Raw genomic sequence first — 280,554 nt, 5'->3', positions numbered from 1 at the left:
GAACAGGTACTGGGAAAGATAGGAATGTACTGGAAAGGTTTTCCAAACAGGGCCTCTTAGGACAGCTAAACTTTGGTGGATTATTCAAACCCCAAGTGAAGAATTGAGATTTTAAATCGTATCAGTTCCCGTAGGTTGGTGAGTAATCTCCAGAAAAGATATTGATGCTTGCCAAAATCAGGAGACTGACTTAGAAATCAGAAGACCAAGTTGACCATTTATAATGAGAGCAAAGCTTTCCAGCCCTCACAAGGCTCCGGCTGGAAATTATGTAGGCTCCAGGACCACATAGTAGGGATCTCTTCAGCTTATAGAGGCACAAGGCGGTGAGCAAGCTTCTTAGAAGATAAGCAGTTGTCTTAGAATTTTATCCTTCAGTATTTGAAAATACCCATCCAATTTTTAAATCTTTTTCTGGGAATTTATCCTATAGACATGTACACACAAGTATGGAAAATTGTATGTACAAATGCACAGGGATGTTCATTGCTGGGTTACTTGTAATAGTGAACACCTACAAACAACCCAAATGCCTGTCACCAGGGAGATGGTTAAATGAATCATGTACATCCATGCAAGGAACATAAGGTAGCCCTGAAGTGTCCGAGTGGTATGAACTATAAGATTCTATTTTTTTTAAAATAGACGAATACAGATGAATATAATCATACTTAGATACATATGCTTTTATACATGCTTAATCTGGAAAGAAACACAAGAAACTGGGGAGAACAAAGGGAGGACAATTGATTTTTCTCTTTATATGCTTTTATACAGTTTAAAATTTTTATAATGGAGAATTTTTATCTTTACTTTTTTTTTTTTTTTTTTTGAGACAGAGTCTCACTTTGTTGCCCAGGCTAAAGTGAGCGCCATGACATCAGCCTAGCTCACAGCAACCTCAAACTCCTGGGCTCAAGCGATTCTGCTGCCTCAGCCTCCCGAGTAGCTGGGACTACAGGCATGCACCACCATGCCCGGCTAATTTTTTCTATATATATTAGCTGGCCAATTAATTTCTTTCTATTTATAGTAGAGACGTGGTCTCACTCTTGCTCAGGCTGGTTTCAAACTCCTGACCTTGAGTAATCCGCCTGCCTCGGCCTCCCAGAGAGCTAGGATTACAGGCGTGAACCACCACGCCCGGCCTCTTTACATTTTTTAAAACTATTTTTTAAAAATTCTACCCCCAGGCCAGGTGCAGTGGCTCATGCCTGTAATCCTAGCACTCTGGGAGGCCGAGGCGGGCGGATTGCTCGAGATCAGGAGTTCAAAACCAGCCTGAGCAAGAGCGAGACCCCGTCTCTACTATAAAAATAGAAAGAAATTAATTGGCCAACTAATATAGAAAAAATTAGCCGGGCATGGTGGCGCATGCCTGTAGTCCCAGCAACTCGGGAGGCTGAGGCAGAAGGATCACTTGAGCCCAGGAGTTTGAGGTTTCTGTGAGCCAGGCTGATGCCACGGCACTCACTCTAGCCTGGGCAACAAAGTGAGACTCTGTCTCAAAAAAAAAAAAAAAAATTCTACCCCCCAGTCTTTCTTCAGACAGTGTTTTAAGATGATCAGAAGGAGAGTTAAAAATGTGGAAAAATTAGCTGGGCATGGGGGCACAAGCCTGTAGTTCCAGCTTCTCGGGAGGCTGAGGCAGGAGGATCGCTTGAGCCCAGGAGTTTGAGTTTGCAATGAGCTATGATCACACCACTGCACTCTTGTAAGGCAACAGAGTTAGACTCCACCTCAAAGAAAAACAAAATAGCTCTGTGTAGACGATGACAGTAGCACAACATGAATGTGAATGCTACTCAACTATACGCTTAAAAATGGTTAAGGTGGGGGGATGCCAAAATATGGTTAAGATGATGAATTTTATGTTATGTGGCTTTTACCAAAATACTTTTAAGAGTGTCATGCTCTACCAGGTGAGCTAGCCAGGTGGGTACTACCACAATATTTTTTTAAATGCATGTAGCATACCTGTAGTGCCAGCACTCAGGAGGCTGAGGTGGAAGGACTGCTTGAGACAAGAGCTCAAGACCAGTCTGGACAGCACAGTGAGACCTCATTTCTGTAAAAAATAGAATTAAAGAAATATATTTATTTTAAAAATGCATGCAAATAGGTACCTTTCCATTCAACTTCACACTTCACATATCCACTAAATCAGATTTTTTTTTAAAGCAGCGGTAACAACAATATAAAACAAAAACAAAAGCACTACCATCTTTTCACATACATTTTATCTGAAAGTAGAATCAAGGCTAGCCACTGGGATTTTGGCAAATTAGATTTACTTCTTCCTCAGAACAAAACAAAGGTCCTTCATATGTTTTACCTAGCTCTAAAGAAATCTTTTCTACCTATTATAGGGTATTATTTTAAAAGGAAAAATTCTTGTAGAACGTTAGAAAGGGAGCCATTCGTAACTCTCTTGTAAAAGACCAGGGCAAATGAAAATTAATTGCAAGCCGTCGAGGGTGACAGATGAATAACACACCTTGGTGCATAAAATGAAACTGGTGTCCCAGAGGGTCCTGCAGCACTGGGACAGCTAATGGGGGCAACTGTTTCCGTGCTTTCTCCCCAGTCACTCATTAACGTTTAGTTGTGCAGCCAGCTCACACAGGAGATGCCTGACTCTTGCTAACTCAGACAAACCAGGGACGTGTGGCAAGCACTGCACGTAACAGAGGTTTACTGCGTGCAGGAAAGTGCTGTTTGGTGAGTGAAAGGGGCTGGCTGGCACTCAGTCCTTATCTAGTTCAAATCTGGGTGGATGACAAGCCTGGAAAGAGTGCTTCCGTCCTCAGAGATTCTAGAAAAAGTACAAGTAGGCAACATATTGAAAACACGTTTTGAACCAAGCACATGTCTAAGTTCACATCCCTTTTCTTGGGGCTTTCTTGAGTAATCCCCTGCTGAGGCCGCTGCTTCCTTTGCTGCTACAAGGATCTACTTAAGTTTTTTGAGTCTCGATTTTGTCATCTGAGAAGTGGGATAATAGTGGTGCCTATCTCCCATGGGTGCCTGTGCCTATCTCCCATGGGTGCCTGAGGATTAAATGAGTTAATGATGGTAAAATGATTAGGCACAACTTCAACCAGTGTTAGAGATGACACCGCCATCACCATCATCATCTTCATTATTTCCAGTATTTCCAACTGTCCCTGCCTCTCTCCCAGGCAGCTCTTTGGCACTGCCATTCTCTCTCAGTCCTTAAGTATTGTTCATTTGGAAATATTTTTCTTGGCGCCTGTTTTTGTCCTCTCCATAAATTCTTTTCTATATATTACTTTATTTTATCTTATTTTTTTTACTTTATTTTATTTTTTAGAGTCAAAGTCTCACTCTGTTGCCCAAGCTAGAGCACAATGGCACGATCATAGCTCACTATAAACTCGAACTCCTAGGCTCAAGTGATCCTCTTGCCTTAGACTCAGCCTCTCAAGTAGTTAGGATCTACAGGCACATGCCACCAGGACCAGCTTTTTTTTTTTTTTTTTTTTTTGGTAGAGATGAGGGTCTCACTGTGTTGCCCAGGTTGGCCTCAAACTCCTGGACTCAAGTGATCCTTTCACCTCGGCCTCCCAAAGTGGCGGGATTATAGGCGTGAGCCACCATTCCCAGCTGAAAAGCTGTATTCGAGAGGCCAAAGCAACCAATCATCTTGGGTTGCCTGGGACTGAGGGGGTTCCCAGGACAGAAGACTTTCAATGCCAAAATCAGGGAACCTGGGCAAACTGGGACAAGTTGGTCACCATACACAGAGGAGCATAACGTGGGCTCTGAAGCCTGGATTCAAATTCTGACTCTATTTCCTAGCTGTGTAACCTTGGACAAGTTACTTAACCTCTCTGAGCCTCAGTAGTCTCATTTGTAAAATGGTGATAATAAAAGTACCTACATAGGATTGTTTTGAAGATTAAATGAGTTAATAAATATAAACAGCTCAGGATAGTGCCTGGCACATAGTGTATACATGACTTATGTCACCTACTATTATTGACTCAAAATTTTGTGACATCAAAGCATAATCCAAATGTGCAATAAAATCCCCATTGATCAGACACAATCCAGCTTGGATCTTTAACTGAATTTTTTGTTTGTTTTAATACTTCTCATTTAACTGGAAGCACAGAAACAGAACCAGCCAATATTTTGTTCCTCCCAAATGTAAATTCCAGGCTTAGTCTTAGGTGTCACCATGGTTTTAACACAAATTACCTACATACGTTCACTGTCGTGTATCTCACTGCTGGTGCTGAACACAGCCACTCCCAACAAGCCCCTTGATCCCAAATCAAGAAACATCGCATCATCTTTACCACACTGTACTACAATTATGGACCAGGACAATGTGAAAAGATTTTCAACAAGCATCCCAATAAAAAGAGGTTTCTTTTTAGCCCTCCATTAACCAGAAAAGTCCATTTATTCAGAACCTCCTGTATTCCCAAAGGTATTCCTGTACTAGGGAAGTCAGTTCTAAGTGGGGTATTTCTACCACAAAGGTAAAAGACAGTTGTTATGGGTTGAACTATGTCTCCCCCTCTCCTCACATGATGTTGCAATCTTAACCCACAGCACCACGTGAATGTGACCATATTTGGAAATAAGGTATTTGCAGATGATCAAGTTAAGATAAGGTTATTAGGGTAGGCCCTAATCCAACACGACTGCTGTCCCTATAAAAAGAGAGATTTGGACACAAAAACAGGCACCCAGGGAGAATGCTATGTGAAGATAAAGGCAGAGATTGGAGTGACACATCTCCACGCCAAAGATTGCCAGCAACGCACCACAAGCTAGGACAGACTTGGAAACAAATTCTTTATCACAGCCCTCAAAGGGAACCAATGCTTCAGGCACCTTCATCTGAAACTTCTAGCCTCCAGAACTGTGAGACAATAAATTTTGTTGTTTAAGCCACCTGTGTTGTGGTACTTGGTTACTGCAGCCCTAGCAAATGAATACAAGAGTAAATAAAATTTTTTAGTACCTACCATATGCCAAGCACTTTATCTTCATAACTTCTCCTATTATGTGTAAAACTCCCTGCTGGGCACCAGAGGAGGAGGGGACAAGGACTCACCAAGAGGACCCAAACACCGGGCTGCCTTGACCCCAAGGAGAGGAGATAAGGGATGCCCTCGCATAAATCCAAGGTGGTATCAGCAAGGGCTTCCTGGAGGAGGTAGACTTTAACTGATAAGTAAGACATAGACCTGTGGAGATTGGAAAAGGGACATTCCAGAGGCAGGAACAGAACAGGCAGGCTCATGAGACAGGAAGGAAGGAGCAGAAATCCTGGGCAGTTTGGATTTGCTGGGGCATGGAAGGGAAGTGGTAGGACAGATGCTTGGCGAAGTGGACTGCGAGGTGAACAGCGAGCAAACAGTAAAGAACCAATTAATTAACCAGAGCCAGCTACCTGAAGCCCTCAATAAAATGGATGCTTAAGTTTTTTTGTCTCTGTACTTTTTTTCCTAAGAAAGATGCAAAATTTTAAATGATATTAATCTACTGGATAGAATTTCTCTATTGAGGCACAACATATGTGAAAGGTCCTAGCAGTGCCTGGCACACAGTAGGTAACCAATACATATATAAGCTAATTTTTTTTAATGTTAGCCAAAGAAACCCTATAATTCATGCTTTGGTGTAGGAAATCACTCTGGATTAATGGTAATAGTTCTACTACAGCCCTAATCTATCTGTGTGTCACAATTTTCTTCCTTTTTTCTGTTTTTACTTCTCCTTTTTTGCAGCAAAGTATTTCCATGACACACTCCTTTTTTTCTAAAGGGGATATTCTCTCACATCTGGACACATCTGTCTGTGATAAACATGGTCCTTGTTCATTCATTCAACAAATACTGAGAATCTTGGTCAGGCGTGGTGACTCAGGCCTGTAATCCTGACACTCTGGGAGGCTGAGGCAGGAGGATCGTTTGAGCTCAGGAGTTCAAGACCAGCCTAAGCAAGAGCGAGACCCCGTCTCTACCAAAAAGCCAAAAAGCCAAAAAAAAAAAAAAAAAAAACCCAGATGGGCATTGTGGTTTGCACCTGTAGTCCCAGCTAGTCTGGAAGGCCGAGGCAGAAGGATCACTTAGAGCCCAGGAGTTGGAGGTTGCAGTGAGCTATGATGATGCCACAGCACTCTAGCCTGGGTAGCAGAGTGAGAATCTGTCTCAACAAAAAAGACAAAAATAAATAAATAAATAAAATAAAGGAACATTTTTTAAAAAGAGAGAGAGAAATTTTTATGTGTCCAGCACTGATGATAGGCATTGGAAAAACTAAACAGAAATGTCTCTGCTCTCATAGAGCTTCAATCTGGCCAGAAACACAGACAACAAACAGATAAGTAAACAAGATGGTGCTTGATAATATAGGGGCAGGAAGGAATGATACCTTTCCTCACCCACTGGAAAGATCACAGATGACACTTTTATACAAAGACTGATTAACAAGAGATAAGCACAGCAAATGTACTTAATCAAAATTTCACATGATACGGGAACCTTCAGAAATAAAGAAGCAGGGGAAACTCTATTTTTATGCTTAGGTTGCATGAAGAATGGGCAGCCATATAGCAATGTGATTGGGCAAAAGGGGATGCTATCATGGTAACATACTGGGGTGGGAGACCCCAGCAAGGCCTGCCTGTTCAGATTCCTCTTGGCTCCTGTGTAGCATTTCTCCCCTCTATACCATCGGGCAGACCCCTCTGGAATGAGGGTCTTCAAGGGGAAGGGAGAGAGTGATCTTTCTAAGTTTTGTGGCTTGCATTGGGGGAATGGGGCTCTAGTTTCTATGAGCCACCACAGGGGAGAAGAATTCCATTTTCTAGGACTCAGTATGGGGGAGAAAGAGAGACAGGAGGGCAGGAGAAAGTCACAGAGACTTTGCTTCTGAGGCCTTCGAGTCTCCTTTAGTCCAAAGTATTCAGCCTGCCTGGGTCACACGTTAGGGAATTGTCTTCTGAGCTCTGACAACAGCAGAAAGGGCTGGGGAAACAGAAAGCAGGGGGTGAGTCATTCATTCAGCGCTCATTTAAATAAGCTGTCGTGAGCATTGGCAATAAGCTGGCACTGTGCTAGGTGTCAGAGATACATCGATAAACAAAACCTGACAGAGATCACGGAGCACTTGACCTCAGGTTCCAGTCCTAGAGGTGAAAGAGGGTGTGAGGTTGGGGGGAGGGGGACAGAATCCTATTTTAGAAGCAGCGGTCAGGGGAAGCCTCTTTGAGGATGGGACTTTAGCTGAAGGGAAAGTCTCTCCAGGAGCCTGGCAAGGAGAACAGCAGGTGCAAAGGCCCTGAGGCAGGAAGGCAGTTTCCAGGAACAGAAAGGAGGCCAGTGGAGCTGAAGCCAAGCTGGAGGGAACTGACACTCTGTGGAAAAATCCACAGGTCCTCTGACTCCCAAACTGTGGTTGGACATGGGGGTCCCGGAGCACTGGGGCTGGAGTAGGGGAGGTTTCACTTCGTTCTTCCACTCACCCACTTCCTGGGCCTGGGACAGAACCCTGAAGGGACACATCGGCCTCTCCAATCCCAAACTCCCGGGGAAGTGAGAGTACCGGTGAGGAAACAGTGTTGTGCCACCCACTGGGCCGGGGGGCTTCCTCTGCTGGGCGCGGCACTCTCCCTTTCTGGAGTGGGGGCACCCGACACGTGCCGCGTGCCGTAATGGTCATACTAACTGTTTCCAGCTCTCACTTTCCTGCTTTGCTAGAGCTCTGAGCTCATTTCTGCCCAGGTGCGGAACAATGGGTTTTGATCTGTTCAGTCTGTTTGTTTTCTCCACCTAGGGAATTTCTCCCACCTCCAGGCAGCCTAGACAAACCCATTTTCATTTTTGTGTATTTCCCACCTGGGGTGTGAGGCTGGCAGGCCCAACAACTGGCGAGGTATCCCACCGTGCAGCTGGCAGCCTCTCCGCAAAGGTGTAACCTAACGCTTAGGGGAGTAATTTACACTGGAAGGAGATGTTGCAAGTTATTCTTACTTTGCAGCTCACCAGCATTTCACACAATGAGGGAACTCACTGGTCCTCCCAGGAAGGGGCCACTCTAGAGCAGGTCACTGATGCCTTTTGCTTGCCACCCCCCTCAACTCCCTCCCCCCACACACACACAGACACTGTGATTTGCCACTTTTCCATTTACTTAAAAGAGAAAAAAAAAAAAAAAGCAGCTCAGAGCCACACTCCAAGCTGGCAAGCAAGGATGGGTTGGGTCAAGACCTTCCCTTCCATACTCACTCACTGTGGCTTAAGAATGAACCACCCTCCCTCGCCCCAAGGCTCAGCACTTCCTCAGCTTCCCAGCCACTTCTGGGAAGGCTCTCTGTCCCCAGGAGTGCTGAGAAATCGACTTCTTAAAGCGCAGGAGCTCTCATCCCACAGGGATCATAGGTGCCAAGGTGAGACCTTGGAACAAGCCCCGTCTTAAATTAGATTGGACTGCTGCCTCCTTGGAATGGCAGGCTTCTAGAAGCTCATGGAGTCAATATTGTCTGTTTCCATGAACAGCTTTGAGAGAGGCTTCTACATAGAGAAAGGAAGAACCCAGTGGAGCAGGGACCCCAGTTCCTAGTCCTGGGAAGAGACAGTGGGGTCACCAAGGGATAGCTTAGAAAGGCTTCTCACACCCTTGTGATAACCCACGCTGCCCCTGACTTTGTTGGCACTATTGATTGTATTGACTGTTCGTCATTCTTTTGTAAGGGACAACCACCCCACACACCTTCCATGTTGTCACCCTTTAAGCCCTCCTGAATAGAAAATTTGAAGCCACACTAGTGAAAATAATAACTCAGAAACCACTCAAGACCCTCTGCCATCCATACTCTGAACCCGCAAATATTTTGTATTTATAGAATACTTCACAATTTACACACCCTCTTCCCTTTAAATTATTGATTTGAATTTCATGACAAGCCCATGAGGTAATATTAATAGTTAGGGGTTACTAGCCTCATTTTACTGCAGAGGAAACTGATGCCCAGAGAGGTCAAGTAACTTGTCCAAGGTCATCCAGCCAGTACAGGAAGTGGTGAAATAGGGACCCAGATCCAAGCATCCCACATCCTGGTTCAAAGGACTGAACACTGTGTCCCCTTCGCTCCATGTAACCTCGGCTCCTCCTCCACCCAGATCTCTTTGGTTGGCGAAGAGAGACCACATGTGCTTAGGCTGGCTGGGGGAGGACGGGAGCCGACTTTCCCACGGGAGGTGGTGGAGTGTGTTCTCAGTGACAGCCTCGTTAGGATGATTAAATCATCTTGTACTGGTGACAGATTGGAAGACTGGAGGCAGGTGGACAATGAACCCGAGAGCGCCTCTGGGACAGCCCGGCCAATGTCAGCCATTCATCAGCAGGAGCTGGCTGGGCCTGCTGGGGCCCTCCAGCACCTCTGGGGACAAGACAGTCTGGGGCCCTGATGAGCCAGACGTTGTCTCCCGCTGTTTACATCTAAAATGCCTCATTTCCTGGCATGCACTGATGGAAGAGGCATAAAGCGGTGGCACAATGGGCTTGGCACTCTCAGTTCCTTCCCGAGCCCCATTTAGGGCAGCCTCAAGGGGACATTCCCCAAAGGTTAAGTGAAGCTAGGTGACAGCAGGAATACAATTAGACAACCTAGCCAAGAAGTGTTAGAAGCCTGTGGAGGGCAATTTTGTTAGAACCTATCAGACTTTTAAACAAATGAATTTATCCTACAAATATATTCTCTCATAGGCCAAATGAAGCATTCATGAAGACATTCATTATAGCATTTGTCCATGTATTGAAAACATACCTATTAACCACTGAGGACAAAGCAGGGAACATGGCAAAGTAGCTGCCCTCATGAGCTTTTATTTGAGAGAGGGAAGAGTTATTCATTCATTCATTCAAGAAATATTTATTGAGCCCCTACTATGTGCCAGGCTTTGTTCCAGAATAGGGTTGCCAGATATTGATAAAATACAGGATGCCCAGTTAAATTCAAATTTCAGAGAAACAACATTTTTTTTTAGTATAGCTATACTCCAAATGTCCTACCTTCTTAGGACGTATGTATGGAACACACTTACACTAAGAAATTACAGTAGTCCCTCGCTTATCCTCAGAGGATACACTTCCAAGACTCCCAGTAAATACCTGAAACCACAGATAGTACAAAACCCTATATATACTATGCTTTTCCCTGTATACACATGTCTATGATAAGATTAATCTATAAATTAGGCACAGTAAGAGATTAACAAAAATAACTAATAAAAAATACAACATTTAGGCCGGGCGCGGTGGCTCACGCCTGTAATCCTAGCTCTCTGGGAGGCCGAGGCGGGCGGATTGCTCAAGGTCAGGAGTTCAAAACCAGCCTGAGCAAGAGCGAGACCCCGTCTCTACTATAAATAGAAAGAAACTAATTGGCCAACTGATATATATATAAAAAATTAGCCGGGCATGGTGGCACATGCCTGTAGTCCCAGCTACTCGGGAGGCTGAGACAGAAGGATCGCTCGAGCCCAGGAGTTTGAGGTTGCTGTGAGCTAGGCTGACGCCACGGCACTCACACTAGCCTGGGCAACAAAGCGAGACTCTGTCTCAAAAAGAAAAAAAAAAAAAAAATACAACATTTATAACAACATGCCAGCTTCACTACCTGAAATAAGAGTTACTTTAACACAAACACTGAGATACCACAACAGTCGATCTGACAACCCAGACAGCTACTAAGTGACTAGCAGGTGGGAAACATATACAGTATGGACGTGCTGGAAAAAGGAATGATTCAAGTCCCAGGTGGGACAGAGTGGGATGGCTCAAGATTTCATCACTCTACTCAGAATGGTGCACAATTTAAAACTTATGAATTGCTTATTTCTGGAAATTTCTATTTAATATTTTTGAACTGTGGTTGACCATGGGTAACTGAAACCCTGCAAAGCAAACCCACAGATAAAGGGATTCTGCTGTATTCGTTGTTATCTGCATTTCAAATTCAAAACTGAAATTTCGAATTCAAAAATTGAATTTCAAATTCAAAACTGGGCAGCCTGTATTTTAATTTGCTAAATCTGGCAACCCTATTCTAAGAGTTTTTTTTATAGGAGCAAAGGTTTGGAAATAATCTAAGTGTCCGTCAACAGGGGACCAGAGAAGTAAATTATGGTAAATCCGAACAATGGCAAATTGTTACCAAAGAAGTAATAAAGTAGATCTATATGGTGACTTGCAATTATTTCCAAGATGCATAGTTAGGAGAAAAGAGGAAGGTTCAAAACACTGTGCAAATTATCCCACCATCTGGTAAAGAACAATAAATATAGAGATATGTACATATCTTTCATCAAAACATAGACTCTGGAAGACACCCAAAGATGGATGGCAGTGCTTGCTTCTGCAGAAGGGGACAAGAAAACTCAGGGATAGCAGGGCAGCCCCACAGCCTCCTTGAGGGTCTTCAACAGTCAGGATTTGGGGATGGTCCCAGAGTAGCAGAAAGGACAAAATGACCTAGGTGGGTCACCTAAACTCAACATGAAAGACCATGGCACATGTTCAGGGCCAGTTACAGAATTTTCAGGGTACAGTAGAAAATTGACCAGGCGCCATGGCTCACACCTGTAAGGCTAGCACTTTGGAAGGCCAAAGCAGGAGGATCACTTGAGGCCAGGAGTTCAAAACCATCCTGAACAACATAACGAGACTTTGTCTCTATTAAAAAATAGCCGGGCATGGTGGCGTGCCCCTGTAGTCCCAGCTACTGGGAAGTTGAAACAGGAAGATCATTTGAGCCCAGGAGTTTGAGGTTGTAGTAGGATGCCACTGCACTGTAGCCTGGGTGACAGAGCGAGTCCCTGTCTCAAGAAAAACCGAAAAACAACGAATGTCAAAATAGTAACAGCAGAGCATGAAATCAAGTAAAGGCTCCTTCTACACATGGGTCCCTGCTCAACTGCACAGGTAGCACACCCATAGAGTGGGCTCTGATCGTATCCCAGGGCCAGTAAGTCAGAAAGGGGCAGTTTTGCTGCAAGACATCCCCGCCCTGCAAAGCAGAGAAAACCCACAACTGCTGGTAGATTTCCTCGCATAAGCACACCCGGGAACTTAATTCCTCACGGAGCCATTTCCTCACTCACCACCGCTCTGGTCATGAGCTCAGAGCAGAAACTAAAGCAATAAAATGAACATAAATCAAAGCCAGCCATGTTAATAAAATGGATCCAAAGGGTCAGTGTGGCAGGGAGGACATTAGAATGCAGACAGCTTTAGTATCTGCCTGTACAAATTACACGAATTGCTGTCAGAGGTACCCCAGAGTTCACACAAAATATGCCTCCAAGCTCATTTAAGTCCCATTTCCCCCACAGTAAATTATTAACTGAACAAGCTTGAGCTGGTAGAGATGTTGGCGCAACATCGGCCTGAGGTCCACACAGAAAACCGCTCGAGAATCTGTACAGGAAGTGACCCAGCGCTAAATTCAATCCCTAAGTCCTGGCTCAAGGCTACAGGGGAAAGTCCCCAAGACAGCATCCTGCTTATTTGGAGCAGGGTGCAAAGTCCCCATTGAGGGGCCAAAGATGGTTCTGCAGCCTCAGAGCAGAGGTCCCTGACCCTGGGGTCAGTGACCTCACACGACCAAGGACACAGCGGCCTCTGGCAGGTGAGAAAGGACAGAGGAGAGATAGGGACAGGAAAGAAAGAGACTTCATAAGAAGACAGCACAGGGCGAAGAGAGGAATGGAACTAGGAAGACCAAAGAAAACTTCTCTCTTTGGGTCAAGAATATATAGGCCGGTCGGTCGCGGTGGCTCACACCTGTAATCCTAGCACTCTGGGAGGCCGAGGCGGGTGGATCACTCAAGGTCAGGAGTTCGAAACCAGCCTGAGCAAGAGTGAGACCCCGTCTCTACTATAAATAGAAAGAAATTAATTAGCCAACTAATAAATATAGACAAACTTAGCTGAGCATGGTGGCGCATGCCTGTAGTCCCAGCTATTCGGGAGGCTGAGGCAGCAGGATCCCTTGAGCCCAGGAGTTTAAGGTTGCTGTGAGCTAGGCTGATGCCATGCCATGGCACTCACTCTAGCCTGGGCAACAAAGTGAGACTCTGTCTCAAAAAATATATATATACATACATATATATATAGAGAGAGACACTATAGACGGAAGAAATGAGTCCCAGAATTCTGTAGCACTGTAGGGTGAATGTGATTAACGATAACTTAGTATATACTTTTTAAAACCTAGAAGAGGGGATGTTGAATGTTCACAACACAAAGAAATGATCAGTGTTTGAAGTGATGGCTATGCTAATTACATTGATTTGATCATTACACATTGTATTCACATATCAAAATATCACTCTGTTATCTTATAAATATGTAAGATAATTGCATGTCAACTAAAAATGAAAGGAACCAATGCATAATCATCAAGTGGAAAAACACAGTGCTTGGTATATAGTAGGCATTCGATAAATATTTGTAGAATTAATTAATAGGCTCAATGATGCAGGTAGCTCATTCTATGGCAAATATGTTCAGGCCACCTATTGTGTGATTCTATTTATAAATGGAATGTCAAGAATAGGCTGATCAGATGTCACTGCACTCTAGCCTGGGCGACCGAGTAAGACTCTGTGTCAAAAAAAAAAAAATAAAAGGAACAGGCCAATCCATAGAAACATAGGGTAAATCCATATTTGCCAAGGGTTGGGGGAGGGGAGAATGGGGAGCAGCTACTGATGGGTATGGGGTATTTTGGGGAGATAAAAATGTTCGGGAATTAGACAGTGGTAATGATGGCACAACTTTGTGAATATACTAAAAGCTACAAAATTAGACACTTTATTTTATTTTATTTTTTGAGACAAAGTCTAACTTTGTTGCCCAGGCTAGAGTAAATGCCATGGCGTCAGCCTAGCTCACAGCAACCTCAAACTCCTGAGCTCAAGCAACCCTACTGCCTCAGCCTCCCGAGTAGCTGGGACTACAAGCACCCACCACCATGCCCGGCTAATTTTTTCTATGTATTTTTAGTTGGCCAATTAATTTCTTTCTATTTATAGTAGAGATGGGTCTCGCTCTTGCTCAAGCTGATTTTGAACTCCTGACCTGGAGCAATCCTCCCTCTTCTGCCTCCTAGAGTGCTAGGATTACAGGCATGAGCCACCACACCTGGCTGAATTAGACACTTTAAAAGGGTGAATTTTTCTGCCTTCAGACTCGGTTTCTGAAACAAACAAAAAAAATGGTGAATTTTATGGTATGTGAATTATATCTTGACACACAAAAAAGCCATAGAGCTCTACACGAACAGAAAAGAATAAATTTTACTGCATGAAAATTTAAAAAATAAAATTTTTAAAAATTAAGTACCATGTCTGGAAAGCAGGAAACAAGTTCTCACCTGTTGTGTCACCTAAGGTACCTCCTATACTAAATGCTTTGGAGAGTGGTTCCCAAATCTGGCTACACATTGGAACCCCAGGGGTGGGGGTGGGGGGGCCGTGTCTTTAAAAACTTCTGATGCCAAGCAACCACCCCCAGACATTCTGATTTAATCCATCTGAAGTGCGACCTGGGTACCGAGATTTTTTTAAAGCTTCCCAGGTGACTCTGACATGCAGCGAAATTTGAGAACCACTGGCTTAGCAAATGATTGCTGAACAGCCATCCCTGGGAGGCAAAAGCCTGACCCGGCGCTCCTCCTCCTCACTTTCACCTCAGGGCAATCAGATCAGATTTGTCCTTGGCAGCGAGAACAGCTGTAGTCATTCCTGCTGTTCACCTCGCTGGACAGAAGCAAATCAGAACATTCTTTCCTGTTCCTTCAGGGCCACTGCTCTCCTCGTAAACATGTGGTGATGAGGTCATTGGCAAGTCTGAAGAAGAATCCACTCTGCAAAGCCTGGCCTCTTACAATCTCCCCGGCTCTCTGTTTCTCACCCCCATTCGTAGCTGGGGTTGGGAAGGAGAGAGGAAGTCACTTAATAAACACATTCTCGGTAGGGTGTAGTAGGCTTCTGGGCCATCCTTTCCAGGGACATTCATATTCCAAAGAAGACCTGCTAAACAAAGGCCAAGTCAAGGATGATAGAATTTCAGGTGCTCATAGGGAAGATCTTGAGGAAGAAGGTCACTCTCCTTCCCTTAACTTTCCAGATACATGTCTGGACTAACCCTGATGGTTTCACCTGTCTGTTTTCTTAAAACAGAATGAGACCCTAGCTAGCCATATTCCACTCGCTTAACAACTTGTTTGAATTGATTTCATTCAGTTATGATTAGGTACTGTCCATGGCATTTATGGTCTTTCTATGCCAAGCAATCTCATACTTAATTGAAAGCCCTTTTGTACTATCCACTGTTGTTTGCTCCGGGTAAGTCTTTTCTCCCTGTCTTTGCTATTAAGACTTTTGGTTGTAGATTACAAAAGCCAACTCAAGCAAGTTTAAGCAATACAGGGAGTTCACAATAAGATTACAGGTGGAACCAGGAAAAGTCAAGCCTTAGGGAGAGCAGAAATCCAGGTATACATGGTCTGGATCAGGGAGTAGAAACTGGGGCCCCACCCCAGTAGATGTGGAGGTCAGATCTCACAGAATAATAATCTAACATTGAACGTTTACCATGTGCCAAGCACTGTTCTAAGCTCTACATATATTAATCCTAAGAACAACCCTATAAAGTTATTCTTTTTTTTTTTTTTGAGACAGAGTCTCACTTTGTTGCCCAGGCTAGAGTGAGTGCCGTGGCATCAGCCTAGCTCACAGCCACCTCAAACTCCTGGGCTCAAGCAATCCTGCTGCCTCAACCTCTTGAGTAGCTGGGACTACAGGCATGCGCCACCACACCCGGCTAATATTTTCTATATATATTGGTTGGCCAATTAATTTCTTTCTATTTATAGTAGAGACGGGGTCTCGCTCTTGCTCAGGCTGGTTTTGAACTCCTGACCTCGAGTAATCCGCCCGCCTCGGCCTCCCAGAAAGCTAGGATTACAGGCGTGAGCCACCTCGCCCGGCCTATAAAGTTATTCTTATATTATCATTATGAACTATATTACTATTACTATTCCCATTTTCCAAATGAGAAAACTGAGGTACACAGAAGGTAAGCACTATGTCCACAGGTTTCCAGCTGGCATTTAGGGTTTTGTTGGCTTTGTTTTTTGTTTTTTCTAGTATGTATAATAGCTTTTGAATCCAGCTGGCATTTGAACTCAGGCAATCTAGTTTCAGAATATGCACACTTAACCCCCATGTGAATAGTGCCCTCAAGAGTTGTGTAAGGCCGGGCACAGTGGCTCACGCCTGTAATCCTAGCACTGCGGGAGGCTGAGGTGGGAGGATCCCTCAAGGCCAGCCTGAGCAAGAGCAAGACCCCGTCTCTACTAAAAATAGAAAGAAATTAATTGGACAACTAAAATATATATAGAAAAAAATTAGCCGGGCATGGTGGCGCATGCCTGTAGTCCCAGCTACTCGGGAGGCTGAGGCAGTAGGATTGCCTGAGCCCAGGAGTTTGAGGTTGCTGTGAGCTAGACTGATTCCACGGCACTCTAGCCAGGGAATGAGACTCTGTCTCAAAAAACAAAACAAAACAAAAAAAAAAGAGTTGTGCAGTAGGCAACCTGCACACCCATACATCTCAGCCCTGACTATAGACTAAATCAGTGTTTCTCAACAAGAGCACTAAGGGCATTTGGAGCTAGAGAATTTGCTGTGCAGGACCATCCTATCCTTCATTTACTAAACATCAGTAGTAGTAGTCCTCCCAATCATTGTGACAATCAAAATATCCTCTGAGGGAGAGTACCAGCCTTACTTGAGAACCACTAGGACAAATAGACACCTCTAAAAGGTGTCTACATGTCTATTTTGTGAAGCTCTTGCTGGCTAATGGCCATGTGTCTTCGTTTCCTCCTCCCACAGCAGTTGACCCAGAGAACTGGGCACATACTTACTCCACAAGTGCTGGATGTGGCCAGGACTCAGCTGGGCATTGAATGAGGGGGTTGTCTAGTCTTACTGGACTAGGATGATGAGTCATGCATGGAAGATTCACCTCCAACAACCTTTAAGAAGATACAACAGTTTTCTCAGTTCCTCATTTAGTCCCCCTAACAAGCTAGGATGGTAGGAAGGGCAGGAATTAGTAATTTCCATTATGAGTAAAGAATGTAGCAGCTGGGCATGATGGTACATGCCTATAGTCCCAGCTACTTGGGAGGTTGATGATTCAGTGGGAGGATCATTTGAGCCCAGGAATTCGAGACTAGCCTGGGCAACATAGCGAGACCTCATCTCAATTTTTTTTTAAAGTGTACCATCTGGGGTTCTGCTATTTTCACTTAACACCTATAAATGTTTTCTATATTGCTACATGGTCTTCATAATGAATAATCTTTTAAATGTTTGCATAGTGTTCCATTGTACAAATATAATTTTAAACAATCTCCCAAGTGTATTTAGTTAAATGTTTATCTAATTTCCAGGTTTGTTGGAGTTTTTTGTTTGTTTCATAAATAATGCTGCAATACGTATCTTTATGCATATAATTCTGCTTCTATTTTAATTATTCAGATAATTCCCAGAAATGTAATTATTGAGTCAATGGGTGTGGACACCTTATGGCTCTTGGCATGCAGCTCCATGTCACTCTCCAAGAGGGATGTGCCAAGTTACATCCAGGGCATAGTGGGCCCTGGCACTCTATGAGTGCACCAATTTCACCACAATTTCACCCACAGTAGGGGCTCTCATTTTTAAAAATAATCTGTCCATATATGTGAGAATATATTTCAAAATGGCCTGAATTTGCATTTCTGTGATTTTGTGCATTTTCCTGGTGCTGTTTATTATGTGCATTCCTTCATATTAATAAGTTTTATAGGCCGGGCGCGGTGGCTCACGCCTGTAATCCTAGCACTCTGGGAGGCCGAGGCGGGCGGATTGCTCAAGGTCAGGAGTTCGAAGCCAGCCTGAGCAAGAGTGAGACCCTGTCTCTACTATAAATAGAAAGAAATTAATTGGCCAACTAATATATATAGAAAAATGAGCCAGGCATGGTGGCGCATGCCTGTAGTCCCAGCTACTTGGGAGGCTGAGGCAGAAGGATTGCTTGAGCCCAGGAGTTTGAGGTTGCTGTGAGCTAGGCTAACGCCACGGCACTCACTCTAGCCTAGGCAACAAAGCAAGACTCTGTCTCAAAAAAAAAAAAAAAAAAAAAAGAATAGACATGAACTAGCATTGACAAACATATGCAGATTCCCAGCCTACCAGGGGTCTGGTATAGGGCCCTGGAATCTGCATTTCAACAAGCATGATGACCACAAACCACATAACGGGGACCTTTGGGGACTGGGTAGAGCCCCTGCAGCCACCATTTTTCTGATTTAATCAAAATGTAGTAGGAGCCTCAATTGGAAAAACTCTTCCTTCTTCCCAAAGGAAACAACTAGACCTCCTGTAAATCCAGTTTTCTCTTCCAGCTCCAAAGCATTAGCATAAAGGCATTGGAGAAAGAAGGAAAAAGAAGACCTCTCACTCCCAAGCAGAAGGGGGGCTGCGGTGGACGGGTGGCAGGTGGTGTTTATCTGCAATCATGGGCTATTCACCAAACTCCCAAACTGCCTCTTAGATGCAAATTGTTCATCAGCATCATCACGTAGCCATTCATCCCAGGAACTGAAGGCAGCAACTTAAGTCGCCTTTTCTTCCCCTTTCCCAAATCAAACCCCTAAAGAGCCAGCAGAGACTGGAAGGCATACAAAGGGACCACATCCTGTGTGACAGGATACCCCACCCCCACCCCAGGAGTGGACCACCAGCCCCCAGACTGAAAACAAAGGAGTCAGGTTTGTTTGATGGGGCAAAATCACAAAGATGTTTTTACATAAGTTCCTAAATATTTCTCCCTTTATTGGAAGTGGGGGAGAGAGAGTATTTAACTTCAGACTCACAGCAATCTTCCTACCTTATTCTCCAACACATGCTCATCTGTGAGGGAGAGGAGGGGATCGAAGGTCGCAGCCCACATCCATTAACTTGGGCATGTAGGGTTTGCTCTGAACCAAGTCATTTGCTCATCTAGCTGTCTTTAGGGTAATTGCACAGCATGTCAAAAACCAACACCCTGTAGACAAAAGGACTCATAAAACCACTGTGTACCTCTGCCTCTTGACTTGCAATCACTGGTTTTATGGTGACAGAAACGTGTAAGTGAAGACACCATAGGATTAAAATTATGGTAAAATATCTTTTAAAAAATATTTCAAATTGACAAAGATGAAAAGGAATTATAATGCCCAGTGTTGGCAAGGATGTAAGAAGCAGGCAGCCCTCTCTTCTGTACTTCCTGGAGCACAAGTGGGCAATCTGAATCACAAGCCCTAAAAATTAGGCAAATCCTGTGACCCATCAATTACACTTCTAGGAATTTATCCCCAGGAAAAATAAATGAGAGATTCCAGGTGCAGTGGTTCACACCTGTAATCCCAGTGACTCTGGGAGGCTGAGGTGGGAGAATCAAGTAAGGCCAGGAGCTCCAGAGCAGCCCGGGCAACATAGCAAAATTCTATCTCAAAATAAGAAAAATTAGCCAGGCTGGACAGTGTTTGCCTGTGTTCCCAGCTATTCTGGTTAAGCCCAGGAGTTCCAGGCTGCAGTGAGCTATGATCACACCACTGCACTCCAGCCTGGGTGACAGAGCGAGACCTGTTTCCAAAAAATTAAAACAAAACAAAACAAAAAAATCAAAGATACACAAATATGACTTGCAGTGATTCTTTGTAATATTTAAAAATGGAAATGACCTAAATGTTCCAGGGTAAGAGAATAAAAATTGTAGAGTAGACACACAACAGCATCCTAGTAAATCTTAAAAAATAATACCATAGGCCAGGCAGGGTGGCTCACACCTATAATCCCAGCACTTTGGGAGGCTGAGGTGGGAAGATCACTTGAGGCCAGGAGTTCCAGATCCCCAGCTCTATATACAATTTTTAAATTATCAGGGTAGTGGTGCAAGCCTCTAATCCTACCTACTCAGGAGACTGAAGTGGGAGGATTGATCACTCAAGCCTAGGAGTTCAAGGTAATAATAAAATATGATCATGTCACTGCACTACAGCCTGGGCAACAGAGCAAGATTCTATCTCAAAGAATAAATAATAAAAATGCCATAAAACAGAAGTCAGCAAGCCATACCCACAAGCCAAATGGACCTGCTTCCTGTTTTTGTAAATAAAGTTTTATTGGAACACAGCCACACTCATTTGTTTACATGTTATCTATGGCTGTTTTCATGCTATAACAGCAGACATGCAACAGATCAGATGCCAACAAAGCCTAAAATATTTACTATCTGGACCTTTATAGAAAAATTTGCCCACCACTGCTACGGAAGAACATTTACTGACAAAGGCAAATGTTTATGTTATATTGCTAAATGAAAATTAAAAATCAGGCCACCACATAATATCATTTTTGTTATGCATGGAAATAAGACTGAAAGAAATTCCAATAACAATGTTGCTCTCTGGATGGTGGAATTATGGGAAGTCAGATGTATATGTATGTTTCTAACAGGCTTTTTTGTTTTTCACACTGTCTACACTGAACATATATTGTTTTTATAATTGACCAGTGGGAGGAGAAAAATATAAGAACAACTGAGTCTCTTTATACATGGATCTGGTTTCAGTGCTACTTTCCATTCTCCTCTGCCAAACCCTATCACCTCCCATTCCCCCGAAAAGCACCTCCTTGCTCCCACCCCCACCCCAATCTTGCTCTTGCTTTGCAAATACCTGCTCTAAAGAAAGAAAAAAAAAAAAAAAAACAGAATGAATCCCTTGAATTCCCAGGCAGGGGCTGCACATCAACATTTGCACCTGGGGACATTGATGTGGGAGGAGAAGATGAGAGGAAGGAGGAGGAAGGTATTTTTACTGGTTTTGCCTCTGAACTTAAAAAATAAAAAGACAATCCTTGACAGGTATTCAAGGGCCTGGTTGGTCCATTCTCCAAACCAAGAATTCCCAAGGGTTGCCACAATCTAGGACACTGGACACTCTTCTAGATTGTGTCCCCTTTATGTACCCACTCAACAAACTTTCCTAAGCGATCGTGGTACAAAACATAGCCCTACCTCAAAAAATTGCAAAGACAAGCTTGGAAACTTACATAGTAATGATAACCTCTTAACAATAACTTTATACGTGCACAGCTCATCACAGTTGTCAGATATCTTTTATATACTTACGTCATTCATTTCCCCTTAATCAGTGAATGTGTAAACAATCAGACATGATCAAGCACCTACTCTGTGCCTGGCACCATGGGAAGTACAGCACAGTGGCCCTCAGTCAAGCTGCACATCAGGATCACCTGGGGAACTTTAAAAAGATGTCAGAACCAGGCCGGGCGCTGTGGCTCACGCCTGTAATCCTAGCTCTTGGGAGGCCGAGGCGGGCGGATTGCTCAAGGTCAGGAGTTCAAAACCAGCCTGAGCAAGAGCGAGACCCCGTCTCTACTATAAATAGAAAGAAATTAATTGGCCAACTGATATATATATAAAAAATTAGCTGGGCATGGTGGCGCATGCCTGTAGTCCCAGCTACCCGGGAGGCTGAGGCAGAAGGATCGCTCGAGCCCAGGAGTTTGAGGTTGCTGTGAGCTAGGCTGACGCCACGGCACTCACTCTAGCCTGGGCAACAAAGCGAGACTCTGTCTCAAAAAAAAAAAAAAAAAAGATGTCAGAACCTCTGGAGGTGCAGCCCAGGAAACTGATTTTTAAAGCTCCCCCAGGGAGCTCTCCCAAATGCAACACAAAAGGTCCAAATGAATTCTGCAATTTGGCCACACATTAGAATCACCCAGAGAGTCTTTAAAAATCTCAGAGTCCGGTCCGGCATGCAGATCAATTAAATCAGAATGTCCACGCCTAGACCCAGGCAATGATCTTCTCTAAAGCTCCCTGGGTGACCCCAACATGCAGCCAAAGTTGAGAACCACTGAACTGGAGGAATTCAGAGGTGATAAGAGGGTAGGCTAGCGCGGCCAAGGAATGTTCCTGCAGGAGATGGGATCTGAGCCATGTCTCCAAGAATGAGCAGAAAAGAAGAAAGGAATTTGAAGGCAGAGAACAACACGTGCAAACATTTAGCTTAGGTAAAAGACTCACAATGAGAAACAAGGCTGGGGGCATAGGGTAGGGCCAGATCTCCAGGGGCCCACACTGCCAAGTAAGGGGTTTAACGTATACCTACCTAGTAAGAGAGTCACAGAAGATTTTAAGCAAGGAAGTGAGTGTTTTGAGATTTGGGGGAAGGTAAATCTGGGAATAGATAGATATCAAGTGCTTAGAGAAAGCCTGGGGCCAAGGGAACAGATAAAAGATTGCTAAGAATTTTCTAAAGTGGGCCGGCTGAACCGTGGCTCACGCCTGTAATCCTAGCACTCTGGAAGGCCGAGGTGGGTGCATTGCTTGAGGTCAGGAGTTTGAAACCAGCCTGAGCAAGAGTAAGACCCCGTCTCTACTATAAATAGAAAGAAATTAATTGGCCAACTAATATATATAGAAAAAATTAGCCGGGCATGGTGGCACATGCCTGTAGTCCCAGCTACTTGGGAGGCTGAGGCAGCAGGATTGCTTGAGCCCAGCAGTTTGAGGTTGCTGTGAGCTAGACTGACGCCATGGCACTCACTATAGCCTGGGCAACAAAGCGAGACTTTGTCTCAAAAAAAAAAAGTATTTTCTAAAGTGATAATACCCAGTAATGGAGAGTATACAGAGAGATGAACATTGTATGTCCATCCTGTCTGTTCTCATGTCCATGATACACTCACTATGCTGGTACAGCCTTTCTGGAAGGCAGGGCAGCCCCAGCCACTAGGGTGCCTTTGAGAGAATTGGAACAAGATGCTCCTACCTCCAAACAGACACAACCCACCCCATGCCACAGTGCATGTCTTGGCAAGCAGAGTTGAGGCTGGATTTTAAGCCCCCATGTTCCTCCCCTTGACATTGCCCCTATGTGCAGTAGCCCTGCTAGAGGGCAAGTTCACAGACCTGAGGGACTATACGTAATCAGCCTCAGCTATGGGTCACTAAACATGGAGCATGTACAGATTGTTCCTGCACAGAAGTGGGTTCACCACAGAGCTACTTGTATCTCAGAAGTGTCTGAGAAAGCAGTGAGGGTTCTCGAAGAACTTGCACCCAGGGCAGAGCACATCAGAGGTAAGTAACACTGATCACCTATCCAGCAGATACTCTCTCTGCCTTGATGGAGAACGCTGCTATTGTCAGAGAGCAACATGCCCCAGCACCAGGGAGGACTCAAGATTACTCTAAGCCAATCTTGGTAATTGCCATTCCCTTTGCCAGAAATTGATCCAAGGGGTTAAAACCCAGTTCCAGCTAACGATACCAACAGACGTTTCTGGAAGGATTTGCCTCCCCGGAAAGAGAGATGTATGTGAAGTGGAAGCCGTTTTGCTGCCACCAAGAACCCCTATCCTTGTTTCCTATTTGGAAAGACTGCTGTGTGAAGATACAATGTTGGAGCTGTGGCAGCTACTTTGCCACCATGAAGAATCTCAGAGATTCTTAGAGATTTTGAGCCAAGAGCATCTCAGAGATTCTGACTCAGTACCCTGACCTTGCTGAGCTGCTTAACTAATCCTGGGACCACCTACTTCTAGATAGCATGTTTTGTGAGATAATTAAATGCCTTTACAATTTAAGTTACTAGTCTTTGGTAACTTAATAATACTTGTACTTTTAGTACATGTAATATTATACTACTTGTAGCTGAACACATCTGAACATTCTGAACATTTGCCAATTAATTCATTCGACAAGAATTTAACGAGCTCCTACTTGATCCTAGGGATTTAAAGGCGAATAAGCTTCCAACCCTCTGGGAGTTTAAATTCTAATGGGGAAGACAGACAGTTAAACAAACTAGCCCATGGGACAAGTGTTCTTGTCCCAGAGGTATGAACAAAATTCCACAGGATGACAGAAAGCCAATCGACTGGGTCCAAGGATAAGAAGATATCCGGGTGAGGTTTTGTTTTAGACCTTAGGCCGAGTGATACCCAGGGAAAGATGTCTGTGATGCTTTATGTAAGAGATCTGAATTGAACATACATGCTTGGAAGGCAACGTTGCAGAACTGGTAGTTGAAATCCTGGTAAATGTTAGTATCACTCCATGTATCCGTCAGGAATGCTTTCAGCTGCAGGTAGCAGAAAACCTAACTCATAGCAGCCTAAAAACGACAATAGCAGGTTCAGTCCAGCACTGATTCATTCATTGGCTTAACTACATCAAAGCTCGGGGGCAGCATGGCTGTGATTGATTCTGTTGGACTTCTCCCCAGGCTCACAGATGGATGCTGCCACTTCAGGCACCAGATCCTTAAATCTTGTTTAAAGGCATAAAGGGCAGCTTCTCCTCCCCCACATTTCTTCCCTGAAATCCCTCCCACCCGAAATTCAAGTCATGCCCAACTGGCCAGGAGTACGTCCCATGTCCACCCTTAAACAAATCACAGGCAAAGATAAATGATATACCATGATTGCTTGGACCATGATTCATTTCATCCCTTGTCACAGAGAAGGGGTCACCTTCCCTGAACAACAGCAAAAAAGAGAGAGAATGAGTATCAATGGGCAACCAACAGCATCTGCCACCCCCCTAGGGAGCAAAGAGAATACAAAAAGGACTAAGAGAAATGGGAACTTGTCAAGGTTTTCAGGATGGGGGAGGAAGATGAAGAAGATCTGAAAAGGAGGAGAAAGGGCTCCCAGAAGATGAGGAAAGAGTTTCCAGAAGGAAAAAGTGGCCAACAGCTTCAAACATTTAAAGAGGTCAAATAGATGAGGACAATCCTGGCGAACGTGAGTCTTGGTGAGTAGGAGTCACTCTTGACCTTGGTTGAGTGTTGGCAAGAACATAAAAACACATTGAAAAGGATGAGTGGGAGGTGAAGAAGTGAAGTGTGCCGGAAAAGGGGGGAAATAGAATATGCAGCCAGAGGGAGAGTACTTGGAGGGAAAAGCTGTATTGAGCACAGAGCCTGCCAGCATCAGAAGCTATAGCTGGGCCCAACTGAAGCTAGGCAGGAAGACTAACCGGCTTTCCCTACTGCATATTCATCAGGAACCTTCTCACCAGCTTGCAAGAGAGCGATGAGACAGAGGAGCCCCTCCCACCCTGGCTCCGTGATTAATTCTCGTCTCCCTCGGGGCTTGGCATAAAAGAAGGACTAATCATGCACTCTCACTGTCTGAGCAATTATGGTCTCCCATCAGCTGGTACAAAATGAGGGGTTTGTGACACTTAGTGGCAGCCCTGCCCCCATCACATTGGAGCCTTAATCTCTTAAATTAGCCAAATCAAGGGAAGTTTGGAGATGTATTGTGATTCAAGTGGTGAGATAAATAACCCACTGGCCGGGCTGCACTCCAAGTCTCCCTGCCTTCGTGATGTTTAATTGGAGAAGGCTAAAATGGCAAGACTGGCTGTACACACGCCTCACAGGGAGACAGCAGGGTTGGGGCAGCGAGGTTACAGCAAGCATGAGCCCAACCTGGGTTCCTCCGTGGGACCATCCTAGAGCTTCCCCATCTGCTATGCACTCTGGACCCATGAGAGCAAAGGGATATCGCGGACTAGGGTGGGAGAATCCATGCTGCGCAGATCCCCCCAAACTTGGGAAGGACCAATATGACGACTCTGCAATCCTACAGGCACCCTGTATGTCCCTCTGTCCTGGCACCAATCACACAGCTACGGAATCCTCCAGGCCTCCTTCTGTCCCACACAGCTTGTTACTGGAGGGCAAGGACCAGATTTGCCTTGTTCACACCAGCCTATGTCCAGTTCCCAGACAAGGACTGGCACCGGGCAGTACTCAAGGAGCGTAGGCATGTGAACAAACACACAAACAAATGAATGAAAGACTGAGAAAGTAGAGGGCAGAAACCACATTCTGGCTACAAACCAGTCTTCAAAGGGCATTTCTCAGGCTGAGCGCAGTGGCTCACACTTGTAATCCTAGCACTCTGGGAGGCCAAGGCAGGAGGATCACTTAAGCTTGGAAGTTTGAGACCAGCCTGAGCAAGAGCGAGACCCTGTCTCTACTAAAAAAAAAAAAAAAAAAGGTAGAAAAACTTAGCCAGGTGTGGTGGCATGTGCCTGTAGTTCCAGCTACTCAGGAGGCTGAGGCAGCAGGATCACTGGAGTCCAGGAGTTTGAAATTGCAGTGAGCTATGATTAGGCCACTATACTCCAGACAGGGTAATAGAATGAGACCCTGTGTCAGAAAAAAATAAAGAAATAATAAATAAATAAACTTTGATCATTATGAAACATTTGAAAAAATACGGAAAACTATTAAAAAACAGAAAAGCACAGCAATCACTCATAATCTATCTCCCAGAGAAAACCACTATTGATGGTTTAGCATATTTCCTTCCATTCTTTTTTCTATGCATTTGTTTACATGGCTCACAGTATGTTGTATGTTGAATTTCGTATCCTTCTTTTACTGAAATGGAACAGCTTAGTTGGTTTTTATTATAATAAAAGCAGTCCATCCTAGGCCTACATACATACACCTAGAAAAAACCTAGGAAGGTCAGACAATGCAGAAACTAACCAACAGATATTTCTGTGTGCCTACTATATTTTAGGTCTTTAGCGTGCAAAGTTGAGCCAAGTCTTTCCCTCTAGGAGTTTACATTCCAGTCTGGAGTGAAACACAATAAATAGATAAATAAACGAATAAGTTAATTTAGGATTGCAGTAAGGGCTTTCAAGCCACAGGGTAATGTGGCAAAGAACAATGGGAGTGGGTATGAGTATTTGGGGGCCCAGGGAAGGCCCCTTGAAGGAGGTGACACTTGAGCTCAAACAGACTCCGATGATATTCCAACAGCCAAAGTCGACCTGCCAGATGCTGTTCCCACTGAGAGCCTGGTCTACCCACAAGGTGCCCAGGGCTCAGGCTAAGACAGGGGCTCATCTAGCTGGGCACAGGGGCTCACGCCTGTAATCCTAGCACTCTGGGAGGCCGAAGCAGGTGGATCACTCAAGGTCAGGAGTTAGAAACCAGCCTGAGCAAGAGCAAGACCCCATCTCTACTCAAAATAGAAACAAATTAATTGACCAACTAAAAATATATAGAAAAAATTAGCCAGGCATGGTGGCACATGCCTGTAGTCCCAGCTACTTGGGAGGCTGAGGCATGAGGATTGCTTGAGCCCAGGAGTTTGAGGTTGCTGTGAGCTAAGCTGACACCACGGCACTCTAGGCTGGGCAACAGAGCAAGACTCTGTCTCAAAAAAAAAAAAAAAAAAAAGACAGGGGCTCATCTAACATTCAGCAAGAACTTGCTGAGCACCTACTGTGTTGCTGGCACCAGACATACAGTGAAGCACAAAACTGAAGCAGTTCCTTCTCTCATGGTTCCTAGTGCCGAGGGGAGAGACAGGTGTTGAACAAATAAGCCCCTCAATATATTATATAAATACACATTTGTTAAGTGTCGTGGGGTGAACTGGGGTAGGAGATGGGGAACCTACATTAAATTGGACAATCAGAAAAGGCCTTAGGAAGTGACATTTAATAAAGAGTTGAAGGATGACAAGGAGCCAGCAAGGAGCAGCAGTGGGAAGCGTTCGGGTACAGAGAAGAGCTGCATCAAGTCGCAGAGTGGGAATGTGGGGGTGTCAGGGAACAGAAATGAGTCCTGTTTGGCTGGGGACTGAGATTCGAGGGGAGGTGGGTTGTATGTGAAGTTGGCAAGGTAAGCAGGAATGGGGAGAGCCTAACGGGCCAGAGTGAGGAGGTTGAAGTTCATACTCAAGGTGAAGGAAAGCCAATGGAGAAGTTTAAGCCTGAGAATACAAGGATCTGGTTTATACATATTTAATCACTTTGGCTGCTGTGTGAAGAAGTAAATTATAGGGTGGTAAGAGTGAAAGCTGCAGAAAATCACAGTGACTCAGATCAGGGAAAGAAGTGGATGCCACAGAAAGAAAGTTAAGACATGGAATTAATAGGATTTGGTGTCAAATGAGAGACTCCTGGCTTGGGCACCTACATGGATAAAAGTGCCATTTAGAGTTATAGAACCTGAGCTCCCTCCTTTCCTGGGATTGGGTGGGTACAAAGAAGACTGAACCCCCTTCGGTCTTGGAAAGCATAATGCCACCTTAGTAGCCAATAACTACCAGGGATGCCCCAACATTCAGCTTTGATCCAAATTTGTTATTCCACTTCACTTTCATCCTTGGCCTTTGGCAGAGTAATTGCAAAATGTCTATTTCAAGGTTGGAACTTGTATGCAATGGGCAATCATGTGCCCACGTACTTGGCCACCATATTTTGCTAGCAGAACAGCATCAGTAATCTAAATGGGGCATGTCATTTGAATTTATCAATATATGTGGCTATTGCATTTCAATGTAGATAAGCATTCCCAATGAAACTTAGAGAGAAAACCTCCTTGCATGCTCTGTGTTGGAATGATTGTCTCAAGATTTAAAATTCCTAAAAATTTAACAATCGGCTCTCGCCATCCAAGAGGGTATGAGCTGGCTCCGGCACACCAGTGCTTCTGCTTGGGGTAGCTATAAGGTTTAAATGAAAACATACATCTACGTGCCTAGCCATGGGGCTGGAGAAGGCTATTGAGGAATGACAGATTTGAGCAGTTCTATCCCATGGGTGTCCTCCTGTCCCAGATAGCTATGGGATAGATCCAGCTCAGGGCCAGGGAAGCTCCATGTCTCCTCTAAATTACTATTACCCTCCTCATTCCTTGAAGCTGTCATTCCCAAAGGCCTCACACTGTGAGTAGAGACCCTGCTTTGTCTCTTTTCAACGCCCCCACCCCCCAGGCAGAGCTAGTTGGCCACCTTTCAATTAGTTAATAGAGAAACCAGCTTTAAACCACTAAGCCTTGATGCCTTTATGGGAAAAATCCCTCAGCCTTGCGTAGGAGAGAGTGTGGTCAAGCCAGCTATGGGACGAGGAGAAAGAAAGGAGAAAGGTACTAAAGTAGGAGATGTGGAACTGACCCCAAGGCCTTTCTTCCGCTACACCCACGTCTATCTAGAGGGCTCCTGGGAAAAAACGAGGGAGGAAGAGAGAGGGAAAAATGATTTCACAACAGGTTTTGTCTCAACTTTTCAACACATTGTAATATCTTTTTTTGAGTGCTTCTGGCTAGGATGGAATAGTTCACAGCAAGCCAACACTTCCTGTGGGAACAACTAGAAAAGCCAGGTAAGTGGCAGAAATGATATTTATAAAAGCATCAGACAGCTGCAGAGGTTCCTGAGAGAGACTAACATTCCAGGGAAGGGTTGACCTTTCAGAAATGAATGGAAATCTGCAGCTCCTCTTCCCCTGGGAGCACTGTCCAATTCTGGGCAGGACTAGAGATCAATATCTGGGTTTGTCCTATCTGGAGGGCATTATTGCAGGGCAGAGAAAACAGCAGAGCTTCTCACAGTCACATGGGGACTGGAAAAAAAAATAGGACACTGGAAGGGTCTCAGATAGGCAGCCAGGTCCCTCTCATAACAAACGCTGAAGTCCGAAGCCATGCAGGGAGGAGAACTGAAAGACAGAACTTGACAAACTTCCAAGAAGAGTGGAAATTCTTACACTTCTCTTGATGTTGAGGACATAATCTGCCAGGCCCTCATCTGGAAGCTGAGGAAGGTTTATCCCAGGAACAGGTGTGGACTGACTCACCAATTCTGTGATACAGCTTCGAACCAGTGGCATCCCTGATCAGCTTAAGGAGATCAGCCACACTTTCTGTCTTACAGAAAACGGTATAAACTGCCTCTGGTGGAAAATAAACATCCTATGGAACTTCTATACTGCTTTTTCATGTATTCTACAGCACTGGATCAAAAATTACTAAGAATGTGAAGAGACAGGACTATATGACTGTTAATCAAATAAAAGTATCCAAGAAGTAGATCCACAGATGATATAGATTAATATTAGAATTAGACAAGGACTTTAAAATAATTATTATTTATATATTCAGAAAATAGAAGAAAAGGTGGACAAAATAGATGAGAAAATTTCAACAGAGACTTAGACTCTAAAAAAAAGAAACACAAATGGTTATTTGATAACAGCATAACAACAAAAAACCCAAATGGTCATTGAAAAATAGCATATCTGAAATTAAGAAATCAATGGATGAGTTTAACATATTGGCTATAGCAGAAGATAGGATGAATGCATTAGAATATAGGTCAATATCTCTTTCGGGGCTAGGCGAGGTGGCTCACGCCTGTAATCCTAGCACTCTGAGAGGCCGAGGCCAGCAGATCACTCAAGGTCAGGAGTTCGAAACCAGCCTGAGCAAGAGCAAGACCCCGTCTCTACTATAAATAGAAAGAAATTAATTGGCCAACTAAACATATATAGAAAAAATTAGCCGGGCATGGTGGCGCATGCCTGTAGTCCCAGCTACTTGGGAGGCTGAGGCAAGAGGCTCGCTTGAGCCCAGGAGTTTTAGGTTGCTGTGAGCGAGGCTGACGCCACGGCACTCTAACCCTGGCAACAGAGTAAGACTTTGTCTCAAAAAAAAAAAAAAAATATATATATATATCTTTCGGGAAGGAACAAGGTAATTAGAGATGAATATTCCTAAATACCTCCCTGCCTCTTTCCCCACTCCACACACACCCTCCCTGCCCTACAATTTAGGTGATTATTTTTTAGGAGTAATTGCAACAGTTATTGTTGCTGTTATTTTTATTTTGAAATAACTTTAGATTTATAAAAATGTTGTAAAGATAGTAGAAGGAGTCCCTGTAACACTTCACCCAGTTTCTCCTAGGAGATATATTTTTAAAATAAGTGTTGTATCCTTGGGCAAGTCAAATGATTCTGGGTTTTTATTTCCTCATATATAAAATTTTAGGCTAGGTGCGGTGCCTCACGCCTATAATCCACTGTGGGAGGCCGAGGCAGGAGGATCACTTGAGGCCAAGAGTTTGAGACCAGCCTGAACAATATAGGGAGACCTTGTCTCTACAAAACATAGAAAAATTAGCCAGACGTGGTGGCACACACCTGTAGTGCCAGCTACTTGGGAGGCTGAAACAAGAGGATTACTTGAGCCCAGGAGTCTGAGGTTGCAGTGAGCTATGATGATACCACTGCACTCTAGTTGGGGCAACAGATCAAGATCCTGTCTCAAAAAAAAAGCAAAATTTTTAAATTGGGCCATATTTTCTAAGATCCCTTTCAACTCTAACATTCCATGAGCCTAAATCTAAGATATGTTCTACTGGCTCCCAAAAGATGGTAATCAATAGTTTGTATGTGTTGAGTTGTCACTATGTGTCCATCGCTGTACATACATTATCTGTCATTTATTCCTCATAAAGCTGAACCTATGAGTTCAGTTCTATTATGATGTCCATTTTACAGATAACAAAAACTATGCTGCACAGACCTTATGTGACTTGCTAAAAGCCCTACAGCTTTCTATACTGCAGACAAGGAAATAGATTAACTCTACTAACCCAATTTTAATGAGCATTTACCTGGAGAAGGTGAGGAGAGAGATCAAAGGAAAGAAAGAAGAGGACAGTACTGAGATAGTCGTGGTATGGGAGAAAGGGCCCCTAACTTACAGTAGCAGCTTTATTGGAAACTCCAGATCTGCCATGTCTTAGCTTTGTGACTTGAGGCGATTCACTTCAATGCTCCAAACCTCAGTTTCTGCATCTTCCAAATGGAGGAAATCCGATAATAACAGCTAACACACACGGTGCATACTGTGTGCCTGGCATCATTCTAAGCCTCTTATTCATTCATTGCACAAATATTTACTGCAAACCTCTCTGTGTCCAGCAGTGTCCTAAGTTGCCAGACATGGCAAACAAAGCAAAGTCCTCTCCTTTCTATTGCTTTCAGTCTAAGGCGGGGAGACAGTCAAAGAACAGGTACAAACTATTCACCGTACCAAAGCTGTACAGGGCAGGTACTGTTATTATCCCCATTTTTCAAATGAGGAAACAGGCATAGAGAAGCTAGGGGATTTGCTCAAAGTCGCATAGCCCGTGGGCAACAGAGACGGATTCAAAAGCAGGCAGTTTGGCTCCAGAAGCCACATACTCGAGCCCCAGGCTGTTCTGCCTCTCCAGGAACTGCCTCCCAAGGTTCTGTGTGCATCAAATGAGAGAAAGTCTATAAACTTTATAAACTATAAAGCACTGTATTTGAGTTGGAGCTGACGACGTGGCTGGCCAGGACCTGCTGAGACAGTGATTTCGAGGAGAGCCACCCTCAGTCTCCCGCCCTCACCGCCGGGCCAGGGCCCTTCTCTCTGCTACCCTCCAGCTCTGGGGTCACCCAGGATGCTCCTGATGTGAGTGCTGGGAGCTGGGGAAAATGCAAAACAATGAATTCAGCTCTCTTCTTGGTGGCTCAGATGCTTTGCAGAGACAGCCTGACACCCTAACTCACTCTTCAGCCGCGTTTTTATTTTGAATTCATCATCTTGTAGAGAAGAGAAGGCCCCTAGGCAAAGTGGTGACCAAGACTGGTGACTCACGCACCCTGCCAGCCTCCTCTGTGCACCGGCATCCCTCGGCGAGGAGACTGGAGAGCGTGTCCCTGCCTGCCTCCTCCGGGACGAGGCTGGGGGCTGAGGAGGCCAGGACTCCCCTTCAGTCAGAGCAGATGGCTGCTGCTTAATAAAAGCACGCTAGTCACACACAGACCCTCGCACACAAGCACACGCACGCGTGCACGAATTAGGCTCCTGCCTCGGAGACAGCCCTGTCAAATCATAGAAAAGGGCACTTGATAGTTACTTGCTGACTGAATCAGTGGATGAATGGAACAGTAAATGACAGCTCACATTTGCACAGCACTTTACAGCTTACAAGGCATTGTCACATACATCACCTCATGTACTCCTCTGGACAAAATGGGGAGGTGGGTGTTACCGCTTTTCCAATTATATAGATGACAAAACTACTGAGGCTCAGAGAACTGATGTCCACTGTTTAAATTCTCATAGCTGATGGGGGCACTTACTGAATGAATGAATGAATGAATGAATGAATGATTTCGTGAGCCAGGATCTAAAACCACATTGTCATCTCCGAATTCCATACTCTTTCTACCACATATCATGCTCCTCTCTTCATGAAGATTTAAACCAGGCGTCCTCAAACTACGGCCTGCAGGCCACACTCGGCCTGCCGAGGACATTTATGCGGCCCTCCGGGTGTTTTCACCTCCACTGCCTGTCCTCCTTAGCAGCAGACTCGTCCCAGGCCCACAGTGCGCTCTCTCCAACGGTCTGAGGGACAGTGAACTGGCCCTCTGTTTAAAAAAGTTGAGGACCCCTGATTTAAACAGTCTCCTCTGAGAAATGGAAGTTGGAGGTGGTGTGAGAACAAGAGTGTTCAGAAACCCCTCCTAAAGGCCCAATGTCACCTTCTTAGCTGATGCCTTTCCATGTCTTCCTCTGAGCCCTCCAAGGCCTTGCTCTCACAACTCGCCCTGGGCTACTTACACACCCCAACCCTCCTTGGACCGTGAGCCCCAGGGGGAGCACTGTGCCTTGCTCACCACATGTCCCCAGCACCTGGCATCACTCAGGTTCTGAATGAATGATTGAGGTACGTAGCAGATTCCCTTTTCCTATGTTCTCCGAAACAAGGAAAAAGCAATGGTCTGACCCCCAAGATTCTGCCCAATAGTTGAGTATCAAGGGAATATACAAGGCCTATTCTGAAAATCCATCCTTTCTCTCTCTCTCTCTCTCTCTCTCTCTCTCTCTCTCTCTCTCTCCCTCTCTCTCTCTCTCTCTCAGCTTACCAGTGCTCAGAGGAGGACGCTAAATATCACCAGGGGGATCCCAGTCCCCAGAGAGCAAAAGGGGACAAGCACATCCCAGCTGCTCCACCCAGGCAGCCCCAAAGAGCTAAATTTTCTTTCTCCCTCAAAAGGACCCGCAGCGCAGTGCCTCCACCCACATCTTGGCTCTCCCACATCCCCCTTCTCTGCCTCCCTGCAGACAGCCCGCTGCTGCCACCCTCCCACCCAGCCCTCTGCTATCAGAGCTCTGAACACCCAAAAAGGAAAAACGATTTGTGCTGAGCGAAGACAGAGCCAGGGAGGAAGGGAAGGGCTGCTCGCTGCCAGCTGACGTTCTGCAGACGGCGCTGCCTGTGTCTGTGCCAAGGGTGTGGCCACCGGCGAATCTCGAGATGGGGGAAGGGGAGAGAGGAAAATGTACTGATTTCCACAGCACGTCCTGAGTCCTTAAACTGTACTGAACTGGCTTCCCCATGAGGGAGAATGAGGTCAAAAGCCCATAAGTGATAGGGAACCACAGGACATACATGCATTCAACAAACACTTGCTGGGCACACTACGTGCCAGGCAACACACTCAGCACAAGGAATGCAGGTGCGAAAGGTGGCATACCTGTCCTGGAAAATCTCACAATTGAGTGGGAGAGACAGACCAGCAAGCAGGTGATTGCAATACAGTATGAGCAGAAAGAAACTGGACACAGTAAGCGACCGGGGCACGGGAACCTCATGAAGACTCAGAAGCGAGGGGTGGTCAGAGAGTCTGCCTGGAGGAGGCCACACCCTGAGTCATGAAGAAGGAAGAGGAATTAGCTCAGTGCAAGTAGGAGGACAGGCATTTCCAGGCAGCAAAGGCACGAGGCCAGCAAGTGCAGGATTTGGGGCAGCAGAGTGAGGATGCAGAAGAGGAGTGGTCAGAGCATGAAGGCTCTTGTCGGAGAAGCCAAGGAGTGTGGATGCTATGTTAAAGGCAGCTGGGGTATTATCAAAAGGCTTCGGGGGAAGGTGTGACTGACCAGATTTGCACTGGGGAAAAATCAGTTCTGGTAACCAAGTGAGGAGTGGATTCCCCAGGCACAAGGTGGGAGGGTAGGAGGCCACCAGGAAGCCAGGGGAGGAACCTTAGTGAGAAATGGTGAGAACCTGGATTTAGGGCACCTCCCCTGGGAAAGAAGAAGAATATGCAGATCTGCAAGGCTTTTAGGAAGTGGAATTACTGGATGTGGTGACCAGGATTGGGGCACAGACAGGGAGAAGAGGATGATGCCCAGGTTCTGACTCGGGTGCTGAGTGGTTCAGATGAGGAATAGAGGTAATAGAGACAGGAGATCTGGGCAGAGGAGCAAGTTTAGAGGGGAAACCAATGAGTTCACTGTGGGGCCTCCTGAGCTTAAGGCCCCTGCAGACACCTAGCGGGACAGAGTCAACAGTAGGTGGAGGTAAGGGGTGGGACGCAAGAGGAGGTCTGGGCTGGAGATAAACTCTTGGGAGTCAGGGTAGCTGCTGTGGTTAAAACCATGGGGGTGGGCCAGGCACAGTGGCTCACACCTGTAATCCCAGCACTCTGGGAGGCTGAGCCGGGCGGATTACTCGAGGTCAGGAGTTCGAAACCAGCCTGAGTAAGAGCGAGACCCCATCTCTACTATAAATAGAAATAAATTAATTGGCCAACTAATATATATAGAAAAAAGGAGCTGGGCATGGTGGCGCATGCCTGTAGTCCCAGCTATTCGGGAGGCTGAGGCAGCAAGATTGCTTGAGTCCAGGAGTTTGAGGTTACCGTGAGCTAGGCTGATGCCATGGCACTTACCCTAGCCTGGGCAACAAAGCAAGACTCAAAAAAAAACCATGGGTGTGGATGAGATCGCCCAGGAAAAACGTGCACATTGAGAGTGTGTGAACTCTGTCTTCCTGCCCCAGGCACGATGACCTGAGATAATATCAGTGAAAGTGCTGGGCCCTATGTGTGGATCAGAATGGATGCTCACTAAATGTTAGTTGAATGGTAGGTCAAGAAACAAGATTAGGCCGGGCGCGGTGGTTCACGCCTGTAATCCTAGCACTCTGGGAGGCCGAGGCGGGCGGATTGCTCCAGGTCAGGAGTTCAAAACCAGCAAGAATGAGACCCTGTCTCTACTATAAATAGAAAGAAATTAATTGGCCAACTAATATATATAGAAAATATTAGCCAGGCATGGTGGCACATGCCTGTAGTCCCAGCTATTCGGGAGGCTGAGGCAGGAGGATTGCTTGAGCCCAGGAGTTTTAGGTTGCTGTGAGCTAGGCTGATGCCACGGCACTCACCCTAGCCTGGGCAACAAAGCGAGACTCTGTCTCAAAAAAAAAAAAAGAAACAAGATTAAGCCGGACATGTGTGCCTATAATCCTAGCACTCTGGGAGGCAGAGCTGGGAGGATTGATTGAGGCCAGGAGTGCGAGATCAGCCTGAGCAAGAGCAAGAACTCGGCTTTACCAAAAAAAAAAAAAAAAAAAAAAAAAAGATAGAAAAATTAGCTGGGCATGGTGCCTCAAGCCTGTAGTCCCAGTTACTAGGGAGGCCGAGGCGGGAGGATCACTGGAGCCCAGGAGTTTGAAGTTGCTATGAGCTATGATGATGCCATGGCACTTCAGCCAGGTGAACAGAGCAAGACTCTGTCTCAAAAAAAAAAAAAAGGAATCATGAATAATCATTTAGTCTAATGTGCTGCTTCCAAACACAGTCATCACCGTTTTCCTCCTCCTTTTAAAACTTTCTACCTTACTGTCTCCTGCTCCTGATAGTTGGGCAGAACTAGCATGCATCCTGAGTCCTTCCCATCCTGAGTCCTGTCTTCCCAGTCCTCCAGTACTGATTGCCTTGCTTGCTGTATTCTCCAACTGCTTACCCTCTCTCCCTGCCTCCTACATGCTCCTGTTTCTGATATTTTTAAACTGCTTTATTTTCAGGCAGTCTTCGTCACTGCCATCAGCTGCCTATTTGAGGTATTTTCATCAAATATTGAATTTGTGTAGTTAAAGCATAACTTTCTGTAGAGGAAAGCAATGGCACAAGTAATCCCCAAATGACACATTTAAATTACTTCTAATTGGTTTGGGAAGTTGCTTTTGTCCTTGCATCTGAATGTAGGTGGGTTAGATATTCCAAAAATTAAATTCAAGGAAAATGGCCATAAACAGGAGAACTGGTGCAAGAGGAACTTGTCTAGAAACTTCCTAATTGTTTCATCCCAATGCCTTCAACACAGCACCTGGCCTTTTATCCATCTATTTTTTTTCTCCACCCATCCAATACATCCATCCATCCTCCAGATCCATCCTTCTGACCACCTATCCATCCTTCCATCTATCTAAAAATATCTTTGAGTGCCTCCTCTGTGCCAGGCACTGCACCAGGGATAAGAGAAATGGAGCATGGAACTAAGACTCTCCCAGTTCCAAAGGAGAGAAAGACCCAAGATTAAAAATAGCTCTATGGCCGGGCGCGGTGGCTCATGCCTATAATCCTAGCACTCTGGGAGGCCGAGGCAGGCAGATTGCTCCAGGTCAGGAGTTCAAAACCAGCCTGAGCAAGAGCGAAACCCCGTCTCTACTAAAAATAGAAAGAAATTAATTGGCCAACTAATATATATAGAAAAAATCAGCCGGGCATGGTGGCGCATGCCTGTAGTCCCAGCTACTCGGGAGGCTGAGGCAGGAGGATCGCTTGAGCCCAGGAGTGTGAGGTTGCTGTGAGCTAGGCTGATGCCACGGCACTCACTCTAGCCTGGGCAACAAAGCGAGACTCTGTCTCAAAAATAAATAAATAAATAAATAAAAATAAAAATAGCTCTACCTGATAAATGCTCTAAAACAGGGGTCCCCAACCTATGATGAGTTGTATAATTATTTCATCATCTATTATAAGGTAATAATAATAGAAATAAAGTGCATGATAAATGTAATGTGTTTGAATCATACCCGCCACCCCAGTCTGTGGGAAAATTGTCTTTCATGAAAACAGCCCCTGTTGCCAAAGAGGTTGGGGACTGCTGCGAAGAATTAGAAGGGAGGACATAGCTCTTTCTAGAAGAACTAGGAAAGGCTTCATAAGAGAGGATCTTGAAGGAACAGAAAACTTTGAAGGTGGGCAGTGTTGCATCTCACAGAGATGGAGAGTAGGGGAGCAGGACTTGCCTCCAACACAGCCACTCTGGGCGTGGGAATCTACCCGTGAGACTTCCAGCCACCACATGACTCATGGCCTCCGTGTCTGCAACAAGAGGTCAGAGGGCTTGTGTCAGTGGTTTATAAACTATGCTCCGTTGAACCTAGGGCTGCCAACTGTCCCAGTTTGCCCAGGCTCCAAGTATTTCTTGGGATGCATGACTTTCAGTGCTAAAACTGGGCAAACCAGGATGAGTTGGTTGCCCTGGCTGAACCTGACAGATATCTTAGGGAGGCCACTGAGGCTGGGGCTAGGGGAGGCAGGATTCAGGGAGGTGGCCAGTCCAGTGAGGCTCAGAGCCCCCAGTTCCATTTTAACTGGATCAGTTGTGGCTTGTTTTACACATTGAACTTCTACATTTGATTTCGTTTGAAGAAATAGTCCCATCACTTTTTTAAAAACAGTTTGAAAGCCATTGGACTAAATGTTCTCTAGGGTCCCTATAGTCTTTTGACATTAAAATCATGTCAGTGGAGGCCGGGTTTAGTGGCTCATGCCTGTAATCCTAGCACTCTGGGAGGCCAAGACTGGAGGATCACTTGAGGTCAGGAATTCGAGACCAGCCTGAGCAAGAGTGAGATCACGTTTCTACTAAAAATAGAAAAATTAGCTGGATGTGGTGGCGCACACCTGTAGTCTCAGCTACCCAGGAAGCTGAGGCAGGAGGATGGCTTCAGCCCAGGAGTTGGAGGTTGCAGTGAGCTATGATGATGCCACCGCACTCCAGCCTGAGGGACAGAGCGAGATGCTGTCTTAAAAAAAAAAATCATATCAGTGGGGAGCTGATTTTTTTCTCTTTCTTTTTCCATCATTCTGATTCCTATTTTTTCCTTTGGTGAGAGGGAGAGGGGACTATAAGATAGAAATAATTACTTTGGCTCAAAGTTCTTCCTTCCTATAGGATTTTTGGAAGCTCTAAAATACATAAGAGGCCAGGCACGGTGGCTCATGCCTGTAATCCTAGCACTCTGGGAGGCTGAGGCGGGTGGATTGCTCAAGGTCAGGAGTTCAAAACCAGCCTGAGTAAGAGCGAGACCCCATCTCTACTATAAATAGAAAGAAATTAATTGGCCAACTAATATATATAGAAAAAATTAGCCGGGCATGGTGGCATATGCCTGTAGTCCCAGCTACTCAGGAGGCTGAGGCAGGAGGATTGCTTGAGCCCAGGAGTTTGAGGTTGCTGTGAGCTAGGCTGACGCCATGGCACTCACTCCAGCCTGGGCAACAAAGTGAGATTCTGTCTCAAAAAAACAAACAAACAAAAAATAAAATAAAATAAATAAGAAAATACTAACCTAAACGAAACATGGTTGGGTTTTAAAATCCATAGCATGCAGACCAACCTGCAGGAAAGCATCCTTCACTCTATACCTTTCTCACTCTCCACTCCAGAACCACTTGCTTGGAAATTATGTCTCTGTAAGTGAGGGGACAATTAACTGGCCTGAAGAACCCCTCCTTGTTTCAAGGTGGGTCAAAGTGCTGAGAAGGGACCAGGAGAAGGAGCTAGAAACAACATCCCAGCTCTCCCTCCCCCCAGATGCCTCTGGCAGCTCTAATTGAGGCCTGTCACAGGGAGGGAAGCCAGCTGCAAATTGCATTTATCAAGAAATTACAGCAATTACCGCCCCAGCCCCAGCCTAATGGGAGTGACACATGGCCAGTCAGGCAGTCCCTTATCCTGATTCAGAGATGCCAGGGTCATTTTCTCCAGTCCAGACCCCAGACTTTATCCTGGGCCCACACCCTGCCTTCCAACAATACATCAGGGAGGATGGGGGCTCCCTGGACCCTCAAGAATCCCCAGGGATGGGGCGCAGTGACTCACGCCTGTAATCCTAGCACTCTAGAAGGCTGAGGCCAGAGGATTGCTCAAGGTCAAGAGTTCGAAACCAGCCTAAGCAAGAGCAAGATCCCATCTCTACTAAAAATAGAAAGAAATTAATCGGCCAACTAAAAATATATAGAAAAAAAATCAGCCAGGCATGGTGGTGCATGCCTGTAGTCCCAGCTACCCAGGAGGCTGAGGCAGGAGGATCGCCTGAGCCCAGGAGTCTGAGGTTGCTGTGAGCTAGGCTGATACCATGGCACTCTAGCCCAGGCAACAGAGTGAGACTCTGTCTAAAAAAAAAAAAAAATAGAAGTCCCCAGGGCACTCTTCTCACTGAAGTTCCACCAGTGACTTAGGCCCAATCCCTGGTACCATGCTTTAAGCTGAATTTCCTCCAGATTTGGTCCTTGGGGAAATTATTTGTTGACATTTCAAGGACCTACTGAAAACCTTTTGTTGGCATTGGGCCAACTCAACACTTCCATTCCTCCTGCCTCTACCCACCCTGAAAACATTGGGCCAATGCTAGGGTGAGGTTCACATGAAACCTGTGGAGGTGTAGTGGAAGTGTCACCTCCCAGAAGGACAGGTATGTGACCACCCACACCTGTCCACAGCTGCTTCCTTGGTCCCCTCCCTGGAGCCAGCACCTCTGGTTTCAACAATGCGAGGGTGTGTGTGTATCTATGAGACACACCACAGGACACCCACATGTCAGGGACAGAAAGATGGGAGGGCCAGCATGGCATTGGACCTTCTCTACTTGATCTGGAGGGTAAAGGAGTAGCCAGGTGCCCTCAGGGAATGTTCTTTTCTCTAGCTTTTCCCCCCAGGATTCTGGCACTTCTACAAATAGGGCTATGTCAGAAAAAAAGGAAGGTCCAGAGGTCAGTCCATTCACTCCCCCAGAAACAATCATCTCTTCCTCTCTCCCAGCGCCAGTTTGAATTTGGGAGGGGCAGGGAAAGGAGGCATCTTTTCTGATCTCAGTTTCTAAGGAAGCCAGTCCAGGCGCACCCTTCCCCTTCCAGGGGATGTATCCTGTGATGTTTAAGGAGGAGCGGAGCCTGGAGGAGGAACATCTCCCCATCTGTCCTTTCTCCCCCACTGAAGGTGCGAATGGATCACACAGTAAAGGCAAAGAAAAAGAGAAGAGCTTAAGGTCAGATGTGCCCCGGGACACCAAAGCTTTCTGCCTAGGGGAGCAGTTGGGCTCAACTGACTCACAGGCAAAGGAAGAGGTCAACAGAGACCACTCGGTAGCGCCAGCCTCCTGGGGGCTCTCAAAGACACTCAGGGCTTCATCCTGATAAAGCTCAAGAGAGACCAGGTAGGATCAGAGTAGGGACCAAGGACAGGTGTGTGGGGGAGCAAAGAGAAAAAACAAACAGGTGGAGAGAGAAACAAGGTGGGACATGGACAGATAAAGGCTAAGGCTGGGCCGGGCCGAGAGTGAGAGTAGAAAGAGGACAGGGTTGCCACACGTGGATAGTGATCAGGGCCGTGATTACCCGGGTCAGCTCACTCATCACTTCCCGGGCTACACCCTGGGAGGATGCCCTTCGCACTCCACCCAGATCCCCTGGACCTGCTGTGAGTGTTGACTGCCAGTGGCTCCCCTTCTCTGCACTTGCCCTTGGTCTAGAGGCACCCAGAGCAACCAGCATCCAATTAGCTAACTGATGAGGTCATAAAACACCAGCCTCCCTGCCCGGGGTGGGATCCTTTCTGTGATGTGATTCTCCACCCAGAGCTTCCGCAGAATCAAGCCAAAACCTGACTCCCGCTTGGAGCAGGTCCCTGCTTAGCTCCTGCCTCCCCCATCTTGCTTCTCTCCCTCTCCTTCTTCTGAGAGGTTGCCCCTCAATAAACCATGTGCCCCTGTATCCCTCTCAGTGGGATACAGTGGGATACTGTGGGATCTGTGGGATACTGTGTCAAGGGAACTGGATCTAAGACACTTCTTTGTGTGCAAACTGCACCTCCAGTGCCTAGGATGGTGTGTCAGCCCCAATAGGCCTTCGGTGCACAATAAGGATCAATGCTATTCATATCATATGTGGTTGATTGAATGAAGGAGTGATTGATTGAATTAATGCTCTGGAAGAGAGATGAATGGGTGGGCAAATTTATCGTAGGACTGCCCTGCCCCCATACACACATACGTGCACACACACACACACAGACGTCTTAAGCTGATTCGCATGCCTCATCCCAGTACATCCTGTCTGCATATAGGCCACCTTCTTGTGTATGAGCAAAGTCAGGGGCAGATAATCCAATCTGAGGATAATCCACCCCCCCCCCAGCTGGCACGTCCCTCCTCCATGTCACCTCCCTGAACCCTCCCTCTGCTCCAGCACCTTCCCAGGCAGCAGCGGAGAGCAAGATGTTGAAATTTCAGTGTGTCAACATTGTTGCCGCTGTTCCACAGACTGATGAAAGATCAGAAACTATTGGGTAAAATCACGTTGGAAATTTTTTGTAGATTCCAGGTATCTGGGCTTATTCTCAAGTAGACAGCTAAGAGTTATTTGTAGAGTAAAAATACCCAGAATGGAGCTAGGAAAATCACCTACTAATCAAGTAACCAGTTTGGATCCTTGAAAATCACAGTTTGATAAGATAATGTCTTAAAATGATTCAAGATATGCAGAGTCTCCTCCTACTCCGAAAGCTTTCGAGGACAGGGAGGATGCAGATCTTTCGGGTTTTTCAGTGGTCCCCATCGAGAAGGCCTTTTTGCAACCTACCCTCCTTCCAGACCTCTGCAGTTTTGGTCTGTTTCTCTTCTGCCTTCTTCATTTCAGATGAAAGATAGAACAATCAAAGGTAGAACTTTCATTCTTTTCCTTCTAATACTCTTTCCCCCAAATATCTGGACCTGAACTAGCAATAGAAACAGAATGTGAACCACATAAGTATTAATCATTTTAATATTTCTGATAGCCACATTTTTTTTAAAGATTAAAAAGAAACAGGTCAAGTTAAGTGCAGTGCTCATGCCTGTAATCCTAGCACTCTGGGAGGCCCAGACAGGAGGATTGCTTGAGGCCAGGAGTTCGAGATCCCATCCCTATAAAAAATAGAAAAATTAACCAGTCATGGTTGTGTGCCTGTTGTCCCACCTACTTGGGAGGCTGAGGCAGGAGGATCACTTGAGCCCAAGAGTTTGAGGTTGCAGTGAGCTATGATGACACGACTGTACTCTAGCCTATGAGACAGAGCAAGATCCTATCTCAAAAAAAAAAAAAAAAATAGGTAAAATTAATCTAAAGTATTTTATTTAACTCAATATATCAAAAAAGTATCATTTCAATATGTATAATCAATATGAAAAATGTATTGAAGAGATATTTTACATTCTTTTTTTGTACTAGGTCTCTGAAATCTGTGATGTATTTTACACTCGCAGCATATCTCAGTTCCGATCAGCCACACTTCCCATGCTGGGTCCCAACCATGACTGCCATATCAGACAACACAAGTCTGCAGCTTGGGAGCGCTTGCCCTGACACCTGCCCTCCACTGGCTCCTCTGGAGTAGGAAGCAGTGAATGGGAATCTAGATATAGCTTGACTGTCCCCAGGTGACAGTGGGAAGAACTGGGGGAGGGGAGTGGCAAACAAACTCTGGGAGTGTCCCAGGCCAGGTCATTATAGGGAAGGAGGAACGAAATTGTGCCTATTAAACTTCAGACTCAGGTCTTTCCTCCTGGGCAGTAGGTAGGACCAAGAAAGTGTGTCCAAGCCCACAATGCTCCAAATACTTCATTAATCAGAATAGTTAATTCTGGTTCCAAGTTGTCTTCTTTCCCTCACCTCCTCCAGGAAGCCTTCCTACATGAACTCTCCAACCTTACTTGATAGCTCCTTTTTTTGCTTTGTTTTGTTTTGTTTATTCTTTAGAACCTGTGAAGATAGCTTCCTTTCCTGAATGCTGTCAGCATTTATAAACTAACTCCACTTCTTCACTGAGGTGACACCCCCACCCTCCAACTTTTGAGCTGACACCCGGTGTTCCACAGATGTGCGATGAGCACCTACCCCCGTGCCTGGGGATACAGCAGTGAGCAAAGTGGATACGGGCCATCCTCATAGAATGGATCATAGGCCAAGAAGGCAGACAGTATACAAATGCCAAACAAAACAAGGTCATTTCAGAGAGTGAGTGAGAACCATAGAAAGTGAACCAGAAAAGATCAGCTATTGTCTACTCAACCCCCTCACTTCACAGATGAGTAAACTGAGGCCAGGAGACCAGGAACGGCCTGGCCAAGGTCACAGAAGTTGGTGGCAGAGCCAAGTGTTACCCTTGTGCTGCTGTGTGGGTTACTTTTTGGGATGCTGCCTGGCCTGGCTGATAACTCTTTTCCTCCCCCATCAGGCTGGGACAGTTCCAGAGAGTGAGTAAGCAGTTCTGCCTTCTCTCCCCCTAAGGATAAGGGAGGCATCTGGAACCAAAAGCAATGGGTAATCTTATAAAAACAAACACAGTCAAAAGCACAAAACCTCACTTTCAACAGGCTTTTTTTTTTTTTTTTTTTGAGGCAAATTCTCACTCTGTTGCCCAGGCTAGAGTGCCATGGCGTTAGCCTAGCTCACAGCAACCTCAAACTCCTGGGCTCAAGCGATCCTCCTGCCTCAGCCTCCCAAGTAGGTGGGACTATAGGCATGCGCCACCATGCCCGGCTAATTTTTTCTATACATTTTTAGTAGAGACGGGGGTCTCACTCTTGCTCAGGCTGGTCTTGAACTCCTGAGCTCAAACAATCGGCCCACCTTGGCCCTCAACAGGCTTTTGAAACTCTGCTGTCCCTCTGCCTTCCTCCAAGGAAATTTTCGCAAGATTTAATAGGAAGGGGTGGGGGATGCTGAAAAGATAAGCCTCCCTGCTTCCCACCTCCCCACCACTGCACAGAATACCCAGGATTAGCCCGGGAGCCTGAATGAACTAAGCAGAGGTCAAGCCCCAAACAGTCCAGGCTGCCCAAAATATCTGACACTTCAGGCTTCTGCTTCCTGTTCCAGAAGTCCATGAGCTACATACAGTTGGCGGGGGTCCCCACCAGAGGAGTGGGGGATCACCCTGGGGGAAGTCCAGGGCCTCTGCTGCCCTTCTTGGGGCTGAAGTTTCCTTCTCCATGTTCCCTGCAGAGCATGCTTTCCTAGTCTCAGCCTAGTCCCTCCCTGAGCCGAGTCCCAGGAATCTATTTTCAAGACTTGTTTCACCCACTCTGCCTGACGTCTGTGACAAGCTGGGTGCTAGGGAGTCCTCGCCATCTGCCCACCTCTGCCACCAGCCAGGAAGCCCCCGGGTGGCACTCAGTCCCCAGGCCTAGAAAGTGAGCCCAAGATCACTCCCCATCCCTGCATATCTTCTGCCAACTTGCTGGTGATTTTATTTCTTGCCTCCCCCAAAGCAAGGACATTATAATGTCTATTCCATCACATGCACACATCTCAGCTCAAAGAGGCCTTGAAATCTGGGGATGGAGGATGAGGAGGTATGATTAAACCCCCCCCCCCCCCGAACCTTTTCTACACAAACACATAAACTTTAGCAGTATCCATAAAAACTTTAAATATATATATCCTTTGACACAACGATGACATTTCTAGGAATTTTTCTTACAGGAAATCTTCCTCAAGTGTACAAAACCATATGTGCAAGGAGGGTCATGGCTGTGGATTCAATAGAGGATTTAATTAATAAATGATGCAGGCCAGGCACGGTGGCTCACGCCTGTAATCCTAGCACTCTGGGAGGCCGAGGCGGGTAGATTGCTCGAGGTCAGGAGTTCAAAACCAGCCTGAGCAAGAGGGAGACCCCATCTCTACTATAAATAGAATGAAATTAATTAGCCAACTAGTATATATAGAAAAAATTAGCCGGGCATGGTGGTGCATGCCTGTAGTCCTAGCTACTCAGGAGGCTGAGGCAGGAGGATTGCTTGAGCCCAGGAGATTGAGGTTGCTGTGAGCTAGGCTGACGCCACGGCACTCACTCTAGCCTGGACAACAAAGTGGGATTCTGTCTCAAATAAATAATGATAAAAAATAAATGATGCATGTTCATACAATGGAATCTCACATGGTCATCCAAAAGAATGAGAAAAATCCATATGTCCTGGCATTGAATAATGTCCAAGACATAAATGAGAAAAGCAAAACTGTACAACAATATGTCCCATGGGTGTTATGTAGACATACCTTTTTTGTATGAAAAAATATCTGGAAGAATACACAAAAACCTGTTCACAGTGGTTAGAAGTTGAGATTATGGAATTTCTCTATTTTCTGAGTTTAGATTTCTTTCACAATAAAGATGTATTACTTTTGTAACAAGGTGGGGACAGTAAAATATTACATTTTTTACAAAAAAAAGGAAGGAAGAATACAGAATATGGATTACCGTCTTCCAGTTCACCCCGGGGAGAAGGTCCCATGACATCCGCCCACAAACTCCCCAACAGATGGCCTTGGAAATGAAATGTGGCCACAGACTGCTCTGCCTTCCAGCCAATTGCTGGCCTGGGCCTCCCTTGCTGCCTTCGCGCCCCCTCCCCTCCCACTGCCCACTGGCCCCCATTCAAACAGGCTTGTGTTAGGGAACAGGCCATCCTGTGCACTCCTAGCACTTGGGTGGTACTTGGGGCTTCCCAGGCCCCAACAGAGGTGTCCATCTCACTTGGAATGAGACATGGTCGGTATGAAAGGAGGGTGGGGACTTCTGGCTAGATTTGAGGCCAGAAGCTCTGCTGAGCTTTGGAGATAAAGCTCCGTTCCTCAGGAAAGAGAATGGGGGAGCAGGAAAGCTGATCCTTAATCTAATCAAGGAGAGGGAAGAGGGAGGGAGAGAAGTCAGAGCTCTAAGATGCTGGACTGTCTCCTGCCTCCTGTTGCCTGCCTGGAAGTGCAAAGAGCCAGCCTGGGAGGAAGGATCTGGATGCACCACTAAGTAGCTGTGTGTTCTTAGGCAAGTCGCTGTCCCCTCTGGACCTTAAGGACTTCTTTCCTTCCTCTTTCTTTTCTCTCTTCCTTGGGCCCATGCTGTAGAGGGAGGACTGGAGAGGGCCTGGGAAAGCAGGGGCCACTGCAATCATGCCCTCAAGAGAAGGGTCCCATCTGGGTTTTACATTTCAACCTGTGCAAGCGGGGAGGGGGTTCGTGGCTGGCAGGGCAACGGCAGCTCAGAAGGGAGCCCCAACTCTGGATCTACGGGTTTCTTTCTCTTCACTTCAGTTCACAGGCATCCAGCCCCAGCCACTGTTCCTTGCCCCTGGGGAACTTCTTTCTGCTCAGCACTCACATCAGGGTCTCGAAAGAAGTTTTGCTTACTAGAGAAGCTGGGACAAGGAAACTACAACCTCTCCCTCAACCCCGATCCCATTCCCATTGCTTGCCCTTGGCCCTGAGTTCAAAATGCAGAATCCCTGGGCAGGACTGGAGAGTGGGAGGCCCTGTCTCCCCACCAATGTGCCACAGACAGGAAGGTGATCCCCTCCCTCCCAGCCTCCAGTCCCTTTGATGGGCCAAGGCAGGAGGATTATTCCAGAGCTCCCAACTCCCACCCATTCACAATTGGCAACTTTCCACTCATAACTTGCCAGTGCCCCTCTCACCCCACCACCCCTACAGAGCACTGGCTTCCCCGTCTCTTATCTCTCTGCCACCCGTGCTCCCTTTCCTCCATGGCCACCAGCTACAGAGGGATCGGGGAAAGGCCTGGGACAGTCTCATGCCTCCTGTGGACCACAATCCCTGGCTGCCCTGGGGGCTGGGGCATGGGGGAGCAGAGGATGCCACTTCTAACCAGACAGGGAGGGACAGTGCTTCACAGAGCCAGAGCCAGAACCAGAACCAGGTGCTGGCACCTTGGAGGCCCTTCTGCTAGAGATAGGGTAACACCTCTGCACATCTTTCCCACAAATCCAGAGACCTTAGTGCCTCGGATGACCAGAAACAGAGAAAACATGTCTTTGGAGATGTTGGGACAAAAGCCCAGAATTGGGGTGGGGTGAGGTAGGGTGGGGAGGAAAGATCTCCCAGTGGGACAGAGGGTCTTTCTGGCCAGGTCCTTCCCAGCCTGGACTGGGGCCTCGACCTGTTCCTGGGCTACAGGACTCTGCCCCAGAAGACTAGATGAGTCACAGGTGTGTGGAGGGGCAGCCAGGTAGCACATGTCCCCAGCAAAACCAGCCCAGCAGCTCTGTGGAGCAGGCCGCAGTACTGACGCACATGTGGGCACCCTTCCGGATCAATGCACACCCACCCCCATCCTGTCAGCCACAGGGACAGGTGGGGGGGGGGGGTAAATCAGAACTCTGGCGGCCCTGGGTAGGAAGCAGCAAGTTCCTCAGGAAGCCTCCTCCAGAAGGGGGGTTACCAGTACCTTCTCTCCCTCCCTTTTATCTGATTCCAGAGGGGACTCTGAGCCTACTCTGGGAATTCTGTTTGCATAAAGGGTGGGGGTGGGACTGGAGGGCAGGGGGACAGGAAAGAATTGTGCTTGGTTTTTTACTCACTATTCTCACCCAGAAAGATTAGGAGGACCTAATCATTATCAGACACAGCTGGCCCTGATGCTGGTAGGGAGAAGGCACCCCTGAAAGTTTAACCAGGAGCACCCAGGCCCTGTCAATGTTCGCATTTTATTCTTGCGATGGCTACTAACATTGGGGGCCTATGTCTTCTCCTCTTGTCTCAGGGGCTAGATGTCCAGCAATCTTCACTGCCACCAAGCACAAACTACTACTACCGCCCATCTCATGAGAGTAGCTACTATCCCAGAGCTGGAAGATTCAGGCTTAGTCACTGGGGCCAGGCTGGCTCAATCTAGCCTGCCCCTTCCCAGCACCAGCCGCTGCCATCACTGCCAGAGCTGCAGTCAGCAAGACTGAGCACACTGAGGTGGCATAAGGCCAAGAAGGAATTACTTTCCACTCTCACCACATGCTCATCAGACCAACCTGAGTACTGGGAAAATGGGATGGAGGGGGACAGAATGGCTCTTTGCTGACTTACCACGTAGACCTGGGAGGTGTCTCCAGGGCCAAGGACCTAGGAGTAGCTCAGATCAGCAAAATTCAAAGTTAAATCTGCAAGGAGCAGCTGCTATCAGATGCAAGAGTCAGAGGATGAGTGGAGGGGGGGAAAGTCGGAGAAAGGAGAAGTGACTTCCCTCCCCTAAAACTACAGAGATCAGGCAAAAGTTTGAAGGGTTTTTAACTCCCCCCTCATGATTTTCACTAGCCATTCCATCAACACACCATCTAAGAGTGTTTGTTTTGCAGATTCAGCTTAGAGATAAGTCTTCCCCACACCCCATACAGAAATCTTGGACTATCCCTGGGGCAAAAAAGGAAAATGCCAAACCAAGGTAAGAACTACAGAGTCATCAGTCTTTAATAACTTACAGGCAAATGCTAAAAAACAGTTAATAACAATAATAATACAGAGGACACACGAGTTATAAAAAGGGTCTTGGATCTATGAATGTAGGGAGGGGTTCTTGGCACTTTCACACAGACACAAAAATAAAAACTATTGTGACTGGCATCCCTAGAAAAGCAGCCTGGGAGACTCCCCAGTTGGGGGAAGGGAAATAGTTCTCATTCATCCCAAATGCATTCTCTAAGCCACCTTCCATCCCCCTAAAACACATCCGATTAAAAAGCCAGAGAAGAAATACGAGAAACAGGGTCGAGGTAGAGTCACAGTTTACATTTAAGCCTCCATAGTCCTGCAGCCCCCACTTCTCCAAGGGGAGGATGAGGGAGAAATGTGCAAAGACATCCCATCTCCCTCCCCAGTGTGGCACCAAAAAGGACCCCCCACATTCTCCTCCATCCTTCATTAAAGTGGGCAGGTCCTGCATGCCAGGCTGAGTCACAGGCCCCACCAGGCTCTCCAAGTGTGCAGACCCCTACTAGGTGGGGAGGGAACATCCTCGGGTCACCGTCTCTTCTTGCCTGCCCTGGCCGCCTTTTTCCTCTTGATGATCATCTCGTACAGGCGTTCCAGGCCCGGCTGCAGACCCAGCCCGTCCACAGCGCTGCAGCCCTGCACGTGGGTGAGCGTGGCAGCCGCCAGCTCTCGGACTGCCAGCCTCTTCTCCACCTCAGCTGCGCTCAGGGCCCCAGGCTGGTCCTGCTTGTTGGCCAGCACAAGTACCGGCACACCCTGGTTGTCCGAGGCCCGACTGATTCGGTGTAGTTCCACCTTGGCCTCCTCCAGCCTCTCGGCCTCAGCAGCATCCACCACAAACACCAGTCCGTCTGTCCGACGGGTGTAGGAGCGCCACAGTGGCCGCAGCTTCTCCTGTCCCCCAACATCCCACACTTGGAAGGTGATACCACGGGACCCCCCCAAGGGCACCCGGATCTTCTCGGTGTTGAACCCTTTGGTGGGGACACTCTGGACAAACTCCTTGAACTTGAGGCGGTAAAGGAGGGAGGTCTTTCCAGCGGAGTCCAGCCCAACGACCACGACATGCAGGGCCTGGAAGTGGGGCAAGAAGGAGGCGGTGGGCGCCATCTCAGTCAAGTGGTTCCCCATGGCAAGTCTCGGGGTTCCTAGCAGAGGCAGGGAGGCCTTGAAATTGCAGGCCCCGGGAGCACAGCTGTGTTATCTGAACAGAGAAAGGTCAAGGGAGAAAAAGACAACGTTTAACAATAAACACAAAATTTGCAACTTCTTGATCCTTTCCTAAATCAGCCACCCTTCTTTTTTAAATTCCTTTAAGTAGCTGTAGGTGTTACAGAGGTGCTGCCCGCTCCCTGGGAGTCCTGAGTGGGGTGATGAGACCTAGAGAAACCCCCAGGTCCCGGGACACTCGGGTCAGGGGTGAGGGCTCGATCCGTGCAACGTTGGCTTCCAGAGCCTCTTCGCTGAGCTTGTGGCGGGGAAGCAGACGCTGCGACCTTCATTCCCCCAGGCAAGAATCCTCGCAGGAAGGGGGAAGCCAGACAGCGCCCCCAAACTTAAGAGCAAGGTGCAGACGCTGAGGCCGGAGATTGAGTCCTGCTCCCACCGACCCTCCACGTCCCCAAGCCGTTGACACGCCTCTCCTTACACCGCGACCCCCTGCCCACCGCCCCGCGACGCTCCCTTGCGCGCCTTCCTCCGAGCGGCGACACCGGCTACCCAGGCCCTGCGCCGGGGCCGCCTCAGCACGGCCTCATGAGCCCCTTTACCTCTCGCCAGCCGCGCTCTCCCGGTGCCTTTCCCGGCCACCCACCGGAGCAGCCGCGCGAGCGTCCCCGAGGGCACCCAGCTCGCCGCCACCGCCGCCGCCTCTGCGGCGCGGGCCCGGGACTCGGCCATAAAACCCGCGCGTGACGTCACGAGGCGCGGGCCAAAGAGAGGCCCGCAGCGGCGCGGCGGGCGGGGCGGGGCGTGGAGATCCGCGCTGCGCCGGGCGGGAGGTGACGGACGCTAGCTCCCTCAGCGGCCGCTTTATTTAGTCTGTTCTACCGGGTTCTGATGTTTGGAATTAAGCCTGGGATTAATCAGGAATGGAAGGTAGGAGGGACAAAAGGAACGCGTGTGGCAGCGTTTGACTCGAAAAAAGTATGAATACCTTAATACTCGCAGTACCACCGCATCCCCTCCCCCAGGCAGAGATACGGCCCCACGTGAACATTCCCTCCGCCAAAGGGTCTGCTCAGAGATGCTGACAAGTCCTTCTCCTTCATCTTTCCTAACTCAATTTTCAAACCAGTGTGAACCTGGATTCCCATAAAACAGCTGCTTCCCAGTGCTAAGCCCATTACCCCTATTGGCTCTCACCACCGCTTTTCGGGACTGTTGTGTGTGTGGTACACGTGAAGAGAGCTCCGAAGGGTTAAATGACTAGTCTGTGGGCACATATAGCTGGCAGGTGGCTGTACAAGGATCTGTCTGAACCCATTGCCTGGGCTTCTCACCACTTGGCTACCCATCCTCTCTCATGGGGAAGCTGTAGTGCTACCCATCCCCAACAGGAAGCCCTCCATTGCTGGCCAGAGTTGAGGCCAGCAGCGGTCCCCACAAGGCCCCCTTGTTAAAATAGATTGCCAAAGACGAATTCTTTGTCGCTGGACAGTGCGTTTATTGACTTCATTCATACTGTGCGCTCTCCATGAGCCAGAGAGACTATAGAGATTATAAAGGGTGTTTAGGCCACAGGGCCTGGCCTCAGAGGGCTTACACTCAAGAGAGGAAACTGAACACTGACAGGAAACACAGTGACAGAATGGGACACCATATGTATTGGGCCTTTGTAAATTGTGAGACAAGCACTTGTAGGACTTCAGAGAAAGGAGAGAGAGTGTCAACCGGAAGCTTCTGGAAATGTTTCTAAAAGTTTATTAGCCTTGTGTAGGACCGATTAGGAGGGACACAGGACTGGGTGGCATCTCCCCAGCCACTGCAGTCTGCACAGCCCTGAAGGGGAGGAGATGTCACAAAGGGGCAGTGTGACCAAAAGGACAATAGTGATTACCTGCAGAGAGGGAGGTAGAATTGGAGGGAGGAATCAAAGGAGAATGGAATTGTAACTCTAATATTTCTATTTTTCTCCAGAATCTGGATTATTTTATTTATTATATAATCCAATGTTAACCTTTTTAAAGGCTGTGGGTGAGAGGGATCTGAAAAAGGCAAAGAGAAGTCAGTGCCAGACAGCAGGGCCCAGCCCTTTCCTGCCCACCCGCCTCAATCAAGTGCTGATAAATAAGCTTCCCATCTGTTTGGCACCAGCATGCCTTGCCAACACCTTCTTTCCCTCCCGGCTAAAAACCAGCCACCTGGTTTCCCCAGCATTGCAGGGAGCCTCCCCTTTCTCTGAAGATCTTAGGAAATTAGTCTAAGATCAAGACCTTAGGAAATTAGTTTGTTACACCCAGATTGTGGGGGAGTGGGTGACAGATTGCAGCAGCAGCTCAGGCACAGAAGTGGAGCTCAGCATGGTGAAGTTAGAGAGGGGAAGATGAGCAGATTGAGGGTTTGGGAACCACTACCCCTGTTGAGTAGCCACTGCATGCCAGGCTCTGGTCTAGGAACTTTGCATAATTGTCCTTTTTTAATACATAACTCAAGCTCATGAAGTAAGGAGGGTTAGTCTAAAAAGAAGAAACTGGGGGCTAGGCGCAGTGGCTCACAGCTGTAATCCTAGCACTCTGGGAGGCCGAGGCAGGAGGATTGCTTGAGTTCAGGAGTCCAAGACCAGCCTGGGCAAGAGCAAGACCCTGTCTCTACTAAAAATAGAAAACTTAGCTGAGTGCTGTGGCATGTGCCTGTAGTCTAAGCTACTCAGGAGGCTGAGGTAGGAGGATCACTTGAGCCCAGGAGTTGGAGGTTACAGTGAGCTGTGATGATGCCACTGCACTCTACCCAGGGTGACAGGGCAAGACTCTGTCTCAAAAAAAAAGAAAAGAAGTCGAAGAAGAAATTGAAGCATAGTAAGATTAGGTAATTTGCCCAGAGTCATCCAGCTAGAAATTGTCCAAAACCTGACTTTGAACAACTTTTATAACGGCTGTGAAACTGAAAAGACATAGAAACTAAAAACATACAGATTGTCTTATTTCTTCCACAATTTTGAAGCTTCTTTAACATTTCTCCTATAATATCTCTTGGGATTCACACCCAAGATAGAAATTGTCACTTATCTGATAAAGGAAATGAAACTGACAATCCCACCCCACCCTTCATCTTTCATGTTTGCCAGGAAAGGTGTTGATGAACAAATGGGAAAGAGGAGGTGGGGCAAGGGAGGGGTTAAAAGAAAAGGGGGCCCCAGCAGAGAACATTCGAATACATTGAACAATCATATATGGAGTACCTGCTAGGTGCTAGACACAACTGTAGGTTCTTGGGATACAGCCCTGAGTGAAATGGATAAGGACGTGCCCTCATGGGGTATACATTGTAATGGGGATTGGGGAGACACAGGCAGTGAATAAAGATAATTTCAGTTGGTGATACAGGCCGTGAAGGAAAATACAAGGAGATGTGCTAGAGAGTGACTGGGGGGAGAACTAATTTAGACTGGGGGATGAGTCCTCAGGAGGACTTCTCAAAGAGATGACATTAGAGCAAGGTTTAAGTGACAAGGAGTCAGGTAAGTGGTCCAGAGGGACAGACTAGCTGGGACAGACTAGGTCCTCTGTCTCCCCCACCACCTGGATCAAATTCCAGCTGCTTCTGTCATCCTTCCTCAGAGCTGTCTCCCCCACTTGACTAAACCATCAGGGCAGGAGTTGGTTCTTCTCATGTGTAGCTCCACAGTGCCCAGCACCATGCCTGGCACACCATAGACAGTCAGGAAGTCTTGCAGGAATTAATGAATGCATGATGGAATGATGAAATATACTCAAGGGGTTCCCTGAGTATGAGAACCAAACCTCCACCCTCAGCCTGAGAGTTTCCCAGTATGGGGTCCTTGGGCATCCTATTGATACTAGGTTGGCCAAGAATGCCTATAAAACCTGCACTTCTAGGCAGTGTCTGAGTAGTATAGACCTCTCAGGCCTTTATTGGGAAGTAGGAACTTCTTGGAGGAGAAAAATAGGGGCCAGGGATAGAGATGACACTGGAAAGGGAGGCCCCCCTCAAGGCCTGGCATGCTGAAACACTGGGCTGAGGGTCAGGGTGTTGAGGCCTGTCCTTCCCTAGTTGACTGGCTTGGAAAAGCCACGTCCCCCATGGGAACTTCAGCATGTTATAGGAGGCTCAGATGATTCCAGATCCTTTCTCCCATAACAGTCCATGCTCTGGAGGAAGGCAGGGTAGGCGGATGGATGGAGCTCACCTAGGAAGTGGCTGAGGACATCCTTGTCTCTGTAGCACCTTATCCAAGTACATGTCTGAGTGAACAAACAAGGGAAGGAGTGAGTCTGCAGGAGTAGGGGTGCCAAGGAGCAGTTATCAGGCTGGGAATCCCAAAAACCTATTTTTCAAATTGCAGTTTCGTGTCCTTGTGAATAAACTGGATAAAACACAACCTATCTCTAAGAATGAGTTTGGGAGGAAAATATGTATGAAAGGGCCACAAAGGTACACTTTTCCCCAACCAGCGGCAACTCCCGCAACCATCCCAAAACCAAGTTTCAGTGCCGAGCTGAGGGCTGGAAATAAGCCGATGCTGCCCCCTCGTGGGGGTCTTTGTCATGACCTGATTTCTGAAGAAAACTGCATGATTCTGGGGTAAAGTTATTCGGGTTCCTTTGCCTCCTTCTAAAGTCTTCCATTCAGACAGGGCCTTTCCTACACTTTGAGGTTGGATATGGAAAGGAGATGGAAAATATACATTCTTCAAGTGTATTTTCCTGTGGGCTCTCGAGACCACCCAAAACCAGCTGCATTCCCCCACTGCATCCTTTCAAGACACACCACCTGGCTGGGCGCCCGTTTGCAATCCTAGCACTCTGGGAGGCCGAGGCGGACTAATTGCTCAAGGTCAGGAGTTTGAAACCAGCCTGAGCAAGAGCGAGACCCCCGTCTCTACTAAAAATAGAAATTAATTAGGCAACTAACATAAATAGAAAAAATTAGCCAGGCATGGTGGCACATGCCTGTAGTTCCAGCTACTTGGGAGGCTGAGGCAGTAGGATCGCTTGAGCCCAGGAGTTTGAGGTTGCTGTGAGCTAGGCTGACGCTACGGCACTCACTCTAACCTGGGCAACAAAGCGAGACTCTGTCTTAAAAAAATAATAAAAAGTTAAAAAAATTAAAAAGACACACCACCTGTGAACCCTGACAAGATGATTGTTCTCATCCTTCCCGTAACGTGGAGCCCACTCTGAGGTCTGGCACGGCTCAGAGATGTAGGGTGACCAACTGTCCCGGTGTGCATGTTGTTTTGGGTCTTGTTTGGGGGAACATCTTTTTTCTCTGAACATTTGTTTAAATGTCCAATGTATTAAATAATTTACAAAGAGAAAAAAAGTTTTGTGTTCTGTAAAAATTAAGGGACTCATGCATACCAATGCTCCCATAGTCTTTTCTTTTTTAAAGAATGTCAATAAATAAGTCCAAATTCCCAGATAAACTATACTATATGGTAAATAGGGCATTTCAAGTTGTGTGGCAGAGGCAGAAATAGCCACTCATGGCCAGCTTCATGGCCATGCAACAAATACAGCTGCACAGGATCCTGTGCTCAGAAGAGCCCATACTTGGGGTTTCATGCACCTTTTACAGAAGGTGATGGAAATGGCTGATGGGATAGAAGTAGAAGAGCTGCCATGGTTTACTATCAGAATTGAATTAATGAAAAAGCATCAAAGCTAAGGCAGATTTATCACATTATCATCATTAACTACAGGCTTTGAAAGGAGGCTGAGATGAATGTGACACCACAGCAGCTCTCTGAAGACTTCTGGTATTACCACCAGAAAGAGACAGGTGAAATGAGGAGGAATCTCTCTAGATTGGCTTATTAGAAGTTACCATCCTGGCCGGGCGAGGTGGCTCACGCCTGTAATCCTAGCACTCTGGGAGGCTGAGGTGGGAGGTTCGTTTGAACTCAAGAGTTCAAGACCAGCCTGAGCAGGAGTGAGACCCCCGTCTCTACTAAAAATAGAAAGGAATCATCTGGACAACTGAAAATACATAGAAAAAATTAGCCGGGCTTGGTTGGCACATACCTCTAGTCCCAGCTACTCGGGAGGCTGAGGCAAGATGATTGCTTGAGCCCAAGAGTTTGATATTGGTGTGAGCTAGGCTGACGCCACGGCACTCTAGGCCAGGCAACAGAGTGAGACTCTGTCTCAAAAATAATAAATAAATAAAATAAAATTTTAAAAGTTACCATTCTTCCAGTAGCTATCACAGTAAAAGTATGCATGAATATTTATGAATTTATAAATCATGCACTCTAAGATGAGTTCACCAACATTGTATAAGAGCCCTCCAGGCAGGGAGCCAAAGCTTACGCCTATAATCCTAGCACTCTGGGAGGCCGAGGCCGGTGGATCACTCAAGGTCAGGAGTCTGAAATGAGCCTGAACAAGAGAGACCCCTGTCTCTACTAAAAATAGAAAGAAATTAATTCCCCAACTAAAAATATATAGAAAAAATTAGCCAGGCATGCTTGGCACATGCCTGTAGTCCCAGCTACAGGCATGGCACTCTAGCCTGGGCAACACTGTGAAACTCTGTCTTAAAAAAAAAAAAAAAAAAAGCCCTCTTTTCTATTTTCAGTTGTTAAATGTCAAACTTTTTGTTTAAAATGAGCTTTTTTCGGTTGATGTAATAATGGCGGGTAATGAATTTTACTCTTTTTTTTTTTTTTTGAGACAGAGTCTTGCTTTGTTGCCCAGGCTAGAGTGAGTGCCGTGGCATCAGCCTAGCTCACAGCAACCTCAAACTCCTGGGTTCAAGCAATCCTGCTGCCTCAGCCTCCCGAGTAGCTGGGACTACAGGCACACGCCACCATGCCCGGCTAATTTTTTCTATATATATTAGTTGGCCAATTAATTTCTTTCTATTTATAGTAGAGACAGGGTCTCGCTCTTGCTCTGGTTTCGAACTCCTGACCTTGAGTAATCCGCCCGCCTCGGCCTCCCAGAGTGCTAGGATTACAGGCATGAGCCACCGCGCCCGGCCAGGTAATGAATTTTAGTGTGGATTTTCCAACAATTTACATTTATTTATTTATTTAGAGACAGAGTCTCACTCTGTTGCCTGGGCTAGAGTGCCGTGGCATCAGCCTAGCTCACAGCAACCTCCGACTCCTGGCCCTAAGCAATCCTCCTGCCTCAGCCTCCCGAGTAGCTGGGACTACAGGCACGTGCCACCATGCCCGGCTAATTTTTTCTATATATTTTTAGTTGGGCAATTAATTTCTTTCTATTTTTAGTAGAGACGGGGTCTCGCTCTTGCTCAGGCTGATTTCAAACTCCTGACCTTGAGCCATCTTCCTGCCTCCCAGAGTGCTAGGATTACAGGCGTGAAACAATTTACCTTTAAGTGTGAAAAAAAAAATACATGTCAATAAACGGAGGCTTTTTTTTTTTGTCAGAACATGGCTCTTTTAATAGGGCGACAGACCCCAAGTGGTGCATGGACACTGTCTGCAGTGCTCCAATCCTGTGCTGCAATGTCCTTCTTCTGGCTGGAATGTCACAAAGAAGCTCCTCTCAGGTGGCTAAACGGAGGCTTTTATTATAGTATTTCATGCATGCATTGTGAGAAACACTGTTATTTTATGCACCCCTCAGAAAGGAAGGAAGAAAGGAAGAAAAAAAGAAAAGATACTGCCACAGAAACAGTAGCAAGGCTTTCTCCTGACATCAAATGTAAGATGCATCCTGGTTTCTGAGATATAATAGGAAAAAATGTGCATCTTTGAATCAATGAAATGAGGCACCATCATGGAATGTGGCCACCTGATCTAGTAGCTCTCAGCAGGAAGCCTGTGCTTTGACTCTCGATCTGTCAGTCACAGGGATGACCTTGAACTTTACCCCTCCGGGTTTTAGTGGGCCAGGTAAGCCCAGAATAGGTGAATTCCTTCTGCTGCTCAGTGGCCTTGACACAATGAGAAGCTGGGCTGCCTGTGCTGCTCTCTGCCGTCCCCTGCTGCCCGGGGCAGAGATCAGGTGTTGGCTGAGCTGATGACACAGCGCCTCTAGAGGTGAAGTGCCAGAAAAGGAATGTGCGATTCCCATCTCCTTAGGATCCTCAACATTGGACCAGGTTCCCCACATTCTGCCCTCAGCGGCCAGGTTATAAGCTTCTTGAATCAGCCCACCACGCAGATGAGGCAATCTCTTGGAAAGTTTGGTTAGCTCAAATCCTCTTTCTGAATGAAGCTCAGTTTTCTTTTTTTTTCTTTTCTTTTTTTTTTTTTGAGACAGAGTCTCACTTTGTTGCCCAGGCTAGAGTGAGTGCTGTGGCATCAGCCTAGCTCACAGCAACCTCAATCTCCTGGGCTTAAGCAATCCTGCTGCTTCAGCCTCCCGAGTAGCTGGGACTACAGGCATTCGCTATCATGCCCCGCCAATTTTTTGTATATATATTTTTAGTTGGTCGATTAATTTCTGTTTTTGGTAGAGACGGGGACTCGATCTTGCTCAGGCTGGTTTCGAACTCCTAACCTCTAGCAATCCGTCTGCCTAGGCCTCCCAGAGTGCTAGGATTACAGGTGTGAGCCACCCCGCCTGGCCTGAAGCTCAGTTTTCTTATCCTTTCCGAGGAAATCATAAACTTTGACCCACTTTCCTGAAGGGTGGATGGGAATAAATATCCATTGATAATAAAGATGTAAAACTGCCAGCCAGGAGTGAGGGTCCCACTTATGCTTTGGGAGGAGGAAGGCGGAGGATGTTGGGAAGTAAACCTAAATTTCTTCAGGTATAAAGTGGGATAAATAACATCTTGTATTTGAGATTGTGGAAAGGCCAAAAGAAAACGTAAATACTTGCTGGCACACAGTGGGAACTTAATACAGTACTTGGGAAATCAAAAGACAAGATGGCCCCATGACCATAAAAGTGAGCTGAGAGGGAGGGAGGTGGCGGTGAGGCCTGCGGGGTCATGATAATGACCACACGCCAGGAAATTTGCTAATCACTGTCTATGTGGAAGTTACGTTATTTAATATTCACTTATTCACCAAAATACACACCGAGCAGTAAGTGCCAGGCATTGTTCTCGGTGCTAGAGATATAAAAGTGAACAAAAGCCACAAAAGATCCCTATGGAGTTAACATTCTATTAGATGAAAATACAACACGCGAATGTAGTATAAAACGTCAGGTGGTCAGGGCCATGGGGTAAAGGAAAGCCAGGTGAGTGAGGCCAGGGGCCCCGGGTGGCTGAGGGAAGAAGCAGCTGAGGACTATATGCCAGATATTGGGATTCCCATCTTACAGGGGAAGAGACCAAGTGACGTGCCTAAGAGATTTCCCCTTGGGCTGGGTCCCTGAAGGCATACTGTACGCAAGGCATTTCTCGGGATCTCTAAAAATTATGTCTGCTAATTTCTCTTTTTCTTTTCTTTTGTTATTGTGCCATTATTCCCAGGAGTTTTTTTTTTTTCCTTCTTCTCTCTTTTTAAACTTTTATTTATTTTAAAAGTATGTCTGATAATTTCTCATCTCATCTGCCATTCACAGCTAATACACGGAAGCCAGAGGAGTCAAGAAGCAAGGAGTGCCAGTCCCACCGTAGGTCGCGCGGCCATTCAGGGACAGGCAGGGGTTAGAAGCCAGGTGTCCCGAGTCCGGGCTCTTAACCGCTGCGGTGGACATCCTCGCCCCTGCCTCTTTGCAGACAGAAGACCCGCGACTCAGGCTCAGCGCTTTGTCGCCTCGTGTGCCGGACACACGGGAACAAATTCTCCTTCTCTAGGCGCCCTCCGCCGCCGAGGTGGACGGGGCGGTGGCGGGGACGGCGGCGCCGGGCTCCTCGGCGCGCTCCCCCGCTCTGCGCGCTCGCGGGCGGGCGGGCGGCTCGGCCGCTCTGCCTCGACGTCTCCGTCCGCAGGGACGCCGCGCCGCTCTGTGAGGGGGAGAGCACTCCGCACAAAGCCCGGCCCGGCCCCCGCCGCTTCCTAGCGCGGGGTCTCCGGGCGCCAGAGCTGCTCGGGCGTTCCCGGTGCCCAGCCCTGACCCCTTCAGGGGAGCCTGGTCGGACGCCAGGACCCACAGTGTAGACGTCGAAGTCACGGTCGCCTCCTTGGCCCCGTTTCTGCTCCCTAGAGCCCACAAGGTAGGGACTGATGTTCCCACTACTCAGCGGGGAAGTGCGCCCAAGTCCCCCGCCGGCAGGGCAGGCCCGACGTGTCTCTGCGGCCCGGAAGGGGCGCTCGTGGGGTCCCGACGCTGGGCTCGTCCCTCGGCCCAGGGCCAGCCGGCCGGCGGGGCCCTCCGGTCCTCACGGAGAGGACCCGACGGCTTCCTTCCGAAGCGCTCGGACCGCCCTCCACCGCCGCCCTTCCGCGGGGCGCTGCCGGTGGGTGGCGTGGAGGCGAAGGGGCGGGCGCCGCTCCCGCCCGCCATGGGTCCCGCGTCCCCGCCGGGCTTCTCCAAGCCGAGAGCCGAGCCCCAGACCGGCTCGGGCGCAGCGGCGGCGGCCCGGCTCGGCGGGGGAGGGGACTGCCGCAGCCACGCCCACGCGCGCCGGAGTGGGCGGGCCATGCAAATGCGATCGGGCGCTCCCGCCACGGTGCCAAGGGAGATCCAGGAATTTGCCGGAGAACGTAGACGATGTACAAATACGCGGGACAGCCTGGCGTTTTGCATCGGCGCGCGGAGAGAGAGGAGGGGAGGGGTCGCGTGCGCGAGCCGCGTGGGTCGCCGTGAGTGTAATGTGGGCGGCAGCAGGGCGCGGTGTGCGAGGCGGGGCGGCTCGGTATCGCTTCTCGGCCTTTTGGCTAAGATCAAGTGTAGTATCTGTTCTTATCAGTTTAATATCTGATACGTCCTCTATCCGAGGACAATATATTAAATGGATTTTTGGAGCAGGGAGATGGAATAGGAGCTTGCTCCGTCCACTCCACGCATCGACCTGGTATTGCAGTACTTCCAGGAACGGTGCACCCCCTCGGGGGATCTAAGCATTTGGTCTTAACAGTAGAATCGTGGCCATTTAATATACCTAACCATCCAGTAGTTCAGTGAAGTTTTGGGTTTCTGAGTTGTGTGTGTGTACCTGCATTGGTCACCCATGGCTTTTCTTGGGGGGTGTACAGTGATGAACACACTTTTTATAATCCTTTTTCTTTACCACAGCGGGATAGCTCGCTTGTGTTCCTACATGGGGACAGGACTGCAGGTAGTGGGGGTCCCATTTCTCAACGGTGCACCTTAGTGGTTCTTTCCATAGTGTGTGCATGCCAATTCCGACACAAGAACCATTCCTGTCACTCTATTCCCGTGGACGCCACTCGTCACAGACAAGTCCAGGGTTCCCTCCCCTCCTTTACTGCTCCCCATCTCCTGAAACTCTCAGTCATCTGTCAAACCTCCCATACAATTTACCCCCTGTTCTCTAATGCTTTTCCTTTCTTCCTTTGCCTGCTTTGACCTCGCCTCTGGGCGCTGGCTGCTGTCTCTTCCCCACCCTTTTTCGTTCCTGCTCCTGGCCCTATGGATAGGCGTAGACAAGGTGTTCCCCTTTTCCTTGTTGCTGCTTGAAACCCCTGCAGCTCTGCATCTTCTGACCACCTTCCTATAAATACTATCCTTCCTGATAACTGGTAACCCCACCCCAATTCCTGTCTTGAAGGTTTCAGCTTCTGGCTCATGCTTGCTCTCTGGAGCACGATTTTAGTCATTACTGGCAGTGATCCTACGTGGGGCGCTGGGGTGGGCGGTGGCTCTCTGCTGAGGACCACTAAGATCTAAACGTCATGCAGGGGGAGATAAATCATTTCTTTGAGTGTGATACACCGTTAGTAGATTTTGACCTTTCCACCAAAATCCCAGTGGTGGTTATAAATCAGGGATGGAGAAGAAGAGGGGCCCATGTGGGGACCGAGGTCCTGCATACCAGGTCTCTGTTAAAATTATGAGGTTGCAGTTCACTCCTCTCTCCTATGACGGGAGGCTTCTGCCCAGGCAGACGGTATAATGAGGAACGGTTTCTGGTGGTGTTAGGTCCGGAGCCCAGAGGAACATGCACAAACCCTGAGGTGTAGCTGTTTATTTGATAAAATGTTGTTTATCTGAACATCCGGGTGCAGATGGGTGGAGGCCGAAAAGAGGGTGCGTGCCAGGAAGGGGAGAGCCTTCGGTTTTATAGAGGGTTTTTCAGCAGGGAGTAGAGTAACTGGGCTAGAACAGCCACTGTAATGAATTCTTATCAAACAGCTAGTTCCTGGGCCCCCTGTGTCAGTCACATCCTGCAACTCTAGTGCCATCCTGATCAGGAGGGATAGGAATAGCAAGTTCCCCTCTTGCATTCCATTCCTCTATCTCCCTAGGGGTCTGGCAAAGCCTACATGCCTAACAGGTGGGAATACACAAGGTAGATGTATTCAAGAGCTGGCAACCTGGAGATGGCAGACTCATGTCCAAAAGGCCATCTCAAAAGCCCAAGGGATGGCCGGGCGCGGTGGCTCACGCCTGTAATCCTAGCACTCTGGGAGGCCGAGGCGGGCGGATTGCTCGAGGTTGGGAGTTCGAAACCATCCTGAGCGAGACCCCGTCTCTACTAAAAATAGAAAGAAATTAATTGACCAACTAAAAATATATATACAAAAAATTAGCCGGGCATGGTGGCGCATGCATGTAGTCCCAGCTACTTGGGAGGCTGAGGCAGCAGGATTGCTTGAGCCCAGGAGTTTGAGGTTGCTGTGAGCTACGCTGACGCCACGGCACTCACTCTAGCCAGGGCAACAAAAGTGAGACTCTGTCTCAAAAAAAAAAAAAAAAGCCCAAGGGATTTTAAAAGGGACGCAGCTATGGTAAGTTGTGTGCCTATGCGCAGGCGGAGTCATCTCCATTAGTGGCCATCTGGTGGTCTGGCTGGTGTCCGTAGCCAGACTGCGTCAGAGTGGCTAAAGTCTCACCATTTTCCTCCAGGGTGAGGTGGGGGGTGGGGAGTCCTGTAAATATGGCTTCAGTTGGCTGTTCCAGGCCAGTTCCTGGGAATTCTTAAGCAAGCACACAATTATGCATTGAGAAAGGAAGTTAGGCCAGAGGGGGTTGCTCACCCCTGTAATCCTAGCACTCTGGGAGGCGAAGGCAGTCAGGAGCTCGAGACCAGCCAGAGAGAGAGAGAAAGAGAGAGAGAGAGAGAGAGACCCTCTCTCTACTAAAAATAAAAAATTAGCCAAGCGTGGCGGTGCACGCCTGTAGTCCCAGCTGCTCGGGAGGCTGAGGCAGGAGGATCGCTGAAGCCCAGGGGTTTGAGGTTGCAGTGAGCGAGGCTGACGCCACGGCCACGGCCCACTAGCCTGGGCAACAGAGCGAGACCCTGTCTCTAAAAAGAAAGAAAGAAGCCAAAAAGGGGAAAAAAAGAGAGAGAGAAAGTTATTAGTTTTAAGATGGATTGACTGTTAGTTACATCATCAGCTTGCCCAGATGTTGGCAGAAGGGAGGAAAGATGGCTCAGGCTTAAAAGCTGTCAGCAGTCAAAGATCAAAAATGAAGTCAGGGAAATATTGTATTATCTCACTTGCATGTGGAATCTTCTTTTTAAAAAAATTTAAAAGGTCAAATATACAGAGTTAGAGAATAACACAGTGGTTACCCTGGGTGGGAAACGGGGAGATGTAGGTCAGAGGATACGAAGTAGAAGCAGCAGATACATAGGATGAACAAATCCAGAGATCTCATGCACACCAGTTGAAGACTGTAGTTCATAAAACTGTATTACGGAACACTGGAAAGATGGCGGAGCAAGAGGAAAGGAAAAAAATCCCTTTGGTTCCAGAAAATCTCCTGAAAAAGAGGAAGGCTTACCAAGCCCTCAAAGCCACCCAGGCAAAGCAGGCACTTTTGGCAAAGAAGGAGCAGAGGAAAGGAAAAGGGCCCAGGTTTAAGCGACTGGAATCGTTTCTACATGATTCCTGGCGGCAGCAACGCAACAGGGTGCGTCTCAGACGACTAGAAGTAAAACCTCATGCCTTGAAGTTGCAGGATAAACATCCCTTGGCCTTTGTTGTACGCATCCAAAGGATTAATGGGGTGAGCTCACTGGTGCAAAAGACCATCGCGAGACTTCGCCTAAAGAAAATTTTCAGTGGTGTCTTTGTTAGAGTCACCCCACAGAGCCTAAAATTGCTGCGTATGGTAGAACCTTATGTGACCTGGGGATTTCCAAATCTGAAGTCTGTCCGGGAACTCATCTTGAAACGTGGACAAGCCAAGGTCAAGAGTAAGACCATCCCTCTGACAGATAACACAGTGATTGAAGAGCACCTGGGGAAATTTGGTGTCATTTGCTTGGAAGACCTCATTCATGCAATTGCCTTCCCGGGGAAGCATTTCCAGGAGATCTCATGGTTCTTGCGTCCTTTCCAACTCTCTGGCCCGTCATGCTACCGAGAATCAAGTGGGCTTTCTCAAGGAGATGGGCTCACCTGGTTATCGAGGTGAACACATCAATCAGCTCATCCGCCAGCTGAACTAGACCCAGAATATCTGAAAACACAGTGCATTGAGAGCATGTGTTTTTGAGTTTTGGAATTGTGAAGTATCTTCAGAGAAGATTATTTTCACTCTATCTTCAAAGACAAAGGGAAGAGTCAGGGAAAAGACAGTCGGTTATGCTCATGGCAGGAACCTCTCATCACAGTCGAGTTCCAAGGAAAAATTCCAGTGTTTTCCACTTTGGCTGCTGCCACCTCTGAAATCACATTCCATGGAGAAAGGAGTCCTGCTTTGTCAGATCTTCTATCCTGAGGTGTTAAACATTGGTGAATGAATGACTCAAGCATGTGTATGAGGATCCCTAAGACTCTTGCAACAGTGGTCCAAGTCCAAATGCATACCTGAATCTGGGTATTCCCAGGGCTTTGTTTTGAAAAGACTTGAAATACAATTGGGAAGGAGAATGCAAAACTAAGCTGTCTCTTTGAATCCATGTTCCAAGTTTTCAGTGATGGCTTTGAGAGCTCTCAGACATGCCTGGCTCTACGTGCATCTGGTGGCTTTTTATCCTAGCCTGCAACCGGTTTAGTCCCTTTCTCTAGTTCAGGATTTGAGAACAAATGACCCCTTTGATGGGTACACACATATACTCAAAATTTTGCTTATAATTTGTGCATAGACTCTTCTCTCCATGGACCTTTGTACTTCATGTGAGGAAGTCCTGCTTTTCCCAGGGTTGGTCACCCAAGCCCTGATCTTTCTAGTCTCTGGTTCCATTGTCTTGTGGAAGAGTAAAGCTAACCAAGATAGCTTTTCCCCTTCACAGTGGCAGATTGTGTTGCTCCTTGCACTATCAAGTCTGGGAAATGCCCACCATTTCTCCCCCTTCCCCACCCCTCCCCTCCTGGGGATTCAGGATGGGATTTTCTGGTTTCTCTGAAGATCATCTTCCTCCTTAAAACCAAGCTCAGGAAGGAGTGAACCATTTTCTTGGTTTGGCATGGATGAACTTAGCACTATTTGGCTTTTTAGGCATCTGGCAGGCAGCTTAATTGACCTTTTTCTTGCATATTCTGGACTCCAGAAGTCCAGTTGCCCTTTGTCCTGCTGGTACTGTCGTAGACCAGCAATAGGCTTTCTGAGGATGTTAGCCTTAAAGAAGTCAGTCTGATACTGCTTGTGTTTTTTCATCAGTGTCCATTTCTAAGCAGGCCTTCACTTAGTTGCCTCAGCTTGCCATCTGAGCAATTGGTGAAGATGTGCCAGGCCTAGGTTAAATTTGGAAATAGGCTTGACCAGTTTGTTTCTGGTCCTTTCAGGTCAGATTTGCTGCAATTTTGGCTCATGGGGCCCTCAAACATAGCTGTGAAACTGAGAGGTATAACAGTGCCTTAAAATGTGCCAGGTTATGAGGTAATTAATTAGGTTGGTTGGCTCCAGAGTTAACCTGTCAACAATAGAGGTTATAGATGTTTCTCTTATATATTAAAACATTGTGAAATCAGATTACTTTAAAATGATGTATGGCAAAGTCCATGGGGAAAAAGCAGTTGTGAGTATGGAAGCCCAGGGCTTAGATCCCTGTTGTCTTATACTAAATATGGGAACAGTGTTTCCATTCTTGCCTGTGAATGGAGCTAATACCCTCCAGCATGTCTGCCTCACATGGTGGTTAAAAGAATTGAATAAAATAATAGTTTGTAATTTATAATTCTATATAAATAAAAGGTTATCACAAAAACTAAAAAAAAGAAAACAAAAAAAAAAACAACTGTATTACGTTAGGGATTTTTGTTGATTTTATGGCTGTGTGTGTGCATAGCGACTTGCACTCTAGCCTGGGCAACATAGTGAGATCATGTCAGTAGATAAATAAACGCATAAATTTTAAAAATCTGTAAAGTTCTGGAACCTGAACAACATCTGGCCCTAAGCATCCACAGCATGGGAGTGAGGGAGGAGAGCAGTGAGACCTCAGAGTGCCCGACACCAAGGAAAGAGAAGATTTCAGGACGGAAAGTTGAGGGGCCCTCAGCTCTGGGGGCTGAGAGGAAAGAGGGCACTAGCCAGGGGATGGGGTTACAAAAGGAATGTCCAGGGAGTGGCTAGGAGAGGGACCGGTTGGGTCCACCCGGCCTCACCTCTGCCCCACAACCCTCTCCCTCCTGGCAGTCTGGCTGTTGGTCTTAGCGCTCCATGGGCACTGCTCCTTCGAGGTCAGCGTACCTCCCAGTTGTCTATCCCAGGGGCCCTGGAGTGGAGGACGCTGCTCTGCCCAGCTGGCAGGGGACCCAGCAGCCTTCTGGTGCCTGAAGACCGAAAACCTTAGGAGCACCTGGCGCTGGCAGCCTCGGCACGAGCAAGCGTCCTCCAGAGGTGCACGGGCCTCCCGGGCAGCTCTGTCTGTGAGCAGTGGGTGTGACTGAGGGGCAGCCGGAGGAGGAATGGAGGAGCATGACAGGTGTTCCTCGCTGATCACAGGGACCAGGTCGTGTTCACCCGTGTGGCCCCAGGACCTACACCGTGACGGGCATAAAAGTAGGGGCACAAAGGTGAGTACATACAGAATCACAACATTTTAAAAATCAGCCGGAATATCAGAAGATTTTTTTTGTTTGTTTGTTTGTTTGTTTATTTCGGCATATTATGGGGGTACAGATTTTAAGGTCAGAAGATTTTTTTTAAGGAAAAGTTGAGAAATAGGCCTAGACGCATATGAAGGATTTTTATTATGTGATAAAGGTGGTGGTATCTCAAGCTGCTGAGAAGCTGGGCTATTCCTTATAGCCCATGCTGGGACAAGTGGGCAGCCATCTAGAAAAAATAAAGTTGGATCTATGCCTGAAATCGTATACTAGGACAAGCAGGTTAGAGATGTAAATGCCGATAGATAGATGATAGATGATAGATAGATAGATAGATAGATAGATAGATAGATAGATAGATAGATAGATAGATGATAGATAGATGATAGATAGATAGAGAGATAGATAGATAGATAGATAGATAGATAGATAGATAGATAGATAGATAGATAGGTAGATAGGTAGATAGATAGATAGATTCAAAAGGCAGGGGGAAAAGGATCTGAGCAGTCAGCTCAGAGAAAAGAAAATAGTGGATCTTAGGCATATAAAAAGGCCTGACATGGTGGCTCACACCTGTAACCCCAGCACTTTGGGAGGTAGAGAAGGGAGGATCCCTTGAGGCCAGGAGTTTGAGGCTGCAGTGAGCTATGGTCATGGCACTGCACTCCAGCCAGGGCGGAGACCCTGTCTCTAAAAACAACAAAAATGCACAACCTTACTGTTGTAAGAGATACCATCACTTATTTTGCAAAAGTTTGATAACGTGATGGCTGGGCAAGGCTGTGGAAAACAGGCACTGCTTGGGAATGCCAGCTGTGCTCTTCAAGTCATTGTCGCTGGCTCTTAGTTCCCAACTGCCTCACAGCTAAAGAGTGGGGAGCGTGATTTAGCAGTGCCACAGTGAGGGTACAGGACACTCAGACAAGGGCTCGCCAGGCGGTCATGCCCTCCCTGGTGTTGCCAGAACTTTTGCAAGCTCTCTGGTCTGTGCACGTTGAGGTGAGCTGGCTGAGGTGGACTGACTCACATTCACGGAACTCACAAGAGGCCGATGCATAAACTAGAATCCTAAATCGGTAATTTGCAACGGGAGATGCTCCTCTGCCATGACAGAACATGCATGTCTTCAATTTAGGGACCCTAGTTCTGAAGATAAAAATGCCCGGGAAACCAAATGAGTGAGCGCAAGATGGCCCGATGAACTTGGAAGTGAGCTGAGAGGGAGGGAGGTGGCGGTGAGGCCTGCGGGGTCATGATAATGACCACACGGCCAGGAAATTTGCTAATCACTGTCTATGTGGAAGTCACGTCATTGAATATTCATTCATCCCATTCATTCACCAAATACACACCGAGCCCGGTAAGTGGATAAGTGCCAGGCATTGTTCTCGGTGCTAGAGATATAAAAGTGAACAAAAGCCACAAAAGATCCCTATGGAGTTAACATTCTATTAGATGAAAATACAACACGCGAATGTAGTATAAAACGTAAGGAGGTCAGGGCCGTGGGGTAAAGGAAAGCCAGGTGAGTGAGGCCAGGGGCCCCGGGTGGCTGAGGGAAGAAGCAGCTGAGGACTATATGCCAGATATTGGGATTCCCATCTTACAGGGGAAGAGACCAAGTGACGTGCCTAAGAGATTTCCCCTTGGGCTGGGTCCCTGAAGGCATACTGTACGCAAGGCATTTCTCGGGATCTCTAAAAATTATGTCTGCTAATTTCTCTTTTTCTTTTCTTTTGTTATTGTGCCATTATTCCCAGGAGTTTTTTTTTCCTTCTTCTCTCCTTTTAAACTTTTATTTATTTTAAAAGTATGTCTGATAATTTCTCATCTCATCTGCCATTCACAGCTAATACACGGAAGCCAGAGGAGTCAAGAAGCAAGGAGTGCCAGTCCCACCGTAGGTCGCGCGGCCATTCAGGGACAGACAGGGGTTAGAAGCCAGGTGTCCCGAGTCCGGGCTCTTAACCGCTGCGGTGGACAGCCTCGCCCCTGCCTCTTTGCAGACAGAAGACCCGCGGCCGCTCTGCCTCGACGTCTCCGTCCGCAGGGACGCCGCGCCGCTCTGTGAGGGGGAGAGCCCTCCGCACAAAGCCCGGCCCGGCCCCCGCCGCTTCCTAGCGCGGGGTCTCCGGGCGCCAGAGCTGCTCGGGCGTTCCCGGTGCCCAGCCCTGACCCCTTCAGGGGAGCCTGGTCGGACGCCAGGACCCACAGTGTAGACGTCGAAGTCACGGTCGCCTCCTTGGCCCCGTTTCTGCTCCCTCGAGCCCACAAGGTAGGGACTGATGTTCCCACTACTCAGCGGGGAAGTGCGCCCAAGTCCCCCGCCGGCAGGGCAGGCCCGACGTGTCTCTGCGGCCCGGAAGGGGCGCTCGTGGGGTCCCGACGCTGGGCTCGTCCCTCGGCCCAGGGCCAGCCGGCCGGCGGGGCCCTCCGGTCCTCACGGAGAGGACCCGACGGCTTCCTTCCGAAGCGCTCGGACCGCCCTCCACCGCCGCCCTTCCGCGGGGCGCTGCCGGTGGGTGGCGTGGAGGCGAAGGGGCGGGCGCCGCTCCCGCCCGCCCTGGGTCCCGCGTCCCCGCCGGGCTTCTCCAAGCCGAGGGCGGAGCCCCAGACCTGCCCCGGCGCCGCGGCGGCGGCCCGGCTCGGCGGGGGAGGGGACTGCCGCAGCCACGCCCACGCGCGCCGGAGTGGGCGGGCCATGCAAATGCGATCGGGCGCTCCCGCCACGGTGCCAAGGGAGATCCAGGAATTCGCCGGAGAACGTAGACGACGTACAAATACGCGGGACAGCCTGGCGTTTTGCATCGGCGCGCGGAGAGAGGAGGGGAGGGGTCGCGTGCGCGAGCCGCGTGGGTCGCCGTGAGTGTAATGTGGGCGGCAGCAGGGCGCGGTGTGCGAGGCGGGGCGGCTCGGTATCGCTTCTCGGCCTTTTGGCTAAGATCAAGTGTAGTATCTGTTCTTATCAGTTTAATATCTGATACGTCCTCTATCCGAGGACAATATATTAAATGGATTTTTGGAGCAGGGAGATGGAATAGGAGCTTGCTCCGTCCACTCCACGCATCGACCTGGTATTGCAGTACTTCCAGGAACGGTGCACCCCCTCGGGGGATCAAAACGCTTGTTTGAAACAGCAGACACAAGAGGTTCTTGATTCCGTGGTTCCTTCACTATCATGGAGGCAGAGGCTTAGGAGTTTTCTTTGCTTCGTTTTCTTTTTCAGGTTATTTTCTTTTTCTCTCTCCCTTGGTGCTGCTCGTCTTTGGGTAGACAAGGTGTTCCCCTTGTCCTTCTTGCTGGCAGAACATTCTCCCTCAATGATCTTAAAACTCTTGCAGCTCTGCATCTTCTGGCCACCTTACTATATATAGCTTCCTGATAAAGTCATCTAGTAACCTCACCCCAATTCATGCCTTCAAGGTTTCAGCTTCTGGCCCATGCTTGCTTTCTGGAACACTACTTTAGTCATTACTGGCAGTGATTTCAACTTCTATAGTGGATGATCCTACCTGAGGGGGGGGAGTGGCTCTCTGCTGGGGGCCACCAAGATCTAAACCTAATGGCAGGCGAAATAAATCATTTCTTTGTGATCTACCATTAGTAGATTTTGACCTTTTCACCAAAAATCCCAATGATGTTTACAAATCAGGGATGGAGGAGAGGGGCCGACGAGGGCCGAGGTCCTCCATACCAGGTCTCCATTAAGATCATGAGGTTGCAGTTCCCTTGTCCCAACCTATGGCAGGAGGCTTCTGCCGGGGCAGACAGTAAGTACAGTGAGGAACAGTGTGCAGTAGAAATACACAAGGTAGACGCACGTGTAAAGAGATTCTCGTTCGGCCTCCAATTTGTAGGACTTCAATCTCATCAACTGGATTTAATCGTAGCCCTGAGACTCTCTCTTGCCGGACCCCTACCATCCGGAACAAATGGCAGGCACCCGAGGTCATACCTACAAAACTCTTCTCCGATGGGGAAGGAAGATACTCTCTTCTGCGTCCATAGCAGTGCTTGTCAACCTTGGCGGTGGTGGTCAGTCAGAACCGCCTGATGGCTGCGTTGCATCCTGCTGACGCCCCATCCTCACCAGACAGCAATTGAATTAGAATCTTTGGGGCAGGCTCCAGGCTGTTGTGCTTCAAAGCTCCCTAGGTGATCGGGTAGCTCGGTGTGTGCGTCCAGAAACACCCCTTCGAATGTCCAGTGAAGATGACGGTCAGCTCGGTCTGAAACAGCGAATTTTCCAAGACAGTGAAAGCGGTCGGCGGTGGGCTCTCGGTAACCAGCGTGCGAATGAGGGAATGGCAGATCCCCTGGTTCTGTCAGACAGTAGGCCACCTGGTCTGGTGGGGAGGCCTTCCGATCCAGATTGAGACATGCCGAGGGCCAGTGTCCTGCCTTCCGTGTGGTGGCCACTCTGCGGAACTGCGGAAATTTACTTTGGCTATTATAGAGACTGGTGACACCACACGGGGCACCAAGAGGGAACGAAGAAAAGGCCTGTAACTCACGTAACAAGGCTTTGCTGGGAGAGCAGAGTGGCTCCCAAGCTGGTTGCAAAATGGCTTGAGAGCAAGGAAAGGAGACCGGGTTGGCGGTTGTTATGGCGGTGTGGGGGCGCGGCCAGACTGAGGCTTTTTCCGAGGGCGGGGGCAGGCCCATGATTGGCAGGTGCCAATGGAGGGAGCACTTGGGCTTTGTTGTTAGCTTGCCCAGATGTTGGGCAGGAGGGGAAGCAGCATGGCCGAGGCTTCAAATTAACTGTCAGCAGTCAAACGCCAAAATGAAGTCAGGAAAATAAATATTGCATGATCTCACTTGGATGTGGAGTCTTAAAAAAAATTAAAAAATGAAGTATGTATTCTGGGCAACTTGAATGTATGCTCCTGGCCAGGGGGGAATATTGTTATATATAATTTTTGAAATTACAAATAAAAATAAAATGTTTAAGAAGATCAAATATACAGAGCTAGGACACCCAACAGTGGCTCTCATGGGCGGCGGCGGCGGGGTTTGGAAACGGGGAGATGTAGGTCAGAGGATACAGAGTAGCAGATACTACGTAGGATGAACAAATCCAGGGATCTCGTGTACAACATGAGGACTACAGTTCCTAAAATTGTATTAGGGATTTTTGTTGCATAAGTAGACTTTAGCTGCTCTTGTCACACACCAAACAGTAACTATGTGAGACGACAGAAATGTCCTTCTGCTTCAGCATAGTAACCATTTTACTATCTATATGCATCCCGTAACATCATGTTGTAAATCTCAAATATACACAGTGGTATTAAAAAAAAAAAAAAAAGACTATTGGCGCAGTTTTCACCATTCCCACTTCTGTCAACATCTTCCTGTCTCTAGCTTCCCTAATGTACGCACACATAATTGCACACAAGTATAACGTTCGGCTAAGCTAAATCACTGAGTCTCAACATTCACTCACTAGGACAAAGCGGAGGGCCATTACATGTTCCCAGAATATCGGGCCCTTTGAGACAGACACAGATACATACGGACTCCTCAGGTAAGTCTTGTCGGCCGCGAGGGCTCTGAGACAGTCAGTCGTGTGCTTGGTCAGTCTCCTCACGTTAGTAGACCCCTACTTTGGGGTAGTAGGCAAGCTTCCTGAGAGGGTGGCTCAGACCCCGATGCCGAAGCCCTGAATGAGCCTCCTAAAAGGATAACCGGGGTGTGACAACGTTCAAGCATTAGGCAGGCCTACATCCTCAAGAACCATTATATTTTTAATTTTACAATCCCAACTTCTGAGATCATCAGCAGGAGGAGTCGATGCTAGCTGTCCGTAGTGGTGAAGAAAGGGTGGTAATCTTGAAATAATTCATTTATTTAACAATGTCTACCACTATCTAGTGGGTTCCGAGTATCCTTTCCTTTCGTGTAGCATGTACTGGTGGCTGCCGGACAGCTCTTTGGTTTACCACACTCTACTGGGAATGATTGATCTGAGTAGTTTCTTTGTCATTAAGCGGTTAGGAAAGATTTGGAGGTTTCCAACTTATTTAGTCCGTAAGATGTTACACAATGGCTCAATCGTCCCCTGAACTGCTGTGAAAATGATATTTCAAAAACAAAGAAGTTGGTTGGGCGTGGTGGCTCATGCCCCCTCGGCACTCCGGCAGGCCCAGGGGGAGGGATCCTTTGAGCTCAGGAGTTCGAGACCAGCCTGAGCAAGAGCGAGACCCCGTCTCTACTAAAAAAGTAGAAAGAAATTAGCTGGACAACTGAAAGTGTATATATATATATTAGCCGAGTCTCAGCAACTCGGGAGGCCCCCTTCTGAGGCAGGAGGATCGCTTGAGCCCAGGAGTTTGAGGTTGCTGTGAGCTAGGCCGACGCCACGGCACTCTAGCCCGGGCAACAGAGCAAAACTCTGTCTCGAAAATAATTAATTAATTAATTTAATTAAGTATTAAAAAAACCCTCCAGAATCTGGCCACTTCTCACCCGGTACACTGCTACCACCCGGGCCGAGGCCCAGGCCCCCACGATGCCTTCCTTTCCTAGGAGAACGATGCGCATGCAGGCTTTCCCTCGCCGGTCTTCCCGCTTCTCTGCCCTCGGCCGGGCAGTCTGAGTGAGTGCTCTTGCGAACGGACAGGTGAGTCACGCTGGGACTTACCGGGCCACTCCCCTACGCAGAACCCTTCCTCGGCTGGCCTTCTCCCGCAGGAGAGGAGCCCACAGGGCCCCGCCCGATGCTCCTGCCTCTCCGCTCGCCTCTCCGACCTCATCGCCTTCTCCTCCCACCTCTCGCCCCGCCGGGGCCAGTCGGGACTCCCTCCCACGCGGTTCCTTGGGGGCCACGCTGGGGCGCGTTGTTAACTGGCGGTTCCCTCTGCCTTCCCGGGCTCTCGCCCTCCTCCCCGCGCAGAGGCGGGCTGACAGCGCCGCCGAGGACGCTCACATCCCAAAGGCCCCTTTTCCCGGGGCTCCGTCCACCCCTTGAACCTGCCTGAGCGTGCCGTCCCCGGGCACTCTCCTCCGGGGACTCCCCCACCCCCAAAGCTGTTGTTCTCGTCTCTTCAAACACTCCTCGGGCAAGACGGTTGAGAAACGGATAGCAGATGGGAACCTGTGCGCGCATACCTATGAATGTAATAAAGCAGGTGCGCTAGGCTGTCGTTGGGTGGCGGGTATACGGCTGTTCACCGTACCGTTCTTTCAACGTGTGTTTGAAAAACATTTTTTTTATTCCTAGAATAAGCGATGGAATAAAAAAAATTGTTTTTTAAATGTTGGAAGGGAAAACCTCATAGAGCTCTCTTTTTCGCTCTGAGCTTTTCCTCCCTCAAGGCGATGAGGCTGAAGGCACCTTCCCGCGAAGCCTGCGTTTTCCCCGCGCTCGGCGGGAGGGTCAGAGCGAGAGCCGGCGCGGCGCGAGCTGGGCGGGGCATGCAAATTAAAAATGGCTGGTCGGCCGGGGAGCTATGGGAGCAGAAAAGAGAAAGCGATTAGTCCCCAAATAAGTAACAGTCTAACAAACTGTGCATCTCTTACAAATTGTGACAGTAAACACATTGTGCAACGGTGGGAGAGGGGGAGGCTGACTTTTCTCACCGTGAGTTCAAGATGCGTGGAAAAGGGAGTGTTGTGAGCGAAGGGAGGGTTTTGGTTATCGCTTCTCGGCCTTTTGGCTAAGATCAAGTGTAGTATCTGTTCTTATCAGTTTAATATCTGATACGTCCTCTATCCGAGGACAATATATTAAATGGATTTTTGGAGCAGGGAGATGGAATAGGAGCTTGCTCCGTCCACTCCACGCATCGACCTGGTATTGCAGTACTTCCAGGAACGGTGCACCCCCCCGGGGGATCAAAATGGTTGTTTCTAATAGTAGATTATAGGTGGGTTCTCGCCTGTTCTGGCGTTTTCCTCTTTGCGTTCGGGTCTGATCTGAGTGGTCGCGGGGCGCTGCGGCAGGTGTCTGCCGTTGGGGTTTCTCACCTGCCTCTTGAGAAGCATGTGGCAGGCAGCGCGAGTCACGCGCTCGGAGCCTGCGTTTCCCTTCGCCGCCACTGAGCTGTTTCAGCTCAGCCTTGCCTACTGCGCCGCCGCCTGTTGGAGGCGGACAGCCGACTTGAACTGATGACAACAGCAGTGCTTGACGGGGGATAGATACCGTTACTGTGTTGTGGGAATTCCCCGGGCTCCGGAAATAAGAATACACAGCGACGAAGTAAAGTGTACGCCAATGGGAGAAATGGTTTCTTTCCCCTTCAAAGCTCCGAAGGGCATCGCCAGAGTCTCCGAGCTCCACACATGTTGGAAATCTTGTTGTAAAGCTAGCGGGGGACCTCTGTCCCCAGATAATTTAGGGTAGAATTGTGGAATTATTAGGTAAGAACAAATGTTTTGAATTCATTTGCACTCTTGTAAATCAAAGTGATAAGCAAATTATATCTAAAGTAGTAATCAGACAGAATACTTACTACATGTAGAATTTAAAGGAAATTAAAACAAAAGATCAATACAAGAAAGTAATTAAGACTCGGGCCTTTTACCCTACCACTTTCAGACTGATGGGAGGATCACTTCAACGGAGGCTAGCAGTGAGCTATGATGACGCTTACCGCACTCTAGCGGGGGAAATAGAGACACTGGGCGGCGGCGGGGGGGGGGGGGGAGAATCCAAGGACTACTTGATATCGTCAACCTCAATAAAATTGATGAAACCTACAGCCCAAGTTGAAATAGAATATTGTGTCTTGTGGCACGGTGGCTCTCGCCTGTAATCCTAGCACTCTGGGCCGAGGCCGAGGCGGGAGGATCACTCGAGGTCAGGAGTTCGAGACCAGCCTGAGCAAGAGCGAGGTCCCATCTCCACTAAAAATGGAAATTAGCCGGACAACTAAAAATACATAGAAAAAATTAGCCGGGCATGCTGGCGCATGCCTGTAGCCCCACTGCCAGGCAGGAGGATCGCCTGAGCCCAGGAGTTTGAGGTTGATGTGAACTAGACTGATACCAGGGCACTCTAGCCATGGCAACAGAGCCAGACTCGAAAAGAAGAGAAAAAAGAAAAGAAAATAAAAATCCTTGTTATTTACTGAAATGAGTTCAAAACTATGTCCACACAACACCTGCAGTGGGATGTTTATAGGCGCTTTATTCATAAGTATCTACGAACTCAGAAGCATCAGATGGATTCACTGGTGATTGTCCAATTTTTTTTTTTTTTTTTTTTTTTTGAGGCAGAGTCTCACTCTGTCGCCGGGGCTAGAGTGCCGTGGCGTGGCGTCAGCCTAGCTCACAGCAACCTCAAACTCCTGGGCTCAGGCGATCTGATCCTCCTGCCTCAGCATCCCCGGTAGCTGGGACTACCGGCACGGGGCACCGTGCCCGGGTAATATAGCTGCATTATTATCTTATGATAGCCCTCTCATATATGTTGTGGTCCACTGTTGACCAAAATGTCATTATAAAGAACATAATTATGTAATATGAGGCAAACTATAAAACTGAAATAAATTAAATAACAGAATTAATGGAGAGATATTGTATGATCAACGATAGGAAGATTCAGGCCGGGCGCGGTGGCTCACGCCTGTAATCCTAGCACTATGGGAGGCCGAGGCAGGTGGATTGCTCGAGGTCAGGAGTTCAAAACCAGCCTGAGCAAGAGCAAGACCCTGTCTCTACTATAAATAGAAAAAATTAATGGCCAACTAATATATATAGAAAAAATTAGCCGGGCATGGTGGCGCATGCCTGTAGTCCCAGCTACTCGGGAAGCTGAGGCAGCAGGATTGCTTGAGCCCAGGAGTTTGGGGTTGCTGTGAGCTAGGCTGACACCAGGGCACGCTAGCCTGGGCAACAAAGTGAGACCCTGTCTCAAAAAAAAAAAGAAAAAGAAAAGAAAAACACATAATTCTTCAGTAGGTACAACCCTTTTGATCAAGGTAAACTGATTTATCCCAAGCTAAAGCTATGTACATGGATGTCAATCTTTAATGGGTCACAGTAGCTGTGACCCATTTATTCAAGGAACAAGGAAACTACATGCTTTCCTCTGGGAGACTGGTTTTACATTAACTGAAGCATTGTTGAGAGAAAGGGAGAGAAGGAACTTGGCCCAGTGTTCAAACACTATGGAAGCCTTGAGACCCTTCTCCTGGGATGACATATCGCAACCTGCCTCTACTGCCATGAGGAGCTGTCATGTCAGGCCACCTGTGACTTTTCATGCATGAGACCCCTTAGGCTCTGAGGTCAGAGCATGCTTTGTTGTGCTCCCAGATCGCTGATATATGTCCCCCAACTAGGCAGTTAACATCTGCACTTATTTCAGGCTTCTGCTCAGGGAATTCCTTCACCTCCTCTCCTCTCACAGCCTCAGACAGAGCAGCCCTAAGTCCCAGTGGTCTTAATCCCATCTAGTAAATGTAGAAATTAGTGTCGTGGCCTGTCTGGAGTCCCAGCTGCTCGGGAGGCTGAGGCAGAAGGATTGCTTTACCAGTTACAGGTTCCTTTGTTCCTTCTCCACTCTCACTGCTTCACTTGACCAGCCTTAAAAGAAATAAAAAAAGTAGATGAAAAGTAAATAAGATAATGTCCTATGTATTGTTTCAATGGATAAACCGTGGTACACCCAGATAGTAGAATGTTATTTAGCACTAAAATGAAATGAAGTACGAAGTCACATAAAGACAAATGTTATATGGACATTGCTAAGTGACAGAAACCAATCATACATACTGTATGATTTCATCTATATGACATTCTGGCAAACGCAAAACAATGGAGACAGTAATAAGATCAGAGATTTTGTAGGAAGGGGGCATAAATAAGTGGAACGGTGGAATTTTAGGGCAGTGAAAGATGATCTCTGAATCAATAAGGGTGGATACATGTCACTATACTATTTGTCAAAGCTCATAGCATGTACAACACCGTGAACTCTAAATGTAAAGTATGGATGTTGGTTGATAATGATGTCTAAATATTGGTCCACTGATTATGAAAACTGTACCACACTGGTACAGTATGTTGCTGGTGGGGTAGGCTGTGTGCATGGGGGTGGGCAGTAGGGCACGAAGGAATGTGGGAACTTTGTAGTTTCTGCTGAAATTTGCTGAGAACATAAACTGCTCTTAAAAACAAGAAAAGAAGGCCGGGCGCTGTGGCTCACGCCTGTAATCCTAGCTCTTGGGAGGCCGAGGCGGGCGGATTGCTCAAGGTCAGGAGTTCAAAACCAGCCTGAGCAAGAGCGAGACCCTGTCTCTACTATAAATAGAAAGAAATCAATTGGCCAACTGATATATATATAAAAAAAAAAAAAATTAGCCGGGCATGGTGGCACATGCCTGTAGTCCCAGCTACCAGGGAGGCTGAGGCAGAAGGATCACTCGAGCCCAGGAGTTTGAGGTTGCTGTGAGCTAGGCTGACGCCACGGCACTCACTCTAGCCTGGGCAACAAAGTGAGACTCTGTCTCAAAAAAAAAAAAAAAACAAGAAAAGAAAGAAGAGAAGGAAGGGGAGGGAGGGAGGGAGGGAGGGAGGGAGGGAGGAAGAAAGGAAGGAAGGAAGGAAGGAAGGAAGAGAAGGAAAGGAAAGGAAAGAAGGGAAGAAAAAGAAAGAAAAGAAAGAGAAAGAAAGACAGAAAGAGAGAGAGAAAGAGAGAGAGAAAGAGAGAGAGAAAGAGAGAAAGAAAGAAGAGGGGGAGGGCAGGGGAGGGGGAGGGGAGGAGGCCAGGCCAGGCCAGGAGCAGTGGCTCACACCTCTAATCCTATCACTCTGGGAGGCCAAGGCAGGCAGATCCTATGAGTTCACAAGTTTGAGACCAGCTCTGAGCAAGAGTGAGACCCATTTATACGAAAAATATAAAAAATTAGCTGGGCACGGTAGCCCGTGCCGGTAGTCCCAGCTACCGGGGATGCTGAGGCAGGAGGATCAGATCGCCTGAGCCCAGGAGTTTGAGGTTGCTGTGAGCTAGGCTGACGCCACGCCACGGCACTCTAGCCCCGGCGACAGAGTGAGACTCTCTCTGCCTCAAAAAAAAAAAAAAAAAAAAAATTGGACAATCACCAGTGAATCCATCTGATGCTTCTGAGTTCGTAGATACTTATGAATAAAGCGCCTATAAACATCCCACTGCAGGTGTTGTGTGGACATAGTTTTGAACTCATTTCAGTAAATAACAAGGATTTTTATTTTCTTTTCTTTTTTCTCTTCTTTTCGAGTCTGGCTCTGTTGCCATGGCTAGAGTGCCCTGGTATCAGTCTAGTTCACATCAACCTCAAACTCCTGGGCTCAGGCGATCCTCCTGCCTGGCAGTGGGGCTACAGGCATGCGCCAGCATGCCCGGCTAATTTTTTCTATGTATTTTTAGTTGTCCGGCTAATTTCCATTTTTAGTGGAGATGGGACCTCGCTCTTGCTCAGGCTGGTCTCGAACTCCTGACCTCGAGTGATCCTCCCGCCTCGGCCTCGGCCCAGAGTGCTAGGATTACAGGCGAGAGCCACCGTGCCACAAGACACAATATTCTATTTCAACTTGGGCTGTAGGTTTCATCAATTTTATTGAGGTTGACGATATCAAGTAGTCCTTGGATTCCCCCCCCCCCGCCGCCGCCCCCGCCCCCCAGTGTCTCTATTTCCCCCGCTAGAGTGCGGTAAGCGTCATCATAGCTCACTGCTAGCCTCCGTTGAAGTGATCCTCCCATCAGTCTGAAAGTGGTAGGGTAAAAGGCCCGAGTCTTAATTACTTTCTTGTATTGATCTTTTGTTTTAATTTCCTTTAAATTCTACATGTAGTAAGTATTCTGTCTGATTACTACTTTAGATATAATTTGCTTATCACTTTGATTTACAAGAGTGCAAATGAATTCAAAACATTTGTTCTTACCTAATAATTCCACAATTCTACCCTAAATTATCTGGGGACAGAGGTCCCCCGCTAGCTTTACAACAAGATTTCCAACATGTGTGGAGCTCGGAGACTCTGGCGATGCCCTTCGGAGCTTTGAAGGGGAAAGAAACCATTTCTCCCATTGGCGTACACTTTACTTCGTCGCTGTGTATTCTTATTTCCGGAGCCCGGGGAATTCCCACAACACAGTAACGGTATCTATCCCCCGTCAAGCACTGCTGTTGTCATCAGTTCAAGTCGGCTGTCCGCCTCCAACAGGCGGCGGCGCAGTAGGCAAGGCTGAGCTGAAACAGCTCAGTGGCGGCGAAGGGAAACGCAGGCTCCGAGCGCGTGACTCGCGCTGCCTGCCACATGCTTCTCAAGAGGCAGGTGAGAAACCCCAACGGCAGACACCTGCCGCAGCGCCCCGCGACCACTCAGATCAGACCCGAACGCAAAGAGGAAAACGCCAGAACAGGCGAGAACCCACCTATAATCTACTATTAGAAACAACCATTTTGATCCCCCGGGGGGGTGCACCGTTCCTGGAAGTACTGCAATACCAGGTCGATGCGTGGAGTGGACGGAGCAAGCTCCTATTCCATCTCCCTGCTCCAAAAATCCATTTAATATATTGTCCTCGGATAGAGGACGTATCAGATATTAAACTGATAAGAACAGATACTACACTTGATCTTAGCCAAAAGGCCGAGAAGCGATACCGAGCCGCCCCGCCTCGCACACCGCGCCCTGCTGCCGCCCACATTACACTCACGGCGACCCACGCGGCTCGCGCACGCGACCCCTCCCCTCCTCTCTCCGCGCGCCGATGCAAAACGCCAGGCTGTCCCGCGTATTTGTACGTCGTCTACGTTCTCCGGCGAATTCCTGGATCTCCCTTGGCACCGTGGCGGGAGCGCCCGATCGCATTTGCATGGCCCGCCCACTCCGGCGCGCGTGGGCGTGGCTGCGGCAGTCCCCTCCCCCGCCGAGCCGGGCCGCCGCCGCGGCGCCGGGGCAGGTCTGGGGCTCCGCCCTCGGCTTGGAGAAGCCCGGCGGGGACGCGGGACCCAGGGCGGGCGGGAGCGGCGCCCGCCCCTTCGCCTCCACGCCACCCACCGGCAGCGCCCCGCGGAAGGGCGGCGGTGGAGGGCGGTCCGAGCGCTTCGGAAGGAAGCCGTCGGGTCCTCTCCGTGAGGACCGGAGGGCCCCGCCGGCCGGCTGGCCCTGGGCCGAGGGACGAGCCCAGCGTCGGGACCCCACGAGCGCCCCTTCCGGGCCGCAGAGACACGTCGGGCCTGCCCTGCCGGCGGGGGACTTGGGCGCACTTCCCCGCTGAGTAGTGGGAACATCAGTCCCTACCTTGTGGGCTCGAGGGAGCAGAAACGGGGCCAAGGAGGCGACCGTGACTTCGACGTCTACACTGTGGGTCCTGGCGTCCGACCAGGCTCCCCTGAAGGGGTCAGGGCTGGGCACCGGGAACGCCCGAGCAGCTCTGGCGCCCGGAGACCCCGCGCTAGGAAGCGGCGGGGGCCGGGCCGGGCTTTGTGCGGAGGGCTCTCCCCCTCACAGAGCGGCGCGGCGTCCCTGCGGACGGAGACGTCGAGGCAGAGCGGCCGCGGGTCTTCTGTCTGCAAAGAGGCAGGGGCGAGGCTGTCCACCGCAGCGGTTAAGAGCCCGGACTCGGGACACCTGGCTTCTAACCCCTGTCTGTCCCTGAATGGCCGCGCGACCTACGGTGGGACTGGCACTCCTTGCTTCTTGACTCCTCTGGCTTCCGTGTATTAGCTGTGAATGGCAGATGAGATGAGAAATTATCAGACATACTTTTAAAATAAATAAAAGTTTAAAAGGAGAGAAGAAGGAAAAAAAAACTCCTGGGAATAATGGCACAATAACAAAAGAAAAGAAAAAGAGAAATTAGCAGACATAATTTTTAGAGATCCCGAGAAATGCCTTGCGTACAGTATGCCTTCAGGGACCCAGCCCAAGGGGAAATCTCTTAGGCACGTCACTTGGTCTCTTCCCCTGTAAGATGGGAATCCCAATATCTGGCATATAGTCCTCAGCTGCTTCTTCCCTCAGCCACCCGGGGCCCCTGGCCTCACTCACCTGGCTTTCCTTTACCCCACGGCCCTGACCTCCTTACGTTTTATACTACATTCGCGTGTTGTATTTTCATCTAATAGAATGTTAACTCCATAGGGATCTTTTGTGGCTTTTGTTCACTTTTATATCTCTAGCACCGAGAACAATGCCTGGCACTTATCCACTTATCGGGCTCGGTGTGTATTTGGTGAATGAATGGGATGAATGAATATTCAATGACGTGACTTCCACATAGACAGTGATTAGCAAATTTCCTGGCCGTGTGGTCATTATCATGACCCCGCAGGCCTCACCGCCACCTCCCTCCCTCTCAGCTCACTTCCAAGTTCATCGGGCCATCTTGCGCTCACTCATTTGGTTTCCCGGGCATTTTTATCTTCAGAACTAGGGTCCCTAAATTGAAGACATGCATGTTCTGTCATGGCAGAGGAGCATCTCCCGTTGCAAATTACCGATTTAGGATTCTAGTTTATGCATCGGCCTCTTGTGAGTTCCGTGAATGTGAGTCAGTCCACCTCAGCCAGCTCACCTCAACGTGCACAGACCAGAGAGCTTGCAAAAGTTCTGGCAACACCAGGGAGGGCATGACCGCCTGGCGAGCCCTTGTCTGAGTGTCCTGTACCCTCACTGTGGCACTGCTAAATCACGCTCCCCACTCTTTAGCTGTGAGGCAGTTGGGAACTAAGAGCCAGCGACAATGACTTGAAGAGCACAGCTGGCATTCCCAAGCAGTGCCTGTTTTCCACAGCCTTGCCCAGCCATCACGTTATCAAACTTTTGCAAAATAAGTGATGGTATCTCTTACAACAGTAAGGTTGTGCATTTTTGTTGTTTTTAGAGACAGGGTCTCCGCCCTGGCTGGAGTGCAGTGCCATGACCATAGCTCACTGCAGCCTCAAACTCCTGGCCTCAAGGGATCCTCCCTTCTCTACCTCCCAAAGTGCTGGGGTTACAGGTGTCAGCCACCATGTCGGGCCTTTTTATATGCCTAAGATCCACTATTTTCTTTTCTCTGAGCTGACTGCTCAGATCCTTTTCCCCCTGCCTTTTGAATCTATCTATCTATCTATCTATCTATCTATCTATCTATCTATCTATCTATCTATCTATCTATCATCTATCTATCGGCATTTACATCTCTAACCTGCTTGTCCTAGTATACGATTTCAGGCATAGATCCAACTTTATTTTTTCTAGATGGCTGCCCACTTGTCCCAGCATGGGCTATAAGGAATAGCCCAGCTTCTCAGCAGCTTGAGATACCACCACCTTTATCACATAATAAAAATCCTTCATATGCGTCTACGCCTATTTCTCAACTTTTCCTTAAAAGAAATCTTCTGACCTTAAAATCTGTACCCCCATAATATGCCGAAATAAACAAACAAACAAAAAAAAAATCTTCTGATATTCCGGCTGATTTTTAAAATGTTGTGATTCTGTATGTACTTACCTTTGTGCCCCTACTTTTATGCGTGTCACGGTGTAGGTCCTGGGGCCACACGGGTGAACACGACCTGGTCCCTGTGATCAGCGAGGAACACCTGTCATGCTCCTCCATTCCTCCTCTGGCTGCCCCTCAGTCACACCCACTGCTCACAGACAGAGCTGCCCGGGAGGCCCGTGCACCTCTGGAGGACGCTTGCTCGTGCCGAGGCTGCCAGCGCCAGGTGCTCCTAAGGTTTTCGGTCTTCAGGCACCAGAAGGCTGCTGGGTCCCCTGCCAGCTGGGCAGAGCAGCGTCCTCCACTCCAGGGCCCCTGGGATAGACAACTGGGAGGTACGTTGACCTCGAAGGAGCAGTGCCCATGGAGCGCTAAGACCAACAGCCAGACTGCCAGGAGGGAGAGGGTTGTGGGGCAGAGGTGAGGCCGGGTGGACCCAACCGGTCCCTCTCCTAGCCACTCCCTGGACATTCCTTTTGTAACCCCATCCCCTGGCTAGTGCCCTCTTTCCTCTCAGCCCCCAGAGCTGAGGGCCCCTCAACTTTCCTTCCTGAAATCTTCTCTTTCCTTGGTGTCGGGCACTCTGAGGTCTCACTGCTCTCCTCCCTCACTCCCATGCTGTGGATGCTTAGGGCCAGATGTTGTTCAGGTTCCAGAACTTTTCAGATTTTTAAAATTTATGTGTTTACTTATCTACTGGCATGATCTCACTATGTTGCCCAGGCTAGAGTGCAAGTCGCTATGCACACGCACAGCCATAAAATCAACAAAAATCCCTAACGTAATACAGTTTTATGAACTACAGTCTTCAACTGCTAGCCTCCGTTGAAGTGATCCTCCCATCAGTCTGCAAGTGGTAGGGTAAAAGGCCCAAGTCTTAATTACTTTCTTGTATTGATGTTTTGTTTTAATTTCCTTTAAATTCTACATGTAGTATTCTGTCTGATTACTACTTTAGAGAGCTCTCAAAGCCATCACTGAAAACTTGGAACATGGATTCAAAGAGACAGCTGAGTTTTGCATTCTCCTTCCCAATTGTATTTCAAGTCTTTTCAAAACAAAGCCCTGGGAATACCCAGATTCAGGTATGCATTTGGACTTGGACCACTGTTGCAAGAGTCTTAGGGATCCTCATCCACATGCTTGAGTCATTCATTCACCAATGTTTAACACCTCAGGATAGAAGATCTGACAAAGCAGGACTCCTTTCTCCATGGAATGTGATTTCAGAGGTGGCAGCAGCCAAAGTGGAAAACACTGGAATTTTTCCTTGGAACTCGACTGTGATGAGAGGTTCCTGCCATGAGCATAACCGACTGTCTTTTCCCTGACTCTTCCCTTTGTCTTTGAAGATAGAGTGAAAATAATCTTCTCTGAAGATACTTCACAATTCCAAAACTCAAAAACACATGCTCTCAATGCACTGTGTTTTCAGATATTCTGGGTCTAGTTCAGCTGGCGGATGAGCTGATTGATGTGTTCACCTCGATAGCCGGGTGAGCCCATCTCCTTGAGAAAGCCCACTTGATTCTCGGTAGCATGACGGGCCACTGAGAGTTGGAAAGGACGCAAGAACCATGAGATCTCCTGGAAATGCTTCCCCGGGAAGGCAATTGCATGAATGAGGTCTTCCAAGCAAATGACACCAAATTTCCCCAGGTGCTCTTCAATCACTGTGTTATCTGTCAGAGGGATGGTCTTACTCTTGACCTTGGCTTGTCCACGTTTCAAGATGAGTTCCCGGACAGACTTCAGATTTGGAAATCCCCAGGTCACATAAGGTTCTACCATACGCAGCAATTTTAGGCTCTGTGGGGTGACTCTAACAAAGACACCACTGAAAATTTTCTTTAGGCGAAGTCTCGCGATGGTCTTTTGCACCAGTGAGCTCACCCCATTAATCCTTTGGATGCGTACAACAAAGGCCAAGGGATGTTTATCCTGCAACTTCAAGGCATGAGGTTTTACTTCTAGTCGTCTGAGACGCACCCTGTCGCGTTGCTGCCGCCAGGAATCATGTAGAAACGATTCCAGTCGCTTAAACCTGGGCCCTTTTCCTTTCCTCTGCTCCTTCTTTGCCAAAAGTGCCTGCTTTGCCTGGGTGGCTTTGAGGGCTTGGTAAGCCTTCCTCTTTTTCAGGAGATTTTCTGGAACCAAAGGGATTTTTTTCCATTCCTCTTGCTCCGCCATCTTTCCAGTGTTCCGTAATACAGTTTTATGAACTACAGTCTTCAACTGGTGTGCATGAGATCTCTGGATTTGTTCATCCTATGTATCTGCTGCTTCTACTTCGTATCCTCTGACCTACATCTCCCCGTTTCCTACCCAGGGTAACCACTGTGTTATTCTCTAACTCTGTATATTTGACCTTTTAAATTTTTTTTAAAAGAAGATTCCACATGCAAGTGAGATAATGCAATATTTCCCTGACTTCATTTTTGATGTTTGACTGCTGACAGCTTTTAAGCCTGAGCCATCTTTCCTCCCTTCTGCCAACATCTGGGCAAGCTGATGATGTAACTAACAGTCAATCCATCTTAAAACTAATAACTTTCTCTCTCTCTTTTTTTCCCCTTTTTCGCTTCTTTCTTTCTTTTTAGAGACAGGGTCTCGCTCTGTTGCCCAGGCTAGTGGGCCGTGGCCGTGGCGTCAGCCTCGCTCACTGCAACCTCAAACCCCTGGGCTTCAGCGATCCTCCTGCCTCAGCCTCCGGAGCAGCTGGGACTACAGGCGTGCACCGCCACGCTTGGCTAATTTTTTATTTTTAGTAGAGAGAGGGGTCTCTCTCTGTCTCTCTCTCTCTCTGGCTGGTCTCGAGCTCCTGACTGCCTCCGCCTCCCAGAGTGCTAGGATTACAGGGGTGAGCAACCCCCCCTGGCCTAACTTCCTTTCTCAATGCATAATTGTGTGCTTGCTTAAGAATTCCCAGGAACTGGCCTGGAACAGCCAACTGAAGCCATATTTACAGGACTCCCCACCCCCCACCTCACCCTGGAGGAAAATGGTGAGACTTTAGCCACTCTGACGCAGTCTGGCTACGGACACCAGCCAGACCACCAGATGGCCACTAATGGAGATGACTCCGCCTGCGCATAGGCACACAACTTACCATAGCTGCGTCCCTTTTAAAATCCCTTGGGCTTTTGAGATGGCCTTTTGGACATGAGTCTGCCATCTCCAGGTTGCCAGCTCTTGAATACATCTACCTTGTGTATTCCCACCTGTTAGGCATGTAGGCTTTGCCAGACCCCTAGGGAGATAGAGGAATGGAATGCAAGAGGGGAACTTGCTATTCCTTATCCCTCCTGATCAGGATGGCACTAGAGTTGCAGGATGTGACTGACACAGGGGGCCCAGGAACTAGCTGTTTGATAAGAATTCATTACAGTGGCTGTTCTAGCCCAGTTACTCTACTCCCTGCTGAAAAACCCTCTATAAAACCGAAGGCTCTCCCCTTCCTGGCACGCACCCTCTTTTCGGCCTCCACCCATCTGCACCCGGATGTTCAGATAAACAACATTTTATCAAATAAACAGCTACACCTCAGGGTTTGTGCATGTTCCTCTGGGCTCCGGACCTAACACCACCAGAAACCGTTCCTCATTATACCGTCTGCCTGGGCAGAAGCCTCCCGTCATAGGAGAGAGGAGTGAACTGCAACCTCATAATTTTAACAGAGACCTGGTATGCAGGACCTCGGTCCCCACATGGGCCCCTCTTCTTCTCCATCCCTGATTTATAACCACCACTGGGATTTTGGTGGAAAGGTCAAAATCTACTAACGGTGTATCACACTCAAAGAAATGATTTATCTCCCCCTGCATGACGTTTAGATCTTAGTGGTCCTCAGCAGAGAGCCACCGCCCACCCCAGCGCCCCACGTAGGATCACTGCCAGTAATGACTAAAATCGTGCTCCAGAGAGCAAGCATGAGCCAGAAGCTGAAACCTTCAAGACAGGAATTGGGGTGGGGTTACCAGTTATCAGGAAGGATAGTATTTACAGGAAGGTGGTCAGAAGATGCAGAGCTGCAGGGGTTTCAAGCAGCAACAAGGAAAAGGGGAACACCTTGTCTACGCCTATCCATAGGGCCAGGAGCAGGAATGAAAAAGGGTGGGGAAGAGACAGCAGCCAGCGCCCAGAGGCGAGGTCAAAGCAGGCAAAGGAAGAAAGGAAAAGCATTAGAGAACAGGGGGTAAATTGTATGGGCGGTTTGACAGATGACTGAGAGTTTCAGGAGATGGGGAGCAGTGAAGGAGGGGAGGGAACCCTGGACTTGTCTGTGACGAGTGGCGTCCACGGGAATAGAGTGACAGGAATGGTTCTTGCGTGGGAATTGGCATGCACACAGTATGTGGAAAGAACCGCTAAGGTGCGCCGTTGAGAAATAGGACCCCCACTACTTGCTAGTCCTGTCCCCATGTGGAAGCACAACCGAGCTATCCCGCTGTGGTAACGGGAAAGGATTATAAAAGGAGCGTTCATCGCTGTACGTTCCCACCAACAAAAGCCACGGTTGATCAATACAGGAACATACACAACTCAGAAACTCAAAACTTCACGGAGTACTGCACGGTTAGATATACTAAGCAGCCACTATTCTACTGTTAAGACCAAGTACTTAGATCCCCCGAGGGGGTGCACCGTTCCTGGAAGTACTGCAATACCAGGTCGATGCGTGGAGTGGACGGAGCAAGCTCCTATTCCATCTCCCTGCTCCAAAAATCCATTTAATATATTGTCCTCGGATAGAGGACGTATCAGATATTAAACTGATAAGAACAGATACTACACTTGATCTTAGCCAAAAGGCCGAGAAGCGATACCCAACCGCCCCGCCTCGCACACCGCGCCCTGCTGCCGCCCACATTACACTCACGGCGACCCACGCGGCTCGCGCACGCGACCCCTCCCCTCCTCTCTCCGCGCGCCGATGCAAAACGCCAGGCTGTCCCGCGCATTTGTACGTCGTCTACGTTCTCCGGCGAATTCCTGGATCTCCCTTGGCACCGTGGCGGGAGCGCCCGATCGCATTTGCATGGCCCGCCCACTCCGGCGCGCGTGGGCGTGGCTGCGGCAGTCCCCTCCCCCGCCGAGCCGGGCCGCCGCCGCGGCGCCCGGGCCGGTCTGGGGCTCCGCCCTCGGCTTGGAGAAGCCCGGCGGGGACGCGGGACCCAGGGCGGGCGGGAGCGGCGCCCGCCCCTTCGCCTCCACGCCACCCACCGGCAGCGCCCCGCGGAAGGGCGGCGGTGGAGGGCGGTCCGAGCGCTTCGGAAGGAAGCCGTCGGGTCCTCTCCGTGAGGACCGGAGGGCCCCGCCGGCCGGCTGGCCCTGGGCCGAGGGACGAGCCCAGCGTCGGGACCCCACGAGCGCCCCTTCTGGGCCGCAGAGCAAATCGGGACGCCGCCCTGCCCTGCAGGCATGGGACTTGGGCAGGTGAAGTTGGATGAAATCCATGGAGGCCTTCCATTGCTTCCCGGTCTTTGTGTAGGAGCTGAACTCTTCTGCGAAGTCGGCTGTTTGCGCATCCCTGAGACCAGCTCCTCCACTGGGGTGGCCACCTGGACCAGCCACCATGGTGCCTATCACCACAAGCGGCCGGATTATTTCATTTAATATCCCAATACCTCTAAGATGGAGATATTATGCCTACTCTGTAAGTCAGGAAACTCATCAGAAAGGTAGAGCAACTTGACTACGTTTACACAACCAGTAAACAATGCTGCTGTCATATCACAGGACTTACCCACTCATGCCCAGGCCAACCTTCTTTTCTTTTCTTGAGACAGAGTCTCACTTTGTTGTCCAGGCTAGAGTGAGTGCTGTGGCGTCAGCCTAGCTCACAGCAACCTCAAACTCCTGGGCTCAAGCGATCCTTCTGCCTCAGCCTCCTGAGTAGTTGGGACTACAGGCACGTGCCACCATGCCCGGCTAATTTATTCTATGTATTTTTTTTATTTTTATTTTTTTTTTTTTTAACCTACTGACTTGCACAGAATCTATGTATTTTTAGTTGGCCAATTAATTTCTTTCTATTTTTAGTAGAGACAGGGTCTCAGTTTTGCTCAGGCTGGTTTCCAGCTCCTGACCTTGAGCGATCCGCCCACCTGGGCCTCCCAGAGTGATACGATTACAGGCGTGAGCCACAGGCATGAGCCACCAGTGCCTGGCCCAGGCCCAAGCTTCTAACCACACTTTGCTCCTTTCACAACAAAAGACTCTGGGTCTTCAATAATAACAGGCTTTACTTTAAAATGCAAATATGCAAGTGGTTACAATCTGTGACAGCATGGGAAGTTAGTTCCCTGATGGCCAATATGAGTTCTGATTCAGACTCTAAAGAGTAGACAGGAATCTGAAGTAGAATCCTAGAGCTGGAGGGAAGTCTGACATCAGTGGTGGAATTGAGAAAGGCAGTGTGCACAGGGCAGGAAGGAGGGGCTCAGAAAGGGACATGAGAAGGGAGAGGACACAATCTTGGCAGAATCAGTCTGAAAATTCCTCCTTTGGCATGAGGACTGGCTCAGAGGGTTGGAGACTTTTTCTCAAATTCAGCCCAAGTCCCCTCCTCCACCCTAAACACCTCCCTATCTGATTTCTGTTCCTTCAAGGGTAGTAGGAGGAGAGAGGAAGAGATGCCAAAAAGAACCTACTTCCTCCTTTGCCCATTTAATTATTGAGATAGTTGAAGTGCTTTTCTCTTATTATTATTATCACTGTTTTTCATCTAAATACTTTTAGACTTAGTTTGTTAAATGTGTTTTGGAGATAAATATCCAGTGACAAGCCTCAATTTCATCTTTTGCATCTGGAAACCTTCCTATAGCTAGTGTTGCAGATGGCATTCCTCAGTGCTGGCAGGAGAAGGAACCTTGCAAAAGGAGGAGGAGATCTAGCAAGACTTGATACCCTTAAGCACAGCTGGGACTACCCTAGCAGCTGATGAGGACAGGCAACATCTAAGCTTTCTCTGGGATCCTCCAACAACCTCTACAGGGAAGGCCTGGAGTAACTGGCCCAAGTTCCTCCAGTTAGTAGGTGTGTCGGGTCTTCTAGTTTCCCTTGATTTCTTTCTGTGTCCTGATCAAAAAACTAGAGTGCCTTGACCATTTTATAGCCCAGCCAGTTGCAGGTTTTTCCCAGCAGGCTAGAACCCAAACTGGGCCCTTGAATATTCCCAGGCACTCATAAAGGCATCTAGGTTTACTGGAAAAAACCTGTCCTTGACCCTGAGCCAAAATCCTTAAATCTTCACATAAATTCCATACTCTGATCTGCTGGGAGTTAGCCACTCTCCCAGCAAAACAAGCCCAAGAAAAAAAAAGAAAAAAAAAAAAAACAAGCCCAAGGCAGGATTGTCACAAGGGATTTGGAAATAATAAGAAATAAAGAAATAGGCTGGGTGCGGTGGCTCACGTCTGTAATCCTAGCACTCTGGGAGGCCAAGGTGGAGGATTGCTTGAGGTCAGGAGTTCAAAACCAGCCTGAGCAAGAGGGAGACCCCATCTCTACTATAAATAGAAAGAAATTAATTGGCCAACTAATATATATAGAAAAATTTAGCCAGGCATGGCAGCACATGCCTGTAGTCCCAGCTATTTGGGAGGCTGAGGCAGGAGGATTGCTTGAGTCCAGGAGATTGAGGTTGTTGTGAGCGAGGCTGATGCCACGCCACTCACTCTAGCCTGGGCAACAAAGTGAGACTCTGTCTCAAAAAAAAAAAAAAAAATTAGCCGGGCATGGTGGTGCATGCCTATAGTCCCAGCTACTCGGGAGGCTGAGGCAAAAGGATCGCTTGAGCCCAGGACTTTGAGGTTGCTGTGAGCTAGGCTGATGCCACGGCACTCTATCTGGGGCAAGAGAGTGAGACTCTGTCTCAAAAAAAAATAAATAAATAAAATAAAAAATAAAGTGATGGGGGGAGTCAGGGGACCTCCAGTGAGCTGTGAAATCCCACATCAGTATTTATGGTTACAGCAATTAGTTATCTTTTGTTAAAGAATTATGTGTACAGCTCATTTTGGTTTCCAGGGGAACCTTACATTACCTAATTCTGTCTACAAGAATAGATTGTTACAAAATTTTTCTAAGATCTGTACCCCCATAATATGCCAAAATAAAAAAATAATAATAATATACAAAAAAATTTTTTTTCTAAGGTAAGCATGTTAAGCCCTACATTAGAAATAGACCTAGATGAACATACAAATTAAAGATAAAATGTATAAAATGAGAACACTGAGTCTGTGTACTACTCTAATCTACTTCTTCTAAACACAGAGACATGTAGTCAGGAGTAAAACAGGAATAGTCTTGAAGTTTAGGATAGTTCCAGCTGCACATTATCTGCTGGGCAGGCATTTTAATCAGCTTCTCCTCCAAGGACCCAAACCGAGCTTCTGCCTTGCAAAAAGGCTCAAAGTGATGGCCAGCAGCAAAGAAATGTTGCTGTGCAGACACCCCCTTACGATGCCTGTCTTTGTTGGAAGCAGCTTCTGTTCTGTGAACTAACATGTCCACAGATTCCTTCAAGGCAAAGCCCTGCAAAACTCCTGAAACCTTTAACATCTCTTAGCCTATTTTCCTAACACTGACCTGCAAACCGTGGACATACCTCAGTGGAACACTCCTTTTCTCTAGTTCTGTCTCAAGGACTGCTGTAGCCTATACTCCATATGTGTAAGTTCTCCTAATAAATACTCTGGATGGATCACCCTGGCCTTTAGTGTTTCTTTGAAATCACATCTTGGCACAGTTTGGGGCACTCCCTTGTGGGAACTCCCCTGCTACTGCTTTTGGGCAACTCCAGCTGAGGGTTCAGCAGGATGAAATAAGGTGACACAGCCAGGATAGAACCTGAGTCCAGTTGACTCCAGAGCCCAAGCCGACTGCACTACACTGCCTGCTAGAATTGACCAACTCTCCTGGAAACTGTTCCCTGATTCAAGGGCTGGGCCCCACCTCAATCCCCACTACACTGGAGACTGTATTTGGAGCTGGCTTTGGAGCTGCCTTTTCACCTACCCTTCTCCTACCCCCAGGTATCTGTACTGAGGCTTACTGCTTCTAGAAAGACTTATATCTGTGGATAAATATATGTATATGTAGGAGGAAGGTCAATAATCTACTTGGGGTGATTTTAAGTACACAGTTCCCACCCCCCAAAAGCCTTCTTGGGCTTCAGGGAATGGTCTCTTCACCTGGTCATTCCACCTACTGGGGACACACAGTCCCTGGAAGAGTCAGGTAAGATAATAAATAATATCAACCTATAGCTAAACAACTTTATCTTGTATATTTCCCATCCATTAATCCATTTGGTTCTTATACCATCCCTGTGAGGAAAGTAACAAGTAATACTCTTATCCTACAGGCAAGGAAGCTGAGGCCCAGACAGTTTAGGTAGTGTCTCCAGCATCATAGGAAGAGGTAGACACTAGGCTTGAGCCCAGCATAGAAACCCCCAGGACTAGAGTGTTTGCTAAGAAGCCACTTTGCCTTCTGGGGGCTCAGACCTCAGTGAAGATTAGCTGGATTTTGTATTTTCTTTCATTCTGATTCAATACAGGCATTTATGGGAGGGAGTGGGAGGAGGAGAGATGGAGGAGTGAGGGATGGGTAATTCCAGAGACCTGCAGGGAAGTGGTCAGCAGAGGGCCAGATGAGGAGGTTGGAAGCCTCCCAGGAAGAGGGGGAAAGAAGCCAGAGAAAAGTGAGTCGACTTTATTGTGGAATTATCCCTGGGGCCCACTGAGACTCAAAGCTAAGGAGGGAAAATATCTTCTACCTGGTCAGGACCTTGGAGAAAAAGGTACTTTACAGACATCCCTAGGAGCCTTGAGAAGAACATCTCCCTCCCCCAACAAGGCGGGGCGGGGAGGGGGTGCTGCCCAGTTGCCCTGGTAGTGGCCACATTGTGAGGTGTTTCTGGCTACAGGTAGTGGGGTTGGGGTGGCAGGAAACAGAGGTGGTGGTGGCAGTGGGGCAGTGTCCTGGGCGCTGTCTGTCCCCATCCTGCTCCGGGCCTTCCAGTATCCCACCATCATGGGTAGTGCCTACCACTGGGAGGCCAGGCGTAGGCAGATGGCTTTGGATCGAAGGAGGTGGCTGATGGCCCAGCATCAGGAGCAGCAGCAACAGCAGGTGCATGAGAGGGGCTAGGTTCATCTGGGTCCTTCCTGGGGCAGGAAAGGAGTGGGGAAGGAAGGCAGACCCCTAGGAAGCTACCTACTATCTGGTGAATGTTGTTTGCTGGGGGTAGGAGGAAAGCAAGGTCAAGGTCATTTGGAGTTCTCTTGAATCAAGTGTACATGCATGTGGAGGTGGGGATGCTACCACCTGACCAAGTTTTGTTGTTGTATTAGACTGGGTGAGGGCAGGGTACTAGGCCTTGGAGTTTTTAAAGCTGTGTTGTCCAATAGGGTAGCCACCAGCCTGTGTGCTGCGGAGCCCTTGGAATGTGGCTAGTGAGTCTAAGGAACTAAAAGTTAAATTTTATATAAATGTAATTTAAAAATAAATTTAAAAAATATATACTGGAAATATTTTAAGCATATTTGGGACAACTTGGGTATGTGAATCTACCTTTTCAACTGTAAATTTTATGAAATCTAAATATAAATCAGATATTTTTGACAAAAACGTAGTGTCCAAATTAAGATGTGCCGTTAAGTGTAAAATGCATGCTAGGTTTTGAAGACTTAGTACAAAAACAAAGAAGAGAAAATATCTCATTCATAGACTCATTGATCACGTTTTGTATATATGGGGTTAAATAAAATATATTAAAATTAGTTTCACTTGTTTCTTCTTTTTACATAGCTATTAGAAAATTTAAAATTATGCATGTGACATGCATTATATTTTTATTGGACAGGGCTGTTTCAAAGCATTTGTGAGGTTATTCTTTATCTTCCCTCGCTGAAAACTGCTTTCAGTGGCCAGCTGCAAAGCTAGGAGGTAGATGCTCGGAGACAGGGCTATTTCCTGGGCAGGGGCTACGCCAGGGGCACTGTCACCAGAAACAGTTCTTGGGTGTTGTGGTGGGAGAAAGGAGACAACCTAGGCCAGCTTCAACCTGCAACTCCAGGGAACAGAGCGAGCCCTCCACCACCACCAGCTACACCTCTCCATTCACTTGCCTTGCTCCTAGAAGTCCCTCTGGCAGATGGGTGACTGGGTGGGGAGAGAGGGGGATGCCACTTGCCGGGGGCTTCTTGCCAGGAACAGAACAAACTCCAAGAGGAGGAAGACCAGCTGGAGAAAATCACCCAGCCACCCCAGCAGACGAAGGAGCCACATCCGGCACCGGCAAAAGCACAAACACCGGAGCAGCAGCCAAAGTTCCCAGCTCCACAGCCGCCACGGGCGCAGCCACAGCTAATACCGCCCCCGCCGCCGCCGCCGCCGCCCCCGCCGCCGCCGCCACAGCCACCACAGCCGCCACAGCCGCCACAGCCGCCACCCCAGCCGCCACTGCAGCCGATGCAACAAAATGCTCAAACCTGTTTTCCTCCGGGGCCCCCCAAGTGCAATCTCCAGGATTCCCAGATGCCAGGTCTCTAGCTTGGGGGGGCCTGTTAGGCTGGCGGGCAACCCCACTGTATGAACAACACGTTCCAAGGGGGGCAGAAAACCCTCACAGACTCTGGCGAGGTGCCTGGCAGGGGGAGGTGGTGAGAGAGGAGCGGTTTGCTCCCATGCCTGCCCTACAGTCTAGCAGTTATGTCTGCCTCCTCCAGAAACCCCCCGCCCGCTCCTCCCCAGTACCTCTGGCCTCTTCTGCCTTGGTGGCCACTCTCTTTGGGTGAGTTTGTGCCAACCTGAGGCTGTGAAGAAGCTTGCCAAGTTCTGCAGAGGGTGGCAGAAAAGTTGTCAGCCCCTCTTCCAGGGCAAGGGTGACAGGAGGTGGGGGAAATCAGAGGGTGGGATGTGAGCTGCAGGTTCATCAACAGACATATCCATGGAGCCCTGTGAGGTGTGGAACAGGGAGCCACAGCCTGGCTTCCTAGTTGGGAATCTTCAGACTGGACTCAGTCTTTGCCTCACCCTAGGAAGGAACACCCTGGCCTCCAGGCAAGGAGTCCAGCTCTGCCAGGTTTTACCCTCGGAAGACTGAGTAATCTGTGCTTTGATTTGTCATCAGGTCTCAGAGCCCCGTACGAAACTGGCCCTACCACAAACACTGGGTATTCACGACTAAAGGTGAGAGACACACAGAATGTGAGGGACAGATACTCTGAGTGTCTGAGACTGAGAGAGAGAGAGAGAGAGAGAGAGAGAGAGAGAGAGAGAGAGAGAGTGTGTGTGTGTGTGTGTGTGTGTGTGTGGTAGTCTACACAGGCTTCCTTAGCAGGAGTCTGGGGGAGAAACTGGAATTATTTCAAACTCACTTCTGGATGGCCCATTCTATCATTCCTTGCCCCCATTAAAAGTGTCTGGGTAGGAAGCTGGGCGCTTTGGGGCATACCTGTAGTTGCAGGGGAGGATCACCTGACTTGAGCCCAGGAGTTTGGGTCCAACCTGGGCAACATAGTGAGACCCCATCTCTAAAAAAAAAAAAAGTAAAAATGTCTGGGCAGGGCCTATTGCTCAGTGCCATCCATAAAGTGAGAATGATAATACCACTTTCTCAATAGAGGTGCTATGAGGACTGAATGTGGCAATTAAAGGAGACAGCATAATCTATTCTTTTCTCTCATTAACTAAACTGAACTCTAGAATAGCAGTCTTGTCTTCTTTTTCACTATTCTGTGTGTCTAATTGACTGAGTTTTTTTATTCCTATCAAATGGATTAGATTATTGCCAGATATTAAATTCAGTGATTTTGTTTTCTGTGTAGGAACCTAAGGATAATAAATTCCTCTGCCCCTTTTATGACTTTTCTCTCCATGGCCTTATTTACAGACTATCTTCCTTATCTTCTGAATTATACCATTCCAAGGCATTGGAGAAACTACAAAAGAAAAGTTAAAAAAAAAAATATATATATATATTTATCTTTGCAGTAAAAAATCTATAACTTTGCAGTAAAAATTCTCAGATGTAAAATATCAGTGTTTACTGTGGGCAGATGGGGTAGGGAGGATGTGAAGAAATATTAATAAAATAGGATTTTTTTTTTTTTGAGACAGAATCTCACTCTGTTGCCCGGGCTAGAGGGCTGTGGTACCAGCCTGGCTCACAGCAACCTCAAACTCCTGGGCTCAAACCATCCTCCTGCCTCAGCCTCCCAAGCACCTGGGAGGTACTTTTCTATTCTTAGTAGAGACGGAGTCTCGCTCCTGCTCAGGCTGGTCTTGAACTCTTGTGCTCAAGCCATCCTCCCACCTGGGCCTCCCAGAGCGCTAGGATTACAGGCATGAGCCACCTCGACCAGCCGGCTGTTATGTTCTGAAACCAGCAGGCCCAGAAGCTGCTAACTAACTTATTTTGCTTCCTGTCTCTTTCCCCTCTTAGTCTACGAATTATCTGCAGCAATGGTGATCCAGAGATCGAACCTAAGACCCCACCAGCCATCGTGAAAAAGCAGATGACCAACCCCACCTCCTTACCACCCAGCAATATCTCCACTCCAAAAGCCATCCACTCTGGAAGAGGGAGCTAGCTGGGGATAAAGTGTGATTTCTTCCTGGAAAGAATCAAGAGATTGGTCAGCTTTATGAGACTGGGAAGTGGGCAGGGGAACCCATGAAGGGGATGGAGCAGGTGGGAGAAGACAGTGGAAGGCAATTCCATGCTGCTCTCAGCAAAGCCCACAGGAGAACTTGGTCTTAGGCCCCTGTGTCTGCAACTCCTTGTACTATTACTACCTTCCCTTATTCAGCAATGATAAGTCTGTTGGGGGCTTAGGTTTATGACTGTCATTAGAGCTATCACTCCTCCCCCAAACCCATGTTTATTGAAATATAGGCTGTAGGCTGGGCGCGGTGGCTCACACCTGTAATCCTAGCACTCTGGGAGGCCCAGGTGGGCAGATTGCTCGAGGTCAGGAGTTCGAAACCAGCCTGAGCAAGAGCCAGACCTCGTCTCTACTATAAATAAAAAAGAAATTAATTGGCCAACTAATATACATAGAAAAAATTAGCCGGGCATGGTGGTACATGCCTGTAGTCCCAGCTACTTGGGAGGCTGAGGCAGGAGGATCACTTGAGCCCAGGAGTTTGAGATTGCTGTGAGCTACGCTGACACCATGGCACTCACTCTAGCCTGGGCAACAAAGTGAGACTCTGTCTCAAAAAAAAAAGGAAGAAATATAGGCTGTAGAAGGAGGGGTTGCACCACACCAGAGCAGGCCTGGGACAGCAGCAGAAAGAGGTGGCAGGCAGGGACACGCCCAAGCCCAGGGCAATGCCAGCCCATGGGCACTCAGCTGTTAAGTGGATCATGGGGACAGGGGTGGAGAGAAAAGAGCTCAGAGGAAAGGGGGGCTGTGCCTCGGGCATAGGACACCTGACCTGGGAAGGGGAGGAGGCCTCTCCCTTCCTGGCTCACAGCCCTTCCATCTGGCAGAGACAACTCAGAGGCTGCTGAGCCCCCAGGCAGTCCCCTCACCAGCCCACATTGGAAGAAAGGGCAGGGCTGGGAGATCTTGGTTGTCAGGCTTCAGGAATGTGCAAGCCCCGTGAAGTCCTTTCTTCCCCCATGATGAGAAGGCTGCCTCAGTCACCCCAATCACCACCCCAGTCTGAAGGGTCAGCTGGGTCATTTTATTGTAGCCCGTGTAGCAACGCCTGTGGTCAGAGTGAAGTAGCCCCGTCTCAGTGCAGCCCAGGGACGTTTCCTGATGGGAGCAGATGGGGAAGGCAATGGGGGCTGGTGGCGCGGAACAGAAATATTACAGTTGAAAGAGACCTTACAGATACACAACGCAAGAAAGAGGGAGAGAACGAGCCCTGTGAGCAACCTCTCGGAAGCCAGAAGAGCAGGACATGTTATCAGAGGGGCTCAGAGGCCTGTAGAGAGTCCTTGATGCCTACTCGAACATTAAGAAACAATTTGTGGCCAGGCGAGGTGGCTCACACCTGTAATCCTAGCACTTTGGGAGGCCAAGGCAGGAGGATTACTTGAGGCTAGGAGTTTCAGACCAGCCTGGACAACATAGTGAGACCCCATCTCTAAAAAAATTTTTTTTAAAAAAACATTAGCCAGGTAGTTACTCCTCCCTATAGTCCCAGCATCTCAGGAAACTGAGTCAGGAGGATCACTTGAGCCCAGGAGGTCAAGGTTACAGTGAGCCATGATCTATGATCTGCCATTGCCCTTCAGCCTGGGTGACAGAGTGATACCTTGTCTCTTAAAAAAAAACAACAGGCCAGGCGTGGTGGCTCACTCCTGTAATCCTAGCATTCTGGGAGGCTGAGGCAGGTGGATCGCTCAAAGTCAGGAGTTCGAAACCAGCTTGAGCAAGAGTGAGACCCCGTCTCTACTATAAATGGAAAGAAATTAATTGATCAACTAAAAATATATAGAACAAATCAGCCGGGCATGGTGGCGCATGCTTGTAGTCCCAGCTACTCGGGAGGCTGAGACAGGAGGATTGCTTGAGCCCAGGAGTTTGAGGTTGCCGTGAGCTAGGCTGACACCACAGCACTCTAGCCCAGGCAACAGAGTGAGACTCTGTCTCAAAAAAAAAAAGAAAAAAAAAGAAACAGTTTGTGAAATAAGGAATGTCCACCGGCCCCCTTCCCACTCTCAGAGGCTTTTTTTTTAAAGACTAATCAAGTGCAGTAGTGAAAAGGGGAAGGAATAGATCAAAGACTTCGATCTGTAACTGACCGTGAACAATCAATTGAGACAACTCGCTACCTTCCCACCAGCTCCAGGAGATTTCTTTGAACACCATTAAGTACAGTTTATTGAATGCAATATAAATCCTTTACATTTGGTGACTTCCAAAGCAGCTCTGGCCTGGCCTCCCTGGACTTCCATGCTCTTGCCAGTACCACCTTGGTCTCAGCTTGGGGACAGACCTCCTTCCTTCCCCTTGTGCCCCAGCCAGCTAAGCTGTCACCATTTCCCCTCTCCACCCATTCTGCTTCAAATTCAGCGCTCCCTACCCACCTCTGTTCATATGTCCACTTGTCTGAATGATAAAGACCCAGCCACGTCTAACAAACAAGTGACCCTTCCTGTTCCACTAAAGTACAGAAACCACTTCCACTAGGAACCCGGCAGGAAGGTGTTATCTACCGCTTAGCTTCAGCTGGGTGACAGGAAAGCGAGGGGGTCCCTGCTGATGTGCTGCTCCACACTGTCAAAGCCCAGGGAACAACAGAGGCCTCTGGGAGGCAGAGCAGGCACTGGTGCTGAGCTGGGGGTGGAAAAGAGCCCAGCAGTGTTGGATGGACGCTGACAGCTTCATCTCCTGTGGGCTTTTAGAAGGCTGGGCCTACTGTCTGACCTGCCTGGATCCACTCGCATGGGCTTGGTGTGGGCTTAGAAACCCTTCTTTAATAAATGCCTTTTGAAATTACTCTGCCTTTGGTCCTGTTCTTCCTGTGTAGGCCCAGGAGGTGCCAGGTGCCTCCCTCCTCTCCCCTACTACTGTGACTATGAAGAGAAGAGTAAAACTGTTTTACAGAGAAGCTTTAGCTGGAGAACAGCTCTTAGAACCAGCTCTTAGCTCTTGTCTTCCTTAGAACCAGAGATAGTCGTTAACCAGGAAGGACAAAGGGCAGAAGGGTCTTGGCCAATCCTACTGTCAGATGGACAGGGGACAAGTTACCAGAGGGAAGCAGGCCATCACTATTACTTTGTCACCTGACCAAAGCAAACAGGCACAAGAAAGCATCTGTGGTCCCCTAAAAGGCCCTGGAGACAGCACTGGGTGTCCCTAAAGTCAATTTCTCATCACTAGTGGAAAATCTGAAAAGAATCCATGCTTTAAATGCCGGGTAAACACACCGACAGGAGGACAGCTAGCCCCACTGGAGCGGGGCAGCCAAGGCGCTCAGTACAGAAAGGGCAGGTGCCACTCCAGGGACGCTAAGGCACCTCAAGAAAAGGTCAGGTCAGGTTTCCCTCAAGACAGAACAAGGGCAGGACGTGGTGCTGGCTCCTGAAAGGAACTGGGGAAATCAGGGATACGAGCGTGTGTGGGGATGAAGTTAACTCCAGCAAGCTTCCTGTGCTGAGGCGTGGGGGTGAGGTTACAACAAAGCAGGGCTTTTCCTTTGGCAAAGTCACTATGGTCCTTCCTTGGTCGCCATGGAGTTGTGGGAGACACAGACCAGGCTTGTAGGTGCCTGGAGTGCAGGCACAGCAGACAGGTCATGGTGGGCGAGGGACCAGCAGGCGGGACTCCGACATGTTTCCCCGGCAGTCCACGTATTCATAGCTCTGGAAGACCAGCTGCTCCGAATGGCTCAGGTAGTAACAGGTCAGGGTGCCCCTGGAGAGGAAGCAAGCCTTGTTGACATGTCTGGGAGGAAAAGGAACGTTCTGGCCTGTTCTGTTGTCTGGGGAGGGTTGGCTCCCTCAGACCTCCCTTTCCCTTCCCTCTGCTCCCTACTCTGCCAAGGTACCTGGGGTGGCTGCCCTACCTGTGTCACAACAGCTCCCAGACAGCCCTGTGGCTGTCATCCAAATAGCTTATAAGCAAGGTGAGACCTAGGGAAGGGGCTAGGCTTGCTATTCCTAAGAGCCAATAAATATTCACGGGTCAGCTTGGATGACTCTCCTACCATGAGGTGGGCTGAGGTAAGACTGCAGTCAGAGTGGGAGAAAGGAATCCAGAGCGCCAAGCCCTACTTACTGGATGTGCAAAAGTACATGGTGGACTTTGATTTTCAGCCAGGTACAGATTTTGCTGAGGGAGAGAGAAAGAGAACATAGGACCATATTTCACATGGAGCAGCCTGTCAGAAAGTTCGGAGGATTCCTGCGGTCCCAGTTCCCTTGCCTCCCTGATCCCTTTCCTTTTATCAGGGGCCCCCCAAGATGCCACTCCCACCCCTTCACTCCCCAGGGTGAGCAAGGCCACCCTGCTTCAAAGTCACTCTAACATCCACTTGCTTGAAGTACATGCGGGTCCCTCCCTCAGCAAAAACAAGACATTCATCTTTTTCCGTGATTCACGCTGAAGAGTCCAAGGTCACATATTGTAAAGATTAACTAAATTCCAGCCTGTTTTTCTTTTTCTTTTCTTTTCTTTCTTTCTTTTTTTTTGAGACAGAGTTGCTCACTCTGTTGCCTGGGCTAGAGTGCTGTGGTGTCAGCCTAGCTCACAGCAACCTCAAACTCCTGGGCTCAAGCGAGCCTCCTGCCTCAGCCTCCAGAGTAGCTGGGACTACAGGCATGTGCCACCATGCCTGGCTAATTTTATATATATATATGTATTTATTTATTTTATTATTTTTTTTTTTTAGTTGGCCAATTAATTCCTTTCTCTTTTTAGTAGAGAAGGGGTGTACTCTTGCTCAGGCTGGTTTTGAACTCCTGACCTTGAACAATCCACCAGCCTCAGCCTCCCAGAGTGCTAGCATTACAGGCCTGAGCCACTACACCTGGCCTCCAGCCTATTTTTCATTCTAATCTAGGACCAAACAGGCAGGGGTTGGAGACCATGAATCGTTGCACATTGCAGGCTTGGCCACCTGAGGGCAGGCCAGATGCTGGCTACAGAATTTGCTGAGCGATCAGGATGCCTGGTGGGTACTCACTGGGTTTCCAAGCCAAGCAAGAGGCTAAGGGAGAAGAGATTAAGGGATACTCACTATGTGTTTTCATCCCATATCCTGCTGGCTACTGCATAAAATATCTGCCAACCAAATGGGCACATGGTTAGCCCCAACTCCAGCTGCCCCTTTCCCACCACCACACACATCCACACACCTGTGGGCAGGGCTGGCCAGGGAGAAGGGAGTCACCTGTTCACTGGCCAAAGGGCCAATGTGTAGGAGAAGGCTGTCAGAAACCTGCCCCACCACGAGGGACAGGTGCAGAACCTCGATGGTTAGCTGGGTCACCGTGATGGGGTAGTAGTTGCTATTGGAGATGTTCAAGATATTCTGGGGATGAAGATAAGGAAAGGGAGGGGTGAGGGTGGCCCATCCTTGGAAGGGAGAAGCCAAACAGTTGCAGGAGCCTGGCTCTCTGGCCTGACTCCCGCCCTACCACGAGGGGCCCCAGGTGTAGAGGATCAGTTCTAAGCACCCCTGGGGCCAGAGGGATCTTAACCGTGAGGAGTCACCTTTTAGAAGTTCAGCTGGCTCAGATCTGGGCACACCCCCCCACGGCTTTTCTCCATTCAGCCTCGTCCACCCCACTCTACCCTAAGGTTTATGTCTCTAGCCCCTTACTGTGTAGATCCCAGTCCTCACCATCTATTATGGGGCTCATGGTTACCCCTGCTTCTCCCCAGGCTCCCAGAACTCTCCGGGTGCCACAAGATCCCTGGCTACCTGGGCCAGGGTTGCAAGGCTGGACAAAGCCTATAGAGAAGTGTTGCCGGGAAGGCGGGGTCAGAGCCCAGGGGCACCCACCCACCGTTATGTTGAGGTGGATGTCAGCCTCATCAAAGGCCACCGTGGAAGAGTTGAGGCCTGAAGGCTGCACGATGATGGACCTCGGAAACAAGAAAAAGACGACGGAGGAGGAAGTCATCAGGCAGATGAGCACGGCTAGGAACACAAAGAACTTCCTGTGGGGAAGGAGGACCCACGATGGAGGAGCAGAGAAATCTGAAGGAAACTTGGGGAGGCGGTTCATACTCCTCGCCATACACAAGGCTCTCTCCTGCACGCCCCTCCCTCTACACCTGCACATTTGGCTTTCCAGATGTGGCCCGGAAGGGCTGGAAGGCAGGTAGTCTGGCTTCCATTTCCAGCTGTTCCTACTGACCCAATAACATTGTGCAGCTCACCTGCCTAAGCCTCAGTGTCCCTGTCTGTAAAACAGAGATAACGGTACCAACCTCATAGAATATATTATGGGCTAATGCATGAAAAAACAATAATTGCAGGTCCTGGCACATAGCAAAAGCTCAATGAATGCTAGCTATTCTCACTAGAAAAAATAAGGCCACATTTTGAGGGTTCTGAATTTTAATATTAATATTCAGAAAAGAACACAATCCATCCATCTAATTCAACATGAGATCAGCATTAAAGGGATAGCACTTTGTTAGCATGTTTTGAGGGGCATGGCTAGATTCTAGTTCTGGTGTGGTGGGGGTGTGGAGAGGGCAGGGTAGTGGCTACCAGGGTGAAGCTGAGGACTTGGGAGGAGGTCGCAGGGATCCATGTCAAATTGACCCAGATCACAAACAGGGTCACAGGTTCTCCAACGAAACTCAGGGTTGCCTCTGAGATTCTGAAGTGTCCCAGAACAGGGAGCAACCGGTTTTCCATGCTCAGGGGAGGATGCTAAGTGGTCTCTGGTGACATCAGCTTTGCCTGGGGCTTCTCAAACCAGGAAACTCCTCAGAAATAGGAAGCTGGCTGGTACTTCTGAGCCTGGTGAGGCTCAGGCTTTCTGGGGAAGGACTAATAGGAAAAAATTAGGGGGAATCAAAATAGAGGAGCCCCCAGGGCAATAGCTTGTGGAACTGGAGGAGGAAGAGGGGCTTACGTGTGCCTGGGCTTCAGCCTCTGGTCCCCATAGGGGATGAGAGCCACCAGCTGCTTTTCCAGCTCTAGAGAGAGAGAGGATGAGAAGGAGGACCAAGAAGCATCCATGACAAATATTCTCTGTGCCAGCCTCCCAGAAGCACCCCCAGCCCATAAAGCAATGTTAGAAGCATGCTGCCATTGCCTCTGCCTCAAAGCAGGACTAGGAGCCCGGGATGTGCTGCCGAAGTTGGCAGGTCAGCTTTGACATCTCTAGTATGGAAATGAGATTTCTAGAAACAGATATGAAGAATCTCTGAAAGTCATCAGCAAATAAAAGAAGCCCAGCTTCTTTGGAGAGATAATTTGTAACTTCCTGAACTGAATCCTGAGTGTTGCTCAGGAACACAGTGGCTAGAACCCCCCTCCTCACCAAGGAGCTGGGGAAAAAACTGGGGGGTGGTCTCTGAAGGGGGCCTAAGGATAGTTAGCATCTCCCTGGCCAGGCTGAGACAGGGAACCAAGAGCTGGGAGCAAATCCAACCCCATTCAAGGAGACTCAGAGGGGCTGGCCCTGGGGCAGCTGGCTAAGAGCTTTCCCTGGATCCCAGGCTATTTCCAGAGTCTTGGGTCACTCACCTTGGGGAATCTCACCACTGCCTTGGCAGGTAGGACATGTCACAAAGCTGGCACCAGCAGCCCCTTCACAAGGCACATGGGAACAAAGAGACTTGCTGCTACCGGTGCTGGAGTAGGCCTTGCTGCCAATGGCGGGGTTAGGGGGCAGGATCAACTTCTTTTCATCTTCCCACTGAGAGCCCAGCTGGGAGAATCTCTCACCCATCCTTCAGGGGGGATTTTTCACTACTGAGAAAAGAACAAAGTTCAGTGCTAAACTTGTTAGCACTGACACCAGATGTAATTTTGGTTTAAGTTCTCAAGATTGGCAAGGAGTCCCACCACAATCTGAGCAAGCTAAAGCCTAAGGAAGATAGGCTATGAAAATTGAGCAAGTTACATGGGATTCTCCAGTCAGAAATCTCAATACATTTCAACTCCTTTCATTATTGCAAAGATCAATCTCTGCCTACCAAAGGGAAAACAAAAGAAAAGTAGAAGTTATGGCCGGGTGTGGTGGCTTATGCCTGTAATTCTAGCACTTTGGAAGGCCTAGGTTGGCCGGGGTATCACTTGAGCTCAGGAGTTCCCCACTAGACTGAGCAAGAGCAAGACCCCCATTTACACTGAAAAAAAAAAAAAAAAAGAGTATAAAAAATTAGTTGGGTGTGGTAGTGAGTGCCTGTAGTCTCTGCTACTTGGGAGGCTGAGGCAGAAGGATCACTTGAGCCCATGAGTTTGAGGTTCCCGTAAGCTATGATAACTCTGCACTCTAGCTAGGGCCACAGAGTGAGAGTCTTGTCTCAAAAAAAAGTTATTTCACTTTAAGGGACTTAAGGGACTTCCATAAGTGAATGGCAGAGCTGAGCTGTCATTCAATTCAAGAGAAGGAAGTTGGATGAGGCAGAGATTCTTCGAAACAGAGGCTAAGCCGGGCGCGGTGGCTCACGCCTGTAATCCTAGCTCTCTGGGAGGCTGAGGCGGGCGGATTGCTCGAGGTCAGGAGTTCGAAATCAGCCTGAGCAAGAGCGAGACCCCGTCTCTATTATAAATACAAAGAAATTAATTGGCCAGCTAATATATATAGAAAAAAAAAAAAAAAAAACAGAGGCTAGACGGGTCACAGGTGTGGTTAAGAATCCTATCTCAAAGAGTCCTGGGAGGGAGTGGAAACCTCTTCCTCACTGCTTTCTGAGGCTAGGTAGGAAGAAAGCCTGAAGACAGTCACAGTAATGTCAGGGTCTGTCCTTCACTAGGAAAAGTCAAGGCTAAATCTGGACTCTTCCCAAAACTTAAGTGGTAGCAGCACTTAAGTTTTGGGCAAGGTAAGCCACACTCAGATCTTCTTGGGCTAAAATAAAGCCTCACCTGGTTCAGATCCGTGATCCTGGCCTCCAATCAGCTGCAAGAGGGCGAGATTTCTGGAGTGCTTCTTTGGGGAGAGGGGCCTCTAAGGCAGGGTGAGAGGGCACAGGCTGGGGCCTTCCTGGGCAACTGGCACTCTTCAGCTCAAGCCTGGGGGAGTGAACGTGCCGTGCCGCGTTGGAGGGTGGGGGGAACAGGGACCCTGGCCTCTCCGGAGAACCAAGCCGACTCAGGTCCTACTTGGGCGCTCTGCCAGGGGCCAGCCAGGTGCGGTCGGAAAAAGTGTGACTTCATTGAGGGAGGATTTCAAGTCCAACCAGGTACCCCAAGGGGCCGTTAGTAGACACTGGTACCCGCGTGTGCCTGTGCTGGGCGAAGAGGCGGCATAGAAGGCCCCGCGGCCTTCGCCTCCGAAAGGGAAAGCAGGGAAGGATGGTTCCAGGAGCGCCTTACCCAGGGACGACGGCAGCAACACAAACCGCTGCAAGAGGAATCGAAAGTGCTGGCGCAGAGCCTTCGCCGCCAGCTTTCAGCTGGGGCCCTAGGAAACCCCGCCCCAGCCCCGCCCTCTCCCCGAGACCGCCGGAGACACCCTCTGCTCTTCAAATGTCACCCGAGGGCCCAGAACCTGCTTCCGCAAGGACTAGCCAATCCAGGTAGGAGTTTCAAGGAACATTTATTTAGCCATTCTTTCTGTGGTTATGTACAACAGGGCAGACGACCGGACCTCCTGGATCTCTACTTTAAGACTCCGATGGTCAGGACAGGTCCCACCCTTCGTCAGCCTAATTACACACATCCTACCGCTTGGCCTTCTACCCAGAAGCTCCGACAAAAACGTTTTAAATAATGAACAGCTCGGTTGGCTTGCAGTCTGAATCTTGGTTTATTAAGTAACATTCAAGAGTTATACTGCAAATAAACATCATCATAGCAAATGACTAACTAAAATCACCATTCATTATAAATACCAACCAGGTTAAATAATACTACTTTATCCTTCCCACTTTTGGGGTGGGGTTCAGATTCTTCCTTTTCTGGAAGTCATATTATAGATAAAATCTTTAGCGTGTTTTGTTACCTTCCTTAAGCAATTGTACCCAAGACTCCCTTCCGTAAACAAAGTGAGCACGTGGGCTCCTGGAAGCAAGCTCTTTCCCACTAATCCTGGGATTAAACCAAAACTTTTTCAGGGAGTTTGCCCCCATCCAAGTTTTGCAAAAAACGCCTACTGCCTCTTCCTGTTCTAGGCTCTCTAGGGCTAGATACCTCTGAATGGATTTCAAACATTCACGAAGTCATCAGCATTTCCTCTACCTCACACACTCTCACTTGCCCACCCTCACCTTTACTGAGATTAATTCAGAAGCCTTTCACTTTCACATGTTTCTATTTCCCCCACTCTATTGTAAAATAAGATCTTCCCTGACATTAAGAAAAATGGTAACTGTTAAATTTACTTTTCCCTTTAACAGAAGAATTTTTTCCTTCTCTATATAATTAGCAAAATATTTCACACTACCTAAATTTTTTCCCTTAAATAAAAATGTATGCAAAATTACTATAGACACCAATCAATAGGTGCCGGTGGATTAATGAGCATACCCTTGTCTCCTTTCATTGAAATGCAGAGATCCCCAGAAGTTGGATACTCTTCAATGCACAAAGGAGTCTTTAAGAAGCAGCAGTGGCATTTACTAAGTCTTATAGGGAAATGACTTTCTCCTTGGGAAAGGAAGAGTAGCAAAGTTTCTATCACGCTCTGGATGTCATTTCAATGCCATATGGCTATAGGGCTTGGGGTAGGTTACAGAAATTATGAGAATAATTCTTGAAAACAACCTCCAAAGTTAATTTCTTTTAAAACCTGACAATTAACAGATATTCCCATAAAACATCCACATTAACCAAAGAAAAATATGCAACTTCAATGAAAGCAGAAAAAAATGGTTCTATAGGAAGTTCAAGATACACTCTTCAATGCATTAAAATGAAGAAAGGACTTTTAACCAAATCAATTGAAAAACTATCTTCCTACTATTCATCCAATGTCTAAAGTGGAAGTTTAAGTTCTGGTCTTTGATTTGCTCCCAAAATACTGTAACAGGTTCTGTCTTGATAATTCAATGATGAGCTCTATAAAGATTCATCAGATTAAAAAACAAGCAAGGGCTTCTACCCCACACCCCAATGACAGAATACAGATCATCTCTGAGCAGCAGGCAGACTTATTTAATACAAGGTCATTCTTCAGTAGCGGTGGCTGTACCAGTCATTGTTGTTGACCTGAAGAAGTTCCGTCACAACCTGCAGGATGTTGTGATTGTGTTTCTTCAGCAGCCTTAGGTTTAGCTGCCGGTCACAGAATCCCATTTCAAAGAGGTGGGCCATCAGGGCTGCTGTTTGATCTTCAGAAACTATTGGCTATGCAGAGACAAGAAAAGCAGAACACTTTCTATGTAATTTAAATGTTTACCTTATAACTTTATTAAATAACATCTTTTTTTTTTTTGAGACAGAGTCTCACTTGTTGCCCAGGTTATAGTGAGTGCCGTGGCGTGTGGCGTCAGCCTAATTCACAGCAACCTCAAACTCCTGGGCTCAAGTAATCCTTCTGCCTCAGCCTCCTGAGTAGCTGGGACTACAGGCATGTGCCACCATGCCCAGCTAATTTTTTTTATATATATATATATATATATGTTGGCCAATTAATTTCTTTCTATTTATAGTAGAGACGGGGTCTTGCTCTTGCTCAGGCTGGTTTTGAATTCCTGACCTCGAGCAATCCACCCGCCTCAGCCTCCCAGAGTGCTAGGATTATAGGCGTGAGCCACTGCGCCCGGCTTTTTTTTTTTTTTTTTTAAGAGATAAGAGTTTTGCCACCTTGTCCAGGCTGATCTCACACTTCTGAGCTCAAGTGATCCTCCTGCCTCAGCCCCCCAAGTAGCTGTGATATAGGGGCCTGCCATCATGTCTGGCTTTACCTTACGTATTTTTATTATCTTGTAAGTCATGCTAGTCTTTCCAGACTTATTCAAAATACTGGGTACTTAGATACAAGGGTAAAGCCCTACTGTGCACCTGATACCAATAGCTCTTCCCAGGGGTACGGACTAGGAAGGCCCTGCTTTAGATTAGGGATGTTTGTACCTGAAGGAGGAGAGAAGGGGAACCAGGGAACTAAGGAACTATGGAACTAGGAGAATGCTTTAGGGGACTTTCAGAAAGAAGCATTCTTTGGCCTCATGAAGGAAAAGATGAAAACAAACCCTGGAGACCCTGTGAACGTAAAGGTAATTATGATGATGGGGTGCCATGTGTGATGGCTCACACCTGTGATTCTAGCACTTTGGGAGGCCAAGGTGGGAGGATCGCTTGAGGTCAGGAGTTTGAGACCAGTATGAGCCAAGAGCAAGACCCTGTCTCTACTAAAACTAGGAAACATTAGCTGGGCATGGTGGTGCACACCTGTAGTGCCAGCTACTGGGGAGGCTGAGGCAGGAGGATCACTTGAGCCTAAGAGTCTGAGGTTGCAGTGAGCTATAATGATGCCACTGCACTCTAGCCTGGGTAACAGAGTAAGACTGTCTCAAAAAAAATAGAGAAAGATTGTTACTGGAAGATGGTATGGGAAATTTTGTCAGATATGCAAAGGGACTGGACAAAAAACAGCTTGGGAAATTACAACCTGGGAAGTGTTCTTGACTTTCTCCCCTCACTCCCAAATGAATGGAAGCAGTTCAGGTAAGAGGAAGCTGATACTCACATTCAAGCCCTGTGGTAGATACATTACCTTCCTAAATCCTCCTATTCTTTTTTTTTTTGAGACAGAGTCTCACTCTGTTGCCCAGGCTAGAGTGCTGTGGCGTCAGCCTAGCTCACAGCAACCTCAAACTCCTGGGCTCAAATTATCCTTCTGCCTCAGCCTCCTGAGTAGCTGGGATTACAGGCATGTGCCACCATGCCCGGCTAATTTTTTCTATATATTTTTAGTTGGCCAATTAATTTCTTCCTATTTTTAGTAGAGACGGGGTCTCGCTCTTGCTCAGGCTGGTTTCGAACTCCTAACCTTAAGTGATCCTACCACCTTGGCCTCCCAGAGTGCTAGGATTACAGGCGTGAGCCACCACGCCCGGCCCTAAATCCTCCTAAAAAGCCTGTTGTTATTGTCCCCATTTCAGATTGGGGATAGTCAGACTGTACAGCAGAAAGATTATTGTCTACCATTTACTTAGCAACCGAGCTGAGTGTCAGTCCCCTTGTTAATGAAATGGAGATACATCACACCTTCTCATTTGGCAGCATTGTTGAGAAAGTATGTAAAGTTGAGAACAGTCTCTGGCATTTCCCTCTGCAAGTAATCCCACTGTTTCTTCTTCCCTCTTATTTCGGAGTACATCATCCATCCTCCTTTTCCAGGTTGATCCTGCCACATGTACCGCTGCTTTTACTTCTCTCCACTTCAGAAATCTTTCTCCATTAATTATCTTGTCTCTCATCTTTATTGTTAACCTCTTTTACTACTGGCTTGCCCATCTCAAGTCTTACCCATTTTAAAAAATGTCTCCTGCCTTATGCATCCCTAATCTGTGAAAAGGGGACAATAACAGAACAGGGCTTTTAGGATTTAGGAAAGTAAATTCACCACAGGGCTTAAATGAATATTAGCTTCCTCTTACCTGAACTATTTCTGTTCTTTTGGGGTGAGAGGGAGAAGACAAGAAGGCTTCCTAGGTTGTAAGGGCCTAGTTTATGCCTTTGTAGCCTAGCTATTTATTTTTATTTATTTTTTTATTTTTTTGAGACAGTCTTGCTCTGTTGTCCACGCTAGAGTGCCATGCTGTTAGCCTAGCTCACAGCAATCTCAAGCTCAGCCTCCCAGAGTGCTAGGATTACAGGCGTGAGCCACCACGCCCAGGCTAGCCTAGCTATATGAGTGGGGCATACTTGCTCTTTCAAATTCCTCACTACCTATTCAACACCTCTCTGCAGCATTTAACATGTTGACGAAGCTCCCCTTATTAAAACTCCCTTCTCTAAGTTCAGCATAAAACTCTCTCCTTGTTTTCCTTCTAGTTCTCTGTCTTCTTTACTGGGTACTCCCTTCCCTGATCCTTAAAGGCTGCTTCTTGCCTTCCCCATTCTTCCTCATCTCATCCAATCACATGGCTCCTGCTATAAACTGTATAGAAGTGACTTTCAAACTTTATCACTAGGCCAAATCTCTCCCGTGATCCAAATGGATATAGTTGGCCCTCTATATCCGTGGATTCTCCACCTATGGATTCAGTCAACTGATTGAAAATATGTGAGGGGAAAAAAGATAGTGGTACCTGCACTGAATGTGTACAGACTTTTTTCCCCTGCCATTATTCCCTGAACAATACAATATTAACAACTATTTACATATAGCATTTTCACTGTATTAGGTATTATAAGTCATCCAGAGATGATTTAAAGTATATGGGAGAGGAATTCCAGGCTGCAGTAAGCTATGATCATGCTACTGCACTCCAGCCTGGGTGACAAAGTGAAATCCATCTCTAAAAAATAAAATAAAGTATATAGGAGGATGTCTGTAAGTTATATGCATATAGTATAGTATTATATAAGACACTTGAACATCCATGGATTTTTGTTCCTGGAGCCAATCCCTCATGGATACCAAGGGACGACTGTATATCAAATATACTCTGGATAGGCCTCAAACTCAACATTATCCAAAAGTGAACCAATTTTCTTCTCCTCCTACTCAAATATCCTTTCCCTGCACATCCTATCTTTATGAATGGTACTATCAATTGCCTAAGCCAGAATCTTGGGATTTATCCTTGACTTCTTTTTAGCCACTTCATCATGGTCTCCAAGTTCTGCCATTCCTGTCTCTTAATTATCTCTTCTATCCTTCCTTTCCACCTATATGTGGACTCCTATATGGATTTCTTTACTGGCTCCACCTGCCTCCACACTGTAGCAGAGATCTTACTAAGAACAAATCTGATCACGATAATCACTTCCTTAAAACCCTTCTCTGGCTCCTCCCATTAGCTTTAAAATAAAATCCAAACCCCTTAACATAGCATCATGCCTACATATTTGGTTTTTTCTCTTCCCATTCTTTTCTTCAGCCAGATTCACCCTTCATGCTCTCATTCCCAAGTCTTTTTACTGGCTACTCTATTTATAATACCTTTTTTTTTTTTGAGACAGGATCTTGCTCTGTCATTCTGGTTAGAGTGCAGTGGCATCATCACAGCTCTCTGCAGCCTCCAACTGCTAGGCTCAAGCGATCCTCCTGTCTCAGCCTCCCCAGTAGCTAGGACCATAGCCACATGCCACCATGCCTGGCTAATTTTTTAAAAGATTTTTTGTAGAGATAGGGTCTCATTATTGCCCAGGCTGGTCTCGAACTCCTGGCCTCCCAAGTGATTCTCCCACTTTGGCCTTCCAAAGTGCTAGGATTAAAAGGTGTGAGCCACCAACCAGCCTACGATGCCCCTCCCCTTTTTTTGAGACAGAGTCTCACTCTGTTGCCCGGGCTAGAGTGCTGTGGCGTCAGCCTAGCTCACAGCAACCTCAATCTCCTGGGCTCAAGCCATCCTTCTGCATCAGCCTCCCGAGCAGCTGGGACTATAGGCATGCACCACCATGCTGGCTAATTTTTTCTATATATTTTTAGTTGGCCAATTAATTTCTTCCTATTTTTAGTAGAGACGGGGTTTCGCTCTTGCTCAGGCTGGTTTCGAACCCCTGACCTTGAGCGATCCGCCTGCCTCGTCCTCCCAGAGTGCTAGGATTACAGGCATGAGCCACCACGCCCAGCCTACAATGCCCTTTCTATCCGTCTTTCCTGGGGAACACTTACTTTGTCCTTTCAGACTCAGTTCAAGTATTGTCTATTAGGAAACCTTCCTTGGTCCCTCCAGGCTGCGGTGTCCCATCTTTCCCTTGGTCCCTCCAGGCTGAGATGTCCCATCTATCTGGCAGCACCAGCATAGTATCTTACCCTGTACTGTAAATGTTTGTGTATCTCACTTGTTTCCCATAGTCTTTGGGCAGAAATTGTTTTATTTATCCTGTAGTGCCAGCACCTGTAATAGCTTCTTTCCAAAGTATTACAAATATTAGATCCTTCTCCTTTCCTCCCTTAAATAACTTTGCTAAAGTCACATACCTAGAAAGTGGCAGAGCTGTGTGTTAACCAAAGACTAAATCTAAAGTCCATGTTCCTTCCACAATGTCATGTTACTCTCCAACCCAGTCAGAAGCCACCATTTACTGGTGACATGGAGTTGAGATTCAAGAAAATAAAACACACACTGACCTGTGCAGTGACTGGTGGCCCAGCAAACAGGGCCTTGTATGCAGAGGCAGCAACCGACAAAGCCCCCTTCACTAGTCCGCCAGCAATGCCGCTCCCATGGTAGTGCCTGTAGAGGACAACCAAATTATCTCCCCAAACAAACACAAAGCACTACCTTCTTACAAGATAACCTGGGCTCTAATCCTTAAAAGAAAAAAAAAAATCAGATTTAAAAAGACAACATGACTGTTTTCATATCAGTTTTATAGCTACAATGTTGAAAGGTATGGGCACTGCAGGAAATAAACCACTCTGGTTAGCATGCCGGCTTTTAGTCCTAGCTGAAAATTAATGTGGTCAGAGGTTACCCTGGGGTAACGACAGTCTGCTCAATTTTTAATCTCAGAGAAAACATCTCACAAAGGAAATGTGATTTTTTAGACACTGCTCTGGGGTGACTAGGAGCGGAAATGCAGATGAGCCTAAGAATAAATTACTAAGATGCACACTGGGCTTGACTTTCCTGCCTTTTCTTTTGGCACTAAGGGTGAGGTGAATTTGAGGGCACTCCTTTCTTGTCTGGAATGTGAACACTCTTAAACATCAGCATGAGCCCTTAGTTCAAGTGTTGCTCAAAAGCTTCAGAAGATAAGAACAAGAAGGAATGAAGGCTTTCCTTCTCTGCTCCTTAAAGATGGGTACATGCTCTGAGAGGCTCTTTTAAGCAGAAGCAATGCCAGGATATCCACCTGCTTCTGAAGAAGAGACTGCACAAGGTCGTTACCTTGAGTGGTCATAGCTCTTCTGTCTGCTGTTTACAAGTCCTGATGAGCCTCTGGGCTCTAAAAGCAAAAGAGCTGTTGGTTAGATGCAGCATCCATAAGCGCCCAGCGTCTCCTAACTCACAGCAAGGCTATTATTGAGGCAGAGAGCAATCTGATCACAGTGTTTGAAGTTTTCTTTTCTTTTTTCAGTAAATATTTGGGAAGTTTTGTGGGTGGTTTATGAGATAAGGAGAAACTGTCCAGAAATGCAATATGAGATGAGTGTTTATTGAATCATAAAAATTAACTCTATAATCCTATCATACTGATGTATTAGTTGTCAAGTATTTTTAGTTTGGCTTTTTGGAGAAGAGTGAGACATGACTTATGAGGGCCTACTCACAACTTCCCAGTACTATTGTCCTGATTTTGTAGATAAGAAAACAGACTCACAGTCATTATAAACCTGCTGAACTGCTAGACAGGAAACGTGGAGACAGAGCTGGAATCTAGACTGGTTTGGTTCCAAAGCCTGTGCTCGTCCACTACAGCACAATGCCTACCTCTATGAGGTCTCACTTAATGAATATTTAGCTAAAGAGCAGAAATGAGAGTATGAAAGAGCAGCACAGAGATAGTGAAAGGGGAAGTTTCTAAAACCTGCCACGAATCATGAAGGTAGCATCCTTATACCTGGTTTCCATTAGAAAGGAGCAAAGATAAAGAGATAAAGCTCAAGCCAGTCATTACCTCCTCTGATCTGATCAGACACTGAAGAAACTTCTGGTATGGTAACTGGTAAGTCCACTCCTGGGGAACCATGACGCTGTCCACAAGGAGGGCTCCTTTGAGAGAGACACAATATGGAAAGTAAGTTGACAAGACACCTATGGCAACAGTAGAGAAATAGTAAACACAGCACAGCAGTGCCAAATTCTCTACAGAGGCTTCAAATTTCTGAGTCAGATCATATGTCTGAACCTAGGGTCAGAAGAATGGCATTCTACTCCTGGTTTTCCTCTTTAGCCACACTTGAGCTAGAGAGATTGGCTTCAGTCTGGTCACTTCCCCCCTCAAGTGAAGGGAAACATCTAGCTTTCTGGGAGAATGACACAAACAGATTGACCAGAGAATTAAAAATAACTTCTATAATGTTGACTAAAGCAAGTGTATCTTTAAATCCAGAATACACAAATAGGCCGGGCGCGGTGGGTCACACCTGTAACCCTAGCACTCTGGGAGGATGAGGCGGGCAGATTGCTTGAGGTCAGGAGTTCGAAACTAGCCTGAGCAAGAGCGAGACCCCGTCTCTACTATAAATAGAAAGAAATTAATTGGCCAACTGATATAGAAAAAATTAGCCAGGCATAGTGGCACACGCCTGTAATCCCAGCTACTCAGGAGGCTGAGGCAGGAAGATTGCTTGAGCCCAAGAGTTTGAGGTTGCTGTGAGCTAGGCTGATGCCACGGCACTCACTCTAGCCTGGGCAACAAAGCGAGACTCCGTCTCAAAAAAAAAACCAAAAAAACAAAAAACCGGAATCCACAAATACTGGGAAATATTTTTATTTATTTATTTCTTTTTTAGACGTTCTAGCTGTCACCGGGGCTAGAGTGCTATGGTGTCAGCCTAGCTCACAGCAACCTCAAACTCCTGAGCTCAAGTGATTTTCCGGCCTCAGCCTCCCGAGTAGCTGGGACTACAGGTGCACCATGACACCTGCTAATTTTTCTATTTTTAGCAGAGATGGGGTCTCGCTCTTGCTGAGGCTGGTCTTGAACTTTTTTTTTTCCAGCATATTATGGGGGTACAAATTTTAAGGTTTCAATAAATGCCCTTTCTGGTCTTGAACTCTTGATCTCAGGTGATCCTCCCACCTCAGCCTCCCAAAAAACTAGGATTACAGGCATGAGCCACTGTGCCCGGCCAAGATTTTTATTCATCTAAATTCAGATTTTACAATGGGAAATAGTCTCTTCCCATGCTGATGAGAAAACAAGTTTTGAGATTAAGTTGGTTCCTCTCACTGTTTATTTTACCTCTGAAGAACACCCCAGCTGAGGGGGGTGTGGAGTGTACCTGGGCAATGGTGGTGGAAGCCCCACCACCTCTGGGATTAGGGGCACTGTTTCCAGAGTCTGTGAGGTCATGAGGATGTCACTGATGCTGTGCTCCTGTGGCTGGTTCTCCCCTCTGGGGAGTCTCTCCCCAGCCTCAGCTGGTTCTGGCCCAGCCTCAACCCCAGGCTCAGCTTCAGCCCCTCGCTCCAGGCCTGGCTGCGAGAGTGCAGAGCTGTACATGGAGTCCCCCAGGGGGCGGCTGGTATCAAAGCACTCAGGCAGGATGATGATGTAATCCTCTGAGGAAGCAGAAGACTGACTCTTAACTTCATCTTTGAGCTCATCCTCCTCCTCCTCCTCCTCTTCCTCCATGACAACTTCTTCCTCAGCGATATGGACAATCTCTTCCCTCTCATCTTCAGGTGGTCCCTCTTCAGACAAGGCAAATTTCACTTAAGGATGAAAGCAACCAATTTTAAGGCAGAAATTAAAAGCAGCCTGCCATGCTATCCTTACTTGATAAATTGTTGGGTCATGAGCTAGAATTACGAAAGCCAGAGGAGAAGGAAGACCAGGGGGGAAGGCCTGCTGCTAGAACCATGCTGTATTCTTACATGTGAAGACTATGCAAAACCAAATAGAATCAAAACTCACAAAACAAGGGGCAGAAACACCCATGGTTCTGAGAAGCACTATGAATCTCATAATGAGAAGGCCCATCTCTTTTCCTCATCATAATGATGGTTAATATACTGAGACAGGGTTTGAATCAAAATTGATATACTAGCTAACAGCTATAAAAAGAGAAAAAGTTAGCTGGTGAGTACTGCAGGACCATATGCCCACTTCCCTCCTCTTCTTTACAAAAGTGATGCATACTCATGGGAGAAAATTGTCAAATCACAATAAGGGGAGGGAAGGATATAAAAAAGGCACATATAAATCCTATCAGAATAATGGCTATGGACATTTTGGTGTAAGTCCTTCTAGATCTTTCTGTTACGCTTTTGTACTTAAGTGTGGAAAAATATACAGATATACATGTATACTTTAAATAAAAGTGAGACAAATCATATTTAGTGGTATAGGCCAAATGTCATTATAATAAATGGAGATCTCCCATATTTTTATGTACTAGAATTTGAATTTTTGGACAGTTCTTGAAATACACAGTACTAATTCTACTTATTTGATAACTAGAAGTTTCTGTTATAAAGGTTATTATAGCAAAATTTAACCTTGAGAATCTTAGTTTAGTACTTGTGCTTCTATGCACTATTTCTTGGACTACTGCCCTTGGGGAAAGCAGACAACTCAGGTGTCAATGGGGGTCTCTGCTGAGGAGCTCTGTCAACTTACAGGAAGACTCCCTACTGCAGAATCCAGGCAGCACAACTGGCCACTGTTCCTCTACAGAATACAAGGAATACAACTGTAATTCTGCCCCAGAGAAAGTGCAGAAATGAGTTATGGTGGCTTTTTTGCACCTAATAGTCTAATTAGAATAGTTAGCATATGTAGGGTCTAAAGAAACAAACATGATCAGAATTTCTTTTTTTCTTTTTTGAGATAGGGTCTCACTCTGTTGCCTGGGTGAGGGTGCAGTGGCATCATCATAGGTTACTGTAACCTCAAACTCCTGGGCTCAAGCAATCCTCCTGCCTCAGCCTCCCAAGTAGCTGGGACTACAGGCATGAGCCACCATGCCTGGCTAATTTTTAAATTTTTTAAAGAGACGGGGGGGGTCTCGCTGTGTTGCTCAGGCTGGTCTTGAACTCCTAGCCTCAAGTGATCCTCCTGTCTGAGCCTCAAAAGTGCGAGGATTGTAGGCGTGAAATACCACAATTTCTAACAAAGATCACCCTCCCTCCACTCTCAGTGAAGAGCAATTCTAACTAGTCAAGTTTGACAATCACAATTCAGGGACCACCCTGCTAGGTGGGGGAAATGCAGGGACACTCACTTTGCAGAGACTTCTGTCTGCAAGGTGGGTTGTGATCTGGGGCAGCATCCAAAGTAAGGGATCGGATTACAGTCTCACACACAAACTGGGTCCCACTCAGGTCTTCTTCTACTTCCTCCACTGAAGCAACGTTCTCAGCCTTCCTCTTTCCTGACATTTTGGAATCTGAAAGAGACATGAACTTTGCACTTGGTGTTTAAAGTGCTGAGGAGCTTTTACCAGTCATTACCCATGCCGAAACCATGTCAAGAAACAGCTGCGATCTGTGCCATGTGAAGGTGGGGAGACTTCAAATAATGAGATGCTACAGAAAACCCGTTTACATGCTAAGGTAAGATTAGTAGAGGGTAGGTGTAAAAATAGGGTGTGGTATGGAAAGGGAGGATACAAATGCTTTACAAGTATTTAATCCCTTACCAGGAGGTGCTTTAAATTCCGCCCCTTCACTCTCTTCCTGTATCTGCCCCAAGCCTGGCTTCTCTATTAAAGGACTGTCATGTGGCAAAGGAGACATGCAAGGAGTCATATCTGGAGAGTGAAGACAGGAGAATCATCAACTGAGAAAAAGCACCACATCATGAATAGTCAGTGTCCAGAAGCAGCACTGCATAGTCTTCTTGCCTCCCACAGGGCTAAAAATAAACCCCAGGATGCTTCAACGCCTGTTGTAAAAAATTTCTCCAGACTATTAGGTGTGCAAGTATCCCAGACAGATCAATTGAGGCAGCAAGGATCATAAATAATTATCTGGCCTGGAGGGTTATGGCCAAGATACAAAACCTTAAATGTAAAGGAAGAAAGGGACACATATGTCTGGAGAAAAAGACAGAAGAGGCGTGGTGGTTCACATCTGTAGTCCTAACACCTTGGGAGGCTAAGATGGGAGTATCACTTGAGGCCAGGAGTTCGAGATCAGCCTAGGCAACATAGTGAGATCCTGTCTCTACAAAAATTAGGAAAAATTAGCTGGGCATAGAGGCACATGCCTATAGTCCTAGCTATTTAGGAGGCTGAGGCAGGAAGATCACTTGAGCCTAAGGGTTCAAGGCTGCAGTGAGCTATAATCCTGCCACTGCATGAGAGAGAGAGAGAGAGAGAGAGAGAGAGAGAGAGAGAGAGAGAGAGAGACAACAGAGAAAGAAAAAAAAGGCCCCAGGGGTGTAGTTTTACTGTCCCATTGTGGGAACAATCCTTGCTATCTATTTCCTCAGAATAAAACACTACCAGAGTCTAGGCTGCAGCACTTTTGTGTGTGTTAATAAAATAAACAAGATGAACTGAGTGACATTCTTACCTACAGGGGTGTTGTGAGGTACTCTCTCTAATTCTTGGACAATGTTAATATCCAACAGCTCAAAAGACAGCAGGTCCTGGAAAAAAGACAGGCAATGTTAGGCTGTTTGCAGTGTACACTGGAACCACGTTTTGTCTTGTGGGACCTGTGGGCCACTTCCACATCATCCTGGATTCAACTCTGTTCGTATTCATGGGTCTCTTTTTTTTTTTTTTTTTTTTTTGAGACAGAGTTTCGCTTTGTTGCCCAGGCTAGAGTGAGTGCTGTGGTGTCAGCCCAGCTCACAGCAACCTCAAACTCCTAGGCTCAAGCAATCCTCCTGCCTCAGCCTCCCGAGTAGCTGGGATTACAGGCATGCGCCACCATGCCCGGCTAATTTTTCCTATATATATTAGTTTCTATATATATTAGTTCTATATATATTTTTTCTATATATATTCATTTCTTTCTATTTATAGTAGAGACGGGGTCTTGCTCAGGCTGGTTTCGAACTCCTGACCTCGAGCAATATGCCCGCCTCGGCCTCCCAGAATGCTAGGATTATGGGCGTGAGCCACAACGCCCAGCCGTATGGCTCTCTTTAGTCAAGTGAAATTAAGAAGAGTTAAATAGGAACTAGACGTTCAAATTGGCAAATGGCAAGAAAAAGAGAAAATGCAGTAGGTGTGACAGTCAATCAGATAGGCTGAAATGAAGATGCAACTAAAAGGGAAGGTGTGGGGAAGCACAGTATTAAATTCCCAATTCCAAGAAGAAACATCTAGTTTAGAAACCTACTTCTATGGGTAATCTCCTTCCTACTAAGTATATCTGACTAGATGAAAGTTGGCATATCTCTGACTTCCTGGGTACCACCTATGGCTATACCAATGCTCTCTTTCTGTCCCTTAACCTCCAAATGGTAAATGTTCCACCTGGGCAGTAAGAAGGTCCACAGATGGGATGTAGAGTTCCCTCTCACTGGCAACGTTTTTTGTCTTCTGTGGGATGCAAGTTCCTGTCCCTTCTGCCTGCTCAGTCACTTCACCAAGCTGAATTTCTTCTTTAGCCAGAAGAAAAGCTTCCTATAGAGAAAAATCATTGACATAAATGTTAGGCCCTCAATAGAACTCAAGAGGCAGGCTGACAATGCCTCCTAAAACAAAAACACTGCCCTATTTCTACATTTTTTCTTTTTTTTTTTGAGACAGAGTCTCACTTTGTTGCCTAGGCTAGAGTGAGTGCCATGGCGTCAGACTAGCTCACAGCAACCTCAAACTCCTGGGCTCAAGCAATCCTCCTGCCTCAGCCTCCCGAGTAGCTGGGACTACAGGCATGCGCCACCATGCCCGGCTAATTTTTTCTATATATATTAGTTGGCCAATTAATTTCTATTTATAGTAGAGATGGGGTCTTGCTCTTGCTCAGGCTAGTTTTGAACTCCTGACCTCGAGCAATCCGCCCGCCTCGGCCTCCCAGAGTGCTAGGATTACAGGCGTGAGCCACCGCGCCCGGCCTACATTTTTTCTTTTTAGAGGCAGAGTCTTGCTCTCTTGCCCAGGCTGGAGTGCAGTGGCACGATCATGGCTCACTGCAGCCTCAAACTCCTGGGCTCAAATGATCCTCCTGCCTCAGCCTCCCAAGTAGCCAGGATTACCAGTGGGTGCCACTGCACCTGGCCAGTATTTTTTTATTTCATTTTTTTAGAGATGGGGTCGTGCTATGTGGCTTAGGCTGGTCTCAAACTCCTGGTCTCAAGGAATCCTCCCACCTCAGCTTCCTGAGTCTCTGGGACTACAGGCATGATCCATGACGCCTGGCTGTACCTCTATATTTTTAAAAAAATTCTGTTTTGACATAATTTTAGACTTGACCTCTATGCTAAGGGGAAGAGGAGAAGCTAACCTTTCATGATTTCTGGAAGAATCGTAGCTATGAGTGGGATCAATAGTTTTAACTCACCCTCTCCCCAGCTCCAAGTAAATGTCCTGGGATACTGAGCCAAACCTATCAATGCTCACCTCTTGTTGGCAGGTGAGATCATCAGCTTTGCTCGAGCTGATCATGGCCTTTTCAATGTTGTTAGGGCTCTCTTCAGAGGGGAAAGGATCCACTATGATACTGCACCAGACTCTGGGCCCAAACTGCTGGCCTTTGTGAGAAAGACGCCAATGAGAAGTATATGTTCCCTCTAAGGCTGGGGCAATGAACTCCACAGACACAACTCCTACGTGGCCAGCCTTCAGGGAGGGAACCAAAACATCTTTCTTTTCTGTAGAGGCCAAAGTCAGGTTTCCCCACATGAACTTGAGCTGAAAAGAACAGTGGCAAGTGAAGAAAAGCTTGTCAGTGGAACACTCTGCCATTTCAAATCACCTTACCTTCACATTCTGTGGGAAAAATTACCTTTGTGTCTGCACTCCACTTTACGTTTCCTGTATTTTTCATCCTCCAGTGTTTGATAAATTTGGTTCCTGGCTGAAGGTGAGTCCCATCGGGCAAATTCTCATCCACAAATGCTGCACTGAGCATCGGCATAACTGGGGCACATGGTTGCAAAGGGAGCCTGAAAATAAATTCAGATGCTTAGTCACTTGCTATTGGGTGTGATGGCTTCTAAATATCACATGCTGTGGCTCAAGAGGCAAAAATAAGACCAGTATTTGAGAAGCTAGGACCATGTATTAGAAACAATACATTTTCTCTGACAAACTTAAAAAATAATAATTATAATAATAAAACAAAACAGAGAATAGATCTGGCTCTTGAGCTAAAAAGTCATGGTGAAGATAAAAGGACTCATAAATACAATACCTAAAGAGTCAGGCTCTTAAAACATTTGGTCCTTTTGCTTTGCATCCAGACTGCCTCCAATGAGAAGAGGTCACAACCAACCCACAGTTCTTTTTTTTTTCCTTGTTGCAGAGAGAGTCTCTCTCTGTTTCCTGGGCTAGACTGCTGTGATGTTGGCCTAGCTCACAGCAACCTCCAACTCCTGGGCTCAAGTGGTCCTCCTGCTTCAGCCTCCCAAGTAGCTGGGACTGCAAGCATGAGCCACCCTGCAGCTAATTTTTTGTTTTTAGTTGCCAAGATAATTTTTGTTTAGTAGAGAAGGGCTCTTGTAATTGCTCAGGAGAAGGGGTCTTGTAATTGCTCAGACTGGTCTCGAACTTCTGAGCTCAAGTGATCCTCCCACCTTGGCCTCCCAGAGTGCTAGGCTAACAGGTGTGAGCCAAGCCACTAAGCTCAGTCCAACCCACAGTTCTGATCCTTAGTGGTTTCTATCTTTTTGAAGAAGGCAAAAAGCAAACCACCCTTTAATACAGCTAGGATCAGAAAATGGGAAGTTTGGAGGGTTTGGGTGTTAGGGACCACCAATAGATAAGATATAAGTTGGCTGGAATTCCAGTTTTAGAAAACCGGACCTAAAGTCTTGGCTCCCACCCCAGCCTTGAGCTTACATTAGGGTATTAGCCTGGAGCAGGTTCTCAGGTCGGCCCAAAGGAGACTTAGGGCTCTGGAATCCATGGATCGAATTCCACAGATGAATCTTCCTGTGGAGCTTAAGCTGCTTTTTAAGTTCCTTGACCTCTGCTTTACGTTGTTTCTTCTCAGCACGTAACCTTTGCTTTTCTGCTTTAAGAAAGTTCTTATCAACCTGTTTCTGGAGCCTGTGAGATAATAAATGAAAGTCTTAAAAAAAAAGTCCTCACAAATTCTGAAGCTACTTGGAGCCAACTGCAGTCTCCACTAGAGTCAATTTCCAGTTTAGTTTCTTAATTTCTTTTTCATAGTTTTCATTTTCATTTCCATTTCATTAATTTTGGATAACCGTCTTCATTATTGCACATCAAATGAAAATGAGCAGAACTAAGGAGACTCTCTACAGTTTTGCGATTCATACCTTGTCACCAGAACCAAGAAGCCAATCAGAGAACAAGTACCCCCATGTATATGTTGTTACCTGACTTGTTCCAGAGCAGCAGGAAGACGAGTAGTAGAGTACTTTGAGTGAGAAAATGGTTCAGAGGAACCCGCAACAGGTTTCCGCAACTTTAGCAAGACATGGTTAGTGTCATGGGCATATGGCCCCGCTTCACAATCTTCACAGATATTGTAGCATGGGCATAGGCTGTGGGCAAAGAATGGCACAGTACAGAAGGGCAGGGTAGGAAGCACCTAGGCAGGAAGATAGAAGACCAGACTTCTCTATTTGCTCCATTACTATATAGCTGGTAACCTGAGCATGTCACCCGACTACACCATGCCTGCATTTTCCTCATTAATAAAATAAGGATAACAACATTTAACCCATCCTTATTTCTAAGACAATCTATGGCAGGAGTCAAGATATGGAAACATTTGGAACAACAGGGGAACTACCCTTAGCAATCTAAGTTTGTTTGGGGGAATATAATTTTGCTTGGCTCTGTTCATCCAAATGTATATCTGAATATAACAAACTGAATAGTTCCCCTCAACCTATGGAGGATGCTGGTGAAGACTCGCTTGTGCTTCCAACTCAGAGTTCTTATGTCTAATGCTCAGAGACAGAGTACCAAATTTCCCTTTACTACTCAGAATGCCAGGAAAGTAACTGCTCTAAGGTCTACCCACAGCTACCTATCCCCAAGTGATGCTTACCTACACTGGTAGCGCACACCAACAATCCTTCTTTGGCAGTTGCTGCAAGCAATATGCCAGCTGAACTGGTTTTCTGGCAAAAACAGTGTTTCCTCTGAAATAGGCATTGAGGCTTCTGAGGGACAAGAACCCAAGGATGGGCTCTGGAGGACAAGCTTCTCCTGTAATTTCTGTTCAAGCTTTTCAACTGTTTCTTTAACCACTTGCTCTCGGAACTGGAATATAGAACACAAGGTGGGAGAAAAAAACTCAGTTCCAATACTGGGAAAATGAGTGAAGATATTAATAGATCTGAAACCTCACTGTCTCTGCTATAACATAAAAAAACATAACAAATAATAGCTACTGAATAAATGGATGGAAACATAGCAAAAGGTCTATTCCACAGTTAAACTGGTTTAAAGAAAATACCAACAAATCCTTTTGATGAATAAATTTTTAATTTCTTCCTTCTCAAGCACACAGATTTGGTCCTCTCTCTTACATACCTAGAATTAGACTCCTCCTTTTCCTGGTACCTCATTGCAAAGGTTAGAGTTTTCTTGACTAGCACTGCTCTGAGTTTAGAAATTATTAGCTACCACTCTTCATTCACCTGCACCAGAGGCAGCAGCCATCTGGGTTCAGCTATTTCTTCCACATTCCTCCTGTGCCAACACTGCTGCTAAAACCCAAGCCAGAGAGGACACTCACTGTCTCTAGGTAGCTTGTGAACCAGTCTGGGGGCTTGTCTTGAGGCTGGTCTGTGTCACATGGAGCAAGCGGAAATAACTGGGAGAAAACACAATCCAAGATGCTGGAGGTTACTTTTTCCTTCTATTTAAAATAATTTTCCTGAAATGTATTATTTTGAGGTTTCTTCTGTCAAATTATATAGGCATATCATTTAAAAAGTCACAGTTTGAGGTAGTATTGAAGGAAAACAAAGTCTCTATCCCACCCTGCTCCCCTTCTCCAGAAGTAAACCACTGTTACCAGTTTCAAAAAGTCAAAGACAGGGGTGGTCACAATAACTCCCAAATCTCTGATGAATACACAAATCTTTGATCAATGACAATGGGACTTAAGGTTAGAAAACTGGATAGACTGGTTCATACCCTTCATACCTGTACTGCAGGCTCCTCTGGGGTCTTCATGTTTGATCCCAAGACTCTCACCAGTGAAGAGTAATGTGCAAGTGGCTTTTTCCCTGCCCTGGCAGCGAGTCGTTTTTCTGCTATAACTGGGGCTGGGGCTTCATCAACAACATGGTGCCCTTCATAGACTTGCATCTGCAGTTGGTTTCCCTGCTTAACTGCCATCTGAGAACATACATTTTGAAATAAAAACATACTGTGTAATTATTTCCCAAATGAAATTTCAAAGACACCTAAACAGAAGAATGTGGTGAATTATACTGGAAAATATCAGGATTTGTGTTTGCTTTAATAAATATTTAAGGCTTGCAGGCCATACAATCACTGTGGAACTCTGCCACTGTCACATAAAAGCAGCCATGGGCAATAATGGACATGGCTATGTTCCAATAAAAACAGGCTGGCTAGCCTGCTGGCAATAGTTTTTTGACCCCTATTCTATACCATAAGTCACCAAGAAGCTTTTAGTAAAATATCTGGGAATGTCTGTGGAAAAAACTGCTCAATAAACAACCGTAATGAAATGTGTCAAAACATCAGCATGGGATTTTAAGTGCCATATAAGAAAATGTATGAAGTCTTGTTTCCTAAGGCTACACTCCTGTGGTCCAAGCTTCCTGGCTAGAACAGGTGAGCTACCAGTGGCTATGGGAAAAGTAGTAGAGCTGTAGAGATCTTACAAGACTTTTTTAGTTAAACAATTGCAGCTTCAGAATAAAGAAAGAGAAAAGCCAGGAGCTGAACAAGAATCAAGGGGCCTCCTAGCACTCTGGGAGGCTGAGGCGGGCGGATCACTCGAGGTCAGGAGTTCAAAACCAGCCTGAGCAAGAGTGAGACCCCATCTCTACTAAAAATGGAAACAAATTAATTGGCCAACTAAAAAATCAGGAGGATCGCTTGAGCCCAGGAGTTTGAGGTTGCTGTGAGCTAGGCTGAGGCCACGGCATTCTAGTCTGGGTAACAGAGTGAGACTCTGTCTCAAAAAAAAAAGAAAAAGAATCAAGAGTTGTAGGGAACAGCATGTTACAATAGCTTAAAAGCAGAGAGAAAATAGGAAGACCACATGAAATTGGAGCACAGGGAAACAAATGAGAAATTATAAACAGAGATGGGTATCCCAACTAAGAGAAACCAAGGAAGAGCCTGAATGTCCAAAACAAGAGACTAGCCAGTAAATAGAATTTCTGAGGAGAAACCAGGAAGACATCAGCTAAATTGCTGAAACAAGTGGCACTTGGAATAGTTTTGACCAGAAGCCAAAAAGGGTAGATATAGCTTTCTATTTAAAAAAAAAACCTTGGCCGGGCTTGGTGGCTCACGCCTGTAATCCTAGCACTCTGGGAGGCCGAGGTAGGCGGATTGCTCGAGGTCAGGAGTTCGAAACCAGCCTGAGCAAGAGCGAGACCCCATCTCTACTATAAATAGAAAGAAATTAATTGGCCAACTAATATATATATATATATATATATACAAAAAAAAAAATTAGCCAGGCATGGTGGCGCATGCCTGTAGTCCCAGCTACTTGGGAGGCTGAGGCAGCAGGATTGCTTGAGCCCAGGAGATTGAGGTTGCTGTGAGCTAGGCTGACGCCATGGCACTCACTCTAGCCAGGGCAACAAAGCGAGACTCTGTCTCCAAAAAAAAAAAAAAACCTTGACTTTCCTTCCCTACCAAAGTGATTATGGAAAATAGCTCAGTATTAGAATGGATGTTCACAAAGGATAGTCAAACCCTAAAGAAAAACCTTAATTACAAAGGTGGTAATGAAAGAACAGCTTGGCACACCTTAAAGAAGTGACCTCAAGGAATGCTCTAAATCATCACTGACGTAAAACACAAGATTACTATAAGTCTATATAAGGCTACAGAGAAGAGACTGAAGGAAAGAGATGAAAATGTGAACCAGAAAGCATCGTTACAGGCCAGATGTGGCTCATGCCTATAGTCCCAGCTACTTGGGAGGCTGAGGTGGGAGGATTGCTTGGGCCTAGGAGTTCAAGACCAGCCTTGGCAACACAGCAAGACCCTGCCTCGCAGAGAGGGGAGGGGAGGGGAGGGGAGGGGAGGGGAGGGGAGGGGAGGGGAGGGGAGGGGAGGGGAGGGGAGGGGAGGGGAGGAGGGGAGAGGGGAGAGGAGAGGAGAGGAGGAGAGGAGAGGAGAGGAGAGGAGAGGAGAGGAGAGGAGAGGAGAGGAGAGGAGAGGAGTGGAGAGGAGAGGAGAGGGAGGAGAGGAGAGGAGAGGAGAGGAGAGGAGAGGAGAGGAGAGGAGAGGAGAGGAGAGGAGAGGAGAGAGGAGAGGAGAGGAGAGGAGAGGAGAGGAGAGGAGAGGAGAGGAGAGGAGAGGAGAGGAGGAGAGGAGAGGAGAGGAGAGGAGAGAAGAGAAAAGAAAAGAAAAGAAAAGAAAAGAAAAGAAAAGAAAAGAAAAGAAAAGAAAAGAAAAGAAAAGAAAAGAAAAGAAAAGAAAAAGAAAGGTTGGGTGTGGTGGCTCAAGCCTGTAATCCTAACACTCTGGGAGGCTGAGGTGGGAGAGCACCTGAGGTCAGGAGTTTGAGACTAGCCTGAGAAAGAGCAAGATGTGTGTCTACTAAAAATGGAAAAATTAGCTGGGCATGGTGGCGCACACCTGTAGTCCCAGCTACTTGGGAGGCTGAGACAGGAGGATCCCTTGAGCCCAGGAGTTTGAGGTTGCCGTGAACTAGGCTGCCACCATGGCACTCTAACCCAGGTGACAGAGCAAGACTGTCTAAAAAAAAAAGAAAAAAAGAAAAAGAAATGAAAAGAAAAAGCACCATTCCAGAGACAGGGAGTTCTTTGTATTTTTAAATGCTAGGACAGTGGCACCTAGACCAGCAATGAGATGAGATGACAACTGAGAAGAATCTTTTCATTAGGAGCTTCCTTTTTCTGAGTGGCATACCCTACTCATCACTGTCTCCCTAAAAATAAACTTCACTGTGTTTATACTTACTACTTTCTCCCCATGGCTAATGGAATTGAGGTTGAAGTTTCAAATACATATATTAAAAATAATAAATAATTATTAACAATATATTATTACATTGACATAGTATATATAAAGTAATAATAATAATAATTAAAAGTCAATAAATATTTTAAAAATTATTTAAAAACGAGGTGAAATAACCATTACCTTTAGTGCTTCTTCATATTCTCCTAAAAGGACAAAAAATACACAGTGTGATTTCTTCACTAGCCCCAAAGATTCTATTAAATATTGCCAACCTAAAGACCAAATGTACAACATGAGGACTATAGTTAATAACAGCACACCGAACTCAGAATTTTTTTATTTTTATTTTTTTTTTGAGACAGAGTCTTGCTTTGTTGCCCAGGCTACAGTGAGTGCTGTGGCTTCAGCCTAGCTCACAGCAACCTCAAACTCCTGGGCTCGAGTGATCCTTCTGCCTCAGCCTCCCGAGTAGCTGGGACTACAGGCATGCGTCACCATGCCCGGCTCATTTTCTATATATATATATGAGTTGGCCAATCAATTTCTGTCTATTTAGAGTAGAGACGGGGTCTCGCTCTTGCTCAGGTTGGTTTCGAACTCCTGACCTCGAGCAATCCGCCCGCCTCGGCCTCCCAGAGTGCTAGGATTACAGGCGTGAGCCACCATGCCCGGCCTGAACTCACAATTTTTGCTAAATGATATTATAGCTGCTCTTGCCATAGGGGGTGGAGTGGGCATGGCAGAGAAGCTATAATGGGATGATGGATATATCAAATTTGTTTTACTATAGTAATCATTACCACATAAAGTTTCAGTAACGATAGACCACATATCCCATGGTGGTTCCATATGGTTACAATGCACATATTTTTACTGTACCTTTTTTATGTTTAGGTACACAAATACTTAACATTGTGTTGTAATTGCCTATGGTACTCAGTACAATAACATGCAGTACAGGTTTGTAGCCTAGGAGCTAAAGGCTATAACATATAACGTAGGTGTGTACTAGGCTATACCATCCAGGTTTGTCTAAGTACACTCTATGTTTGTATAATGACAAAATCACCCAAAAGGATGCATTTCCCAGAATGTATTCCTATTGTTAAGCAACGCATGACTATATATGTATCTCATAACATCATGCTGTATACCTTCAATATACACAGTAACATTTATTCAAAAAAGTACAGCAATCCTGACTTTTAACAATTCTTAGCTTACAAGTCTCATATAAGTATGAACCGCTACTACCTTTTTATTGACAAGCTCCCTTCACACTGCAAACAGAAGCTATGGCAGATTAGTTCTCCCCCTTAAATCCTTCTTTCTTTGCTACTGGAGACTTCCAGTTACAAAATCTCAACCCAGCTCCCTCACACTAAGTGTTTATGAAGCTCAGGATTCAAGGGAGTTCATGGATAGTGTTAATACTATCATTTCAGCTGGCTAAAATAAGCTTTTAAGGGCTAGCCTAGAAACCTAACCTTCAAATATAACATAGTTCCTGTGGGAAAATGCACTCTATGCTCTGAACAACCAACTATCTGATAAATAAACTTTGGGAATACCACTTGTTTATAAGTTGATATTAACATATATACCAGGTGAGAAACCAATACAGCCCCATGAGAACACTAGGAGAACAAGTTACATGTGTCAAACTGGGAGGCATATTACTTTCAGAGGACTGGCATTTTTTAATTTGGGAACTTTCCATTACAGCTGTCTTTAGGGTCCATTCAAAGGAACTACTCTATATACAAAAAACTGCTATACAATAAAAAATGCCTATGTAACTAATAGTCACAGATAAATGAGTGCAATGTCAATTTACAGTATACCAAATTTCTACTCCAAAATGAATACTGCAACAACATTTGAGTATAAATAGAAATGCCCCAATAAGCAGATTAAGGCTTTTAAATAAAGCTGCATAGAGTCTCTCAGGGACTCACCTTGACTGTTGATGGATACCTATAAAAGAAAAAAGCAACAATGAATTATAAATGTCTCATCAATTGAGCATTTCTGTTACTAGGACCAACCTAACAGGATAGATGAAAAATCTCCTGTCAGGGGTCCAGCTTTTCCAGTATCACTTGTCAGTCATGAATGATAATTAAGAAATTTTACTGATTAACTACTGTGCCCTCCTTTATTTATTTCAGGTACATTAAGAGGCAGTATAATATAGTGGTTAGGAGCTTAAATGCTGCAGCCAGAGGGCATGGACTGAACCCTACTCTACTACTTCTAAGCTTTTGTGCCTTTGGGCAAGTTACTTACCCTATCTGTGCTTCAGTTTCCTCATGGGTAAAATACAGACAGTAATTATGTACTTAATACATAGTATTGTTAGTCTGTCACACTGTAACCACTCAATAAAGATTAGCCATTATATTTTTATTATTATAAACTAAATGGCAGCTTGTGATATATATATTTATATACACACACACACACCTCTCTCTCTATACACACACACATACTCCTGGGCTCAAGCAGATGCTCTCGCCTCACTTAGCCTCTCAGCCTCCCCAATAGCTAGGACTACAGGCACAAGCCACCACACCTGGCTAATTTTTTAAATTTCTTGTATGTTGCCCAGGCTGGTCTGAAATTCCTGGCCTCCAGTGATCCTCCTGCCTCTGACTCCCAAAGCACTGGAATTACAGGAGCAAGCCACTGTGCCCAGCCCAGCCCAGCCCAGTTTGTGTTATATTTTGACTTAAAATCACTATATAATTTTGTTTGTTTTGTCTTTGAGACACAGTCTAGAAGATAGTCTCTGTCTTCTGGGCTAGAGTGCAGTGGTGTCATCATATCTCACTGTAACTTCAAATTCCTGGGCTCAAGCAATCCTCCTGCCTCAGTCTCCTGAGCAGCTGGGACTACAGGCATACATCACCGTGCCTGGCTAATTTTTGTCTTTTTTGTAGATTTGGGGGTCTCATTATGTTGTCCAGACTGGTCTTAAAACTACTGGACTCAACCAATCCTCTCATCTTGGCCTCCCAAAGTGCTAGGATTACAGGCATAAGCCACTGCACCTGGCTTAAGATCACTACATAATTTTACAGGTTATCTCTCAGATATTCTTCTTCAAAGCTGCTTCCCTATTTCTCAACTCCATCTCAGATGGCAAAACTCTCCTTGGAACATGCAATTATTAAATATATTTAAACTATTGCACAAAACAAATAAGCACTGTTCTGGACTTTTCAAGCCCCATATCACTCTAGAGAAATAAGATCCCAATTCTGAATACCTAGCAATGGGTACCATTACATACTTTACCTCTTCATTTTCCTCATCCAGGTATTTTATTTGAATGGTGTTCAAATCAAATGAAACTTTTACCTGCAAATGAAATATACACACTGTATGATCAAGACATCAAGAAGGCAGGTTATAACAAATTTAGAAATCATAAAGGATAGGATGGGTAAATTTCACAACATAAAAATTAAATATTTTATATGGCCAAAGAAAACCCATAACAAAGTTAAAAAACAAACAACAGGCAACCATAACAACCCATAACACACAAGGGTTAATGTCTGCAACACACATAAAGCATCAGCAAAACTGCTACTAAGATTAACAACCCAGGCAAAAATATACAGAAAATTCATAAAAGAGGAAATCAAAATGCCTAACAAATACATAAGACATTCAACCTCACTGGTGGTCAGAATAATGCAAATTAAAGCAACGAGAAGGCATCTCATCAGAACTGCAAACATTTTTTAAACCCGTAACATCCAGTGTTGTCAAAAATCCAGGGCATTATCACATATTTCTGCAAGTTACTACAATTGTTCTGCAAAGCATTTGACAGTACCTATTAAAATTTAAAATCTTATACTGTGTGACTAATCTCACTTTTGGATAGGATACAGTTTATCCTATAGAATAGTGTATAAGTTATATGTACAATTATCTCCTGTAGTTTATTTTATTGTGGTAAAAAGAAAAAAAAATGAAAACAATCTTTCTATAAGGGTGGTTCAATAAATTATGGCACAACAATACCAATAATATCTGTGGACTATAGCTTTAAAAAGAATGAACTTTGATCCTTATCTACTGACTAAGCATTATGTTTGTAAGATACTGTTGGGCAAAAAAAGCAAGCTAAAAAATAATGTTTATAGTGTGATCCTAGTATGATATCTGTATGAACATGGGAAATGTGAGTAGGTACGTTGTACAGGGCTGTAACATCGGATACCCAAGAGGTGAGAATCATGGATTGGGGGGGGAGGAGAGAATGGAAGGATATTAACTTTTTCTTTATATATGCTGGGATTGCTTTACTCTTCTAATGGGCACATATTACACTTTCATAATTTAAAATTTACAGTAAAGAAAAAAGACAAGTTGTTGGCTCATTTAACTACTAGGGAAAAAAAGATAACAATGTTTGATTTCCAGATCATTTGACAAACAAGGTCCAACTTCTTCCTGGGTAACCATCTGTTTATGACAGTATACAGAGACACATCGCTGGAAGGCAGAGGACTAGTCATCTTTTAAGGTCTCTCCACCATTTCTTTTCCTTTTTAGTTACCATCACACCTAACCATGGTAAAAGTAGGTTTTTACCAAAGGGTTTCATCAGATAAACATAGTCACACAGGAAGTAAAACATTCACCACAGCAATCTGAACAAAAGCAAAAGAGTACAAAGGGCAAACCAAGAGGAAGAAAAGTAATAGCAAAAAAAAAAAAAAAAAAAAAAAAAAGGAACAGATGAATTGCAGTCTAAGCACCTATAGGAGTTTTTCCTGCTCAACTTTGAGATACTCAACCTCTGACCTAGCAATAAAAGCCATGGATAGGCTCTTGCAAAATACAAGTTATATCCTCAGTCAGGAGAACATTTCCTTGGGGCCTGGTTGGGGTGGGGCCCATACCAATTCATTCCATGGTACTGTTTCTAAAATTAATAGGTTTTCTAAATTCTACCTCACTCAAAAAAAAAATAATTTTACCTTCCCTTTCTAAACTTTTCAAAAGGAAATTTTTTTTTTTTTTTTTTTTTTTTTGAGACAGCGTCTCGCTTTGTTGCCTAGGCTAGAGTGAGTGCCATGGCGTCAGCCTAGCTCACAGCAACCTCAAACTCCTGGGCTCCAGCGATCCTTCTGCCTCAGCCTCCCGAGTAGCTGGGACTACAGGCATGCGCCACCATGCCCAGCTAATTTTTTACATATATATATCAGTTGGCCAATTAATTTCTTTCTATTTATAGTAGAGACGGGGTCTCACTCTTGCTCAGGCTGGTTTTGAACTCCTGACCTTGAGCAATCCGCCCGCCTCGGCCTCCCAAGAGCTAGGATTACAGGCGTGAGCCACCGCGCCCGGCTTCAAAAGGAAATTTTAAATTCCCTTTATTAAGGCCCACCTCCTATATGAATACCAAACCCCTGTCAAAGCAATTTTCTACAAGGCCCAGAAATGATAACTATGACAGACTTTACAGCTATAGAAACAACACTGCTAAAAATACCTACCTTTGGAAAAATATCTATACTTACACCATTGAGAAACAAAGTAACACTCACCATAGCTTCCACATCAGCCCAAGTTGTATTTTCTGGATCAGAAACCAGAAAACTTTGAGTTTCATTTTTAAAAGTCACATTTAGAGTAACCTGTTGTTCCATACTGTGGGGCTAGAGTTGGGAGGGTGAATGGGATAGGGAGAAAGAAAACACATTAGAAAGGGTTCTATAAATTGTATTAACATTCATTCAACATATATTTCAGGACCTAATATGGGCTATGCTTGGGAAACTGTCCCTGCTCTTACAGAAATTATAATCTAGAAGATGGTTCAAACCAAATCTCACTGTGAATTAGGAATTGTTCTTTCTTTCTTTTGAGACGGAGTCTTGCTCTGTCACCAGGGCTAGAGTGCCATGGTGTTAGCATAGCTCACAGCAACCTTAAACTCCTGGACTCAAGCGATCCTTCTGACGCAGGCTCTGGAGTAGCTGGGACTACAGGCCTGCACCACCACATCCAGCTAATTTTTTCTATTTTTAGTGGAGACAAGGTCTTGTTCTTGCTCAGGCTGATCTCGAACTCAAGCTATCCTCCTGTCTCGGACTCCCAGAATGCTAGGATTATAGGTGTGAACCACTGCACCCGGCCAGGAATTGTTCTTTCTAAGAAATATACATTTGCTAAAACTATGCTGTAAAGACTTGTACTTAAATAAGTCATAAAAATTGGCCGGGCGCTGTGGCTCACGCCTGTAATCCTAGCTCTTGGGAGGCCGAGGCGGGCGGATTGCTCGAGGTCAGGAGTTCAAAACCAGCCTGAGCGAGACCCCGTCTCTACTATAAATAGAAAGAAATTAATTGGCCAACTGATATATATATATAAAAAAATTAGCCGGGCATGGTGGCGCATGCCTGTAGTCCCAGCTACTCGGGAGGCTGAGGCAGAAGGATCGCTGGAGCCCAGGAGTTTGAGGTTGCTGTGAGCTAGGCTGACGCCACGGCACTCACTCTAGCCTGGGCAACAAAGTGAGACTCTGTCTCAAAAAAAAAAAAAAAAAAAATTATTCTTGACCAGGTGCAGTGGCTCACACCTGTAATCCTAGCACTTTGGAAGGCCAAGGTGGGAGGATTGGTTGAAGCCAGGAGTTCAAGACCAGCCTGAGCAAGAGCAAGACACCCATCTCTACAAAAAACTGAAAAATTAGCTGGGTATGGTGGCGCATGCCTAAAGTCCCAGCTACTTGGGATGCTAAGACAGAAGGATCGCTTGAGCCTAGGAATCGAGGTTGTAGTAAGCTATGATGACACCACTGTGCTCTAGCCAGGGTGATAGTAAGACCCTGTCTCAAAAAAAAAAAAAAAAAAAGGTAAAACAATTATTCTTAAAGTTATTAGGAATTTCCATATTAGAAATAAAAGTCTGCTGAGAGTATTTAAATTTTGACTACAACCACAGAAATCACCTAGCATTTGTAAAATCCTTAAAGATTTTATGGCACTTCATGATTTGTTAACTTGACAGTGACATTCTACATTTTCTTGGAAAAGCAGCCTTTTCTTAACTTGAGAACTTAGGTTTTCCATTATATTAGATCAATTTTAACAATTCAGAGGCCAAAAAACTAGCCAAGAAACTACACAGGGGTAGCATTCAACACCCTTCATCCAAGTTACTATGTTTTTTGTAGTCTACTGATGTTTTTTATATGAGGAATTTCAAATATACATGAAAATGAACAGTAATGAACACCTGGTTACAACAATTAACTCAAGGCTACCCTCATTTCATCTTTACTCCTGCATCCTCCCTTTGCCCAATGCTGGATTGACTACAGTCAGCTAATATTTTAACCAAAGCATAATAATCTAATTTTTTAAAACCCCATTTTTATGAAAAAATTTAAACTTATACAAAAGTAGAATAATATAATGAGTCCCTATGGACTCATCTGCTAGCTTCCACAATTATCAACCCAGAATCAATCTTGTTACACAAAAAAACCTTTCCCTACTAGATTATTTTGACAGACATCCATCTTTTCATCTATAGATAACTGAGTATGTACCTCTAAAAGATAAAAATTTAAAAAAATATCTTGATACCATTATCATTCCAAAGAAGTTAACAAATCCTTAATCAAATATCTATTCTGATCATTGTTTTTTAAAAAATCCTTTTTTTTTTTTTTTGAGACAGAGTCTCACTTTGTTGCTCAGGTTAAAGTGCCGTGGCATCAGCCAAGCTCACAGCAATCTTAAACTCCTGGGCTCAAGCAATCCTCCTGCCTTAGCCTCCCAAGTAGCTGGGACTACGGGGATGTGCCACCATGCCTCGCTAATTTTTTCTATATCTATTAGTTGGCCAATTAATTTCTTTCTATTTATAGTAGAGACGGGTCTCGCTCTTACTCAGGCTGGTTTTGAACTCCTGACCTCGAGCAATCCACCCACCTCAGCCTCCCAGAGTGCTAGGATTAGAGGCGTGAGCCACTGCCCCTGGCCTTAAAAAATCCTTTTATTTTTTCCTGACCAAAGCCAAGGCCAACATGTTTGTTTTTAATTAAGGATGTGGTTTACTGATGAACTGTTACATAGAGTTGGTTTGTTTTCATAACTTCATGTAAAAATAGTTTAACTTAAGATGAACAAGATTAAGTCCCAGGCATTTGCAGTAGAGGGGTAGAGGGAAGCGGTGGGAAGACTTGGGTTCTGGACATAGCTCTGGCCCATTACTAGCCATATAACTGAGAGCAAATCAATTCCCCTCTGAGCTGCAGTTCTTTCATCTATATAGGACTAATATCTCTGCTTTGTTTATCTCACAATGTTAGCATAAGAATAAAGTTAAAATGTGTGTGCAAGTTCTTTGAAAATGTTATTCAAATATAAGAAATACTATACTAAACCAGTCTTTAGAACCTTAAAATAGTAAGTTTTCCATAGTGTAATGCACTGCCCTGTGAAACAATACAACTGGCACTGTCGTTTTAAGGATCTTGAACTCTGAAGATCAAGGATTTTTTTTTTTTTTGAGACAGAGTCTCACTTTGTTGCCCAGGCTAGAGTGAGTGCCGTGGCATCAGCCTGGCTCATAGCAACCTCAATCTCCGGGGCTCAGTGATCCTACTGCCTCAGCCTCCCAAGTAGCTGGGACTACAGGCATGTGCCACCATGCCCGGCTAATTTTTTGTATATATATTTTTAGTTGGTCAATTAATTTCTTTCTATTTTTGGTAGAGACGGGGTCTCACTCAGGCTGGTTTCGAACTCCTGACCTTGATCGATCCGCCCGCCTCGGCCTCCCAAAGTGCTAGGATTACAGGCGTGAGCCACCACGCTCGGGCAGATCAAGGATTTTTTTTTTAAACACAAATACAATTATCCCCCAATTTTCTCCATTCTTTGTCTCAACATAGAGCCAAATTCACTACCAAAATAATATTAATACCAGTCTCTTAGCAAAAATCCTGCTGACATCTAATATTTGTTCACATGAAATGTAATTCTTGGGATCCTTAAGATTTGGGCAAAATCCCTGTCACCTCTCAGGACCTTGGGCAAAAAATCAGGGAAATAAAGTGACTGACTTAGCCTAAAGCCACATTCTGAAATACATTCTCACTTTCCAACTTTAAGAAACACGCTTCCACAATTTTGAGAGCCAGAAGGAAACTAATCTTCCTCTCTTTTTCTCAAATTACACAAATGGAAATTAATTTAGACACTTTGGAACTCATCCAGCTGGTCAGCCAGTGGAGAGAAAACAGGAAGTGGCAGATTCAAGCTTAGCTGGACTACATCCAGGTCTTCATAAAGAACTATCTCTCTTTGGTTGACATGTGAAAATTCTTTCAGCATGAGCATTAATCTTAAACTTGTGGAAACACGGAAGCTATGGTTTACTCCATCTGCCCCTTAAGGTTTAAAGCCAGTATAGTCTGGTAGCTGGGGCCTAGGCATTCAGCTTTCATAACTGGCATTATTATAATAAGTTCATGCCACTGACTCACCTACCCTTGGCACAAGTCAGCTTTTCCTCTACCTCGATTTTTTTTTCAGCCTCACGAAAAAGAAATCCTTTAATGAAGTAAAACCTGGCAACCTGAGCTTTGATTACTGTCTCCATCAGAGGCCTGTACAAGTCAAACTATCCAAGCTTTAAAATGTGGGACCTGATAGCTGGGTGTTTGACAAAAAGGAAAAATGGTGATTTCCCAATACCGAAGATCTCTGACCAAGGAGATCTCTTTAAGAGGGTCTCAAAGAGGGTTATGTGGATGAGGACAATGAGTGGGTAGTCATTTTTTTTATTTGCAGACTTCATCTCAGTCTTCCAGCTCTCGTTTCCTATTAACCCATGTCCCCAAAACAGTGTCACCACCCCATGAAGACTCTCTCTGATTTCCTTGCCCCGGCCCTCTGTACTGGGGAGTCTTGGCCTTCCATTAGCAGAAGCCGGGCGCTCTGAATCAGCGACCCCGCCATCTCTCCGGCGCTCTCCACCCCCTCGGTCCCTCAGAACACAAACGGGTCTCTCATCCAGTCACTAAAAAGATCCGCTGGCCCCGGACACGGAAAAAGTCGCCCCTCTTCTTTGCAGGATTTCTCTCTTGAACTTCCCCAAGCCCTCTTAGAGCGACGTGACCCCAGCTCTAGTTAACCGCCGCGGCTTCCTTACCAGCTTCCCGCCCCGGGGGGGCGCCTGCCGGAGGCCGCTGCAAGGACAGCTCGCTGCCAGCTCCGCCGCTAACCCTTCGGGGTAAATCTAACATGGCGGATAGAGACAGGGCCTAGTCCACTGTTTCCTCTGAGTTTCCGACAAGATGATTGGCTCTTACCACTTGTCACTCAAAACTACCATCCCGTTGATTGGTCGAGACTGCGTCGGCGGGTGGGGCAGAAACAACCTGAACCCGCAAAACAATAACAAACACAGGAGCAGAGGGGCGGATCTACGAGTGCGCAGACGTGGGCCGGAGAGGATTTCCCCTTCCTAGGCAAATGCCGTGCCCTCTGCGTTCCCTCAGGTCACTGACCTTGGAGGATTACTTGCCCGAAGATCGCAGGGTTGGATGGGAAATGTAGTTTTCCTAGGACTTGTAGGTTTTTTTAACCTATTCTCCGCTCTCAAGATACGAGGACATAACAGTCCAATCCACAGCTGTTGAAATGCATAACCGCAGGAGGTCTCCAATCTGTCAACTAGCTTTCCGTGAGAATTATGCCCACTTCCGGTATTGGAAGCGGCTCTCCATAAGACTACAGTTTCGAAGGCCTTTCGTTCCGCAATGCATGCTGGAAATCGTAGTTTCCCCCCCAACAATCCTTTTATTTACCTAAACTGGAGACGTCCATTGCGGCGGAAAGAGGGAGGGAATGGGGGGGCCTCTTCTTACGACTGCTTTGGGCACTATCTTGCGCTCATATTCGGGCCTCAGGTAGCGATTTTGACCCTCGCACAGCAATTACTGTGACGTAATAAGCCGCAACTGGAAGCGTAGGGGCGAGGGGGCGGGAGCTTAATAGCAAACTCAGGTCGAATTCTTTCTCTTCCGTCTGTTCCTAATTACGTCATGCAGGAACAAAATGCCAATGACCAATCCAGAGCCCTGAGAGACTCTCGGCTCTTTCTGTCCCGCCCTTCCGTAACGTGTCTTGATCTGGTATTCTGAAAGGCTATCGCTCGGCGTCAGCGGTCGGTTTCCGTGGCGACAGGAAAGCGCGGGAATTACAGATAAATTGAAACTGCGACTGCGCGGCTTAGCTCGCTGAAACGTTCTGGACCAAGGACAGTCCGGGGGGCCTGTTGGATACTGGGCCCCGGGGCCCAGGAGCCCGGACACATTGCTCTGGGTAAAGGTTGTAGAATCCCGGGGAACGGAGAGGGGCCCAAAGGCCTTTCCGGGCGACAGGCAGGAAACAGGTATGGGGACAGTGGACTCCTGAAAGAGAGCAAGATGGTGTTTATTGGGCTAGGGGATGAAACTTGAGGGGCCTACGACGTTAAAAACCTGGGGGTAGTTTGTGGGTCGCAAGGGAGCAAGGTAAGGAAGGGGGCATGGTGTGTCTGAGGGGGAATCTTGGCAGCAGGAACTAGAATATGCCTTGAGGGGAACACTATGAGTATACGGGCTGGTTGGTATATGAGAGGAGGAGACCTTGAGGAGGAAGAGGGAGCGGGGAAGGGGAGGAGATAGGATTTTGTGGGAGGAAGGACCCTAGGAAATGGATCCAGGCCCGGCGCGGTGGCTCATGCCTGTAATCCTAGCCCCGTGCGAGGCCGAGGCGAGAGGAGTTGCTTTAGCTCAGGAGTTCAAGAGCAGCCTGAGCAAGAGTGAGACCTCCGTCTCTACTAAAAATAAAATTAGCCGGGTGTGGTGGTGCTTGCCTGTAGTCCCAGCTACTCGGGAGGCTGAGGCAAGAAGATTGCTTAGGCCTAGAGTTTGAGGTTGCTATGAGCTAGGCTGATACCAAGGCACTCTAGCTCAGGCGACAGAGTGAGACTCTGTCTCAAAAAACAAAAACAAAAAACTGGATCCATACACATTTCTGAGCAAGAACAAGAAACACGTAGAGGGGCTTTGGTAGTAATGTCCTGCGGGCAAGCATGTGCTTGAGAAGGATCCTGAGATGAGTACAGGTCACTGGAGAAGGGAAGGGTGGGAAAGCATTGGTTAGTGTTGGTTTTGTCCTTGTTGGTTTTGGTTTTAAGCAAGAAATAGAAAACCTCCCAGATGATTGGAGAAAGCTGAGGCTACTAACACCCACCTGGTTAGTCACTCCACTGTGGCTTTCCCTTCTTCCAAGAAGGGAAAGACCCAAAAAGGAAGAGCTTGGAAGTTATATGTGAAAAAATAGGAAATTCAACTTGTTTAATTACAAAAAGCAACTTCTAGAATTTTTAAAAATAAAGGCTATTGGGCTATTGTTAGTTAGTTCTGTGGTTGGTATAATTCTAAAAGGCTTCATTCTTAAGTTTCTCTTATTTAAAAGTGATAATAAAATTAAGCTGTCATTTTTAGAAACCTAAGTGGTGTTTAAATATATATATTTATGTTTTTTATATGTATTTAAGTTCATCAGAACAGAAAAATGGATTTATCTGCAGTTCCCGTTCAAGAAGTACAAAATGTCCTTAATGCTATGCAGAAAATCTTAGAGTGCCCAATCTGGTAAGTCAACAGAGGAGTTTATTGATTTGGGATTCTTCCTCATATGATTATTTCCTATGCAAATGAATAGAATTGACCTTACATAGTAGGCAGAAAAAATATATCTATTAAGATCAGACTATGACCGGCCTGTAATCCTAGCACTTTGGGAGGCTGAGGCGGGAGGAACGCTCAAGGTCAGGAGTTTGAAACCAGCCTGAGCAAGAGCAAGACCCCATCTGTACTAAAAATAGAAAGAAATTAATTAGCCAACTAAAAATATATAGAAAAAAATTAGCCAGGCATGGTGGCGCATGCCTGTAGTCCCAGCTACTTGGGAGGTGAGGCAGGATTGCTTGAGCCCAGGAGTTTGAGGTTGTTGTGAGGTAGGCTGATGCCATGGCACTCTAGCCAGGGCAACAGTGAGACTCTGGACTCAAAAAAAAAAAAAGACCAGACTATTAGAATTGCTTTTTTTCTTAACTGAAGTGCTTTAAAAATATAGAAAATTACTCTTTTTTCTCCATTCTGCCTCTCTCCCTCTTCAACACACACATTCGGGGCAGGGAATCTGGTTTGGATTAAGTGGCATTTGGGCTTTTTTCCAGGTCTAAAACCAGCTTGAGCATTTGGAATGGCAAAATAAAATCACCAAGGATTCATGTCTGTGAGGGGATAAGTCTTTGGGAGTACATTTATTTTTTTTTTTCTTTTTTTTTTTCTTTTTTTTTAACACAACATACATCTGTTAAAATGGGAGTACATTTAAATAAGAATCCTGCAGGTGATTAAAGTCTTTAGCAAGTCTGATTCTGACTTTTGTTTTTCTCTATCTGTGAAATGAAGAAGAACCTGGATGATTCAAGTTTTTTTTTTTTAATTGATGTATAACTTACAGTGGAATACAGAGATCTTAACTGTGCAAGTCAATGAATTTTGACAAATGATTATATCTGTGTAACCCAATCCCTAATCAAGATATAGAACATTTCCATTACCCCAGAAGGTTCCCTTGTGTATATTCAGGAGTTCTTAACTTGCAGACCCTTCAGGACCCTTGGAAGCCTATAGATAGAACTGTATTTCAATATAATTACTTGTTTGTGAAATTTTTTCCTTTATGCATTTAAGAGCATTACTTTGAAAAGGGGATCTATGGCACAACAAAGGTTAAGAACCCAAAGCAGTCATTAAATGATCTCTAAAGTTTCTCTTAAATCTATAAAAGAAATGAAAAGTCATATATGAGAATCTCTTGGTAAAAAGCCAGAAAGGAAAATTAGAAGAAGTATTGCCTACCCTTTCCTGTCTTACTATCCTCTCTACTCTAGTCATTCTGGCCTTTTTAACGGTTCTTCAGACATGTGACATAGTCTCTTGTCTCTGAGCTATTACACTTGCTGTTCCCTCTGCCTGGAATGTTATTCCCCTGATAATTGCATGGCTTGAAAATCTTGATTGAAATACCACCCTTTCAAAGAGTCATTTCTATATAAAACTGCAACACCCAACATACTCCTTATCCCTTTCCTGCTTTGTTTTTCTCCAGAATACTTATTACTCTCTGACATTTTATATAATTTATTCATCCTTTATCTTTATCCCCCACAAAATATAAACTCCATAAGGGCAGAAGTGTTTGATGGTTTATATACTTCTGTGTCTTCCGCAATTAGAAGATTACTTGGGACATAGTAGCCGTTCAATAAACATTTATTGATTGAATTAAAGAATAAACAAGGCCAAGCGCCAGTGGCTCACACCTGTAATACTAGCGCTCTGGGAGGCCAAGGTGAGGGAATTGCTTGAGCTCAGGAGTTCGAGGCCAGCCTGAGCAAGAGCGAGGCCCCCATCTCTAGTAAAAATAGAAAAAATTAGCTAAGTGTCCTGGCATGTGCCTGTAGTCTCAGCTACTGGGGAGGCTGAGGCAGGAGTATCACTTCAGCCCAGGAGTTTGAGGTTGCAGTGAGCTTGATGACACCATTGCACTCTACTGAGGCTATAGAGTGAGACTCCATCTCAAAATAAATAAACTAAATTGAGTAGCCACTCAGTAAACATTTGTTGAATGAATTAAATAATAAACTGAGTTGGTTCTTTGATAGTTTAATTTTTTTAAATATAGTGATGGTTAGTGGTGGGTAACATTCAAAAAATAAATTGAGGCCGGGCGAGGTGGCTCACGCCTGTAATGCTAGCTCTCTGGGAGGCCGAGGTGGGCGGATCGTTTGAGTTCAGGAGTTCGAAACCAACCTGAGCAAGGGCGAGACCCCGTCTCTACTATAAAGAGAAAGAAATTAATTGGCCAACTAATATATATACAAAAAATTAGCTGGGGATGGTGGTGCATGCCTGTAGTCCCAGCTACTCGGGAGGCTGAGGCAGCAGGATCGCTTGAGCTCAGGAGTTTGAGGTTGCTGTGAGCTAGGCTGATGCCACGGCACTCACTCTAGCCTGGGCAACAAAGTGAGACTCTGTCTCAAAAAAAAAAAAAAAAAAAAAAAATTGAAAAGTTACACCTATTTCCCCTTACCCTCAATAAAGGAAGTTAAATTTAAGTAAATTTTCCTTTGTGCTTCATGAAAATTGTTTTTCATATTTGGAGTCAATAACATTAAGGAAAATGCAAGTTGTGTTTTCAGAGATATAAGATTTATAAATAATCATCTCCCTTGCCCTTCAATATTTTAGCTAAAGAAAAATAAGAGCAAAACAAGATTTACAGCCTAATTTATGAAATATCAGAGCCAGGGAAACAGGAAATGATATTGTGAAAAAAAATTGCTGTTGAAAAGGCAAAAAACTTAAGATAATTATAGGGATCAAGAAATCCTCAATAGCTGGGCACAGTGGTTCATGCCTAAAATCCAGCACTTTGGGAGGCTAAGAAGGGAAGATTGCTTGAGCCCAGGTGTTCAAGACCAGCCTGGGCAACATATTGAGACTCCATCCCTATAGAAAGAAAAAAATCCTCAATAGTGTTGCATTTGAGTCCTTTTTGTTTTTTTTTGAGTCAGAGTCTCACCCTGTTGCCCAGGCTAGAGTGCTGTGGCGTCAGCCTAGCTCACAGCAACCTCAAACTCCTAGGCTCAAGCAATCCTAATGCCTCAGCCTCCGGAGTAGCTGGGACTACAGGCATGTGCCACCATGCCCGGATAATTTTTTTTTTTTTTTAATATATGGTTGGCCAATTAATTTCTTTCTATTTATAGTAGAGACCGGGTCTCGCTCTTGCTTAGGCTGGTTTCGAACTCCTGACCTGGAGCAATCCGCCCGCCTTGGCCTCCCAGAGTGCTAGGATTATAGGCATGAGCCACCGTGCTTGGCCTTGGATCCATTTTTTTTTTAACATTTCTGTGAGACTCAATCTTAAAAATATAATATTCTTTCTTATTCTGTCAAATTAAACCAGTTTAAAAACTCAGATACATAAAAATTAAAAATCCAAGAATGAAAGTTAATGTTAAATTTTTATTTTCAATCAACTATTGTATATTTTCTAGCTTATTGTTTTTCCTCTTCTGTTAGAAATAGATAAATTTTTAATAGTTTTTAAACTCATTTTTATAGGAAGTTCTAGGATGGGGATCATACCAACTTCACTTCCTTTTTTTTAACAGTGTCCAGAATAGCACAACTTGCAGTTACGTCTTAATACTGTGATTTTTGATTGTGACTGGAAATAGTGGTACTTGTGGTAGCCACAGAGTAGGTTTTAGGTCTCCTGAACTGGTCTCTTCATTTTACTGGTCTCTAAGTGACTATGGCAGTTATTTCTGATGACCGATAGTTCTTTCTAACCTTTTCCATATGACTATATGAAATTTTTGACTTTCAGAAGAGTTCGATAAAATGTGTACCCTGCTGGGTTGTTTTTCAGACCTAAACCTGGCTTCTTTTTCAGTCATTTACTCAAGTTGGAAGCTCAAAATACAAATATGCAGTAGGCCCAAAATATTGTCTGGTTTGAAAAGTGTTTAAAATATCTGAATCACTTTTACAGTAAACATTTACTCTCATTGGGACCTAGAAGGGGAACATTTTAATCTTTTTCCTATTCCCTCTTCACACTCTTCCTTCAACAGTCATTACCTTTTTACATATTGGAGTTTTCATCTGTTCAAAGTTTGTGTTTATAGTGTGTTTGTATAGCCTGGATTATAAAATTACCATACTGAAATATAATTATTTCAGAATTGAGTCAGTGGTGAGAATGAAAGCCATCTGGTATCATAGCTAAATCCAATTTTTCTTTTACGGAGAATTTCTTTGATATCTAACTTATCTCAGAAATAGTGACTTAGTAACAAATCAGAGTTTTCTTTGTCAGGGTTGTTTTTCTTTTTAAAGCCATATTTTGTCCCAGTAATAATACCAACATTGGTACAAGTTATCTTAGATTGTGAAGCATCTTCCCAAGTAGCATTTAATTTTATTCTTGCAATAGCCCAAGGAGACTGGCAAAGTGGGTGACAGAAGGAAACTGAGGTTCAGGTGGAGTTGTTGGCCCAAGGTTGCTCTGCTAATAAAGACAACTGGTAGTGGAAACCCAGCCTTCTGACTTAGTCCAGTGTTTTTCCTTTCATTGCCCTGTGCTACGTCAGAAACCCCATGATTAGAAGAGTTATATTACCAAACCCTTCACAATAAGTCTGTTGTCCCCCAGCTTTTCTTGTGATCTTTTCTAAAAAGTTAAATGTTTAATGAAAAGAACTGCATTTCTGTCACACTACCAGGTTACCTATTCTTTGATGTCCTGCCTGAACTTTACCAAAAATCAGTTTTGTAAGCTTGCATTCAGAATAAAGCCAAAGACTTAAAAATAGCCTCTGGGTTGTTACCTGCTCAGTCTCCCAGTTACCTCTCTGATGTCTTCCTACTACACCCCCCCCCCCATCTTAGCACCCTGGCCTACCTGCTATCCTGTAGGCATGATCCTACTCAGGGTTTGTCTTCCCTGCTCCCTCTGCTGGGATGCTCTTTCCCCAATTGTTATGTAGCTTATTTCCTCACATTATTCAGCTATATTCCAGTGTCACCTCAGTGAGGCCTTTCCCCTAACACATATACATTACACTCCCTGTTTCCCCTTATCCTGCTTAATTATTCTCTTTAACATTTATTCCCATATATTCTTTACTTCTCTATCAACTGTTTACCACAACTAGATTGTAAGCTCTATGAAGGCAGGCTTTATTTTGTTCACTTCTGTATTTCCATCTCCAAGAACGTAGCTTGCATATAGTAGTAGATGCTCAATAAATACTTGTTATATTAATAAATAAATTAGTCTTAGGAAGGCCTTGAGATTTTGTGGCCTTGAGATATAAATTTGGGTGATATATTTTCTCAATTTTTTTGTATTTTTCTAAGCTTATTTTAATATTGTCTAAATTTCCTTTAATGAATATTTATTACGTTGTTTTTTTTTTTTTTTGAGACAGAGTCTCGCTTTGTTGTTCAGGCTAGAGTGAGTGCCTTGGCGTTAGCCTAGCTTGCACCAACCTTAAACTCCTGGGCTCAAGCAATCCTACTGCCTCAGCCTCCAGAGTAGCTGGGACTACAGGCATACTCCACCATGCCCAGCTAGTTTTTTCTATATATATTAGTTGGCCAATTAATTTCTTTCTATTTATAGTAGAGACAGGGTCTCTCTGTTGCTCAGGCTGGTTACGAACTCCTGGCCCGGAGCAATCCGCTTGCCTCGGCCTCCCAGAGTGCTAGGATTACAGGCGTGAGCCACTATGCCCGGTTTATTACATCATTTTTCTACAAAGTAATCACAACCAAACATGATGACCCTCCAGAAGTAATCTAATAAAAGAATACAGTATCGTCTATAAGGTGTTTTTGCCAAAAAATGAAACCCAAATTTTATTAAGCGTATAGGTCTAGTTTACAGGGAATAAAGAGGCTAGAGGAACATGTCAAACTACACTATGGGGTTACAATCAGCAAAATCCAGAATGTGGGAAATTCTACAGGTCAAATGACCTGATTTTTAAAGTAAATGGCAAAGAGAAAAAAAGGAAAGGAAATGTATACATTAAAAGAGACTTGAGGGCTGAACGAGGTGGCTCACACCTGTAATCCTAGCATTCTGGGAGTCTGAGATGGGAGGATTGCTTGACCTCAGGAGTTCGAGACCAGCTTGAGCAAGAGTTAGACCCCGTCTCTATTAAAAACAGAACAAATTAGCTGGGCGTAGTGGTGCACACCTGTAGTCCCAGCTACTCTGGAGGCTGAGGCAGGAGGGTTGCCTGAACCCAGGAATTTGAGGTTGCTGTTAGCAAGGCCGACGCCATGGCACTGTAGGTTGGGCAACAAAGCCAGACTATGTCTCAAAAAAACAAAAAGAAATATATGTGTGTATATTTATATATACTCCCTGTAAATATGTATAACTGAAAACCAAGGAAGTATTGTCAGCTAATCTTTTAAATGCTGAAGATAATGTAGAGTATTGAAGAGATCAGTGTAATTGTTTTGATGTCCTAAAGCTCATTGAAGGTAAAGATCATCTTCTTAGCTGTATTCTTACCTTGTAGCACAGCAGATATTTAATAATGTCTATTGAATGAACTTAAATCCTTACCTTGACTCAGTTATACCAGCTTAAAGTTGAACTTTTTTTACTAAGAATTTATTGAGACAGGGTTTCTGTCACTGGGGCTAGAGTGCAGTGGGGTCATCATATCTCAACATAACCTTGGACTCCTAGGCTCAGGTGATTCACCTGCCTCAGCCTCTCAAGTAGCTGGGGCTACAGGTGCACACCATCATTTTTTTAATTTTTTGTAGAGAGAAGGTCTTGCCCTTTCTTAGGCTGTTCTTGAACTCCTGGGCTCAAGTAATCCTCCTGCCTTTGCTTCCCAAAGTGCTAGGATTACAGGTATGAGCCACCTTGCCCAACTAGAATATTTTTTTTTATTTTTTTGAGACAAAGTCTCCCTCTATTGCCCGGGCTAGAGTGCTGTGGCGTCAGCCTAGCTCACAGCAACCTTAGACTACTGGGCTCAAGCAATCCTCCTGCCTCAGCCTCCCGAGTAGCTTGGACTATAGGCATGCGCCACCATGCCTGGCTAATTTTTTCTATATATTTTTAGTTGGCCAATTAATTTCTTTCTATTTTTAGTAGAGACAGGGTCTCGCTCTTGCTCAGGCTGGTTTCAAACTCCTGGACCTTGAGCGATCCTCCCGCCTCACCTCGGCCTCACATGTGTGAGCCACCGTGCCCAGCCAATCAGAATTTTTCTTTTTAAATTTTTTTTAAATTATTTTATTTTACTAATTTTTACTTTCTTTTTTCTTTTTTAGAGGCGACAGTTCTTAGAACTCACAGAATATTTTTAAATAAATTATTAAGTTTCATTTATTTTCTCTTTTTTTTTCCTACCCATCTAGCCTGGAGTTAATCAAAGAACCTGTTTCCACAAAGTGTGACCACATATTTTGCAAGTAAGTTTGAATATTTTATATGACTCTATTATTTGCTTTTCTGTCTGTCCTTCATAACACAGAAAATACCTACCTTGGCCGGGCGCGGTGGCTCACGCCTGTAATCCTAGCACTCTGGGAGGCCGAGGCGGGCGGATTGCTCGAGGTCAGGAGTTCGAAACCAGCCTGAGCAAGAGTGAGACCCCATCTCTACTATAAATAGAAAGAAATTAATTGGCCAACTAATATATATGTATATAAAAAAAAAATTAGCCGGGCATGGTGGTGCATGCCTGTAGTCCCAGCTACTCGGGAGGCTGAGGCAGAAGGATTACTTGAGCCCAGGAGTTTGAGGTTGCTGTGAGCTAGGCTGACGCCGCGGCACTCACTATAGCCTGGGCAACAAGTGAGACTCTGTCTCAAAAAAAAAAAAAAGAAAAAGAAGGCCGGACGCGGTGGCTCACGCCTGTAATCCTAGCACTCTGGGAGGCCGAGGCGGGCGGATTGCTCAAGGTCGGGAGTTCGAAACCAGCCTGAGCGAGACCCCGTCTCTACTAAAAATAGAAAGAAATTAATTGACCAACTAAAAGTATATATACAAAAAATTAGCCGGGCATGGTGGTGCATGCCTATAGTCCCAGCTACTCGGGAGGCTGAGGCAGGAGGATCGCTTGAGCCCAGGAGTTTGAGGTTGCTGTGAGCTAGGCTGACGCCACGGCACTCACTCTAGCCTGGGCAACAAAAGTGAGACTCTGTCTCAAAAAAAAAAAAAAAAAAAGAAAATACCTACCTTTATAGGAAGCTTCATCAATTAAGTGACAAAGAGAAATCCAACTCTATGTCATTCTGTCTCAGAGAGTACATATAAAGTCATCATAAGTGGGTTGTAGCCATAGTTCCTGGAAAAGTTTTGACATATCTAGAGGGATATAAAATCACTTTGAATAACTGTTTGTTTTTTGTGTCCGTGGGTGAAAGCAGATTGCAAGTGATTGTAAAATAAGCAAATTATGTTTCAACCTTCCCAATTTCTTCCTTCTGTTCATTTTTGCTTGTCCTTCTGCTTTCCCTCTTATAAGGTTCAGTGTTTGCCTGCTTTATAATCCTTGTGAAGATAGGGAAGGATCTGATATCAGTTTTTTTTGTTGTTGTTTTCTTTTTTTTTTTTGAGACAGGGTCTTGCTCTGCTGTCCAGGTGGAGAGCAGTGGCATGATCATAGCTCACTATAGCCTCCTCAGTCTCCTGGGCTCAGGTGATCTTCCTGCTTCCGCCTCCCAAATAGCTAGGACTATAGGCTCGTACCACCATGCCTGGCTAATTTTTAAATTATGTGTGTGTTTGTGCTCACACACATGTGTACGTTGGTCTCACCATGTTGTACAGGCTGGTATAAAACCACAGCCTCAAGAGATCCTCTTGCCTCGCCCTTCCAAAGTGCTAGGATTATAGGTGTCAGCCACCGCATCCAGCCTTTTTTTTTTTTTTTGAGATACAGACTCACTCTGTTGCCTTGGCTAGAGTGCCATGGCGTCAGCCCAGCTCACAGAAACCTCTAACTCTTAGGCTTAGGCAATCCTGCCTCAGCCTCCCGAGTAGCTGGGACTACAGGCATGCACCACCATGCTTGGATAATTTTTTCTATATATTTTTAGTTGGCCAATTAATTTCTTTCTATTTTTTTTTTTTAGTAGAGATGGAGTCTCGCTCTTGCTCAGGCTGGTCTCAAACTCCTGAGCTCAAATGATCTGCCCATCTCGACCTTCCAGAGTGTTAGGATTATAGGCATGGGCCACTGCGCCTGGACTATTTTTTTTGTTTTTTTTTTTTTTGAGACAGAGTCTCGCTTTGTTGCCCAGGCTAGAGTGAGTGCCATGGCGTCAGCCTAGCTCACAGCAACCTCAAACTCCTGGGCTCAAGCAATCCTGCTGCCTCAGCCTCCTGAGTAGCTGAGACTACAGGCACACGCCACCATGCGTCGCTAATTTTTTCTATATAATTAGTTGGCCAATTAATTTCTTTCTATTTATAGTAGAGATGTGGTCTCACTCTTGCTCAGGCTGGTTTTGAACTCCTGACCTCGACCAATCCGCCCGCCTCGGCCTCCCTAAGTGCTAGGATTACAGGCGTGAGCCACTGCGCCTGGCCGCCTGGCCTATTTTTAATTGAAAAAGCAAATCATGTACCTGGTAATGAGTTTATTAACACAAAAATGTATATGATACAATTATTTCCCTCTTGCCCCCAAACTCCTGCTTCCCTCTTCCCTTCCCAAACAACCATGATTATCAATTTCTTATGTATCCTTTCAAGAATTTTTTAGTTCAAGAGTTCTTAACTTGGAGTTCATTTATGATCTTTATAAATTTCCTAATGTTATATTCAGTCTTAAATTCAGTTGTATTCAAAGCTATGGGCATGTACATTTTTCCAGGAAGATGTTCCATAATTTTTATCAGATTCTTAGGATGTTTCCATAAGTTAAAAAAAGGAACAGTTGCTGCTCTAAGGATAATGAGGGCTGGTTGAAGCTGAAGGAAACCTGTTCCCTTTGGAGGGATACCCTTTGAGCACAAGTCTGCCAAATGGTTAGTGCCTTCCTCCTTGTGAATTATTTTTTCTTCCTATTGCCAATAAGGATCCAGAAGGCAATTTCCACTGTCTTTTACCCCTTTCCTGTGGCCTAGATCCACAGACCCCACTGGCCTAGATCTGTTTCCAATAGTTTCCTTCAGATTCCTCAGTCCCCTCTCCCTGGCCATGTGCCACGCCAGCACAGCTTTATCTCTCTACTTCAAAAATTTTTAGTTTTATGACTTGTGGCCGCTAGAGGAGTACTTCTCAAGCTATGGAGTAGTACTAATTTCTTCACAAGTTGATACTTTGTAAAAACAAAATAAGAAATTCCCAGTATTTACAAGGTTACAGATAGTTGAAGATTAACCTTTTAAGTGCTGGACTTCCATTGATGAGGATCTTTCTGAAATGAACTGTATGCTTTCCTTACACTTTGAGTAATGAATACTGAATATACTGTTACACAGTGAGTTAAGAAAAGATGAACAGCCGGGCAAGGTGGCCTACACCTGTAATCCTAGCACTCTGGGAGGCGGAGGCGGGCAGATTGCTCGAGGTCAGGAGTTTGAAATCAGCCTGAGCAAGAGCAAGACTCCGTCTCTACTATAAATAGAAAGAAATTAATTGGCCACCTAATATATATAGAAAAAATTAGCCGGGCATGGTGGCGCATGCCTGTAGTCCCAGCTACTCAGGAGGCTTAGGCAGAAGGATTGCTTGAGCCCAGGAGTTTGAGGTTGCTGTGAGCTAGGCTGACACTACGCATTCACTCTAGCCTGGGCAACACAGTGAGACTCTGTCTCAAAGAAAAAAAGAAAAGATGAAATTATAAACATTAGTTACTTTGAAAGCTTAGAAAAAAAAGGAATTATAGGCATAGGAAATAATATGAGCAAAGGTAAAAAGAGAAGAAAATAACTTTGCATATGGGTATAGGGGTTGTGTTAGAAAAGAAAAGAGCCCTAGGAGAGGAGAAGACATTTCCAAGAGAGAGAAGGTCCAAGAGGAAGCAGAATGGATTGGAAATAGGAAACAGACACAAGAAAGAAAAGTGATTGTTACTCAAACAGTAATAAAGGAAAGGAGAGTAATTCTACAGAAAGATTTTCAAGGGGGAAGTTGAGGTGGTTTGAGTTCTGTGAAGTTGTAGGCAAAGACAGCTATTGATATTGAGAGGGTTAGAGTTGGCAACTAGGGGAGAGTGAGGAAAGCTTGCAACTCCTAAAATGAAGACTATGATATGCAGTAGGAGAACCAGCCATATTTTAAATTGTTTTGAATAATATATTAGAATTAAAAGTCCAGTATAATGCCTGTCAAAATCAACTTTTCTGTGAACTCTCTTCTGTAATACTTTTGTAATCTAAATAACACTTTGATCTATATGATCAAGGATTCTTTGTACTAATAGTATTTTCTCAAGATGAACTCTATTTGCTAAAAATAAGACAGCTTTATTGACCTGAATAAGCCTATGGTTCTGAAATCTTTCACAAAGATTACTGAAAAGATAATAGTACCAATCTAGGAAAAAAGCCATCCGTGCATTATCTTGAAGTTTTCCAACAGCAAATGAAACATATAATACTTTTTGGAAGATCTAGAACAACATTGTCCAGGGGGATGTAATGTGAGCTATAGATGTAACTTAAATTTTCTAGCAGCTACATTTTTAAAATATAAAAAGAAATAGGGCTGGGCACAGTAGCACGTACCTGCTGTAGTCCCAGCTACTTGAGAGGCTGAGGTGGGAGGATCACTTGAGCCCAGCCACTGTACTTCAGCCTGGGCAACAGAATGAGACTCCATCTCTTTAAAAAAAAGAAAGAAAGAAATAGATAAAATTAATTCTAATTGTATATTTATATAATATATATTTAACCCAATTATGAGTAAAGTTTTATCATTTCAAAATATATTCAATATAGGCTAGGCACAGTGGCTCATGCCTGTAATTCTAGCACTCTGGGTGGCCAAGGTGGGAAGATTGCTTGAGATCAGGAGTTTGAGACCAGCCTGAGCAAGAATAACACCTCGTATCTACTAAAAATAGAAAAATTAGCTCGGTGTGATGGTGTACACCTGTAGTCCCAGCTACTTGGGAGGCTGAAGCAGGAGGATTGCATCAACCCAGGAGTTTGAGGTGCAGTGAGCTATGATGATGCCACTGCACTCTACCTGGGGCAACAGAGCGAGACTCTATCTCAAGAAAAAAAAACAAACCAACAAATACATATATATAATAAAAATATGAATGAGCTATTGGACATTGTTTTTTTGTACTAAGTCTCCGAAGCCTGTATTTTTCCATATATACAGTACACCTTAATTCAGACTTGCAACTTTCCAAGTGCTTAATAGCCACATGCAGCTAGAGGCTGCTGTTTTAGGGAGTGCAGCTCTACGAACTTAGTACTTAAAGTGGGGCTCATGGGTTACCAGTAACAGCGTCACATAGGCACTTGCTAGAATCTTAGCCCTACCCCAAATCTACTAAATCAGAATCTCCATTTTAACAAGATCCCCAGGAGATTCCTATGCATGTTAAAATTTGAGAAGTGCTTTGGAGCAATGACCTTCTTATACACTTATTGGGCAGTTAGTAAGATGGACCAGACCAGGGATGACGAAAGTCTAAAAACCAGATAGACCAAGTAAGGCAAGTCTTGGGGTCAGCTAACTGAGGGACTCCAAATTAATGGTGAGTCAGTGTCAGGAAGGTTTCATGGCCAGATACATTAGATCATAATATAAGGGAATTCTGGAGTCTAGTAATGAGCTAGTTTATCAGAAACATGCAGAAATAGGCAAGAGATAATCTAGCAAATAGCTTGAACATAGTCTCTCAGGAGCCTAGCAGCAGAAATGAGCAGAAGTTCAAGTAGTGATTATATAAGAAAAGTAGCAAGGATCCAGCCATAGGAGGCTGAGGGTTAAGGGTAAGTAAGATTCTTGTCTCTAGGAGACAAGAGCTTTGACTGGAATATCAAGCAAGGAACCTAGGCAGAATCTCTCAAATGAAGAGGTCAAGATAGATGCTCAGTTGTCAGAACTAAAGTACAAACATGAGGTTTGATCAAGGAAACAAAGCCAAGCTTTGTGCCGTGGTAGTATCGTAGCCAGTGAGGTTTATATGAGGCACAATTATTGCTAATTGAAAACTTTTCCCAATACCCCGCCATGAGGACTTGAAATATAGTTGACATTGGCGATTTTTGACAGTCTCTATAGAGACTGAATTAAAAAAAGAAAAAGAAAATAAAACAAAGTCTTATTATTGAAACTGACAAGGTTTGGTAGGACCAGTGACCTAAATGTAACCTAAATGGATTCTGAGATTCTAAGCTATGGATCTTTCAGGATCTTTATTTCCCTTCTTAGGGGCCATATTGGTCCATAATGTTAGCTCTGTTGACAGGAAAGATACAGAAGTAAGAATCCAGGGCCCCCAGTATAATTAAAGGTAGCCAAAGTCAACCTGTCTTTATTTCACCTAGACTTAGAATTATTAATTTATTTCTCCCTGCCAGGATAGACTTGGACAAGCATTAGCAAAATTAAATGAGTTTCCACAACATTGTTAAATGGCTCAGAGTATAGGTGTGCTTAAAAAAATTAGTACTCTGAAAAGTCCCCAAATTTGGTTTGTGGCATTATGATTTACTGAATATTTTCCATCAGCTTTTTCTTAAAAAGCTGAAGCCACCCCTCAGAAAACATACTGCATTTGCTTTAAAATGTATTGTAAGCATTGGGTTTTAGAAATTCAAAAAGGCCAAAACTTGTCTCAGACCTTTATGCTGAGACCCTCAAGTAAAACTTAATGTATGTGTTCTCATTTAATTGGTGCATCAAATACAGAACTCTAAAACAGAATTTAATGAATTCTTTCTCTGAGACCTGAAAGATATGCCACTGTTCTGTTAATCTATCAATATGTTCCTTAGCTCAGTCTTCAAGTCATACACAAGTTCATTTTCCTTTTTGAGTTTAATTAACAACTTTTTGGTATGTATTTTTTTGTCCAGCATAAAGATTAGGGTCGGGCGCAGTGGCTCACGTCTATAATCCTAGCACTCTGGGAGGCCGAGGTGGGCGGATTGCTTTAGGTCAGGAGTTTGAAACCAGCCTGAGCAAGAGCGAGACCCCGTCTCTACTATAAATAGAAATAAATTAATTGGCCAACTAAAAATATATAGAGAAAAATTAGCCAGGCATGGTGGTGCATGCCTGTAGTCCCAGCTACTTGGGAGTCTGAGGCAGAAGGATTGCTTGAGCCCAGGAGTTTGAGGTTGCTGTGAGCTAGTCTGAGGCCATGGCACTCTAGCTCGGGCAACAGAGTGAGCCTCTGTATCAAAAAAAAAAAAAAGATTAGAATCCCTATTTTGGTTGATTTCTGCATACCTAGTTCCCCTGCATTACTTATATAATTGTTGTACAGACTACAACACAGTATAGCTTAGCTTGTCACTCTACTGTATTCTGCAGAACTATGATGGGGAATTCCCTCCCTACCCCTTCTCTGAATTGTCCAATTGTATGATTTGGCAAGGTAATACATTGATGCCTCCTTGATCCATTATACTGGAGTACAGATGGTATTTGCATCTTCTCAAGGAGCAGTAGCCTCTCTTCTGTGTCTTTAAAGAATATTTATGTACGGCCGGGCACGGTGGCTCACGCCTGTAATCCTAGCACTCTGGGAGGCTGAAGTGGGAGAATTGCTTGAGGTCAGGAGTTCAAAACCAGCCTGAGCAAGAGTGAGACCCCGTCTCTACTATAAATAGAAAGAAATTAATTGGCCAACTATTATATAGAGAAAAAAAATCAGCCGGGCGCATGTCTGTAGTCCAGGCTACTCGGGAGGCTGAGGCAGTAGAATCACGTGAGCCCAGGGCTTTGAGGTTGCTGTGAGCTAGGCTGATGCCACAGCACTCACTCTAGCCTGGGCAACAGAGAGAGACTCTGTCTCAAAAAAAAAAGAATATTTATGTACAATGCAGGTAGCTTTTTGACACCCTTATCCCCAAACTATAGAGTCATTGTTGAGTGCAATGTGTTACTTGAAACACCATATAGGTGAAGAGGGACCCCTGAGTTTTTTTGTCCATAACTACCTACATTCATTCTCATTGTGGGCATTTCTCCAGACTTAGTTTGCCTACCGAAAAAGAAAGGTTGTGGGCCAGATGTGGTGGCTCACGCCTGTAATCCTAGCACTCTGGGAGGCCAAGGCAGGCGGGAGGATCACTCGAGGTCAAGAGTTCAAGACCAGCCTGAGCAAGAGTGAGACCCTGTCTCTACTAAAAAATAGAAAGGAATTAGCCGGACAACTAAAAATATATATAGAAAAATTAGCCAGGCATGGTGGCACATGCCTGTAGTCTCAGCTACTTGGGAGGCTAAGGCAGTAGGATTGCTTGAGCCCAGGAGTTTGAGGTTGCTGTGAGCTAGGCTGATGCCACAGCACTCTAGCCTAGGCAACAGACCCTGTCTCAAAAAAAAAAAAAAAGATTGTGGGCTTTGCTGCAATTTAATCCTGGATCCAATGTCACCTTTACCATTTGATTACCGTGTGATTAAGGACAAGTCTCTACTGTAAAATGAAGATAATACTTAAAGCTTTAAGAGAGAGCAATAGATGTTAAAGGACCTGGCCAGTAAAAAGTGCTAAGGGCTCTAAGTGTCTAAGTCACCATTCCCAATGACTTTTCAGTCTCCTTAATCTTTTCTTTCCTGGTTCTCTTCTATGTCAATGTCAGCTGTTTACTCCCTAGCCAGTCACCCTCCTCACCAGAATATTATGTCCTTTATATTAATATTTTATTTTGCAGGGATTTTGTTTTTCCATTGAATCTCCTGCATCTAGAACAGGACTAGACGTGTAGTAAATATTGATTGTATGAGTGAATTACTGCTTTTAATTATCTTAACCACTGTTCTCTCTACTTCTGGTTTATGATCCATTTTGAGTTTTTGTGTGTGGTATGAGGTAGGAGTCTAACTTCATTCTTTTGTATGTGGCTATCCAGTTGTCCCATTACCATTTGTTTAAAAAAACTGTCTTTTCCCCATTTAATTGTCTTGGTATCATTGTTGAATATCAACTGGTTACAGATGTATGTATGGGTTTATTTCTAGACTCTAAATTCTATTCTATTGACATATATGTCTATAATTATGCTATTACCACAGTCTTGATTACAGTAGCTTTGTGGTGAGGGCTCAGTTTTTAAACTAAGTCATTTTACATGAACTACTTACCATTTATATCTGATTATGCAGCATGACATAATTATGAATATAACATTAAATGTGCCATATTAACTTTCAATAGGTTTTATTTGGTCATAACAGTAAACCATATACACGTAAGTTCACTTTTCATAGATCATTACTATGTAGTTTGCGTTTGCTTATGCGGCATTTAAAAACAATTAGAAAACCATTGGTTGTTATTCACCTACCATTACTTTTTTTTTTTTTTTTGAGACAAAGTCTCACTTTTGTTGCCCTGGCTAGAGTGAGTGCCGTGGCGTCAGCGTAGCTCACAGCAACCTCAAACTCCTGGGCTCAAGCAATCCTGCTTCCTCAGCCTCCCAAGTAGCTGGGACTACAGGCATGCGCCACCATGCCCGGCTAATTTTTTGTATATATATTTTTAGTTGGTCAATTAATTTCTTTCTATTTTTAGTAGAGACAGGGTCTCGCTCAGGATGGTTTCGAACTCCCAACCTCGAGCAATCCGCCCGCCTCGGCCTCCCAGAGTGCTAGGATTACAGGCGTGAGCCACCTCGCCCGGCCTTTTTTTTTTTTTATACAGAGGCTCACTCTGTTCCCCAGGCTAGAGTGCGGTGGCGTCAGCCCAGCTCACAGCAACCTCAAACTCCAGGGCTCAAGCAATCCTCCTGCCTCAGCCTCCTGAATAGCTGGGATTGCAGGCATGCGCCACCATGCCGGGCTAATTTTTTCTATATATTTTTAGTTGGCCAATTAATTTCTTTCTATTATTAGTAGAGATGGGGTCTCACTCTTGCTCAGGCTAGTTTCGCACTCCTGACCTTGAGCAATCCACCTGCCTCAGTCTACCAGAATGCTAGGATTACAGATGTGAGCCACCATGCCCAGCCACCATTACCTTTTAAATGGCTCTTAAGGGCACTTGTGATATTATCTTTTCATAGCTATTTGTCTTTTGAGTATTCTTTCTACAAAAGAAAGTAACTTGTAATATTCTTTCCCTTATAATTTATAGATTTTGCATGCTGAAACTTCTCAACCAGAAGAAAGGGCCATCACAATGTCCTTTGTGTAAGAATGATATAACCAAAAGGTATATAATTTGGGTAATAATGGAAGGTTGGAAACAACAGCAGCAGGAAAAAGTAGAAATTCCTTTATAACATAGCTGTATTCCTATAAAGCAATTCATCAGTAGAAAAATGTATAAAAGTGTTTTAAGCACAGTAAATCATTTTTAAGCTATTCTCCTATTTTATGAGACATCTGCCATATACAGGTATTAGCAACTTATTGCCTTTTTCTGATGCTTCTGTGTAGTATAAGAACTTACAGTTTCATCTAAAGTAAGATTGTCACCCTGTCCCAATTGCTAATCATGCTTTTTTTTTCTTTATTGAGTTTATTTCTACCTAATTATTTATACACACAATGTATTTATATATTGTGCTTCTCCTCTGCCATGATGTAAGTTGTATTAGGGTAGTGACTTTGTCTATCTCAATCAATAGTTGTCTCTCCAATGTTTGGTACATAGTAGGCACTTGGATATTTAAAGGAATGAGTGGTATTTTCCTCCCAGTTTTCTAAACCCAAATCTCTCATCAGACGTTGTTATAAATCTGTGTTTTCAAAATAATGTAATCATTATTTGACAGAAATCCCTGAGAAACACAGCTAGCAGTGAGGAGTTGGATGGGATTTGGATATTAAGAGTAGTAAGTTCTCTATGCGGTCAGTGGATTTATATCTACTATGGGTTCAGGGTAAGATTAGAGCAGATAGCTTCAGGCTCTTGGCAAATTTAAATGAATGACAAAAAAATTAGAAAATCAGTACTGCTACACAGTTCATTCTTATGTAAATGATTATTAATGTAATATCACTGATGGCTCTGTTCTTTGAATATAGGTTTTCTACTATTACTATATCTTGTTTTTATTTGTCTACATTTCTTTCCTTATTTTACTGTCTTTAAAAAGTTACTTGCTGGCCGGGCGCGGTGGCTCACGCTTGTAATCCTAGCACTCTGGGAGGCCGAGGCGGGCGGATTGCTCAAGGTCAGGAGTTCAAAACCAGCCTGAGCGAGACCCCGTCTCTACTATAAAAATAGAAAGAAATCAATTGGCCAACTAATATATATATATAAAAAATTAGCCGGGCATGGTGGCTCGTGCCTGTAGTCCCAGCAACTCGGGAGGCTGAGGCAGTAGGATTGCTTGAGCCCAGGAGTTTGAGGTTGCTGTGAGCTAGGCTGACGCCACGGCACTCACACTAGCCTAGGCAAGAAAGCGAGACTCTGTCTCAAAAAAAAAAAATAAAATAAAAAAAAAAAAAAAAAAAAAAAAAAAAGTTACTTGCTGAACATGCTGATAATTACTTGCTGAGCAAGTCTCTCAAACAATTTAATTTCAGAAGCCTACAAGAAAGTACAAGATTTAGTCAACTTGTTGAAGAACTATTGAATATCATTCATGCTTTTGAGCTTGACACAGGATTGCAGTGTAAGTGTTGCATGGGCCCAGAAGCCAATGCTCAAGTAGCTGTCCATGAAAACTCAGAAAGTTTGCATGTTTATTTCCTGACTAGCTGACAAGATCTTCTGGTCAAGGTTAACTTTAGCTCTCTATCTGTACTCTTTTTAAAATCACTTAAACTGATCTCACACTTTATCAATCCTAAAGTGCACATTTTTCATATCTTAACATCTTTGAAATTGGGAGCATTTTACTATCTGCAGTGTGTCATTGTTTTTAATTTAGTGTGTTTATGGTCTGGGCATGGTAATCCCAGCACTTTGGGAGGCTAGGGAGGGAGGATCTCTTGAAGCCAGGAGTTCAAGACTAGCCTGAGCAACATAGTGAGACCCCATCTTTACCCCCACCGCCCCGCCCCCCAAAAAAAATTTGGTCAGGCATGCTAGTGCATGCCTGTAGTCCCAGCTACTCGGGAAGCTGAGGGAAGAGGATCACTTGAGCCAGGGAGGTCGAGGTTGCGGTAACCTATGTTAGCACCACTGACCTCCACTCTAGCCTGGGTGACAGAGTGGGACTCTGTCTCAAAAAAAAAAAAAAAAATTAGCCGGGCACGGTGGCTCACGCCTGTAATCCTAGCTCTGGGAGGCCGAGGCGGGCGGATTGCTCAAGGTCAGGAGTTCAAAACCAGCCTGAGCAAGAGCGAGACCCCGTCTCTACTATAAATAGAAAGAAACTAATTGGCCAACTGATATATATATAAAAAATTAGCCGGGCATGGTGGCGCATGCCTGTAGTCCCAGCTACTCGGGAGGCTGAGGCAGCAGGATTGCTCGAGCCCAGGAGTTTGAGGTTGCTGTGAGCTAGGCTGACGCCACGGCACTCACTCTATCTAGCCTGGGCAACAAAGTGAGACTCTGTCTCAAAAAAAAAAAAAAAAAAATTAGTATCCTTTCTTTCATAGTGGTACAGAAAATAATGATGCATGTAACATTGTTGGTGTCTTAGATTCACTGAAATACAGAATTAATAGGCAAATTTGGGGTAGAAAACAAGGACTAGAAATAACTTTGATGATCTATGTATTTTGTTTTTTGTTTGTTAGTTTGTGTTCTAAGTGTAGAATTTCCAAGGTTGATTTTTTTTTTAATTATAGATAACCTTACTGCATTGTCTTAATGCAACAAAGAGCATACACAGGATTTCTCTTGGTTTCTTTGATTACAATGCATACATTTTTTTCCGACTACAAAAAATAACATTTTCCCTTGTAATTTACAGTTGCAAATAGTTATAATTTTGCAAAAAAGGGAAATAACTCTCCTGAACAACTAAAGGAGGAAGTATCTATCATCCAAAGTATGGGCTACAGAGACCGTGCCAAAAGACTTCGACAGAGTGAACCTGAAAATCCTACCTTGGTAAGACCATTTTCATTGATTTTGACAACATTTCTTTATCAAGCATTGTGAGTTGGTGAATGTGCTAGATGCTTATGGATTTATATAAAAGTCAATAAAGAAGGGACGATGATAAATTCAGTGATGGGAAAAGTGTCCTAATTAATAAGAGTTAGAGGAGTTCAGAAGTCAGGATACCTGGTGTGGTTAAGAGAGGCAAGGTGGATGTGCCTATAGTCACAGCTACTTGGGAGGCTGAGGCAAGAGGATTGCTTGAGCCCAGGAGTTCAAGACCAGCCCGGGTAACATAGCAAAACACCCATCTCAAAAATTAAAAAAGAGAAACCTGACAGGCCCCTCCTCTGCTTTAGAGCTTTATCTGCTCTGATGCTTGCCTAAAATAGCCATGAGGTCACTGATATTTTTAAGCATTTGAAAATTACTTCAACTTAAAAGGTGTAATTGTTAAAGAAAATGTAGTGATTTGCTCTGTCATTACTGACATGTGAATGAATAATGGAGATCTTAAAAATAATAGTTCTCATAGTACCAGCATTCATTTTTCTGAATATGTAGAAGGGCTAAAAAGGAAGAAGAAAAGCTTTATCAAAGTAATGTTGGGCTTTTAAATATTCTTTCCTTCGCCAAACGTTCTTAGGAATGCTAGTGGTTTTATTGTTGTCATTTATCCTTTTTAAAAATTTATCTCAGTTTTCCACCCTGTTATCAGATGTGATTGGAAATATATATCAAGTATCAGCTTCAAAATATACTATTTTAATACTTCAAAATTACACAAATAATACAAAATCAGTTTGGAAAAATTTAAAACAACAGAAAGAGAAAAATAATTCAAATCACATAAACCCCAGATATTTTAGTATATAGTTTTCTAGACGTTTTTTAAATTTTAGCTGACTGATGATGGTTGATTTGTTTTGTCCATGGCCTCAAGTTTCTTCCAACAAAAAAGCATAGAGCTGGCCAAAAAGTGGTTGACCATTCTTTACTGTACTCTGCTTAGCAGGAAACCAGTCTCAGTGTCCAGCTCTCTAACCTTGGAATTGTGAGACCTCTGAGGACAAAGCAGCAGATAAAATCTCAGAATAAGTCTGTCTACATTGAATTGGGTAAGGGTCTCAGATTTTTTAAGTTTAGAATAACAATTGCTAGATTGCTTATCTTATAGTTTTGCCACTGTATGCCAAAAACTCTGGTCATAATTTATGCATGTTGTAGCAAGCTTTGGGAAGTGAATTTTATGAGCCGTATCATGAGTTATAAATAATATAAAACATGCAGTACCCACCTTGAAGAATCTTACTTTTTAAAGGGAGCAAAAGAAAGGATGTCTGGTTTAAGTATATATAAATATATTTTGGAAAGATGGAGAGTAGCAATGAGAAATAACTTGATGGATTTCTGCAGGATTTAGAGGGATCCAAGATAAATTGCACTAGATTAGGAAGCCTTTTAAGAAGAGCTGAGGGCCAGGTATGGTGACTCATGCCTATAATCCTAGCACTTTGGAAGGCCAAGGCTGGAGGATTGCCTGAAGTGAGGAGTTCAAGGCCAGCTTGAGCAACATAGCAAGACAGCATCTATACAAAAAATTTAAAAATTAGCTGGATGTGGAGATACACACCTGTAGTCCCAGGTACTCAGGAGGCTGAGGCAGTAGGATCACTTGAACCCAGGAGTTTGAGGTTGCAATGAGCTATGATTGCACCATTGCACTTGAGCCTGGGTTACTTTGACTGAGACCTTGTCTCAAAAAAACTAAAATAAAATCTATACTCCCTGATCACTTTCTTATCTTGCACTCACCAAAAAAAAAAAAAAAACAAACTGAGCTCAGAATTCAAACATGTCTTCTAGTTGGCTTATCTTTTAGACCAGGGGTCCTCAAACTTTTTAAACAGGGTGCCAGTTCACTGTTCCTCAGGCCATTGGAGAGTGCGGTGCACATTCCACACATGCGCACTATGGTCCCGGGATGACTCGGCTGCTAAGCAGGACAGGTAGCAGTGGCAAAAACACCTGGCAGGTTGGATAAATTCCTCAGCGGGCCGCATGTGGCCCGTGGGCCATAGTTTGAGGACGCCTGTTTTAGACTATATTTATAATTGGAAAGGGTGGCTGTATTTTGAGTTCCCATATGTTTACTGTTATACTTATTAGATTTTATTGAAATTAGCTGTATATGTTTTTCCCCTTAAGATCATAAATTCTTTTTTTTTTTTTTTTTTTTTTGAGACAGAGTCTCGCTTTGTTGCCCAGGCTAGAGTGAGTGCTGTGGCGTCAGCCTAGCTCACAGCAACCTCAAACTCCTGGCCTCAAACAATCCTGCTGCCTCAGCCTCCCGAGTAGCTGGGACTACAGGCATGCACCACCATGCCTGGCTAATTTTTTCTATATATATTAGTTAGCCAATTAATTTCTTTCTATTTATAGTAGAGACGGGGTCTCGCTCTTGCTCAGGCTGGTTTCAAACTCCTGACCTTGAGCAATCCACCCGCCTCGGCCTCCCAGAGTGCTAGGATTACAGGCGTGAGCCACCGCTCCCAGCCAAGATCATAAATTCTTGAACAACAGATATGTCATAAAAATAATTAAAATATTATGGTATTTAATATTTAAAGGCACTTAACTATATTCCAGGCACTGTTGTGCTTTTCCTGTATAACTCATTTAAGATGCATGTCAAACCTCTGAAGTTGTTACTGTTACACTTATTTTACAGATGAGGAAATTAAGGCACAGAGAGGTTAAGAAATTTTGCCAAGATAGTGAAGCTATTTATAGTAAGTGGTAGGCTGGGCATGGTGGCTCACACCTGTAATCCTAGCACTCTGGGAGGCCAAGGCAGGAGGATCGCTTGAGGTCAGGAGTTTGAGACCAGCTTGAGCAAGAGCAAGACCCTATCTCTACTAAAAAAAAAAATAGAAAAGAAAAGAAAAAAAAGAAAGAAATTAGCCAGACAACTAAAAATATATATAGAAAAAATTAGCCAGGCATGGTGGTGCATACTTTTAGTCCCAGCTACTCGGGAGGCTGAGGCAGGAGGATTACTTGAGACCAGGAGTTTGAGGTTGCTGTGAGCTAGACTGATGCCCTGGCACTCCAGGTTGGGCAACAGAGTGAGACTGTCTCCAAAAAAGAAAAAAAAAAAAAAAAGAGTAAGTGGCAAAGCCATGATTCAAAGCTAGGAAATTGGGCTTCAGAGCCTGTGCTTTTAACAACTATGCTGTATTGCCTGACGTATCCAGCGTTGTCTCTGCCACATAATGGATGCTCAGTAAATATTTCTAGGTGAATGAGTGTCTGTTTTGTAACAAGTACATTTTTTGAGTTTAGCCCTTTCAATAAAAAGCCTTTTACTGATTTGTTTTTTGGGGATTTTTTGGGGAAACTTTTTAGGATCTGATTCTTCTGAAGATACAGTTAATAAGGCAAGTTATTGCAGGTGAGTCAAAGAGAGCCTTTGTCTATGAAGCTGATATTTTCCTGTTTGGTTACTATTAAGGATTGGTGTTACTCTAGATTAGAATTATGGTATTGGAAGAAACCTCAAAAATCATCTAGTTTAATCCCCTCATTTTATAGCTGAGGAAATATCCTTTTTATTTGTTTGATTTATTAATTAGTAATGTCCAGAGGAGTTTAAGATAACAGTGGAACTCTGTACATACATGCTTCTAGCAGATAACAATCTTCTCTAGTTGAGTTCCTCATATATAGTAATATTGACACAGTGGTAATTGTGGCTGATGAAAATATTAGAGGTCTCCATTTTCAGTTCTTTCCTCTGTTCCTTATTTCTACCTATCTTTCAAACTTTGTCTATATAAATTATATAGTAGTCCACAAGGAGCCCACAACTGGGTTGCCTGCCATATTGCTTTCCTTAGGAATTATTACTTGACCCTGTCTAAGATCTGATCTGATCTATAATGGTATCATTGTCAGCTTCTGTTTGTGAAGGACTCTCCTAATCTCACAATTGGAAGGAAGTGCTTTTTTAGCCTGCAAAGCACTGAAAGCAATGTAGCAAGGTGGTGGTCTTTGCATTCTATTGGGGTGTCTGCTCCATCCTAGTATTCCTGCTGTTTAGATATCTTTGCTCCTGCCTTCTTATTAAGATAAACTTTTAAGCATTTTTTAAAACTATCTTTCAGTGATAATTTAAATATAGGCTCTCATTTGCATGTCCATAACACAGTGTTCTGCACTACTGCCCTGATCTTTGTGACTATGTGTCCTAAGTCTTTGACCGTTCCATTTCAACCAGAAGTTACTGAAAGAGAGAGCAGATTTTATTTTATTTTATTTTATTTTTTTTTTTTTTTTAGTGCTCTCATAGCTGAGCTAGAGAGAGCAGATTTTAATAAGTGAATCAGATTGGTCAGCTTGTTGCAACTCTACGTGGAAGAGCTAAAATATTTGATCTTGCTCATTTGACAGTTCTGTGAGCATGTAACTAGTATTTCTCACTAGGACTTCTGTCTTTTTCCTATAGTGTGGGAGACGAAGAGTTGTTAAAAATCACCCCTCAAGGAGCCAAGGCTAAAACCAGTTTGGATTCTGCAAAAAAGGGTAATGGCAAGTCTTCCCAACTTACTAGGAACTAAAGAGAGAGAGTAGATACAGTACTGTAATTAGATTATTCTGAAGACCATTTTGGGGCCTTTATAATTCACAAAATTTCTTGGCAGAGTTAGAATATCATTCTTTCTCAGATAACATGGTACAGCTTGATATATTTAAATGGTACTAAACTAATGTGATTATAATAGTACCCTATATAACTGGTTGTTGCCCTTTATTTTTAATTGATAAATTTATATTTCATCTTTTGCCTACTGATTTTTAAATACAGGGAGTATGAGTCTGTAGAGTATTAAGTAGACTTAATGGCCAGTGATCCTCAGAGTACGTCAGAACTGTCTATCTAATGACTAAACAGTCTGCTTTTAATTCACTCTTTGAGGTTAGGGAAATAGGTTAGGTTTATGCATAGGGAAAATTCTGAAATTAAAATTTTAATGATCTTGAGTGGAAATAATCTAGGTAAATAGGAATTAAATGAAAGAGTATGGGCTGGGCGTGGTGGCTCATACCTGTAATCCTAGCTCTCTGGGAGGCCGAGCCAGGAGGATTGATTGAGGGCAAGAGTTCGAGACCAACTTGACCAAGGATGAGACCCCATCTCTAATAAAAATAGAAAAAATTAGCTGGCCAACTAAAAATAGAAACAAAAAATTAGCTGGGTGTGGTGGCAAGCGCCAGTAGTCCCAGCTACTTGGGAGTCTGAGGCAGAAGGATCACTTGAGCCCAGGAGTTTGAGGTTATTGTGAGCTAGGCTGATGCCTCAGCAGTCTAGCCTGGGCAACAGAACAAGACTCTGTCTCAAAAAAAAAAAAAAGAGCATGAGGCCGGGTGCTCATGCCTGTAATCCTAGCTCTCTGGGAGGCTGAGGCGGGCGGATTGCTCCAAGTCAGGAGTTCGAAACCAGCCTGAGCAAGAGCGAGACCCCGTCTCTACTATAAATAGAAAGAAATTAATTGGCCAACTAATACATATATAGAAAAAGTTAGCCGGGCATGGTGGCGCATGCCTCTAGTCCCAGCTACTTGGGAGGCGGAGGCAGCAGGATCGCTTGAGCCCAGGAGTTTGAGGTTGCTGTGAGCTAGGCTGACGCCACGGCACTCACTCTAGCCTGGGCAACAAAGTGAGACTCTGTCTCAAAAAAAAAAAAAAAAAGAGTATGAGCTGCATCTTCAGTCTACTTAATGGTTTATGAGGTAAATTTCTGTGAATATATCCATTTGCATGATTTCCACGTCTAAGTTGTATTAAGCATGTATTTTTTCATAATGATTCAGTTTTTAAACACCTTGTTATTTTTATATATTTTCAGCTGCTTGTGCGTTTTCTGAGAAGGACATAACAAGTATTGAACATCATCAAGCCAGTAATAACGATTTGAACACCATTAAGAAGCATGCAACTGAGATGCATCCAGAAAAGTATCAGGGTAGTTCTGTTTCAAACTTGCATGTGGAGCCATGTGGCAAAAATACTCATGCCAACTCATTACAGCATGAGAACAGCAGTTTATTACTCACTAAAGACAGAATGAATGTAGAAAAGGCTGAATTCTGTAATAAAAGCAAACAGCCTGGCTTAGCAAGGAGCCAACAGAGCAGATGGGCTCAAAGTAAGGAAACATGTAATGATAGGCAGGCTCCCAGCACTGAGAAAAAGGTAGATCTGAGTACTGCTCCCCCATATGGGAGAAAAGAACGGAATAAGCAGAAACCTCCGTACTCTGAGAGTCCTAGAGATACCCAAGATGTTCCTTGGATAACACTAAATAGCAGCATTCAGAAAGTTAATGAGTGGTTTTCCAGAAGTGATGAAATATTAACTTCTGATGATTCACATGATGGGGGGTGTGAATCACATGCTGAAGTAGCTGGTGCATTAGATGTTCCAAATGAAGTAGATGGATATTCCACTTCTTCAGAGAAAATAGACTTACTGGCTAGTGATCCTCCTGATCCTATAATACGTAAACGTGAAAGACTTCACTCCAAACCAGTAGAGGGTAAAATTGAAGATAAAATATTTGGGAAAACCTATCGGAGGAAGGCAAGCCTCCCTAACTTGAGCCATGTAACTGAAAATCTAATTATAGGAACAATTGTTACTGAGCCACAGATAACACAAGAGCATCCCCTCACAAATAAATTAAAGCGTAAAAGGAGAACTACATCAGGCCTTTGTCCTGAAGATTTTATTAAGAAAGCAGATTTGGCAGTTGTTCAAAAGACACCTGAAAAGAGAAATCAGGAAACTAACCAAATGGAGCCAAATGATCAAGTGATGAATGTTACTAATAGTGGTTATGAGAATGAAACAAAAGGTAATTATGTTCAGAAAGAAAAAAATCCTAACCCAACAGAATCATTGGAAAAAGAATCTTCTTTCAGAACTAAAGTTGAACCTATAAGCAGCAGTATAAGTAATATGGAACTAGAATTAAATATCCACAATTCAAAAGCACCTAAAAAGAATAGGCTGAGGAGGAAGTCTTCTAGCAGGCATATTCATGCACTTGAACTAGTAGTCAATAAAAATCCAAGCCCACCTAATTGTACTGAACTACAAATCGATAGTTGTTCTAGCATTGAAGAGATAAAGGAAAAGAATTCTGAACAAATGCCAGTCAGGCACAGCAGAAAGCTTCCACTCGTGGAAGATAAAGAACCTACAACTGGAGCCAAGAAGAGTAACAAGCCAAATGAGCAAATAAGTAAAAGACATGCCAATGATACTAACTGTTCAAGTTCTAATAAACTTCAAGAATTTATCAATCCTGGCCTGCAAAGAGAAAAAACAGAAGAGAACTTAGAAACAATTCTGGCATCTAATAGCATCAAAGACACCAAAGATCTGGTGTCAAGTGGAGAAAGGGTTTTCCAAACTGAAAGCGGAGAAAGATCTATAGAGAGTACCAGTATTTCACTGGTACCTGATACTGATTATGGTACTCAGAACAGTATCTCATTACTGGAAGTTAACACCCTAGGGAAGACAAAAACAGCACCAAAACAATGTGTGAGTCAGTGTGCAGCCATTGAAAACCCCAAGGAACTAATCCATGGTTGTTCTAAAGATACTAGAAACAACACAGAGGGTTTTAAGGATCCATTGAGACATAAAATTAACCACATTCAGGAGCCAAGCATGGAAATGGAGGACAGTGAACTTGATACTCAGTATTTACAGAATACATTCAAGGTTTCAAAGCGTCAGTCATTTGCTCTGTTTCCAAATCCAGGAAATCCAGAAAAGGAATGTGCAACAGTCTGTGCCCACTCTAGGTCCTTAAGGAAACAAAGTCCAAAAGTCACTCTTGAATGTGAACAAAAAGAAAATCAAGAAAAGAAAGAATCTAAAATCAAGCATGAACAGACAATTAGCACCACTGCAGGCTTTTCTGTAGTTTGTCAGAAAGATAAGCCAGATGATTATGCCAAATGTAGCATTAGAGAAGTCTCTAGGTTTTGTCTGTCATCTCGGTTCAGAGGCAATGAAAATGAACTCATTACTGTAAATAAACATGACATTTTACAAAACCCCTATCATATACCATCACTTTCTCCCATCAGGCCATTTTTTAAAACTAAATGTAAGACAAACCTGTCAGAGGAAAGGTTTGAAGAACATTCAGTGTCACCTGAAAGAACATTAGGAAGTGAGAACGTCATTCCAAATACAGTGAGTACAATTAGCCAAAATAATATTAGAGAAAGTGCTTTTAAAGAAGCCAGCTCAAGCAGTATTAATGAAGTAGGTCCTAGCACTAATGAAGCAGGCTCCAGTGTTAATGAAGTAGGTTCCAGTGGTGAAAACATTCAAGTAGAACTAGGTAAAAATAGAGGACCTAGATTGAATGCTGTGCTTAGATTAGGTCTTATGCAACCTGAAGTCTATAAGCAAAGTCTTCCTGTAAGTAATTGCAAACATCCTGAAATAAAAAGACAAGAAAAAAATGAAGGGGTACTTCAGACTGTTAATACAGATTTTTCTCCATGTCTAATTTCAGATAACCTAGAGCAGCCTATGGGAAGTAGTCATGCTTCTCAGGTTTGTTCTGAGACACCTGATGACCTCTTAGATGATGATGAAATAAAGGAAAATATCAGCTTTGCTGAAAGTGGTGTTAAGGAAAGATCTGCCATTTTTAGCAAAAATGTCCAGAGAGGAGAGTTCAGCAGGAGCCCTAGCCCTTTAGCTCATACATGTTTGGTTCAAGGTCACCGACGAAGAGAGGCCAGGAAATTAGAATCCTCAGAAGAGAGCATGTCTAGTGAGGATGAAGAACTTCCCTGCTTCCAACACTTATTATTTGGTAAAGTAACCAATATGCCTTCTCAATCTATCAGACAAAAAACTGTTGCCACTGAGTGTCTGTCTAAGAAAACAGAGGAGAACCTAGCATCTTCGAGAAATAGCTTAAACGACTGCAGTAACCAGGTAATGTTGGCAAAGGCATCCCAGGAACATCACTTTAGTGAGGAAGCAAAATGTTCTAGTAGCTTGTTTTCTTCACAGTGCAGTCCATTGGAAGACTTGACTGCAAATAGAAACACCCAGGATCCTTTTCTGATGTTTGATCCTCCTTCCAAACAAATGAGGAATCAGTATGAAAACCAGGAAATTGTTCTGAGTGACAAGGAATTGGTTTCAGATGATGAAGAAAGGGAAACTAGCCTGGAAGAAGATAATGATCAAGAAGAGCAAAGTGTGGATTCAAATTTAGGTATTGGAACCAGGTTTTTGTGTTTGCCCTAGTCTGTTTATAGCAATGAGCATAAATATTTATGCCTTTTGTGGAGCACATTTTACAAGTTTCCAAGTATAAAGTAACTGCTTCTTAAACTTGAAACATGTTCCTCCTAAGGTGCTTTTCTTTAAAAGTCAAAAGTTTTTCACCCAGCTAGAATGTCATCTCTGACTGAAATTTAATGTCCTAATTATTGGTGGACTTACTTCTAGTTTTCATTTTCTGAGAGGAAATCCCAGTGTCCCAAAGCAAGGAGTTTAATGATTTTTTTGTGTGACATGAAAGTAAAACCAGTTCTGCCAATGGGAAGGAAAAGATGCAACAAGTTGTAGTGTTTATAATCTGTTTTTACATCTGAACCTCTGTTTTTATTATTTAAGGTGAAGCAGCATCTGGATATCAGAGTGAAACAAGCTTCTCTGAAGACTGTTCAGGACTGTCCTCTCAGAGTGATATTTTAACCACTCAGGTAAAAAGCACACATGGATATGTGTGTGTGGTGTCCTTTGCATTCAGTGGTATATGCCCAACATTTTTACATTTGCTGACATCATCCCTTTGAATTCATGGCATAACAGTTGTGTGTGGTGTCAAATTCAATCATAAGCACCTCGATGGAATGTATACTACCTTTTATTTCATACATACAAACCATCTAGTTCACTACAGAGCACTAAATACTGAATTTGATGAATAAGCTAAACCTTCAAACCCCTTTGCCCTATAGAAAAAACATATATGAAAGCACTATTGTATCAAGAGAGGGGTATGTTTCTTCTTGGTACCAAATGAGAGGCTATAAAGTTCTCTTCCTGTTAGAAACCATCTAGCCTTTCACTGTTTTGTGGCTATTGCTGTCTTTTTTTAATTATTATTAATAATTAATTTTACATATTTTTTCCTTTTATTTCAAAGAGTAACTAGAGAATTACAACAGAATATTTCTGTCTTTTTAATCTACTAGTTGTTTATTCTTTATTGCCTATAGGTAATTTTTTTTCTTTAAAAAAGAAAGTATACAGTGGCTCACGCCTGTAATCCTAGCTCTTGGGAGGCCGAGGCGGGCGGATGGCTCAAGGTCAGGAGTTCAAAACCAGCCTGAGCAAGAGCGAGACCCCGTCTCTACTATAAATAGAAAGAAATTAATTGGCCAACTGATATATATATAAAAAATTAGCCGGGCATAGTGGCGCATGCCTGTAGTCCCAGCTACTCGGGAGGCTGAGGCAGAAGGATCACTGGAGCCCAGGAGTTTGAGGTTGCTGTGAGCTAGGCTGACGCCACGGCACTCACTCTAGCCTGGACAACAAAGCGAGACTCTGTCTCAAAAAAAAAAAAAGAAACTATACAATTTTACTTTTTGGAGCTAGTAGTGAAAGCCAATAATTTGGTTACTTATAAAACAGATAACAGCTTTATCATGTCTACAACATTGAGTACCATGAATGTTTTTGTATTCAAAGTAGAACGGTCTCCTGTAAAAAGCATTTTCTATCACAACATCCAAAAGTTAACATCTTCCTCATAGAACCTGGTTCTGTCTCCTAATTTTTATTTTTTAAAAGGGGCACCAAAATTTTCCAAGTCTTCATACTCAAAATTTCAGACTCACCTCAGCTTTCTTTTTTATGCATTTGTCTCCCACTAGATTGACAACATCTTACAGTTGCCTCTGTATTCCTAGCACAGGGTCCTATGCAGAATACACACACAGCAATCACTGGCGTGAAAGTGATTGGTGAAATGGTGAAAGTGCTATACCTGACCATGTGACCTTAGGCAATTTGCTTACCTTCTCTGAACTATAACAGGCACATTCTTTTTTTTTCTTTCTTTCTTTTTTTTTTAAAGATAAGAGTCTCACTCTGTCACCCTGGGTAGAATTCAGTGGCATCATTGTAGCTCTCTGCAATATCAAACTCCTGAGCTCCAGTGATCCTCCTGCCTCAGCCTCCCGAGTAGCTGGGACTACAGGCACATGCCACTGCACCTGGTTAATTTTTCTATTTTTAGTAAAGATGGGGTCTGACTCTTGTTCAGGCTGGTCTTGAACTCCTGAGTTCATGCAATCCTCCTGCCTCAGCCTCCCAGAGTACTAGGATTACAGGCGTAAGCCATTGTGCCTTCCTCAGGCACGTTCTTAAAATATAACAATCTGGACTCCCTTGAATCATCCTATCATGACTTATTTTTCTCACCTATATCTTAAATACACTTTTAGCTGCTATCATGTGAATGACATTTTTCCCCAGACTTCCTAAAGAGCCAGATAGATGAAATTGCAAAAAGCCCAATATTCTAACAAAGATATATATACATGTATATAGTAGAAAACTTAGAAAATACAAACAAAAATTATCCATGGATGAACCTTGAAAACATGTGAAGTGAAATAAGTCAGACATCAAAGGACAAATATTATATGATTCTACGTATTTGAGGTACCTAGAATAGTCAAATTCATACAGACAGAAGATAAAATAGTGGTTACCAGGGACTTGGGGAGGAAGGAATGGGGAATTATTGTTTGATGGGTACAGATTTTAGTTTGGGATGATGAAAAAGTTCTGGTAATGAGTAATAGTGATGGTTATACAACAATGTGAAAGTAATTAATGCCACTGAACTGTATGCTTAAAATTTGTTAACATGGTGAATTTATATTTTAAGTTATCCTGAAATGGTTACTATTAACTTATTGGTATATATCCTTTCAGTCTTCATCCTGTGTGTCCACAGGGGTGCTTGTGTATACCTTATCTTTAAAAAAAATTATTTATTTATTTTTTGAGACAGAGTCTCACTTTGTTGCCTAGGCTAGAGTGAGTGCCATGGCATCAGCCTAGCTCACAGCAACCTCAATCTCTTGGGCTCAAGCAATCCTACTGCTTTATTTAGCCTTACGAGTAGCGGGGACTACAGGCATGCGCCACCATGCCCAGCTAATTTTTTCTATATATTTTTAGTTGGCCAATTAATTTCTTTCTATTTATAGTAGAGACAGGGTCTTGCTCTTGCTCAGGCTGGTTTGGAACTCCTGACCTTGAGCAATCCACCTGCCTCAGCCTCCCAGAGTGCTAGGATTACAGACGTGAGCCACCACACCAAGCCCTTAGTGTAAATTCCTAGAACTGGAAATTTTGGTCTTTGATACATACTGTTAAATTGTTCTTTAGAAAGATTAAACCAATTTGTATTCCTCTGGCCCCTGTGGTATGATAGTTCCCATTTTCCTGTGCCTTTGCCAACACTGGGTGGTATCCAGTTTTAAAACCTTCTAAATCTTAACATTGCTACGAGGACTACAGGTACAAAAGGCTTGTCTTCTACTGTCCATCCTCTGTACAGAGCAAATCCCTCCAGGCCTGAAGCCCCTTGGAGTCACCAAAAAATCTTTGAGATGACTGCCCATTCTGTACCTGAGTTGTCACCAGTATTGTGCCTCCACTTCTGCAGGATAGCCATGGTGACTAAATTGATGAAAAAACTTAGGAGGTCTTTCTCTGTTTGCCTTTCCTATGATCCATTCTGGATGTGGATTTAGGGCTCTGTCAATATGCCTGTCACCTAATTTTGCCCCTTGTGTTTTAAAGTTTGAGTTTCTGGTTCCATCTGCCTTAGCCAGACTGTATTGTATTTGACATTCAATAAACTACCTGCTTGCTATTTGTATTTCTTTCTTATTTTTTTTTTTTTTTTTTTTTTTGTGACAGAGTCTCGCTTTGTTGCTCAGGCTAGAGTGAGTGCCATGACGTCAGCCTAGCTCACAGCAACCTCAAACTCCTGGGCTCAAGCAATCCTTCTGCCTCAGCCTCCCGAGTAGCTGGGACTACAGGCATGTGCCACCATGCCCAGCTCATTCTTTCTATATATATTAGTTGGCCAATTAACTTGTTTCTATTTATAGTAGAGACAGGGTCTCACTCTTGCTCAGGCTGGTTTGGAACTCCTGACCTTGAGCAATCCACCTGCCTCGGCCTCCCAAGTGCTAGGATTACAGGCATGAGCCACCACGCCCGCCTATATTTCTGATCTTATTCCCAGAGATATGTCTATTTGTTCAGGATTCATTTTACAGTGTTTTTATCAAGCATTTACCCAAAACAGCTGAAGTCAGATTCAGGATAACATAAATCTAGAGTAGCACAGACAAGCAAAATGATCGAAATGGGATCTTTCCCCCATTTGTAAAGAACCAGTGAAAATGGCGGGGCACTGTGGCTCACGCCTGTAATCCTAATATTCTAGGAGGCGGAGGTGGGAGGACCACTTGAGGTCAGGAGTTCATGACCAGCCTGAGCAAGAGCGAGACCCCATCTCTACTAAGAATAGAAAAAACTAACTGGGCGAGGTGCCACACATCTGTAGTCCCTGCTACTTCAGAGGCTGAGGCAGGAGGATCATTTGAGCCCAGGAGTTTGAGGTTACAGTGAGCTATGATGGTGCAACTGCACTCTACCCAGGGTGACAAAGTGAAACTCTGTCTCAAAAAAATAAAGAAAGAAAGAAAGAAAGAAAAAAAGAAAAAAGTACTGAGGAAAAGTATATAGGAGATAGGGAATTCCTAACCAGGTATCATTAGTATCTTTTGTTTTTTAAATGGAAGCCTGATAAACTATATTCATTAATTCATTTCTGCATTAAACATTCACTGAATGCTTTCTGTCTGCTAGGCACTGGGGAGACAAAATGATTAAGGAAATATCCCTGCCACCTCATGTGTTCCACTTGGGTATATTAATGCATTAGCAGTATAAATCAAGTACTGAGGGATCATCTGTTCCTGATGGAGATGGATTATTGGTAGGGACTTTGTAAGGAGACATTCAAGCTATGCCTTGAAAGATGAGAGAATTTTTCCAAGAGGAAAAAGAGGGGAGGCAGCAATTGAGGTGAACGTACAGAAGCATGGAATGCTTGGGAAACACAAAGTTGTCCTTTGTCACTGGAAAACAGAACATGTGGGGGATGTTGGAGAAAAATAAGATATAAGATGAAGATGTAAAGGACATTTTGAATGCTATGCTTAGGAATTTGGACTTTATCCTGAGGGCAATAATGGCTAACAAGTATATAGTGTTCAGAAAGTATTAACTTTATTAGGGGCACTGGTATACCACTAAGGTCCTTATGAGAGAAAAGATGATGAAAAACATGATAAACATAGCTTTTGGGGAACTTCTGCAGTAATGTAGCTATATTAAAAGTAGCGATCAAAGTAGCATAGTGGGAATAGAATAGAAGAGGAGAGGTAATTAAAGGAGCACTTCAGAATTTGAACCAAGAAGTCTTGGTAACCTATTGGTTTTGTTCTCCTAATTTGGCCACTTTTCCTGCCAGGGAATTTGACTGAGTTATAAAGTAATTCCTTTGGGGAAACCCAAAGTAAAGTTATCTAACTCTAATTCTCCCGTTATTATTATTTTTTTAATTTTATGATCTAATATTTATTAATATTTAATGACCACCTAGAGGTTGGGTGGTGATGGTTGTGATAGTAGTGACTAATATAGTTTCTGAAGCATTGGTCAGATAATCTATGTGGTTTTATTCCCGGTTTACTGAGGCAAGGCCTTGGCTAGGGTTTGGTCGGTGATGTAACTACTCATGAGTACCACGTGGTGGCAATGGCGTTTGCTGTGGACATTGGCAGCAAAGCAATCTCAGAGTAGCAGTAGTGGAAATCTTTGTGAAACTGAGAATACATTTTCAGGTCATAAAAACCTGAAAACTATGAACTCATTGTAGCAGGAGAAAGAAAATGGCTTGTTTTTAGTAGAGGGCAAAGTCAATTTCAAGGATTAAATGCAGCAGGGTGAAACGATCTGTGTTTCCCCATCCCCTAGGCTTGTGGCAACCACTGATGTTCCTTCTAAAAGTGATGAAGAAATGTGTATTTTAGAAAACTTCTGTACCTAAAGTTCTTTGTTTATCAAGTACCTTAGACTTAGATTTCTTCATGAAATTGAATAATAAACAACAGGAACTCCATAAACAAGAAGAACTGATGTTAAATTGAAAACAATAACTGTCTTCCTTACAGGCTTTTTTTTTTTTTTTTTGAGATAGTGTTTTGCTCTGTCACCCTAGGCAGAGTGTCGTGGCATCATCATAGTTCACTGCAACCTCAAACTTCTGGGCTCAAGCGATCCTCCTGCATCAGCCTCTCAAGTAGCAGGGACTATAGGCATGTACCATGACACCCAGCTAATTTTTCTATTTTTAGTAGAGCCGGGGTCTCACTCTTGCTCAGGCTGGTCTCAAACTCCTGAACTCAAGCAATCCTCCCGCCTCAGCCTCCCGAGTAGCTGGGACTACAGGCATGCGCCACCATGCCCGGCTAATTTTTTCTATATATATTAGTTGGCCAATTAATTTCTTTCTATTTATAGTAGAGACGGGGGTCTCGCTCTTGCTCAGGCTGGTTTTGAACTCCTGACCTTGAGCAATCCGCCGCCTCAGCCTCCCAGAGTGCTAGAATTACAGGTGTGAGCCACCACGCCCAGCCATTTCATGGGCTTTAATTGCACAAATGTGGTTAGATTAAAGATGTTCAACCAGAACTCAATTCCATACTAGGTGATCTCAATTTCTGTGATAAAGTTAATTGGGGTGATATATTTTCGCTTGAGTATGGAAAGTTTCTCAAAATGTGTAACTTTCTTGGTGTCATTTCTTGTTTTTGTAGCAGAGGGATACCATGCAAGATAACCTGATAAAGCTCCAGCAAGAAATGGCTGAACTGGAAGCTGTGTTAGAGCAGCACGGGAGCCAGCCTTCTAACAGCTCCCCTTCCCTCATAGCTGACTCTTGTGCCCCTGATGACCTGCTAAATCTGGAACAAAACCCATCAGAAAAAGGTTTGTAGTATTCGCCAAACACTGTTATCTTAAGCAAAATTCTTTCCCTCCCTAAACCTTTATCTCCTGAAACATAAGGACCTAGCTCCAACATTTTATGATCTTTGCTCAGCATGTATTTATTGAGTCATTCCATGGGTAATTAGGGAGCCTTGGTTGTAGTCCCTGCTCACAACTAATTTACTAGTCAGAGGGACCCATGACAGTCATTCATGTCATTGTCTGACTGAGCACCTACAATGAAGAGGTGTTGTGGGGAGCCCCCAGGAGATAGATAATATAGTTCTTGCCCAGCTAAGTGGAATGAGGGTAACAGGTAACCCTTTAATTTCAGAAAGATTAAAAAAGAAACCACTCAGACATATTCCTATAACACTGGTGTCAGATCACATTGACTTATTTAATGTGCTTTCTGAATTATAGGAAGAGACATCATATACTTCAAGAACTATGCTTTGATCCACAGAAAATCCAATTATGCAGCAGAGTCAGGTGCTTTATAACAATGTGATAGTTGTTAGCAAGTCCAGATGGACCTGAGAGGCTACCATTGGCAGAACCAGGCAGGTGGGGTTAATCAGAGCTGACTTTCTGTGAGAAGTGAGCGCTGAGCTGAGGAATAACATGGCATAAATTAAGGAAAATGAGATGAAATTTGAGTTTTTAATTGGAAAGACAACACATCAGGCAGGTTTTTAAATAGGGGCAAATACATAGATAGACACACAGGAGAGGCTCAGCATGGGGTTCACACAAGGAGGTTGCTGCTTAGAAACAGGCTAGGTTGGCGAGCCCTCCCAAAGTGCCTCACTACCTCCATGATCCATACCTGACCAACTTCAAGTTCCTTCTCCAGCACTCCCTTCCACAGTCCTGCTGGGGGCCCTAAGGGCTTCCTTTGAGTCTTTGTAGGAACTCAAGTTTGTTAATTTTTCAGAACAATGGCCTTAGTCCCCAAGAGTGCCTTGCAGTATTTTTATGTTCAAGGAGAAACAGTAACTTGTGTGTGAGAAGCTAGGAACTCTGTTGCTATGGCAGTGCTTCAAAATGTATTTCCTTAAATGCTTTCTTTGTAACTGTGTCTTCATTTAGTTCATCTCCCAGATAATGAAGTTCAGAGTGCCATCTCCAGTACAATTCTCTTCTTTGGGGTGCTTTTACTATCTTCAGTCTAAAAACAGACCAGATTTTCAATTCTAATACAAAAGATATAAATGTTATTGTATGACTTTGAACACTAGTTTTTTTTTGTTTGGTTGGTTGGGTTTTTTTTGTTTTTTGTTTGTTTTTTAGGGTCTCACTGTTGCTCAGGCTGGTCTCAAACTCCTGAGCTCAAGCGATCCTCCCTCCTCAGCCTCCCAGTGTGCTAGGATTATCATTGTGAGCTACTGTCCTCAGCACCAACTCTAGTTTTGAGTCTTTTTCCCCCTTAAGTTTTTGTGAGTCTAACTGAAACTCAAGTTAACTTCTTAATCCTATGGAAAAGAGTAGTGTTTACATTCTGCTATACTCATGACATATTTTTTAAATAACTTTTTATTTTGGAATAAAATTAGATTTACGGAAAAGTTGCAATGATAATACAGAGAGTTCCTGTATACCCCTCACCTAGTTTTGGTTTTTCCCTATTGTTACCTTATGTTACCATTATCTCATATTGCAACTTTTGTCAAAACTAAGAAACCAAACATTAGTATACTGTTATCAATGAGTGAAACTCTAGACTTTATTTGGATTCCACCAGTTTTTACTTTTTAAGTAAAAACTTAAAGATGATGTAAAAATCTTAAAGATGATGAAAGTTTACAATGGAAGTGAATCAGTTGTGGTGAATGGGTTATCATTCCTTAACATCTTTTTTCTTCCTTCCCCAGTATCTTCCTTGATTCTTCCCAATACCTTATATAATGCTTAGCATGCAGTAGGCAGTCAGTGAATTTATTAAATGTTTTGTCTTACCCATATTTCCTATCCATAAAGAATGTAAGAGGTTACTCTGGGAGGCCAAGGCGGGCGGATTGCTCGAGGTCAAGAGTTCGAAACCAGCCTGAGCAAGAGCGAGACCCCGTCTCTACTATAAATAGAAAGAAATTAATTGGCCAACTAATACATGTAGAAAAAATTAGTCAGGCATGGTGGCACATGCCTGTAGTCCCAGCTACTTGGGAGGCTGAGGCAGGAGGATTGCTTGAGCCCAGGAGTTGGAGGTTGCTGTGAGCGAGGCTGATGCCATGGCACTCACTCTAGCCTGGGCAACAAAGCGAGCCTCTGTCTCAAAAAAAAAAAAAAGAATGTAAAAGGTAAGGCACCCAGATAAAGGAATGATTTAGGGGGGACTATGGTATTGTTCTGAAACCTGGGCTCTGGATCCCTCCATTTAAACTTTCCTAAACCAGCCAAAAAGTAGATCATCATATCACAAGGCCTAGGTTGAGCTTGCTAGTCAGAGAATGAATTGAGGATTAAGGGGGAAAAGAGCAGAAAGGTTTTGCTTTGTTTTTTAGCTTCTATTGAGTTACTGAGTCCTAACTCAGGTTAGCTTATTTTATTCATGGCTTGAGGCCCATTGTAGTGAAAAGAGGAATTTATATACTAAATGTTCTTATGATAGAATGACTTTTAATAGCTATGTTTATGTCTGAGCCTTACCCCTCCCTTTTACTTTTTTTAAATCCCTTGCAATGATTAATTCTGTTTGGTGTGATTCCTTAGAAGCTGCACATTACCCTTTATCAATTACCACTCTGTATTTGGGTGATGATACCTATATTCATGGTTAAACTCTGCTTACTCTCAGCATCTGGGAGCTTCAGGCAGTGTTCTTGTGTTCCTTGAAACTCACAGGTCCAGAAAAGATAAGCATAAAGGAAATGATAAATAATTCATTTGAAGATTACTTAGGAAATCAATGATTATTTCCCCCCTAGGCTACCTAGTGTCTTAAAAAATAGTTTAATTGGCCGGGCGCAGTGGCTCACGCCTGTAATCCTAGCTCTCTGGGAGGCCGAGGCGGGCGGATTGCTCGAGGTCGGGAGTTCAAAACCAGCCTGAGCAAGAGCGAGACCCCGTCTCTACTATAAATAGAAAGAAACTAATTGGCCAACTAATATATATAGAAAAAAAAAAAATTAGCCGGGCATGGTGGCGCATGCCTGTAGTCCCAGCTACTTGGGAGGCTGAGACAGAAGGATCGCTTGAGCCCAGGAGTCTGAGGTTACTGTGAGCTAGGCTGACACCACGGCACTCACTCTAGCCTAGGCAACAAAGTGAGACTCTGTCTCAAAAAAAAAAAAAAATAGTTTAATTAATATAATCCTTTGTTTAAATTTTCTGTCTCAATTTATGGATTTTAACTTTTCTAATAAAAGATCAAAATGAATTATAGTCATCAGTGGCTATTTAATGGATAGAAGACATTTATAATTTTTAACTGTTTTTGCTTTTTGAATATTCGTGCCTTTAAGCCACTTCCTAGAAGACAGTGGCATAGTAATACAATGCGAGGAATTAATAAAAAGGGTATACTAACTTGCCAGAACTTTGTCTTTGGTCTGTTTTGTATATTTTCCCTTCTTGTGACATTTCATCATTAGTTCGATGTATTACTTCAAGGTTCTTACCAACCAGCACCTTGGGGATTTTTTTGGGTATGCGTTGGTTTTTTGAGTTTATTTCTTTATGGTTTTTTTCTTTTCTTTTTTTTTTTCCAGCAATTGACAGTATGAAACAAATGTCACCTGTTTTTTCTTTCTCATCTGGCCCTTCTCTCCTGTTTCCCCACACATGCAAAAGCTCAAACCCCCATCTCATAGTCTTTGATATGGAGGCACTGGGGATGGAAAAAAGAGTATGCTTTGTGATTTCCAGACTTTTCCTTCTTTATTATCTGAGGGGATTTGTGCATAATTTAGTTTGCTGCAGAGAAAAAAATTTGTTATGTATTCTTGTTTTCTTATTCAGGGCCAAAAAAATATAAATGTATGTGGTTTTCAACCTTGTCTCAGCTGGGTGTCTTCATTTACCCAGTCTTAAAATGTTCCTTTTATTATCATTATTTTTTAATCATGTAGTTCCATTTGGTACTAGCATCTGTCTGTTGCAATACTTATATTTATAAAATTTTGTCTGATACACTTGTTTAAAAACCAACTTGGGCCAGGTTCAGTGGCTCACACCTATAATCCTAGCACTTTGGGAAGCTGAGGCAAGAAGATCTCCCTTGAGGCCAGGAGTTCAAGACCACATTGGGCAACATATTGAGAACCTGTCTCTACAAAAAATAGAAAAATTAGTCAGGTATGGTGATGCTAACCTGTAGTCCCAGATACTTGGGAGGCTGAAGCAGGAGGACCACTTGAGCCCAAGGAGTTTGAGGTTGTAGTGAGCTATGATGATGCCACTGTACTTTAGCCTAGGCAACAAGTGAGTGTGAAAATTTTTTTCACACACACAAAAAAGTTTTGTTTTTGATTGTCACAAATTGCAACTTTTGAAAAAATTGATATCCTCATCCGAATTATCACCATCAGGACAAAGAAATAAAGTAGATTTCTTTCTTTTCTCATTCCATTTAAAGCAGTATTAACTCCACAGAAAAGTAGTGATTATCCTGTAAGCCAAAATCCAGAAAGCCTTTCTGCTGACAAGTTCCAAGTATCTCCATATAGTTCTACCAGTAAAACTAAAGAACCAAGAGCTGAAAGGTAAGAAATGTTAAGCTGTGGTATCTAACATCTTTACTTATATTGAACTCTTGTTAACTTTTTTCACCGTATTTTCTTCAATTTTTTGTACACAAACATAACCTCTTGTTGCTCTAGGACACTCTATTGTTTAATTGTATATAGGTTTTTTGGACCTACAGCATAAGCTGTAACATGTCAAATGTGCAATTAGAACTGTCCCTTTTGAAGGTCAAAATAAACTATAATAGAACTAAAACCTGAACAAGACTGGAGGGTGATGGTAGACTTCTCCAAGGCAGCCTTTGCCTTAATTGAAATTTTTGCCTTTCTGGAAAAAGTTTAGCTGTTTATTTACCCCAGGAAATGTTCAGAATACCTTTTAGGGATGTGTATTCAAATCACTATTGATATAAAACTGTATAGCACTTTATATTTTTAAAAATACCTACTTCCTCCTTTGATCTTTTCTGTTAAGATTGTGAAAATAAAAGGACAAATTTGAGACTATTATTCATTCTTATTTGATAGTTCAGGAAAGAGAGACACAGAGCTGTTAGGGTCTCACATCTTCCCACCCTAGGAAGGAAAAGGAATTCATTTCTTTATTTTATTTTCTTTACTTTCTTTTTATTTTATTTAAAATATTACTCTTTAACTTTATTATTTTTTTTTTTTTCTGTTTTACATTCTCTTATGACTTGCAGGAATTCGTTTCTTGAGTCCCTGCTGCATGTATATATTTTTCACTTACCTTTCTGGGAATGATGACAGGTTGTCAGTAATATAATCATACCATCATTTCCAAGGCCCTTGGACTTGACTGAGGATATATTTTTGAGGCTAGTGTATTGTGGCTATGACAGAGAATGAAAACATCTGGCTTCCAGGCTGGGCACAGTGGCTCGCACCTGTAATCCTAGCACTCTGGGAGGCCGAGGCAGGCAGATTGCTCCAAGTCAGGAGTTAGAAACCAACCTGAGCAAGAGTGAGACCCCATCTCTACTAATAATAGAAATTAATTGGCCAACTAAAAATATATATACAAAAAATTAGCCAGGCATGGTGGCACATACCTGTAGTCCCAGCTACTCAAGAGGCTGAGGCAGTAGGATTGCTTGAGCCCAGGAATTTGAGGTTGCTGTGAGCTAGGCTGATGTCACAGCACTCTAACCTGGGCAACAGAGTGAGACTCTGTCTCAAAAAAGAAAAAAATCTGGCTTCCATAGGCACTAAAGCTATGTTTAGAGGTAATGACCTCCTTGGCATTATTTAACCAGTAAGCTAACTGTCCATTTAATATTCAGACTAAATATTCCTGCTCCTCTTCCCTCCACAGATATCCAATAGAGATTTCTATTATATCATAGAACCTACACGTTGATTGGACTTCCTCCCTCTACTAGATTACTTGAGAGCAGCGATTCAGGTCATGCTTTAGTGCCTGACTCATAGTAAGCACCCAATAATTATTCAAATTAATTAATCGCTTAAAAATCTATTGATTTTGGCCAGGAGCAGTGGCTCACACCTGTAATCCTAGCCCTCTGGGAGGCCAAGGCGGGCAGATTGCTCAAGGTCAGGAGTTCAAAACCAGCCTGAGCAAGAGCAAGACCCTGTTTCTACTATAAATAGAAAGAAATTAATTGGCCAACTAATATATATAGAAAAAGTTAGCCGGGCATGGTGGCGCATGCCTGTAGTCCCAGCTACTTGGGAGGCTGAAGCAGAGGGATTGCTTGAGCCCAGGAGTTTGAGGTTGCTGTGAGCTAGGCTGATACCATGCCACTCACTCTAGCCTGGGCAACAGAGTGAGACTCTGTCTCAAAAAAAAAAAAAAAATCTATTGATTTTGATCCCTTTAAATTTATTGATAAGTGTCTTACTTTGCAAAGTCCTAAATACCTGAAAGAGTAGAGGGACTACTTAGTTGGTTCATATGTTTTTCTAACAATATTTTATAGTTGGCTTTTGTTTTTAGAATGACTTTGGACATCAAAAAGGCAGGGAATAAGGTTGATTCTATATAAATTCTGCCAAAATTGAGTAGAAAGAATGAGCGTAGAGATGTCAGCATAAACTTTCTATCTTCATAAGAGATCTGATTCTAACACATCCATTTGGACTTGAGTGGAATGTAGTGTATAGAATTTTGAGTGAGTGGCAGTGGATAATTTGGTAAAATTTGCTGACATGCTTTTAAACAGCTAGGAGATATACTGCCTCAGACCAACCCCTAAGGGGAGATGTTATATGTCAGCCCTAACATATTGACAGGCAGCATGAATCCAGACTTCTGGGCTGTCACATGGGCTCTTTTTTACTAGTCATTCCTGATCTCTCTGACAGTGAGCTCTTTCATTTATGCCTTGGCTGCCCAGGAAGCTTGATTAGTTAGTCCTTTCCCAATTGGTGGTGATGGTTTTCTCCTTTCATCCATCTTTCTAGGTCTTCCTCTTCTAAGTCTCAGTTGTCGGATGATAGGTGGTACATGGACAGCCACTCTGGGAGTCTTCAGAACAGAATCTGCCTGTCTCAGGAGGAGCTCGTTAAGGTTGTTGATGTGGAGGAACAACAACTGGAAAAGTCTGAGCCATATGATTTAATGGAGCAGTCTTCTTTGCCAAGGCAAGATCTAGGTAATATTTCATCTGCTCTAATAGAAAAAACATTTTTATTTTGCTTTGAATCCTATATAAAGATATTCTGGGTAATCAACTTTAAGTGTACTAATCTATCATGGATGCCCATTTTAGAAAAATAACTCGTGTTAATCCAAGTGTACTTGAAAATTATTGGAGTTGTTAATCCATCAATCAATTGTTTTGTTTTTTTTTTTTTTTTAAGACAGAGTCTCACTTTGTTGCCCAGGGTGGAGTGAGTACCATGGCATCAGCTTAGCTCACAGCAACCTTAAACTCCTGGGCTCAAGCAATCCTACTGGCTGGGACTACAGGCATGCGCCACCATGCCCAGCTACTTTTTTTTTATATATATATTAGTTGGCCAATTAATTTCTTTCTATTTATAGTAGAGATGGGGTCTCACTCTTGCTCAGGCTGATTTCGAACTCCTGACCGCAAGTGATTGGACCGCCTCGGCCTCCCAGAGTGCTAGGATTACAGGTGTGAGCCACCGCGCCCGGCCAATCGATATTTTAAAAAATGGTTTAACTAACGATTTTGAGGATGTGAGAGTCTTGATGTGTTCTAAATATGTTGATTCAACTGTTACGCAGGAGTCCTAAGGCCATAGAATGAAGTTTTAGGCCTGTCTTTTATTGAAAAATGAGTCAAATGCTGAAGTAAACTCTTCTTGTATAAATTAATTAATATAATGACTATGTTTTTTATTACTTATAAATCAAAGTTTTAATCTGTAAAGAAAGTTTTTAATTAATTCTCAAAAACATATTATCATAAAAGGCACCATTTGGCATCAAATGTGGTATTTGGCCATGTTCATTAGGATCATCTTAGGAATCTCGTACGTTCTCCTTATCTACACATAATTCCTGATAGCATGATATTTTCTGAAACATTTTGGGGATTATGTCTCTGGTATTTTTATTTTTTTTATTTATTTATTTATTTATTTTTTTAATGGACATATGCATGTGTATCTGGTATTTTTAATTTGGCAATGATATCTGTTGATATATTAAGTGAAAAAGATGATGTCATCATGGATGAAGAAACAAAAATAGAGTATTTGTCATATTTTTCAACCTTTCTTTCCTTCCTTATAAAACTACTATATATATTCATTGTCCAGAAATTGGACAATATGGGAAATAAGAATATTTAAAACTACATGTATTGCCATACCCAGTGGTGCACATCTATAGTCCTAGCTATTCCAGAGGCTAAGGTGGCAAGATAGCTTGAGCCCAAGAGTTTTAGGCTGTAGTGTGCTATCATTGCACCTGTGAATAGCCACTGCACTCCAGCCTGGGCAACATAGTGAGACCCCATCTCTATAAAAATTAAAAATAAAGTAAAACTACCTGTATTCCTATAAGTTAATAGTAAAATATTGCTGTGTTTCTTTAGTCATTTTACTTAAATTTTATTTTTAAAATATAGTCGTGATAAATAATATTTGTTAGCTATCTAATATATTAGAAACATTTTTCCATTTTATTGCATATCAGTGTTTATATTCAAACTATAATGAATGAAGAGTGCTCCATTGGACTAGATGTATCATTATTTAATCTATTTTTTTGAACATCTGGGGCATTTCTAAAATTATACTATTATTATATAAATAGTGTTACAGGAAACATCCCTATGACTAAACCAAGCAGGAGGATTGCTGGAGCCCAGGAGTTTGAGACCAGCCTGGGCAACATAGTGAGACCCTGCCTCTACAAAAAAAAATTTAAAGATTAGCCAGTCATGATAGTGTGTGCCTGAGTACTAGCTACTCGAGAGGCTGAGGCAAGAGGATCACTTGAGACCAGGAGTTCGACATTGCAGTGAGCTGTAATCGTGCCACTGCTCTCCAACCTGGGTGACAAAGACCCCATCTTTAAAAACATAAAAATTTTTTTAAAAACCTAGCATTTTTGACTAACACATATTAAGGCTTTTGCTATATAATACCCTTTAAAAAATTTTTTTTCAGAAAAGTTTGGCTGGGTGTGGTGGCTCACACCTGTAATCCTAGCTCTATGGGAGACCGAGGCCAGCGGATCCTTTGAGCTCAAGAGTTTGACACCAACCTGAGCAAGAGCAAGACTCCGTCTCTACTAAAAGTAGAAAGAAATTAATTGGCCAACTAATATATATAGAAAAAATTAGTCTGGCATGGTGGCGCATGCCTGTAGTCCCAGCTACCTGGGAGGCTGAGGCAGGAGGATTGCTTGAGCCCAGGAGTTTGAGGATGCTGTGAGCGAGGCTGATGCCACGGCACTCACTGTAGCCTGGGCAACAAAGTGAGACTCTGTCTCAAAAAAAAAAAAAATTAAACCACTTTGCACTTCCACCACCAGTGTATTAGCATGCCCATTTTTCTCTTAAACTAAATGCGTTGGTCTTTTTTTATGTTTTATTTATTTATTTATTTATTTTTACATCCCACTTCACAGAAGGTCTTTTTAATTCTTAGCAGAGACTGGAACATTGTAATTCAAGATTCAGTGTCATGAGAATAAACTACTTCTCCCAATCCTTTCAGAGGGAACCCCTTGCCTGGAATCTGGAGTCTGCCTCTTCTCTGATGACCCTGAATCTAATCCTTCAGAAGACAAAGCCCCAGACTCGGCTCCTGTTTGCAGCATGCCAGCTTCAACTTCTGCATTGAAATTACCCCAATTTCAAGTTGCAGATTCTGACATGAGTCTAGCCGCTACTCATAATACTGAGACTGTGAAGGAAGAAAGTATGAACAAGGAGAAGCCAGAATTGACATCGTCAACAGAAAGGGTCAACAAAAGAATATCCATGGTGGTATCAGGCTTGACCCCAAAAGAATCTGTGAGTGTGTCCATATGTATCTCCCTAATGACTACGACTTAATAACAAACTGCAAACAGTTTTATATGGGTACTATCAATGAATAACCTATAGGAAGAAATCCAGGAAACAAGAATAATCCTATATAATTTAATTTCTATTACTAATTAATGAAAATTTAGATCTAGAGAAAGCTATAATATGGATTATTTTCTATATGTTTACTTGAGAAACTAATTAGTAAATATTAGTAGAAAAGTTACACTTTGGGGTATAATATAGCACTTTTGAATTTGAATTTCCTTTTTATCTACAAAAGCAAATTGTTATAGCTCTAATCCCCAAAAGGCATCTTTTTCCCACCTTGGTTCACTTCTGAATGAACTTACCAGCATGTTTAACTAAATCCAGACTGGTTTCAAGCATACTTCCAGACAGTGGTATTTCTCCAGTATTTGTCTGTCTTTTTCCTGGCTTGTAAGATGGTTCAATAGCCTTCCTTGTCATTTCTGCCCTACAACACCCCTTACTATTAGGATTTTGGCATTTCCTTTGGCCTCCATATTCCAGAAGTAAGAATTGTTTCACCTTCACCTTGTGGAAAATACTAAAATATTAAAACCACTAAAGCCTTGTTTCTACTTTGATGTTTATAGATTTCAGAAATCCCAGGAAATTTACCTCCCCTATAATTCATTGTCATTGGCATTGCTTCATAATAGAATAATTGAGTGAAAATTTGTTAAAGACTATGATGAGATAACATACCAGACTCTCAAGTGGATTCAGTAGTGGGTGCTGTTTATTATGCACTAAAAGATAACTAAGTCATTCTGAAATATCTTTCTTAATATATCCTTCATAAGATTTTTTTTATTTTTTTTGAGACAGAGTCTCACTTTGTTGCCCAGGCTACAGTGAGTGCCGTGGTGTCAGCCTAGCTCACAGCAACCTCAATCTCCTGGGCTCAAGCAATCCTATTGCCTCAGCCTCCCAAATAGCTGGGACTACAGGCATGCGCTGCCATGCCTGGCTAATTTTTTCTATATATATTAGTTGGCCAATTAATTTGTTCCTATTTATAATAGAGATGGGGTCTTGCTCTTGCTCAGACTGTTTCGAACTCCTGACCTTGAGCAATCCGCCCACTTCAGCCTCCCAGAGAGCTAGGATTACAGGCGTGAGCCACCGTGCCTGGCCATCATAAGATTTTTCATCCTAACTTCTCCATAGGTTACAATTCAGCATAACATTCTTTGTGACCAGATGTGCCCCACTACTAAAAGGGCAAAGTAAGCTGTGTCTGCCTTGGTAGATACAACGAATAAGTGCACAATGCTATTAACATTCTCATCTCACAACCACTTGCCCGGATCAGCACTTTGCTCTAAAAAATTTTACCTGTGTCTGTTTAAATGGCTTTTGATCACATGCCTACACATCTAGAATTGCTATTTATTCATTGAAAATTAGCATTCTTTATCCCTTTGTTTTGGGAGTTCAGCTTTTCAGAGATGGCTAAAATGGTCTAATCTTTCTTGCCATGGGCAATTTTTTATATATATATGTATTTTTTTTATTTCGGCATATTATGGGGGTACAGATTTTAAGGTTTCAATAAATGCCCATTTCTCATGGGCAATTCTAAGCTGCAGATTAGACTACAAGTGGCTTGGGTACATGTTGTCTTTAAACAAGCAAAGAGAAAAACTTTGAGCTCTATTCAGACTTGCTGAAGTGTGGTAAATTTATGATGAAAGCCACTGACTGTATTACACATGATTAATTCTGAAGCCCATATTAATATGATCTTTTCAGCAGTTACTCTTCTAACTGAACACTGTTTCAAGGCTAGAATTTCAGCAATTATTCAGTTCAGAATTGCTAATGATCCTGGCAGAGGGCAGTGGCAAAAGGGGGAGGATGTCATTAGCTTCTCTAGCCTGCCTTTTTTCAGTGCTCTGTGGCAGTATGGAGCGAGGCACCATGAAAGAAACATGGCCTGACCTCTACTGCAATATTGCGCAGCACATAAGTATTGGTGTGGGTGGCAACAGCTATAGTAAATGATGGCCCTTCATAAAGTTATTTACCAGATGGTAGCTACCAATTAGGCCAACTGTGCCCATAATGAATCTGGTTAATTTCTTTTACTTCCTATTGATTTTTATTTGGTTGATAGACAATGGCTAGAGGACTCTAGACTTATTTTAAGAAGAATATGAGGCCGGGCGCTGTGGCTCACGCCTGTAATCCTAGCTCTTGGGAGGCCGAGGCGGGCGGATGGCTCAAGGTCAGGAGTTCAAAACCAGCCTGAGCGAGACCCCGTCTCTACTATAAATAGAAAGAAATTAATTGGCCAACTGATATATATATAAAAAAAATTAGCCGGGCATGGTGGCGCATGCCTGTAGTCCCAGCTACTTGGGAGGCTGAGACAGAAGGATCGCTTGAGCCCAGGAGTTTGAGGTTGCTGTGAGCTAGGCTGACGCCACGGCACTCACTCTAGCCTGGGCAACAAAGCAAGACTCTGTCTGAAAAAAAAAAAAAAAAAAAAGAAGAATATGAGTTTCTTCCAATCCTCCTTTAAAGAATTGATAATTTTTGCACTGACCTTCAGAAATTTTTTTTTTTTTTTTTTTTTTTTTTTTTGAGACAGTCTCACTCTGTTGCCCTGGCTACAATGCCAGGCATCTGCCTAACTCACAGTAACCTCAAACTCCTGGGCTTACGCGATCCTCCTGCCTCAGCCTCCCGAGAAGCTGGGACTATAGACATGCGCCGCCATGCTCAGCTCATTTTTTCTATATATATTAGTTGGCCAATTAATTCCTTTCTATTTATAGTAGAGACGGGGTCTCGCTCTTGCTCAGGCTGGTTTCAAACTCCTGACCTTGAGCAATCCTCCCATCCCAGACTCCTAGAGTGCTAGGATTACAGGTGTGAGCCACTGCACCCGGCCTCAGAAACACCTTGATTTGAGTGTTTTGTGACTATCGGAGGATTGAATCTTGGTTTTGTATTTTTTTTTTTCTTTTTGAGACAGAGTCTCACTCTGTTGCCCGAGCTAGAGTGCTGTGGCGTCAGCCAGGCTCACAGCAACCTCAAACTCCTGGACTCAAGCAAAATCCTGCTGCCTCAGTCTCCCAAGTAGCTGGCACTACAGGCATGTGCCACCATGCCCAGCTAATTTTTTGTGTATATATTTTTAGTTGGCCAATTAGTTTGTTTCTATTTATAGTAGAGACGGGTCTTGTTCTGGCTCAGGCTGGTTTCGAACTCCTGACCTTGAGGGATCCTCTGGCCTCGGCCTCCCAGAGTGCTAGGATTATAGGCATGAGCCACCAGGCCTGGCCTGAATCTTGGTTTTAAGCCACATATGTCTTTAGCATAACTCTGTATGGGTTAGTTACCTCTTAGCTTATAAAATATAGGCTGATAAATCTAAATTATAGTATAGTGTCACTATGCAAAGAATCTGTCATAGGAAATCAAATGATATCTGCTATTAAAGACAAAATTAATATTATTCTGAATCCTTGGTTGTAATTCCATGTCTTCTAGCATAGACTATTTTAGAATTTCTTCCTCTGTTTTGTACATAATTTTAATTTGGTATTTTTTGAGACAGAGTCTCACTTTGTTGCCCAGGCTAGAGTGAGTGCCGTGTCATCAGCCTAGCTCACAGCAACCTCAAACTCCTGGGCTCAAGCAATCCTCCTGCCTCAGCCTCCCAAGTAGCTGGGACTACAGGCATGTGCCACCATACCTGGCTAATTTTTTGTATATATTTAGTTGGCCAATTAATTTCTTTCTATTTATAGTAGAGACGGGGTCTCACTCTTGCTCAGGCTGGTCTCGAACTCCTGAGCTCAAACGATCCGTCTGCCTCAGCCTCCCAGAGAGCTAGGACTACAGGCATGAGCCACCGCGCCCGGCTGTACATAATTTTTATTAAATTTTTTTGAGACTTCCAACATGTTAGAATAAAAAAGATGTACCCTGTCTGAGAAAAATGGAAACTTAAAGCTAGGATAATTGATATTCTAAGCTGTGTACTAAAGGTAATTTATTATAATGTAGTATTTGCTTTGATTTCAGATGCTTGTGCACAAGTTTGCCAGAAAACACCACATCACTTTAACGAATCTAGTTACTGAAGAGACTACTCATGTTGTTATGAAAACAGGTATACCAAAAACCTTTACAGAATACTTTGCATCTTCTACATAAAACCACATGAAGAAATATGAATATTTGTTAAGCATATCATGAGTGATAGTCTTCTGATAGTCAATCATGTATTACTTTATGAAAGACAAACAATAATTTTGCTACTTCCAGACCCCCTTTTGAGTTGAGATTTAGAGGGTGGTGAGCTGCTTCTTCCTGTCTACCTGCCTGGAATGCATTGAGTGAAGGCCTTTCTGGTGAGGCAGAGTTCAAGTTCTGAAAGAACAAGTGAGGCAAAGGGGAACAGGGCAGAAGCAAATCTTCATTCAAAATCCAGAAACCCTAGATAATATAATACCTAGTTTAAGTGTGGTGGAGAGTTTTTCAGGAAACAAATCTGGTAAACAGTCTGAGATAATCCTAACATGAAAAAGGGCAAAAAGGGAACAGATAATTTGTCCTACAGCTTCCCCTTTATAAATTTTAATTATGACCTGTGTGACAGAGGAGATCTTTTGCAGTTTTTAGTCGACTATAAGCTAAATCTAAACATTTCAGGGCTGCTAAAAAAAAAGCTTATTTAAAATTGGGCCTTATTAATACAATCCTAATGTGAAGTAATGATCCGGAGCCCCAGTATATTCTTTCTTAGAGTGATTGCCTGAAAGATGATGTCCTCTGCTCTGAGCACCAAGCTTTCTTTTTAATATGGTCAGTGACAAACTAAAGTGTTTATCCAGAGATTGATGGGGAACAGGAACTCAAAATAATGTCTTTTGAAGAAGAAATGAAGGAATGAGAAGATTTAAGGGAATAAGAAAAACTGTCTTCAAATATCTCAAGAAATGTTTTCTAGAAGAGGAGTTAGACTCATTCCTGGAACTCCAGAGGAGGACGCAGGAGGTGCAGATTGTGACTGAACTCTAACAGCTTTCTAACAAAATCGATTCTCTGGACTTACGGTTCTCTCCAGGATGATTCTTTTCACAGAGCTTCACCTGCTTGAGCAGAGGGTCCAAACCCCTTGGACACACTGGCTTAGATCCTCTAAGATCTTAGGTTTCTACTATATGAAAATTGTACCACAGGGTCAGAGGGTAGGGCTCACTGGTATCAAGTACTAGAACAAGTTACTATAAACTAATTACTATTTTAAAGACAAATGTCATTAAAGTTTAATATCTTAAGCTATAGGTTTGGATTAAAGCTGATGAAAGCTGAAAAGAAAACTTTAAAATGCAAATTAAATCTAAATTAATTTAGTTCAGTCTTTTTTTTTTTTTTTTTTTTTGAGACAGAGTCTCACTTTGTTGCCCAGGCTAGAGTGAGTGCCATGGCGTCAGCCTAGCTCACAGCAACCTCAAACTCCTGGGCTTAAGCAATCCTGCTGCCTCAGCCTCCCAAGTAGCTGGGACTACAGGCATGCACCACCATGCCCGGCTAATTTTTTCTATATATATTAGTTGGCCAATTTCTTTCTATTTATAGTAGAGATGGGGTCTTACTCTTGCTCAGGCTGGTTCGAACTCCTGACCTCTAGTGATACACCTGCCTCGGCCTCCCAGAGTGCTAGGATTACAGACGTGAGCCACCGCGCCGGCCCAGTCTTTTTTTTTTTGAGACAGAGTCTCACTCTTGCCCAGTCCAGAGTGCTGTGGCGTGACCCACTGTGCCCGGCCTAGTTCAGTCTTTAAACTCAAAGGCAATACAACATTTGCTACTTTTAAACTAAAAGTGAACTAAAATTTGTAAGTGTAAACATACCATTGGCTGGGCGCGGTGGTGCACGCCTGTAATCCTAGCACTCTGGGAGGCCGAGGCGGGAGGATCGCTCAAGGTCAGGAGTTTGAGACCACCCTGAGCAAGAATGAAACCCGTCTCTACTATAAATAGAAAGAAATTAATTGGCCAACTAAAAATATATAGAAAACTTTAGCCAGGCATGGTGGCGCATGCCTGTAGTCCCAGCTACTCGGAAGGCTGAGGCAGAAGGATTGCTTGAACCCAGGAATTGGAGGTTGCTGTGAGCTAGGCTGATGCCATGGCACTGTAGCCTGGGCAACAGAGTGAGACTCTGTCTCAGAAAAAACCAAAACATTTATTAAATCAGTTCTAGCAGTTTTTTTTTATTAATAAAACCTTCAAAAATTGTAAAGAATTTAGTGAGGGAGAATAGCTGCTGCTATTGCTTGCAGATGACCTGCTGTGTTTAGGATTTAGTTAAATACATTTCTCCTGTTAAAAACTAAATGGTCTTTCCTCAGTTAGCTTAGTTCTTCAAAAAGGCCTCTGAAACACTAGGAAATAAACAGAAGTGATTCTTCAGAGACTGCTTTCTGAAATACTTATGTGGATAAGAGAAAAGCTATGAAAATACTTAGTATTTTCCTGTCCCTCTGGAGGAAATATAAGGGGGTTAGGATTCCCCAGGTAGAAGTTCTAGGGATGAAAATTTGTTACGTTGACATTTTAGATTTAGGATTTCAACAATACCGTTTTCTTCTCCTTTCACGTATTCTCATCCGGTAAGATCTTCTCCATACACATTAATTAATACTACTGATGTGGATAATTCCTTAAACACAAAATTGGAGATATGTAGCTAGCCTGTGCATCTGAAAGATGGGGCAGACATTTCCTCTGGTCTTAATTTTGTGTCACCCTTTTCCTGGTTTCCAAAGATCCCCACCTGCTGGTTATATTTAGTGGCATTTCCAGCCTCCGATTCTATCACCAGAGGTGTCAGAATCATCAATCCAGATTGATCTTGAGAGTGTGAATAGCTGAGGTTTTAGCTTCTTAGGGCAGCACTTCCTGATTTTGTTTTCTACTTCTGATCCTTTGGAATGTTTTTCATTCTGCAGATACTGAGTTTGTGTGTGAACGGACACTGAAATATTTTCTGGGAATTGCAGGAGGAAAATGGGTAGTTAGCTATTTCTGTAAGTACAATACAATATCTCCCCTCCTTCCTTTAACACCTCAGAATTGCAATTTTACACTTAACATTTAACACCTAAGGTTTTTGCTGATGCTGAGTCTGAATTACCAAAAGATCTTTAATGGTGACACAAAACTACCTTTATCTTTAATGCACATCACTTTGTTCAGATAAGCTGGTGATGTTGGGAAAATGGATTTCTTTTATAACTAATAGGACCTAATCTGCTTCTAGCAATGTTAGCATATGAACTAGGGATTTATTTAATAGTGGGCAGAAATCCATGTGCTTCAGGCATGCTTATAATGTTTAAATTAAACATCAACTGTGTCTCCAGAAGGAAATCTCTGCTACAAGCCTTTTTTTTTTTTTTTTTTTGGGGACAGAGTCTCACTTTGTTGCCCAGGCTAGAGTGAGTGCCATGGCGTCAGCCCAGCTCACAGCAACCTCAAACTCCTGGGCTCAAGGGATCCTCCTGCCTCAACCTCCCGAGTAGCTGGGACTACAGACATGCGCCACCATGCCCGGCTAATTTTTTCTATTATATTAGTTGGCCAATTAATTCCTTTCTATTTATAGTAGAGACGGGGTCTCGCTCTTGCTCAGGCTGGTTTTTGAACTCCTGACCTCGAGCAATCCGCCCTGCCTCGGCCTCCCAGAGTGCTAGGATTACAGGCATGAGCCACCGCGCCTGGCCTGCAAGCTTTATTGTTAAAGAGCTGTGGCTTTAGAGGGAGAGGACCCCTCTGTCATTCTTCCTGTGCTCTTTTGTAATTCACTGACCTCTCCACCTCCTTGAAAAGAGTTCTTTCTTTTTGCTCTCTGTGACATGTCTTTTCTGTGATCTCTTTAGGGGTGACCCAGTCAATTAAAGAAAAAAAGATGCTGGAAGAGGTAGGTACTTGATGTTACAAACCAATCAGTGAGACTTGGTGCCATTGAGTCACATAGTCACAAAAAATGTATCTGCTTCTTTCCATGAATACACTATTTCCCGCAAATTTCCCTTGATGTTGGGATCATCAGGAGTTAAGCAAAGCAAACCAGGAATTCTGTGTTCTCATGTTTTCTAGGTTTCAAAAGAAACAGCAAGGGAAAGGAATTTAAAAAATAGAGAGAAAAGATTTATAGAGACAAGAAATAGGCCCACCTGAATCTAATATGCATATACTTTTGTAGAAAACTGGCTGTTCACTGTTGTTGAGGAATTCTTCATATTAATATGCAAATGTATCTGTTTAGAAAATCAGACTCCTCCAAAGAGATATTGCTCTTTATGATACTGAGAACAGTGAGAGGTAAATAAGATAGAGTGTAGAAGGAGGAATAATTTTAGAACAGCCATCTAAGAGCTCCTGGTGATGACAGATCAGACAAAATAAAATTAGTGAAAGCAGTTTAAGTTATTATGCACTATTCAGTATATTCATAATTAATTAAATCACACTTTTGCTGGTTTTAGCTTTCATTCAGTGACTATATATAGGGAGCCCACTGCTGGGAACTAGGAATATAACAGTAAGCAAAACTGACCAGGCTAGGCATGGTGGCTCACGCCTATAATCCCAGCACTTTGGGAGGCCGACGCCAGCAGATCACTAAGGCAGAGTTGAGACAAGGGATGGGAGAAGGTCATAGACAAGAGCCAGATCAGGTAGTATTTATTATAATCCATGGCAAGGAATTCACATTTTATTCTTAGGATAATTAGAGGCATGAGAGGATAAGAAAAGATTGATTTGGGATTTGTTTGTCGAAGATAGGACTTACTAGTGGGTTAAATTTGGAGGATAAGGTAAAGAGGAATCTTGGATTTTGGCCTGAACAATAGGGTCATGTTAGTAATATTAAATTAGAAAAGGAAAGACATTGGGGAAGAGCACATAGAGGGGAGGGCAGGAGTGGAATCAGGAGCTCTGTTTTAGATGCATGAATTTGGAGATTTATACTAAACATCTGGAAGGAGAGGTTAAGAAGGCAATTGGACACATTATATGAAGCTTAGGGGTGCAATTAGGACTATAAATATGGGAGGCATCTTTAAATAAATGACAAATTTATCACTAGACTCTTCTTGTTCAAGTGACTAAGAAATGTTAAGTGTTCTTCCCCTAGTAACAGCCTTTGGTTATACTCTTTCCTTTATTTTTCTTCATAATACCCTTGGCAATACATACAGCCTTCCCTAGAATCTGAATTTCAGTTAGAATTGTTTTGAAGCATTTTTCCTCAGATTTCTCCCCAAAAACTTTTTTTTTTTTTTTTTTGAGACAGAGTCTCACTTTGTTACCCAGGCTAGAGTGAGTGCCGTGGTGTCAGCCTAGCTCATAGCAACCTCAATCTCCTGGACTCAAGCAATCCTCCTGCCTCAGCCTCCCAAGTAGCTGGGACTACAGGCATGTGCCACCATGCCTGGCTAAATTTATATATTTTTATATATATATATATTAGTTGGCCAATTAATTTCTTTGTATTTATAGTACAGACGGGGTCTTGCTCTTGCTCAGGCTGGTTTCGAACTCCTGACCTCGAGCAATTCGCCCACTTCAGCCTCCCAGAGTGCTAGGATTACAGGCATGAGCCACTGCGCCTGGCCTCTCCCCAAAAACTTTAACCTCCCCAATTCCATTCTTTACTCTGTCATCCTTGACCAGTCACAATAGTGAGTGCGAAAAACTTCTAACTTTCTTCAGTGTATTAAATGTATATTTTATCATTTGTCTTCATTAACTTTGTAAATCTCTCAATGGAAATCTGAAAAGACCTTATTTCTTTAGGTGGTATAATGTACAATTTATTTAGGAGATCAAGAATTCTTCAGTTATCTTTATAACTGTACAGTATTAGCAGTTTAAATGTAAGTGAATGTTTTGAGAGGAGATAGATGTTGAGAGTTAAAATACAGTCTCAGTGAGGTGAAAAGCCAGTTGTTAATTTCTGCACACAAAGATTTGCTTCAGTGAATTGATTTCAACAACTGAGATTCTGGTCATTTCACCCAGTCCACCAAAAAGAATGAATTTATTTATTTATTTTTGGTCAAGGCTCTGCCTGGCAATTCTTAATGCCTTAAGTATGTGTCTGTTCCACTTCCATTGAAAGACACTTCTCTGTCTTGATCCTGATGGTTTGTGTTTGGTTTCCTTCAGCATGATTTTGAAGTCAGAGGAGATGTGGTCAACGGAAGAAACCACCAAGGTCCAAAGCGAGCAAGAGAATCCCAGGACAGAAAGGTAAAGCTCCTTCCCCCAAAAACCCCATTCCACCATTCTGCATTTCAGTCCCCTCCATGGAGATGGTCCCCTTCATCTTGTAGGGCTCATTACGTACATGCCAGTAGAGCACTAGCAGGCTGCTTTCACAGAGCTTCTTTTTTTATTTCTTCTGGCCCAACAAGGTAAATAAATATTGTCTCTATTTTATGAATGAAGGAATTTAAAGGTTTAGAGAGGCTGTGTAGTTTGGATTCCAGTCTGGACTTCAAATCTCAGCTAATAAGTAGCAGGGACTTTCAACAGACGTGAATCTAAAGCTTTTGCTTGTTCCACTTTACTGGCGTATCTTTCTCTAAAGCAGTGTGGTAAGTGCTCTGAGTGGGGTTTACACAGTGCTGTCTATGGATGCGTAGAAGAGGAAGCGATTAATAACCAATAACAGTTATCATTTATGTAATGTTCACTATATGCCAGGGACTTCTAAACATTTGACTGTATTTTAAGTAATTAGCAATTTTACAACAACCTTATTAAGTGTGTGCTATAATTATGCCTATTTTACAAATGAGAAAATTGAGGCTCAGAGAGATTGGATAAGTTGTCCAAGGTCACATAGCTAGTGAGTGGTGGAACTAGAAGTTGAACCCAGACAGTCTAGCTCTAAGTCTAAAATCTTAATACTATAGTTTCTTCAAAAGTTATAGAACTTCACAGAGGAGAAAAATAGCTTATTTCAAAACTTTGCAAGGGCCCAGGTAAACTCAGTGACTTTACCCAGATCATATTGTAGCAGATGATGTAGCCAGAACTATGTCCTCTGCTCAGGGAGAAGTCCATGCAAGATTTCACACCTGCATGTCAGGCCTGAGCTGGCTGCTTTCTCAGGTCACTGATTAAGTGCTTATGTTCCTGGTCTGCTTTTCTTCCTTTTCCAAGCGTGCGCCACCAGTCATTTCAGAATATCCTCATACAGAGCACCTTCTATCCTTTTACAGAAACTTGAGAGAGAACCTATAGAGGTGATTTTCTAAGGATAACTGCTTTGAGAAATTATCACAAATCAAGTCTGGAGTTCTGAACCCTTGAGGTCAGCCCAACCTCACCTTCTGAGCCTATCAAGTAACTGTTCCAGATGCCAAGGAAAGATGCTGGCCCTGTTTATGCTGTTGCCTTCACCCCAGGGGAGCTCCATGTGAGCCAGTCATTTGTTTTTACTCCGCTGTATGCAAGACAGAATTAGCACCAGATTCAAAGAAATTCTAATGCTTTGGGTTTTTTCCTCTATTCAGGGTAGCAATGATAGAAAGTACCTGGTTAGAGTAATGGCATTCTGAAGATAGTGTCACCATTGTATTTTCCTCTGGAAGAGAAATGTATTTGTAGAGGTGAAACTTCGAATTTATCTCATAACTAGACATCCTCATCAGTGAGTGTCAGCCTGGATGTAAAAAATTTTAATCTTGTACTTTTCATGGCAGCATTTGGCTCCAACTGGCTGCCTGGGGATACCTTTTAGCATTATGAGCATCTAGAACCTGTCAACAGGTTGGGAATGCAGTTTATTCATACACATAGTGAGAGTGGCACAGATGGAGACTGTCACTTAAAACAGAAACAGACTTGTCCTGCTGTCCTTTCTTTTCCCTCTGGCTGTAGTTAGAGTGTGTGTTTGTAGGGGGTGAGGGGGACCATTTCTTAAAAGGCCATCTGTGTTTTTAGCTCCCTGATTTTTCTCTATCCCAGTCTCTTTGAGGCCAGGTGAATTCTAGGCTTAGGCAGTTTTCTTTTTAGTGGAATAGAAAGAGGGTAAGAAGAATGAGAGTTACTCATATATATCCATTCACTGACACAAATTTAGGTTTCTTTTAAATGATATCCAAGTTCTTTCATAAGAATCCATTCCAATGCATGTGTAAGAATTTACACTGTTCAACACAGTTGCCACCAGTCACATGGGACTGTTTAAATTTAAATTTTAAAAAGCTAGAATATAAAGTTTAGTTTCTCATTCACCCTAAGTACATTTCAAGTGCTCAGCAACCACACATGGCTCATGGCTACATTACTAGCGCAGATATAAAACATTTCCATATCACAGAAAGTTCTTTTGAATGATACTGCCGAGCACTGTAAGTGGGAGAGGCCCCTAGGAGGTGCAGTGTGTCTTCAGGAAGGCAGGCAATCAGGCCAGCTTAACGAGGAGAGACAGAACACAGAACAGGGCTTCACTTCTAGATTAAAACTGCTTAGGGGCCGGGTGTGGTGGCTCACGTTCAGGTGGGAGGATCGCTCAAGGTCAGGAGTTCGAAACCAGCCTGAGCAAGAGTGAGACCCCCATCTTTACTAAAAAAAAATAGAAAGACATTAAAAATTAAAATACATTTAAATTAAAATACATAGAAATTAAAAATTAAAAATACATAGAAATAATTAGCTGAGCATGGTGGCACATGCCTGTAGTCCTAGCTACTTGGGAGGCTGAGGCAGCAGGATAGTTTGAGCCCAGGAGTTTGAGGTTGCTGTGAGCTAGGCTGATGCCACGGCACTTTAACCTGAGCAACAAAGTGAGACTCTGTCTCAAAAGAAAATAAAAAATAAAATCAACATAGACCTGTCTGCTAATGGCGTCATGGTCAGTATTGATTTACCAAGTCTGGATAAACATCAAACTTCAGCCAGTAGCTTTGAACTTCTTGCCATCCAAGCCTTTTATTAAACAAAAGAAGGATGCTTTTTCCCACCTCTCATGTCTAACAAGAAGTGAAATCTCTGCAGATGTCATTAGGGAGGAGCCTGGGCCTGATTGGTAGCAGAGTAGGATGCTCAGTCCTTGAATGATAAAGAATGACTGCAGAATATAGATCAACTATATAGGCACTTGAAAAGAGCCTTCTAAAATTCATCAGTGTTCTTGACATTGGAATGATTGTGTCTAGGAAGTAGCAGCAGAAACTGTCAAGTGGTAAAGAAAAAAGTTCCTTCAACCGGAGAAGGAAAATTAAAAAAAAGTTCTTACCTTTGTAAGAATCTATTTTTTTTTTTTTTTAATAATAAAAGCCCATACTGTTTTAGGCCGGGCGTGGTGGCTCACGCCTATAATCCTAGCTCTCTGGGAGGCCAAGGCGGGCAGATCATTTGAGCTCAGGAGTTCAAAACCAACCTGAGCAAGAGCAAGACCCCATCTCTACTATAAATAGAAAGAAATTAATTGGCCAACTAATATATATAGAAAAAATTAGCTGGGCATGGTGGCGCATGCCTGTAGTCCCAGCTACTCAGAGGCTAAGGCAGGAGGATCGCTTGAGCCCAGGAGTTTGAGGTTGCTGTGAGCTAGGCTGACACCACAGCACTCACTCTAGCCTGGGCAACAAAGTGAGACTGTCTCAAAAATAATAATAATAATAATAATAATAAAAGCCCAAACTCTTTTATAACTAATGTTTCTTTCTCTCCATTCCCCTGTCCCTCTCTCTCTCTTCCTTTCTTTTTCCAGATCTTCAGAGGCCTAGAAATCTGTTGCTATGGGCCCTTTACCAACATGCCCACAGGTAAGAGCCTTGGAGAATTGCCACGTTCCAGCACCACCTTTCTCTTACGTTGGGGAGTGTTATAAGTGAGATCACCTTATGGGGGTTCCTCAGATTGGTGAGATGTTTTACAGGTTATTCTATTTCTCTACCACTCTCCAGTCAAAATGACACGTAAATGTTATCCTATGGCAAGAAGCTAGGCCTTGTGTCCTTTCTCAAGAACATAAAGACAGTGAAGATTTAAGATCTAGGACACGTATATTCTGTGTTCAGGTGGGGTCAAGCTGCTGTTAGTGCTGTATATATTGGGGAGAGAGGACACCTTTGGATTTGTAAGTTGAGAAAGAGTTATGTTCACTTAACACAGGAGAAAGAATAGCAGCTGCATCAGACCTGTGGGCTGATACACACACAGGCCCAAAGCAGGGGAAGACTTTTTTTTTTTTTTTTTTTTTTTGAGACAGATTCTTGCTCTGTTGCCCAGGCTAGAGTGCTGTGGGTCAGCCTAGCTCACAGCCACCTCAAACTCCTGGGGTCGAGCAATCCTCCTGCCTGCGCTGGGACTACAGGCACAAGACACCACACCTGGCTAATTTTTTCTATTTTTAGTAGAGACGGAGAGATGGGGTCTTGCGTTTGCTTCGGCTGGTCTTAAACTCCTGAGCTCCAGCAATCCTCCTGCCTCAGCCTCCCAGAGAGCTAGGTTACAGGCATGAGCCACCACATTCATCCTAGGGGAAGACTCTTGAACATTTTCTAGTTAAACTTGACACAGAACATGATGTTATGTTTAACTGCTGTGGGGCTCACCTCTGGAGTTATACAGCACAAAGGCTCTGGTGTGGACATAGGTCCTCTTTCTCCTCAGAGGAAGGCCTTAGCATCTGGGCACAGGCATATTAGTGGCAGCAAGAGAGCTGGCAATGTTATTTTGCCCTTTTTTTTTTTTTAGACAGTGTCTCACTCTGTCACCCAAACTGGAGTTCAGTAGCACAATCACAGCTTCCTACAACCTCCAACTCCCAGACTCAAGCGATTCTTCTAGCTCAGCCTCCCAAGTAGCCAAGACTATAAGCACACGCCACCGTGCCCAGCTCATTTTTTTTTTTTTACTTTTTGCAGAGACTAAGTCTTGCTGTGTTGCCTAGGCTTGTCTTGAACTCCTGGCCTCAAGCGATCCTCCCACCTGGGCCTCCTATCTTCTGATTCTATTCCCCTGAGTATGTTGATTCCAACTCAGCATGTAGCCTTTCCCCACTGAGTCTCTGACCAGAATGACATGTATTTTTTTTGACTAGATGAATTATCTTCCCATCCCTTGACATTTATAGTAATTACCAGCAAGGATGTTGCTCTCAGTGGCTGTGATTATCAATTACCAACAAAGAATTAGGATGCAGGAAGAGAGGGAAAGAAGGTGGATGTTTATGCACACAGTGTCTTAGCCAGCAATTTAGCAAATTAATGGAAATTAGATCTTGGATTTTTTTTAAAGCGTTTTATTTGAGAAACTATCAAACCTTATCTACCAAGTGGCCATATGGAAACTGATAACCAGAGTAGGCAGCACATCAGTGGCAAATTGACTTAGAATCCACATCCCTGATATAGATTCTAATTTAAGGCTTTTCACTCCTTTGGAGCAGAGAGACAGAGACTCTCCCACTGAGAAGTCTTGTTAGCCTTCATCCAAAGGAGTAGGGGGTAGGGGGCGCAGGTTACGTATGCAGAATACCATGGTCATTTTAGGTCTAAATGTCCTGTTTAGATCAACTGGAATGGATGGTGCAGCTGTGTGGGGCTACTGTGGTGAAGGAGCTGTCATCATTCACCCTTGGCACAGTAAGTGTTTGGTACTCAGTCAGAGAGGGAGGATACAATATTCTCTCCTGTGACTGAGTAAGGCTGGTACCCATCAGCCCCATGGACCCTCCCTAATGTAGCCTCAGAAGTCTTCTCTGACCACGTGCCTCCATCTGTAAGGGATGAGTAAGGACTTGGAAACTACAAGGCTTGTCGATGATGATGTTGTTTTGAGACAGAGTCTTGCTCTGTTGCACAGATTGGAGTACCATGCCATGGCATCAGTCAAGCTCTCAGCACTGTGCTCAAATGATCCTCTTGCCTCAGCCCCCTGAGTAGCTGGGATTACAGGCACGCATCACCACCATGCCTGGCTAATTTTTCTATTTTTAGTGGAGATGGGGGTCTTGCTCTTGCTCAGGCTGGTCTTGAACCCCTGACCTCAAGCAATCCTCCCACCTCAGCCTCCCGGAGTGCTAGAATTATAGGCATGAGCCACTGCACTTGGCCATAAGTATTTGATATACTGAGAGAAAGCTCTTTCCCCCAACCCCTTTCGCCATGTGCCCTTCCCCTCCTTTCTATGGCTGTCCCCAAAGTACTCTGCTTCAACAAAGCGTCAAGAAATGGTGAAGTGACTGTTCCAAAAATTTGCTCTGACACCTTCAATGCTCTTTTCTTCCTGGGGATGCAGGATGTTCACCCAGTTGTGGTTGTGCAGCCAGATGCCTGGACAGAGGACAATGGCTTTCATGGTAAGATGCCTGCGTATGCCTATGTCATATGAAGTCCTATTGGATGGGTTTGGTTCACCACTCATTTCCTGGTGCTTGAGTAGTATAGTTCTTAGCACATTTTAGATATTTGTTGAATGGCTAAAATGTCTTTTTAAAATGTTTGTTGTTTGTTTTGTATTATAGAAGTAATACATGAACTGTTTCCAATGGGAGAGGTTAAATATGAATGTTCATCACAGAAAATATAAACCAACACAAAAACAATATAATAATCCCAGTAATCCCACCACTTGGAGATGATCGCTGGAAAATTCTTTCAAGCATGTATATAGTATATACATGTACACATGTGCATTTTACACAAATGTGATCATATTTACACTGTTTTAATTTTTCACTTAAGAAATTGCAAATGGGCCGGGCACGGTGGCTCACGCCTGTAATCCCAGCACTCTGGGAGGCCGAGGCAGGCGGATTGCTCCAGGTCAGGAGTTCGAAACCAAGAGCAAGACCCCGTCTCTACTATAAATAGAAAGAAATTAATTGGCCAACTAATATATATAGAGAGAAAAAATTAGCCGGGCATGGTGGCGCATGCCTGTAGTCCCAGCTACTTGGGAGGCTGAGGCAGGAGGATTGCTTGAGCCCAGGAGTTTGAGGTTGCTGTGAGCTAGGCTGACGCCACGGCACTCACTCTAGCCTGGACAACAAAGTGAGACTCTGTCTCAAAAAAAAGAAATTGCAAACGTTTTTCACATCATTAAATTGCAATGCTATTTTGCTTTCTCTGGTGGCTTTTCCTTTAAGAGATTGAAACTCATGTTAATACAGTTACCAGAGGCTATGGGGCTTTTACCAGCAGTCCCTCCTCAGGCTTCTAATTGAAGCTCTATGTTCTGAAGCATTGCTTAAGAGAAACAGTTTAGCTCCTACCTGATTAACCCTAAGACCTCATACATCCAGGTCCCCAGAGTAGATTGATTAGAGTCTGGTTTGGGAGAATGTGAATTGGCACTAATCTCTGCTTGTGTTCTCTGTCCCCAGCAATTGGGCAGATGTGTGAAGCACCTGTCGTGACCCGAGAGTGGGTGTTAGACAGCGTAGCACTGTACCAGTGCCAGGAGCTGGACACCTACCTGATACCTCAGATCCCCCACAGCCACTGCTGATTATAGCCAGCCACATGTATAGGGCTATGGGGCCCTAAGAATGAGCTTCCAGGCCCTGGGAGCTCCTCTCACTCTTCAGTTCTTCTGTAGCCCTGGTTGCTAAATATTTGATGTATATCAGTCTGAAAAGAACTTCTGGCTACGTGAGGGTCCCTTAAAGATTTTTTGCTTCATGTCTCCCTTTGAAATCTGCCAAGAGTACAAAATTGTACTTTTTCACCTAAGAAGATTTTAAAACCATTTAAACCCTACCAATTGAGCAAGATGCTGATTCATTATTTATCAGCCCATTCCTCCTACCAGGGCTGTTGGCACAGAGTGGCTTGACTTCAAGAGAATAGCTGGTTTCCCTAAGTTTGTTTCTCTAAAGCCCTATGTTCACAAAGGCCAAGAGTCAGACCCTTCTATGAAAGGAGAGTGCTTGGGATCTGTTATATGACTTAGAAGAGTCCTTGGACAACTCTCAAATGTTGGAGTGGAGCACTAGGGAAAAAATTCTAAGGCAGGTAGTGGATGTGAACATGAAGCTTAAGGTTAATTAGAAGAGATCTCCAAAAGTCTGGGCTTATAGTTTCTGGATATCTAAAAAATGTGCTCTGAAATAACAGAATATATTCAAGAACCAGTGTGCAGAGAGAGTATTCTAAATTCCCCATTAGTAATAAATAAAATGTTTATTGTTGTAGCTCTGGTACGTAACCCATTCCTCTTAAAATATAAGATCTCTGGTATGAATATTTCATGTCTATAAAATGACTGATCCCACCAGGAAAGGAGCTGTTGCTTTCTTTAAGGTAATTTTTTCCCTTTGCTCCCTATTGCTGAACTGTACAGCTTCATGAATAATTTTGCTTGCTGAAGGAAGAGAAAGTGTTTTTCATAAACTCATCTTCCAGGACTGTTTATAGCTGTTGGAAGGACTAGGTCTTCCCTACCCCCCATTGTGTAAGGGTAGTGCAGACTTGATTGTACAAAATATGTTTTGTAAATGTTGTGCTGTTAACACTGCAAATAAACTTGGTAGCAAACACTTCCACCAAGAATGACTGCTCTTGAGACTTGTACCAGCAGACTTTCTCTGAGCTTTGTCACTAAGCTTTAGTCTCCTCATCTGAAAAATGGGGGTAATAATAGTATCTACCTCCTAGGGTTATTGAGCAGCTTATATACCTTTTGTATTTCCTATTGCTGCCATAACAAATTATCACAAATTTAGTGGCTTACAACAATATCTGTTGGCCGAGCGTGGTGGCTCATGCCTGTAATCCTAGCACTTTGGGAGGCCGAGGCGCGAGGATTACTTGAGCTCAGGAGTTCGAGACCAGCCTGAGCAAGAACGAGACCCCGTCTCTACTATAAATAGAAAGAAATTAGCCAAACAACTACAAATAGAAAATATTAGCTGGGTGCAGTGGCACGTGCCTGTAGTACCAGCTACTTGGGAGGCTGAGGCAGGAGAATCGCTTAAGCCAGGAGTTTGAGGTTGCTATGAGCTAGGCTGACTCCATGGCACTCTAGCCCGGGCAACAGAGTGGGACTGTCTCAAAAAAAAAAATCTGTTTATTATTTCACAGTTTTGTAGGTTAGAAGTCTGAGGTGACTCGCCTGGTTTCTTTGTTTCAGGTTTCATGAGGCCAAAGTCAAGGGGTTGGCAGGGCTGTGTTCTTTTCCACAGGCTCTGGGGATGAATCTGCTTCCAAGCTGATTGAGGGTATTGGCCAAATTGTTTCTTGCAGTCGTAGGACTGAGATCCCTGTTTCCTTGCTGGCTGTTGGCCAAGGGTCACTCACTCTCAGCTTCTGGAGACTGCCCACATTCCTAGCTCCTGCCCCCTACCTCCATCTTCAGAGCCAGCAATGGCTGGTCAAGTTTTTCTCAAACTAAATCCCTCTGACTGCTACATCTTTCCAACTCCTGCCAAAGACATTTCTCTGTTTTTAAGGGCTCAAGCGATTAGATGACACCAAGCAGGTAATCCAGGGTGATCTTGCTATCTTAAGGTCCATTGCCTTAATTAGAGCTGCAAATACCCTTCATAGCAGTACGTAGGTTAGTGTTGGATTGAATAACCAGGAGACAGCAGTCAAGGGAGGACATCTTTAGAATTCTGCCTACCACACCTATTTAACATGCTTAATCCACAGATGACATTCTGTATCATTATTTCCTGGTCCACATACTGTTTAGAGATTGGAATCCTTGAGGCAAAGAGAATGAAGTCATTACACAATACAGTACTGCTGTATTGGGTGGTGGTGAGGGAAGAGTAGAGAAAATGGAGCTGCCATTACATTTTATCTCTGACTTCAGCATAGCCCTATGCAGTGGGTATTTGTTACCTCATTTGAAAAATGAGAACTAAAGCTGTCAAGTTCCTTGTTTGTAAGATTTTGGTCAGAGTTCGCACAGCTAGTAAATGAGTGCATGGAGATCTGAACCCACATTTCCACCCCATCATCAGCTTTCTACCTGCATCAGTCACTGACCCCAGGACACAAGGCAACAGTTCAAACTTAAGGGAATTTTGGGAGAGGAGTGGGTTGTGAGGGGAACCAGCACTCTCCTCCTCTGTGGGCTTCCTGGGTGGGAGACAGTAAAAGCAGCCCCATGTTAGGCAGAGGGTCTTGTGGGGTTGGATCATGGCTACTTTTTCCACTTCTTTCCAGACTCCTAGCTTATAATTGTGTATCTTTCAGTTGTCAGAACCTTGCAGTTCAGCTTCATCTAGAGCTTGACCTCTCCAGGGCCCATGCCAGCTCCCTGTCTACCTGCCAGAGAGTTGATGGGTCTCAGAGCTAGTGGTAAAGACAAGTGGGAAGCAAAGAGAAGTGCTGTCCGTCCAGTCTTCAGTCCCACAGTGTCTCATTTCCAGTGACCTGTCATACCAGTCATGGCTTACTGGGTCCTAGGGGTGAGCCAGCACTTGGCCTGCTGCCCCCATCACTGATAGGTTATTAGAAAAAGCAACATCTATCTAGTACAGCCTGCCTTTTCAGGAGTGCTGGGTGAAAGCAGAGATGACTAAAACATGTTAGGCTTTCTGTAATTGTCTCCCAAGGCCTCTTAACAAATATTTACCTCTTGACCTCTGCATAACCGTTTCCGAAAGTCAAGTTCTGGCCCTGGCCTCAAGATGCCTGCCCTGGTTTAAGAGTCCTATCTGATGATAGAATAAATATACTTGCTCCTTTGACCTCTGACTTTAAGATTTCCTCCCACTTTTCCACCCCACAACCTCTACCCCTCTCTGGGCACAGCAGCACTTGGCAACTAGTTCCTATATTACTTTTATCTCATTTTGCAAAACGAACATCTGCAAAGAAGCTGGAAAAGAAGGAGGAGAAGGATTATGCAGGCACAGGGAGGGGGCCTAGAAAAGAGCTTGAGCAGATTATCTCTTTCCTAAAAAATGCAACCAAAATCATCAACAAAGTATCGGCTGAAAAACATGCAGGAGAAAAAGAAAGGAATCAGTGTTGGGATAGTTGGAACGGAAGGAGCCAAGCTGCCCAGAACGTATCCTGTGAAGGCTGCGAGGAGCAGATAAGGTCAGCCCCAGAAGCAGACGGCACAGAGAGAGTGGTGGGTGAGGGAGAACTGCAGATCTAGCCAAGGAAACCAGAGAGAGAGAGAGAAAACGGGACTGCAGCCTGGGGAATCTGGGAGCTCGCTTATCAACGACTGGAAAATGGCTGAGCCAGAGGCCCCTTCATTGTACTTCAGTGATGCCTAGCTTCCTCGAACAGCCTGTAAATCTTCCCATAACAAGGAGAAAATTAAAGAAACGGATCTGGGCAAATTAAGAACTGGAAATAGCTCCTGTGGAGAGCTGGATTGGGGAGATAAGAGGGAGCTGATCCTGAGTAGATGATCAGAAAAATCTAAGCAATGGTTTGAGGGGTTGGAAGGAATTGAAATCTGAAGAGACTACCCTGTCCCCACCACCACCAGTGGCTGGGAAACTTTGGAGACCTAGTTTCAAGGCCCCAAAATGATATAAGGCAGTTTAACATGCAGCTTAGTGCAGAGGTTCTCAAAGCATGATCTCCTGATGGGGGCGTGAGAGGGCAATAGCATCAATTAGGGATTTGTTAGACATGCATATTCCAGGGCTCATCCAGCCCTACTGAATCTGAAACTCTGGCACAGGGAGGGGGCCTGCAACTCATGATTCTGCAACAGGCTCAAGTTTAAGAACCACTGCCTTAGTGTAAGGGGCTGCTAATTGATAGAAAATGTTGCCTGTGGTCTATTTTATCTCTAGGAGCAGTGAATCTTGGGCCTATTGAGGATAAATAAGGTTTGTGGGCTGGTTCTTATCTACAAAGTTGCAGCAGGTGGCTTTGGTTAACTCCAGAAAGGCTCTTTAAGCAAAGACAATAGTCCCCTCTCCTTATCCATAGTTTTGCTTTCCACATTTTCGGTTACCAGAGGTCATTGTTGGTCTGAAAATATTAAATGAAAAATTCCAGAAATAAACAATTCATAAGTTTTAAATTGCATGCCATTCTGGGTATTGTTATAATTGTTCTGTTTTATTGTTAGCTATCATTGTTAATCTCTTTGCCCAATCTATTTAATTTATAAATTAAAATTTTACTTTATCAGAGGTATGTATGTATAGGGAAAAACATAGTATATATAGAGTTCAGACATCCACTGGGGGTCCTGGAACATGTCCCTTATGGATAAGGGGGGACTACTATACAAAGCAAAAGACAAAAATTAAATTACATTAGCAGCCTAGGAGGAGAAGGACCAGGCTGCTTTAAAAAAACAGCTAGAGGTTTAGGGGGGGTTATTAATATTTAAATTGCAGTGAAACCACAGCTGCAGCCTTTGACTCCAGCATAGAGATATGCAAATGTGGCTTTCAAAAGAAAGGCAATTTCAGACAGCCCTCAAGGTAACAAGAACAAATAAAACAAATGATTTTGTAATTTATCTTTATTGACTGATTGTGCATGAGGCATAGACAGCGCACAACCAGTGAGAGTCAGCCATAGCCCAGGAGGGAGAGAGGCAGGCAGACCCATAGACTAGTGACAGGAAGGACCCCAGGAGGAAAAAACGGAGGAGGCAGATGGGAGGAGAAGACAACTAAATTAAAAGGGAAAGAAAATGGAAACTTAGCCCTGGCTTCTTTGGACCATCTGATCTTGCCAGCTTTCAGGAGTGACAACAATAATCATCATGAATGGCTATCATTTGCCACATCCCTGCTAAGTGCCATGCACTGTTGCCCACATACAAATGAGGAAAATGAAGGATGGAGAGATCAAGGGACTTGCCCAAGGTCACACAACAAAAGGGTGGGGCAGTGCCTGGATTCAAACAAAGGTCTGTGTGAGGCTGAAGCCCTTGCCCTTTCCAGTGCATGGTGCTGGGAGCCAGTCCCAGGAGGCAGCAAATAACAATCAGGCTAATGATGGAGGGTAGACTTCTTCCCCTCCAGTTCTGTGGTAGTCTGTGCATGGGTGTGTGTGTGTGTGTATTGTTGTGGAAGGAAGAGCGAAAGATCCATGTCTAGCCTTTAAATTGCTTACTATTTAATGGATGAGGTGACAAAGCCACAGAAAACCCTTGCAGAATTCTGGTTCAGAAGCTCTTTGGGGGCTGCATAATAGGGCCAGGCTCTGTCTACTGTGGGGGGACATCTAGTGGAGATATCTCAACTGGGCCATGGAGCTTGGGTGGGTTTGGCCAGGTGAAAAGGAAGCCAGGAGATTCCAGAAAGCCCAGGTGAGAACCCCTAGCTGCTAGAATTGGAGGGAGGAGCACCTGATCCAAAGAGAGGAGAAGACATGGGAGAGTCTTCTAAAAATACATTTCTCTGACCCTTTCCTCCACCCAATTTCCCCAGACCTTGCATCCCCAGCCCAAACCCAACCTCTCCAGTGCCTCACTAGCTGCTCCCTTGCAGGCATCCTGGCCACCAAATATGGGGCCCCTTGGATTTTGCCCATACTATGTCTTCTACTGGGTCATCCTGATCTGCCATCGCCTCAGGCCCAAATCCTGCTCACCCACCCACCCATCCTTCCCTAGGTTTCCCAGGCCAAAATCTCTCCCCACTTAGAATACCCTAGAAGTTTTCTTTTGTTTATGACAATAAGTTATTCATGTGCATATTCTAGCTTCTCTGTTTGACTAGAAGGTCCTTATAATTCATTATGGTCAGCATTAGTATCATTTGATAGTTGCTATTACCCAGCTCTGTACCTGGAAGATATTTTATTAGGCACCCAATGAGAATATGCTAAATGAATGAGGTAAAGGATAAATGAATGGATTCAGTGCATTGAAGGATTTATCCAACTCATGGCCCTACCCTCAAGAACTTTGGAAAAACGGCCACATTATGCCACTGGGAGTGCTAATACCCTTTAATCCCTCCCACCCATTTTTTAGTATCTTGATTTACCCAAAAAACGTGAGGGATCTAAGTGTCCAGGAATCACTCTTCTTCTAAACCCTTGATTCTCTTTTGCCTATCATGAAGCCTACTACCATTTTGTGATTAATTAGACCAACACCCACCCAGACAGAACATCAGTTTCCCCTATCCATCAGCAAGGTCTTCTCCATGCTGGACAGTCTAGGCAGACAGACTGCAGCTGCCACCACTGGGGAAATAATTATGATGTTCATGATGATCTCTTGCAAGTTCTAAGCCCTAGCACAGCTATTATCGCTCCCTCTTCACTAGGGGAAAGATTGCTAACCCCACTTTGCAGATGATAAAACTGAGATCCAGGGCCTTGTCAAAGGTCACTCAGTGAGTTCGTGACAGACCTGGAACTAACCAGCTCAGGAGTCTGTATTCATCAGGCCACAGATGGAAATGCCCTCATTGTGTTGTCTGGGAGAGGACGTGTGGACTCCAGTTGGGTAGGGGTAGGGTAAGGTAGAGCTGGGGAAGGTAAAAGATAGTTTGTAACTCTGTAAAATTTTTTCTCTGCAATGCTGCAGCAGTTGTCACTGATTAATTCCAGAAAAGTTTTCTTTGAAGCATTGCCACATGTCCTAGATGAGGGGAGAGACAGAGGGTGGATCCAAAGGTAACACAGACACATAGGTAATGGTTTTCTCTTGAAAACCACATAAAACCAAATGGTAGTGTATCTTAGCAAGAGAAAAGTTACAATTTAGGAGGGTCTTCCCAGCTGTTAGGCTGTAAGACTCTAGAATAAACTAGTACAAAGTAGGTAGGAAATCTTCCCTTAGTAAACCCTGTCCCTGAAGCCTGGTGAAGGGAGGTCTTTCCTGGAGGCAAAGGGCTTCTTGGTCTTTCTCAGGGCCTCTCCAGCCATGAAGGTGAGAAGCCTGCAGAAGGGGCCATCCTCAAGCCCATAGAAGCTCCAAACACTTGGAAACCAAGGTCTGTGCAGAGCCACTTCTGGTTTCTAACCAAATGCCAGAGAAATTAAGAGAAAAAAAAATCCCCATAGAAATTCAAGAGGTCATTTCCTATAGATGTGGTCCCAGTGCTGTGCAGGCCAAGGCAGCGGTTTCTCCCTCCCACCCAAGTCCAAGCCTTCTCTCCTAGCATCATCCTAAAGTATGGTGGGGATTATCTTTCTCACCCCAGGCCAGCCTCTGTTATCTTCCACTCTTGCTGAGGCCTCAGCAGCTTCCCTGTCCCATGAAGATTGTGGGATATGGAATGGGCAGGGGAGCATAAAGCCTGAGTGCCAAGAGATAGTGGTTGCAAAACATTGTGAATGCACTTAAGGGCCACTGAATTGTAGATCTTAAAATGGTAAATTGTACTTAAATGTACTTCATGTGAATTTCACTTGATTTTTTTTTTTTTTTAAAGAAAAAAGCTGAGCTACTTTGGGGTGGGAAGAGGACCTGGGCCTGGCTCTGAGGCTCAGAGGGTTGGGGCTCCTTGCAGGGAGTGGCAATGAGTGACAATGGGAAGGCCAGTCTGGGCCTCCTCAGTCCTCCTCCAGGACCAGATGGGAACTGGGGCTAGGGAAAAAGGCCCAACTGGGGCAGCGCCCGGCTCTGGGCAAAAGAGAAGGACTCAGTGAAAGCGAGGAGGCTGCAGCCGTCGGCTCATTTGCATCATAAGTGATTGGTTTTCCCTGCTCGTCCCTCATTAGGACACAATGGACAGTTGTTTGCTGGCGCAGCAGATCCATTTACCAAAGGAGAGCAAAGACAGAGCACAAGTGACCGCTGGGCTATAGTGCTGAGGGGTGGGCAGCCGCCTCCCCTCCCCTGCGTCCCCCCAGACCACTAGGACTGTTGTTCCCACACAATGTGAAGGGATCTTAGAGCAAACCACTCCCTCACTCTACAGAGGAGGGGTCTGAGGTGCTAAGAGGGAGCCAGGCTTGCTAAAGTCAGCAGGGAGTTCATGACAGAACTGGGGCTTCTAGAATCTCAAGTCTGAATTCCAGGCCTGGCATGGTGGTTCATGGCTATAATCCCAGCACTTTAAGTGGCCGTGGCAGGAGGATCTCTTGAGGCCTAGAGTCCCAGCCACTGGGGAGGCTGAGCCCCAGATTTTGAGATTACAGTGAGCTATGATCGATCCTGTCACTGCCTTCCAGCCTGAGTGACTGAGCAAGACCCTGTCTCATAAATAAATAAATAGATAGATAGTCTAGATGCTAGACTCTCATTCCAGGGATCACTTCAGTTCCCTTCAATACTTTCTCCACTCCCCATTCCCGTCCTGTGGTTCTATCTCTGTGGTCTCTGTCCTGTTCCGGGCCTTGGTTTCCATCATTCTGTCTCCTGTGTGTCTTCCTGATTTCTTTCTCTGTTCCTGCCCCTCTCTGTATCTTTTCCTCTCAGTTTCTAGGCAGATAGGATAATTACTAAACTTCTAATTACTCCTGCCCTAACAAAGGTGGGTCTGGCAGGAGAGGCAGCAATTTGGAAGCTGTCTTGCTGTGTTTTGGGGATGAGGGGAGAGAGCAAATATGTATTGGGGCCTATTATAAACCAGGCACTAAGAGGCACGTTACACACTGTATCTCATTTCACACCTCTGGTCTTGCAAGGTAGGTGTTCTTAGAGACAAAGAATGAGGCTCAGAGAGGTTGAGGAACTTGTACAAGAGCACCCAGCTAGCAACTGGCAGCTGCCTGCCCCTGATCCTCCATCCTCCCACCTCACACTCGGCACAGGGGCTTACGCAGGGTGAAGGGCTGCTGATTCCAGGCTCAAGTGAGGCACAACTTCCCTGAAGGAGGCTGCTCAAGGCAGCAACTGCCTCACCCCTCCCCCGCCCCCCCTTACCCTCTCCTCCCTCTGTCTCCCACCTGCCCCTGGGCCCCTTCTGCAGGGTAGGGAGATCTCACGTGCACACTTTCGCCCCTGGGGGAGGGGGGAGGCAGTAATCAAGAGAGAAACCTGACAAATCCAGACCCTGGGGGTCTCCCTCCCGCAGGACCCATCTGCCCCTCCCCTTTGCGGGTGAAGCCTGCCAGCCTCTGTGTGTCTGTGTCTCTTCCATTGTGCGCTGGGGGAAGGGGAGAGTCAGGGTGAGTGGGTGTCTGTGTGCATGAACATAAGGCCTCCGGGTTCATTCTGACACTGAATGAAAAACTCACCAATTATTCGTCCAATCTCATTAATATGCAGACAGACATCTGTTATTTAGGAGTCAACAGCAGAGGCATTTTCTTGGGGGGGAGGGGCACTTATGTACATGGCTCTCTTGTCTCCCTGGCTGCTGGGGGGTAGCTGCTTGGGAATCACCGCATCCCTCCTGACCTGGAGTGTCCCCTCTCTCTGACCCTCACCCACAGCCTCGAGGAGAGCAAGTAAGGGGTTCACTAGAGATGGAGGGATATCTGGGAACCGGCTGAAAGGAGGGAGGTAGGAGAGGAGTTGCCCTGTGTAGAAGAAACTCCAAGAACAAAGAGCTGAACCCATTCCTGGGGAAATGACTGTGGATTTGGGGATAGAACTGTGCCGGATTACTGCCTTACTGGGCACCTCAGGGACATGACCCCTTCCCCATCTTCCTCAGCCTGCAAGACAAGTCTGACTGTATCTGGGGTGGTCACTATGGAAACATGGGGTCCTCACTCACAGACTTCAGAAAAAGTAAGGAGAGGATTTCAGAAAAATGGAAATCAAGGGACCTCAACCTTTGGAGGAGTCACCAAAGCTCTCTCCAGCCCCCAGGATCATGTGGGAACAAGACAGCCACCTCCCCCTTCCTCCAGCCTCCCAATCCCAACACAAAATATCCCCTTTCCTGATTCCCTCAGATCCAGCTTAGAAGCACTCACGCCAGTCTGTCTTGGTTGCAAGGAATGAAGGTTGACATCAGCCCCCTTTTCTTGGTGTGAAAATCAAGGTTCAGACAGTTGCTGAGACTCGCCAAAGGTTCCCCAGAGAGGAGGCAGCAGGGCTGGACCCAGGCCCTCAGACTTCTGCCTCCAAACCTTAAGCTCTTTCCATGACTGTCTCTCCTGGGAGAGCTGGAGTCACAAGGGGACCACTCACAGCTGAAGTGTTTCAGGGGTTAGACTGAGTCCCCCTCTGTCCCCCCACTCCTCCCTCCCAGGCAGGCTGATTACCTAGGTTAAGAAACACTGGCAGCATCACAGCCACAGCGTGATTAGTTGTTTATTTCATTAAATGATTAACGAGGCTACATTGTTTCCCAAACGAGTGTTTAATTTGTGGGGGAAACAGCTGCAGAGGAGGAAGCTGGGTCTGACTCCTGCATCTGGAGTGAGGGTGGGAGTAAGTCCCCTCCCTCCAGCCTGCAGGGGCCTTTGAGGATCCAGGAACCTGCCTCCTTCCCTTCTCCCAACCATGGAGCTCCTCAGCCCAGAGGCACGGCCTCCTCCCCTGGAAATAAAATGCAGGGCAGCCCAGATCTGCAGAGGGAACCAAAATCTGTTCCCAGTGGTACTGGAAATGTATTAAACTTTGGGGGTTCTTCCAGCTGATTTATCTTCATAATTATGTTTGCTTTCAGCGGATATTGAAATTCGTTTGCATTCCCTGAGTGCACATGGCAGGAGAGGGAAGCTGGGAGAAGAGAGGGCCACAAACACTCCACACTTTTGTGGCTGCAGGCTTGAGCCTGCCTTGTACGGACAAGTCCAAAGTGGAAAAGACAAGCCACTTGGCCAAAAATCCCAAGTCAATTTTTATGGCAGGTCCCTGGAGGGAAGGGTCAATCCTCCGAGACAGATGACATTCACCTGGCTGGGCCAGGGAACCCCAGCCCTCTCCTGCACCTCAGCCCAGGACCGGGGTCCTTGAGGAGGGTCTAAGAGGGTCTCAGAATCAGTCCCTAACCAGCTCTCAGTTTGACGGGGTGGTTATCCAAGGGCACTTGGATAGTTTCAAGTGCTTTTAAAGTTATCCTAGCGTCCTTGAGATTGGCTGAGATGACAAGGACAACAGGAGCCCAGCGCACGCGCACATGTGTGTGTGTATGTGCGCACTCGCGCATGCCAGGGAGTACATAGGATTTCCTTTCCTCCCAAGACTGAGGCCTCTCATGGGGAAAGGAGAAGCTATTTTAAATGGCACATCTCAGGGTCAAATCCCCCAGTCCTGCCCCTCTCAAACAGATATCCATCTATCCAAAAACAAATCCAATCACTTCACTCTCGGCTTGAAATCGTTGGTGGCTCCTCACTCCTCAGAGTGAAGTCCTGGCTCCTTCGTGGGCCCTGCAGTAGCCTCGGTGTACCTTCCCAGCCTTGTCTGCTCCTTGCCATGGGCGCCCCCACAGTGCCATGCTCATTCTCATCTCCACGAATGTACACATGCTGTGCCCTCTGCCCAGACCGCCTTTCCTACCCTTTCCCCGCCTGGCAAACTCCTCTTCGACCCTCAGGAGCTGACTCAGAGGACTGGCTTCCCAGGCCATAATGAGCTCCCACAGCACCCCATATGTGTGCAAACATCCCTCAGTCCAGGCACCCTCACACCTGGGGTACCTCTCTTCCCCACGGGGCTGGCCTCCAGAAGCTCAGACACTGGTCCTTGCAGGTTCCCAAGCCAGAGTGTGGTGTACAGTTGGTGCTCAGTACATATTTGCTGAATGAATGAGGGAGGAATGGGCTATAAATTTGGATAGGATCCCAGAAGACAGGAGGGTGAGGTCTCTCCTAGAGTGTGTCTGGGAGAACTGGCTGGGGCTGGGGGAGGGTAGGGCCAGGGATGGTTCCTGGGGGAGAATGTCACCGAAAAGAGGCCAGTGGGACCAGAGCCAGGGAGAGAATACAGGACAATCTGAAATCCGACTCCCAAGAAAACAGACCAGCACTGTCCTTCCTGACAACAAGCGCTCTGGCCCTCCCCTCCACCAACTTTCCTTCTCCAAGGGATGGGTAGGGGGTGACCCTAAACTCACAGCTAATGCTCCCTGAAAATCATCACGGAGCTCAGGATGGAAGGAGGGAGAGAGCCCTGCCCCTGCCTCTAAGGAGACCCTGGAATCGAACTGCTAACCCCTTGGGAAAGTTTGCCCTGCAGAGGGTCAGCTTCTGTCATGTGGAGGCTTTCGATGCCCTCCCTACCCCCCTGACACAACCTCCAGGGCAGTAGGCTCCAGGCCAGGGGAGATGGTGAGCAGGACTCCCGGGCTGAGTAATGCTGGGAAATTGCACATCACTCCATTCTAGAACCCCCAAATGGCCTGAGGATTGTCCATCTCATTAACTGGGATGAGCAGTCCCAAAAAATCTCAATCTCCCACCTCTGGCTCCTAAAAGGACACTTCTGATCCAACCCATGGCTATTCCCTCTTCTCTGCCTGTAGACATGGACAGGAAAGTTCCCACTGAAGTCTAACTTTCCCTCCTGCTGCTAGAGATTGGTAGATTGGTTTTTTGTGTTTTTTTGTTTGTTTGTTTGTTTGTTTTTTCAAGCAACAAAACTAAAGCCACAGCCGTTTTCCATGGACATGGGCTTTATTGGGGACTACTGGGGAAGGGGAGGAGCTAGGGCTGGTGGATTGATGGGGGGGACAGGCTTCTTTTTAATTTAGTGCATGTTGCATGGAGGTTAGGATGTATGAGAACAGCTATCGAAGTGAGAGGAAAGAAGCAGAGAAGATCATAGAATGGACTCCTTCCTTAGTGAAGGAATCCAGGGCCAGCCAGCATATGGGGTTGCGGAGGGAAGGTACCCTTCATATAGGAGACTGAACCAAGGTCACTGTTTGATGCCAGCTTCCCTAACCCCCACCTGCCCCATCCCAGTTCATGCCCCACATGCCTGCCCTGTTAGTTCCCTCCATTGGAGAGGAGCGGGATGAGGATGTGAGGGATGGTGACACCCCCTACCCTCCAGCACCCCTGCCCAGGAGAATTACTTGCTCTGACCTCCCAGCCAGGATCAGGAAGCCCAGGGTGCAGGCAGGAGCACAACTGTGCCCCTCACCACCCCTCCACATGTTCTCCCCTACCCTGGCCCCTCACATGAGGTTGCAGCTCTTGGCTCGATCCTTGTGTATCTCGCCCTCATTCCCCCGGTCTGGCCGTCCTGACAGCTGAGCAGACCGCTGCAGTCCCCGGCGAGAGTCAGTACGGCGCAGCTGCCTATGACCACGGCCAAGGGAGGCCACCGTGGCCACGTGGAAAACATCCCTGACACTGCGCTCAGAGGATCGGGAGGAGCACTCAACGTAGGACACGGCCCCCACCTGCTTGGCCAGCACAGAGCCCTGGAAGAGAAGTGGATGGGAGAAAGTTATGGGGCTTAGCCTACAGGTCAACAAGGAGCATGGAGGCTGTGGGCTGGGGTTGAAGGTCAGGGCTGGGGGTGGTCAAGGGATCAGGTCAGAGGTTAGAGGCCAGCGCAAGGGATGAGTCAGGTAAGGTGGTTTCAAATCAGAGATTGGCAAGGGTAGAGGTGAAAGGTCTAGGCTGGGCTTAGCTCAGAGGTCAAGGATCCCACCTGCTCATGTGTCACAGGGATAAGCCTCTGCTTGGACAGCTCCCTCAGTGTGGCCAGGTCAGTCCGCATGTCCAGTTTACAGCCAACCAGCACAACCTTGGCATTGGGGCAAAACTCCTGAGTCTCCCCTTGCCACTATTTGGGGGAGGAAAATAGAGTTGTTAAGGGATGGAGGGAGACACAGGGTGAACCCCTGCTCCATGCCAGCAGCATGCCCTTCCTTCCTCACAGCACCCAGAAACCACGCATCCCTCTGCACTCTCCATGTCAGGCAGGAGGGAATGGTAGGCTTGGGTCAGAGCAGGATGGAGTGGGCAGAGAGAAAGGGAGAAGAAGAATGGGGTGGGGCTGAAGGGTCGGAGCCCTCCTCCCTCAGTGGCCATGAAGGGTCTGCCAGCCTGGCACCTTCCCATTCCCCTTCCCCATACTCTCTCCTGGGAACAGACCCATCCTCCCCTCCCCCACCTGGGAACTGGGGCTGCTTTTGCTGACTTCTGTCCATTCACAGGGGCTTTTCTCATGGAAATAGGGGCCTGGAGAGGAGGCCACTGGGCTTTCCTAAGCTGGGGATCAGCATTCCCATTCCTTCCATCTAGGACTTCCATCCCCAAGGAGATGGAAGAGCAGATAAGGAATCCCTGGAGTACTGCTCCTTTCTCTTCCCCATCTCCCCCAGTGCTGCATCCAGCCCTTGGGACTAAATTTCAGAGGTGGGAAAGTAGGGGTGGGGCAGGGTTAAGGGGGGATAAGGGGATAAGGGCTTCACCCACTATCTAACTGCCATCACGCCCCCCTCCTGGCTCATATGTCAGGACCATGGGATCCCGTCCCCCTCAGCCCAGCTTCTCCAGTCTCCCACCTTCTTGAGGACACTGTCCAGTGTTTCCGGTCGGCTAATGTCGAAGCAGATGAGCACAGCATCAGAATCAGGGTAGGCCAGAGGCCGGACATTATCATAGTAAGAGGACCCTAAGGGAAGATAGAAAGGGAGGGGACAGATGAGAGGACTGAATGGGTGGTGGGCCTGGAAAAGAAGGGGTGACTTTAGAAATCCTGGTCAAGGGGTGCTGGGAGCAATCACCAATACCCTTCATGGCATCCATGTTTCCGAGGAGGGGAACAGGCACAGGGGAGGTGAGAGGGTGAGAAAAAGCTCTTTGCTTCCCTAGGGCTTTCTCTAAAAGTAGCAATTCTGAATCTTTTCTGAGTTTTGGACCCCTTTGAGAAGCTCATGAAATCTATGGACATTCTCACAAAATTTTGCATGTGCTTTCTGGGCTTTGACAGATACCTAAAGCCCTCCAGGGAACTCATATAAAATTAAAACCCTCCCCATTTTGGAGGGAGGGAGAGGAGGAAGAGGAGGAGGGAAAGCACTCTCCCATCCTCTTAGGACTTGACCTCAGATTTCTCTAGTCTAGTGTAGAGAAATGGTCCCCTTGCCCACTTCCCTACTCAGGAAATTCTAAATGTCTTTTCTAAACCCAGTCCCATGTCCTAAGAAAAATGTTCCAAAATAAAAGCTATTGCTTCCCAATTTTCCCAGTTAAGCAGAACCCAGCTCAGGGGCTCAGATACTAGTCTTTCTCCTCCAGAATATGGTTTCAGTCAGGCTCAGTGAGCTCTGCCTCAGTTTCCCTGGCTTTAAGCAGAAAATTGATTTTTCCTTTCTCCTAGAATTGGATGGATTGGTTGAGCTGACCTGGAACCTAAGGGTCTAACCAAGGGACAGGTCAGGGTGAGCTGCCCTGGAAGTCAGGGTGACCCCAGGGGACTTGGCTACCTGAAGTGTCCCACATGTTGAGCTCAATGCGGCGCTTGTCGATCTCAAAGCTCGCGGTGTAGTTCTCAAACACGGTGGGGACATAACTCTGCAGACACGGATGGGTCCAGATGAGATCCTCTCTCCTGTCCTCGCCCCAGACAAATGCCCCCCTCACTCCCACACCCAGTCCAGCCCAGCCCCTGGCCCAAGTTGGTCTGGGGTTGGGCAAAGGGGAGATCCCGGGAGCTTCTGCCTCCGAGAGAAATCTCTGCTAGGCTCCCAGACCCTAGACCCTTGCTCGGTCCCTTCAGCCCCCTAGTTCTTCCTCTGTCCGTTACCCAGGACTCTGACATTCCTCCTGCGCTCCTCCTCTGGTTCTCCCAAACCCCATCCATCTCACTCTGCTCCCTAATTCCGCCCTCCCCAATCCTCTGCAGTCCTTCCAGAGCCCCCAGCGCCACCCCCGGCCCTCCGAGCCCCGGTCTCTTCTCCCTGGTTACCCTGGCACCCGTTTCCATCCGTCCCCCCCGCCCCTGTCATCCACCCTCAGCTGCGCCCTCAGTTAGCGCCCCGCTCCCAAGACGCGGGTCCCTCACCCCGGGGTAGGCGTCCTTGGCGAACACCTGCAGCAGCGCCGTCTTGCCGCACTCTGCGTCTCCCACCACCACGATCTTGCAGCGGCCGCTCTGCCCCTCCATAGTCCCCGCTACGCGCCAGCCCCCCACGCCAGCCCCCTCCCGGGCCCCGCCGCCGCTGCTGCCGCCACCTCCCCCGCCGCTGCAGCTGCAGCCGCTCGGGCCGCCGACACCGGCATCTCGCGGGCCCGCGCCGAGCCCCCACCCGGGGCCGCGGCCCCCCCTCCGCCCCGCCCCCAGCCCGGCGGCCGCGCCCCCGGCCCCGCCTCCCACCCGCGCGGCCGGGGGGCGGGGCCCAGAGGAGTTGGGCGGAGCCCTGGGAACCCAGGCCGGGAAACCGAGGCCCAGGAGCCAGGCTCTAGCGCTCTGCTGTGGTCTAAGGGGCCCCAACCGGTTTGGGGAAGGCCAGACCCGGCTTATTTGACTTCTTTGGGGATAGGGGCGGGGAGGAGTTAGGGTGAAGCTCTCAGGGTTAGGGCGTGAGCGGCACACGCACGAGGTTAGGGCCTTGTGTGCCCACGCGTGCACGCAGGTGTGCTAGTGCAGACACGCGCGGTGGCAGCCATCCACTTCTTGAACACAGGGGGGCGAGAGACAGCAGGGCAAGGTGGGAGTCTTTTTGGTTTTCTCTTCTGCCTCCACGCTCAGGTCCCGGCACGGGGTCTGGGAAAATGAAGGATGAACTCCAACTCATGCACCAAGACAGTGGTGACATCATAGCTTTCCGTCCCCATGGCAACGGGCGGCTGGTTCTGGGACTGTGATGACTTAACAGCGGGCCTGGACTAACGGAAGCGTGGACTGAGCTCCTCCAGCCAAGCGCTGGGTGGAAAGTTTTGGAGGAGCTGCGTCCTCTGGTGGATGCTTGGAGAGACGGAGATGGGGACGAAAAAGAGAAAGATACAACTGCCACAGTGACAGACCTATTGGAGCCAGAGCCAAGCCCAAAAGTCATTGCAGGCTTGATTCTGAGTTTAACAATAATAAAATCACTGTTTTGCATTTGCATGCCATCTTTTACTTTTTAAAAGTGCTTCCTTATATCGAGGATATTCGGTTTAATTTTATGTTGTTCTAAATGATCCTGCAAAGATGACTAGAACACGCAACATCATCACCATTTTACAGAAGGGAAAATGAGGCACAAAGCATTAACCAAAGTCAAATAGAAAGTTTTAAAGGCTCAGTCTCCATGCTCCTACTTTGCCACACTGCAAGACCACACTGAATGGAAGTCTCATCCTGCGTGGGTTTCTGGTAGAGTTCCAGTCCACAGGTGCCTGGCTCCCCAAATCTGATGTAAGCCCGTTCTAGGATTGCTGAGGTGCCATGGTCTCATCACAGCCCACTGCATCCTCAAACTCCTAGACTCCAGTGATGCTCCTTCCTCAGCCTCCCGAGTGGCTGGGACTACAGGCTCGCACCACGACTTCCGGCTTATTTTTCTATTTTTGTAGGGACGGTGTCACTCTTGCTCAGGTTGGTCTCAAACCCCTGAGCTCAAGGCTCGGCCTCCCCAGAGTGCTAGGATTACAGGCGTGAACCACCGCGCCTGGCCCCCTTAACATAGTTTTTAGTTTGCAGATCCCAGTCTGCATGACCGCAAGAATGTCCTTTTGAGTATCTGTTCCCCGACGTTCCTGGTCTCTTTTTTCGAGTTCCTGTGGCTCGTGCAGCGGCGGCCCTGGCCCTTTAAGACTGAGCGCGAGGCCCCGCCCCGGCCCGGCGCCCGGCCCCGCCCACAGGAGCGCGCGGCCCGGGCTCTCCCTGACGCGCGCCCCGCCCTCCCCAGCTGCGCACTCGCTGTCCAGCTGTGCGCGCTCGTCGGGAGTTCCAGTCATGTCCGCGGAGAGAGAGGCGGCCGAGGCGGCCACCGTGGAGGCGGCGGCCGAGGCAGGGGCCGGGGAAGACGCCTCTTCGCAGCCGAAAGCCGAGGCAGCGAACGACCCCCAGCCGCCGGCGGCTCGGGAAGAGGCGGCAGCCGCCTCGCCGCCGCCTTTGCGCTGTCTGGTGCTCACCGGCTTCGGCGGCTATGACAAGGTGAAGCTGCAGAGCCGGCCCGCGGCGCCCCCGGCCCCCGGGCCCGGCCAGCTGACGCTGCGCGTCCGGGCCTGCGGGCTCAACTTCGCCGACCTCATGGCCAGGCAGGGGCTGTACGACCGGCTGCCGCCGCTGCCTGTCACTCCGGGCATGGAGGGCGCGGGCGTGGTGATCGCCGTTGGCGAGGGAGTCAGTGACCGCAAGGTGAGCGGGGCAGGGCAGGGGAGGGCTGCGCAGGCCACCGGACCGGGCCACGAGTGGGCGGGCGCCGGGGGTGTGGCAGGGCGGGAGAAACTGGCATGGACCTGGGTGGATGGGCATGGAGAGCGCAGGAAAGGAACTTGTGTTTTGGGGCTCCTGGAGAACGGCACCTATTTAGTGGGAGAGATGGAGTTATCGCCCCTTCCCCAACCATTTTTAGTTGTGGGCGCCGCCGCCCAGAAGCGGCGGCGGCGGTGGTGGACATGGGGAGGGGGAAACAATAAGGCGACCATGCGCATGCGCACAATGACCCCACCGCCCCCACCCCCCCACTAAAACCACACCTGTACCCCTGCCCACCAAACACTCTCTGGGTAATTGTGGCCTGTGGCCGTGAATGACGGTTAGTGCCCCCTTTCCCTGAGGGAGCTTGAGGAGCTATGTAGTCAGGATTGGGCGGGGGCACGGCGGCCGTGCCAGAGCCCTAGTCACATGCAGCCCCGTGGTCTGCGGGGGTGTGAGGCGGCCCCTCCCCAGCCGGGCCAAAGAGACGAGACACACCCATCATGGAGGAGAAGGACCCTTGGTTCCCCTCTGCTACCGGCCTTACCCTGCCAGTCTGGTTTTGGGGTGGGGGAGGTGGGATTGGGTCAACGGATCTTTGTTTTGAACTCTGTCTCCCGTGACTGCAGTATCTCCTCCTCCTGTGACTCAGACATCGGGCCACAGCCCGGGGCTGCCCTTGGGAACATCCGGGCAGAACGCAGCTCTGCCTTCCTAGTGAGGAGGACCCCCATTTCAGAAACCCTGGTGTCTGTTGGGGATTTGGACTGGGGTAGGGAGGTGTGGCACTGTGAGCAGGTTGGCCCAGCTCTGCCAGTCTGTTTCTCCTTCTCATTTATCATTAATCTTGGCCACAACCCTGGACACAGGACAGTTCCAAATGATCAACTTTTTGAGAGACCTGGGATGAGGCCTCAGTGAGACTTTTGCTTAGGGGTTTCTTTTCAAACTGGGCCCCTGCAAGAGAGGCCCCTCAGACGCAGCCAGACTTGCTAGCCCCAGCTACCAGAGCGGGGATTAGTTGCAAACAGCTCCTCCTTCAGGGCTTCTCCCTGAAATCAGCTCTGGCCCCACCCTCTCACTGACTTCTAAATAATCCCACTCTTCCAGAAGATGCTAAGAGGAATTCTGGGGGGAGAGGGAGATGTAGTTCATGTTACTGCTGAAGGCCACCCACCTAACCTCCCTACACTTTCCGCCTGGTAAATACAGGATATCCTGTCCAGGGCAAGAATCTGATGTAAGAGCCTGGATTCTGTGGGGAGGGCCTTCCCTCTGTCCTGCCTCCCTCCCTCCTGATATCTGGTCTGGGGAGGGGTTGCGTGGTCGTGCTCTGTGGTAGGCGGAGGGTTACGCATGACCCAGGGTCAGTGAGGTTTGTTCTGTGTCAAATCTGGCCATGACCTCGACTGACCACTGCAGTCTTCCCAGCTCTTCCGGGTTGTTTCTGCACCTGCTAGTCCCAAGTCTCAGGTAAAGGACTTCCATCCCCCAGACCTCATCTCAGGCCAGAACTTGCAGGGAAAGACCCCAACCTGCCCTCAGGCCTCCTCTTCAATGGAGTGTGGGGGTTTGAGAACATGAAAAAGGGCATGTGTGGGAGTCCCATCCCCCTTCCCCATGGACCCTAAGTCTCGTTAATATACAGAATTCCCATCATTCCTGGCAGAACCCAGACAGACCCGGATTGTCCTGGAACAGCACCCACACCTCCCTCTCCATGCTCTTCAGAGAGGGAAGAGAGGCCTTCCTTTCTCCTGAGACGCCCCTCTTCCCTTGCTCTTCTCTGACCCCACTTGCTAAGCTGGAGGAAAAGTTTCTGTTATTTTTGCCCCCATCTCCTACAAAGAGGCTCTGGTGGGGAAAAAAAGCCCTTTCCGGTGTGGGGGGACTGTGTGGCTCTTGCTGTCCCTCACCCCTCCTGCACCATCCCTGGGTGAAGGTGTCCTCTGGGTTCCCAGTGCTAGCTCAGTACTTCTGAGGTGATCACACCCAGCCCTGAGAGCTCAGAGACCTTTACCTGCGCTCTGGTATGGCCCTTACCGCATGCCGTCCTGTTCCTTCAGTTATTTGATTGTGTGACTTCCCCTCCTTGCTGCTGTTATTATCATGATTATTAGCTAACATTACTTAAGTGTTTACTGTGTGCCAGACATCCTGCTAAAGATTATTGAATGATTTTTTTCCCCATTCGATCCTCATAACTGCCCTAATTTACAGGTAAGAAAACTAGAGCTCAAAAAGGTTAAATAATTTTTATTTGCCCAAGGTCATGCTGCAGTAAACACTGGAACCCATTTTTGTAACCAAAGCAGTTTGATCTCTTCAATAACACTTCATGCTCTCCTAACTGTAAGCTTCTTGCATTCACGGATCTTACACAATAGTGAAGTGTTAGATCTGTACAATGGAGATAAGGATAGTATCAACCTCAAAGAGCCTGTAAGGATTATTTGAACATTTATATAACATGCTCTCACCCAGCACCCGCTCCTGTCCAGACACTCAACTTGGAGTTGGGCGTGGCCCTCAGTCAGCGGTCAGTAAAAGTGAGGTGTTGTTGATGATGATGTTATTATTATTAGCATGACTATCACTGCTGCTTCTACTGCCACTTCGTCTGGAAGAGGGTCTCATACCTAGCGGAAGGTCAGCCTTTGGGTAAATGAATGAGTGACTGAATGATGCTCTTCTTCCATTCTTCAAGGCAGGGGACCGGGTGATGGCGTTGGTCCGGTCAGGAATGTGGCAGGAGGAGGTGACTGTGCCAGCAACCCAGACCTTTCTGATGCCTGAGGCCATGACCTTTGAGGAAGCTGCTGCCTTGTTGGTCAATTATATCACAGCCTACATGGTCCTCTTTGACTTCGGCAACCTACGGCCTGGCCACAGGGTCTTGGTACACATGGCTGCAGGTGACAGGTCCCTTCCCTTTGAACCCTCCTCCTTACCCCACCCAGATTTCCTTCCAGGCCCCTTCCCTGCAGCCTGTCTGGATTGTTGTCATGGCAACACCAGGCTGCCTTGGCCTGTGGCGCCCAGAGGCCTTTGCAGTGTAGTTGCCGTGGCAACATTCAGGCACCAGGTCCAGCCTAGTGTGCTATCCTTAGCAACGTGCCCTTACCCAGCACCCCCTCCTAGCCAGCCACCCTTCCCTAATTCTCAATCATGGAAATTGGATATGGGTCCCAAAATGAGCCTAGACAAAATGAAGGTGATGGGCTGGATCCTTGGGAGGCTTGAACAGAGAGTGGTGGCCGGGTGACTCCATATCCCCAGCTTATGCGTGTCTTACTGCAGGGGGTGTGGGCATGGCAGCTGTGCAGCTGTGTCGTACGGTGGAGAATGTGACAGTGTTCGGAACAGCCTCGGGCAGCAAGCACGAGGCACTGAAGGAGAATGGGGTCACACATGCCATCGACTACCACACGACTGACTATGTGGATGAGATAAAAAAGATCTCCCCCAAAGGTGGGGGGGGCAGGGCATGGGGGAAGGGGCAGAGGGCAGGGAGGGGGTCTTCAGATCTGTGGATCCTAATGCTGATCCTACTGCTCCCCCTACCTGTGACAGGAGTGGACATCGTGATGGACCCTCTAGGTGGGTCAGATACTGCCAAGGGCTACAACCTCCTCAAACCCATGGGCAAAGTCATCACCTATGGTGAGTTAGTCGGCCTGGGACAGAGAGAGGATGTTAGGGGCCAGAGGTGGGCCTAAGGGGTGGTTTATAGGGGTCCAAGGCTTCTGAATGAGGAAGGGGCAGGGACTTAGGTGCCCTGTAGGGAAGATCAGGGTTCGGAGGGGGCCTGTATGTTAGTGCTTCGAGTACAGGTGCTCTGTGGAGAGCATCAGGGTTCGGAGGGGGCCTGTATGTTGCATTCAGACTGCTGCCTCCTGGGTGCCAGGCACGTTCATTCTCTGGCTTTTCATGTGAGTCATAGTAAATTCTGTGTTATCTCTGTGCCCCTGTTTGGCGATTATTCCTGAACAACCAGTCTGCCTTCCTTGTGTCCTACCTCCCTGGGCTTCTTGGGCGAGGTGCGTTTTCATTTTAAGAATATTTCACACAAAAAGTAAACACATAAAGGTTAGAGCAATTTTTGAGCAGCCAGAGTTGGTTTGGGCCTGGTAACCAGCAGGTTGGGAATTATCGTGACTGTCAGTCCCTGGCACTGGTGTGGATAATCGTAGGGGGTCCGCAGGGGGCGGGCATACATGCAGACACAGGGAGGTGCCTGGCACCTGGATACATGGGCCATGTCACCTTGTCCCTCAGGGATGGCCAACCTGCTGACCGGCCCCAAGCGGAACCTGATGGCCCTGGCCCGCACGTGGTGGAATCAGTTCAGCGTGACAGCTCTGCAGCTGCTACAGGCCAACCGGGCTGTGTGTGGCTTCCACCTGGGCTACCTGGACGGTGAGGTGGAGCTGGTCACTGGCGTGGTGGCCCGCCTCCTAGCTCTGTACAACCAGGGCCACATCAAACCCCACATTGACTCGGTCTGGCCCTTCGAGAAGGTGAGTGTGATGACTGTGCAGGGAGGGCCTGGGTAGGACCCTTGGGGGTTGGGGGCCCCAGGGGAGGAGTCCCCGGGAGGAAGAGGGCACTGGGAGCAGCGGTTTCTCTTCCTCCCCAGGTGGCTGACGCCATGAAGCAGATGCAGGAGAAGAAGAACGTGGGCAAGGTCCTCTTGGTTCCTGGTCCGGAGAAGGAGAACTAGGGCAAGGAGCTGTGGGACCCTAGAGACCTGGGAAGGGGGACGTTGGGAAGCCATGTCCTGTTGACCATCAGACTGTCGCATTTCATCCTCCATCGTAGTGCTGTGCCCTTCTCCCCCGCAGGTCTCTGTGCTGTGACCGCTCCCCTGCCCTGTTCTTTCTCTTTGGCCAGGGCTGTCCCCACCCCCCTTCCTGTCCTCAGAAGAGGTTGGGAAGTGACCACTTGGATGTCTGGGCCCTGCCAAGGGGACAGGGAGGGTCAGAGGGAGACCGGCTACTTCCTGCCCCCACCCTTTCCCTGGGCCTGCTGTGCTGCTTTTGTGCCAAGATCAGCCAGTCCCCGCCCCCGTTCCGTGTGTTTCCACTGCTGCCTCACCTTCCCCTGCCCCTGCCCCACCACCTCCCCAAAAAATCGGAATGTCAGCTCAGGATACGGGGCCAATCTGTGCCAGTCCAGCATGTACCTGTCTCTCCCTAGTGTCCCTTCAGTCTGGGCCGACCAGCGCCCACCTCTGGGCCTGCCCAGTCCCCGACCTTGTCCTCTGTCCCCAACTTCTTAAGCACACAATTGGGCTTCTTCCACCTCCAGGTTTTCTGCCATTCTTAACCAAGGCTGCCTCTTACAAGGGCAGGAATCAGACCTGCTCCCCTAGGTCACGACTCTGGGAGGGATACAGAGCCCCCAACCCTTCACTGAGTTCTCTGGATTTGTTCTCAGTGCCTTAGCAACGAAAACCTGTGCTTGTGTGTGTGGCAGGGGCTGGGGGGCTGTTGCCTGCCTCCTTCTCCACCCCTGTACTCCCCAGTGCCTTCCTCCTTCTGGTGGAGCTGGGGTTTCACTCCTCCCCAGTCCCACAACACTGCCAAAAATCTGTGTGTGTGCCAGTGGGTGGGGGCCAGCCCCTAGCCTCCTGGGGGCAGGGCCAGAACAGCCACCGTCCTCATGGTCTGTGCCATGTCCTGCCTCTACCGTGGGTGAGGAGAGAGGCGGGGAAGCTTCCTCAGCCTTGCAGATAGGTGTGACATTTAGTAGCCAGAGCTCCAAGAGGCCATGCTGTCTGTTTCTTGTTCTGGGACCAAAGTAAAAAATCAAAGCACATTCCCCTTGCAGTCAAGGGAGGCCCGTCTGCCTTCTCAGAGCAGGGAGGCAGCTTTTTAAACTCAGCCCCAAACTTTGTTTACATGGGTGGGAGGTGGAGCAGGGGAGTACAGAGATGGGTGGTCAGGACCTGGGTCACTGGGACCCAAATGGGGATGTCCTAGGCGGAGGGTCACTCCTCTGCTCGCTGAGCTGGGATTAGGGAGGGTTACTGCCCCAGCTGTGGCAATGGGAGGTGGTGGGGATGGGCTCAGCCTCTTCGTTGTCTAAATGAGGCCTGTGAAGTGCGATTTTTGCTTTTGTGTACCCCACCCCATTACCGCAGCTGCCTTTGTGTTTGTGTCAATAAAAAGCCAAACCCTGGGTCCTGGATGTCACCTCTGGGAGTGGAGGGACAGGGGAGCTGGGGAGGGCCAGTGCTGCCAGCAGGTAAGGGCTGCTACCCTCCCCCCAGCCTCCTTCAGTGCCCAAATCAAGTTTCCTTTCCTGAGCAAAATGAGGAAGAACATCATGCCATGCAGACGCTTTTACTGTTCTCGAAAGTGTTTCACAACGTGTGACCCCTGCCCTCTGTTGGTGAACATAAAGATCTCTTACACAGGGGTCCAGCCCCAGCCCAGTTTGAGAACCTTGGCGGAGGGGGTGGGAGTGATGGGAAGGCCAGTCCCGCAGCCCTACTTGGAGGTGAAGACCGCCACGCCCTGCTGTCCTGGGGGTACAACTGTCAGGGCCTCCACCTCCCCACCCCCACGGGTGGGCTTCTGGAAGTGGATCTGCAGGATGTCGTGCAGATCTGGGCCGTCCAGGACATCGGGAATGTTGAGCACCAGCACCGAGCGGGACACTGGCCGGGACTGGACCTAGAAAAGGAGCCAGGAGATGGCAAAGCTCATGGGAGTAAGGGGCAGGGCTGAGGTGGGGCAGGCAGTGCCCTAGTGGGGTTGAGGGGGCCTGGAGGGGCTGGTGGCAGATAGATCAGGGGGTTGTGGGGGCTTTGATCCTGCCCCTGGCAAGTTTCTGGCAGACGGATGGGTTACCCGGCCCAGCCCCCATTCTTCACCCCACCACTTAGCCACGTACCTCCACCTTCTGGATGTTCCCATTCATATAGGGGGAGACTGTCAGAGGGACCAGCTGCCTGCCCAGTGGCACTCTGAACTGGCCAGTCTGGCACAGGCGCTGGGCCACTGTGGGGAACAGGGAGGGGTGGACCTTTAGTGTTAAGCCCTCTCACAGCCTCATACAGCCTGTACCCCAGTCTCCCCCCGAAGGCCTTTACCCCCGTCCTTAGCAAAGCCCAGCATGGCACTCCCTTGCAGCAGTTCCCGGGTCTCCACGTCGCCACCCCCATTCTTGGTCTTGCCAAAGAAGATCTCCAGCTTGTCCAGCAGCTCCTCATCACTCAGCCTGAGGTCGGCAGGAAACCCACTGACCAGCACGCCCTGGCCACTCATCTGGCTGGACACCTAGGGGGAGACAGGAAGGGGTGGTCCCAGACACAGCCCCACTTCCCCGTGTCTAGGTACATGGCACCCCTTGCCTGTCCCAGGACCCTGCCATCTGTCACCTGGATGGTGGTCACCGTGGGGAGCTCCAAGGGCTGGACCTGCACGCGCAGCCAGCACTCCTCCATGTCAATCACATGCTCCTTTTGTTGCAGCACCCGCTCAGCCACTGGTGGCAGGGGGACAGGGTCAGCACTGGGGAACTTCCCCGCCTCCCTCCCTCCCTCTCTGAACTCACCTTTGGGGTCTTCGAAGGTGACCAGAGCAGAGCCTCCAGGCAGAGGGCAGCAGATCCGAAAGTTGGAAATCAAAGACTGGGGCACTTTCCTGCCCCGGTGAGTGTCACCTCGGAATACCAGGGGGATCTCAGGCACTGAGAATGGGAGCTAGAGGTGGGGGAAGAGAGGCTGATACAGTCTTCAAGGGTAAGGGTGTACCCCACTCCTCCCTGGAGGAAGGTGCTCCCAGTTCCATTTGCCAGGGCTGAATACATTTACTGGGAGAAGATGGGATTCATAGACAGATGAAAGTTCAAGTAACACATTTGAAGTCACACAGCAAAAATGTGGTAGGCCAAGAGTAAAACTAAGAACTCTCCAGACCACACCTGGTTGCCCACCTTACCTCGTTTCTGGGGGAGTCTCTGAGCTCCCTCTTTAGCTGCTGCAGCTCCTGCAGCCTCGTCTTCAGTCTGGCCTGCTCTTCCTGCAGGGCGCGGAGGGCCTGTTGGAGCAGAAGGGAACAATCCAATATCCACCTGCCTCTCCGGATGAATGAGCCCAAGGCAAAGGGCTTATTCTGGACTCTCCAGAAGCAGAGTTGATGCTCAGCCCAGAGCAACCCTGTACCCCTGTACCCTGCCGGCTGTCCTGGCCCACTCCCCCAGGGCTCGAGCTGCAGCGGCTGCCATGGCTGGCTCATGGCTGCAGATCTAGAGTTCAACACCACTGATTGAAGCCCTGCTGTGAGGTGCTGGGCGCTGACACGGGGAGGTGGAAGATAAGGGTCCGGCCCTTAGGCCTGCCTGACAGTACTCAGATAGTGCCCGGTCACATGACTGACTGCGAAGGGCAGCAGCAGTCTGGAGGAGGGACAGTGCTGAGGGGCAACACAACTAGGAACGTGTCCAGGAAGAGTGGCTTAGAGCTGCACAATGTCCTACAGTGATACCCTTAGCTAACATTTACTAAGTACTGCTATGTGCTGGGCGCTGTGCTGAGCCCTCCATGTGGACTATACCACTCAAGCCTCACAACAGCTGTAGGAGACAGATGCCCTCTTATTCTTCATTTACAGAAGGAAACTAAAGCTCAGAGAGGTTGAGCAACCTGTCCAGTCACTTGGACAGGGCAGTCTGACTCCAGGCCCCACCTTGCTAACCTATGCTTCACGGTAAAGAAACCAAGCCCAGAGTGGGAAGTAGTTCACCCATCTTCTAGCTTGTCCCTTGACTGCCACCCTTTCCACTGTACCAAGCAGCCTTTCAGGATGGGTGTGATCTGGAGTGGGTCCAGAGAGACAGCTGACATCATAGGCATGGAAGTGACACCAGGGAAATGAATAAATGCACCTTTGTTTATGGGAGGCAGCAGACATACGCCCATAGCAGAGTTCACCCTGTGGTTAGGAAGCCGATAAACAAGGTGAGCTCCAAAAAGTGTGAGCTCACATGGGAAGTCGGTGCTCTGTCCTAGTCATCTCTGTATCCCTCACGTCCAGCAAGATCCCTGACACAGGACAGGTGTTCAGTAAATGAGTGTTGACTGAATGAATGAAGTGAATGAATGGTAGGATAAGGGCACGTTACAGAGTGATTGAAGAAATTGAGGGTGAATTCATTCTATTTTAAGCAGAGGAAAACTGAGAACTTGACCAAATCATGCTGGTTTGTGAATAGTGAAAAGAGTCCCTAATTATTTGTATTTCTGTAAATCCGGGATTGCAAACTCAGTGCCTGTAAGGGTCAGTTAGCTGACATCAACGCACCAAGGGAGCCATGTAGTGTCATAGAGAGTCGTGGGGACTCTGACCAACTAGAGGGAGCGTATCACCACTAAAGTGAGTGCTCTCTTCTCAGCTCTACCTGAGTTTTTCCCGTGGAAATGTGGTTCCAGTATTCTATATCTTCCCATTGTTAATGGAAATCAGAAATCTGGATTTTTATTTGAAAAGGATGGCTCCATTTAAAAAATATATGAAGCCAGATGTGGTTGCTTGTGTTTGTAATCACAGTGACTTGGAAGGCTGAGGCAGAAGGATATATTGAGCTCAGGAATTCCAGTCTAGCCTGGGCAACACAGCAAGACCCTGTCTCTAAAATAAAATATGCTTGTGGGCTGGATTCAGTCCTCAGTACATCCTCTTTTTTATTTATTTATTTATTTTTGAGACAAAGTCTCACTTTGTGGCTCAGGCTAGAGTGAGTGCCATGGCGTCAGCCTAGTTCACAGCAACCTCAAACTCCTGGGCTCAAGCAATCCTGCTGCCTCAGCCTCCCGAGTAGCTGGGATTACAGGCATGCGCCACCATGCCTGGCTAATTTTTTCTATATATATTAGTTGGCCAATTAATTTCTTTCTGTTTATAGTAGAGACAGGGTCTCGCTCTTGCTCAGGCTGGTTTCGAACTCCTGACCTCGAGCAATCCGCCCGCCTCGGCCTTCCAGAGTCATCCTCTTTTTACTTCTGCATTAAATCTTGATCTCATCATACACAGTATTTGAAAATCTAACAATTGTCAATTTTAAAAATATTTATAATTGATAGCTTAATAAGTAGAATTTCTTAAAGAACTATTCCAACAGGGAAGTTTAGATTTGATATCAGTAGGAAATAGGGAGCTAGTGAAGATTCCTGACAGGGAGCATGAAATGATGGATGTGGTATTTAAAAGAGCTCCATCTGGCAGTGATGACAGGATGAACTGGACCAGGAACCTTGGAGTCAGGAAAGCAAACCCAGATTCCGTGGCTGTAATTATGACCGACATGACAGGAGCTAACCCAGGCTTCTGGTAGTGGGCACAGAAGGAACACATGCAGATGAGCACAGGTAAACAAGGAAAGCCTCAAGAATCCATGGAGTCTTGCATTAAGGAGACAGAAGGGAATAAATCCGAGACAAGGCCAAAGTGTCAGACCAGGGTGTCCCAGAGTCTGATATAATGCCACTGACTCAGCAGGCAGGGGCAGTGAGCCAGGGGTTATTAAGGGCCTGCTACGTGCCAGGCACTGTCACACTCAATCTCATGCAAGTGTCAAAAAGCCACCTCCTGTCCCCAATTCCCTACTGAAACTTTTTTTTTTTTTTTTTTTTAAACAGAGCCTCACTCTGTTGCCTTGGCTACAGTGCAAGAGTGCAGTGGCATCATCATAGCTTACCAAAACCTACAACTCCTGGGCTTAAGCAATCCTTCTTTCTCAGCCTCCTGGGTGGGTGGGACTACAGGTGTGCCACTATGCCTGGCTAATTTTTCTATTTTTTGTAGAGACAGGGGTTGGGGGTGAGGGGACATGGGCAGTCTCTTGCTCAGGCAGGTCTTGAATTCCTGACCTAAAAGTGATCCTCCTGCCTCAGCCTCCTAAAGTGCTAGGATTACAGGCATGAGCCACTGCACCTAGCTGAAACTTCTTTCTTAAAGGACCTTCTTAAGAACAATACAGACTATACCAGGCAGAGTGGCTCACGCTTGTAATCCCAGCACTTTGGGAGGTTGAGGTGGGAGGACTGCTTGAGGCCAGGAGTTTGAGACCAGCCTGGACAATATCAAGACTCTCTACAAAAAATAATTAAAAACAAAAATTAGCCAGGCATAGTGGTGCACACCTGTAGTCCCAGCTACTCAAGAGGCTGAAGCAGGAGAATCGCTTGAGCCCAGGAGTTGGAAGTGACAGTGAGCTATGATACCACTGCACTCTAGGCTGGGCAACAGAGGGAGACTTTCTTTCAAGGAAAAACAAAAACCATAGTCTTTGAGAATACCTAGCCAGGGGTGAGGAGAGACAAAAGAATGCAGAGAAGAAAAGGAAGGCATGGCCAGAGATAAATAGGGCCAGGGCCAGGACTGGTAGTGTCTCAGACACAAAGAAAGAGGAAACAGATGATAGAAAAAGAAGGCTGGGAGAAGACTACTATGGCTTGCTTACTCACTCATTGGATTAGCTACTGAGCATCTGCCATGTGCCAGGCCCCATTCCAGGCTCTGGCAACATAGCCGTGAACAAAAGAGACAAAACTTCCTTGTGGAACTCATGTCTTAGGATGATCCAGATGATAAACAGAATAAGTAAGGGCCCAGCGGCCGGTGCTTGCAGAGCCTCAAGGCCGGGCGCTGCTTATAAAAAAAAAAAAAACAAAACAGAATAAGTAAGATATACAACACGTCAGTGATAGTGTTATGGACAGAAAGCAGGGAAGGGAGGACAGAGAGTGTTGGAGTACAGTTTTAAATGGGGTGGTCAGAGGAGGCCTTGCTGAGATGATAGTTGACCACATACTTTAAGGAGATGAAGGAACATCTGGGAGAAAGTTCTGAGCTGCGGGAATAGCAAATGCAAAGGGCCTGTGGTGGGAATGTCAGGTACAGTTGAGGAATAGCAAGGCCAACGTGGCTGGAGCAGAGGCTGGGGGAAGAGTGACTGGAGATGACGGTCACAGAGGACACGGGGGTCAGATCATGCAGGGCCTTTTACACGAAGAGAGGTGGGAAGCTGTAGGCAGGCTTGAATTTTAATGGGATTACTAGGCTGCCATGTAAATAACTGCTGTAGAGAAAGGGCACAAGCCAGGAGGCACTTAGGAGGCCACTGCAGCATCTGGTGAATGACAGTGGTGGCTTGGACCAGGACAGCAGTGGAGGTTGTGAGGAGCCATCAGAGTCTATATTGACTGAAGTTGCTGATGGGTTGCAAGAAGGATGTAGAAGAAACAGTAGAGTCTGGGATGACTCTAGGCTTTTTGGCTGGAGCAACTGGAAGAAAGGAGAGCTATGTGCTGCCGTGGGGAAGACTGCGTGGAAGAGATTTGGGGCAGAAGATTAAGGGCTTATTTTGAACATGATAGGTATGAAATGCCTCTATGAAATCCAAGTACAGATGTGTTGTGGCAGTTGCCTCTACAAATCTAGCAGTCCGGGAAGAGATTTATCCTGGGAATATAAATTTGGGAATTGTCCTGGCAGAGAAGATATTTAAAGTCACAAAACTAAATGAAATCAACAAGGAAGAGCATGTAGACAAAGAAGAGGTCCACACACTGATTTCTGTGGCATCCAACACTAAGAGGTAAGGGAAAGAGCAAAGTTCAGCCCAGGAGAATGCAGAGGAGCAGCTAGTGAAACCGGAGGGAAAGCAGAAGCCCGGAGCTGAGCCAAACACGGCAGACAGGCCAACCAAGACGAGCAATGAGAGGTAGCCACTGAGATTTAGCAACTTGTTAGGTATTTGCATTTGGCAATAAAAACCAGTCCTAGTCATTATGAGGAAATGGTAAGAAATTCATATATAGCCCAGGCGTGGTGGTTCATGCCTCTAATCCTAGCACTATGGGAGAACAAGGCGGGCGGATTGCTCAAGGTCAGGAGTTCGAAACCAGCCTGAGCAAGGGCGAGACCCTGTCTCTACTAAAAATAGAAAGAAATTAATTGACCAACTAAAAATATATATACAAAAAAAATATTAGCTGGGCATGGTGGCACATGCCTGTAGTTCCAGCTACTTGGGAGGCTGAGGCAGTAAGATTGCTTGAGCCCAGGAGTTTGAGGTTGCTGTGAGCTAGGCTGATGCCATGACACTCACTCTAGCCTGGGCAGCAAAGTGAGAGTCTGTCTCAAAAAAAAAAAAAAGAAATTCACATACAAGGATTAATGTTGTAGCCTTATTCACAACAGAAAAAAAAAAGAAATTAAGGCCGGGCGCTGTGGCTCACGCCTGTAATCCTAGCTCTTGGGAGGCCGAGGCGGGCGGATTGCTCAAGGTCAGGAGTTCAAAACCAGCCTGAGCAAGAGCGAGATCCCGTCTCTACTATAAATAGAAAGAAATTAATTGGCCAACTGATATATATATAAAAAATTAGCCGGACATGGTGGCGCATGCCTGTAGTCCCAGCTACTCGGGAGGCTGAGGCAGAAGGATCACTCGAGCCCAGGAGTTTGAGGTTGCTGTGAGCTAGGCTGACGCCACGGCACTCACTCTAGCCTGGACAACAAAGTGAGACTCTGTCTCAAAAAAAAAAAAAAGAAAAAAAAAAGAAATTAACATATCCAATAACAGAGGAATAACAAAATAAATATGATAAAATATTATGTAGCAATCAAAAGACATATTATTGAAGAATGTGGAATATGGAAAAATGCTCACGGTACACCGAAAAAGCAAAATATAAAACTGTATATAGCCTGGGTGCGGTGACTCACGCCTGTAATCCTAGCACTCTGGGAGGCTGAGGGAGGAGGATCACTCTAGGGCAGGAGTTTGAAACCAGCTTGAGCAAGAGTGAGACCCCGACTCTACTAAAAATAGAAAGAAATTAATTGGACAACTAACTATATATAGAAAAAATTAGCCGGGCATGGTGGCGCATGCCTGTAGTCCCAGCTACTTGGGAGGCTGAGGCAGTAGGATCACTTGAGCTCAGGAGATTGAGGTTGCTGTGAGCGAGGCTGATGCCACGGCACTCACTCTAGCCTGGGACACAAAGTGAGACTCTGTCTCAAAAAAAAAAAACAATTAGCCAAGCATGGTGGCACATGCCTGCAGTCTCAGCTACTCGGGAGGGTGAGGCAGAAGGATCACTTGAGCCCAGGAATGTGAGGTTGCTGTGAGCTAGGCTGATGCCACGGCACTCTAGCCCAGGCAACAGAGTGAGACTCTGTCTCAAAAACAAAAACTGTATATAATGTATGATCCCTATTCTATTGGTAGTTTTTTGTTTATTTGTTTGTTTTTTCTAAATTTTTTTTTTTTTTTTTTTATTTGAGACAGAGTCTCACTTTGTTGCCCAGGCTAGAGTGAGTGCCATGGCGTCAGCCTAGCTCACAGCAACCTCAAACTCCTGGGCTTGAGTGATCCTTCTGCCTCAGCCTCCCGAGTAGCTGGGACTACAGGTATGCGCCACCATGCCCGGCTAATTTTTTTTTATGTATATATCAGTTGGCCAATTAATTTCTTTCTATTTATAGTAGAGACGGGGTCTCGCTCTTGCTCTGGCTGGTTTTGAACTCCTGACCTTGAGCAATCCGCCCGCCTCGGCCTCCCAAGAGCTAGGATTACAGGCGTGAGCCACAGCGCCCGGCCTGTTTTTTCTAAATTTTTTTTAGGGCAACGGCAGGAAGGTTCAGCAGGCCCAGAGCTCTGCTTCCCAATCCTGGCCACATTGTTTTTGTTTTTGAGGGTCTTACTCTATTTTTTAGTAGGGATGGGGTCTCTTGCTCAAGCTGGTCTCAACTCCTGGCTTCAAGCAATCCTCCCTCCTCGGCCTTCCAGAGTGCTAGGAGTGGGCCACCATGCCAGGCCCCTATTCTTATGATTTTAAAAGTTTGAATTGATAAGGATAGTTATTAATGCATAAAAATAGGAACATAAACACCAAAATGTTAACAGAACTTGTCTGTCAATTATGAATTTAATGCTGTATTAGCAAGTGTATTAATATAGTTTTCTGAACACCCCTTTCTTCATTTTTTCCTTCCTTTTTGGTATGTAAAGGCCCTTTAAGAAAGCAGTTTTAGCAGAGGTAGGAGTGAGGTGGGGGTGGATCAATTGTCCTGGGGAACTGGGGTTTTGAAAAGTTGGCAATAACAATATTAACAATAACAAGCTGTGTTGAGCACTCAGTATGTGGTACGCAATGGGCTAAGTTTTTACTGTATTAATTTATGGATTATCTAGTTTAATTCTTGCAGCATAATTTCTGTAGTTTAATTCTTACAGGTAGGTATTCTTGTGAGAAAGTATTCATATCACTTCCATCTTATAGATGAGGAAATAGAGCTTAGACTGTACACTTTAGAAAGGCTAATGATTTGCCCAGGGCCACACAATGGAACACGATCAGGATTTGAAACCAGGCAAGCTGGCTCCAGAGCCTGTGGTCTTTCTTATACTTGAGGGGCAAATGAAAAATTTCCAAGCGAGAGATCTCTGTATTTGTAATGGAAGGAGTGGTATCCGGGAGGGAAAGGCTGATAAAACTGGAGAGGGTGCAAGATCCATTCATTTAACAGTGTCTACTCAGTGCCTGCTGCATGCCACACTGTGCTGGCACGGGGGATGGATGATGACCAGGGAGGACAGAGCATTAGTCCTCACAGAGCTTAGTCTAGCACAGGTAGGGGCATTCAGGAGTCAAGGTGGACCAGAGGAGGAACACCTTTTCCTGGACCTGGAGAGGGCCCGAGGTTGAGTTGAGATGTAACTCTCAGGAAGGCAGAGTTTGGGAAGATCTCAGGGGATAAGGATATATCACCCATGAGAACAATTCTTATCTGGGTCACATATCCCTGAATATCTGATGGAAACTATGGATTCTCCTTCCAGAAAAACTCACACAGGAATTCATGAGCTCCTATGGCACTGGTTATGAGAGAATTCTTTGAGGCAGTAGGTTAGGAAACCAGCTCCATAGGGGAGAGGAATCCCAGCCCTGCGTTTCTTCCCAGCCCTTTAGCAGGTCTAAAGTGATTGTGCAGGGAGAGGCTTGGCCACTAGATCCTGAGACAGCTGCAGGTTCCTGGCCAAGAGAGGTGCTCCTGTTTCTCCCCACTCCCATGTCCCTCCTCCCCACTTACCTCATCAAGCTTTGCTGACATGGGCCTGCAGGTGGTTTGGCAAGAGCTGAGGCTTCAGAGCTGGGCACACAGTGGCAGTCCACTGCGACTGAACTCTTGCTTCTATCCTCTGAGGGGTTTTGGTCTCCCCCAGCCCAAGCAGGACCTGAAATTCACTTCCGAAGCTTCTGCAAACAGGCTCTTTGCTTCCACTTTCATTTCCGTGAAATCCCTGCCCCTTTGGTGCTCACGTGCCCCCAGCTGTGGCTTCCCCAGCCCTGGGAGGAGCCTTCCAAGGACTCCACCCAGCTAGGCCTCTAGGGAAGCTACAGCACAGGAACTGCAAACTGAACACGGGCTCCAGTCGCCATTCCTGGGTAAGCAATCCCAGCATACGCTCCTTGGTGGCCCTTGTTTCAATGGGTATTTCCCTAGAACCTAGAATGATGTTGGGCATGTGCACACATAGAAAGAGTAATAGCTGAATGAGAAATGCTACCAGGGCCAGGCGTGGTGGCTCATGCCTGTACTCCTAGCACTCTGGGAGGCTGAGGCAGGAGGATTGTGCAAGGTCAGGAGTTCAAAACCAGCCTGAGCAAGAGGGAGACCCCGTCTCTACTAAAAATAGAAATTGATTGGCTGGGCACGGTGGCTAATGCCTGTAATCCTAGCACTCTGGGAGGCCGAGGCGGGCAGATTGCTCGAGGCCAGGAGTTCGAAACCAGCCTGAGCAAGAGACCCTGTCTCTACTAAAAATAGAAAAATTAATTGGCCAACTAACATATATAGAAAAACTTAGCCGGGCACAGTGGCGCATGCCTGTAGTCCCAGCTACTCAGGAGGCTGAGACAGGAGGACTGCTTGAGCCCAGGAGTTTGAGGTTGCTGTGAGCTAGGCTGACGCCATGGCACTTACTGTAGCCTGGGCAGCAAAGTGAGAGTCTGTCTCAAAAAAAAAAAAAGAAAAAGAAAAAAAAGAAATTCATTGGCCAACTAAAAATATATAGAAAAAATTAGCCAGTTCCCTGATACACAGGCCTAGAAGGCCTGCAAAAAAAGAAAAAATTAGCCAGGCATGGTGGCACATGCCTGTAGTCCCAGCTACTCCGCAGGCTGAGGCAGAAGGATCACTTGAGCCCAGGAGTATGAGGTTGCTGTGAGCTAGGGTGACGCCACAACACAGAGTGAGACTGTCTCAAAAAAAAAAAAAAAATGCTACCAGGACAGATAGATTAATAAAGCTGTAATAGTGGCCAGCATTGAAAGATGTTACTGCCCAACACCATTCTGCTTTACATGAATTAACTCTTCAAAATAACCCCCAGGAAGTTGGTTCTATTTTTCCATTTTACAGAGGAAACTGAGGCACAGAGATTTAGAAACTTGCCCAACGTCACAATGCTATGAAGCATATATCCAAACTTGGTAGGACAGTATTTATTTGAACCTGGGCCTCCAGGTAGAGTGGAAAGAACTTGCAAAATCTTTAGTCAAAGAAAGCTTTAAATTCAGTTCTATTTCTGTGACCCTAAGTAGGCAAGCTACATAACAGGAGTGTCTCAATATGGATGCCTATTAATACTTAGGGGCGAGAAGATTCAAATCAAAAAGTACATAAGGCACGGTACATAGTACATTTGTTTCCTAATGCTTTCACCTAGTCCAGGGTTTCTTTCACTACTTACCTACCCTGTTACTCAGCCCCTGGACCCTCCCCTATCACAGGTGGAAGTGTGGTGCCAATTGCAAGCCTTTACAACTAGCCAGTTTGAATTGTAGTTCCAGCTACTGCCTTAAGAGTTCAGCTGGAGAACCTATTTCATCAGTAAAACAGTCACAGTTAAGCTACTAGTGCGGTAAACTGATGGATCAGCTCTTTCCTGCACAGCAGTGGCATAACCCAGTGCCCAAGCCCCTTGAACCACATCTCTTTGATACTCTGCCTGCCATGGCCAGTTTGGGAAGCTCTTTGTCCTACCAAATGGCTGCTCTGGGCTCAAGCCTTCATCACTGGCATCCATCCCAACTAGCCAGAGTATTTCTCTAGGGCAGTCCCTGAAAACTTGCTAGAAATGCAGACTTACTAAATCAGTCTGTGTCTTTGGCAATCTGTGGTCTAACCATCCAGGTGAGTTCCACCTGATCTAAGGCTCAAACACTCAGGTTAGTGGTCCCCACTCAGCGGCTTTTGGTTATCTTAAGGGGGAATGGGCAGGGAGCAGCTGAGGTTCTCCTGGCATATAATGGGTAGAAGACAGAGAGGCCAAATAATTCTGCACAGGTGAGGAATTACCTCACCTAAAAATGTTAGAAGTAGCCCTTTTGGCACTGTATGTCACCCTTTATCCACCAAGCACAGCCACAGAATTAAAGGATTATCAGGAAAAGAACAGAAGTAGTGCAATTCTCACAAGGTGGATTTACCTTTAGAAAAATTTTTTTGGCTGGGTGCAGTGGCTCATGCCTGTAATCCTAGCACTTCTGGGAGGCCAAGGTGGAGGATTGCTTGAGGTCAGGAGTTCAAAACCAGCCTGAGCAAGAGCGAGACCCCGTCTCTACTATAAAAATAGAAAGAAATTAATTGGCCAACTAATATATATAGAAAAAAATCAGCCGGGCATGGTGGCGCATGCCTGTAGTCCCAGCTACTTGGGAGGCTGAGGCAGAAGGATTGCATGAACCCAGAAGTTTGAGGTTGCTGTAAGCTAGGGTGATGCCATGGCACTCACTCTAGCCTGGGCAACAAAGTGAAACTGTCTCAAAAAAAAAAAAAAAATTCTTTTTTTAGAGACAGGGTCTTGCTATTTTGTCCAGCATGGCCTGGGCCTCCCAAGCAACTGGGATCACAGGTGCAAGCCAGTGTCTGACCGGATTCAACTTTTCAGTTCCTCCACAGCCCTTCATCCACTACCCAGTATCTCTTATCCTTTGAATGTTCTCCTTTTCCCAGTCTGATAATACATGCAGCAGGCAGACACAAGGATTTTTAAAGTATTTTTAATGACCGAAACAAAAAAACACTTAAAACCGCAGCTTCTGGAAGAACCACTTATTCTTGCCCGTCTTGTACCTAGAAGGGGTGAAAAAAAAGAAACCAGTGAGGAGAGGAACAGGAAGACAAAAGTCTTCTCATGGGGAATAGTGACACCGTACCCGAATATCCACTGCCGAAACCTACTTACCTCTCTTCAAACTTGACCTTGGCCTCCCGTCGGGCCTTGCGTTTAAGAGCAGGGTCTCTGAAGACATCCTTGTTGACGACAGTTTTGTCCAAGGGTATGTCCACAGAGTACCTGGGGACAACAGTGGAGAGGCAGGATTAGCCCTTGTACTGCCAGGGCTAATCCCAAGTGACACTGGGAAGTCAAGCCTGACTCCTCAGGAGTAATTATCACAAGCTGTGTCCTGGCCAGGCACAGTGGCTCACGCCTGTAATCCTAGCACTCTCGGAGGCTGAGGTGGGTGGATCATTTGAACTCAGGAGTTAGAGACTAGCCTGAGCAAGAGACCCAATCTCTAATAAAAATAGAAATTAGCTAGACAACTAAAAGTATATATAAAAAATTAGCCAGGCGTGGTGGCACATGCCTGTAGTTCAGCTACTGGAGAGGCTGAGGCAGAAGTATTGCTTGAGCCCAGGAGTTTGAGGTTGCTGTGAGCCAGGCTGACGCCACGACACTCTAGCCCAGGCATTAGAGTGAGACTCTGTCTCTCAAAAAAAAAAAAAAAAAAAAAAAAAGCTGTGTCCTGAGGACATTCTTTGGAAATCCACATTTTAGCACTCATTTACATGGATTTAAGCCACCATATTTCATCATCAATTCCCACAGCTACTCTATTTTTCTAGCTAAGAAGCCTCACATCAGTCCTCTACTTCCATCACAGCAGTTGCCTAGCTCTCTACTAGTTAGAGCCATTTACTCAATGTTATTCAAGTTCTGCCAATGCAGCCAGTCTCATAAGAACACAAAAAAGCCAGGCAGCTAGTTACCTCACAGCATCCCAGCACCTCAGAAAACAGCTCTGCCCTTTTAAGATCAGCAAACCATGATAAGACATGCAGTCCCAGCAGCAAACTTTAAGGTACACACTGCTTGGTTCTGGCAATTATTAATCGGACTCTCAATCCTCTTATTTCTTTAAAACCCTTGTACCAAAATAGCATATATGCTGTAGAATACTGTGGAAGGAGAGGAGTAAAGGGTTCAGCAGGTGAACAGATCAACAGGGGGACAGCTTGCTTTCACTCTCACCAACCTGTTGCTAGGGCTAGAGGGCAGTGGTGTCACCATAGCTCACAGCAACCTCAAACTCCTGGGCTCAAGGGATACTCCTGCCTCAGGCTCCTGAGTAGCTGGGAATACAGGCGCAAACAAGCACACCTGGCCCATTTTTTCATATTTTTTGTACAGATGAGGGTCTCGTTCTTGCTCAGCCTGGCCTCAAGCAATCCTCCCGCCTTAGTCACCCAAAGTGCTAGGATTATAGGCGCGAGCAGCCAGCTTAGCACCTGAGCTACCAACCATTTTTGAAAGACTACAGTAATCATAGTAATTCCACCTTGAGGGTGGAACAGCAGAAGGGCAGATCAGACCCTATGCCTATGTTTACTGTGAACAGAAAACAAATGTAACAGTTTATGCAACACTCAAGAGGCCTTTTTCAGGTGAAGACAGAAATAGATAAAGTACAAGCTTTGAAGAGATTTTTCAATATTGCATGGCTTAGTCAGGGAACACAAGATAACAGGACCAGGGCTCCAAAATGGATGAAAGAGGCAAGACTAGAAACCACAGCCACTTTACAAGTTGAAGAGTTGACAAACTGGAAAGGATACCCCTTCCTGGCTTTGGAATGGCCGTGAGATCATCTCCTTGGTCAGCAGGGCAAAGAGAAGAAATAAAAAAATTCCAGTTCTTGAAACGCTCACCTTGTGGGCATGAGGTGATTATAGTTATAAACTTTCACAAAAGACTTGATCTTTGATCGCTTGGCGATCTTCTTCTTGCCCATGGCAGCTGTCACTTTGCGGGGATAGCGGTCAATTCCAGCCACCAGGGCGTGGCTGTAGGGACGGTCTGAAGTGCCATCATCAATGTTCTAAATGAGCAAAAATTAAGACTTGTTACTCATCGAGGGCCTGTTTATGCTTTGTGCTAGACGTATCACATGTACAGAAAAAAAAACCCACTCCCAGGTCGCTGAGACCCACTACTGTGACAGAAAAATCACAATGCTATGCTTGATGCCCAAAGAGTTAACAGGACAGTATTTATTTCCACCAGGAAGTCTCTGGAGAGGGTTATAAGAGGTAAGAGATTTAAAAGAACAACAGTTAACACCATGGAGTGCTTGCTTTGGCCATGTTCTGTTCTGAGGACTTTACATCTTACTAACATCCTCTATGATTACACTTTTAGTAAAGTGTAATCAGACAGAACCAGGACTCCAACCACAGCCTAACTCCAGAGACTAGTCCCATGTAGATGGGAAAAGGGGAAGGAGTGGTACTCCTGTGTCCCCACAACAGTAAAACCCACTAGTATATGTGGCCAGAGTCGAAATTTCACAAGAAGCTCCAAAAACGTAGGTAGAAGGCAAATAGTAAAGGGCTAGAATGTTAAGCAACCATTTTGACTAAAAGCAATTTGTCTTCTTAAAGAATCCCAGCTGCAAAACCTAACTACCTGTTTCACGTCAGGTAAATCACTGGACACCTCTTAACCTCAGTAGTTGAAAGGACCATCCCTCCTATGGCTACTACAGGGTTGCAAACACCATCACCTGGAAGGCAGCGGTGGGCACGGAGCAAGCGTTCAATGAATGCTGGCCAGTATTAAAACCTTTTAGGTGGAGACGCGTTATGCGTTAGGTGCCCAAGTCAGTGTACGTTTGTTTTTACTTTGCGTTTTCCTCTCCCAAAAGCTCTCATGCATGAATGCATTCACCATTCCCCCCCACCGTGCTCAGCCGCTACTGCCTAGAAGTAGGTCTTGAAGTCCAAGCCTGTCCGCCCTCCACAGCGGGTCTGGTCCCGGACGCCAGGGCGTAGAGGCCCGCGAGGCTGGTACCTTCACGATGACTGCTTTCCGTCCAGAGTAGCGTCCGGCCAGGACCAGCACCACTTTCCCGGGTTTCATGAACTTGCCCATTTCTGCAGAGAGCAAGAAGGGGCCGCTTAGAAACCTGTGAAATAAAGAACCCCTGAGCCGACTCCTGCCCGCAAGTCCGGGGCTTGGGGCCCAGGACTTCAGACTGTGCTCACTGCCGTCTTGGCCCAGGCCGCCCGCAGGCTCTGCTCGCAGGACAAGATCAGCTATGGCGCCGCCAGAGACCCAGGAACAGAACCCACCCGGCGCTGCCCTGGCCCTCGACCCCCAGAACGCGGATGGCAGCGGATTAGAAGACACAGACCAAGCATCTACTCACCGACAGCACCCAGCTGCTCCTACAGCAGAAAGGAAGGAACGGCACTTCCGCTAACCTTTCACCCCGGGGAGGGGTGATCTCACTTCCGGTCCCGCCCCTCAGGCCTCGCCGCGCTCCTTGGGCAGCGCTCAGAATCTGTAGCTGGCGAAAGCAGTTCGTGAGGCGAAGGCCTGGTCGGGCCCCTCACACATTTGAATGAAACTTTATTAGCAGCTCCCGCAGCAGACAAGAGCAAAGGAGTCTTGTGTCTGCCCAGCGGAAAGCGGAGTAACGGCGGTGTGTGCGTGCGCACCCTTTAGACTCAGCCGCTCAGCATCGTTGTAGTTCCCCTCTCTGGCCCTGGGAGGGAGGCATAGTCTGAAATTGCTTTTTTCTCTTGGAAGACGCAGGAAACAAAATAGGACGTTTATTGGTGCCTACTGTGTGCATTGTTAGGCTAAAGGGGTAGACAAAGATGAAAAAAGAGTATTTGCCCTCAACATTCAAAATCTAGTGGTGTCATAGACATTACCAAGTAGAATGAGCTTGAGGGAGGTTAATGAGGCCGAGTAAGTCTATTTATGTACATTATCTGATTTGGTTCTCATAACACTAGGGGATGGGTACTATTATTATCTCTATTCTACAGTTGAAGAGACTGTTCAGAGAGATTAATTTGCCCAAAGTCCACAGTAAGTGGTGCAGCTGAGACTCAGACTGAAGCAGTCTTAACTCCTGAGCCCACAGTTTACCGTGTCAACATACTGAGCATCTCTTCTCTCCCAAGCAAGATCCTAGGCACTTTATGTAAGTCGATAGCCTGTTAAAGCCTCACAACTCTGTATCTTAGGCATTTTCTTGCCATTTTGACATGAAACTGATTCAGAGAAGATAAATTACTTGAGGTTTATGCTAATCACTGGCATAAATGGGAGTCAAGGCTAGATCCGAACCCAGGTCTACTTGGCTCTTGAACTGATTTATTTCCCATCACTCACCAGAATAGTGTTTTCAGATGGTTGTTTTCCGAGTGTAAGGGGAAGAGAAACTCAGTTTCTGCTTCTCTGAATGTACAGGATTTGTCTTATGCAAATTGTGGGAACAATCAGGGTTTCATCAGTTCTTTTTTGAGGCTCTCCAGGGATGCAATTTTCCCCGCAGCCATCAGGATCCCATTCCAATTTTTTTTCTATTATATATACGTATACACACACACACACATATATATTTATTGTTGTTATTGGAGACAGAGTCTTGCTCTATTGCCTGGGCTAGAGTGCAGTGGTGTCATAACTCACTGTAGCCTCCAACTCCTGGACTCAAGCCATCCTCCTGCCTCAGCTTCCAAAGTAGCTGGGACTACAGGTGTGAGCCACCACACCTGGCTAGATCTTTCTCTTCTCCAGTCCCTCCTCCAACTTTGGTGGGGAATTGCTTGGATGCTTATCAAAGAAGCATCTCCAACCAGTGACCAGCATAAGTTCCTACAACTCTCCTCCCTTCATATAATCCCTAGGTTCTAGACAGCTAACTTACTCCTAAAGACGCAATCTCTTTTGCTGGTCTTTTTTTTTTTTCCTCTATGGTCTTTATTCAGGCTGTTTCTTGTCTTTCTTCCTTCCACATAGACAGGCAAAATCCTATCCATCTTCCCAGGCTATTCCAGAACTTTCTCTAGCAGAATTAATCTTTCTTTGTGCTTCCTCAGCAATCCAATCTGTATTTACTTTTATTACAGAACATATCTTAGTGGTTCTCACAGTGTGGTCCCCATACCGGCAGTATCACCATAAACCTGGGAACTTCTTAGAAATGCAAATTATGGCCAGGCCTGGTGGCTCATGCCTATAATCCTAGCCCTCTGGGAGGCAGAGATAGGAGGATCACTTGAGCTCAGGAGTTGAGACCTGTCTGAGCAAGGGTGAGACCCCAGTAACTACTAAAAATAGATGTCAGCTGGGCTGACATCATCTGCCTGTAGTCCCAGCTACTTGGGAGGCTAAGGCAGGAAGATCACTTGAGCCCAGGAGTTTGAGATTGCTGTGAGCTAGGCTGATGCCACAGCAGTGTGAGACTCTGTCTCAAAAAAAAGTAAATAAATAAAATAGAATTTATTTAAAAAATGCAAATTCTGGCCAGGCGCAGTGGCTCACGCCTGTAATCCTAGCACTCTGGGAGGCAGAGGCGGGCGGATTGCTCAAGGTCAGGAGTTTGAAACCAGCCTGAGCAAGAGCGAGACCCCATCTCTACTATAAAATTAGAAAGAAATTAATTGGCCAACTAATATATATATAGAAAAATTAGCTGTGCATGGTGCCACATGCCTGTAGTCCCAGCTACTCAGGAGGCTGAGGCAGTAGGATCGCTTGAGCCCAGGAGTTTGAGTTGCTGTGAGCTAGACTGATGCCACGGCACTCACTCTAGCCTGGGACACAAAGCGAGACTTCTGTCTCAAAAAAAAAAAAAAAAATGCAAATTCTTAGGCCCCAGCAATGTGTATTTTAACAAACTCCCCAAATCTCCTATTGGTTTAGTATTTTTTTGCTAGATCTAGTACTCCTTGAGGGCAGGGAGGTTTTACTTCTTTCTTTCCTCAGCTTCTAGCCTGGCCCAGGTAACTGGTAGGTGCTTAATAATGAATAAATGATTACAGAGCACTTTAGAAATCTTTTAACATAACTTTGCAGATTATACTTATACAACAATAGATGTTGCACTTTCATTGGATACATATTTATGGTTCATTTTCATTCCATTCTTGCATATCCTTAGATCTGGGTAGACTGGCCCTCCTTCTCCTCCCTTGTCCAGTCTTACTCCCAGCCAAGAACAGAGCTCTGTTCTCAGTTATATGCAGATATCAGTCCCTAGCAGATATCTGAATGCTGAGATGCTGGTGGGGCTGTCTCAGTCAATACACACCTTTAGGCTTTATGAAGAACTTGGCAGAGCCACGGGTGTCTGCCTATCTCCTTGCAGCCTAGTCCTTTGGCAGCTGAAATTTCTCACAATTGTGTGGAAAATACTTTCTGCTCTCCAAAGTAAGGGTGAAATGAGGGGGTAGATAAGGAAGAGAGAGGAACAAAAGATCTAGAAACAGCATGATACAATGAGGCAATATGATAGACTACAGAGACCACAGGCCTTGGATTCAGGCAACTTGAGTTCAAATCCCTCTTCTATCATCATGTAAACCTAGTGGGGCGTGGTGGCTCACGCCTGTAATCCTAGCACTCTGGGAGGCCAAGGCGGGTGGATTGCTCAAGGTCAGGAGTTCCAAACCAGCCTGAGCAAGAGCAAGATCCCGCCTCTATTAAAAATAGAAAGAAATTAATTGGCCATCATGTAAACCTGGACAAGATGTTTAACCTATCTGCAGTTCAGCTTCCTTGGCTGTATAGTGGGGATGATGCTAGTACAAAGCCTTAATGCAAGTTAGTTTCTGTACTCGAAAAAGACAATACTGGGGGTGAAGCCAAGGCTATGCCATATGGCTATACTGGTTATCACCCACCCTAAATGATATGCAGACAAATGGAGTTCAAAGTGCCAATTCCAAAAGCAGCATGTGTGGTGACATGTGTTGTGGGGATGGGACTGTAGGCCTGGACAAGAGCGGATAATCACGCCAAGGGCACTTTTGAGTGAATTTGTTTAGGCAACCCCCCCCACACACACACCCCGTACCACCATAGCTGAATTTATCAGGGCAGAGGAAGCAAACAGCTGTAAAAGAAATACTGAGCTAGATGAGATGGGCTGATAAGACCAAGACAGACTTATAAACCAAAGCTGAGGGTCTCTAAGGTCTTCAAAGAAACTACACAAAATACCATGATTTTATTAGCAACCACACAGGTATCATTTTTTACATTTTACACTTGTTTCACAAGGAAGGTGGACTAATTCTAATGCAATATCAGTAATGTATCTTAAATAACATGTTGTTAAAAAAATTAAGTTAAAATGCACTACATAATAGTGCAGAAACAACGAGCAGCTGGTAATTTAATGCATGAAAACAATGCTGAATCAATAGTGTTTGGAGTGAAACATTTTGCCCATCTTTGGTCAGTTCTGGAGCAGTATTCATCATAAGCTGAGTGACCAATGTCAACTAAAAGGCTAAAATACTAAAGACCAAATAGGACCACTCTAAAATCAGTTTCACAATGAAATACTTGGCCATCTGGTCTGTAAACAGGGACCTGCCATAGTTCCTATCCCTGCTGCAGTACCTATCACAAGACCAGAACTCCTCCATTACCCAGACTCCAGGACAGGTGGTACCTGGCAAGTCACAATCCAGGGAGGGGTAGCTGCTGGTTACCGATATGTATTCCTATACATGCTTGACTTGAGTGTTAAGGATTTTCTTGGGAAGTTTATCTTGAATATATTCACTCTTAAAACGACTGTGTCTTGCTGGGAGGCGTGTGAAGGAAAGTTTACTTGCCAGAGGACATAGTATTAGACATCAGTTCTCATTCTGCATAGACAGAAAAGACCATTGTCTGTGCTGTGACAAAAGGACTACCTTAGGCTGGGCACAGTGGCTCACGCTTGTAATCCTAGCACTCTGGGAGGCCGAGGCAGGAGGACTGCTCGAGGTCAGGAGTTCAAAACCAGCCTGAGCAAGATCGAGACCCCGTCTCTACTAAAAATAGAAATTGGCCAACTAATATATATAGAAAAAATGAGCCGGGCATGGTGGCACATGCCTGTAGTCCCAGCTACTTGGGAGGCTGAGGCAGGAGGATTGCTTGAGCTCAGGAGTTTGAGGTTGCTGTGAGCTAGGCTGACTCCATGGCACTCACTCTAGCCTGGGGAACAAAGTGACACTCTGTCACAAAACAAAACAAAACAAAACAAAACAGGAGTTCAAAAAGGACTACCTTGTTTGGAGATTTCAGTTATTAAGACAAGAAAAAGGGCTTATTATAAAATCAACTTGTAGTTAAGTCCCTTAGAAATGTTGTTCTCAGATATTCCCATTCCTAGTTTTAGAGGCAGCATGGATTATATAGTCTCCCCTGACTTGGCTGTTTGGTTAGGAAGAAAGGGGAATCTGTATTTATAAAAGGAATTTTTTTTTTTTTGAGACAGAGTCTCACTCTGTTGCCCAGACTAGAGTGCCATGGCATCAGCCTAGCTCACAGCAACCTCAAACTCTCAGGCTCAAGCAATCCTTCTGCCTCAACCTCCCAAGTAGCTGGGACTACAGGCATGCGCCACCATGCCCGGCTAATATTTTTGTATATATTTTTAGTTGGCCAATTAATTTCTTTCTATTTATAGTAGAGATGGGGTCTCCCTCTTGTTAAGGCTGGTTTGGAACTCCTGACCTTGAGCGATCCGCCCGCCTCAGCCTCCCGGAGTACTAGGATTACAGGCGTGAGACACCACACCGGAATATAAAAGGAATTTAAATTTTGGCCTTGGGACTCTCAAATATGCTTCAAATGAAAGAAGATGGTTCTCAACTAGACTAATAGGAGCCTCAAGTTGAATGTTTTCCGGTACCAACAATTCACTTATCTTGTCACTCACTGCCATAAAAAGAATGGTTAGAGCAATGCAAGTTTTCTAAAAATCAAATGAGGCACAATGAATTGGGTCATTAACTGTGTGCTACGATTGATTCCTTTAACATTGGCTGGGCACACGACTCCACATGTACACTGTGGTTACACACTAGGGCAGAACCTTCTTAACAAATGGTTTCTGGCACACCTTTCCAAGATGCTAAGTTGGTGGGGAAAACCGACTTTGCACTCACCTAAGCAGGGGATAGGAAAAATGTCTTTACCCCTTCTCCAACTCCTTGCTCCTATCCTAGCAGACTAACACATCCATCCCTACTAAGCAAGGCGCTGGTCTGGGGTCAGGGCATTCTCATCAAAAGGCATCTTTGATGTTCTTGAGCTGGCGCACAGCCAGGTCTACAGGGAGGCTGAACTTGAGGCTGCTGAGGCGACTAAGCAAGTTGAGGGCACTCTCAAAGCCTGTGTGCGCCATGTAGCTCCAGGGCTGGTAGTGAGGCTCAATGAGTGACCCTGACTTGCAGATGAGATTTACCCAGGACACCAGACGCTGCTCGTTCAGTGCCATGCACACCAAGGCCTTCAACTCTGAGTCTGCGCTGCGCTTAAAAGGGTCATGTTCTGTCAGCACCATGTGGATGGCTGTCAGTAGGCTCTGTTTTGGGGTCACAACAGTGCCTCCCATAACAGGCAGGGCAAAGGACTGGGAGAGCTTCCTGGCTGGAGATTCCACATAAGCACGGCCGTTCTTAGCATGGTAGTATTTTACAAAGAGCTCCCAGGGGTGCATGGCCTCAGGGGCTGAGGAGAAGGCTGGCAGCAAACAAGCAATGGGGGCCATGACGAGATTCATGCCTGGGGAGGAGGCATATAGTCCATGGGCCAGCAGGTCCCTCACAGCCACTGTCAGCTCCTTCCGCACCGCCAGAGTCAGCTCATCCTTGCCTCCCAGGGACAGCTCCTGGAGGTTGGCAGACGTGATGACATGGTCGTGAGGCTGGTGCCTCAAGGCTAGCTGCTTCACTCTGTCCACTGACACCTCCAACCTCTTCAGTAAGGGAGAGTAGTCTCTATCAGACTGGCCCCTCTGCCACAGGGTTGGAGGGATCTGGCCTGTGGCACAACCCAACTGGCTAACAGCAAAGATCTGGAGCACTGCTAGCGCTCGCCGCATCAGGTGCAGCCCTGACTCCCGGACTCTCTTCGCATCTTCTGCCTTCGCTGTTTAGAAAAGACAATGGCTCATCAGTGAGAGGCCATGATGGCGCAGAGCTATGTTCAACAAGTCACAGGCTGAAGTCAAGTCTTGCTTCTGAGCCACATTATGGGTCCTACATGAAGGCAAGAGCCACCTAGGATGTAGCTGGACTTCTTTTTCTTTTGGTTAATAATAGCTATATTGAGATAGAATTCATATACCATACAATTCACCAATTTAAAGTATACAATTCAGTGGTTTTTAGTATATTCAGAATTGCACAATCATCACTGCAATCAATTTTAGAATATTTCATCATCCCAAAAAGAAACCCCATACTGTTAGCATTCCCTACTCCCCACCCCTCCCAAGCCTTAGGCAACCACTAATCTATTTTCTGTCCCTATAGATTTGCCTATTCTGAAAGATGCACTTACTTTTGCTGTTTCCTGGAGGCAGTCTGCTGCTGCCTGTTCTGGTGGAGGCATTTCCTGTCTTCCCACCGGCCTTGCACTCACAGTGTCCATCACCTGTCTGCAAGGGGCTTCCTACTTCATCTGGAATCAGAAATTACAAAGAGGAGGCACTTATTTAGCTCCGGCTTTGTTTCTTTCTTTTTTGTTCTTTTAATAGATTTAGGGGGTACAACTTGAATTCCGTTACATGTATATATTGTACAGTGGTGAAGTCTGGGCTTTTAGTGTACCCATCACCTGAATAGTGTACATTGTACCCTACAGATAATTTTCATCCCTCCCCACCTTCTAACCTCCCTGCTTGTGAGTCTCCAATGTCCGTTATACCACTCTGTTTGACCCTGTGTAGCCATAGTTTAGCTTCCACTTACTTTTTATTTTTGTACTTTTTTTAAAAATTTTAGCATATTATGGGGGTACAAGTGTTAAGGTTACATATATTGCCCATCCACCCCCCCCCCCCCCCCCCCCGCTTCCACTTATTTAGCCCCTTTCTGGTAGATTTTTTTAAAGGGAAAATAATATTTAGTGGTGTCTACCACATACAAGAATCTCACAAATTCTTATTTAATAGTGTAAAATGGTTACTGGCATATAGAAGTTGGCTCAACAAATATTTGCTGAGTGAATGAAGCATGAATCATCACTTTATGGATAAGGAGAGTGAGACTAAAGAAGTTAGTAACCTGCCCAAGGACACAAAACCAGTAAGTGGCAGAGGTGGGATCTTAACTATCTGGTTCTGAAGCCCATATTCTTTCCACTCTGTCATGCTGGCTTCTTTACTAAGGGATCAAAACTCTTAATCAAGAACTGGCACTTTTACATATTAGTACTTAGAATAAATATAATTATTATGATAGCTGTCCACTCTTGTTTTCCTAGCCCCTTCTCTGACCTTGGATGAAGTTGATGAACATCTCAAGGTCTCGGATCTGAGTTTTCAGCTGCTCAACCAACTGTTCTTTGACTCGGGCCGGGTTAACAATCTGAGCCACTGCTGCATCCACACGCTGACGAAGCTCTTCAGTGGACAGGGAACTGATGTCCTCATTCAGATTCATGTCCAGTTTCTTTATTAACTCATCTATGATCACCTACCAAGACCACAAGAAATGAACATATCCTTTGGAATTTTTAGGAAAAGGGCTAGGGGGAAGGAGAATCTTAGCTAACATGTCTTCTACCCTTAAGTGGAAATAAAAAACACACAGACCTCCAAATTTGTAAAAGAAAACAATTCAACTGCTGATCAAGGCGAGAACACAGACTCCTCTTAGAGTAACAAGAACCCTTGGTTCCTCTCTGACAGAACTGGCTCCTCTTACTTACTGGAAATTTTCTACCAGGTCAGTCAGTCTTCACTCAGGAAAACAACAGTATGAATCATCCAAAGTGGCCAATGAACTCAAAAGCCTCATATTTAGTTTCTCTAAAGGCTTCAAAGAGAATACATACTGATTTTTCTTAATCCTTCTTTTTTCCTTCTTGCCTTACTCTAGGCAACTAAAGAAGGATCGCTATAAAACATCAAGGCATAATATAGCCAAAATATCCTAGTGACATTATGAACAATTTGAAATATAAATAATATAACTCTAGTCCAGACAGATAAACAGCCATATCATAGTAATAAACAAACACATAGTGGAGGCTGCAGCTACACTTTTACCAGCAGATTTACCTGTCTACCTAGGTCTATCTTTTTTTTTTTTTTTTTTTTTGCCTCCGCCCGCGCCCTACCCAGGTCTGTTAAATAAGTACAGTATTAAGGTCAATCTGGATTCCTGAAATATTTACCAACTGGAGGCAGGTGGCAGGAAAAAGCCAATTCATATGGCCTGATGGGTCCAAGCAGAACTTTTTAAATGACCAAATGAAAAAATACTACTTCTATTATTAATAATAACCACGAAGGTTGGAGACAGTGGCTCATGCCTATAATCTTTGAGATTTGAGAGGCCGAGGGGTAAGTTTGAGACTAGCCTGTGCAATATAGCAAGAACCTGTCTCTACAAAAAATAGAAAAATTAGCCAGGTGTGGTGGTAGACCTGTAGTCCTAGTTACTTGGGAGGCTGAGACAGGAGGATTGCTGGAGCCCAGGAGTTTGAGGCTGCAGTGAGCTATGACGATGCCACTGCCCTCTAGCCCAAGGAACAGAGCCCATCAAAAAGAAAGAGCTCAATCACTGTATTATAAAACTTTAGAACCAGTGTTTTCCATGTGTGAATAAAGAATGGTTCTATGGCCAGGCACGGTGGTTCACGCCTGTAATCCTAGGCCGAGGCGGGCGGATTGCTCAAGGTCAGGAGTTTGAAACCAGCCTGAGCAACAGCGAGACCCCGTCTCTACTAAAAATAGAAAGAAATTAATTGGCCAACTAATATATATAGAAAAAATTAGCCGGGCATGATGGTGCATGCCTATAATACCAGCTACTCGGGAGGCTGAGGCAGTAGGATAGCTTGAGCCCAGGAGGAGTTTGAGGTTGCTGTGAGCTAAGCTGACACACGGCACTCACTCTAGCCTGGGCAACAAAGTGAGACTCTGACTCAAAAAAAAAAAAAGAATGGTTCTATATAAGAATAGAATTTCCCTTTGATTTGGGCCAGCTAAAGGATTCTTTGTAAGGCCAAAGGAGAACTGAGATGGGAAAGGATGTCCTGGGAATGCCCAAAGGAAGAAGTTAACCTTGGGCAGTTATGGAGGCATCTCTGAGGTCTGCTCACCCGCTGTCTTTCCAAGACCACAGACTGTGGCAGGGAGTCATAACTGCCCTCTTGGTAGGCAAATGTTTCCAGGTCATCTAGCTGGGTCTTGAGCTGCAGTATCAGTTCCTTCTGCTTCTCCCTTTGAGTTTCCAGACGTTCTTGTTTTTCCTGCTCACTCTAAGATGAGAAAATAGTTGGATTTATTCACAGGAAAAGGACACCTCAGGACGCATTAAAAACCCTCTCAAGTCAGTAATGACCAGTAAACTATGTTTCCAAATAATCCAAATGAAATACACAATTCATAAGATAGGTTCAAAAGTAAGAATAATTTTTTTTATCCAAAGCAACTTATTAAATGAAGGTTTCCTTTAAGAGAGTATCAGTCCCTCGTTGGAAACAGGATATGAATACAACAAGGCCTTTTGTTAAGACTCCTTTTTTCCCCCAAAAGTCTAGTTAAGGTAGAAACAACCTATCTTAGCCAAGACAGCCTCCCAGGAATTAAACATGCCATCCCCCGCAGCCAATTACCATAGCACCACTGCTGAATACTTTGTGCAGCCAAATTTTGCAAGAGAATGTGGGATAAGGGTGTAGAGAAAGGCTTTATAACATATACAGTTTTCTTAAAGTTCAAAACCCCTGTGATGTATTAATGACTACTTCCACAAAATCAAAAGAATTAAACCGAAGTGCCTGAGGCAGTGAAAGAAATCCAAAGCCAAGTAATGGGGGTGGGAAGGCAACAATTTTTTGTTTTTTTTAAATGTATCTGGTATGTTTCCCTGACTAGTGACTCCTTTTCTCACTGTTGGTCATCAGGTAGTTTTTGCACTTCAATTATTAAAAATCCTTTGGGGTGGTAAGGTCTTGCCAACATAATCTCAAACACTAGTCCTTCCTTGCCTTTCTTGAGTATCAAAAACAAAAAGCAAAACCAGCAAATCATTTGAAGCTGTAAGGCTGCATTTTAAACTAGACTTCTATAGGGTATTAAATTTAACCTTAAAGTGATACTTACCAAGCCCTCCAGAAGTAAGGTTTGAAAGACAACAAATGGAAAAAAAAAAAAAGCAAATTAACTTTTTGTTCAAGTATTTAAAAAGCAGTCTTCTTGTTTTAGTTATGCTCAATGTGAGCGCAAGTCTTTTCTCAGGATACTCCCTCTCTGACCCTTTCAGAGTGTTGTTGCTTTTTCTTAGAACCCTGTCCCCCCTCTCTACTTGGTGAAGGCCTAGCTCTCTTTTAAGAGGTTTTCCTGATTTCTTCAGGCAGAACTAATCATTTTCTCCTCTGGATTTTTTTTACACACTTCTACTGGAGCTCAAATTATATCATTTGTTTAGGAATTCTGTCTTCTCTAGTCTATGAACTCCTTAAGGACAATGGTCTTGACTTTAAACCCCCAAAGCTTAGCACAGTGCCTGGCACAGGGTAAGCTCTCAATACACATTTGCTGTATGTTACTGAACTAAGTACAGAAGGACAAATTCCAAATAATGAACTCTGATTGGAAGAAGTTGTCTAACCAGCCCAAGGAAAAAGAACTTTTTGTTATTTCAAAGGGGAAAGTCTTTGTTTTTGTTTTCACTGTATCCCAACTTTATAAAGCCAAGGAAGAAAGAAACCAGACATAAATTCTGATTCTGTTTTCATGAGTATGTCTGCTGAACTCTGTCTGTCACCTGTCATGGTAGGTATAATATGCTATTTGCTGGAGTGTGGGCAAACAAGTTTCATAGGAAAGAACAATGAATTCTGGTGCAAGGCAGAAAATAATAGGAATAATTCCCAGTATGAAGTGAGATATAAGAAAATACTGGCTTTAAAAAATTTGGAACTGATAAGAAGTAAATCTTTCCATAAAAAGATGTCCCCCACTTTGGCACTACCTATTCACATGTCATTGTATTGATGATATGTGTTTATTAGGAGGGTTGAGCACTACTTTTTTTTTTTTGAGACAGAGTCTCGCTTTGTTGCCCAGGCTAGAATGAGTGCCATGGCATCAGCCTAGCTCACAGCAACCTCAAACTCCTGGGCTCAAGCGATCCTTCTGCCTCAGCCTCCCAAGTGGCTGGGACTACAGGCATGCGCCACCATGCCCGGCTAATTTTTTCTATATATATTATTTGGCCAATTAATTTCTTTCTATTTATAGTAGAGACGGGGTCTCACTCTTGCTCAGGCTGGTTTTGAACTCCTGACCTCGAGCAATCCGCCCGCCTCGGCCTCCCAGAGAGCTAGGATTACAGGCATGAGCCACCGCGCCCGGCCAGCACTACTTTTTAAAACGTGATACACTGGGCCAGCGAGGTGGCTCACACCTGTAATCCTAGCACTCTGGGAGGCCCAGGCAGGTGAATCACTCAAGGTCAGGAGTTCGAAACCAGCCTGAGCAAGAGCAAGACCCCGTCTCTACTATAAATAGAAAGAAATTAATTGGCCAACTAAAAATATATAGAAAAAATTAGCCAGGCATGGTGGTACATGCCTGTAGCCCCAGCTACTCGGGAGGCTGAGGCAGAAGGATTGCTTGAGCCCAGGAGTTTGAGGTTGCTGTGAGCTAGGCTGACGCCACGGCACTCTAGCCGGGGCAACAGAGTGAGACTCTGTCTGTTTCTGAAAGTGAAAATGAACAAAAAGAGAGTTCCACATCACACAGACCTTTGGTGCCATTCACTCCTCAACAGAGCTTGGCCTCAGTAATTCTATCCTTTCTAGTCCTAAAGTCTGGCAGTTTGAGGTGGCTGTTCCTTGTGCAAGGAGCTGTGGGGATGTGGAAAAGGGAGGAACAGTAAATACAGGATTGCACCAGGAACAGTTCAGATTAAAATAAACAAATCAATATCTGCTACTGATAAATCTTCTTGGCTAAAACCAGTTTATGTGGGAAGAAAGCCACCTGTGGGTTATAACGAAGACAAAAGCCACCTGTGGGTTATAACAAAAAGGTGAAATGGAAGAGTGTCTCAATACTTGCAACAAGCTATTTACATCTGTGTACTTCCAGAGATTCAAAGCCTGTAAGGAAAGGTTTCTTGGGTGCGGTATATTCACTATTTCTCTGGGTAGGTGAACTGAATCGATCTTGTCACTGTTACCAGAGGACCTCATTCAGAACATCTAGCTATTAAACAGGATGGGAGAGGAGTTTAAAAATTCAAACATTAGGAAATTCATATAATCCGGAGTGTGTTTCTTTCAATTACTAAGAGACTCTGCTGTTCACCAAACTTCTCACCCATCAAAGAGAGTCTAAAGGCCGGGCGCTGTGGCTCACGCCTGTAATCCTAGCTCTTGGGAGGCCGAGGCGGGCGGATTGCTCAAGGTCAGGAGTTCGAAACCAGCCTGAGCAAGAGCGAGACCCCGTCTCTACTATAAACAGAAAGAAATTAATTGGCCAACTGATATATATATAAAAACAAAAAAATTAGCCGGGCATAGTGGCGCATGCCTGTAGTCCCAGCTACTTGGGAGGCTGAGGCAGAAGGATCACTCGAGCCCAGGAGTTTGAGGTTGCTGTGAGCTAGGCTGACGCCACAGCACTCACTCTAGCCTGGACAACAAAGTGAGACTCTGTCTCAAAAAAAAAAAAAAAAAAAAAAGAGAGTCTAAAGATTCAAGACTTTGGCTAGATTCCAGGAAAGCAAGGACAGGTAGTTAAGCCAAATTTCCATGTTTCTACCTCACTTTGCTTTCACTTGCCAATTTTCCCAATTCCCAGGATCGGGGTACTCTAATCACAAAAGTGTTCAGGACTTAGGTACTTTATACGGCGAGGGGAAAGGGAACAGCGCTGCTTCTATTGATTGCTCTGTTGCCCTCTCAATCACTCACAGCTCCGCCGCCCCTGATGTCATCACACACTGGCATCTCTCTTTCCACATCTTCAGTGCACGCCGCTCACCCTCAGGTGCCCAGCCCTCTCTGTCCTCTCACCCTTCGGCAGGCCCAGCACACCTGCCTCCAGTCCCCTAGTCTCTGACCCACGCACTCATACAGTTGGGTGGGGGCTTCTCACCCCTTCTACCACCATCCGGGTCTCCATCGCCACCCACTCGAGCCCCCTATTTCCATATCCCTCGCGGCCCCGCCCCAGCCGCTCACCTGGTCCTCGCCCCGCAACCGTGGCTGGTCCCCTGGCAGCCTGTCGCCCTCGTCGCTGGCGGGGTCCCCAGGCCCCTCATAACCCAAGACGTGAGGGCAGCCGCGGAAGGCGAAGTCTTCGAGCTCGCGCAGGAGGCGCTGCTGCTCCGCCGGCGCCCCGCGCACCACCTGGCGCAGGCGAAACTGCACTTGCGCGAAGTGAGAGGACAGCGCGAGCAGCGCCGAGTCCAGCCGCCTCCTCTCGGCCCGCAGCCGCCGCAGCGTCTGGCCCGGCGAGTCGGGCGGGGAGCCCGGGGCAGCGCTGGGCTCCTCCGCCGCCGCCTCTTCCACAAACGCAGCCGCCCCGGGCCCGGCCTCCGCCACCGCCCCCACGGGGGCCCATCGCACCGCCTCGCAAGGTGGCAGCGACTCCTCTTCCTCCTCCTCTTCGTCCTTCGCTTTGGGCTCAACAGCCGCTACCACCGTTACCGGCTCCGCAGCCGCTTCAACAGCCGCCATCTTCCCGGAAACGCCGCCGCACGTCAGCCGCGCCCCCTTGCTGCCATGGCGACGGCGCGCTGGCCCAGACACGGGGGCGGGGGATAGCTGCGGGCGGGGCTTGCAGTGGCTACGTCGTCGGGGTGGGTCTTCCCTGGGGATTTAATTCCGGCCAATAATTTTTCATTGAGCGCCTATTGTGAATCAGGCCCTGGGTACTAAGCGTTGTAATGGGGCCAAAGACATGTCCTTCCCTCTGTGGTACCTTGTGTCTAAGGTAGCCCTTGCCGTGGTCCCAGCGTGCGGGTTGTCTCTGTTCCTAATCTATACATTTCTGGAGACCCGGAGAGGTGAAAGGCTGCGGGGATTAAACTCTCTCAGGTTATCTCCGGAGTGCAGATCCTTTGGCTGTTGGGCCATGTTCTCCTTTCCTCTCAACCCTTCTCCCGACCATATAAGGAGAGGCAGCTGCTGGGGACGTCCCCAGGATCTAAAGATAGCTGCCCTGCCTGGGATTCCAAACGCCACCCAGTAGCAGGCGCCACCATGGCACGGTAAGTGTTTTTGGCGGCGGTGCTCCCGCTGGCCCTTTTCCCTGGAGAGTCCCTGCCCCAGGTCTTTTCCTGGGTGCTCCAGGTTCTGCGAGGCCCCATGGGAGCCCCAGACCCAGGTGTCTGTGACAGTGGGGTGAGGGGAGGTATGACCTGAATGTTCTCCTTAACCCCCTACTTCCCTAGTCTTGCACTTCCGATTCTCTCCTGGTTCACCATCTGCACATCCACCCATTCCAGGCATTCCTTTCCACCCCTTCTGTCTCATTTAGCTCCTCTTTGACAAGACTGTGGCATCAAACGCCCTTGTATTGTCCTCTCCCTCCACCTTTCCCAAATGCCCAGTCTTCCCTCTCCCACCCCTATGAAGCCCCACCTCAACTCCTCTTCAGGCAGCACGCCCGGACCCTGTGGTACGACAGGCCCAAGTATGTGTTCATGGAGTTTTGCGTTGAGGACAGCACTGATGTCTATGTACTCATTGAGGACCACCGCATTGTGTTCAGGTAAAGGCCTCCCTTCTGGAGGACCTGGCTTCCCAGGAACCTCCCCCTCCTAACACCCCCATACTCAGGCATTTGCATCTCTTCATCTTCGTCTCCTTAGCTGTAAGAATGCAGATGGAGTGGAGTTGTACAATGAGATTGAGTTCTATGCCAAGGTGAACTCCAAGGTAAGGGTGGGGTGGAACAGTGAGGTCTGGAGGAAAGGCAGCCCAGGGAAACTGCAGACTCATTTTAAATCTCACACCCTAAGAATGAGGCTTTCTGTTTGGCAGGACTCCCAGGATAAACGCTCTTGCCGCTCCATTACTTGCTTTGTGAGGAAATGGAAGGAGAAGGTGGCCTGGCCCCGGCTCACCAAGGAGGATATCAAGGTGAGTGTGTGGCATGTGGCCTGCTCCTTCTATCCAGGTACCCAAGTTGGAGCTGGGATCATCCTTGCCTCCTTTCCAGCCAACATTCAATAACTCCCCAGGTCCTGCCTATTTGACCTCCTAAATATTCTTGAATCCACTACTTAATTTCTTCCTAGTTGAGGCCTTATCCATCACTGGGTGAGAGGTTTGTTGCATCTTTTCAGCCCTATCCTCAATCCGTCCTCCTCTTGCCCCACCATGGTCTGTCTAAAACACACACTTGACCCTGCCACTCTCCCACTTAAGACTCTCCAATGGCTTCTTCTCCTGTAAAGGTTGAAAACTGGCTGCCTGGTGGCTGGATCTTGCTTTCAAATTTATTTTAGCAATCTTCACAGTGTTAAAAATTATTTTGATTGGTTGTTGACATATAATATTTTTATTAGTTGCTGACATTTTAAAATGTGGATATTTCACCTAAAAATTCAGATTATCAGCTTCTCTTGAAAAATGGGAGAATCTGTCTACACTGGTATAAATTCCCAAATGCCTAGAGTTGAAGCTTTAAATGGAGCATGCACTCCATATCACTTTACTCCTGTTTGGTACCTCCCTGACTCTTTTGGGCATTTGAACTTTTCACTTTCTGTACTTTAAGTTGAAGTCTATGTACCGTAGAATGACACACAAGCCCATCCCATACTTTCTGCCTCAAACTTTACATTCCAGCCACAGCAGACTGTTTATAGCTCTTTTGCACAAATCAGGCTATTTCTCACCTCTGTACCTTTGCTCAGGCTGTGCCTTCTTCTGGGAAAGTCACCCTCACCACTACCTTCACCCATGTAATCCCTGTACAACCTTCGAGGCCCTGCTCCTCCAAGAACCTGTGTTCCCAGGACTCCTTTTGGGGTTCCCATGATATCACTATATAACTCCACCACCACACTTTCACACTGTATTATAATGATTTATTTACATCTCCTTCCCCATTTGCTTCCTCATGGCTGGGGCAGTGTGTTGAACATTTTTATATCCAAGTTCAGGGTTCTGGGCATATTAAGTGTTCAATAAATATCTGTTGAATGAATGCATGAATAACTTCTTCCCCGTATAAATTGGAGAACATTGGAACATGGGCCTCAAAAGGTTGTCTCTGACTCCAGGGAATGCAGCTTGTCTATATTCCTTGGTTGACCCCTATGATGATACAGTTATTTTATTTATTTATTTATTTATTTATTTGAGACAGAGTCTTACTCTGTTGCCTGGGCTAGAGTGCCATGGCGTCAGCCTAGCTCACAGCAACCTGAAACTCCTGGCTCAAGTGATCCTCCTGCCTCAGCCTCCCAAGTAGCCGGGACTACAGGCACGTACCACCGCACCCAGCTAATTTTTTCTATTTGTAGTTGTTTGGCTAATTTCTTTCTATTTATAGTAGAGACGGGGTCTTGCTCTTGCTCAGGCTGGTCTCAAACTCCTTTTTTTTTTTTTTAAATTATTTTTGCCACATTCTTCACATTTGTATGATCTCTAACTCCTGAGCGCAAACAATCCGCCTGCCTCAGCCTCCCAGAGTGCTAGGATTACAGGTGTGAACCACCATGCCTGGCCTGATACATTTATTTTTCCAGATGTGTTGTCTCCCTAGACAGTCTGTTCCTGGAGGGCAGAATTTCTATATTTTTTCAGGCTCTACCATTCCTGGCATTGTGCGTGGCACTTAGTGGGTTCCTGGTAAATCTTTGTGGATGATGATGATGATATGGCAATCTGGAGAGGTGCTGGTCAACGGGGTGTGAGTGGAAGGATTGTGTGCCCAGCTGATCCCTAAGCATGTTCCTGTGTACATGCTCACACTCTCCCACACACTCTTGCTGCTGTCCTCCTGGACTGTGACCCTCTGTGCTTCCTCTTGCAGCCAGTGTGGCTGTCTGTGGACTTTGATAACTGGAGAGACTGGGAAGGGGATGAAGAGGTGGAGCTGGCTCATGTAGAACATTACGCAGAGGTAAGAGAGAGACAGCATCTGCTGTTTTCTGCCCACCTGGATCATTCTCTGTGTCTCTCTGCACACATTTCTTTGGGGAATTGTCATCAGGGCCAGGCAGAGATATATGAGCTTCCTAGGCAGGCTAGCCATTGGTACTGATATTTTTTACATATTTGTGCAATGTTTATTTAGTAGGGACAAGAAGAATGAATATTACTGATATTATATATATAGATTCACTTGCTCACTTGCTATTTATAGGGTAGAGCCTATGTTCTGAAGAAGTTTGATAAAACTTTTCCCACTTTTCTGTAATTCTCATTCTCCTATTTTTTTTTTTTTTTAATTTTTTGTAGAGATGAGGTCTCACTGTTGCCCAGGCTGGTCTCAAGATCCTGGTCTGAAACAATCCTCCAGCCTTGGTCTCCCAGAGTGATAGGATTATAAGCATGAGCCACTGTACCAGCCCTCTCTTATATTTTCTTTGTGTTTTTTTTCTTTTTCTTCCTGAGCCAGACATCTTCATGGGAAGCTAAAACTAGCAGTATAAAAAATAATATCATAAAATAAATCACTAGTTCCCAATAAATATCACCCTGTCATATATTATTTGGTTTTAGAATTTTAGCTGCTATTTATTCAAATTGCAAAACACTGACAAACATTCCCCCCCCCATCTGGATTAGTAGGGAGGGTGCTCTGTGTGTGTGTATTTAAATTTTCTTTTAAGAAGGGAATCAAGGCTGAGGCGGGAAGATTGCTTGAGGTCAGGAGTTTGAAACCAGCCTGAGCAAGAGCGAGATCCGTCTCTACTATAAATAGAAAGAAATTAATTGGCTAACTAATATATATAGAAAAAATTAGCCGGGCATGGTGGCGCATGCCTGCAGTCCCAGCTACTCGGGAGGCTGAGGCAGTAGGATTGCTTGAGCCCAGGAGTTTGAGGTTGCTGTGAGCTAGGCTGATGCCACGGCACCCACTCTAGCCTGGGCAAGAAAGTGAGACTCTGTCTTAAAAAAAAAAAAAAAGAAGAAGGGAATCAATTTAATTTTCTTTAATTAATTCCAGTGATATATTAAGGGCTTTGAAGATGGGATTCGTTCCTAGCCACCAGAACTATAAACCAAAGAAACATCTTTTTTCCCCCCTCTTTTTAGAGAAAGGGTCTCATTCTGTTGCCCAGGCTGGAATGTAATGGCCTGATCATAGCTCACTGTAACCTTGAACTCCTGGGCTGGCTCAAGGGATCCTCCCATTTCAGCCTTTTGAGAAGCTGGGACTATAGGTGTGCCAACATGCCTGACTAATTTTTTTTACTTTTGTAAAAACAGGATCTCACTATATTGCCCAGGCTGGTCTTGAACTTCTTTTTTTTTTTGAGACAGAGTCTCACTCTGTTGTCCAGGGTAGAGTGCTGTGGCATCAGCCTAGCTCACAGCAACCTCAAACTCCTGGGCTCAAGTGATCCTTCTGCTTCAGCCTCCCGAGTAGCTGGGACTACAGGCATGCATCACCATGCCTGGCTAATTTTTTCTATATGTTTTAGTTGTCCAGTTAATTTCTTTCTATTTTTAGTAGAGACAGGGTCTCACTCTTGCTCAGGCTGGTTTCAAACTCCTGACCTTGAGCGTTTTAGCAGCCTTGGCCTCCCAGAGTGTTAGGATTACAGGCCCCAGAGTGTTAGGATTACAGGCATGAGCCACCGTGCTGGTCTTGAACTTCTGGCCTTAAGCAATCCTTCTGCCTTGGCCTCCCAAAGTGCTGGGATTATAGGTGTGAACCACTGTGCCTAGTTATCTTTTCTTTATAAATAATTAATAATAACAATAAAAATGACAGCAGTTGCCTGACTGGCTGTGGCTGGGACCATTCTCCTGTGGCCCATTAATATACAGATTGCTCTTCCCTCACCCCCCTTCTCTCTTGGACTTTATTTTTCTTCCCACTAGCTTTTGAAGAAGGTCAGCACCAAGAGACCACCCCCTGCCATGGATGACCTGGATGTAAGTAAAGCCTTCCCTCAATCCTTCAATTTCATTTTAGCCTTTAAAAAGTGGAATTGCTAGGTCAAAGAGTAGATACACTAGATTTAAAGCTCCCATCCTATTCCGTAGCACACAGTAGTTCTCAGTGCATGTTAACCAATTTTGAATTTGACACAAGAGGTCTACAGAATTTAGAAAACCCCAGCAAGACACTCCTCCTTTCCATCTCCTCCTCTACTTCTCCATCCTAGGATCGACCTGGCCTTGTTGAGTTTCTATATAGCTATAATGAGCAATAGTATTAATTAAAATTCTGAAACTAAATGATGCATGACATAGTGCTATTTATTGAGTACCAGTGGCTTGCTTATTATCCAAAGTTAAAATCCTTCCTTATTAGCCTCCTAAGTCATGTGATTTATAAAATCACAAAAAGAAACTTGGAGAGCAGGAGGGAATGAGCAGCATTTTTTATCACAAATGTCCACTCTTTATAGTGACTCCAAATGCTTTGTCTTTTTTTTTCCCCCTAGGATGATTCTGACAGTGCTGATGCAACAAGTAATTAATTTCTGTGACAGCAGGGCTGGGAAGGAAGTTGCTCTGAAAAGCTAGAGCCGGGGCCTTTGTCAGCTTTTTAGCTGTGCACCAAGGTCCTCTGGGATCTCTGATCTTTCCTAGAAGCTCTTTCTTAAGGATCCTCCTTCATGGTTTATGTTTTCCTCCCAGGCACTTGACTGTGGTGCTGCACTGGATGGCAGGATGGGGAGGATATTGGGACTTCTGACTTCCTGTTGATTGGTTTATAATCTCTGTGTTTGGGCTGCTCCGTTATTTCAGTATGTATGTGTATGTGGCAGGGCGAAAGCTAAAGAAGAAATATATAGGCCGGGCGCTGTGGCTCACGCCTGTAATCCTAGCTCTTGGGAGGCTGAGGCGGGCGGATTGCTCAAGGTCAGGAGTTCAAAACCAGCCTGAGCAAGAGCAAGACCCCGTCTCTACTATAAATAGAAAGAAATTAATTGGCCAACTGATATATATATATAAAAAATTAGCCGGGCATGGTGGCGCATGCCTGTAGTCCCAGCTACTCGGGAGGCTGAGGCAGGAGGATCGCTTGAGCCCAGGAGTTTGAGGTTGCTGTGAGCTAGGCTGATGCCACGGCACTCACTCTAGCCTGGACAACAAAGTGAGACTCTGTCTCAAAAAAAAAAAAAAAAAAAAAAGAAGAAATATATAGATTATAGTAAATCTCTAGTATGTGTGTTTATGGGTAAAGCAAAAGCCAAAGAAGAAACATGGAGTATAATAAATCTCTGGAACTGTTCTCTGTCTCTTTCCTTCTTGTATTTCTTCCTCCTAGTGGAAATCCTCTTCTCCCTCTAGATTTTCTCTCAAGGAAGTGGGATTGGGTGTCAGAGATCCTGGCTCTTGTTGTTGAGGTTGGAAGAAGAAAGATGTGGACAGGCTTATAACCAAACTGGGGTAATTCCTCTTGCCCAGATCTGTGCTCTGATTTCTTATAGCTAATACTGTCATCCCTAAAATCAGCCACCTCAGCTTACTGTACACTTCAGAAATCTCTTTATACTTTAAAAACTAATTGTTACACTAGTTAATGTCTGTCTGTTTACTCCTCCATTCAATAGCTACTCCATTCATCCACAATTGAGTGCTTAATGTGTACAAAAGACTAACTTAAAAGGCAAAACCCACACATTTTGCTCTTGAACGCATGGTACAATATTAGGATTTATTAAAAAAGGAAACTTTAGGCCAGATGCAGTGGCTCACACCTGTCATCCTAGCACTCTGGGAGGCCAACGTGGGTGGATCGTTTGAGCTCAGGAGTTCAAGACCAGCCTGAGCAAGAGCTAGACCCTGTCTCTACTAAAAATAGAAAGAAATTAATTGGCCAACTAAAAATATATAGAAAAAATTAGCTGGGCATGGTGGTGCATGCCTGTGGTTCTAGCTACTTCGGAGGCTGAGGCAGGAGGATTGCTTGAGCCCAGTTTGAGGTTGCTGTGAGCTAGGCTGGCACAATGGCAATCTAGCCTGGGCAACAGAGTGAGACTCTGTCTCAAAAAAATAAAAGTATGGGGGGGGCAGGGGGAGGAATGGTAGGGGCAATATATGTAACCCTAACAATATTTGTACCCCCATAATGTGAAAAAATTAAAAAATAATAAATAAAAGTAAACTTTAAAATTTATATAAGTAATATATAAACATAGTTTAGAATAGTATAGAAGGGTATAAACTTTAAGGTAAAATTTGCACCACCTTCCCCAATAGGGGTAACCACTGTTAACAGTTTTATATATATGTATGATACTATACTATATTATATACTGTATCATATATATGATATATACCATACTGTATTATAAATTCCATACTACCTGTAGCTTATTTTATATAATTATAAGATATATAATATGTAAAATAATATAGAACATAAATATTAGTATTATATATTATTTATATATAATGTCATTAAAATTTAATATAGATATAACGCATATCTGCGTGTATACAGCTGGAATTATCATACCATGTACATCTTGCACTGTACTTTTTTTCACTTACCATATATTGGAGATCTTTCCAAATCAGCACACATAGATCTAACTCATGTTTTTTCAAGGCTACATGGTATTCCATTGAATGCATTTTCCATAATTTAACTGGTTCTTTATGGAGGGACATTTAGGTTGTTGTTAGTCTTTTTCAGTTTTCAAATAATGTTGCAATAAACATTTAAAAATGCAGATCTTTATATATTTGTGCTAGAATATCTGTAGGATACATTTCTAGAAGTGGAATTGCTACCTCAAAGAGTAGATACATTTAAACATTTTGTTAGCCATTGCCAAGTTTCTTTTTGATGAAATTATGCCAATTCTTAGTCTCACCAACAATGAGTGTTCCATTCTCTAAAACCTTTAGATACTTGACAAGATAAAAATTTTATCTGATTTAATTTACTTTTTAATGAGATTATATGAAACTGTACATTATTTTTATTAGTTATTCCTGTTTCTGTTAATGTGCTCTGTCCATGTCTTTTGACCATTTTGCTATTGACATTAATCCTACAACTTTTTAAAAACTGATAACACAAAGATATTACTATCATGCTTTACAACTTACTAAGTATTTATATGTGATCTCATTAAAATTTTTTGGCCCCCATGTCAGCCTTATAAAAAGTAGGCTGTTTTTTTGTAGGTGACAAAACAGGTGAGCTTGTATAGCATATGTCTTCTCATTCACAATTCTGAAAACCAAGTAGTTCTGAACACCAAAAAAATTTTTTTTTGACACCAAAACTCATTTGGAAGTAAAACTTGAGCTAAAATGTGAGCCTATTTATGGTCTTTGTTTATTCTACTTAGGGTATTTATTTTTAGCATAAATGTTAATGAGTTCCACTACATGATGTCACTCCAGAGTTCCAGCAGAGGGTGGTACATAACACACGGGGAATGCTCTGCAATACCTGCCTAAAATCTGGAAAATTCTAAATTCTGAAATATCTGGAGTCTTCAAATTTTTTATTAGTGGACCTAAAAACGCAGAGTTAATTTTAACTTTTAATCTGTTTAACGTTTTAAGGCATTGATTGCAGCTTATTACCTTCTGTTAACCTCTATCTGCGCTGTCCAATTCAGTAGCACCAGCCCCACGTGGTTACTAAGTACAGTATTTGAAATGTAGTTAGTCCACACTGAGATGGGCTAGGCGTAAAATACACACCGGGTTTCGAAAATTTGTACGAAAAAAAAGTAAAACATCTCACTCATGTTTAAATATCCAACATGGTGAAGTAAAATTCTGGATATGTTGATTTGAATAAAATACATTATTAACATATGTGCTTTGCATTATATGTCTATTGGGCAGAGCTGCTCTGTACGCAAGCCGGTCCCATCCCCGCCTGTAAGCAGCTGGGATTCCGTGGGCGGAATTATTAATACTGACACCCCTGGGGCCCATAGGGGTTTGCTCACGATTCCACCCGTTCCTGGTCCTTTTCAAAGTCTTAAAACAGTTGCTAAACAACGCGGAACGTCTGCAATTCGCGTTTTCAGTAAATTTGTCCAAACCCCACCCCATTCTTTACCCTCTTGCTTCTGCGCAGAGACGCGGGCCTTAATGAAGTTTGTCCTACGGCGGTGTCCGTCGGCTGCCGGGCTTTTCGGCGTGTGCGCGTTCCTGCAGCCAGCAGAGATGGCGTTCCGGTGTCAGCGGGACAGCTATGCGCGGGAGGTGCGGCCTGATGGGCGGGGGTCTGATGCTGCCCGGCCGACGGGGCGGTTTAAGGAAGAGGGCGCCACGAGGGAGGGAGTGCCGAGATAGGATTCAGTCCCGGTGGGGAGAGGGCCGGGGTCGGGGCTTACTCTCTCGTCCCCCTCTGTCCAGTTCGCCACCACGGTGGTCTCCTGTAGTCCCGCGGAGCTGCAGACAGAAGGGAGCAACGGCAAGAAAGAGGTGCTGAGCGGGTTCCAAGTGGTGCTGGAAGATACGCTGCTTTTCCCTGAGGGCGGGGGACAGGTACTAAGCTCCCAAAATCCTTTGTGCTCAAGTAGAAAATGCTTTTCGTTACTTGTTCAAGAAATACTAATCAACAAATGCTTATCTAGACACACATATGGTAGGTATTATTCCAGGCTCTAAGGATAAAGGGTGAACAAGACAGTGTCTGTACTTACACGAAATGCTTATTGGAGATAACTGTGTATGCCTGGTATAATAAGTAATATAAATAAAAACAAAACAGAATAAAGGGAAAGAGTGATGGGAGTCAAGTTACTTCAGTAGAGACCTAAACAAGTGAAGGAGTGAGCCCTTGCTATTATCTAGTGGTGCTGGTGGAGGGAGAAGGGAGTATTCCAGACTGGTAGAATAGCAAATGCAAAGGCCCTGAGGTAGGAATTAGTTCAGGATGTTTAACAGGAACTGAAAAAGATTGTCCCTGAGGGAGTTCATATAAGACCGGTGAGTTACAATAGCACAAAGGAGAGCAGACTTGTCAGTGCTGTGATGGGGTAGAGATTAGGTACAATTTGAATACAAATGAGATTCATTGTAAACATGAAAGAGGAGAGTAATCACACCAAAGGTACATTATGGGAGGAGCTTATTTTCTTTCTTTTTTTTTTAAAAGACAGTGTCTTGCTGTGTTGCCTGGACTAGAGTGCAGTGTTGTCATCATAGCTCACTGCAACCTCAAACTCCTGGGCTCAAGTGACCTTCCTGCCTCATCCTCCCTAGTAGCTAGGTCTATAGGCATGCACCACCATGCCCGGCTAATTTTTCTATATTTTGTAGAGACGAGCTCTTGCTACGTTGCTCAGGCTGGTCTCTTAACTCCTAGACTCAAGAAATCCTCCACCTTGGCCTTGCAAAGTGCTAGGATTACAGGCATGAGCCACCATGCTGCTGGGAGAAGCTTTTCTAGCAGAGATAATAGCACAAGGTCAACAAGCCTGAGAGAATCCAACAAGTCTAGTTAACTGTAAATAGTCTGATGTAGTTGGAGCCTATGGTGCATGTTGATAACCTTGGAAAAGTAATTGGGGGCCAGTTCAGAGGGCCTTGAAGGATGTATTAAGGTGTGTAGGTGTGCGCATTTTATTCAGGAAACCGTGTTGAATTATGCAGGTTCATAGGCAAAGAAATGACTTGAGCAAACATGTTCAGTAGACTTGTTAGTGAGAAAATTGCAATTTCATATCAGTGTCATTATTACAGTGATTTTCCCACCATGGAGGTTTTGTGATCTGCTGAAGGAAAACCTGTGACTTCAGCTATCCATAGAAGGTCTAATTTTATTTTATTTATTTTTGAGACAGAGTCTCACTTTGTTGCCCAGGCTAGCGTGAGTGCCGTGGCATCAGCCTAGCTCACAGCAACCTCAAACTCCTGGACTCAAGCGATCCTTCTGCCTCAGCCTCCCAAGTAGCTGGAACTACAGGCATTTACCACCATGCCCGACTAATTTTTTCTATATATATTAGTTGGCCAATTAATTTATTTTTATTTATAGTAGAGACGGGGTCTCACTCTTGCTCAGGCTGGTTTCGAACTCCTGACCTTGAGCAATCCGCCTGCCTCGGCCTCCCAGAGTGCTAGGATTACAGGCATGAGCCACTGCGCCCTGCCAGAAGGTCTAATTTTAGACATTATTTGTTTAGGAAGTCTTTCCTGATTTCCTAAGACTGTTAGTTTTCTTTCCTTTGAGGTTCTGTAGCACCATACACTTCTTCATATTATGGCATGTTGTAGATCATATTGCAATTGCCTGTTTTCCAGTCTGTGTTCTGCTTCAGATTCTTGAATTCCAAGAGGGACCATGTCTTGTTTACATTGTATTCTTGAGCTGGCACAGTATCTTGTAAGCAGTTGGCACTTGATACTTTTTAAATGAATGAACATTTTTGAATCTAATTCTAGGAGCAGTGCAGAGGATGGAATGGAGGGAGGGAGGAAAATTCAGATCATTTTAGAAGCTATTAAAGATAAGAATCTAAGGCAATGAGAGTGAGGATTAAGTTTCTTTGGGTTTTACTAAAATCTTCATTGCTGTAGTTACAATCTCTCTCTGTTTTGATTCTGTTATTCTATTCTGAAGGTCTGAAAATATAGGTGTTTAGAGTAAAGAAGACAGAGAGTCCTCTCATAGAACAAAGGGCTCCCTCCTTATTTGGCATTGCTTTCCCCTTCTCTCTTAGGGGACTCAAATTCTGGGTCTGTCTCACACACACGCCCTAGCATGTCTTTGTATCTAGGAATTAGAGTGCCCTGCCTCACCATTGATTACCATTACTTCTTCCCCCCCAGCCTGATGACCGTGGTACAATCAATGACATCTCCGTGCTGAGAGTGACCCGCCGTGGGGCCCAGGCTGATCATTTCACACAGACACCTCTGACACCCGGGAGCCAGGTCCTGGTCCGGGTGGACTGGGAGCGGAGGTTTGACCACATGCAGCAGCATTCAGGTAAGTGGGGTGGGACAGGGGCAAGAGGGGCTGTTGCTGTGTATGTGATGCCATGGTGATTGAGACGGGGTTCTGCTTCCCTAGGAGTTAACCTTTTGGAGGAGACAGATGTATTCAGAATCTGCTCCGATTTAGACAGGATATGCTAATTGTTATAAAAACAATATGGACAATTAAAAGTATTAGAATAACTGCTGGAATTAGGTATTACCAATTTCCCACTTGATACCTCTATCTGGTTGTCTCATAGGGTTTTCAAACTCAAAATGTCCAAAATGAAATGAAGAGCCTGTCCCTCCCACCTGGCCTTCCATTAGCATGCTGTATGTTCAGTGCAGGGTGTCAGCATACACCCAGTTGCTCCAACCCTGGAAGTCATTCCACATACCTTGTTGGGGATAGCCAATCACTGAGTCCTGTCCGTTTATTTTCTAAATATCTCTCCGCTTCCTTCTATTGTCACTGCAGTCATCCTAGTCCCAGTTCTCATTGTGTTCCCCCGGGCCTCTGTAATAGATCACCCACATTCAGTCTTGCTCCTCTTTTTTTTCTTTTTTTTTTTTTTGAGACAGAGTCTTGCTTTATATAGCCCAGGCTAGAGTGAGTGCCGTGGTATCAGCCTAGCTCACAGCAACCTCAAACTCCTGGGCTCAAGCAATCCTCCTGCCTCAGCCCCCAAGTAGCTGGGACTACAGGCATGCACCACCATGCCCGGCTAATTTTTTCTATATATATTAGTTGGCCAATTAATTTCTTTCTATTTATAGTAGAGACAGGGTCTCGCTCTTGCTTAGGCTGGTTTGGAACTCCTGACCTCGAGCAATCCGCCCGCCTCGGCCTCCCAGAGTGCTAAGATTACAGGCGTGAGCCACCGCGCCCGGCCAGTCTTGCTCCTGTATAGCCTGCTTTCCACACAGCAGCCAGAGCAATCTTGTAAAAATGAGAATCTGATCATGTTACTCCACTGCTTAAAGCTCTTTGTAGAAAGCCAAACTCCTTATGGCCTACAAGCCCTACCTGGGCAGGCCTTTGTCTACTGCTCCAGCCTCATCTGGTGCCCGTCCCCCTCCTGCTTTCTGCATCCTGGCCATGCTGGCCATCTCTTGACTCCCTGAACATATCCTGCTTATTCCCTCCTCAAGGCTTTTGGCTGTCTTGTTGCCTCTGCCTTCATAGTCAATTTCTATTTTCTCTCTTCCTCTTCCTCATCTTCCTTTTCCTCACTGTTTCCCTTTATCCCCATGGTCATCAAGCAGGGATGCTGCTGTATCTCTATTGGAAGCGCTGTGCCTGGCATATGGTAGGTACTCAGTAAATATTTGTTGAATGAATGCTGCACATCAGAACTTAAGTTCACATCCTGCCTCTGGTAAGCTCTGTTGCCTTGGCAAGTTATTTGAACTCTCTAGGCTTTAGTTAGTGGCCTCATAAAGCCTTTTGTAGAATTCTCACGATGATTTTCAATAAAGTATCTAAAGTGTATTACCCAGTGCCTAGCAGGTCTTCAGTAGGAGAATTTCTGCGATTTTTATCATTGTCGGAGTATGTATCTGTCTGGGCTGGGCTTCTCACTTTTCTCCTGTTTCTTTCTCTCTTTGCTTAGGGCAGCATCTCATCACAGCGATTGCTGACCATCTGTTTGAGCTGAAGACAACATCATGGTGCGTGGGAGGCATAAGACTAACCATAGGGCACGGGTCCCTGACCACCACCTCCGTTCTCCATCATGGGTTGGGGAGGAGGAGGATAAAAGAAAGGGTAGTGTTCAGAATTGGCTCTGTTCTCCTTAAAGATGAGGTGATGGGGTTAGCTTATGTTCTTAGGGAAAGCATAAGGATGAGAGAAGCGATACCTGCCTTTGCTTAGGAAAGAACATGGACTTTGGGGCCCAGAGACCAAGGGGGTGCATCCTGGCCCCACCACTCACTGGCTGCAAGATCCTGATCATGTTCCTGAATACCCCTCACCTATAAAATAGGAATGATAATCCCTATCTTGTGCGGTTTTTGTGAGGATCAAATAAGATCATTTATCATGCCTGTAATCCTAGTACTCTGAGAGGCTGAGGCAGGAGGACTAATTGAGCTCAGGAGTTCAAGACCAGCTTGAGCAAGAGTGAGACCCCGTCTCTTCTAAAAATAGAAAGAAATTAGCCAAACAACTAAAATTAGGAAAAATTAGCTGGGCATGATGGCGGGTACCTGTAGTCCCAGCTACTTGGGAGGCTGAGGCAGGAGGATCACTTGAGCCCAGGAGTGTGAGGTTGCTGTGAGCTAGGCTGATGCCACGGCACTCTAGTCCAGGCAAGAAAGTGAGACTCTGTCTCAAAAAAAAAAAATCATTTATATGAACATTCTTTGTAAACTTATTATCATCATCAACATCCTGTGATCAATCTGTTTCTTCTGGCAGGGAGTTAGGGAGACTCCGGAGTGTCATTGAGCTAGACAGCCCTTCTGTGACTGCAGAGCAAGTAGCTGCCATTGAGCAGAGTGTCAATGAGAAAATCAGAGATCGGCTGCCTGTGAATGTGCGAGAACTGAGCCTGGATGACCCTGAGGTGGAGCAGGTGAGGGGAGAGCCAGTGGGGTGGCTTCTGCAGAATGGCTGTCCGAGGGCTCCTTGTCAGAATTCAGATAGCCCTTCTCCCCCGCCTCTGTCCCAGGTGAGAGGCCGGGGTTTGCCGGACGATCACGCTGGGCCCATTCGAGTCATTACCATCAAGGGTGTTGATTCCAACATGTGCTGTGGGACCCACGTGAGCAATCTCAGTGACCTGCAGGTAGGTGAGCAAGGGCTGTTGACTGGTTAAGGAGGGTTTCACGAGTGGGAGTCACAGCAGGGCTCAGAGTGGTAGAGGGGGTCAGTTGAAGAGTCCCAAGTGAAATCTCCCTTGCTTCAGAGCTGAGGATGAGGTGAGTCTCTCCTGCCCTCAGGTTCGAGGACTCACAGTGGCTTGTGCGTGTTACCCCTTCACCTCATGTAGGTCATTAAGATTCTGGGCACTGAGAAAGGGAAAAAGAACAAAACCAACCTGATATTTCTGGCTGGCAACCGGGTGCTGAAGTGGATGGAGAGAAGTCATGGAACTGAAAAAGCACTGACCACTCTACTTAAGTACGTCCCTTTCAGTTGCCTTCTGTTTCTAAGATCTTGGACACCCAGGGCGTAGCCTTCCTACCTGTAAGGGAGAGAGAATAATCTTTTACCTCTGGGAGATGAGGTGCAATCATAAATGACAAAGTGCATTGGAGAGTGAGTCACACCCATGCAAAATGGTTTATTCCTTTGTATCTTTTCCCCCAATTGCCTGAACGACCTTCCCAGAATGCCCCCAAGTCTCCATCTGGAGGGAGGCACCTCAACATCAGAAGCAGCTGGGAAACTGGGCAGGTCTCCACTGAGCTCTCTCTCGCAGGTGTGGAGCAGAGGATCACGTGGAAGCAGTGAAAAAGCTCCAGAACTCCACCAAGCTCCTGCAGAAGGTGATTTATTCCATGGAGAGTGGAGAGGGCATGGGCTCTGCCTGGAACAGGCTTTCTGGACTCAGCCCTCTGCCCAAGCAGTTGTGTAGTTTGTCACAGAAGGAGTGAGGGGAGAATGAGGTGGAGGGAAGCTGGTGCTCTCTTGTCATCCTTTTCACCTGTCTGCTGAGTTATCACATCTATTTCAGAACAACCTGAATCTGCTCAGAGACCTGGCTGTGCACATTGCCCACAGCCTCAGGAACAGCTCGGACTGGGGAGGTGTGGTTGCATTACACAGGTGAGGAATTAAGTATTGGAGACAAGATGGGGGGCTGTCTTGGGTTTGGGGCTCAGCATCTCCTCGGTATGTAGTGCTCTGTGGGAGGCGGTTGGTATTCTCAAGGCTGAGCAGACCCTAGACATGTGCTACCTACCTGGTTTCCTGGTTTGATATTAACACCATCACTGTAACTCTGTATCTTTCATTAGCACCTTCCCTCACCTCCTTCACCATCTAACAGATCTCTGTTCATCCTGGTCAATCTGATGTAAGGGAGACAGAAACAAACCCACAGCTTATTTAGAAACTGCCAAGGCTGAGAAGTACATCTTGCTGGCCGTCAGCAAGCACTCTTTCTTTTTGCAAAGGTGTCTGGGACTTTACATGCACAAACAGGCAGCAGTGAGGCCAGCTTCATGAGGATGGGCCAGTCTTCCAGCAGTTTCACAGCCACCATTCCAACTGGGATCTCATGTCTGTGTTTTGTTGTAGGAAGGAGGGTGATTCTGAGTTCATGAATATCATTGCCAATGAGATTGGGTCAGAGGTAAGAGGAACATAAGATTCTGTACCCTGTCCCAGGTAGGCCTAGGGAGATAGATATAAGTGAGGGGTGTTGGTTTAGCTAAAGTCCCTCTATATTAATATGTGCAGAATAGAGAATAGAAATTCATTCAGTACTGTTTTCTTAGCACTGGGTGTGAGCCAAGCCCTGTTTCAGGTATTCAGCTGTATCTGGGCTATTGCTCTTTCTAGGGCTGTGACATTTATCAGCTTCTGAGCTCCTTTTATCAGAACTTTAGCTCCTTAAAACCATCCACGTTTATGTGTGCTGAGGATCCGTTATTAGAAAATCAGGTTGGCAAGGCCGTGTGAAGGCTGTCCCATCTGTTTTCACTGTCCTTCCCCTTCCTGACACTGTCTACAGGTCTCTCTTTTGCATTTACTCCAGAATTTTATTTATTTTTTTGGTTTTGCCTAATGCGACTCATGTGTATCTCTCTTCTCATAATTCTTCTGTGTAGATAGTACTGATTCACAAGGAGCTCAGTTCTATTCTGGGAGACAAATGCGTGTTGACATTTATTATTTAAAGTGATAAATGCTAGAGGCAGAGGAGCACATTACCTGAGAGGGTGGGGAGGCTTTAGGAGAAAGGGGCTTGAAGACTGCTCAGAGGTCATCAGACAGACAAGGGGGAGAGGCGGCCAGGCAGAGGGAAACACAGTGGTTTAGGCAGTGGCAGACACTGCGTGCGTGGTGGGGGACAGGTTGAAAAGGTTGGCAGAAGTCACACCATAAATGGGATTTTGTTTGGCCATGGCCCTGAGTTCCCATGGTTGCTCTCAAAAGGTTTCTTGGCCCTAACGAGCCAGGGTGGAGGGGTTGTGTCATCACTCAGCAGAGCATCACTGTGTGCTTTAGGGGGAAATATTTGTTCTTGAGCCTAAGGAGAGCAGGGCTTGGGGGGTTGACCCCACATTCGTAAGTATCAGGGTTCATCTCATTGTCTTACCTCCTAGGAGACCATCCTGTTCTTAACTGTGGGTGATGAGAAAGGTGCTGGGCTCTTCTTACTGGCAGGGCCAGCTGAGGCCGTGGAGACCCTGGGCCCCAGGTAAATCTTGTGTGGACTCCTGCGCAAGTGGGAGCGCCTATAACCTACTAATCTGCTAATACAGCCCTTTACTGATTAAAAGGGCCATGATATCTGCAGTGGCATTCAATTCACATTGCAGGCAACAATGATAATAATAATAAATTAGATATGGAGTTATATTACCCGTGTTCTTTCCGGCATTTAGGGTTTTCAGAGTCCTGATTGGCTCTGGTGAATATGTGTTCATTGGAAAACAGCGAAGGAAACATAAGTATTTATAGTGGAAGTTCCCAACAGGCAGCCACGCGTGGACTATACACTGCTTTGGCCTGTGCAGTATTTTATTTATTTTTCATTTTGCTTTAATTATTTTGAGTTTTAATACGCAGAGTGTAGAAAATAACCTGAAAACCTACCCACCAAAATGAACATTTTCATCCGTTTTTACAGAGATATTTTAACTTAAAAAATTGTGAACTATAGCACATAAAATTGCATTAAACAGGAGGGGGGGAAATGGGCATTTATTGAAACCTTAAAATCTGTACCCCCATAATATGCCAAAATAAAAAAAAAATTGCATTAAACACAGGTGCACAGTTTGATGATTAATTATAAAGCAAACATCAGCATAATCACCTCCCAGGGCATGAAATAGGAAGTTGCCAGTCCCGCCCTCCACCATGTGTTCCTGTCAGTCACACACCTCTACCTTGTGCACTGTTTTATATTTTTCAGAATGATTTGCTACATCTTAAAATTAGGAGACTTTTACATAAAAATGTAGAGTTCTAGCTTTTCTCAAAAAAAAAAAAAGATCTGGCAACCCCGGGCCCAGGTTCCTATGTGGTAGTAGCTGCTGCGAGGGACTGAGCCATGGCGCCCTCCTCGGACAGCACAGGCCTCTGCAGTTCACCATGGGGCCCACCTTTCTCATTGGCACCCGGCTCCTTCACTGCTGCTCCCCGAGTTTGCGGCCCCTTATCCCTAGGGTACACTCACCCTGCTCCCTGGAGATTATGTAATGTGTCTAGCCCTGTTCATAGACTTATATGTTGTTTCCAGTTATTCCCTCTTGCAGTGAACATGGTACATGTGTCTTTGTGCACACGTGCAAGTATTTTTAAGAGGGATCTCCACAAGTCATTTCCTATTCCTCTGTCTCCCCATGGCCCCAGGCAAAGATTCAGGACTGCCCTTGGTTTTTCTGTGGCTGTTTCCTTTCAAAGACCTTCTCCCTGACTGTCTCTCTCTTCCCCAGGGTGGCTGAGGTCCTGGAAGGCAAAGGAGCCGGGAAGAAAGGCCGCTTTCAGGGCAAGGCCACCAAGATGAGCCGGCGGGCAGAGGCACAGGCGCTTCTCCAGGACTACGTCAGCACACAGAGTGCCGAGGAGTGAGGTCTCTGGGTGCCTGCCTCCTGTGACCACAGAAGGAGTTTCTTGGACAATAAAATAGTTTGAGAATGGTTGTGATACCACTTATATTTATATGACTAATTTGTGCCACTGTGCTTGTTTGGTTAGTATCTGTTTGTGAATAAACAGGTTTCTAATGTGGCCTTTAATAGGCATAACTGACATGAGTGGGCATTATGTTGATGAAATGTACTAATTTATCTAAACCCAGCTGAAACCTCTCTTCATGGAGAAATATAGTTGCTTAGTAGAGTACAGGTCAGTCTGGAGGCTTGACATAGGGCCTCATTCAAATCACCTTGTTTATTTCTTTTCTTTCTTTTTTTTCTTTTTTTTTGGTTTGTTTCTTTTCCCAGTCTGTGTTTCAAACCTAAAAAGTATCAATGACTTTGCAAATAGGTCAAGAAGTCACAAGAGTATATGGTATAAA

General features: G+C 45.6%; 12 protein-coding genes, 6 non-coding genes and 2 pseudogenes across 37 annotated transcripts; 10 read left to right on the top strand and 10 right to left on the bottom strand.

Moving 5' to 3' along the window:
- Positions 1 to 49,328: 49,328 nt before the first annotated feature.
- Positions 49,329 to 51,278, bottom strand: ARL4D (ARF like GTPase 4D). The gene is made up of 2 exons (XM_012786650.3): positions 51,144 to 51,278; positions 49,329 to 50,578 (listed from the first exon to the last, which is right to left on the bottom strand). The coding sequence occupies exon 2, from the start codon at positions 50,503 to 50,505 to the stop codon at positions 49,903 to 49,905; it is 603 nt and encodes a 200-aa protein (XP_012642104.1). The 5' UTR covers positions 50,506 to 50,578; positions 51,144 to 51,278; the 3' UTR covers positions 49,329 to 49,902.
- A 10,014-nt stretch (positions 51,279 to 61,292) lies between these two features.
- LOC142862205 (U2 spliceosomal RNA) lies at positions 61,293 to 61,483 on the top strand. The gene has a single exon (XR_012913291.1). It is a non-coding gene; the product is annotated as a U2 spliceosomal RNA (small nuclear RNA).
- A 2,754-nt stretch (positions 61,484 to 64,237) lies between these two features.
- On the top strand, positions 64,238 to 64,982 carry LOC142861959 (large ribosomal subunit protein uL30-like 1 pseudogene; annotated as a pseudogene).
- Positions 64,983 to 70,481: 5,499 nt separating this feature from the next.
- On the top strand, positions 70,482 to 70,672 carry LOC142862204 (U2 spliceosomal RNA). Its single transcript, XR_012913290.1, has one exon. It is a non-coding gene; the product is annotated as a U2 spliceosomal RNA (small nuclear RNA).
- A 4,533-nt stretch (positions 70,673 to 75,205) lies between these two features.
- Positions 75,206 to 75,396, top strand: LOC142862207 (U2 spliceosomal RNA). Its single transcript, XR_012913294.1, has one exon. It is a non-coding gene; the product is annotated as a U2 spliceosomal RNA (small nuclear RNA).
- A 5,570-nt stretch (positions 75,397 to 80,966) lies between these two features.
- LOC142862206 (U2 spliceosomal RNA) lies at positions 80,967 to 81,157 on the bottom strand. The gene has a single exon (XR_012913292.1). It is a non-coding gene; the product is annotated as a U2 spliceosomal RNA (small nuclear RNA).
- A 3,521-nt stretch (positions 81,158 to 84,678) lies between these two features.
- LOC105883516 (large ribosomal subunit protein uL30-like 1 pseudogene) lies at positions 84,679 to 86,516 on the bottom strand (annotated as a pseudogene).
- Positions 86,517 to 88,623: 2,107 nt separating this feature from the next.
- LOC142862202 (U2 spliceosomal RNA) lies at positions 88,624 to 88,814 on the bottom strand. Its single transcript, XR_012913288.1, has one exon. It is a non-coding gene; the product is annotated as a U2 spliceosomal RNA (small nuclear RNA).
- A 5,124-nt stretch (positions 88,815 to 93,938) lies between these two features.
- Positions 93,939 to 97,631, top strand: CCDC200 (coiled-coil domain containing 200). 2 transcript variants are annotated; one of them, XM_012743218.3, is made up of 4 exons: positions 93,939 to 94,133; positions 95,220 to 95,547; positions 96,136 to 96,194; positions 97,450 to 97,631. In XM_012743218.3, exons 1-4 carry the CDS (start codon positions 94,035 to 94,037, stop codon positions 97,474 to 97,476), a joined length of 513 nt encoding a protein of 170 aa, XP_012598672.2. In that variant the 5' UTR covers positions 93,939 to 94,034; the 3' UTR covers positions 97,477 to 97,631. The 2 variants fall into 2 exon arrangements, with proteins under 2 accessions (XP_012598672.2, XP_012598671.2); XM_012743217.2 differs by having other exon boundaries at positions 95,214 to 95,547.
- Positions 97,632 to 99,830: 2,199 nt separating this feature from the next.
- TMEM106A (transmembrane protein 106A) lies at positions 99,831 to 107,084 on the bottom strand. 2 transcript variants are annotated; one of them, XM_020280803.2, is made up of 8 exons: positions 106,527 to 107,084; positions 105,180 to 105,407; positions 104,563 to 104,626; positions 103,480 to 103,633; positions 102,861 to 103,001; positions 102,708 to 102,751; positions 101,747 to 101,800; positions 99,831 to 101,383 (listed from the first exon to the last, which is right to left on the bottom strand). In XM_020280803.2, exons 2-8 carry the CDS (start codon positions 105,382 to 105,384, stop codon positions 101,263 to 101,265), a joined length of 783 nt encoding a protein of 260 aa, XP_020136392.1. In that variant the 5' UTR covers positions 105,385 to 105,407; positions 106,527 to 107,084; the 3' UTR covers positions 99,831 to 101,262. The 2 variants fall into 2 exon arrangements, with proteins under 2 accessions (XP_020136392.1, XP_075850718.1); XM_075994603.1 differs by lacking the exon at positions 106,527 to 107,084 and having other exon boundaries at positions 105,180 to 106,165.
- Positions 107,085 to 107,180: 96 nt separating this feature from the next.
- NBR1 (NBR1 autophagy cargo receptor) lies at positions 107,181 to 139,692 on the bottom strand. 7 transcript variants are annotated; one of them, XM_012743227.2, is made up of 21 exons: positions 139,487 to 139,692; positions 134,208 to 134,318; positions 131,938 to 132,000; positions 130,596 to 130,614; positions 128,818 to 128,840; positions 125,638 to 125,832; positions 125,225 to 125,302; positions 124,532 to 124,746; positions 123,852 to 124,019; positions 123,349 to 123,558; positions 122,294 to 122,453; positions 121,909 to 122,199; positions 120,823 to 120,972; positions 119,909 to 119,984; positions 119,032 to 119,142; positions 118,615 to 118,779; positions 116,671 to 117,103; positions 115,341 to 115,435; positions 114,611 to 114,668; positions 113,848 to 113,953; positions 107,181 to 108,947 (listed from the first exon to the last, which is right to left on the bottom strand). In XM_012743227.2, exons 2-21 carry the CDS (start codon positions 134,307 to 134,309, stop codon positions 108,774 to 108,776), a joined length of 2,892 nt encoding a protein of 963 aa, XP_012598681.1. In that variant the 5' UTR covers positions 134,310 to 134,318; positions 139,487 to 139,692; the 3' UTR covers positions 107,181 to 108,773. The 7 variants fall into 7 exon arrangements, 6 of the variants coding, with proteins under 6 accessions (XP_012598681.1, XP_012598680.1, XP_012598679.1 ...); XM_012743226.3 differs by lacking the exon at positions 139,487 to 139,692 and adding an exon at positions 139,187 to 139,458; XM_012743225.2 differs by lacking the exon at positions 139,487 to 139,692 and adding an exon at positions 138,829 to 138,982.
- A 116-nt stretch (positions 139,693 to 139,808) lies between these two features.
- BRCA1 (BRCA1 DNA repair associated) lies at positions 139,809 to 206,401 on the top strand. Of its 8 annotated transcripts, none has more exons than XM_075994585.1 (23): positions 139,809 to 140,073; positions 141,226 to 141,322; positions 148,706 to 148,759; positions 158,569 to 158,646; positions 159,969 to 160,057; positions 161,309 to 161,448; positions 162,455 to 162,557; positions 164,848 to 164,893; positions 165,947 to 166,023; positions 167,348 to 167,464; positions 171,163 to 171,251; positions 177,471 to 177,642; positions 182,222 to 182,345; positions 184,773 to 184,963; positions 187,506 to 187,804; positions 191,885 to 191,972; positions 194,821 to 194,898; positions 195,751 to 195,791; positions 198,047 to 198,130; positions 201,606 to 201,660; positions 203,411 to 203,484; positions 204,140 to 204,200; positions 205,227 to 206,401. In XM_075994585.1, exons 2-23 carry the CDS (start codon positions 141,243 to 141,245, stop codon positions 205,349 to 205,351), a joined length of 2,265 nt encoding a protein of 754 aa, XP_075850700.1. In that variant the 5' UTR covers positions 139,809 to 140,073; positions 141,226 to 141,242; the 3' UTR covers positions 205,352 to 206,401. The 8 variants fall into 8 exon arrangements, with proteins under 8 accessions (XP_075850700.1, XP_075850699.1, XP_075850696.1 ...); XM_075994584.1 differs by having other exon boundaries at positions 182,219 to 182,345; XM_075994581.1 differs by having other exon boundaries at positions 167,348 to 170,758.
- LOC142862222 (U4 spliceosomal RNA) lies at positions 154,407 to 154,547 on the top strand. The gene has a single exon (XR_012913305.1). It is a non-coding gene; the product is annotated as a U4 spliceosomal RNA (small nuclear RNA).
- A 9,580-nt stretch (positions 206,402 to 215,981) lies between the features above and the next one.
- Positions 215,982 to 221,714, bottom strand: RND2 (Rho family GTPase 2). Its single transcript, XM_012743229.2, has 5 exons — positions 221,609 to 221,714; positions 221,031 to 221,118; positions 220,107 to 220,216; positions 219,248 to 219,382; positions 215,982 to 219,014 (listed from the first exon to the last, which is right to left on the bottom strand). Exons 1-5 carry the CDS (start codon positions 221,708 to 221,710, stop codon positions 218,766 to 218,768), a joined length of 684 nt encoding a protein of 227 aa, XP_012598683.1. The 5' UTR covers positions 221,711 to 221,714; the 3' UTR covers positions 215,982 to 218,765.
- A 1,702-nt stretch (positions 221,715 to 223,416) lies between these two features.
- Positions 223,417 to 230,134, top strand: VAT1 (vesicle amine transport 1). The gene is made up of 6 exons (XM_012743232.2): positions 223,417 to 223,891; positions 226,659 to 226,866; positions 227,252 to 227,422; positions 227,525 to 227,614; positions 228,230 to 228,471; positions 228,591 to 230,134. Exons 1-6 carry the CDS (start codon positions 223,487 to 223,489, stop codon positions 228,672 to 228,674), a joined length of 1,200 nt encoding a protein of 399 aa, XP_012598686.2. The 5' UTR covers positions 223,417 to 223,486; the 3' UTR covers positions 228,675 to 230,134.
- Positions 230,135 to 230,282: 148 nt separating this feature from the next.
- Positions 230,283 to 240,302, bottom strand: IFI35 (interferon induced protein 35). The gene is made up of 7 exons (XM_012743233.2): positions 240,061 to 240,302; positions 231,901 to 231,999; positions 231,515 to 231,662; positions 231,339 to 231,445; positions 231,051 to 231,237; positions 230,852 to 230,958; positions 230,283 to 230,631 (listed from the first exon to the last, which is right to left on the bottom strand). The coding sequence occupies exons 1-7, from the start codon at positions 240,079 to 240,081 to the stop codon at positions 230,446 to 230,448; spliced, it is 855 nt and encodes a 284-aa protein (XP_012598687.1). The 5' UTR covers positions 240,082 to 240,302; the 3' UTR covers positions 230,283 to 230,445.
- A 2,717-nt stretch (positions 240,303 to 243,019) lies between these two features.
- On the bottom strand, positions 243,020 to 246,520 carry RPL27 (ribosomal protein L27). The gene is made up of 5 exons (XM_020280807.2): positions 246,468 to 246,520; positions 246,110 to 246,192; positions 244,969 to 245,138; positions 243,221 to 243,331; positions 243,020 to 243,108 (listed from the first exon to the last, which is right to left on the bottom strand). The coding sequence occupies exons 2-5, from the start codon at positions 246,188 to 246,190 to the stop codon at positions 243,060 to 243,062; spliced, it is 411 nt and encodes a 136-aa protein (XP_020136396.1). The 5' UTR covers positions 246,191 to 246,192; positions 246,468 to 246,520; the 3' UTR covers positions 243,020 to 243,059.
- Positions 246,521 to 251,525: 5,005 nt separating this feature from the next.
- Positions 251,526 to 261,107, bottom strand: RUNDC1 (RUN domain containing 1). Its single transcript, XM_012743231.3, has 5 exons — positions 260,489 to 261,107; positions 256,394 to 256,552; positions 254,562 to 254,760; positions 253,625 to 253,744; positions 251,526 to 253,210 (listed from the first exon to the last, which is right to left on the bottom strand). The coding sequence occupies exons 1-5, from the start codon at positions 260,984 to 260,986 to the stop codon at positions 252,345 to 252,347; spliced, it is 1,842 nt and encodes a 613-aa protein (XP_012598685.2). The 5' UTR covers positions 260,987 to 261,107; the 3' UTR covers positions 251,526 to 252,344.
- A 280-nt stretch (positions 261,108 to 261,387) lies between these two features.
- On the top strand, positions 261,388 to 266,955 carry PTGES3L (prostaglandin E synthase 3 like). Of its 5 annotated transcripts, none has more exons than XM_012743234.3 (7): positions 261,388 to 261,519; positions 261,909 to 262,022; positions 262,123 to 262,189; positions 262,295 to 262,393; positions 264,297 to 264,386; positions 266,318 to 266,371; positions 266,887 to 266,955. In XM_012743234.3, the coding sequence occupies exons 1-7, from the start codon at positions 261,512 to 261,514 to the stop codon at positions 266,920 to 266,922; spliced, it is 468 nt and encodes a 155-aa protein (XP_012598688.2). In that variant the 5' UTR covers positions 261,388 to 261,511; the 3' UTR covers positions 266,923 to 266,955. The 5 variants fall into 5 exon arrangements, with proteins under 5 accessions (XP_012598688.2, XP_075850724.1, XP_075850721.1 ...); XM_075994609.1 differs by having other exon boundaries at positions 261,412 to 261,519; positions 261,862 to 262,022; XM_075994606.1 differs by having other exon boundaries at positions 261,412 to 261,519; positions 261,789 to 262,022.
- Positions 266,956 to 270,279: 3,324 nt separating this feature from the next.
- On the top strand, positions 270,280 to 280,286 carry AARSD1 (alanyl-tRNA synthetase domain containing 1). The gene is made up of 13 exons (XM_075994594.1): positions 270,280 to 270,298; positions 270,501 to 270,628; positions 270,782 to 270,913; positions 273,203 to 273,362; positions 274,966 to 275,023; positions 275,775 to 275,931; positions 276,028 to 276,144; positions 276,349 to 276,479; positions 276,781 to 276,847; positions 277,036 to 277,127; positions 277,602 to 277,656; positions 278,633 to 278,727; positions 279,971 to 280,286. The coding sequence occupies exons 2-13, from the start codon at positions 270,515 to 270,517 to the stop codon at positions 280,104 to 280,106; spliced, it is 1,314 nt and encodes a 437-aa protein (XP_075850709.1). The 5' UTR covers positions 270,280 to 270,298; positions 270,501 to 270,514; the 3' UTR covers positions 280,107 to 280,286.
- Positions 280,287 to 280,554: the final 268 nt, after the last annotated feature.

This window comes from Microcebus murinus, chromosome 18 (assembly GCF_040939455.1).
Source record: "Microcebus murinus isolate Inina chromosome 18, M.murinus_Inina_mat1.0, whole genome shotgun sequence".
Classification (NCBI taxonomy): Eukaryota; Metazoa; Chordata; class Mammalia; order Primates; family Cheirogaleidae; genus Microcebus; species Microcebus murinus.
The sequence above is the reverse complement of the archived record's forward strand: the minus strand, read 5'-3'. Positions and strand labels throughout refer to the sequence as shown.

Excerpts from the sequence above, each read along its gene's own strand:
- BRCA1 (XM_075994578.1), top strand. The coding sequence starts at position 141,243 with ATGGATTTATCTGCAGTTCCCGTTCAAGAAGTACAAAATGTCCTTAAT. Across the intron at positions 158,647-159,968 it reads AAGAATGATATAACCAAAAG|AAGCCTACAAGAAAGTACAA; the intron begins GTATATAATTTG and ends ATTTAATTTCAG. Across the intron at positions 160,058-161,308 it reads GCTTGACACAGGATTGCAGT|TTGCAAATAGTTATAATTTT; the intron begins GTAAGTGTTGCA and ends TGTAATTTACAG.
- IFI35 (XM_012743233.2), bottom strand. The coding sequence starts at position 240,081 with ATGTCAGCAAAGCTTGATGAG. Across the intron at positions 231,446-231,514 it reads CACCTTCGAAGACCCCAAAG|TGGCTGAGCGGGTGCTGCAA; the intron begins GTGAGTTCAGAG and ends CCCTGCCACCAG. Across the intron at positions 230,959-231,050 it reads GGGCTTTGCTAAGGACGGGG|TGGCCCAGCGCCTGTGCCAG; the intron begins GTAAAGGCCTTC and ends TGTTCCCCACAG.
- TMEM106A (XM_020280803.2), bottom strand. The coding sequence starts at position 105,384 with ATGGGTGAGAGATTCTCCCAGCTGGGCTCTCAGTGGGAAGATGAAAAG. Across the intron at positions 104,627-105,179 it reads CAGTGGTGAGATTCCCCAAG|AGCTGGAAAAGCAGCTGGTG; the intron begins GTGAGTGACCCA and ends CTCTCTCTCTAG. Across the intron at positions 102,752-102,860 it reads GCCCTTTGGCCAGTGAACAG|ATATTTTATGCAGTAGCCAG; the intron begins GTGACTCCCTTC and ends TTTGGTTGGCAG.
- RND2 (XM_012743229.2), bottom strand. The coding sequence starts at position 221,710 with ATGGAGGGGCAGAGCGGCCGCTGCAAGATCGTGGTGGTGGGAGACGCA. Across the intron at positions 220,217-221,030 it reads CAACATGTGGGACACTTCAG|GGTCCTCTTACTATGATAAT; the intron begins GTAGCCAAGTCC and ends ATCTTCCCTTAG. Across the intron at positions 219,383-220,106 it reads TGGACAGTGTCCTCAAGAAG|TGGCAAGGGGAGACTCAGGA; the intron begins GTGGGAGACTGG and ends TCCCCCAAATAG.
- CCDC200 (XM_012743217.2), top strand. The coding sequence starts at position 94,035 with ATGGGTAGTGCCTACCACTGGGAGGCCAGGCGTAGGCAGATGGCTTTG. Across the intron at positions 94,134-95,213 it reads AGGAGCAGCAGCAACAGCAG|GAACAGAACAAACTCCAAGA; the intron begins GTGCATGAGAGG and ends GCTTCTTGCCAG. Across the intron at positions 95,548-96,135 it reads CCAGGATTCCCAGATGCCAG|GTCTCAGAGCCCCGTACGAA; the intron begins GTCTCTAGCTTG and ends ATTTGTCATCAG.
- NBR1 (XM_012743227.2), bottom strand. The coding sequence starts at position 134,309 with ATGGAACAACAGGTTACTCTAAATGTGACTTTTAAAAATGAAACTCAA. Across the intron at positions 125,833-128,817 it reads AATATGAAGAAGCACTAAAG|ATGGCAGTTAAGCAGGGAAA; the intron begins GTAATGGTTATT and ends GTATGTTCTCAG. Across the intron at positions 124,747-125,224 it reads TCACAAGCTACCTAGAGACA|TTCCGAGAGCAAGTGGTTAA; the intron begins GTGAGTGTCCTC and ends TCTATATTCCAG.
- RUNDC1 (XM_012743231.3), bottom strand. The coding sequence starts at position 260,986 with ATGGCGGCTGTTGAAGCGGCTGCGGAGCCGGTAACGGTGGTAGCGGCT. Across the intron at positions 254,761-256,393 it reads TGGTCTTGGAAAGACAGCGG|GTGATCATAGATGAGTTAAT; the intron begins GTGAGCAGACCT and ends TGGTCTTGGTAG. Across the intron at positions 253,211-253,624 it reads GCCTCCAGGAAACAGCAAAA|CGAAGGCAGAAGATGCGAAG; the intron begins GTAAGTGCATCT and ends TTTTCTAAACAG.
- RPL27 (XM_020280807.2), bottom strand. The coding sequence starts at position 246,190 with ATGGGCAAGTTCATGAAACCCGGGAAAGTGGTGCTGGTCCTGGCCGGA. Across the intron at positions 243,332-244,968 it reads AATCACCTCATGCCCACAAG|GTACTCTGTGGACATACCCT; the intron begins GTGAGCGTTTCA and ends TGTTGTCCCCAG. Across the intron at positions 243,109-243,220 it reads AAGGTCAAGTTTGAAGAGAG|GTACAAGACGGGCAAGAATA; the intron begins GTAAGTAGGTTT and ends CACCCCTTCTAG.
- ARL4D (XM_012786650.3), bottom strand. The coding sequence starts at position 50,505 with ATGGGGAACCACTTGACTGAGATGGCGCCCACCGCCTCCTTCTTGCCC.
- AARSD1 (XM_075994594.1), top strand. The coding sequence starts at position 270,515 with ATGAAGTTTGTCCTACGGCGGTGTCCGTCGGCTGCCGGGCTTTTCGGC. Across the intron at positions 270,914-273,202 it reads TCCCTGAGGGCGGGGGACAG|CCTGATGACCGTGGTACAAT; the intron begins GTACTAAGCTCC and ends CTTCCCCCCCAG. Across the intron at positions 276,848-277,035 it reads CCACCAAGCTCCTGCAGAAG|AACAACCTGAATCTGCTCAG; the intron begins GTGATTTATTCC and ends CATCTATTTCAG.
- VAT1 (XM_012743232.2), top strand. The coding sequence starts at position 223,487 with ATGTCCGCGGAGAGAGAGGCGGCCGAGGCGGCCACCGTGGAGGCGGCG. Across the intron at positions 227,615-228,229 it reads GGGCAAAGTCATCACCTATG|GGATGGCCAACCTGCTGACC; the intron begins GTGAGTTAGTCG and ends CTTGTCCCTCAG. Across the intron at positions 228,472-228,590 it reads CGGTCTGGCCCTTCGAGAAG|GTGGCTGACGCCATGAAGCA; the intron begins GTGAGTGTGATG and ends CTTCCTCCCCAG.
- PTGES3L (XM_075994606.1), top strand. Across the intron at positions 262,190-262,294 it reads ATGCCAAGGTGAACTCCAAG|GACTCCCAGGATAAACGCTC; the intron begins GTAAGGGTGGGG and ends TCTGTTTGGCAG. Across the intron at positions 264,387-266,317 it reads ATGTAGAACATTACGCAGAG|CTTTTGAAGAAGGTCAGCAC; the intron begins GTAAGAGAGAGA and ends TCTTCCCACTAG.